Below are 205,000 nucleotides of genomic sequence, written 5' to 3' on the forward strand. Positions count from 1 at the left end.
ATGGTTGGCAACAAGCCATTACTTTGTGAAAGTTTGTGGGTGAAGCAAGACTCATCTTGTCACACACTCGAAGCGACTTTTTCCAAGTTGAAGGCACATTGCCGCGAAACAAAAAAGTTAGCCAGGCATTTCTTACTTCTTCCGATGAGACTGGAGGTTTGTGTTGGGTAATAGAACCAATAACAGCACTTTCCTTTTTCAAGTCAAATCTTGGGCATTTTGTCATCTAAGCTACAGATGCGCGCACACAAACTAAAAATGGTGGACATTTATACCACATATGGACGTCACCAATTGTGCACATTCCAAACCGATCGTTTGGAGGAAGTAATCAGGAAAACAAAATTGTTGTATAAATATTTCCTCAATGCCTCCATGCTTTCATTTTAAATTTCCGAGACATATGCAGATCCCAAATGCACAACAGCAGGTACCAATAGATAAAAAAAAAAAAAAAGTTGAATTTGCATTATAGTGACCCTTTCAATGGGTCATTTTACTGTATGCAAAACCCCACTTTTATATGTGCCTATTGGCACCTGTGTTTGTGTATTTGGGATCCCCATAAGTGCTAAACATTTCAGTTCAAACCATAGAGGCATTGAGAAGATATTTATACAACAATTATGCCCTTTTTCCAAAAAGTCATTTGAAATTTGCCATTTTTTTTCGTGGGTTATAATTTGTTACGTCAGCGTTTATTTCCATGGTAAAAGCTACTCTGCAGATGCTTGCAGAAGTCCACCATGTTTATTTTTCGTAGTATGTTTGTAGTCCAAACAAAAACATGTCCATAACCTAAAATGGTGTGTTATTGTTTGTATAAACCAGCACAGGTCACTACACTAACCTCCAGCCTAATCTAAAGAAGTAAGAAGGGCCTGCCTAATTTTTGTGTTATGTGACAATGTAAACATACAGAAGGATTTACCCCAAAACGACATTTAGTCCCAGAGACAGGTCCTGTGATTTATGGCAACGTTAGATACAATAAAACGGTGTGTCCAATTAAATTATATTGACAAATAGGGGTGGACAAAAAAATCTACTCACATTCGAATCGCGATTATTGAATCAATTCATGATTTTCAAAAATCTGTTAAAACAAATACGATAAAAGAATAAATGAAAAAAAAGACGTTTTTAGGCCTTCTCCATGCAACCGAAAGGAGCTTTCCCAACCTGCAACCTGTTTTGAAAAATGTTCATCATAGTAATTATACCAAATCATACAATGCAAGAATCGGTTTAAACCGAGAATCACGTTGAATCAAGAATCAATTCTGAATCGAATCGCCACCTCAGGAATCGGAATCAGATCAAATCGTGAGGTGCTTAAAGATTCCCACTCCTATTGTCAAATGCTAACAATACAATGCTGACAATCACATGTGTGTACAGCTGTATATTTTTATGATGAAAGGCCATTTCTATGACTGTTTTTCAAAATAAAGCATAGACATTTTTTTTTATGATATTTGAGATGTTTTTCAAACTAATTATGGCCAATAGTGCATAAATGATAGGGGTGCACACAAAAAAATCGATTCACAACCAAATTGCGATTCTTATTAAACCCCGATTTTTAAATCAATTCATAATTATCAAAAATAGATTCAAAAAAACAAAAAAAAGGAATTTATTTATTTAAAAAAAAATAAAAGTCGATTTTTAAAAAGACGTTTAGGCCATCTCCATGCAAACTTGTCTTACCTGTAACCTGTTTTGAAAACAATTCACTATAATTATTATACCAAGTAAAACCTTGCCAGGATCGGTTTTCAAAAAAATCGCTTTTCTAAAAAAGTGCAGTTCCCAGTTATATTATAAAAATAATTAATAGTAAAGTCAAATTTTAGAAAGCGGAAACCAACAACAAATGCTATTTTTCCAGTGTTCATGATCGTTAATCATATAAATATAATTGATCATGTATGTATGTATGTATATATATATATATATATATATATTTTATATATTTTTTATTTTATTTTATTTATTTATTTATTTATTTTTATATATATATATATATATATATATATATATATATATATATATATATATATATATAATCAATCATATACATTGTGTTAATTAAATATCTATCAGATCAATGTGCAGGACACTTTACTTAACAATGAAAAAATACAGTTAATTGTATCGCATATTTATACATTTTATTTCTTAGGGACATTAATGGCACCGATTTGGTTTTAGCCTGTTTACTAATTTAGAAAAGTCCAAATGGCCTCTGCATGCTCTGACTTTTCAGAATGCAACCCTCTGACAGGCAAATCAGAAACACAAAATTATTGACACGTCCGTGTCATTCTTGGTTAATCAACTTATATGACCATAATCAGGAAAATCATTTTGTGACATTACCACTTGAAATCAGAGCGCACATTCACACATTTGCAATCAAGACACACACGCACGCACGCACGCACGCACACACACACACACACACACACACACACACACACACACACACACACACACACACACACACACACACACACACACACACACACACACACACACACACACACACACACTCCCAGGAGAGCAGTTAAGGATGCAGGGCAGGGCCGGATATAGGCGGCGCGTGAAGTGGTGGTAAGACGTCAAATAAACTGTCATCTCTTATTGTGTCAGTGAAGTAATTCCCTTTTAAAGGCTTGACCCTTGACCCCGGAGAAGCGCAGCCAATTGCACGGTGCGTCGCAGGAGCCATGAGGTAATAACAAATGACTGGGCTGAAGTGGGGCAGCTGTTACCGCGCACTCGTTTTGGAGACGCTGTTGTGTCTAAATGGAACAGAAAAAAAGTCCCACACTTGTAGAATACTCTGGTGTTGTACAAGTGTGGGCAAAAAATATGGTTCAAAAAGTAGATTACAGACATGACACAAAACTAAGGTAGTTTCAAATGGCAACTTTATAACTTTAACACTAAAAGAAAAATCACAACAATAAATTGTGACTCAGTAACAGTTTCATTTTTAGATCAAGCAAGGTGAATTATTTATGTAAAAAAATATATGGAATCACCCTGTATTTTTATTTTATTTCCAAAGCTAACAACAGGATCAAATTAATGTATTTATTCATTAATCTACCTTTAAAAGGGGTGTTTGCACCTTGGAGAGCTGCTGCAGCAAGTAGATTGACATGAATCATGGCTCCAACATGAGAGTCAATTGAAACAAATTATTATCAAACTCTTCAAGAAGGTATATCATCACACACTGTTGCAAAATATGTTGATTGTTTTCAGTCACCTGTTTCTAAAACAGGTGTGTTCAAACTTTTTGACTCTGTGGGCTAAAATAAATCTGATGAAACAGGCTTGTTGAGATGAACCTGTAGTCTTTACACACACACATATATATATATATATATATATATATATATATATATATATATATATATATATATATATATATATATATATGTATATATATATATATGTATGTGTGTATATATGTATGTGTATATATATATATATATATATATATATATATATATATATATATATATATATATATATATATATAAGGGTTGTACGGTATACCGGTATTAGTATAGTACCGCGATACTAATGAATCATATTCGGTACTATACCGCTTCGGAAAAGTACCAGTCTGCCACCCCCGTCGTTGTCACATCGTGTCATTGCTGGTTTTACGAGCAGACGAGCATGTTCGGCAGCGCACAATCACGGAGTACTTACAAGCAGACACAGTGTGTAGACAGAAAAGGGAGAACGGACGCATTTTGGCTTAAAAACTAACGATAAAGGTGAAGTTATAACACTGAAACGCCCTCAGGAAGAGGTGCTTTAAGACATGGCTTGCTAGCTAGCGGCTAAAGTCCAGCCGCACTCTGCAGTGTTTTAGCTACTTCTAAATCACTAATCCTCGCCTCCATGGTGACAAATAAAGTACGTTTCTTACAAGTATCATACCCTGCAGGACGAGGAATAGCTAAACATGCTTCACTACACACCGTAGCTCACCGGCGTCAAACTGTAAACAAACGCCATTGGTGGATCTACACCTAACATCCACTGTAATGATACCAAGTACAGAAGCGTATACTACTATGATGACGTCGATATTTTTTGGCATCACAACATCTTCTTTCGTTTTTTAAAATGTATATTATGTTTATAAACTCAGGAAATATGTCCATGGACACATGAGGACTTTGAATACGACCAATGTATTATCCTGTAACGACTTAGTATCGGATCGATACCCAAATTTGTGATATCATCCAAAACTAATGTAAAGTATCAAACAACAGAAGAATACATGATTATTACATTTTAACAGAAGTGTAGATATAACATGTTTCAATAGAAAGTAAGCAGATATTAACAGTAAATGAACAAGCAGATTTATAATTCATTTCCCACCACTTGTCCTTAATAATTTTGACCAAAATAATAGAATGATAAATGACACAATATGTTACTGCATATGTCAGCAGACTAAATTAGTTTGTTTGCTTACTTACTAATAAAAGACAAGTTGTCTTGTATGTTCACTATTTTATTTAAGGACAAACTTGCAATAAGAAACATATGTTTAATGTACCCTGAGATTTTTTTGTTAAAATAAAGCAATAATAATGCAATTTTTTGTGGTCCCCTTTATTTAGAAAAGTACCGAAAAGTATCAAAATAATTTTTGTACCGGGACAACACACACATATATATATATATATATATATATATATATATATATATATATATATATATATATATATATATATATATATATATATATATATATATATATATATATATATATATATATATATATATATATTAGTGTTGTCCCGATACCAATATTTTGGTATATATATATATATATATTAGTGTTGTCCCGATACCAATATTTTGGTACCGGTACAAAAATTATTATATATATATATATATATATATATATATATACACACACATTTTTTTTTTCTTCATGATTCCAGATTTTTTACACTCTCCTTGATCTAAAAATGAAACGCTTACTGACTACCAAAATGAATATTCTTGATTTTGTTTTTGTGTTTCCTAAAGCCAGAAAGACTATAGTTTTGTGTTATGTCTGTTATCTGCTTTTTTCATACAAAATTAAAATAAATGAATGAACATTCTCCAAGTCTGCTGAATCCATCATTTCCAATGAGTTATAGTAGTAGTGGTAGTAGTAGTTTGTATTTTTTAAGTACTAGTGTTCCTTCCCTTTGTAGCGTTTGTTTTTACCACCAGGGAGGAAAGATTGACACTGGACCAGGTCAAATACATTACGTTGCTATAACGTCACCAAAAATGTGTGTGTGTGTGTGTGTGTGTGTGTGTGTGTGTGTGTGTGTGTGTGTGTGTGTGTGTTTGACAGTTGCTGTTCTCTCCGTGACTGCAGTGGTCAACATATGACCTGTAATTACATTGCAGCAACTTTACTCTCATGTCTCAGCAGAGCAGGTTGCTCTCATACACTTCAATTACCTCACTTCAGTACCTCTGCGGCTCTCACAAGCCCAACAAAATACTGCAATAACGACAGTCGGGGGATCGTACTCGTTCACATTGTACTCCATGCGTACCAGCAAAGACAGGGTAGTGTCGAAACTAACACACAAATAGATTTTTCTATGTGGTATTATTAGGATTTTAGTCTTTTTTTCTCATTTCAAGACATTACTGTAAAGGTGGGCTGAAGAAAACAACAGCAAGGCCAAAATTAATGTCCAATACACACACACACACACACACAATCTTGTATTTGTTCTTGAGACCTCCAAAGATGCCTACCTCGAGTATAATAATAAAAGTCGTAATTTTACTAATTTTAGTCTTTTTTGCTCATTTCAAGACATTACTGTAAAGGTGGGCTGAAGAAAACAACAGCAAGGCCAAAATGAATGTCCAACACACACACACACACACACACACACACACACACACACACACACACGCACACACACGCACATTCTTGTATTTGTTCTTGAGACCTCCAAAAAATGCCTACCTCGAGTATTATAATAAAAGTCGTAATTTTACTCCACTCAAAGTTTTACAAGAAAAACTGAACTTTTGTGCAATATTATGATAAAGGTTGGAATTTTACTCAATAACAGTCGCAATTTCACAAGAAAAGCTTAAAATGTTGGCAATTTTATGAAAAGAGTCGTCATTTTACTTGACAAAAGTCACAATTGTATAAGAAAACTTTAAAATGTTGGCAATATTATTTAATAATAATCGGCAAAATTTTGACAAAAGTCATGATTTTACTCCAAAAATGTCACTATTTTACAAGAACAACAAAAAAATTGGCAATATTGCGATAAAAGTCAGAATTTTATTTGCATTGAAAAGTAATACTTTTACAAAAAAAAAAATAATTTTATGAGAAAATATTGTGATATTACAAAAACAGAAAGAATATGAGAAATTGTTCCCAAATTTTATAAGAAAAAAGTTGACACCTTGTGAGAAAAAGACCGCTCTTAGTTATTTTCTTATTTTTTGTTTGTAATTGGTTTATAATCTTCATTATTTACTTCAAGTTATTACAGTATGTCTCTATATAATTTTTTTAATTGTTGTTTTTATTTTGGCCAAATGGGGCGCATTTCCATTTCTTATATACACTTGTTATTACATATGTTGGCCAGACGGGGAGCACTTCCATTTTTTACACACCTGTAATTTCATAGGTTGTCCAGAGGGGGAGCACTTTTAAAACCGACACACAGTCAATTTGAAAAATCCCTCCTTTTTGGGACCACCCAAATTTTGACAGATTTCACCACCAGGGGTGCAAATGAGACATTCTCTATTAGATGCAATGGTTTTCCGTATTGAGACCATGATTTCCGTTCTAACTTGTTCACCGGTCCTCATATGGAAGGTACTTTTCCTTGTTGATGTCTCAAGAAGGGTAGAAATACAAGAACACACGCACACACACACACACACACACACACACACACACCCTTTACAAAATACATAAATTTGCATTCAGACCTGAGACGGGGAACACCACTAGACGTGTCCTGTAGCAAATTCCAAGGTCGGTTGCGGGTCAAATACGTTTTGCTCTTGTATAGTTTTGTCACATTGTGTAACGGAGCCTCAGCTGCAGGATTTTAATGAAAAAGCGGGGGCTGCCACATCCAGGTAGGACCCCTGGAGGTTTTGTTTGCGCTGCTTTGTCACATCCTACAATGAGCTGGTGTGGAAACACGCGCACACTTAATATTGTTTATTATAATTAAATGATTCTTGTTAGGGATGGGCGATACAGCCTAAAATGTATATCGCAATATTTATTGAAGCCTTCTGTGATGCCCATAGATATCACGATATATAATTTGTCATATTCATGATAATGAAAGCATTTCAAAACAGGTATCAAAGGCTCCTAATTTAGCTGCTGATGTACTCAGTAACATATTCTGTATTTTCCAGTTGTATTATTTTCTTTAAACTACTATTTATTTACTTGCTAATTTACTGTTAATATCTGGTTATTTTCTATTGGAACATGTTTCTATCTACACTTCTGTTAAAATATAATAAGCACTTATTCTTCTGTTAGTTTTTGGTGATACTACAAATTTGGGTGTCGATACAATGCAATGGCAAGTAGTTGCAGGGGAAGTATCGGCCATGCCAATGCTGATATTGACACTTAAAATTTTCAAGATCATTGAATGATTACATTTTCGATCACAATTATAATCAAGACAAAAACACACAAAAAACAAATATTATGCTTATTATATTATTGTGTCCAGGGACGTGTTTCCTGAGTTTGTAAACAATAGCAAAACAACTAAATATTTTTTTGATAATAAAATATATCGATCTAAACACTGTAGTATCGACCATACTGTAATATTATAATTGGTATTATTAATGTTGATATTTGTATCAATCCTGCCACCTTTGTTTACATTCAAGCGCTGTAGTATCCTCCTACGGTGTGTTGTGTCGCTATTCCCCGTCCTTCAGGAATGATACTTGTAAGAAATGTAGTTTATTATCCCTCGCCCGCCTGCAGCTCGTGCAGAACTCTGCTGCTCGTCTGCTAACACAGACCCGCAGACGTGAGCACATCACCCCTATTTTAGCGTCCCTTCACTGGCTCCCTGTGCGTTACCGAATACATTTTAAACTCCTTTTATTTGTTTTTAAATGTCTAAACAACCTCGCGCCAACCTATCTCTCCGACCTCCTTCAGCCTTACTGCCCCACCCGATCCTTAAGATCAGCCGATCAGCTGCTGTTGACGGTCCCTGACACAAGGCTGAAGCTTAGTGGTGACAGAGCTTTCGCCGTTGCTGCTCCCAAGCTCTGGAACGACCTACCCCTGAGTGTTAGACAAGCCTCCTCTCTTCCTGTTTTTAAATCTCTCTTAAAAACATACTTTTATTCCATGGCTTTTAACACTGAGTGATATCCATCCTGCAATGGCGCCCCATAATACACCTGCTGTGAACCTGTTTTTATGTTTTTATGTTTTTATTAATTCTATTTTAATTATTTATTTTTTATCGTGTTCTGTTTGTGTTGTGTTGTGTTTGCTCGGTACTCGTTTTATCTTTTAACCTGCTCCTTGTACAGCACTTTGGCTACCCCTGTGGTAAATTTTAAATGTGCTTTATAAATAAAGTTGATTTGATTTGATTTGATTTGTCGCCATGGAGGCGAGGATTGCTAACTTGGAAGTGGCTTTGCACTGTGGAGGGACATTAGCAGCTAGCAAACATGCTACAATGCGTTGAGGACACGACCGTTCGCCTGTCGCTGTCAAATTTGCGGGATACAGCTAAAATATGTCAACAACATGCATTATCATGATATAACAATAGTGTTAAAAGCTCTATCTTTGACTAAAATTACAAACCCCGTTTTCATATGAGTTGGGAAATTGTGTTAGATGTAAATATAAACGGAATACAATGATTTGCAAATCCTTTTCAACCCATATTCAATTGAATGCACTACAAAGACAAGATATTTGATGTTCAAACTCATAAACTTTATTTTTTTTTTGCAAATAATAATTAACTTAGAATTTCATGGCTGCAACACGAGCCAAAGTAGATTGACATACTCAGTCTTTTTTGCCACTTGTGCTAGCTTTTTTGAAACATGTTGCGGACATCAAATTCCAAATGAGCTAATATTTGCAAAAAATAACAAAGCTTACCATTTCGAACGTTAAGTATCTTGTCTTTGCAGTCAATTGAATATAGGTTGAAAAGGATTTGCAAATCATTGTATTCTGTTTTTATTTACCATTTACACAACGTGCCAACTTCACTGGTTTTGGGTTTTGTAATATGTGTGCATAAATAGAATTTTTTTGAAAGATTTCTGCTGCTTGCCACCGCACAGATCACGGCACCCACACATATTCCCATATTTAAGTTGTGAAATTAATTATATTTACATAGCGCTTTTCTCTAGTGACTCATAGCGCTTTACATAGTGAATGCCATTATCTAAGTCACATTTCAACCAGTTTGGGTGGCACCGGTAGCAGGTGGGTAAAGTATCTTGCCCAAGGACACAACAGCAGTGACTCGGATGGTGTCATTAAATGATTAAACGAAGCAACAGACTACGAATCAAAGCTTTTTAAAAAAAAAAATCTAATTAATTAGTTTAATTGTTGCCACCCTAAATGTAATGTACAGTAGGGAAGGGATTCATATGACCCCATTCCTGGGTGAAGAGGGGTTAATCATTTTGCAATGCAATCTGCTAAAAATGATGGAAAGCGCCCCTCCACATAGCAATTGACGCTGTAGTCAAAGTTGGAATTGCCACAGAACACATTTTAAGATATTCAACACTCTACTGGGGCTTGGCGGCTAAAGTTGCTAGTACACCCTACAATTCGTCACGTTTCATGTGTCTGATAAACCCTAACAACTGAGGCCATAGGAATTCCCTTACTATTGTACATACTTTTTAATTAATATGATTATTTAACAATTTTAGGCTACCTAAACTATATGTTTTATGGATTCAGTACCCCCCCTATTTGGATTCAGTACCCCCCTATTGGATTCAGTACCCCCCCTATGCAACTGGCTGCTTGACTTCCTCACAGACAGACCCCAATCTGTGAGAGTGAGCAACAACACCTCCAGTGCCATCTCCCTGAGCACCGGCTCCCCCCAGGGCTGCCTCCTGAGTCCGCTGCTGTTCACGTTGATGACCCATGACTGCTGCGCCAGGTCCACTACTAACCACATTGTGAAGTATGCGGACGACACAACAGTAGTGGGCCTCATCCGTGACAACAATGACATGGACTACAGGGAGGAGGTGAAACATTTGGTTGACTGGTGCAGAACCAACAACCTGGTCCTGAACGTCGACAAGACCAAGGAGATCATTGTCGACTTCAGGAGGCACCAGTCCAGCCACACTCCACTCTTCATCAACGGCACAGCAGTGGAAATAGTAAGCAGCACCAAGTTCCTGGGGGTGCGGATAACTGACAGTATGACCTGGTCCCTACACACCGGAGCTCTTGTAAAAAGAGCTCAGCAGCGCATGCACTTTTTGCGTCGGATGAAAAGAGCACAGCTCCCTCCCCCCATTCTCACCACATTCTACAGAGGCACTATAGAGAGCCTGCTGACCAACTGCAACTCTGTCTGGACGTGAGCCTGCTGTGCCTCAGACTGGAAATCTCTGCAGAGAGTGGTGAGGACGGCGGAAAATATCATCAGGACTCCTCTTCCTCCTATCCAGGAAATCGCAAAAAGCCGCTGCCTGACCAGGGCTCAAAAAATCTGCAGACTCCTCCCACCCCCACCAAGGACTGTTTTCACTGTTGGACTCTGGAAAGAGGTTCCGCGGCCTCCGTAGCAGAGCCTTCAGGCTCTGTAACAGCTTCTTCCCTCAGGCCATAAGACTCTTGAACGCATCATAATAATACCCTCAATTCCCCCCCAAATACGGATTAACTTGCTGGAATATAAAGACAATATAACATACATACATAAACGTAGATGCTTATGCAAAAGTGCAATATATTTATCTGTACAGCAATCTATTTATTTATATCTACACCTTATTGCTCTTTTATCCTGCACTACTACGAGCTAATGCAACTTATCTGTACTGTAAAGTTCAAATTTGAATGACAATAAAAAAAAGTCTAAGTCTCTTTATTGTTTTTTTTATAATTAAAGAAGAAAGTCTATTTGTGTGTAAAACAGTCAAGTATTGTATTTTTCGGACTACAAGGCGCACTTAAAATCCTTTCATTTTCTCAAAAATCGACAGTGCACCTTATAACCCGGTGCGCCTAATGATTCTGGTTGTGCTTATTGACCTTGAAGCAATTTTATGTGGTACATGGTGTAATGATAAGTGTGACCAGTAGATGGCAGTCATACATAAGAGATACGTGTAGACTGCAATATGAAGGCAGTAAACAACACCAAAACTTTAAATGTTCCATTGAGAATATAGAACGTTGCACATACGCTCAATTATCTGTCACCATTTTTTTTGTACGACTTCGGTAAGCTATGAAGCCGCACCGCTTGATGGATTGTCGGCGCATTAAACATTCGAGTATTATTATGTTGCGTTTATAAGGACCGAAAAATGGCTCCTTTTGTTTCACAATATTATGCAAAACCTGCTGATGTGTATTTGGGATCTGCATAAGTCCTGAAAATGTGCGCATGTCCTCAATTGTAGTCCCTGCCGATGCCGTAGTCATAAGCTTCTTCTTTTTCTCTACTTTCTTATGTGGCATTCATCTTCCGCTTTTGCCGTTTCTAATATAAAGTAGAGTATCGTTCTTACTTATATCTGTCAGTAGACTAGCTATCAAAGTGCGAAAAACTGTAGTGGGTTTACATTATTCACCCACGGAACTTTAGTTATTAGATGGTTCTGGTCGGACGGTTTTTCACGGGACACATTTCCGGCGTTGATGTTGCATTATTGAGCCACAGATGAGGAGATGCTGCTTCGTTATTAATTTAAGTAAAGTCTGAATGTCATTAAAACAGTTAGCTTTATCTTTTGACACTTCTTCCACTCCCGTCCTTGCATGCTACACCGCTACAACAAAGATGACGGGGAGAAGATGCTGTCAAAGGTGAGCCACGGAAATAAGACCGCCCACAAAACGGCGCATCCTGAAGAGACGCTCAGAAAGCTACTTAAAAATGGCCTGTAAAACATAATCTATGCAACATTTTCACCAAAAACCACCATTACATGTTATGTAGACCACAAGATAGTGTTGTAAATTTAGAAAAAAAATCATAAAATGCGCCTTATATGAAAAAAGACCTGAATAGACCCGCTCATCAGCAGTGCGCCTTTTAATCCGGTGTGCCCTATGGTCCAAAAAATACGGTATGTCTCAATCTGTGACCCCATATAGAAAAACAAATTAAAAACTGTCAACCAAAATCCTCTTCTTTTTTTTTTCCCATGGCTTTAACCAATTTGTTCCAGCCACTGTATCATGTGGCAAAACAACACATTCAGCATTCACTAAAGTCACTTGAGCGAGGCAAAAAGAAGGAGCCGGTGGAGCTATGGTGTTGTCATTTATGTTAGACACAGTTCCAAAGCAGCCTCTATGGAGAAGACACAGCCCATAAATCTTGCTGTGGCCCCTATGAGCAGGTCAGGAAGGCAGCAATATTTCCTCTTTATTAGAAACAACAGAGAGAACACGCAGCCATAAAGAGGACCTCAGAGGTGAATCTCAAACACGAGTAAGAGCAGCTAAAGCATACTGCTCCCAGCTGAGAGGTACTCACACCATCCATTCCTCTAAACAGCTTGTACATTTATTGCTGCCTTACACCGCTTTCACAAAAGCCATTCCGAGGTTTCCTTTTAACCAATTCCTTCCTCTTTCTTATTGAAAGGTGCTTCTATAAAGACGGACACCGCAAATTTTGGTATTGATCCAATATACCGAGTAAATACACAACCGGTATTAGTGAAAACAAAAACTTAAAAAAAATTATCAATATCGATCAATCAATCAAAGTTTATTTATATAGCCCTAAATCACAAGTGTCTCAAAGGGCTGCACAAGCCACAACGACATCCTCGGTTCCGATCCCATATCATCACACTCCTATCAATCTGATGCTCAATTAATATGGATACTAGTAAGGATGTGCAGATGGACCTGCTACCGATCTGTATGGGCCATTTTTTGTGGTTGCTGATTAATGCCATTTAAAGGGGAACATTATCACAATTTCAGAATGGTTAAAACCATTAAAAATCAGTTCCTAGTGGCTTATTATATGTTTCGAAGTTTTTTTTCCAAATTTTACCCATCACGCAATATCCCTAAAAAAAGCTTCAAAGTGCCTAATTTTAACCATCGTTATGAATACCCGTCCATTTTCCTGTGACGTCACATAGTGAAGCCAACACAAACAAACATGGTGGAAAGAACAGCAAGCTATAGCGACATTAGCTCGGATTCAGACTCGGATTTCAGCGGCCTAAGCGATTCAACAGATTACGCATGTATTGAAACGGATGGTTGTAGTGTGGAGGCAGGTAGCGAAAACGAAATTGAAGAAGAAACTGAAGCTATTGAGCCATATCGGTTTGAACCGTATGCAAGCGAAACTGACGAAAACGACACGACAGCCAAGCGACATGGGAGAAAGCGAGGACGAATTTGGCGATCGCCTTCTAACCAACGATTGGTATGTGTTTGTTTGGCATTAAAGGAAACTAACAACTATGAACTAGGTTTACAGCATATGAAATACATTTGGCATCAACATGCACTTTGAGAGTGCAGACAGCCCAATTTTTATCAATTAATATATTCTGTAGACATACCCTCATCCGCGCTCTTTTCCTGAAAGCTGATCTGTCCAGTTTTGGAGTTGATGTCAGCAGGCCAGGGAAGCTAGGGTCGATAGGGGGTTTAGCTCGCTCGTCTGCGGGAACAAACTGCCGCCATTGCTTGCCGTGCTACCGAGGTCCTTTGTCCCTGAATTGCTCACACACTCCGGCAGATTCAATGGGGGTCTGGCGGCAGATTTCTTTGACTTTATCGTTGGAAATGCATCTGCTTTGAGTGTCGCAGGATATCCACACATTCTTGCCATCTCTGTCGTAACATAGCTTTCGTCGGTAAAGTGTGCGGAACAAACGTCCAATTTCTTGCCACTTTCGCATCTTTGGGCCACTGGTGCAACTTGAATCCGTCCCTGTTCGTGTTGTTACACCCTCCGACAACACACCGACGAGGCATGATGTCTCCAAGGTACGGAAAACAGTCGAAAAAACGGAAAATAACAGAGCTGATTTGACTCGGTGTTTGAGAAAATGGCGGATTGCTTCCCGATGTGACGCCACGTTGTGACGTCGTCGCTCCGAGAGGTGATAATGTTCCCCTTTAACGCCGATTCATGGAAGTATTATTACAGCAAAATTATTTCTAATATGTGCGTGTATAATCTAATTTATGTGTTTGTGTACAGTACTAATGTGTGTGTCTGTATCTCAATGTGTGATTGTTTAATTAGAGTTTTAAGTTGTCTGTCTGTATTATGATTTGTCTGTGGGTAAAAAAAAAAATCTGTCTGTCTGTAGTTTGATCGGTGTGTGTAAAAAAAAACAAAAGAATGTGTGTCTGTAATCAGAATTGTGTGAAGCAAGAAGCCTTCATAGGCTGCCTATTTACACGTGACTGTTGCTACACTTCCAGGGTCTGAAGTGAAGTGAAGGGAATTATATTTATATAGCGCTTTTCTCTAGTGACTCAAAGCGCTTTACATAGTGAAACCCAATATCTAAGTTACATTTAAACCAGTGTGGGTGGCACTGGGAGCAGGTGGGTAAAGTGTCTTGCCCAAGGACACAACAGCAGTAACTAGGATGGCGGAAGCGGGGATCGAACCTGCAACCATCAAGTTGCTGACACGGCCGCTCTACCAATCGAGCTATACCGCCCCTGAAAGAGTTGTGTGTGCGTATCCAGATTTGTGTGCGTGTAATACAATGTGTGTGTGTGTGTGTGTGTGTGTGTGTGTGTGTGTGTGCGTATCCCGATTTATGTGTGTGTATTATAAAGTGAATGTGCACATCCAGATCTCTATGTGTGTAATGCAATCTGTGTGTGTGCGTATTTAGATTTGTGTCAGGCAGGAACCCTCGATAGACTGTCTATTTACATGTGACTGTTGCTACATTTCTGCTGTGAAAGAGTTGTATGTGCAAATCCAGATTTTTGTGCATGTAATACAATGTGTGTGGGTGTATCCAGATGTGTGTGCGTGCTATACAATGTCTTTGTGTGCGTATTTAGATCTGTGTGACGCAGGAACCCTTGATAGGCCGTCTATTTACCTGTGACTGTTGCTACACTTCTTTCGTAAAAGAATTGTGTGAGCCTATCCAGATTTGTGTGTGTGTAATACAATCTTTGTATGTGTGTATTTAGATCTGTATGAAGCAGGAACCCTTGATAGACTGTCCATTCACATTTGACTGTTGCTACACTTCTGCCATGAAGGGTTGTGTGTGCGTATCCCGATTTGTGTGCGTGTATTATAAAGTGAATGTGCGCATCCAGATCTGTGTGTGTGTAATACAATCTGTGTGTGTGCGTATTTAGATTTGTGTCAAGCTGGAACCCTTGATAGACTGTCTATTTGCATGTGACTGTTGCTACATTTCTGCTGTGAAAGAGTTGTATGTGCAAATCCAGATTTGTGTGCATGTAATACAATGTGTGTGTGCGCATCCAGATTTGTTTAAGTGTAATACAATGTGTGTGGACGTATCCAGATGTGTGTGCGTGCTATACAATGTATGTGTGTGCGTATTTAGAGCTGTGTGACGCAGGAACTCTTGATAGGCCGTCTGTTTACCTGTGACTGTTGCTACACTTCTTCCGTAAAAGAGTTGTGTGAGCCTATCCACATTTGTGTGTGTGTAATACAATCTTTGTATGTGTGTATTTAGATCTGTATGAAGCAGGAACCCTTGATAGACTGTCCATTCACACTTGACTGTTGCTACACTTCTGCCATGAAGGGTTTTGTGTGTGTATCTAGATTTGTGTGCGTGTAATACAATATGTGTGTGCGTATCCACATTTGTGTGTGTGTAATGCAATGTGCGTGTGCGTATCCAGATTTGTGTGTGTGTAATATAATGTGTGTGTGAATATCCAGATCTGTGTGTGTGTGTAATACAATCTGTGTGTGTGCGTATTTAGATCTGTGTCAAGCAGGAACCCTCGATAGACTGTCTATTTACACGTGACTGTTACCACACTTTTGCTGTGAAAGAGTTGTGTGTGCGAATCCAGATTTGTGTGTGTAATACAATGTGTGTGTGCGTATCCAGATGTGTGTGCGTGCAGTACAATCTGTGTATGTGCGTATTTAGATCTGTGTGATGCAGGAACCCTTGATAGGCCATCTATTTACATGTGACTGTTGCTACATTTCTTCTGTAAAACAGTTGTGTGAGCATATCCAGATTTGTGTGTGTGTATAATACAATGTGTGTGTGCGTATCCAGATTTGTGTGGGTGTAATACAATGTGTGTGGGCATATACAGATGTATGTGCATGTAATACAATCTGTGTGTGTGCATATTTAGATCTGTGTGCAACAGGAACCCTTGATAGACTGTCCATTCACACTTGACTGTTGCTACACTTCTGCCATGAAGGGTTGTGTGTGTGTATCTAGATTTATGTGCGTGTAATACAATAAGTGTGTGCGTATCCACATTTGTGTGTGTGTAATACAATGTGCGTGTGCGTATCCAGATTTGTGTGGGTGTAAAACAATATGTGTGGGCGTATTCAGATGTGTGTGCATGTAATACAATCTGTGTATGTGCGTATTCAGATTTGTGTGACGCAGGAACCCTTGTTAAATGCAGAGGACACATTTCACAACACCCAGTGTGTGTGTGACAATCATTGGTACTTAAACTTAAACTTGATAGGCCGTCTATTTACCTGTGACTGTTGCTACACTTCTTCCGTAAAATAGTTGTGTGAGCCTATCCACATTTGTGTGTGTAAAACAATCTTTGTATGTGTGTATTTAGATCTGTATGAAGCAGGAACCCTTGATAGACTGTCCATTCACAGCTGGGTGTTGTTGATGAGCTCAGGCCCAGTGAAGCCGACGGCGTTTCTGGGTGTTGTTGATAAATGGTTTTCGCCTTGCATAGGAGAGTTTTAACTTGCACTTAGAGATGTAGCGACCAACTGTAGTTACTGACAGTGGGTTTCTGAAGTGTTCCTGAGCCCATGTGGTGATATCCTTTACACACTGATGTCGCTTGTTGATGCAGTACAGCCTGAGGGATCGAAGGTCACGGGCTTAGCTGCTTACGTGCAGTGATTTCTCCAGATTCTCTGAACCCTTTGATGATATTACGGACCGTATATGGTGAAATCCCTAAATTCCTTGCAACAGCTGGTTGAGAAAGGTTTTTCTTAAACTGTTCAAAATTTGCTTAGGCATTTGTTGACAAAGTGGTGACCCTCGCCCCATCCTTGTTTGTGAATGACTGAGCATTTCATGGAATCTACTTTTATACCCAATCCTGGCACCCACCTGTTCCCAATTAGCCTGTTCACCTGTGGGATGTTCCAAATAAGTGTTTGATGAGCATTCCTCAACTTTATCAGTATTTATTGCCACCTTTCCCAACTTCTTTGTCACGTGTTGCTGGCATCAAATTCTAAAGTTAATGATTATTTGCAAAAAAAAAAATGTTAATGAGTTTGAACATCAAATATGTTGTCTTTGTAGCATATTCAACTGAATATGGGTTGAAAATTATTTGCAAATCATTGTATTCCGTTTATATTTACATCTAACACAATTTCCTAACTCATATGGAAACAGGGTTTGTACAAGAAAGGACCAACTTTGTGTGCTTATTGGAGCTCATTTAGATGTTAATTGTTGAGCTTTGCGCAAATAAACGCCCTGCAGGACTGCCGGTATCGCAGATTTTAGATGCTGGCCGATATCATCCGGTACTTTTTTCTGATAACATCCCGATATCCAATAACAATATCGGATTGGGTCACCTCTAATAGATATAGATATGTAATGGATACTAGGGTTGTACGGTATACTGGTACTAGTATAGTACCGCGATAATAATCAATCATATTCAGTCCTGTACCGCCTCTAAAAAGTACTCCCCCACCCCCATGTCGTGACATTGCTGGTTTTACGAGCAAAAGGAGCATGTTCGGCAGCGCACAATCACAGAGTACTTACAAGCAGACACAGTGTGTAGACAGAAAAGGGAGAACGGATGCAATTTGGCTTAAAAACTAACGATAAAGGTGAAGTTATAACACTGAAACGCCCTCAGGAAGAGGTGCTTTAAGACATAACGTATAGCCACAGTCTGCTGTGTTTTAGCTACTTCTAAATCACTAATCCTCGCCTCCATGGCGACAAATAAAGTAAGTTTCTTACAAGTATCATCCCTGCAGGATGAGGAATAGCTAAACATGCTTCACGACACACCGTAGCTCACCGGCGTCACAATGTAAACAAACGCCATTGGTGGATCCACACCTAACATCCACTGTAATAATACAAAGTACAATAGTGTATCTAGTCGATACTACTATGATTACATCGATATTTATTTGCATCACAAAATTGTTTTTCCTTTTATTAAAATGTAAATTATGTTTATAAACTCAGGAAATATGTCCCTGGACACATGAGGACTTAAATTATGACCATTGTATGATCCTGTAACGACTTGGTATCAGATCGATACCTACATGTGTGGTATCATCCAAAACTAATTTAAAGTATCAAACAACAGAATAATAAGTGATTATTACATTTTAACAGAAGTGTAGATAGAACATGTTGAAAGAGAAATTAAGCAGATATTAACAGTAAATGAACAAGTAGATTAATAATTAATTTTCTATCACTTGTCCTTAATAATTTTGACAAAATAATACAATGATAAATAACACAATATGTAAAGGGACAAGCGGTAGAAAATGGATGGATGGATGTTACTGCATATGTTAGCAACTAAATTAAGAGCCTTTGTTTGCTTACTTACTTATAAAAGAAAAGTTGTCCTGTATGTTCACTATTTTATTCAAGGACAAAATTGCAATAAGAAACATATGTTTAATGTACCCTAAGATTTTTTTGTTAAAATAAAGCCAATAATTAAATTTTTTGTGGTGCCCTTTATTTAGAAAAGTATCGAAATACATTCTGGTACCGGCACCGGTACTAAAATATTGGTATCGGAACAACCATAATAGATACTATGGATATTTCTGCCCATCCCTTGGGTTAAGTATGTTTTCATGACGTGGATTACATTAACCAAAGTGGGGAAGGAGCTGTAAACGGTCCTTGGGACGATGCCTTCAAATCATCAGAAGGGCCCCAGTTCATCACATGTCAACTTTGAGATGAACTTTACAGGAAGGTGTAACAAATGATGGCAGCAACGACTGCGATTCATGGCTGACGGCGTGCCATAACCCTCTACATACGCTGACCTCAATTTGGAGCGTGCGCGCTGAAGGCCCATCTGAGGGAGATGGTATCGATCTGCGCCGCGACTCAAACAGCGTCAATAAACAACCGGCTTCAGGCTTCAAGGCTGAGGAGACACATCTCCATTTTAGCAGAGAGGCTCACATCTGGACCGCAGAGTTTGGACTCGGCCCCAGACACAACTTCTTTAATGACAGCTTCAGTGACGCTTGCCTCATTGTTTCGTCTATTGAGGTAAGTAACCACAAGCGTGGGGGTTCAGACTTTGAATAATTAATATTTATATCCAGGGACACGGCAGATTGATGCCGCTGTCAATTACTGGAAGAGCAATCAGTGCTTAAAACGAGCAGAGTTTCGAGATGTCCTGGATCAGCATTACGCTCAAAGACGACAGTGCTGACTTTGGCTGGTTGGGAATCGATGAGCAAAACAAAGCAACAAATGTGACCAAGATGAATGAAATGATCATCAACAAGAAAAATTATGTGTCTGCAATGGAGTACTTCTTGGTACACTTCATAAGGTATTCTATGTACCGTATTTTTCGGAGTATAAGTCGCACCGACCGAAATTGCATAATAAAGAAGGAAAAAAACATATATAAGTCGCACTGGAGTATAAGTCCCATTTTTGGGGGACATTTATTTGATAAAACCCAACACCGAGAATAGACATTTGAAAGGCAATTTAAAGTAAATGAAGAATAGTGAACAACAGGCTGAATAAGTACGTTATATGACGCATAAATAACCAACTGAGAATGTGCCTGGTATGTTAACGCATACTTGCCAACCTTGAGACCTCCGATTTCGGGAGGTGGGGGGGAGCGTGGTTAGGGTGGGGGCGTTGTTGGGGGCGTGGTTAAGAGGGGAGGTGTCAAGTATTTCATATATATATATATATATATATATATATAAGAAATACTTGACTTTCAGTGAATTCTAGCTATATATATATATATATATATATATATATATATATATATATATATATACAGGTAAAAGCCAGTAAATTAGAATATTTTGAAAAACTTGATTTATTTCAGTAATTGCATTCAAAAGGTGTAACTTGTACATTATATTTATTCATTGCACACAGACTGATGCATTCAAATGTTTATTTCATTTAATTTTGATGATTTGAAGTGGCAACAAATGAAAATCCAAAATTCCGTGTGTCACAAAATTTGAATATTACTGAAGGCTAATACAAAAAAGGGATTTTTAGAAATGTTGGCCAACTGAAAAGTATGAAAATGAACAATATGAGCATGTACAATACTCAATACTTGGTTGGAGCTCCTTTTGCCTCAATTACTGCGTTAATGCGGCGCGGCATGGAGTCGATGAGTTTCTGGCACTGCTCAGGTGTTATGAGAGCCCAGGTTGCTCTGATAGTGGCCTTCAACTCTTCTGCGTTTTTGGGTCTGGCATTCTGCATCTTCCTTTTCACAATACCCCACAGATTTTCTATGGGGCTAAGGTCAGGGGAGTTGGCGGGCCAATTTAGAACAGAAATACCATGGTCCGTAAACCAGGCACGGGTAGATTTTGTGCTGTGTGCAGGTGCCAAGTCCTGTTGGAACTTGAAATCTCCATCTCCATAGAGCAGGTCAGCAGCAGGAAGCATGAAGTGCTCTAAAACTTGCTGGTAGACGGCTGCGTTGACCCTGGATCTCAGGAAACAGAGTGGACCGACACCAGCAGATGACATGGCACCCCAAACCATCACCCAACCATGCAAATTTTGCATTTCCTTTGGAAATCGAGGTCCCAGAGTCTGGAGGAAGACAGGAGAGGCACAGGATCCACGTTGCCTGAAGTCTAGTGTAAAGTTTCCACCATCAGTGATGGTTTGGGGTGCCATGTCATCTGCTGGTGTCGGTCCACTCTGTTTCCTGAGATCCAGGGTCAACGCAGCCGTCTACCAGCAAGTTTTAGAGCACTTCATGCTTCCTGCTGCTGACCTGCTCTATGGAGATGGAGATTTCAAGTTCCAACAGGACTTGGCGCCTGCACACAGCGCAAAATCTACCCGTGCCTGGTTTACGGACCATTGTATTTCTGTTCTAAATTGGCCCGCCAACTCCCCTGACCTTAGCCCCATAGAAAATCTGTGGGGTATTGTGAAAAGGAAGATGCAGAATGCCAGACCCAAAAACGCAGAAGAGTTGAAGGCCACTATCAGAGCAACCTGGGCTCTCATAACACCTGAGCAGTGCCAGAAACTCATCGACTCCATGCCACGCCGCATTAACGCAGTAATTGAGGCAAAAGGAGCTCCAACCAAGTATTGAGTATTGTACATGCTCATATTTTTCATTTTCATACTTTTCAGTTGGCCAACATTTCTAAAAATCCCTTTTTTGTATTAGCCTTAAGTAATATTCTAATTTTGTGACACACGGAATTTTGGATTTTCATTTGTTGCCACTTCAAATCATCAAAATTAAATGAAATAAACATTTGAATGCATCAGTCTGTGTGCAATGAATAAATATAATGTACAAGTTACACCTTTTGAATGCAATTACTGAAATAAATCAAGTTTTTCAAAATATTCTAATTTACTGGCTTTTACCTGTGTGTGTGTGTGTGTGTGTGTGTGTGTGTGTGTGTATACATATATATATATATATATATATATTTTATATATATATATATATATACATACATATAAGAGAAATACTTGAATTTCAGTGTTCATTTATTTACACATATACAGACACATAACACTCATCTACTCATTGTTGAGTTAAGGGTTGAATTGTCCATCCTTGTTCTATTCTCTGTCACTATTTTTCTAACCATGCTGAACACCCTCTCTGATGATGCATTCTGCTTCGTCTCCTTGTTGTGTGCGCAGTTGTGCATTGCACTCTCTAAAAGCCGTAGATGTTTTTGTCACATATGCATGTACAGTAGATGGCAGTATTGTCCTGTTTAAGAGTGTCACAACATTGCTGTTTACGGCAGACGAACTGCTTTACGGTAGACGAAAACGTGACTGCTGTTGTTGTGTGTTGTTACCGCGCTGGGAGGACGTTAATGAAACTGCCTAACAATAAACCCACATAAGAAACCAAGAACTTGCCCTCGATCATTCTACAGTTATAACGTGATTGGGCAGGTATGCTGTTTATATTGTGGGAAAGCGGACGTGAAAACAGGCTGTCGACACATCACTTAGGTCCGCCTGAATTTTGGGAGATTTTCGGGAGAAAATTTGTCCCGGGAGGTTTTCGGGAGAGGCGCTGAATTTCGGGAGTCTCCCGGAAAATCCGGGAGGGTTGGCAAGTATGTGTTAACGTAACATATTATGGTAAGAGTCATTCAAATAGCTGTAACATATAGAACATGCTATACGTTTACCAAACAATCTGTCACTCCTAATCGCTAAATCCCATGAAATCTTATACGTCTAGTCCCTTACGTGAATGAGCTAAATAATATTATTTGATACTTTACGGTAATGTGTCAATAATTTCACACATAAGCCGCTCCTGAGTATAAGTCGCACCCCCGGCCAAACTATGAAAAAAACTTAGACTTATAGTCCGAAAAATACGGTACTCTCAAAGTTCGATGTAACGCGGTCGTTGGGGTCCACAAAATACTGATCCTGTTATTCCCGACATCCCGTTTGTGGAAGTCGCGTCTTAGCAAGTGCCGCTGATCACACACTTTCACCAGAGTCTGCCTTTCAGAGTTGAACAAGGTTTTGTTAACATAAATATTCTGCAGATTTGACTTTTCAGTCTGTCGTCTTCCTCTCCAACCCTCCAACCCTCCTCCTCCTGCTGTTCCCGACCGCTACTGTTATAGACAACAGGTGATTAGACAACGCGTACCACCTGGGAAATCTAATCACCTGCCAGCTGTGTCTCGCCGTCAGCACTGCCACGCCCCCGTCTGATGGTGCTCTGTCTTCAGATTACACACACACACCACCTTTGCTCCTGCAGGCGCGCTGATCACTCCCTCCCTCCACACCGTTATATATAAGTCTTTTATTTTTTCCAACAAATACAAAAAAATCGTTCACGCTGCTGTTGGGGGGCTGCACTCCTTCGTGGTCGTCAAAGCAAAGTGCTATCTTTCTATTTTGTGTGCTTCTAAATATTGTATAGCCTTATTTTGCCCTTCTCCAACAAGTTTTGTAGTCTTATCGAATTCACAAAGCACTTGCTCTCTTTGTTCCACCGCTTCGTCCTCAAGCTATCAGAGCTGAGCCCTAGTCAGAAGACCCCCCCGCTACGCCGGTTACAGCAGAGTAACTTAGTTGTGGTTAGAGTGTCCATCCTGAGACTGGAAGGTTGTGAGTTCAAACCACGGCCGAGTCATACCAAAGACTATAGAAATGGGACCCATTGTCTCCCTGCTTGACACTCAACATCAAGGGTTGTCCAACTCTATATATATATATATATATATATATATATATATATATGCATGTTGATGACTAAGAATGTAACAATAAACGTTATTATTGATAACCGCGGTAAAACTCCTGAAGGCTAGTAGTACCTTTTTAAATTAAAACTATCGCAAAACCGTGGTTGATAATCGCACTTTGATGAACTCACGGAATGACTGGTGCCAGCTCGCTAGCTTCAAATGCTAACTTGAAACCAAGAGACATTAACGTCTTTCGCCATTAAGAAACAACATATCCCAATCCAAATGTATATTCTGTAAACACATGACTGTCTGAGCAGCATTTGATACGGTGGACCATAATATTTTAATTAGCCGCCTACAGCATCAAGTGGGCATCTGTGGTACTGCTTTGAGTTGGCTGAAGTCATATTAGACTAACAGGACCTTCTCTGTAAATGTTGTTGGTTCTGAATCCTCTGTTTCTCCCTTAACATGTGGGGTCCCACAGGGCTCAGTTTTAGGACCACTGCTCTTTTCTATTTATTTACTTCCCCTGGGCTCAATCCTAAGAAAGCATGATATTTTTTTCATTGTTATGCCGAAATGTATTTTCCGTTAAAGAGAAATCATGCCTCTTCAATGCAGCCACTACTTGCTTGTCTTGAAGATATCAAGATATGGCCCTAAACTTCTTAAATTTCAATGAAAAGAAGACAGAAGTAATAGTGTTCGGACCTAGTGGTACCTGTGAGCTCCCCCCTGTTGACTTTGGCCCCTTGGCTTTGCACGTTAAGCCCATGGTCACCAACCTGGGCTTTCGTATTGACAGTGATTTTAAATTGGACCGTCAGATTGGCACAGTGGTGAAAACCAGCTTTTTTAAATTACGTCAGATGGCCAAGGTTAAAAACCTTCTTTCTAGGCTTTCTTTCTACTCGTTTTTAAATCCTTACTTGGTCTTGCCCCACCATACCTCTCTGAGATGCTCCACCTCTATGCCCCCACCCGGTCCCTCAGGTCAGCTGATCAGCTGATCCTGGAGGTACCCAAATCAAAGCGCAAGCTCAGAGGGGACAGAGCCTTCTCTGTTGCGGCTCCCAAACTCTGGAACCATCTACCTCTCCATGTGAGACAGGCCCCTTCTTTGGCTATTTTTAAGACCCTTCTTAAAACCCATTTTTATTCACTGGCTTTTAACCCAGCATGAGACTTTAAACTGTTTTTAAGTTTTAACTTTTTTAACTGTTTTTAACTTTTTAAATGCTTTTTATCTAACAAATTGTTCTTAGGGTAATTTGTATTTGCTGTTCAATGTGTATTAAAGGCCTACTGAAATGCGATTTTCTTATTTAAACGGGGATAGCAGGTCAATTCTATGTGTCATACTTGATCATTTCGCGATATTGCCATATTGTTGCTGAAAGGATTTAGTAGAGAACATCGACAATAAAGTTCGCAACTTTTGGTTGCTGATAGAAAAGCCTTGCCTGTACTGGAAGTAGCAGACAAGTAGCGTGACGTCACAGGTTGTGGTGCTCCTCACATCTGCACATTGTTTACAATCATGGCCACCAGCAGCGAGAGCGATTCAGACCGAGAACGCGACGATTTCCCCATTAATTTGAGCGAGGATGAAAGATTTGTTGATGAGGAAAGTGAGAGTGAAGGACTAGAGGGCAGTGGGAGCGATTCAGATAGGGAAGATGCTGTGAGAGGCGGGTGGGACCTGATATTCAGCTGGGAATGACTAAAACAGTAAATAAACACAAGACATATATATACTCTATTAGCCACAACACAACCAGGCTTATATTTAATATGCCACAAATGAATCCCGCATAACAAACACCTCCCCCCTCCCGTCCATATAACCCGCCAATACAACTCAAACACCTGCACAACACACTCAATCCCACAGCCCAAAGTACCGTTCACCTCCCCAAAGTTCATACAGCACATATATTTCCCCAAAGTCCCCAAAGTTACGTACGTGACATGCACATAGCGGCACGCACGTACGGGCAAGCGATCAAATGTTTGGAAGCCCAGGCTGCATGCGTACTCACGGTACCGCGTCTGCGTATCCAACTCAAAGTCCTCCTGGTAAGAGTCTCTGTTGTCCCAGTTCTCCACAGGCCAATGGTAAAGCTTGACTGTCATCTTCCGGGAATGTAAACAATGAAACACCGGCTGTGTTTGTGTTGCTGCAGTCGGCCGCAATACACCGCTTCCCACCTACAGCTTTCTTCTTTGCTGTCTCCATTGTTCATTGAACAAATTGCAAAATATTCACCAACACAGATGTCCAGAATACTGTGGAATTTTGCGATGAAAACAGATGACTTAATACCTGTCCCAAAATGTCCTCTACAATTCGTGACGTCATGCGCTGACGTCATCATACCGAGACGTTTTCAGCAGGATATTTCGCGCGAAATTTAAAATTGCACTTTAGTAAGCTAACCCGGCCGTATTGGCATGTGTTGCAATGTTAAGATTTCATCATTGATATATAAACTATCAGACTGCGTGGTCGGTAGTAGTGGGTTTCAGTAGGCCTTTTACTTCTGTTTTAAATGTTATTTTTTAGTCTGTCCTTTGCCTCTATTTCTTTGTGGCGTACAGCCCTTTGTTCTTCAACTGTGGTTGTTTTTAAAGGGCTTTATAAATAAAGTTATGTATGGTATGGTATGAACAAGTAAAATATTCAAATGTGCACATTGAACCTGCAAGCTGTGATCTCTAAGAACAGAGTGACTGTCCTATACTCAGAGGAATATGGGACTGAGATGTTTTTGTGGTGCCTTCAAACATCGCTGAACAGAGTACGACACTACTCAGTGGCCTAGTGGTTAGAGCGTCCGCCCTGAGATCGGTAGGTTGTGAGTTCAAACCCCGGCCGAGTCATACCAAAGACTATAAAAATGGGACCCATTACCTCCCTGCTTGGCACTCAGCATCAAAGGTTGGAATTGGGGGTTAAATCACCAAAAATGATTCCCGCGCGCGGCACTGCTGCTGCCCACTGCTCCCCTCACCTCCCAGGGGGTGATCAAAGGGGATGGGTCAAATGCAGAGGACACATTTCACCACACCTAGTGTGTGTGTGACAATCATTGGTACTTTAACTTTAACACCACGATATTAACCACATAATTTGGTGAAAAATACAATTAACGTTGGTGGAAAAAAAGACAAAGATTTGTTTATTTAGTACAATGCACAAAGATTTACAGATTGTAAATGAGACAGATTATAACAATTACATGCCATATTTGCCAAGACATAAAAACACAGAAGGACAACAAAACTTGGTCATGTCACAAACACAGACCCAAAAAATAAAAGCAATGAAATTAGTCAAAGTGACGTGTGTCCTGTGTCGTCATCCCGCAGCGTTCCTCCGTTTCCTGGTTTCCAGCTGTGTGTCTCGTCTCCCCGAATTCCCTCTGGTTCCCTGCCTGCCTTCCTGGATCTCGACCACTCGCCTGGACACGGACCTTGACGCCTCGCTCCTGCCCCTGACCTCTTGCTTGCCCACGGACCTCCGAGACACCTTGCGCTCCCTAAACTTCCGCATCTCGCGTAACACGCACCTTCAACAACTCCTGGTAACACACAGTTAAACACAACACATAGTCACACCATACGTATCTTGATTTATTACACACGTCATTGTATTATATTAATAAATATGCCTAGAGCTAAACGACGTCCCTGACTCTGTGCCGTCTCTTTCTCCCACGTTTTTATCGATTTAGAAAAAGCTGCTATGTAAACAGGTGAAAATGTGCGCTATATGTGGTACCGCACTATCGCAAACTTTGAGTGTATTATCTTTTAACGTCTTAATATATATCATTTACATACCAAATAATATATCGCCATATATATCGTTATCGCAAGAGGCTGCAATATATATCGCAATAAAGATTTTAGGCCATATTCCACGGTCGTTGCACGCCTATAACAGTATTTCTGCTTCTTCTCTCCTTTTTAAAAGTGAATTGCAACCACTCATGTTCATCCCTTTCTTTCTGCTGCCTAACAAGATACTCTGATAAAATGACTTTTAATTACCAGACAGTGAACACTGGCCTTCCTCCTTCATTTTCTGCCCCAAGCTAAGTCAGGAGTTTGATTTCTGATAATGCAGATTGCTGACTGGGCTTCATCCCGCTCGCCCCTAAAAGCAGAAGGGCCTGCGCCGAGCCCTGGAGAGCATGTTTGACAAATGGGCCGTATAGATCCTCGGCTTTTCATCAGAGGGCACTGCTTGTGGAGGCACTAATCAGCGCACTGGATAGCTTGCCTTGTCTTGAGGCATGCTATCATTTTATCATTAGATAAACATCAATGGGCCTTTACCCCAAAGGTTGGTAAAGGTGTGTAACAAAATATATGATTTATGTACAGTTAATTAAAAAGTCCCTTTGTCCTCCCTCATATATATGTATGTATATATATATATATATATATATATATATATATATATATATATATACAGTATATATATATATACTGTATATATATATATATATATATATATATATATATATATATATATGTGTATTGTATGTGTGTGTGTTTTTGTATATACATATGTGTGTATATATATATATGTCTCTGTGTGTGTATATATGTGTGTATATATTTTTTATATATGTGTGTATATATATGTATGTATATATGTGTGTACATGTATGTCTGTATATATATATTTGTTTATATATGCGTGTGTGTATATATACATGAGTGTATATCTGTATACTACATATATATGTATATATATTTATATATATGTATGTGTATAATTATGTGCGTGTGTATATATGTGTGTATAAATATGTGTGTGTGTGTGTATATATATTTATGTGTGTGGGTATGTTTTTGTGTTTGTATATATATATATATATATATATATATACATATGTACTGTATGTGTGTGTGTTTTTGTATATATATAAATATATATGTGTGTGTGTATATATATATATATATATATATATGTCTCTGTGTGTGTAATAATGCGTGTGTGTATATATGTGTGTATATATATTTTTATATATGTGTGTATATATATATGTATGTATATAAGTGTGTACATGTATGTCTGTATATATAAATATTTGTTTATATATGCGTGTGTGTATATATACGTGAGTGTATATCTGTATATATATATATATATATATATATATATATATATATATATATATGTATGTGTATAATTATGTGCGTGTATATATGTGTGTATAAAAATGTGTGTGTGTGTGTGTGTATATATATTTATTTGTGTGGGTATGTTTTTGTGTTTGTATATGTATATATATATATATATATATATATATATGTATGTATATATATATATACATACATATACATACATGCGTGCAGTGATGGGCAAGCTACTTGGAAAATGTAGTAAGCTAAGCTACAAGTTACTTTTTATTAAATGTAGCTAAGCTACAGGGTGAGCTATTCCCGGAGAATTGTAGCAAGCTACACTACAAGCTACATGACAATAGTAGCTTGCTACATTAAAGCTACATAATAGTAATGGACCCAATAAGGGTCCATTACTATTAACTATCTGTCATTTAGCTGGAGACACCCTACAACTACCTCTAGGGGTCCCTGCACCCCACTGTATGCATTTATTTAGTTTGCCTTTTCTTTGGCCCACTCTATAATGTTATTCATTTTCTCTACCTATAGTAAGAAACAGCATCTATCTATATCTTGACAAAAAACAAACAATGTTGTCAGCTTGAAGCGTCCCTCTGTCTCCGACTCCCCCGTCGTCATGTGTTATGAGTGCGTGTCTGTTATGAATTTGCTTACTAGTTTCGATGACCCAACTTATCTTGCCCCTCATTGGCCAGTCCGTAATGTTTCACCCTAACCTTAGCCAATTGTGACTCATCATACGAACACCAACCAATCATCATGGGTTTTCTCCGTATGTATGGATGTTCTCAATAATCCAGGTCATTGTATTTTCTTTTTTTTGGGGGGCCTGGATTTGCAGTCCATTTTCTCTCTTTGTAGCTTGTAGCTTTGACATAAGCTACCTCGCTACATGGGTCTAAAAGTAGCTAAGCTACAGGAAAAGCTACTTGTTAAAAAAGTAGCTAAGCTGTCGAAAAATAACGACAAAAAACGACAACAATGGAACAAAGATATAAAAAAAATTCTAATAAAATATATAAACGGCAGACATTTTATCCATGAAAATATGGATAAGCTACTGATGGTGTGTTTGATGAAGAAACAGCTCGAAGGTGATACTGTAGAAGTCCACTCTCCAAGGTAAATGTTGTGCATTATTATTACACTACTTCATCAAACTACTCTGCTGTAGTTGTTGGTAGCACATTATATTGTATTTCCAATACAATATCTATTTTCTAAACGTTTGTTTTTCTTTTTAAAAGGCGTGTTTCTGTTTTTTTTTAGGGGGGTGGGAGTACTAATGAAATTCATTTAAATTAATTTCAATGGGAGAGGTTGAGTTGAGATACAAGTGTTTTGAGTTAAGAGCTCCGCCGCAAAACCAATTGAGCTCACATGTTGAGGCACTACTGTACACTATTTGTAAGAATGTAATGAAGACACATTTATCCTTTTTTAGACATTTAGCTCATGTCAGGGTTAGGTGCCTTGCTCAAGAGGACCTTGGCAAACTTGCATCACGTAAATAACCATGCCATGTCAAACAGGGGAGAAGCAGCTTTAGCTTGTGTAGTTATTCACTGTTTGTTGCCAGATCATAAAAATAGTTTCAAACATTTCACATTAATCACTTTAAAAAGACTCCACCCAGGGGAACTGCACGTTTTTTTCATTTTGCCTATCGTTCACAATCATTATGGGAGACAAGAACACCTATGTCTAATAGTAGTCAACATTGTAGCCTTCAAAGCCCTCTAAAACAACTTCAAAACCCTCCATCAACAATTTGTATACACACTGCAAGTATACTGTATATACAGTATATAACGTAGTAACAGACATGTTCATAACAATATGTAACATGTACAATAGTTATCTTATTTTGGTCATTTTATGCATTCCGGAACTTCTTTCTTTGGCCTAGTGGTTAGAGTGTCCGCCCTGAGATCGGTAGGTTGTGAGTTCAAACCCCGACCGAGTCATACCAAAGACTATAAAAATGGGACCCATTACCTCCCTGCTTGGCACTCAGCATCAAGGGTAGGAATTGGGGGTTAAATCACCAAAAAATATTCCCGGGCGCGGCACCGCTGCTGTCCACTGCTCCCCTCACCTCACAGGGGGTGATCAAGGGGATGGGTCGAATGCAGAGGACAAATTTCACCACACCTAGTGTGTGTGTGACAATCATTGGTACTTTAACTTTAACTTTAGCGCATTTTATTTCTGTTTCCATAGCAACACACTTCCGATTTCCAGCAACAAATGTGTGTTCCTACTTGCGGAAACAAACGCGTGTGTGTGTTCTAATCATGGCAGACTTGGAAATAGACAACGGAGACGACTATTTTTGGACAAATGAGAATTCACAACCTTATCTTTTTGAAGCTGAATATACGGAGGATGACCTGTTGCTTATAGAAACGAGCACAAAGAGAGGGTGAAACCTTGAAGCAGACGGAAGCCAAGAGAGCGAGGTCAGTGTGACATTTTGACGCTGTAAATGTGGAACTTTGAGCCAAGCTATGCTGACATAAATCATGTGCTTACCCAAAATCAACTTGAAGAAAACTTCCCTGGCCAGCTGGACCAAATGGACAACTGTCCATTGAGTAAGTCACTATAGTATTGATGATGATGCATGCAACACATTGTGCTTGTTTTTACAACAACATAGACTGTCTGGCTAGCTATGTACAAACAAAACATGATATATGGGCTAATACAAACCCTGTTTCCATATGAGTTGGGAAATTGTGTTAGATGTAAATATAAACGGAATACAATGATTTGCAAATCCTTTTCAACCCATATTCAATTGAATGCACTACAAAGACAACATATTTGATGTTCAAATTCATAAACTTAATTTTTTTTTTGCAAATAATAATTAACTTAGAATTTCATGGCTGCAACACGTGCCAAAGTAGTTGGGAAAGGGCATGTTTACCACTGTGTTATATCACCTTTTCTTTTAACAACACTCAATAAATGATTGGGAACTGAGGAAACTAATTGTTGAAGCTTTGAAAGTGGAATTATTTCCCATTCTTGTTTTATGTAGAGCTTCAGTCGTTCAACAGTCCGGGGTCTCCGCTGTCGTATTTTACGCTTCATAATGCGCCACACATTTTCGATGGGAGACAGGTCTGGACTGCAGGCGGGCCAGGAAAGTACCCGCACTCTTTTTTTACGAAGCCACGCTGTTGTAACACATGCTGAATGTGGCTTGGCATTGTCTTGCTGAAATAGGCAGGGGCGTCCATGAAAAAGACGGCGCTTAGATGGCAGCATATGTTGTTCCAAAACCTGTATGTACCTTTCAGCATTAATGGTGCCTTCACAGATGTGTAAGTTACCCATGCCTTGGGCACTAATGCACCCCCATACCATCACAGATGCTGGCTTTTGAACTTTGCGTCGATAGCAGTCTGGATGGTTTGCTTCCCCTTTGGTCCGGATGACACGATGTCGAATATTTCCAAAAACAATTTGAAATGTGGACTCGTCAGACCACAGAACACTTTTCCACTTTGCATGAGTCCATCTTAGATGATCTCGGGCCCAGAGAAGCCGGCGGCGTTTCTGGATGTTGTTGATAAATGGCTTTCGCTTTGCATAGTAGAGCTTTAACTTGCACTTACAGATGTAGCGACCAACTGTATTTAGTGACAGTGGTTTTCTGAAGTGTTCCTGAGCCCATGTGGTGATATCCTTTAGAGATTGATGGCGGTCTTTGATACAGTGCCGTTTGAGGGATCGAAGGTCACGGTTATTCAATGTTGGTTTTCGGCCATGCCGCTTACGTGCTGTGATTTCTCCAGATTCTCGGAACCTTTTGATGATATCATGGACCGTAGATGTTGAAATCCCGAAATTTCTTGCAATTGCACTTTGAGAAACGTTGTTCTTAAACTGTTTGACTATTTGCTCACGCAGTTGTGGACAAAGGGGTGTACCTCACCCCATTCTTTCTTGTGAAAGACTGAGCATTTTTTGGGAAGCTGTTTTTATACCCAATCATGGCACCCACTTGTTCCCAATTAGCCTGCACACCTGTGGGATGTTCCAAATAAGTGTTTGATGAGCATTCCTCAACTTTATCAGTATTTATTGCCACCTTTCCCAACTTCTTTGTCACGTGTTGCTGGCATCAAATTCTAAAGTTAATGATTATTTGCAAAAAAAAATGTTTATCAGTTTGAACATCAACTATGTTGTCTTTGTAGCATATTCAATTGACTATGGGTTGAAAAGGATTTGCAAATCATTGTATTCCGTTTGTATTTACATCTAACACAATTTCCCCAACTCATATGGAAACAGGGTTTGTACATTGTTTATATACATGTTTTTCAGCCAGTACGGATTAGTGTCTTTTCGCATTGTGTTGTGCATTACAAACTGAAAAGCCATGCAGCTGCTGACGCAAAAGCAAGCTAATGCCGTAGCAAGACGATGTGTTACTACGCTAGATAAACAGTTCCTCAGTGTTCGCTCCTACAATAACAATGTCGCTACAGCCTGGTTATTATGCAGGTTACGGAACGTAAATGAAGTATTGTTGGCGGTTTTAGGTTGCATTTTTAAAGTGATTTCGAGGCGGAATGGATTGCTTCCATTAGCTGCATTACCAGCCACCAAGAACGAGACAATTTTTCCAAATTAGAATGCAAAAACATGCAAACTTTTTGACTCATGGGGCCGCATTGGGTTAAAAAAATGTATATATGTATATATTCCGAGCGCGATGATGTCATGTTATCGATGAGAAAATACATTTTCAGACAATATGATTTGCCTGAGCAGCTAGGAGACACCGAGGGTAACAACTGATATAATATGGTTTAGAAAGGACATATTTAAAAATAATAATAATTTAAAAAGAAAAATGTTTTTAATTTTTTAATTTTTAATTTTTTTAACTTTGGACTTCCTGCAGGCCGGATTTTGGAGGCATGTGGGCCGAATCCGGCCCGCGGCCCGTAGTTCGGGGACCCCTGATGTACACAATCAATATCAAATGTATGATCAATTTGATCAAAATATATTGACTTCCAAGTTCCCCCTGTAAGAAGATAAAGCACATGTTTACGGACAGTATTGTCCATCAATCCATCCATGCATCCATATTCTACCGCTTGTCCGAAATACTATTTTTTTTTAGGTTGTTTCTTAATAATCCGTGTTTATTGTAAGGTTAAAGTGATATTGTATTTTTTTTTTTCATATCGAGGAAGCCAGTTGACGTCAGAGTTTGTATCTTTTATTTTGAAAATAAGGGACCGGATGTTGTCAATGTGCTACTGCTGACACAGTTATGGTTTCCTTCCCTTCACATCCATGAGCTAACAACACTGATAACACACGATAATACTTTTTTTACATGGTTTCTTTCACTTTTTATGAATTCGTGGCGTGATTCGGACTCCCGCACAGTTGCTGTCACTGTCCTTTTAAGCCTTTAACTGACTTAAGTCCACGTGTATGGACTGAACAGAATGCTAGCATGTGTTAGCACACCACGGCAGGAAGTGATCTGTTTAGCTCCGGCAGGTGTAGTGATGAAGTCTATTTTATCGTCTTCATACTAATGATCTTATTTACTAACATCTTTGTAATGGATACTGAGGGAATAGTCATTCGAATAAAAACTCCTTTAGGGGACATGGATTCTTCCGTCGACTGCCCATCGCTCCTAAACTTCAGTGACTTACTGGTAAGTCACCAATGCTAACATAGCATCACAATGTCTCCTGAATGGTAACTTGCTGTCTTTTTACACAACCTTTTGGTTTCATTGAGGATTATTCATATTCATCCTTTTATAGGTAGCTATCAGGGATGTTATGCCAGAAGCCACCGTCACTGCTTTTGAATGTAAGTTGAAAACTTTCCCAAACTTAGGTCACTTTTTTTTGTGTTGCTTGTATTGACCATCATTAAAATACAGTAGCATAGTAGGCCCAAGTATTCATTAAAGCAAGGCAGAAGCTGTATTTAGCAAGCATATCTAATATTATAGGTTGACTGGCAGGACAGCACGGTGGAGGAGGGGTTAGTGCGTCTGCCTCACAATACGAAGGTCCTGGGTTCGATCTTGCGCTTGGGAAGTTTCTGTGTGGAGTTTGCACGTTCTCCCCGTGACTGCGTGGGTTCTCTCCGGGTACTCCGGCTTCCTCCCACCTCCAAAGACATGCACCTGGGGATAGGTTGATTGGCAACACTAAATTGGCCCTAGTGTGTGAATGTGAGTGTGAATGTCTATCTGTGATGAGGTGGCGACTTGTCCAAGGTGTACCCCGCCTTCCGCCCGAATGCAGCTGAGATAGGCTCCAGCACCCCTGCGACCCCGAATGGGACACGCGGTAGAAAATGGATGGATGGATGGGTTGATTGGCAACACTAAATTGGCCCTAGTGTATGAACGTGAGTGTGAATGTTGTCTGTCTATCTGTGTTGGCCCTGTGATGAGGTGGCGACTTGTCCAGGGTGTACACCGCCTTCCGCCCGAATGCAGCTGAGATAGGCTCCAGCACCCCCTGCTACCCCGAACGGGACACGCGGTAGAAAATGGATGGGTTGATTGGCAACACTAAATTGGCCCTAGTGTGTGAATGTGAGTGTGAATGTTGTCTGTCTATCTGTGTTGGCCCTGTGATGAGGTGGCGACTTGTCCAGGGTGTACACCGCCTTCCGCCCGAATGCAGCTGAGATAGGCTCCAGCACCCCCTGCCACCCCGAACGGGACAAGCGGTAGAAAATGGATGGGTTGATTGGCAACACTAAATTGGCCCTAGTGTGTGAATGTGAGTGTGAATGTTGTCTGTCTATCTGTGTTGGCCCTGTGATGAGGTGGCGACTTGTCCAGGGTGTACACCGCCTTCCGCCCGAATGCAGCTGAGATAGGCTCCAGCACCCCCTGCTACCCCGAACGGGACAAGCGGTAGAAAATGGATGGGTTGATTGGCAACAGTAAATTGGCCCTAGTGTGTGAATGTGAGTGTGAATGTTGTCTGTCTATCTGTGTTGGCCCTGTGATGAGGTGGCGACTTGTCCAGGGTGTACACCGCCTTCCGCCCGAATGCAGCTGAGATAGGCTCCAGCACCCCCTGACACCCCGAAACGGGACAAGCGGTAGAAAATGGATGGGTTGATTGGCAACACTAAATTGGCCCTAGTGTGTGAACGTGAGTGTGAATGTTGTCTGTCTATCTGTGTTGGCCCTGTGATGAGGTGGCGACTTGTCCAGGGTGTACACCGCCTTCCGCCCGAATGCAGCTGAGATAGGCTCCAGCACCCCCTGCTACCCCGAACGGGACACGCGGTAGAAAATGGATGGGTTGATTGGCAACACTAAATTGGCCCTAGTGTGTGAATGTGAGTGTGAATGTTGTCTGTCTATCTGTGTTGGCCCTGTGATGAGGTGGCGACTTGTCCAGGGTGTACACCGCCTTCCGCCCGAATGCAGCTGAGATAGGCTCCAGCACCCCCTGCCACCCCGAACGGGACAAGCGGTAGAAAATGGATGGGTTGATTGGCAACACTAAATTGGCCCTAGTGTGTGAATGTGAGTGTGAATGTTGTCTGTCTATCTGTGTTGGCCCTGTGATGAGGTGGCGACTTGTCCAGGGTGTACACCGCCTTCCGCCCGAATGCAGCTGAGATAGGCTCCAGCACCCCCTGACACCCCGAACGGGACAAGCGGTAGAAAATGGATGGGTTGATTGGCAACACTAAATTGGCCCTAGTGTGTGAATGTGAGTGTGAATGTTGTCTGTCTATCTGTGTTGGCCCTGTGATGAGGTGGCGACTTGTCCAGGGTGTACCCGCCTTCCGCCCGAATGCAGCTGAGATAGGCTCCAGCACCCCTGCGACCCCGAACGGGACAAGCGGTAGAAAATGGATGGGTTGATTGGCAACACTAAATTGGCCCTAGTGTGTGAATGTGAGTGTGAATGTTGTCTGTCTATCTGTGTTGGCCCTGTGATGAGGTGGCGACTTGTCCAGGGTGTACACCGCCTTCCGCCCGAATGCAGCTGAGATAGGCTCCAGCACCCCCTGACACCCCGAACGGGACAAGCGGTAGAAAATGGATGGGTTGATTGGCAACACTAAATTGGCCCTAGTGTGTGAATGTGAGTGTGAATGTTGTCTGTCTATCTGTGTTGGCCCTGTGATGAGGTGGCGACTTGTCCAGGGTGTACACCGCCTTCCGCACGAATGCAGCTGAGATAGGCTCCAGCACCCCTGCCACCCCGAACGGGACAAGCGGTAGAAAATGGATGGGTTGATTGGCAACACTAAATTGGCCCTAGTGTGTGAATGTGAGTGTGAATGTTGTCTGTCTATCTGTGTTGGCCCTGTGATGAGGTGGCGACTTGTCCAGGGTGTACACCGCCTTCCGCCCGAATGCAGCTGAGATAGGCTGCAGCACCCCCCGCCACCCCAAAAGGGACAAGCGGTAGAAAATGGATGGATGGATGGATATTTAATATTGTTTTGCCACTGTAATATTACACACAGTTTGAACACAGTGTTTGAATATAAGAAAATAAAACACCGTTCTTAAATAATGAATACAATCTTTGGAGTACCACTAGATGGAGCCCGCCCGCATACCACTCCTGGTACACTTATGACAGTTTTAGAATCACTGCTATAGAGCACAGGTGTCAAACTCATGACCTGAGGGATGGATCTGGCTAACCTCTTATTTTATGTCAGGGGTGTCAAACTCAAATACAGAGTGGGCCAAAATTTAAAACTGAACAAAGCCGCGGGCCAAGGTTGAACAAATTAACTTTTTAATAGGGACCCAAAGGTTTTGCATTAAATATTGAACAAGCAAGGCTTATATAACTTTATAGTGACATGCAAAATCGAGTTTCAAATAATAATAATGATAATTAAAAAATATCAATGGCATATCAAATACAATTTAAATAAAAATGTAATGCCTCTTTTCTATTTGCAGCCTTCTGAGGTAAAAATCAACATTAACTTTTTCCACAGGCTAATACATTTGAAAATACCGGTAAAATAATGAATAAACTTTAGGACTTTTTTCAGGACTTTAAACTGCTCAGTTTGCAACACACTGATCCAATCTGATGTGCCCAAGCTGTCATCTTTTCTTGGATGCTAGTTAATTAATGTCGGGGCTCAGGCTTTGAGCTGAGGCAACCTTCATTATCGAACAAAGTTGTTCATTATACAGCACAACACCTGGAACTTGACGCTACAAGGTGTGTGTGGGGGGTGGGGTTTGGAGGTAGCGGGGGTGTATATTGTAGCGTCCAGGAAAAGTTAGTGCTGCAAAGGATTCTGGGTATTTGTTCTGTTGTGTTTATGTTGTGTTAATGTGCGGATGTTCTCCCGAAATGTGTTTGTCATTCTTGTTTGGTGTGGATTCACAGTGTGGCGTATATTTCTAACAATATTAAAGGTTTTTATACTGGCACCCTCAGTGTAACCTGTATCGCTGAAGATCAAGTATGCGTTGCATTCACTTTTGTGTGCGTGCCACAGCCGCACATATTATGTAATTGGGCCAGCAATCGTTGCACTGGACGAAAAGGGGACGTTACAATTATCGGGAGGGGCACTGAAATTTGGGAATCTCCCGGGAGGTTTGGCAAGTATGAGAATTAGCGGTATACCGCGGCACCGCCGCTGTATATAATCGGCGGGCCAGCTCTAGTGTTAATTTGATATCGCCTCACGGGCCAAGTGAAATTACACGGCAGGCCAAATTTGGCCCGCGGGCCAGAGTTTGACACCCATGTTTTATGTGGTCCGCGAAAGCCTAGAAATAATATGAATCAATAAATTACTTTTTTTTCTTCTTACTAAATGTAGTCGTCCTTTCTGTTTCGACAGAAAAAAATACAGGTTCTACATGCAATTTTATAACTTTTCGTTAAATATGATCTAATAATATAATTGAAATTCAACGATTTGGTGCATTTGCAAACAGCTAAAATTATGTACAAAGCAAACTGTAACCTGCTACCCAGGAATGTACAGCCATTCTTCTCAACAAAAGAGGAGCAATATAACCTAGGAGGAAAATCTAATTTAAAACATTTGTATGCTCGTACAACACTTACAACCTTTAGCATATCCGCATGGGTAATTGATTTTGGCATGGATTAACCAAAGAAATCAAACAAAGCACCAATATGATTCAGTTTAAGAGACTGTTCAAACTATAAGTGTTCACAAAGTACACAGAACAAAAATTATGATGAACATCTTGAATCCTTTTTTAATTTATTTTATTTTATTTTTTTAATATATATCTATTTTTTAAGATCAAGATTATTTATGTATTTAATATTTGTTTACTTACTTTGGTATATTATTTATTTATTCACTGTTCTGTTACAGATAACAAGGAAATTGGATGAATTGCTATGATATGAAAAGGGGTAGGATTAAATAAGCTCAGCTTCTTCCTACTCCTTTTCGGACTTGCTGTAGTGAAACAACTGGAATTGTGTGATGCATTACATCGTATCGTATGCATGTTTGAAATAAACTGAAACTGAACTGAACTGAATAATGTAACAAATATTATGTTATCATGCATTAAAATAAAAATAATTACTTAAATATCTGCTTGACTTATGTATGAATCTGTAATAATAATAATTTTGTTTTATATTTGTATGAATGTAGTTTGGAAAGTAGTTACAGTAATAATAATGAATTATTAGTTTTGTGTTTTATAAGAATGAAACAAATATTATATTATCATACATTACAAACTTTTTTTTGTTAAGATAAAAATATCTCATTAATTTATAATTTCAAAAGGACGTTATCCATTAAATCGTACGTTGAAAAAATGATATTACGGTAAAAACAGATATTACGGTAAAAAAATGACTGCTCAGTAGTAAGAATTTAACCGTTTAAGAAAAACCATGGTACCGTTTTTCCATTTACACTAATACTTCGCAAAATCAACAACAACCATCGATTTTACGATCAAAAAATGACCGCTCAGTCGCTAGAATTTTACCGTAAAAAAGCAGTGGTACTGTTTTTCCAATTATGGTAATACACCGTAAAAACTAAAACATCCATAGATATAACGAAAACACTGGCCGCGCTGTTGCCAGAATTTTACCGTTTTACAGTTACAGTAATATGCTGTAAAAAGACACTGCACATTTCTACATTAAATCACTGGCGACAGAGCTGCCACTCTACAGATGTTTTTTGCATAAAAAAATATATAATATATGATGATCAAATGCAAAGGCAGTTGTATAATAATATCAGGAGGTGAATCCTTACTGTATACATTTATATGAATTTATTACTCACTGTTGCAAGCAGCCCTTTGAGGGCCGATGTGGCCCTCAATGAAAACGAGTTTGACACCCCTGCAATAGAGCATATACTTTGTTTCCATGTTTTCCATCAATATCAAGTGCATAAACTTGTTTTCCTTATGCTAGGATTTAAGATGAATAACTTTCCATGTCATAAAATGATATTTACTTTACCACTTGTCTCTAGATGAAGATGAAGTTGGTGACAGAATCACTGTAAGAAGTGATGAGGAGCTAAAAGCCATGTTGTCATATGTAAGTACACATTATTACATTTCTTTATTCATCATGATGGCGTTACCTACAGTTTAGTGTTTTTTATGTATAATGTTGACTTTCAGCAATAATTTAAGTGTTTTTCAAATTAAGGCACTTGGGGTGTGATGATATACACTTTGCTCACGCGACGAGACGATGCATGATATAAGGTTCATGAGGACGGGACAAGATGCTATTTCCCATATTACTTTGAAGAAAACTGCAGTCATATGCGACTGGACACAGGGACGGACGGCTCCAGGATTTTTTCTCTCCCGGGGCTAAGGGAGAGAATTTTAAGTTTTCAATAAATTCAGTTATGATACACCGCACAAGCATGTTCCATATAAAAGTAGTTGAATTTGACCAAAGAATATTCAACAAAAAAGTTAAGCCAACAAGCAACGATGGCAAAAATGTTTCACCTGCAAAGGTGACATATACAGCAATAGAAAGCGCTCATGCGCCTGCTAATAACCAGACAATACATCCAAAATGCAATATTTCTTTATCCATATTCATAATTATTGAAAACACAACTATGCAAGCTGGAGAACAATCGTCCGTATACGATGGGGAAGGAAATGGGGGGAGGGGAAAGGAGAAAGACAAAGAGAACTGGGTTCGGAACCCAGACAAAGCTAAGTCATAAATAACGTATTTTTTTTTTCGTTCTCTTTTCCTTTCCTGCAACAACTGTGATGTGTTACAACATTTGTATTATAGGTTACTGGTAGTTTAATCAATATTTACTGCTAACAATGCCAATTTGTATCAACTGTTATTATATACAGTGTAAAATATATCTATATTTAACGATAGTGTAAAATACACAGTAGAGGCCAAAAGTTTGGACACACCTTCTCATTCAATGCATTTTCTTTATTTGCATGACTATTTACATTGTAGATTGTCACTGAAGGTATCAAAACTATGAATTAACACATGTGGAGGTATGTACTTAACAAACAAAGGTGAAATAACTGAAAACATGTTTTATATTGTAGTTTCTTCAAAATAGCCACCCTTTGTTCTGATTACTGCTTCGCACACTCTTGGCATTGTCTCGATGAGCCTCAAGAGGTAGTCACCTAAAATGGTTTTCACTTCACAGGTGTGCTTGAAGCTCATCGAGAGAATGCCTAGAGCGTGCAAAGCAAACTTGCTAATTTTCCTGTTCATAGCTGTAACGTGGTTCTAGTTAGACTTCTGTTATCAAGTAAAAAGCACATCTTTTTCTGTTTCGCTACTATACATTCTAGCGAGCTTAGCATTGCTTCTCGTTTCCTTCTGCTCTCCTTCTTGTGTAGTGCATGTCACATGTTCAGCTATTCCTTAAGTGATAATGAAATAAAAACTAAAAACCAAGTCAATTATTGTAACTTCTACTGAGACATTTTAAGGACGACAAAGGGGTCATCCATCAACAATCACTTTATTGAGAAGAACTGAAAACTGTCTGCCGTAACCCCGCCAAAACGTCAGCAAAAACTATTTTCCAGCAAACCTGGTCACACTTTCCGCCGTAAACACGCCAAAACAAACTGTCATCTCAACAGCAGCTGTTTTTTTTTAATATGGCGCTTTCACTTGCGTCAACACATAAACACTTGGTTCAGCCACTGACACGTTCACAGCCATACAAACAGTCTCCAACGCCGCACATAAACTATAACTGCCAGGTTGTTACACTATGCTACTGTTCACACGCAGCCAATCAATGTTTTTAACAGCAGTTTATGCATGTGTGCAGCTGATTTGCAGCTTAGCTTGTAGCTAACGGTGCTGATAACCCTTGTTATGGGGAAGCTGCACCGCCCAAACAAGTTTGTGCTCATTCTACTTACATTTAGGAATGGTAATTCATTGATGTAAGTTATAAAATGTTCTTAAATTACAGAAATGCTAATAAAAAACGGTGTAGCGTTCCGTAATAAATAAATGACAGTATGGGAAACGATCCATCCATCCATCCATTTTCTACCACTTATTGCCTTCGGGGTCGCGGGGGGCGCTGGAGCCTATCTCAGCTACAATCGGGCGGAAGGCGGTGTACACCCTGGACAAGTCGCCACCTCATCGCAGGGCCAACACAGATAGACAGACAACATTCACACTCACATTCACACACTAGGGCCAATTTAGTGTTGCCAATCAACCTATCCCCAGGTGCATGTTTTTGGAGGTGGGAGGAAGCCGGAGTACCCGGAGGGAACCCACGCAGTCACGGGTAGAACAAGTATGGGAAACCCCTCCTTAAAAAAGCAGATGCCTTTTAAACAAACAATAAAATGCTACCAACCCCATGTGAGAGCTGTAGAAAGCCAAATGATCTATTTGACCGGTCAGCATCTACTAGTTACAGTTAGATACAGTGGAACCTCGATTTACAAACTAAATTGCTTCTTGAACATTGTTCTTAAATTGACAATTTTGTATAGTAAAACAAATTTCTCCATACGAAACAATTTATGCAAATATGAATAATGGGTTCAAGCCTCAACAGAAGTCCATATTTTAGTTAAGGTATGTACACTTTAAACCAAGAGTGTCAAACGTACGGCCAGCGGGCCAGGTAAAACCCGTTCCCAGGCCTGATCCAAGATGACTTTGCTTACTATAAAAATAAGCTGACATTTTTTAATGAAAGAAATTGCTGTTCTAAATGTGTCCACTGAATATTGCAATAGCAATTCATTGTGTGGGTTCCCTGGGGGTACTCCGACTTCCTCCCAACTCCAATAACATGCACCTGAAGATAGGTTGATAGGTAACACTAAATTGGCCCTAGTGTGTGAATGTGAGTGTGAATGTTGTTTGTCTATCTGTGTTGTCCCTGTGATGAGGTGGCGACTTGTCCAGGGTGTACCCCGCCTACCGCCAGAATGCAGCTGAGATAGGCTCTAGCACCCCCCGTGACCCCGAAAGTGACAAGCGGTAGAAAATGGATGGATGGCTGGATGTATCTCCTACAGCAAGAGCACACATGACTTCATACTTACGCTGCTTATTAGTGATACTACACAAAATATGGATTGTTACTTTCATGCCTTGATTTTCAAATATGTTGTTGGTGTAATCTCTGACATTTCTACCCAATTAAATGTGTTTGATAATCAGTACATTTCGTGTTATATTTAAGGCTGGGGACACATTTTCTGGTCGCACGTAAATATGCTGAAATAATATGAATCCCCTTCTACCTTCATGTGTGATTAATGAAATGAGTCCAAATTTACAAGTTTTGTTGTAGACGATGCTACATATGTACAGAATGAACCCCATGATGTTAGTTTATCAGTTAAGGAAAATTTGTAAATTAAATTAATAACATCCTGTAATTTGATTTTGATATTATTTTTCATTTAATCTTGTGAGTGATTAAACATTAACACCAATGAAAGCATTTTAAAACTATTTTTATTTTGCTGATGAACATTATCACATTGGACCCCGACTTAAACAAGTTGAAAAACTTATTCGGGTGTTATCATTTTTTAGTGGTCAATTGTACGGAATATGTACATCACTGTGCAACCTACTAATAAAAGTCTCAATAAATCAATCAAAAACATTGTTTATTCAGAAAGTATGAATAACGACAAATGAAGATAGAATACTAGTAACTGCAACATGATTTGGACATTTTCAGAATGCGCTTGGTCTATTTTTAAACAAAGAAAACAATCTGAAGTTGTCTTTATTTTTAAGTTATCACGCCATGATTAGTACCAGTCCGGCCCATGTGGGAATAGATTTTCCTCCATGCGGCCTCTGAGTTAAAATTAGTGCGAAACCCCTGCTTTAAACACAATATTAGGTTATACACAGTACTGCATATTAAACAAACATAACAAGGGGGTGATGGAACAGCTTTCTATTTGATAACAAGCAAGAACAACAACAAGATGATGTCCTTTAAACGCTGCTCTGTTTACACACGCTGACACACATAAGTCCAGTTGATGCCCCCACAAACGATCAGAAATCACAAACATCCTTAACTTTAACAACCATATTGCTACAATAATAAACATTTAAAAAACGGAAAATCTACTCACATTAACTTCAGCAAAGAAGGGGCTGAAGAGAAAACAGCAGACAGAGGGGGAGAACTGAGGAGGTGCAGGGAAGGGGCCGTGTGAGTTCTCTTGAAAGATGCGCTGCTGAACCAGGGATAGTCTTCTCCATTCTTTCATAATAATGTACTCTTTGCAAATAGTTTTTCTTTTGTTTCCACAGTGATTCCCTCCTTCTTTCCACGTCGGTCTGTTGTCTTTTAGTTTTAGTTAGCAAAATGAACAAAACGTGTCAAAAGGCGAAAAAAGAAAGTGAAACACAAAATGAATAAATGCATTACGCGTTGGTACACAGAGACATGGTTCACACACGGAGGCATATTTTAATCGATAGAAAAGTTTGTAAATAGGTGAGTTTGTAAATCGAGGTTCCACTTTACTAGCATTCAAGCAGCCTTCTTTGTTGTTGAAAAAGCCAAACAATTAAAGGAGCTGAAGTGACCGCATAGAAAATCGATCATATTAAGAGACCGTGCAAGTGCAACACATTATGGCTGTAATGCGATTAATATGTGCATATAAACATTCTAACTGAGTATTTACTTGAATTTCATCATCCAGTATTTTCTTTTGTATGTCTCATCATGATTCTGTATTATATACAACACCACAAAAACAACACACACTGCACGAACAATTGAGTTGGGTGTTATGCCACAGTATTTAGTGTTCACGACACGGACAGTCAGTGTAATGATCTGTGATGGGTACTGCTACATGGCCACACTGACAGATAAATGGCTGTCGATTTTCATTATTTATTATTCAGTACTTAAAGTTTTGCCTCATTAAGAAGGAGGCCCCCCGGGTTGCAGAATTGCTGAAAATCTACGTTCATCTGTAGATGTCTTTTACCCCCCATCAACTCAGAATGCTGTGGGAGCTGCAGACAAAATGTCTTGTTTTTTGGTCCATGTCTGTCATGCCGATGTCTTCTGGTGGCTTGTTTATCCTGCATTATAGAAGTATCTATTGTGCAACTCACTATATATTAAAAAAGAGAGTGATTTTTAAGATGTAATATTTACTACTACTATAAATTTGGCAAATCAATTAACATCATCACATTGCAATAGTGTCTAACCTGTACAAACATAACATAATATGTTCACAGTAGTTCTTTCTAGTCAATACTAGAGATTATTACATTTAGTGGGTCATGCTTCTCTCTCACATTCAGTCAGCAATGTCTTTCAGGCCTTTTTAATCGCACACACGCGGAATGAAATGCAATCATAATATTCAATTCAATAAATCTGGTTGACACATTCTTTTATTCCATCGCTGTTCCCACTGCAACGCTATTAAGAATGATCCCAAGCGTCACCTTAGCCGATCCAACATAAAAATTTACCTTGAATTGATGTCATTTGTACAATTAAAACAGCAGCTCTGTAATAGTTTTCTTGTTCCGCCGGGACAGCTGTGTGAGCAAAAAGTTGCTGATCGCTCATAACACACTTGGAAATACTTTGCTGGCTGCAATCTAATTTATACTCGCTGAATTCCTTACATGTTAAATGCAAGTGTAAAGTTCAGTAATCATGTACATTTTAGATATGGGGATAAAGGGATTTTTCCCTGATGTCTTCAACAGGGGGTCTTTGACTTCTTGAAGGTCCGCAGAAGTGCATTAGACTTTATTTAAAAAAAAAAACATTTCTGTATTCCCCAGACAATTTTTACACAAATTTAAATGTAGTTGAGAAATAGCAGTGCCCTGGACCATACTAAATGTACCTCATGAAACAAAAATACAGGTATATTATTGTATCCATGTTAGCATCTAAGTTAGCTAACGATTAGTGCTCTAGTTACCTGCTAACTATTAGTGCACCAGTAGCCAGCTATCATTAGCGGCGCAAGCTACTAGCTAGCAATTAGCGCTGTAATTGTCAATCAATCAATCAATCAATCAATCAATCAAAGTTTATTTATATAGCCCTTAATCACAAGTGTCTCAAAGGGCTGCACAAGCCACAACGACATCCTCGGCTCACATTAGGGCAAGAAAAAACTCAACCCAGTGGGATAGGACCAGTTAAATTTAAAACAAAACGTCGCTCCATCAGTTTGGTGGTCCATGGATTTGAAAATGTTGAAGACCCCTGTTTTAAAGGGGACTTACGATGATTTGAATGTATATTTAAGACACTTCCTAGATAATGTGTTAGATATGCTTTGGTGTAAATGTTGCTCCTCAAATCACTTTTATAACCCAGTTGTTTGGTCTATCTGCAAGATGTTATTTTGTGGGGGCGTTTCCAGATTGCAAATGTATCATAATTTATCTTTTGAAAATGCACAGTTTAAAATATATATCTTTTTATGGCAGACAAGGTCGAAAATAAGCTTCATAAAGATTAGATTCACCTGGTCAAAACTAGGGCTGCAACTAACGATTAATTTGATAATCGATTAATCTGTCGATTATTACTTCGATTAATCGATTAATAATCGGATAAAAGAGACAAACTACATTTCTATCCTTTCCAGTATTTTATTGAAAAAAAAACCCCAGCATACTGGCACCATACTTATTTTGATTATTGTTTCTCAGCTGTTTGTACATGTTGCAGTTTATAAATAAAGGTTTATAAAAAAAAAATAAAAAAAATAAAAAAAATAATAATTGCCTATGCGCATGCGCATAGAGTAGATCCAACGAATCGATAACTAAATTATTCGCCAACTATTTCTATAATCGATTTTAATCAATTTAATCGATTAGTTGTTGCAGCCCTAGTCAAAACATTAGATACACCTTCACACTCCCCCAATTAATTCAGAAAGTGCATAAAAAAGCTGTTAATGTTACTGCATGTCGCATCTCATGTCATAATGCATGAATTCGATTAGATGAAATTACTTTTTTGTGTTTCGTCATAGCCTGAAGCAGAGGAGGAGCTTCTCCCCTTCTAGCTAAGCACTTGACTTAAAGGGGTCATATTATGATTTATTTTTCTACATTTAAAACACTTCTTTCTGATCTACATAACATGTAATGGTGGTCCTTTGGTAAACATTTTGCACAGATTATGCATTACAGACAGTCTTATTTACGTGCCTCCACTTTGACTGCGTCTTCTCCACGACACATTTGTTGTAGATTTTAGCGCTTCCATAACGAGACTACTCACACATATAAATTCAAACTATACGCTACTTTGTATGAGAAATGGCAACAGCAGAGGATGCATGTGCATGTACGAGCCAGTCTGCCCCACAACAAGATAACAGCGAAAAAGAAGGAGCTTATTGACTACAGCGTGGACTACAATGGCGGAAGCGCAAGGCACTCTGGGTACATTTAAACCACATATGGATAATCCGGTAACATTCTTCCCAACCGATGACGTCACAGGTTGTGCAAATTCCAAATGGCTCGTTTGGCGTGAATACGAAGGAATGCATGATTATTTTATAAATATCTCCGCAATGCCTCCAAGGTTTGATTAAACATGTTTGGGACTTATGCAGATCCCAAATACACAACAGCAGGTACCAATAGTTAGGAAAATGTGGTTTTGCATAATAGGGGCCCTTTAATGTCTAAATAAGTGCTTCCACCTGGCTGTGATGACAAAACTCAGCCAGACTGCAAAACCCTGCGAAGAGAGGCCTCCAAACCTGCGTGCAAGCTCACATGAAAATGCATAAACCTGATGCTTTGACATTGTTAACACAAGTATCCAACATTGCAGCATTCTTTATTTTTCAGAAAAGACACAATTCATCATAGGTCCACTTTAAAGAGGATCTACACTTATTTATTTTGCCTATAATTCACAATCCTTACGAGAAACAAGAACACATATGTCTCATAAATAAACATAAATGAAAGTCAGCTTACAATGGAGGCAACAGGAGCCATGGCGTCATTGCGTCGACTGTGTATATTCCAACTATAAAACTCAACAAAATAACCATCTAAAAATCACCAAAAATAGTCAGTTTTATGAATTATTATTAACCAAGTATTAGCAATATTTTTGTTATAAGCGCTAATGCTAAGGACCGACATTTAACGGTGCATTGGTCAGAGAGAGGCTGTCATTAACTTGCATGGCTGCAGTAATTTGACCCCAAGATGCAGGAGACGGGAAGACGACGTGAAGGTTAGACAAATATTTAATATAATAACGCAGGATGAGCAGTTACACATGCAGTTAACAAAGTCCGTAACAATAAACAATCCTCGAGCCCTGAATGGAGGGCGAGGCAAGCATTGATGGAGGACTGATGGGTGTGGCCAGGCTGCCAATCACCGACAGGTGAGGGGGAAAAAGCGCTCGAGGAAACAGACACTTGGACAGGAAGTGGAACTAAACCAAGAGCACCTAACAGGAAACCAATGTAGAAAATAAGGAATCATGACAATGTGTAAGACCTGCTGCTGTATTGACATCATCAGTGCGATTCAAGAACTCCTTCATTCCACACTCCATCCAGCTGTATAATCACTCGCCATACAGCAATAGATGTTATCTGCCTATTACCTGACACCTGACATGTCAGCTACTTCTCTTTGTTTTTAATGTCTATTTTCTATTTTCTGCTGGATCTACTCTCCATTTTATGCTGCTGCTGTCATATATACTGTAATATTGTACATGGTCATTGGTATATATAATATATGTTATAGACATAATATAATATATCTGTATATATAATATACTGTACACATATTATGTATATATTCGTATATATGTTAGATTTTTTATCGCTATATTAGTCTATTTATACCTGCATTGTCCTTTCCATCCGTACACTTTCCATCATTGTAACTGAGCTACTGTGTTGAACAATTTCCCTTGTGGATCATTAAAGTTTGTCTAAGTCTAAGTCAGCTGGTGAGTTGCTTTCTCGCCTCGCAGCTTGCAAATTTTTTTTATAGATTAGAAATCCTGCCTCTCATTTTGATAGTAAAATGATGTGGAAATAAACTGAGAAATTGGTAAACTTTGATAGCCACTTTAGACCCAGAAATGGTGAAAAGGACCCGAAAAGACGCTTCGTTCCACCCCCTTTTTTCTTTGCTAAGATTGAGTTATTTTTCAGCTAAATAGAAATATATCAACACCCTATCAGTCAGCATCCCAGTGAGAGCAGGCATTGTACAGTAAGTAATGATTAATTATGTTTGTTGGCTCTCATGAAGTCTGCATTAGTTTTATTCAGTGCTGTAGTTAAAGGCCTACTGAAACCCACTACTACCGACCACACAGTCTGATAGTTTATATATCAATGATGAAATCTTAACATTGCAACACATGCCAATACGGCCGGGTTAGCTTACTAAAGTGCAATTTTAAATTTTCGCGAGATATCCTGCTGAAAACGTTTCGGTATGATGAAGCCTGCGCGTGATGTCACGGATTGTAGAGGACATTTTGGGACAGCATGGTGGCCAGCTATTAAGTCGTCTGTTTTCATCGCAAAATTCCACAGTATTCTGGACATCTGTGTTAGTGAATCTTTTGCAATTTGTTCAATGAACAATGGAGACAGCAAAGAAGAAAGCTGTAGGTGGGAAGTGGTGTATTGCGGACGGCTGCAGCAACACAAACACAGCCGGTGTTTCATTGTTTACATTCCCGAAAGATGACAGATGCTTTACCATTGGCCTGTGGAGAACTGGGACAACAGAGACTCTTACCAGGAGGACTTTGAGTTGGATACGCAGACACGGTACCGTGAGTACGCATGCAGCTGCGGCTTCCAAACATTTGATCGCTTGCCCGTACGTGCGTGCCGCTATGTGCATGTCACGTACGTAACTTTGGGGACTTTGGGGAAATATATGTGCTGTATGAACTTTGGGGAGGTGAACGGTACTTTGGGCTGTGGGATTGAGTGTGTTGTGCAGGTGTTTGAGTTGTATTGGCGGGTTATATGGACGGGAGGGGGGAGGTGTTTGTTATGCGGGATTAATTTGTGGCATATTAAATATGAGCCTGGTTGTGTTGTGGCTAATAGAGTATATATATGTCTTGTGTTTATTTACTGTTTTAGTCATTCCCAGCTGAATATCAGGTCCCACCCGCCTCTCACAGCATCTTCCCTATCTGAATCGCTCCCACTGCCCTCTAGTCCTTCACTCTCACTTTCCTCATCCACAAATCTTTCATCCTCGCTCAAATTAATGGGGAAATCGTTGCTTTCTCGGTCCGAATCGCTCTCGCTGCTTGTGGCAATAATTGTAAACAATGTGCGGATGTGAGGAGCTCCACAACCTGTGACGTCACGCTCATATCGTCTGCTACTTCCGGTACAGGCAAGGCTTTTTTATCAGCGACCAAAAGTTGCGAACTTTATCGTCTATGTTCTCTACTAAATCCTTTCAGCAAAAATATGGCAATATCGCGAAATGATCAAGTATGACACATAGAATGGACCTGCTATCCCCGTTTAAATAAGATAATCGCATTTCAGTAGGCCTTTAAAGGAAAAAGTGAACATTGTGATGCGTCTGAGAAATTAATACTCCGCCCTATCCTTAAAATGAGCAAAATAGGTAAATATTACATGTTTTGAATGTGCCTGTTACTACATTACGTATGTACCTACAGCGTGTATATAAAACTTTGATGGAAGCGTTTGGATGGTTTTTAAGCGCTATACAGGCAGAATAGTGAATGATAGGAAAAATAGTTCCCCTTTAACTATCTGAAAAACAAGGAGGGCCGGGGGGTAGATCAAGTTATTCATAAAAATATGACACTTGTTAAAAGTCACATTAAATTATGTGCTGAAATGAATGCTCACATTCTGCAGTTCATTAACATTTGTTTGTAGAGGACATTTATTGTGGAACCTATCCCCCATCAGCGAGAACACTGATTGCTACATGCTCCTGTGAGACCTACTACTAGTCTTGCAGGCATTCCTTATCATTATTTGACACACTGAAAGACAGATGCCCCTGTTCAAAGTTAAAGACTGGCCTCTGTCAGGTGCTAAAAAAACATGTGACCTCATCTGTTCCTCAATCAGCTCCCCCTGGAGGTAATGGCTCTAATTCCACCATTCTCACTCCCATCACCCCTCAGCCTGCTAATGATGATGAGACCCTCTCCCTGCTCTTGTCCCTTTAGGCTGAGCGATTGTGTTCGGGATCGGACACAGTTTAGTTATTGGCCAACAATGGAGAATGTCTTTTAATAACACACCTTCCACAGATTTAGCGGTAATTGCTGCCTTAATCAATAAGCTAGCTGAGCGGAAAATTAAAGGTACGCGAAGCCCACCCCCCAACACGTACAGCATGTTTTTGGTATTAGGCCCATTGTTCAGAAGTGGACGAGTGAGAATGCTGGAGGGCATCAGCACAGAGCTAGAAGCGAGGAGGGATCTGACAGTGATAAATAGGCCTTTTAATAACAGCTGTGCCACTTGGGTAGCCATTCTGATCCATTCCCATCCGACCGGGTCCATCGTCCTCCATCCTTCCCCACAATGGGAGAGAAAAATTTACATATCTTTGGAATGACTTGATAGTTCACACTGAATTGTGAATGAAAAGATGCAATTAACACGTATATATAAAACTACATCAATTTGAACATTGTCGCGATTTTTAACTGCAGCAAGGTCACCGTGTTAATTGTTGTTGATTTGAAGCCTCCAACCGAAGGAAGGAGTCACAAACACGCTCATGTGCATAGACTCACAAAACCACACACTCTCCGTTAAACAGATGGTTTGGTTAACTGAAACATCAATTATTGCATTGGCTTGGCAAGCATCGGAGTGGCTCCCGAGTGTGTGTACACGTGTTAGTCCTGTAGGATATGAGTGTTTGGTGAGCTGTTGACCTGGAGGAGAAAAGGGTTAATGCTACACTCTTTCAGAACAAGCCCGCGGGGCATTAGTCCTCTTCAGCGACAGATTTCAACACAGCATGCTCACATTTGGGAAACACTTTGGATGCCGTTTGAGCATTTTTACATATTTTTAATCCACCAAAATTAATACTTCCCAGTTTTATGAGGTTGTGATTTGATTCGGTGTAGTTTTAGCACACTTCTGCGTCAGTTAGTGCTTTATGTATGAAACGCTAAAGCTGACCTATAATGATTGTAATCTACATTAAACACTCTTTCTTGTGATCTATATGATATGTTTTGGATATACTTTGGTGTAAATGTGTAAATATTGCTCCACAGTCACTTTTATACCCCTTTTTTTAATCTGTTCGCAAACAGTTCTTGCGTGGAGGCCTTCACTTTGTTGCAATGACACCCTCCATGCACCACCCTTTCCAAAAGTGTCATAATTAAAAATATATCTATATAGCCGCAATTTTTTTTTCAGACACGGTCAAAAATAAACTTCTTAGACAGTACAGTCAAACCACGATTTATTTGGTTCTTGAACAGAGTTTGTAAATGAAAAAGTTTGTGTATTCAAGCAAAATCTCTATGTGAAACAATGTAAATATGAATAATGTGTTCCAACCTTGACAAAGATCCACATTTGACTTAAAGTTGGTACACTTTGAACATAATATAATACACTATACAGTACAGTACATCAAACAAACATAACAAGGGGGTGATGGATCAACTTTTTGTTTAGTAACAAAGCCAAAACAACAACAAAAGCTGAACTGTATTTATGTCTACATGCATAAACAACCAATGTCACCAGCCCTATGGTGCACTCAGTTTGAACTCTCGGAACTCCTTAACTTTAAAGGGGAACATTATCACAATTTCAGAATGGTTAAAACCTTTAAAAATCAGTTCCCAGTGGCTTATTATATTTTTCGAAGTTTTTTTCAAAATTTTACCCATCACGCAATATCCCTAAAAAAAGTTTCAAAGTGCCTGATTTTAACCATCGTTATAAACACCCGTCCATTTTCCTGTGACGTCACATAGTGAAGCCAACACAAACAAACATGGCGGAAAGAACAGCAAGCTATAGCGACATTAGCTCGGATTCAGACTCGGATTTCAGCGGCTTAAGCGATTCAACAGATTACGCATGTATTGAAACGGATGGTTGTGGTGTGGAGGCAGGTAGCGAAAACGAAATTGAAGAAGAAACTGAAGCTATTGAGCCATATCGGTTTGAACCGTATAAAGCGAAACCGATGAAAACGACACGACAGCCAGGGACACGGGAGAAAGCGAGGACGAATTCGGCGATCGCCTTCTAACCAACGATTGGTATGTGTTTGTTTGGCATTAAAGGAAACTAACAACTATGATCTAGGTTTACAGCATATGAAATACATTTGGCAACAACATGCACTTTGAGAGTGCAGACAGCCCAATTTTCATCAATTAATATATTCTGTAGACATACCCTCATCCGCGCTCTTTTCCTGAAAGCTGATCTGTCCAATTTTGGAGTTGATGTCAGCAGGCCAGGAAGCTAGGGTCGATAGCTCGCTCGTCTGCGGGAACAAACTGCCGCCATTGCTTGCCGAGCTACCGAGGTCCTTTGTCCCTGAATTGCTCACACACTCCGGCAGATTCAATGGGGGTCTGGCGGCAGATTTCTTTGACTTTATCGTTGGAAATGCATCTGCTTTGAGTGTCGCAGGATATCCACACATTCTTGCCATCTCTGTCGTAGCATAGCTTTCGTCGGTAAAGTGTGCGGAACAAACGTCCAATTTCTTGCCACTTTCGCATCTTTGGGCCACTGGTGCAACTTGAGTCCGTCCCTGTTCGTGTTGTTACACCCTCCAACAACACACCGACGAGGCATGATGTCTCCAAGGTACGGAAAACAGTCGAAAAAACGGAAAATAACAGAGCTGATTTGACTCGGTGTTTGAGAAAATGGCGTTGTGACGTCATCGCGCCGAGAGCGAATATTAGAAAGGCGTTTAATTCGCCAAAATTCACCCATTCAGAGTTCGGAAATCGGTTAAAAAAAAAAAGGTATTTTTTCTGCAACATCAAGGTATATATTGACGCTTACATAGGTCTGGTGATAATGTTCCCCTTTAACAGCCAGCTTGCTAGAATAATTAGGAATGACAGAATTATATCTACTTTTCTTTGTTGGTTATTCTCCTTGCAACTGAAACAACTTGAACAACGCTGTGGATACTCTCTGAATGTTTCAAAACCACACATCACTTGTCCATTCCTTTTTTTGACTCACATTGAGTCAAATTACTATACAATGGCTAAAAAAACACTTTAAAGCACACAAAATAGCAATGAGCACAGTAGCTAACGACAGCACTGCTCTGCTGACTGAATGAACCCTAGAGATTGATAAGCCCACCCACAATGCCTGGCACAAAATGGGTGGAGGAAACGTTCATACAATGAGTCAAGTTCGTACAACAAAGTACATTTTATTCAGTTTGTCGCTCGTAAATCACAACGTTTGTATAATGAGGGGTTCGTAAATTGTGACTCCACTGTCTAGAGATTTACCAATCACAACATTAGGTAAACCTCAGATCTATACAAAGCTACATATAAAAAGGCTGCTTTTAGTAGCATTTAAGTCACCGCATGTCACACGTCGATGTTATTTTGCGCATGCCACGATTAGATGAAAATGATACTTTATTCCCGCCTTCTCTTGTGCTTCCTCAAACCAAGCAGTCCTGTGGGAGTTTTGCGACTACTAAATTTGTAGTGGCCCATCTTGAACAAGCGCGGCGGACAAATAAACATATTTTATCGGAGTAGGCTGAAGAGCATTAGACGAGAAGCAATGACACCAGAAACTTCAGGCAGCAGTCTCGGCTGAGTCGACTTAGCATAGGGGGAGGAGGCTGTCATGGCTGACACAGTATGTACAAAGATGACCACATATTTACATGTCAATCTGTGATTTCAAAAATTGCCCATTGCAGTCAAGCTACTTTCCAAACTCATCAATCTCATGATTTGACATTTTTGGCATTGTTTAACACAAGTATCCAACATTTATAAGTCAGAAAAGAGAACAATCATCATACTTTAAGTTTTCCTGTTTTATATTGGGCTTATGTTGACTTTACTTCTCCTTCAGTACTGCAGCACAATGAATGAACAGCGCATGAATGGACAGCTGCCAGATCCTCTACAGATATTTCCACGAGGTATTGAGTGCTTGCAATTAATCATTAATGCAAATTCATGAAAGGAATTTGATATGTATAATTAATTTGTTAACAGTAGGTCGGCGTCAATTTTGTAGGTACAGTACACACTGGCTGTTGGATTCCATGTAACACACTTAGGTGATATACAGTAGGTGAATCACTTGAACTTTAAGCAAAACTGGGAAATGAAATAGAAATGAAGGTGCTCACTTTTGTCATTCAGACACATACAAAGCTGGTATTTCAGCACATATTCAAGGGTGCTTTAACGGCTTGATTCAGTCAAAGCCTCTCTCTTATCTCAGTTGTTCTGTTCATCATATGGGCAGTGTGACTCTGTTTCACAGCACCTGTAATTCATACACATAATTTAAACAACCCCCAAGGGCTTAGTGACAAATACATTTATTTTCTGACTCTCTGCTCTATTACATGCATCTTTTTCTCACTCATATCCTGTTCATGTATCTTACTGTAACAGTTTTTCCTTCCACACTCTCACGAGGACAGCAGCTCAATCTTCTTCTTGTCTTTAGCTAATTTCAAAGTAACCCTCATTTCATGTTTTTTTTTCCTTTATAAAACTGAACTGATGCATTTGTAAATGGCCCAGTGATGTGTTCTTCAATCGAGTCAATTACCGTTTCAGCCGGCAAGACTCCAGGGATCCGGAACATACATGGCCTGAAGGTACCTATCTCAATAATTGTTTCAGCTGCCTTACACAGAATGAGGAGGGGGTCTCAAAGTGAATGGATTGGTAACACTGTGTTCCACTTATTGAAATGTCAATTGCAGTCAAAGCTCTACTTCTGTCACACCCATACTATTGCGCCGCTTGTCTGTTGTTGTTTTTTTTAATTGAATAGAAGGGAAATACTGTAGCTGTGGCGGAGCTTTTTGTTTGTCTCTTTAAAAGGGGAAATGTACTTTTTTTGGTATTGTGTCCATCATTCACAATCCTTAAGAGCACACATATGTTTTTCTTTTTTTGTGCATTTTAACTTGTAAAAAAACGCTAGCAAAAGTGAGCTACCAATGAAGGTAGGGCTGAACGATTATGGCCAAAATGATAACGATTATTTTCATCAATATTGAAATCGTGATTATTAATTTACTATTAATAAAACATATTTTATTGTTCTGTCTATTTTAAACAAACAGTATGTGAATTTGATACAAAGGGCTAAGTAAAATAAATATGCCATAGCAGAGTGCGATTATAAAGTGCAAGCAAGTGAAAAAATAAGATTATGCACAAAAGGCACATACAAAGGAAGAAATTAGTTCTACTGCTTACAGTATATATAGGACATATATCTTTGGCCAATTATGAAACGTTATTAACTCCGTTATTTTGGCGTGTCTTTGAGAGGTGAATGGATACGGGGTCCCTTGGTGCACAATGGATGTTACGGTTGTCTGTATTTTGGGCACTCCCACTTTTGTAGCTGCTCGACGGGGTTTTGTACCAGCAGCGGGCGGCCTGCTCTGTTAAAGGGGAACTGCACTTTTGGAATTTTGCTTATCGTTCACAATCACTATGAGAGACATGACGATGGATGATGTTGTTTTATTTCTTTTGCCTTCTAAATATTGAATACATACGATCAAAAGTCTGCTTACAATGGAGCATATGGGAGTCCCAGGAGGCACAAGACATTAAAACAATGTTGAGAACTTGTTGAATTAGATCCTGACGTTGAGCAATTTAAACCTAACGTTGGAACACCATGCTTTTTGATGACATTTAATCAATGTTGGGGTCTGACGTTGATTTGACTGTTGAATTTTGGTAATTTTCACCAGTGTTTTACAACACAAATGCAACGCTGGCACAACATGCTTTTTGCCAATGTTTATTCAATGTCAGGTTGTGACGTTCATTTGACCATTCAAATTGGGTCATTTCCCAACCAACTACGTGGATTGGCAAACATTTCCAGCTGCACTTGCCAGTTTCGGCTTGTGCTCGAAGTGGACCACACTTTGTTATGATCGTGTAACGTAAACGTCTGGCTCAGACTGTTATTGTTTTTTATATTTGTAACTGAGAGTATTGATCACAGCTGAAGAAAGAACGGCAGCTACTTTTGTTTACATATTCATCTTCCACATGGAGCAGTGTCAAGTGCGGAAGAAAAACCTAGCGCACTCTTCCGGCCTTAACTATAAAATTGCTGTGTGTTACATCCTGTCTGACTGCGCTACCAAAATAAGACTTCCAGTAGAATAGCTTACATTTGCTGTTATTATTTTTCATTTGAAGAAACAGTATCTTAATGCAATTTGCAGTGATGGAATGTTGCAATACAAAAACCTTGACTTTCAGTCTATAATCAATCAGTCAATCATTTAGATGGATAGATAGTACTTTATTGATTCCTTCAGTACGATCTATCTTTATTTATGTAATTTGTTTTATTTTATTTTATTTAATCAGTCAATCAAACTTAATTTATATAGCATTTTTCATGCACAGGCAAGTGGCAACACAAAGTGCTTTTTACCAAAAAAGAAAACATGCACACACATATACACAATACTATTGACAATAGCAAAACTTGACATGGCACTGGAGAGTAACTAAAATTAACGCTATCTAAAAAAAATTGTATAAAACATATTTTAAAATATGGGTGGCACCGGTGTTAGTGCATGTGCCTCACAATACGAATGTCCTGAGTTCAATACCGGGCTCGGGATCTTTCTGTGTGGAGTTTGCATGTTCTCCCCATGACTGTGTGGGTTCTCTCAGGGTACTCCGGCTTTCTCCCACCTCCAAAAACATGCACCTGGGGATAGGTTGATTGGCAACACTAAAAATTGGCCCGAGTGTGTGAATGTTGTCTGTCTATCCGTGTTGGCCCTGCGATGAGGTGGCGACTTGTCCAGGGTGTACCCCTGCCTTCCACCCGAATGCAGCTGAGATAGACTCCAGCACCCCCCGCAACCCCGAAAGGGACAAGCGGTAGAAAATGGATGGATGGATGGATGGATATTTTAAAATATCTGTAAAGATAAAGTGTAAATAATACATTAATAAATGAATAAAAACCTAAACTTGAGAGACTAATAATGCTTGTCTATCTATCTGTGTAGGCCCTGCGATGAGGTAGCGACTTGTCCAAGGTGTACCCTGCCTTGTAAAATAGAAAATAACAGAATACAATTTAAGAACCGAGGACGAGTTAAACATGATCAGTAAAAAGATTGATTGAAATGTGTGTCTTTAATCTTTTTTTAAACTATCATAAACCGCAACTTTTTTCCAGTGCTTTGAACCCATGCACTTTATATAATGTTGAGACTAATTTATGGATCTTTCCGGTGTGGCGGCGCATATCCCGTCCCTGAAGAACGACAACACATTCACACAAACACACAACCACAAACACACCACTATATTACAGGGTATCCGCAGGGTCTTAAAAAGTTCTAAATCCAACAATTTGAATTCAAATCCTTTAAATGTCTAAAATTCTCCTAAATCTCTTAAAATGTCTTAAATAAGATTTCGAAAGGTCTTAAAAATCTATTTGCGTTACTTTTATTTAAAACATGCATAAGCTTTAGTTTTGCTTTTAAATGTTTAGATTTTTGAGGATGCTATAACATAACTACAAAACCGAACTTAAGTAGGCTACCTGTACTGCCGTCAGAGTTACTCGCACACCACCAGTTAGGGTGCCGTGTTCACGCAGCGGTGTGTTGTTACAGCTTAGCATAGCCGCTTAAAAAACTTAATGAAAGCCCACAGCAAAGCCGAATTACATGCATAAGATGGGTAAGTGCAAGTTAGTAAGTGCAAGAACGACCAATGCACGCTTGAAACTAGTGGATGGAAACGTATTAAGTGTTTAGGACCCTGATGTGGAGCTATTTTGGTAGGAAGCATTTGTAAACATTGCGGTGAAAGTCAATGGAATGGAATGTAAAAGTCAAAATCCGAGATAAGTCTGTGTCAAAAGCTGCTAAAACGCCAAAAACACAACAAATAACAGGAGTTGGGTTGACATTCTGGCCACAAATACTCCTTTGGGCCATTTGTTTTCAATTGACTGGAATGCTAACGCGGGTGATTCTGACTATTTTGGACTGGTAGTGATCGATTCACAGAGATCAGTCTGACACACTATAAATACCTCAGTGCTAACGAGGGGAAATTACACTTCAACGACTGTTGTTTGCATTGACAGTAGTACTGCTCGTTTGCATCTCAACAGTTGTTTTTCTTACTAAGATAGAAAGGAAACATTTTTGCCCAGGCACACCTTCCTGGTGTTGGAGTATAAATAATTGGGGTTTTGGCACCAGCCGTTAGACTGGATCTGACCAATCTAATTGTAAAACTAGATCTACCCAATATAAGTCTAATACTAGATCTGACCAATCTACAACGATAGGCATGAACTAATGAAGGACTTGGGTGAGAGGTGAAACGTCTTCTAAGACATACCAAACAGTCTGTTTGCGATCGATTGAATGCCCTGAAATTACTTTATGCCATGTTGCAAGCACCGTATTTTGATGAATGAATTAATTAATTTGTTGTACACCTGCGGCTAACTGACGTTTGCGCCCAATATACAGTATGTACAAAATAGAACTTGTCCAAAAATTAAGTGGGTGCAGCCTAAAATCAGGTGCGCTCCATAGCCCGGAAATTATGGTACACTTCCACTAGAAATTTCTTCCTTATTTTAAAATTGCACTTTTGAGACTTTGAAGAATGTTTAAACTATGGTGCAGAAAAAACACTACATTTTTGTAACAGATTTGAGTCATTTTCAATATTTAAGTGTTAATGGAATTAAATTGAATCGAATCAGATTTGTCGATTTAAAACCTCATGAATCAAAATCAAATCCATCCATCCATTTTCTACCGCTTGTCCTTTTCGGGGTCGCGGGGGGTGCTGGAGCCTATCTCAGTTGCATTCGGGCGGAAGGCGGGGTACACCCTGGACAAGTCGCCACCTTAAACCGATTTGGGAAATTGACCATAAAACACAGCCCTACTTACTTTTTATACACACGGGGAAAAAAATAATAATGTTTTCTGGGCTCCATACTCACTCATTTTAGAGATAATTTACACGTCATTGTACGTCTGATGTATCACTATATCAATGATGCGTTATAATGCACAGCCAAGTCAGTTGTGGTATGTGCGTATTAGGTGTGTTAGGTGGCAAAGTTACACTGCCATCTACTTTTCGGAGTTGGAACATCAAGCAACACAGACACCAATCTAACGCCCTTTTCTGTTTCTCTTTCTGTGGAGGTCCAAATTTACTTGTGGCAGGCCACTTGTTGTATCCCATTCAAATACCTGATATCGTACTTGTCATACTTTTACACCCAAAGAACTCAAAGGATACATAGGCCATTTTGATATTTTTCATTTTTAAAACTAATACCATATGTTGATGTTTTAAAATCAAATAAAAAAAACATGCTGTATGTCATCTTTGTTTATATTTGCGTAAGCATTTCAACTTTTTTCTGATTACACCTGTTTGCTCTTTTATTTTTGAATTTTTTTATTTTATTTTTTTTATATGTTTTTCTTTTGTAAGTGTTTTTAGAATGTGCCACTGGCCGCAAATGGCCGCCATGCCGCACTTTGGATAGCCCTGCCTTATATATATTGTATCTGCTGTGAAGCTTCGGCTCTAACTACTCAACTACTAAAGTCAAGGGTCTGTTATGACAAGACGATGTTTTCCAAAAACCTTTGGTAATCTTTCACCCCTTTCCTCCTATGTTAATATAAAAGTAATTGGCTGAGGGGAGTCTTGTGTGCTGTTTAAATTAGGTCTTCCTGGGCACTAATTAAAGAGAGAATCCCTTCGCTTTAGTAGACCCAACACACCTGCCTTTTGACCTCAATTAAAAGAGTAATTTTCAGTATTCCCCGTACAAAGTCTTGTCTATTCTTTCATGTCTTTCGAGTAAACATAGATCCGCATGAAAAAATGAAACGAAAATCGTCCTCAGTGGAGGATGACATTTTATTGTCTCAACTTGATTGTTCCTTGTGCCTTTGTCTTATTTTCCCAGATGTTAAGAACATTATATGTAATTGCACACAACTCCTGTTAAACCTCGTAATTATTCATATTCTAGATTAATTTGTTGAACGGGTTTCTTCTGGCTAGAAATGCCACACAAAAGATGCAAATGACAAATTGTGTCAATTTGAATATTGATATCACTATTATCCCTGTCTTATCTCTTGTACGACCTTTTGCATTTCATACATTTTAAGCTACTATACATGAAAAACTAGATTTTTTCAGTATGTACAAAACCCAAAAACAGTGACGTTGGCACGTTGTGTAAATCATAAATAAAAACAGAATACAATGATTTGCAAATACTTTTCAACTTATATTCAATGTAATTAACTGCAAAGACAAGATATTTAATGTTCGAACTGAAAAACTTCATTTTTTTTGTGCAAATAATCATTAACTTAGAATTTAATGGCAGCAGCACATTGCAAAAAAGTTGGCACACAGGCATTTTTACCACTGTGTTACATGGCCTTTCCTTTTAACAACACTCAGTAAATGTTTGGGAACTGAGGAGACCAATTTTTGAAGTTTTTCAGGTGGAATTATTTCCCATTCTTGCTTGATGTACAGCTTAAGTTGTCCAACAGTCCGGGGTCTTCGTTGTCTTATTTTACGCTTCATAATGCGGCACACATTTTCAATGGGAGACAGGTCTGGACTACAGGCAGGCCAGTCTAGTACTATGAAGCCACGCTGTTGTAACACGTGCAGAATGTGGCTTTGCATTGTCTTGCTGAAATAAGCAGGGGCGTCCATGAAAAAGCCTTTGCTTGGATGGCAACATATGTTGCTCCAAAACCTCTATGTACCTTTCAGCATTAATAGTGCCTTTACAGATGTGTAAGTTACCCATGCCTTGGGCGCTAATACACCCCCATACCCTCACAGATGCTGGCTTTTGAACTTTGCGCTTATAACAGTCCGGATGGTTCTTTTACTCTTTGGTCCGGAGGACACGACGCCCACAGTTTCCAAAAACAATTTTAAATGTGGACTCGTCAGACCACAGAACACTTTTCCACTTTGCATCAGTCCATCTTAGATGAGCTCGGGCCCAGCGAAGCTGGCAGTGTTTCTGGGTGTTGTTGATGAATGGCTTTCGCTTTGCATAGTGGGGTTTTAACTTGCACTCACAGATGTAGCGACAAACTGTAGTTACTAACAGTGGTTTTCTGAAGTGTTCCTGAGCCCACACTGATGTCGGTTTTTGATGCAGTACCGCCTGAGGGATCCAAGGTCACGGGCATTGCCGCTTACGTGCAGTGATTTCTCCAGATTCTGTGAACCCATTGATGATATTACGGACCGTAGATGGTGAAATCCCTAAATTCCTTGCAATAGCTCATAGAGAAATGTTGTTGTTAAACTGTTCGACAATTTGCTCACGCATTTGTTTACAAAGTGGTGACAATCGCCCCATCCTTGCTTGTGAATGACTGAGCATTTCATGGAAGCTGCTTTTATACCCAATCATGGCACCCACCTGTTCCCAATTAGCCTGTTCACCTTTGGGATGTTCCAAATAAGTGTTTGATGAGCATTCCTCAACTTTCTTAGTCTTTTTTGCCACCTGTGCCAGCTTTTTTGAAACATGTTGCAGGCATCAAATTCCAAATGACCTAATATTTGCAAAAAATAGCAAAGTTTACCACTTCGAACATAAAGTATCTTGTCTTTGCAGTCTATTCAATTGAATATAGGTTGAAAAGGATTTGTATTCTGTTTTTATTTACGATTTACACAACGTGCCAACTTCACTGGTTTTGGGTTTTGTACAATCAGAAGTTTGCATACATTGTACATCATATTAATTGTTGAACACTATCACATGAGTAATTATTAACTCATTACTCATTGCAGTTTTTATAGGGTGAAATTACATTTATATTCAAAGTATATATTTAATACTTTTTAAAAGCTATAATGGTGTTTCTCTGGTGAAGGCACAACTTGCGAGTGACATTTAAACAAGTAATTGGGTGTTGATCCAATTGATGATCCCAAACACATATTGAAACTGTTTTTGGAATGGATAATGCAAACTAACATTAAGCTTCTGGAACAGCCTTTACAACCTCCCAAACGTCACTTAAATGATGTCACTGTCTGCCAGAATTATGCTAGAAGCGTATGCTTGACTACAAAACGCACCTGATCTCATACCACTGGGGTTGTACGTGTATATATTTGAACCTATATGTACAGTCCATCTGGAAAGTATTGACAGCCTTTCACTTTTTCTACATTTTGTCATGTACAGATAATTCCATCAACTTCATTCTTGGTTTATGCTCTGCCATGTCAGGTGGGACCTTATATATAGACAGGTGTGTGCCTTTCTAAATCATGTCCAACCAACTGAATTTACTACAGGTGGACTCCAATTAAACTGGAGCAACATCTTAAAGATGATCAGTTGAATAAAAATTCCCCTGAGCTGTGAATACTTATGTACATGTAATTTCTTATTTTTTAGTTTGTAACATATTTGAAAAAAAAATCACATTGTCCTTATTGAGTATTGTGTGTAGAATTTTGAGAACAAAAAATAATGCATTCCATTTTTGAATAAGGCTGTAACATTAAAACGTGGAAAAAGTGTAGCGCTGTGAATACTTTCCGGAGGCACTGTATAATTTTGACGTGTAATGTCCATGATGACTGTGTGTAAGCATCTGACCATAACCATATGTTTCTGTTGTAATTCCTGAAGCTTTTCATCATTGGAGCTATTGTAAACTATTTAATCTAAAATCCTGTATTTTAAAGTGTAATCACACTGTATATCTGTCGGTCCACCTTGACCATATGTATGTTTGCACAAATGTAGGTGAATACACGGCCTAACCCAGGCAATGACTGCACACATGGTTTCACAGACCCTATGACCAACAACAGGTAAGCTCAGGGCACAGTTTGCGCATCATCAAAGTTCAGCTAAACAAGATCTAGAGACTCTTATGTCATTATGACTGTGTGTGCTTTTAATTCAGCTTAAAGCAATCGTCTGCTGAGCTGAAGCGTATCCTAACAAATGGACAAGTGAGTGTGTTTTTGTTTAACTAGAAGTCATTGTTTGTCTTTTTATACCCTGTAGCCACTCGCCGCAGCACATGATCTTTAGTAGTTGTTCTTGTGTATTGATTCTATGCGATTACAGCTCATGGCATTTTCTACGCGTTTGTTTTTTTTCTCTGTAAACTGCAAATTGGGATTCAGATTATACTGCCGGTTCAGATACGATTATCCACAAGTGAGCGCAGACGATACAAATACCGATCACAAATATTAACTGTACATCTTTCAATGTTTTTAATGTGCTATTGACAGTTAAACAGTATGAGCATGATATTTAAACAAGTTCATTTTTGTCTTTTGTTACTTACAATTGTTTGAGCAAAACAAAATCCATATTACAAAATAATTTAACAAAATCAAAAATTACTATCTATTACTCATTAAATTCCTTTTTGCTCTCAAAGTCCTGCGTCCAGGGAAAAAATAAAAAAAATAACTGTGAGAAAATAAAAATATTGATGAAATCAATCTAGTATCCATCATATACTGATTCTACTCTTGTTTGTAACACCACTGAAGTATGGATCAATCCGCCCTCCTCTCACAAGTCGTGTATTGACTGCGACAATGCTGACACACCAACCGTTGTTATATTATCATCTCTCTAACTCTTATTAATCTACTTGTTAATTTCCTTTGAATAGCTGCTTTCTGTTTGCTGCAACATTGTTCCATCTACTCTTCTTAAATTTTACTAAGCACTTATTTATTCTATTGTTTCTAGCTAGCTTAGCGGTTAGCTTAGCTGCTCTTGCTTGCTCTCGGTGTGTAACATGTTTAGTCTCGTCCTAATACTTAATACCTAAGATATTAAGTTTATTTATAACTTGTTATTAACTGAAATAAGCTCATTCAGTCATTTATTTAAACAAAAATGTATTGTCAGACAAATGCATGATTCATTACCTTTTCACATTTAATAATGGAGAGGAATGTGTTTGTAAATTTGTATTTTGTTGACAGTCATGCTTGTTTAAGAGAACATACACATCATAAACCTCAATGTAACATACTTTACTTCTAAATGCAGTCATTTGATTGTTTTTCTATTATAAATGACAACCCTGTTGTGAATTACTGTCCTACGTTGCATCGGTGCCTGCTGTATTACGTCACATTCTTCTTACTTTGCAGATAAATGCCCAAGATATTCAATATCAAGAGCAGCTTGGGCAAGGAAATGGAGGAACGGTCTACAAGTAAGTGTAGCTCACATTGAGCCACCAATCATACAAGTCACTAGGACAGGGATGTCAAACATGCGGTCAGCGGGCCGGAATACATCCGCGAACAGGTTCAATCCAGCCCACGAGATGAGTTTTCTAAGTGTAAAATGTAGCTGCATTTTTAAATGAAAGAAACTGCTGTTCTAAATGGTTCCGTTGGATGTCGCAATAACAATTCTGCTAGGCAGGCAAATAGTTTATACCGGGGCGAGCAAGTATACTAAGCAAGAGTTACACGGTAAAGCGCGGTTGCGACTCCTCCCCCTTGACCCAACGTAAAACAAACAGGAGTAAAAAAGACAATTGGTATCCCCAATTAAAATGCTGCATGAGACACTGCACATTGATATAGTTCTGTAAAAAGTATTGTCTTCTGTGCAAATTTAAAGGAAGTGATTAATGTGTGATTTACTGCAATACTGTCAGTCTTTTAAGTTTTTATTTTTGGTTTGTTGAAATTGTTCACACATTGCACAACTTTTATCGATAAACAGTGATGCCTAGAAGGCAGGGAGTAAAGTTAAAAGTTAAAGTCCCGACGATAGTCACACACAGTGGTGAAATTATCCTCCGCATTTGACCCATCCCCATGTTCACCCCCTGGGAGGTGAGGGGAGCAGTGAGCAGCAGCGGTGGCCGCGCTCGTGAATCATTTGGTGATTTAACCCTCAATTCCAACCCTTGATGATGAGTGCCAATCAGGGAGGCAATGGGTCCCATTTTCATAGTCTTTGGTATGACTCGGCCGGGGTTTGAACTCACGACCTTCCAGTCTCAGGGTGGACACTCTAACCACAAGCCCACTGAGCAGGTCTAATTCAACTCTCTTGAATAGTTTCTACCTTAGTTTGTTTTGTTTGCTGAGTTAGCACAGGATTAATATGTGGAAATGACAAATGAGGTAGTTGACACATAGAATAGTTTTTATTTATGCTTTATTTTGCTTTTCTGTTCAACCCTAGATGGGCTGTGACTTAAAGTTTAATTGCTTTGTAGATACACTGAGATTAAATCTAAGTTCATTGTGTTCTCAAGGTGTATTTGAAACTGCACCAATTTTTCCTCAGCAATTTTAACTAACTTGAAGTGTTTTGTCCAGAGGATTATTTGTGATATGTACATTTTCAGAATGTGCTTGTTCTATTTTGGGCCGAAGTAATACAAAGAAAACAGTCTGAAGTTGTCGTAGTTGTATTTTTAAGTTATTATGCCATGATTTTACCCGTCCGGCCCACGTGGGAAAAGATTTTCCTCCATGTGGCCCCTGAGCAAAAATGAGTTTTACTCCTTTGCACTAGGAATTATGTTTGATTGATTGATTGATTGAGACTTTTATTAGTAGGTTGCACAGTGAAGTACATATTCCGTACAATTGACCACTAAATGGTAACACCCGAATAAGTTTTTCAACTTGTTTAAGTCGGGGTCCACTTAAATTGATTCATGATACAGATATATACTATCATATATACTATCATCATAATACAGTCATCACACAAGATAATCATCAGGGTGTGTACATTGAATTATTTACATTATTTACAATTCGGGGTGTGGAGGGGGCAGGGGGGGGTTAGGTTTGGTTGTTATCATCAGTCATCAACAATTGAGAACAGAGAAATGGATATTGAAACAGTGTAGGTCTGACTTGGTAGGATATGTACAGCAAGTAGTGGACATAGAGAGAGAGAGAGAGAGAGATCAGAAGGCATAAGAAAAATATCTGCATTTGATTGTTTACATTTGATTATTAACAACAATCCGGGGAGGGTGTTAGTTTAGGGTTGAAGTTGCCTGTGCTTGACGTATACTACAGACATGTGATTTTTCCGTCTATAGTCCGTTTTTCTTCGTTTTTTCCAACCTACAATGTGTTAAAATCTTGATCCATCTCTTTGCCATACCTGCCAACAACTACAGTTTTCTTGTAATGAGTATGGTATTTGATAATCCAGTGGTAAAAAAACTACGGTTTTCCATTAAAAAGGACTAACTTAAAAATCGAAGCTACGTAGCGAAGCAACTCCACTGGCAGGTGACAACATTTACCGGAAACCTCAATGATGATTGGTTGGTTTACCTCTAAGAAAATCCAAGATGTGTTGGTTGGTGTACTATGATGGGTCACAATTGGTTAAGATTAGGGCAAAACGTTACGGACAGGCCAGTGAGAGGCAAGATTGGGCGGATCATCGAACCAGGAAGGGAAATCACAACAGCCGCGAACATCCCAAATGACGACGAGAGAGTCGGAGAAGAGAAGAGGGAATATTCAAGCTGGCGAATTATATATTAAAAACAACTAGTGGAAGATGGCAGAGGGATTCTCTTCCTTAGATTTTTCTTTTAGCGATGTAGACAACATCCAGGAAACCTACAATGCGTCTACTTGGCCACATTTTGACAAATGTATGCGTCTGGATAAAACAATGCCCAACACATTAATTTTAGTTGTTAACCATGTAAGCCCAAATCAAAACTGCTCTCGACATGGAAGATGTGGAATACACATTTAAGAACACACATGATTATGGCAGACATGTGATGACTTTTGCTACAGTATAACCTGTTTAAATGCTAAATTTAATTTTCATTGGTGTTTTAGAACAAGACAGTAGCTGACATTTTGTTCAATATTTCTACTGCTTATATTTTGACATTGAATAGTTGAATAATTTTGAACCATAAACAACATGACTGCAATATATTTGTTATTTCATGCTATAAATCACAAATGGCTATTCAGACAAAGGAAATGAGATAATAGAAAAAACATTGTTTGTACTTTTTATTTTTGCATTTGGAGAAGTTAGAAGGGGATAGGGAGTCGAAGAGACAGAAATTGGCTATAAAATCCAAGGCAGAATCCACTAAAGCAGAAACAAAAACGAAAATGCAAGCTGCTCAGAAATTTGCCAGGAAGGCTTATGTCAGAACCATCAAAGCAAAAATGCCAAAAGTAATGTGTGAATGAACACATTAAATAATGTAAATAACTAGATGAACCATCTGTGTGTCCCCACCAGGGCACCACCCTGGACCTGGTTGGGGACCTGCGCCTCCCAGACCCCTGGCTTATTTTCAGTCTTTTTCATTAAGTTCAAATCACATGCCTGATACTAGATGCAGGTCACAGGATTTTGGCAGTACACAGTATTTTCTTTTTTCTATTTGACTGGTACTGTTATTATAACCTTACTTGGATGAAAATAATTTCCTGTCGATGAAGGCCACGAGCATCTTTAACTTACTGTTATATAAAAATATACTTAAATTCTAAATGTCAGTTACAAAATGCTCCACCACTCATGTATTTTAAAACTTAACATATATGTCCCATCATTTTAAATAATTAAGGTTTCATGATCATTCACTGCTAAATATTTCAATCCAGGTATTAAAAATGTGGTTACAATTAAATACTAAAATAAGTACATGTAGAAAACGCATAAATACATACATTGTGTCTATTAATATACCGTATGTATATCTTAAACCAATTGAGGCTTTAAGCTATGACAGCATTAGACATAATTGGTCTATAGTACTAAACAATACCCAATAGAGAAGGTGCGTCCGCACTGGCTAGACACTGACAAATATACTGTATTACTGAGGAGCTAAAGTTATGACAAGGTAGGCACTCTTGTCCCGCTTTCCCAATGCTTCCTTGTTTCTTCCTTGCCATCAATCCACCTACATTGAGCTGTTTTATTGAGATTGAAGTATTGATTACTGCTCAGGCTAACCTTGACTCGGCCAAATGTTCTCTCGCCTCCACGGCAAACCCAGTAGATTTCCAACCGAGCCAAACCACAATAGCGTCTATTTATTTTCTCTTGTCTCATTCCAAATACATTTGACTCTTTTATCGCTTTTAGATTGTTTCATTAAAGTCCAATCTCTCATAGTTGCAGGACAAACAGAATGCTGATGTTTCAGGGTAGAAATGGTTACAGTACGCTTGTGTGAAGGCCAATATTGCAAATCCTACAACTTCTCAGTCAATTTAGCTCAGCAGAAAATCCATATGTTTTGGCGCTGAAAATGTTATGGTTGGGAGGAGAAGAGGGAAAGAAATGGCACTCTACCTTGTTTTGCTGTTGTGCATTATTTTCTTAAAAGTACTTAATAGAAGAAGCGAGGCAGTTTATTAATCTACTGTAGCATATTTTATACACTTATTTCTATGTGCTTTATATGCATTGAAAGTACAAACACAAAGAATCAAAACAAACAAGATATTTAGTCCGAAGAATCTGAATAAAACCAATTAAGATAGGAGAAAATACCTACTATTACAATACTGTCAAAAAATACCTACATATATATATAATGATCACCTTTTTAGGTCAGATGAATCACCCTTTTGAATTTTGACGAATGACGAATAATTAATACATTGTGTAATTAATCTGCTTTTATACATAACTAATAGGGATGGGAATCTTACAACAACTCACAATTCAATTCCATTCCGATTCTTGGGTTGACAATTCGATCCAGAATCTTGATTCAACACGATTGTTGATTCAAAACGATTCTCATAATATAGTATTTGGTATATAAATTATAATACATCTTTTTCAAAACAGGTTACATTGTACAAAAGTTCCTTTTTGCTGCTGATGTATGATTTATACTGTATGCACAGGAAGTAAGCATGGATATGGTCTAAAAAACTTATTTTTAAAAATAGATTCTTGAAAAATATTAATCGATTTAGAATTGTAATAAATAGGTATAGCCATTTGGATGTGAATACATTTTTTCTGGCACATCTAATGATAGTGTGTTTTTTTATTTTTATTTCGCATTTGTCAACGCAGCCTTACTTATATATAAACACATGATTAATATGATCTGATTATACACTGTAAAAGGTGACCGTAAAAACTATGGCAAGCAATTGTTAAATAGCAACAGTAAAACACTGTAAAATAAATCATAGTTTATCACAGTCGTAAATGCAGTAAAGAAACAGTAGATAATATAAATTACTATAGTTATACCGGTAATACGTAAAAACACATGACTTTACTATGGAAATACTGAATTATTGTACAATGCATTTGCTTTACGTTGCAATTTAGCAAGCACATACTCTAAAATGTATGGTATTATTATTTTGTCTAAATTAAAGATTTTGCCAATTGTAAATTTAAATTTACAGCATACCTTAATTGCAGAGGTGGGTCTAGAGCACCCAAAAATTGTACTAAAGTAAGAGTACCGTTACTTAAGAATAATATGACTCAAGTAAAAGTAAAAAGTAGTCATCAAAACAATTACTTGAGTAAGAGTAAATAAGTATTCAGAAAAAAACCCAACTTAAGTGTTGAGTAACTTGTGAGTAACTTCTGATTTATTTAGGATCTATTTGTTAATGGTTCTTGAACTACAATTGTAGTTGATGTGAGTGTGCCTGTCTAAAACATAAACTTATATACAACTTTTGCAACATGTTTTCTCTAGTTACAAGTGTAATTCTTGTAAGCTGAAATGTGAACATTTCTATTGACACAGATGACAGCACATGATATAAATGTTCTTTTTACGAATTTTAAAGTAATCATTAAAGATGTGTGCTGTATTTTCTGATATCATGTCACTTTTTACTGTCAGTACATTTTTATGCACTAAATTAATCTGATTTGTCAAATAATTCAGTTTCTTCTATTTTCACAGCTGCATGTGGAGTTGTAGTTTCCATGCTTTTATCTCTAATGTGACTGTTGGCCATATGCAGTGTGCCTCACATACACTCGGGGTTGATTGTGGTCATTTCAGCTTGTTTAGCTATGTGGAAATGTAAATACAGTAAAAGAAGAGAATGCTACAAGCTAATAAGCTAGCGCTAGTAAGTTTCGATCTCCGGATCTAACAGGTAACTACACATTTTCACTGCTATTTAGTCTTTTTGGTAATGTTTTAATGCGTTTGAATGACAATTGTGGTTATAATCATCAGAGACATACAAAAATATATATTTCAATATTTATTTTTTTTAGATATTTTAGCTACCTGTTTTAGGTTTCTGCATACCAGTTGTTTCAAACAGCCGGGATGTGCTGGTGTCATGTGTCATGATTAAATTGTCTTATTTTGGGAACATTCTGACACGTGCTCAACAAGTAGGTTTCTATTCTATCATACCACCGGCCAGTGTTCATTTTGACAGCAGTTTTTTTTAGTTTGTCATAGTTTTTTGACGAAAAGGTATCTTAGTTTTAGTCATATTTTGATCATGTAAAAATGTTTTGTTTTAGTCGATTAAATTCCTCAACATCTTAGTCGGCTAAAATTACAGTAAATGTTGTCGACTAAAATATAATGTATAATAGTATAATGTATAAGACGTAGTATGTATCTTGTTTTCATGTTAACATATAAGCGAACGAGCTGTCAGCACCAGTTAGTCCGCTGTGAGTTTATCAAAGTGCAGTTATCAATCTCAGTTTGTTAGGTCATTTTAATTTAAAAAGGGTAATACCAGAGGTGGGACCAAGTCATTGTTTTGCAAGTCACAAGTAAGTCTCAAGTCTTTGCCCTCAAGTCCGAGTCAAGTCCCGAGTCAAGACAGGCAAGCCCCGAGTCAAGTCCAAAGTCAAGACTGGAAAGTCTCAAGTCAAGTCCTAAGTCCTGCATTTTGAGTTTCGAGTCCTTTCAAGTCCTTTTAACCACAGACTAATATATTAACACAGATTGTGTATGCTTTTCAAACACTGTATTTATTTATTAAAACAAGTGCATTTTAAATTGCAGGAAAGAAAATTGTGCTGACATTGCACTTTATAATAGCACTATTAACCAGTCATTTTAAACATTAACTCATTCCTTTACAGAACAAACACATTGAAAAATAAAGTGCAAATGTACTTATTTGTACAAAAGTGTTAACATTGAAAAAACATGACATATACGTGAACATAACAAAAAAGTTGTACTTTTTATATGTCAGGGCCCTATGCTGCATTGCATTTGCAAAAGACCAAATCAGCCAAGAGTCTGTCAGTCATTTGTGCACGATGGGGGCGTAGTATGATGCCACCATGGCTGAAAACTCGCTCCACTGGAGCACTGGAGGCAGGCACTGCCAAGACTCTCATGGCCACTCGGAACAGTGAAGGAAGAGTCTTCATGTTCAATGCCCTGAACAAAAGGGGGGAGAGAGTTGTTTTGGGTTGGTGCACTACTTGTAAATGTATCTTGTGTTTTTTATGTTGATTTAATTAAAAAAAGAAAAGAAAAAAATTATTTCTTGTGCGGCCCGATACCAATCGATCCACGGACCAGTACCGAGGTAAACAACCAACAGTATGTCAGAAAGCTAGCTAAAACGGTACACATATTCATAATATAGTATACATTTTAACTGACCTTTATTTTACTATTTTTGTCTTTTTTTAGGTGGCTAAAATACGCGGTGCTGCTGACCGCCGTCTAACGTTACGTGTGATATATTGACTAACGTAACCCTGCTTAAAAAAAATCACTGAACAAAAAGTATGAATAAGGTAGTGAACTGCAACAGATTCCCGTGTTTGCAATAACGTTATAACGTTAGCAGTGAGTTTACAGCCTCACTGATTTAACTACACAGCAAATAAAAGTCACGTTACTTAGCCAATAAACGTTATCTTACATTCAAAACTTACCGTTCTTTGTGCAACTTCAAATGCCGGACGAAGTTGGAAGTTGTTGCCTCTCCATCAGTAATTTTCGAACCGCATGTGTTGCATACTGCAAACCGTTTTGTGTTGACCACCTCGTAATTTTTATACCCAAACAAAATTATTTTAGGTATCATTTTTTGTTCACTGGCGTGTGGTTTGGACATGTCTTCTTCGTTGGTTGTCCTGCAATTTGATTGGATGAATGCTGTGTGATGAAAACAAAGTAGATCTAATTTGATTGGCTGTTGTACTGAGACCACACCAGCTGACACACGCAACGCTGATAGACAAGTACACGATGAAAAATACGGAGCGCTCCCGAATAACTTTTTCATCTTTGGGTTTTGGGGAAAGTAGCAAGTCATGTCAAGTCATGTCAATTCAAAAGGCTCAAGTCCAAGTGAAGTCACAAGTCATTGATGTTAAAGTCTAAGTCGAGTTGCAAGTCTTTTTACATTTTGTCAAGTCGAGTCTAAAGTCATCAAATTCATGACTCGAGTCTGACTCGAGTCCAAGTCATGTGACTCGAGTCCACACCTCTGGGTAATACTAACCTTCGGGAGTTTTGTCGCCGTCATCATTATTACCGTTTATCGTTACATCCCTACAATATAGTCTTGTTTCCTGGTGATAACTCCAAACGCTGTGTCTTAGTGGTTGCAGGTTTGAATAGATCCCCACCGTGAGGCTTCATTTGATTGGTGGAATGGAGTCCAATGTCACAAAAGCTTAAGTTGGAGTGGCGAAACAGAGTCACGTGACAGTGCCTGCCGGGAGAAGGCTTGTCTTTATCAATAGATTGTCAATTATTATGATGTAAATAAAGGTAACGATCGGAATGAAACTCAATGTAACGGAGTAAAAGTAGCGTTTCTTCTTCACAAAAATACTCAAGAAAAAGTAAAAAGTATGTTACATTAAAACTACTCTGACAAGTACAATTTTTTCTAAAAGTTTTTTAAGTAAATGTAACTGAGTAAATGTAACTGAGTAAATGTAGCGCGTTACTACCCACCTCTGCTTAATTGTTTTAGGGGTTTGTGTTAAAGCATTACCCTAGTTCACTTTTGGCCAACAACATGTTTTCTTTTTTTTTTTGTGGCAAGTCGTAACAATATATCAGTTTATTTCATAGTAATATATCGTAAGCAAAAACACTTATCAACTGGAAAATTAACAGATTCAACATCGACATACCGTAATGTCTTATACATTGTGACTGTGTGTTTTAGGGTGAATTCCTGGCAACCACAGCTGCTGGTATTTTACCGTAAATTGTGTGGATTTTTTTTACAGTGTAAGAGTAAAAGTCTGCAGGTATAAAGGGGAACTGCACTTTTTGCTCATCATCCACAATTCTTATGTGTCATAAGAACACACATCTTTCTCTTTTCTGTGTATTCTGAATTGTTAAAAAAAACTGCTAGACAGAGGCGACTAAATATGTCATTTTAAATCATTACACATTGGTTTGAGGTTTCAGGTTGATTACAACTGCATAACCATGAAGCAATGTACAGTTTGTGTGCATCAAAAGCCTCCATCCCACATCTACACCTGTGACACATTGGTCTTATGCAAGTTTCCCATTTTGAAATCCTTTTGTTGCATCTCTAATCTTTAAACCGGTCTGAAATGTCTTTCTAGGTTATGTCGTTGTTACTGTGCAGTGTCTTACATCAGTCCTCTGGCTGAACAAGGACCATTGTGTTCCATATTTTAAGACTAGGATTTTTCAATTCCCGCTGTGGCCCTGGATTTCTGTCTTGCTTGGTAACAAAGCAATGCTGGTCTCATCACGTGTAAAAACATCACTAAATGCTTCCCACCTTTCAACCCTTTAGTTCATTTATGACCTAGAGCCATTTGGACTCAATTGGATGTTACCAACACCTCAGCTCTTATATGCTGACCTGGTCATCCATCAGCGTCTGCCTTTGTTTTTTTTATTACACACTCCCTCAGAGTACCACCTTGTCCGCCAATTTAACTGACTCTATGGCTTATAAATACAATTACAAGGACACACAGACCATTGTTTTAGTTTCTCAAAATCCAGGAGTGCAATTAAAACCATCATGTTAGCATGGCTGTGACATCTATTCAGACACTCTTTTTCAAGCCTCTTAGCCATTTTCTATATTGACTTGTTTTGTCACTCCATGGATTAGATTTAATGGTCGAGACTCCAATCACTTTGATTAATCTGTGTTTACCTTGTGTCTTAATGATTTGAATGTGTAACGATGCGCTCTTTGAGCATGTGGCGTGACCCCAGGATGCAGTGACATCATGGTAAGTGCAGTCAAAAAGAGTCTTTATTGAACTAAGGAGATACTCAAGCAGAGCAGCATGATACACAAAATAATACGAAACATTATAATGAATTATTTTAAAAATATAGAAAGTTAAGACACACAGGAAGTTCGAAACAAAATAAAACTATTCCTTGTCAATACTTTAGATTGTCTCTGAAATTATATTTAGATTACTATATTTTCCGGACCATAAGGCGCACTGCCGATGAGCGGGTCCAGTCAAGTGTATTTTCATACAAAAGACGCACCGGATTATTGGGCGCATTAAAGGGGTCATATAATTTTTTTTTTTTTCTAAATGTAAAACACTTCCTTGTGGTCTACATAACATGTAATGGTGGTTCTTTGGTCAAAATGTTGCATAGATTATGTTTACAGATCATCTTCAAGCCGCTTTCTGACAGTCGCTTCAGTATGCGCCGTTTTGTGGGTGGTCTTATTTACATGGCTCACCTTCGGCAGCGTCTTTTCTCCGTCATCTTTGTTGTACCGGTGTAGCGTGCAATAACAATGTGTCCCGTGAAAAACCGTCTGACCGGAACTGTCTAATAACTAAAGTTCCTTGGGTGAATAATGTAAACTCAGTACACCGGTATGTTTTAGCGCTTTCATGGCGAGTTTTCTGTCAGATATAAGTAAGAACTTTACGCTACTTTAAATTAGACATGGCAACAGCATAGGATAATGTCCCATAACAAGAAGATAGAGAAAAAGAAGAAGCTTTTCGACAATGGCGTCGGCAACGGACTACAAAGGCGGACTCGCACAAATTTTCAGGACTTATGGAGATCCCAAATACAGATCAGCAGGTACCAGAAGGTAAGAAAAGACGCCAGATAATGTCTTACCTTATATACACACACCATAATAATACTCGTATGTTGAAGCACAGTACAATTCTTCAAGCGGTGCGGTCTTCATAGCTTACCAAAGTCGTACTAAAACATTTTGATCGATTTTTGAGCGACTTGTGTAATGTTCTATATTTTCAATGGAACATATAAAATGTTGGTGGTGTTTACTTGAGTCATATTGCAGTCTACAGGTATCTCTTATGTGTGACTGCCATCATATTGCAGTCTACACCTATCTCTTATGTGTGACTGCCATCTACTGGTCACACTTATCATTTCACCATGTACCAAATAAAATAGCTTTGATGTTGGTAAGCACAACCAAAATGATTCCGTACATTAGGCGCACCGGGTTATAAGGCGCACCGTCAAGTTTTGAGAAAATTAAAGGATTTTAAGTGTGCCTTATAGTCCGAAAAATACGGTAGCCTCAAACATCAAAAGGAAACTCGCCTCATGAACAATGCCCCAAAATACTGTTATTGATCATAAATGTACAATATTTCATAGTAATGTTATTAGAAACTGCATCATAATATGAGATAACTTCATCATCTTGGTATTAACAATAGCATGATTTTAAATCCTCAGGTGGCAAGTAAAGTCCTTTAAAATTATTGTTGCCTGCAAATCTGAACAACTTCCACCAATTTGCATACTGTAGTTCTCAAAACATGCAATAATAATGTTTTCCCCATTATTAAAAATCTATTGTTACTGCCTTATTAACTGTACCAGAATATGGTGATTGATTACAAGGTACATGGAGGAAGCTGAATGCTGAAAACCACAATGTCTGATCAATTTATCATGACTTCATCATTTTGCATTATTATTTCATAAGGTCTCATATTTTTTTTAACTGGACTTATTTTCTATTCTTAATTTTTTTATTATTATTTAATATCCTGCGCTTATTTATTATTATAAAATGTTACTGTCAGTATTTTAGTATTTTTGTTTGATTCTGCTGCTTGTATCGCTTTTATTTGTTTTAATGTTGTTGAGGTTGTTGTGTTGTTTTTATTATGATATGGATACCCCTGGTTCTGAAATAAATGGCTGTAAATTAGTTTCAATATACGGTAATATTAACTCTATTTGTTAACTTATCATTTTATCATTGAACAAGTTATCCATACAAACTGTGTATTAACCTTACTGTTAAGAATTCAATACCCTTTCTTTTTCTGTTAGAAAATGGCAACTAAATAATGCTGCACATTTTAAACATAAGAAGTGAACACACTTTCAGTAACCGCTGAGCCACAGAGAAGTGGGAATAAATAAACTCTGCTTCTTTCCTTTCAGACATGTTGCATTCTGCAATTGTAAACATGACATACTTTAATGTAACAGGTACAGTTGTTTTTTGCTAATAGTAATATTCTTTATAAAGTCTCCCTGTTTGTTTTTCGAATTTTGTGCTATCGCTGACACATTGTGAGAACGAGGGGCGCGCCAGCCATGTGGCAGTGTAAAAGTAGCGCATTAGCCCTGATCCAAAAGGCCAGACATCCTAACATATAGCCCCAACTTGAGAGAGATAGCGAGAGGGCCTATGAATACTGCATGATGGAGCTTTTATTACAGAGGAGCTAGAGTGTAAATAAGATCTAGGCAATGGGGCACATTTACTGGGGTCAGATAAGGGGGAAATGACAGGGGGTGGCTATGTAACCTTGTCCCTAGCTCTCCCGCTGTCACGAGTCCGTCACTGTAATTCATATAAGAATGTTCAGCCCTGAGCTGGTCAAGGACAGTTTTCTTTAACCAAGCCGCATCATATATTTATCTTTATAGCATCCCCTATAACAGTTTGAAACATAGCAATTTGTACTTTATATTCATAACCATATTTTTTTAAGTACTTTCCATCAAGCTTAATGTTAAGATTATGGACATACTGTATGTCTTGATTGTGTCTTCAAAAACACAGTTCACTTTAAAGTTCAATAGTTCAATGTTTATGCTAAGCAATGTGACTAATTCAATGTCAATTAAATAGTACTATTGTGCCTTACACCTCAATAGTCGTCACAATGTATTTTTAAGTAAGTCAACTTTCAAAACTAAACTATTTTATAGCCGTCGCAATATGTATATTAAATCTACCTGGAGCTAATAACATGAAAAATAAGTGTGCAATATCTTACAAAAGTGAGTAAAAAACACTTTTAATTTCAAAAACCATTTTATTTTATTTTTTCAAAACTGTGCTATAGACATGATAGTTGGATATACTTTAGAGTAGTCATTGTACAACTTATAATAACTGCTGTTATTTTTTATAATCTACACTTATTCCAAAGCAGTATGCTGACTATTTTAAGTTCGTATTGTCCTTTGTGAAGATTAGGGATGGTTATTGTTTACATTTTAATCGATACTAGTACTGAATCGGTACCTTTTATAACTGTGCCGGTGCTTTAAACCATGCAAGAAACCAGTGCTTAAAACATGAAGAACATTCACATTTTTGTTAAAGAAAAAACAATGCCTTTTTATTCTTATTGAATTTTGTAAAATTCAGTGTGAACAGACGAGTGATTTAAATACTTAAACTATTTAATTAAATATTAAATAAATAAGCAAAAAATATAAGAAACAAAATCCACAACAAAGAATTATGATTGTTGCAGCAAACTTAACCAGCAGCAATACAGAAAATAGAGAATGTTAAAAAAAATTACTTGCTTGCGTTGTTAGTTGATGCTCTATTTCAGGGATTTTTGAATGCACCTTGCTCGCGATAACTGTCATTGGTACATAATGAGAAAGTGCTGTGTGGTTGTTTTGGTTTCTGTCTAGCACGGCAGCACTTGCAGTGTTATGAGGGTTGTTGTTGATGTGTTAAGGTAGGAAATAAAGTATAAAAAGAGTTTCAGACTCTGTGCTTCTGTCGAGACACTACATTACTTATAAGACGTTACTTGCACAATATCTCTGCCAAGTACTCATTTATTTTGCACCGAAAAAAGGCACCGATAGCTACTTTTTTTGGTCTGGTTACTGTCATTTACATCGGCACTGGTGCTATTATAAAACAGTTTTGGCACCCATCTCTAGTGAAGATTTAAGAAAAATAGTTGATGAAATGTAAGGGATGTACTTTCTTGTGTTAGTTAATGTGTATACTAGGGCTGTTAACATGTTAATGCATGTGATTAATCACAAAAATGATCGCGTTATTCATGTACAATATTCAATATAAGGTTCATCACACAATTTATTTTGATAGCACATGTCCATGTGCTAATGGTTACTTAAAAGGTGACATAGGTTGTTATATGATCAGTGATCAGGTCAATGCATACGCCAGTGCAAAGATGAGTGAGGAGACTATGACTATCTGTTCGGTGGAAAATTTCACTTCAAAGTATACCTCGATGAGACGTAAGATAAAACAAAGGTAATTTGAATATATTGCTGCGATAAATTATCTTACCATTGAAGTACAGCAATTTTAAAATTGCATATAAAAGCAAAGCACTTTAATTAGGCAGCCGCTAGCAAGAACGCCAACTTCGACAACAAGGAGTGGTCAAAAAACAACGCTGGCAGAGTATAACTGTGGAAATGTTGTCAACAAAAGTACCACAGATAAGTTAGGCAACAGTTTTGTAGCACCTGTGAATAATCAAAATTCTAAAGTTTTATTAATCTGATAAAAAGTGTAATCGCTCAACAGTACTCGCTATACCAAACAATATTCAAAAGGCATTTTAAGCAGATCTGTAACAGAATATACACACATAGCTTCTGTTTTGGTGCATTCCGCCACAGGCTGGGTACTCAGGCTAGAATAATGGGAGGACTCCAGGTAGTTTGTTTGATAGCTTTTTAGGCTTCCACAACCTGCTCATTCAGCATTAACATTTCTACCCCTGCGATCTCGCCTCAATTAACATCGTCGGTTTAATTACGAGGCAGCAGTCATGCTTAGCTGATATTGATTGTAGTTTAGAAGAATACTGAGACATCCACAGGAAAACAGGGCCACGAGTCTTTTGTGAAAAGTGCTCTTTCGGGGAGAACATGACACAGATTGAATTTATTCTTCTGGAAACAATAAATAACTATCCATTATAATGATTGTATAAAAGTCAAGTTAGAGGTCATAGTTTAAAATTTAAAGCTATGGCTATTCAAGGTTTATTTATCTTATCGTTGACTTCAAACACATAATTTTCATATTTGACGCATGCTTTTGCTTTAAATGACATAACCATAAGAATTAAACGAAGCAATAAACACTATTGAAATCAGTCAGACAATCAAAGTGATATAATTTTTTTGTTTACAATTACACAAAAAGGTATACGTAAAATAAGCCCACGTAGATGTATTCATAACACTGTTGGTTAATAACTAATGTTGCATTTGCGTTGGTGTTTAAAGGGCTGCCTTAGTTTCGAGGTGTCTCGCCAAGAGGCAATGTGATACTCCAGTCTGTGTCAAGTGTAATCACACATTGCACCAGGCACATTCTGTTTCACACTCATTGATAGGTGGTGTAGCCAGGTATGATCGTGATACCTGGCTACCAAACCATGTGATGCCAGGACCCACGTCATCCCCATCACCGGGCAGCTGTTAGTGCATATTAATTATTAAAGATTGTGCGCTGAGAGGTCATGAGGTAATGTGACTGGTAAACTACCGGTAAGCTCTAAGCAATGTAACTAAAGCTGCAGTCTGCCATTAAGGAGTTTGACATATAGATCACAATGGGGCCTGTTTGTTTGCTGCTTCTTTTGCAACTCAAAACTTGGGACCTTCTGTAGGTTGCAGCCGACTGACCCATGACCAAGTTTTACAGGGAAAAAAAATGTTTTCACACTAAATTACACATTTTGCCTTAAGTTTTGCATTGTTAAACTTGGCTTTCACTGCTTTGTCCTATCATTTTGGGTTTAGAAATATACTGAGAGCCCTTTTTGAAGAAGAATGCAGTTTCACGTTGTATTCTTTTTGTCTATCTAGAGCATATCATCTACTTGGCAAGAGGGTTTTAGCTGTCAAGGTGAGACATCTGCTATGACTGATCTTTCATGCTATTGAAAAATGTTCTTGAGGGTGATCAATAACAAATATTCCTTCTACAGTTAAATTGGCCTGATGAGTTCATGCAAATGTCAGTCTATTTTTTAGCCTAATGATGATGATGTATGTTTTGGAAAAACTATCAGACAGTCACTATAACTTTAGGTAGACCTGTGCGACAACAAAATTAGAGCGACCTGAAAACATTCTCCTAAGAACTTGCGTCCTCTACAGTGATACTTGTGTTTTACACAACTGAGCTGTTTTTACCCCCAATTTTGTGAGTCTGACAAAAGAAATAGACGGAAATCAAATTTACACTGCAAAGGATGCTGGTTCTTGGGAAGATAGAAGGTCCCCTGCTTCATCAACTGCAGCATGTGGGACCAGGTGCTTCCTTTCAACTGATGACTGGCATTTGATTTAACAAAGGTAAAAAACTGCAGTCATTAGTATGTACTCAATTGTAATGCTGTATTTATTTATAAACATTTACACTATATTGATGATATAACTCAGGTATTTGCATTTACTGTTGTACATATTACATTGTCTTAATTTTAATGTTTCCTAATGATGGTGTCTTCTGCTTTGATTTGTTTTAACAGGTAATTCCTCTTGACATTACTGTGGAGCTACAGAAGCAGATCATGTCAGAGTTAGAAATTCTCTACAAGGTCAGTTTTTATTTGATGAGTTGTATGTAAAATGTACGTAGATGTAGAATGTACAAAGCAAGATTTAAGGGTGCCGTTTTTCAGCGGAGAGGGGACTGTCTAGAGGGCGCTTCTGTTTGAGCGAGCTCCCGCCCTCTTCCTGGTTTGACCATAGAAGATATGCACTACTGATACACACGCACTAGAGCTGCAGCCATCAATTATTTTAGTAATCGAGTAATCTATCAATTAGTTTGTTCGATTAATCGAGGAATCGAATAAACGCACTTCCTAGCCTCAATGCGTATTTTAGGGACTATAGTAGAGGTGGAAATCTTTAGGCATCTCACGATTAAATTCTGATTATTTGGGGAACGATTCGATTCAACACGATTCTCGTAATAAATTATTTGGTATATAGATTCTAATAAAACTTTTTCAAAACCTATGATTTGTACGCGCATTGTTGTATTGTATTTTAAAAATGTATTTCCAAGAATCACAGAATCTTACTTGATCTATTAAAAGAAAATAGAGCAACCCCAATTCCAACCTAATCTCCGCTTTACAATACTCAGGATAGAAATTGAGAAGACTTGTGAATACAATACTTACAACAGTATGAAAAAAAAACAAAAAAAAAAACATATCAATAATAGTTGTTTAATGTTTAATTCCAAAAATGTATTCTATATATATCCATATATATATATATATATATATATATTTTTTTTTTTATATTTTTTATTTTTTTTTATTAATTATGAATCATTTTAGAATCAGGAAAAAAAAAAAACGCAAATTGGATGTGAGTTTGAGTTGTACGGTATACCGGTACTCATAAAGAACCGCGGTACCAATGAACTAAAAACGGTACTATATTGATTCTGAAAAATACCAGTTTCTTGTTTTTTTTCCGGGCATGACGGCGCGCCGTCATCACATTGTGAGATTGTTGGTTTAACGAGCAGAAGAGTATGTTTGGCAAGTCACACGCACAAAGTACTTACAAGCAGACACGGTGTGTTGACAGAAAGGGAGAATGGATACATTTAGGCTTAAAAACTAACAATAAAGGTACAACTACAACACTGAAACGCCGCTCAGCGAGAGGTGCTTTAAAACATGGCGTAGCTAGCAGCTAACGACCCTCCGCAGTCGGCAGTATTTAAGCTGAATCACCAATCCTCGCCTCCATGGCGACAAATAAAGTAAGTTTCTTACAAGTATCATCACTGCAGGACGAGAAATAGATAAACATGCTTCACTACACACTGTAGTAGGATACAATAGCTCACCGCTAAGAAGAAGCTGGCTCTCCTCAATGTAAACAAATGCCATGGGTGGATCTACACCTGACATCCACTGTAATGATACCAAGTACAAGAGCGTATGCAGTCGATACTACGATGATTACATCAATATTTTTACTGTCACAAAATCTTTTTTCCTTTTCTTTACATTTATATTATGTTTATAAACTCAAGAAACACGTACCTGGACACATGAGGACTTTAAATATCCATCCATCCATTTTCTACCGCTTATTCCCTTCGGGGTCGCAGGGTGCGCTGGAGCTTATCTCTACAATCGGGCAGAATGCGGGGTACACCCTGGTATGATACATGATATTGCCAAAAGAATTTGGCCACCCATCCAAATGATCAGAATCAGGTGTCCTAATGACTTGGCCCGGCAACAGGTGTATAAAATCAAGCACTTAGGCCACGTAAACTGACAGAGAGGGGTCAGCAGATGCTGAAGCGCATAGTGCAAAGAGGTCGACCACTTTCTGCCCAGTCAGTTGCTACAGAGCTCCAAACTTCATGTGACCTTCCAATCAGCCCACGTACAGTACGCAGAGAGCTTCATGGAATGGGTTTCAATGGCCAAACAGCTGGAACTAAGCCTTACATCACCAAGTCCAATGCAAAGCGTCGGATGCAGTGGTGTAAAGCACGTCACCACTGGACTCTAGAGCTGTGGAGATGCGTTCTCTGAAGTGATGAATCACGCCTTTCCATCTGGCAATCTGATGGATGAGTCTGGGTTTGGAGGTTTCCAGGAGAACGATACATTTGCATTGTGCCGAGTGTGAAATTTGGTGGAGGAGGAATTATGGTGTGGAGTGGTTTTTCAGGAGTTGGGCTTGGCCCCTTAGTTCCAGTGAAAGGAACTTTGAATGTTCCAGGATACCAAAACATTTTGGACAATTCCATGCTCCCAACCTTGTGGAAACAGTTTGGAGCGGGCCCCTTCCTCTTCCAACATGACTGTGCACCAGTGCAAAAAGCAAGGTCCATAAAGACATGGATGACAGAGTCTGGTGTGGATGAACTTGACTGGCCTGCACAGAGTCCTGACCTGAACCCGATAGAACACTTTTGATATGAATTAGAACGGAGACTGAGAGCCAGGCCTTCTCGACCAACATCAGTGTGCGACCTCACCAATGCGCTTTTGGAAGAATGGTCGAAAATTCCAATAAACACACTCCGCAACCTTGTGGACAGCCTTCCCAGAAGAGTTGAAGCTGTAATAGCTGCAAAAGGTGAATCGACATCATATTGAACCCTATGGGTTAGGAATGGGGTGGCACTTCAAGTTCATATGTGAATCAAGGCAGGTGGCCAAATACTTTTGGCAATATAGTGTATATACCTAAATTTGTGGTATCATCCAAAACTAATGTAAAGCATCCAAACAACAGAAGAATATGTATTTAATGTATTACATTTTAACAGAAGTGTAAATGGAACATGTTAAAACAGAAAATAACCAGATATTAACAGTAAATTATATATAATAAGTAATATATTAATCGATTTTCTACAGATTGTCCCTCAAAATGTTGACAAAATAATAGAATAGGAAATGACACAATATGTTACTGCATACAGACAAAATAGGAGCCTTTGTTTGCTTACTAACTACTAAAATACAAGTTGTACTGTAATATTTTTTTGTTAAAATAAAGCCTATAATGCTGTTTTTTTGTGGCCCTGTTTATTTAGAAAAGTATCGAAATACATTTTGGTACCAGTACCAAAATGTGGGTATCAGGACAACCCTAATGTGAATTTTTTTTAGCACCCTTAGAAAATAGTGCCATACCCTTAATTGTTTTTTTCCAATAAATGCAGGCCATCAATATTAAAATTGCACTTTTAACATGTGTGCATTAATAAAAAATAAAAATAAAAACTTGCCGCACATCACTGCTCTCATGTGCGCTCTGTCGCGAATTTAAAGTTACATGCATTTCATGCGGTCCAGATTTTATATATTTATATTAGTTACGCTCTTCAATGATTAATCAAAGCAACAAAACATAAATGGACACTTTTTTCCAAATATAATTATTTGATATAATGGATTAATTGTTGTAGCCCTAAAGATATAGTGATGCAACAAAAGCAATGTTTGGAAACGCGTATGGTTTCTCTCATCGGTTCAACAGCAACAAAGCAACCATAGCATCGATTGTTAATTTTTCATTCTCCAAGATCTCTTAATGCGTGTGCATGCGCGACAAGCATGCACATTTGCACGAGACACCCGTAATTGATGTCATTAGCGCCAGTCACATAATTCATTCAGTTTTTACAAAGTTAATTTTACAATTGTGATAAATATAGACATTTATTTATTAAATATGTTCCCTGAAATCACTTTTGGTAAAATATGTCAGCCTGGTTTAAAAAAAAGTCAGACTTGAACCCGCTGCAAACTGCACCTTTAATGGCATCCCCTGAAGGCACATCTTCCTTTATGTTCTGTAATATTTCTCACAGGACTAATAAAGTATCGATCTGTCTGTACCCTTTTAAGTGTGTCAAACTCGTTGGACACTTTTGACATCCAATGTTCCACATGTTTTGATTTGTTATTCAGACACAAGTTATTGACAGAGGGGAGAATATGGATAATCACATCAGGTTTTTTCCATACCATAACATTTTATTTTGTGAATATATTATTTTATCAGCTCAAACCACATATGATACTTACCTTTCCTATCTTGTTTTATATGAGGAACTGCAAATAGCTGATATATTTGTTCACATATTATAGGACAGTTGAACCATTTGGTTTAACTTTGTATTTTCCTAAAATGTCTATGTAGAAATTAAGAAGATCCTCACTCTTAGATAGATTCCTTCCATCTTGTTCTGTAGGTATTAATTGTCGTTTATGCTTTTTGCAGTGTGACTCACCCTACATCATCACTTTCTTCAGTGCTTTTTTTGTGGAGAACCGGATATCCATATGCACAGAATATATGGACGGTGAGTTTCTCTTCGTTGTTCTTCCTCGCACCTGCCCTCTGTGTTTCGACTCTGTATCCATTTACACATCTGCTGATCAAAAGAATTTCATGGTGTTGTGGGCTGCTTACTGGGCCCATGTGCTAAAAGCTACAAGGGCGTGATAAATCCTGACTTGAGTGGAATCGGGGGGCTGTGTGCACAACGTGTTTCTCCACTGGTTTGATAGGTGAATGTCTGCATTAGTAACTGTGTGTGTTAACTGTGTTAATGCATTGATTCCCCTGTTTCACACCTTGGTCAAACTGTCAACGGCTTAGCACTTACAAAAATCCAGTTGATATATTTGTCACTATCAATGTAAAGGTTGTATTTAACATTTTTGATAAGATCTCCAAAATATATATATATATATAATTGTTTTACCCATTAGGCATATTTACTGTAATTATTCCTCTATTGTTGCTGATTTTTGTCACTTAAAAGCTTTTACTGTTAAAGGAAAAACACACTTTTTTTTTTGGAGTTTTGCCTATCATTTACAATCCTCATGTGAGACAAGCACACATATGCTTTTCTTTTTTAATGCATTCTAACTCGTAAATAAACGATAGCAATAGTCAGCTAACAACAGAGGCTATGGGATTTGCTCTATTCCAAAACCCTGCATCAACATTTAATATACACATATGTATATATGTAATGTAGTAACAAGCACATTCATAAAAACATGTAATACTTAAAGGCCTACTGAAATGCGATTTTCTTATTTAAACGGGGATAGCAGGTCCATTCTATGTGTCATACTTGATCATTTCGCGATATTGCCATATTTTTGCTGAAAGGATTTAGTAGAGAACATCGACGATAAAGTTCGCAACTTTTGGTCGCTGATAAAAAAGCCTTGCCTGTACCGGAAGAAGCAGACGATATGCGCGTGACGTCACCGGTTGTGGAGCTCCTCACATCTGCACATTGTTTACAATCATGGCCACCAGCAGCGAGAGCGATTCGGACCGAGAAAGCGACGATTTCCCCATTAATTTGAGCGAGGATGAAAGATTCGTGGATGAGGAAAGTGAGAGTGAAGGACTAGAGGGCAGTGGGAGCGATTCAGATAGGGAAGATGCTGTGAGAGGCGGGTGGGACCTGATATTCAGCAGGGAATGACTAAAACAGTAAATAAACACAAGACATATATATACTCTATTAGCCACAACACAACCAGGCTTATATTTAATATGCCACAAATTAATCCTGCATAACAAACACCTCCACCCTCCCGTCCATATAACCCACCAATACAACTCAAACACCTGCACAACACACTCAATCCCACAGCCCAAAGTACCGTTCACCTCACCAAAGTTCATACAGCACATATATTTCCCCAAAGTTACGTACGTGAAATGCACATAGCGGCACGCACGTACGGGCAAGCGATCAAATGTTTGGAAGCCGCAGCTGCATGCGTACTCACGGTACCGCGTCTGCGCATCCAACTCAAAGTCCTCCTGGTAAGAGTCTCTGTTTCCCAGTTCTCCACAGGCCAATGGTAAAGCTTGACTGTCATCTTTCGGGAATGTAAACAATGAAACACCGGCTGTGTTTGTGTTGCTGCAGCCGTCCGCAATACACCGCTTCCCACCTACAGCTTTCTTCTTTGCTGTCTCCATTGTTCATTGAACAAATTGCAAAAGATTCACCAACACAGATGTCCAGAATACTGTGTAATTTTGCGATGAAAACAGACGACTTAATAGCTGGCCACCATGCTGTCCCAAAATGTCCTCTACAATCCGTGACATCACGCGCAGGCGTCATCATACCGAAACGTTTTCAGCAGGATATTTTGGCGCGAAATTTAAAATTGCACTTTAGTAAGCTAACCCGGCCGTATTGGCATGTGTTGCAATGTTAAGATTTCATCATTGATTTATAAACTATCAGACTGCGTGGTCTGATAGTTTGGTCAGTAGGCCTTTAAATTTTTGGGTCATTTTAAGCATACGGCAGCATTTTAATTTGACAGACAAATCACAACATTCGCTATCTACTTCAACAACAACAACTGCTACCACTACTAATCATGGCACACTTAATAAGGAACAACAAAGACTACTTTGGGACAAAGGTTGCCCCAGAAACTCAGATTTTTTAACCTGAATATAAGGAGGATGAGCAATACATTTTAGAAGCTGTGTGCTAAACAGATCCAGCTCTAGTGAGACACTAAGCATCATGTAGCACTATTGCTAAGTGCTAAACAAGAAATACAAACTATGAACATAGTAAAACAATCACTTATTGTACAATGTCGGCTCTCACTGGGATGCCGACTGATGGGATGTTTATATCTTCCCGTTTATATGAAGAATTAATCATAACCCTCACGCAGGTAAAAAAAAACAAAAACAAAAAAACGCATGTTTTTGTGTTTTTCTTACCATCTCCAGGTCTAAGTTAAATGTCAAAGTTGACCAACTTCTCAGTTTATGGCAACATTCTTCTAAATGAGAGGCATGATTTTTCATGTACAACTAGCTTTCACCAAGTCAGGCAATACAGCAGCTCAGTATGGCAATATTTGCATAAGCTAGTTACCTCTCTGTGATCACAACACAGCTAAAATAGTGCCTCTGCGTTAGCGCTTATAACAACAAAATACTAGTTAATATTCAGGTCACGAGATGTAAATGCAGTATTGTTGGTGTTTTTTTAATGTTTATGGGCGCAATAGAGTACTCGATTTAGCTGCATTGTTAGCCACCTCATACTTGCCGTATTTTACTAGTTAGAATACATAAAAACAGAAAGACATATGTTTTGTTGTCTTACATAGGGATTGTGAATGAGTGCATCATTCCCAAAAAAGGGCAGTTCCCCTGTAAAGCCACATTAGTTGTGTGTGATCATCACGCTCAGTAAAATGATGTTGCAAAAAGTCTAGTCCAAGTGCTCAAATCTCCAAGTGTGTTGTTTGTATGACTGTGATTACTCACTTTCACTAAGGCCATCATGCCTTTGTGTCATTGTTGTTCCATTGTATAGAATGAAATGGTGTATGATAATGACTGTCTTTTGAATGCAGGTGGTTCACTTGATGTGTACAAAAGAATCCCTGAGCATGTCCTAGGGAGGATTGCTGTGGCAGTAAGTGATTATAGTGCACAAAATCCAAAATGTATACAATGCAAATTTAATTTGTATTTTTTTACCGTCAGTAAGGAGAAAGTATTTGACTGAGTTACCATTTTAGATCCACTTTTTCATACCCATTGTTAAGATAAAGAGCAAGTCCAGGAGGGAAAAAGAATCCAAAAGTGTCAAAAGTTAAATTAGTTTGCGTTATAATTAGTTTAGCTCATATGAGCCCCTCCTTTTACTATGCACGGTTCAAACCAGCACGTTGATAGTAACAGCCTTGATGTTGATGAATGCATGTCCCCTTTCCACACTCATTAACCTACTCTGAGTTATTTTCCACTTTTCGGTACCCCATCTTCAGACACAGTCTGTAATCAAACAATGACAGCTGGTTAGTCTGTGTTCATTGTAATTTACAGCTTTCCCTTCTTTTCATCGTCACCACTTCTAATTATCACAGGAGAGGCACCCAAGAGGGCCTGAGTAGGGCGCTACACGTCATCCACACCACTTTTTTTGAAGCTGCATGACCTCAGAGCATTTGTACTTGGTGATGTGGATTACTGCAATGCCAGTGCACGAAAGTGCTTTACTTTTGTAAGTAGTGTTGAAATGCAAGGACATGTTGTGTTAAGTGCACTTTCATTAATGCCATTCAGGAGATACTCCCTTCAGCTCAACTAATTTTCAGTATCTGTACTTTCAGTGAATCATTCAAGGTACTCAGAGACCAAATTGTGACTTAATGAAAGAGTGACTTTTTAAGCTAAGGTCGGTTTACAGATAGACATTTTTTTTATTTTGCCAATGGGCCTTGTTTTACCAACCGTGTTTTATCAATCACTATTTTGTTCAGGTACTGAAAGTATCTGTCCACAAAGTGGACAACTGCTAAAGCGCACAGGAATCGTGTCACTTTGCCACTGGAGTTATGAGTAGGGATGGGCATCTTTGATCTATTTTAAGCAATTATTTAATGCATTTAGGATGCTTTTTCATCAACTAGCAATTAGATTAAATACAACGCTGATTTCTTTTCGCCGTTTCGAATTACAATGGTACCTTAACTTACAATAGGAGCACAATTTGTTCCACGAACAAGCTCGTAACTCGGAACACTCAGTGGAACCCCGCCCATTGAAATGAGTTAAAATCAATTTAATGTGTGCTTGACCATTTTAACAAGTTACATGCCTATTATAAAGGAAAACTAACTTTTAGATCAGGGGTGTCAAACTCATTTTAGCTCTGGGGCTGCATGGAGGAAAATCTATTCGGTGTTGACAGTGCACTGTTTCCCCTTCCTGAGGGGGCGGATGGTGGTCCAGAATTGCTTCGAAGCCGTCCGGAAGTCGTTCTGCATGGCTTCTGCGAACTCCTCCCATGTTCAAGTTTTTGCCTCTGCAACCGCCAAAGCTGCACACCGCTTGGCCTGTCGGAACCAGTCCAGTTCTTCTGGAGTGACATGAGCCAAAAAGACCCGATAGGACCTCTTCTTCAGCTTAACAGCATCCCTTACCATTGGTGTCCAACAGCGTGTTCAGGGTTTACCGCCAAGGCAGACACTGACCACCTCGACGTCCATTGCACCAGTCGCCCGGGGGGGTAGTAGTAAACACACTGACCTTCACCCACCCTTTCCCCCACCCACCCACCCACATCTGCGGTCCCTTCCAAGGTTTCTCATTGTATCCCATTGGGTTGAGTTTTTTCTTGCCCTAATGTGGGATCTGAGCCGAGGATGTCGTTGTGGCTTGTGCAGCCCTTTGAGACAATCGTGATTTAGGGCTATATAAATAAACTTTGATTGATTGATTGATTGACCTTGCCACAGCTCCGATCGACTGGCTCGACAATAGAGGCACGGAACATGGTCCACTCGGACTCAACATCCAGCGCTTCCCTCATAACATGTTCGAAGTTCTCTTGGAGGTGGGAATTGAAACTCTCTCTGACGGGAGACTCTGCCAGACCTTCCTAGCAAACCCTCACTATGCATTTGGGTCTGCCAGGTCTGTCCGGCATCCTCCCCCACCATCGTAGCCGACTCATCACCAGGTGGTGATCGGTTGAAAGCTCTGCCCCTCTCTTACCCGAGTGTCCAAAACATGAGACCGCAAATGATACAACCACAAAGTCGATCCTCGAACTGCGGCCGACTGGTGCCAAGTGCACATATGGATACTCTTATGTTTGAACATGGTGTTTGTTTTGGACAATCTGTGACGAGCACTAAAGTCCAATAACAAAACACCACTCTGGTTCAGATCAGGGCGGCCGTTTACCCAATCACGACTCTCTAGGTCTCACTGTCATTATCAATGTGAGCGTTGAAGTCCCCCAGCAGAACAAGGGAATCACCAGTGGGAGCACTCTCCGGTACTCCCTATCGGGACTCTAAAAAGGGCGGGTACTCTGAACAGCTGTTTGGTGTTTAAGCACAAACAACGGTCAGGATCTAGCCCAAACTTCTCTGCCTCGCACACCAGCTTAAGCTCCTTCCCACCCCAGCGAGGTGACATTCCACGTCCCAAGAGCTGGCTTCTGTAGCCGAGGATCGGACCGAGAAGGGCCCTGCCTTCGACTGCTGCCCAGCTCACAGAGCACCAGACTTCTATGCCACCTCCTATGGGTGGTGAGCCCATTGGAGGGGGGACCTACTTTGCCTCTTCGGGCTTTGCCCGTCCGGGCCCCATGGGGGAAGGCCTGGCAACCAGGCGCTCGCTATCAAGCCCCACCTCCAGGCCTGGCTCCAGAGGGGGGGGCCCGGTCACCCGCGTGCGGGCGAGGGAAACCTTGGTCCTCGATTTTTTTTTTTTTATAGAAGTCTTTGAGCTGCTCTTTGTCTGGTCCCTCACCTAGGACAAATTTAGCGTATACATGAGGTGTTTTTTTTTGGCCCGTTTACAAAATTGACTACATCCTTTTTTTTTTTCAATATTGCAGCCCCCGATAGAAAAAGTTTGTTTGCCCCTGCCTTAAAACTATTTTACATTATGTGTAAAATAGTGAAGTGTAAAATTTGAATGGAGGTGTGGTGGAGTGGTTGGTTTGACAGACTGTCAAAACTTTAAATACTTTTATGGTGTTTGTCTTAGGTAGTGAAAGGCCTAACGTATCTGTGGAGCCTAAAGATACTTCACAGGGGTGAGTAAAATTGGTAATGGGTTTTTGTTGGTCAACAGGAGTCGAGATGATAAAGATCAGTATGGGATTGCTGATGTTGCAGTTGTTTCAAGCAATTTGTCTCTACAGATGTCAAGCCCTCCAATATGCTGGTGAACACCCGAGGACAAGTGAAGCTCTGTGACTTTGGTGTCAGCACTCAGGTACTCTCGTTTGTTTCAGAGAGCGTCGGGTGGGTGGGCGAGAGGAAAATTATATTCTACTGTGCTCAGTCCTGTGTGCATATGGTCAACCTGTCAATCACTGCATTCATTTTAGACTCGAGACACGAGTGCTTTCCCAAGGGTCTGTCTCGTACATTCACATCCCCCTTACCCCATTGTTCTGCAGCCTCCAAAAAGAATGTCGTTATAATTATGACCGCACACACAACTGCGAAGCCTCATTGATATGCATTCAACAGAAGTGCAGAAAGCGTGGGTTGCAGACAATACCCATGTCATTTTGTGCATTTTTTGGAACTGTGTTTTTGTCAGTATATAACTGCGTGTTGCCATGTTTGTATTTGAATTTGGATGTTTCTCAAAACATCATTAATATCTGCTTTCCTCCTCAATACAGGCATAGATCTCTAAAAGAGGTTATTCACTCGTAACCTTAAGCCTAATGTTTAACAATGTGGCATTAAAATTGAATCCAGCCTGTTTGGCTGTTTTTGGTTGCATCGCCTTTTTACACACTGACCTTCTCCCACTCGAGGACATGCTCTTAAAAGAAAACAGCCGTGCGGGAATTGGCATTCATTATCACTATCTTGTCATCGATGGCATGTGCCTTTGTACGCACACACACACGAGAGTGCATACTCACAGGGGCACTTTGCCTTACCCATGTTCCTTTTGGTGGGGGTTACAGACACCCCAAGTTATTAAATTGAAGTGTCAAAAAAATGTAGGTAGTGAGTACATGTCATGTCTGTGATCATGTTTTGTTTTAGTCATGTTTGGTTTTGTTTTTGGACTTTTTGTGCACTTTTGTTTGTTTTGTCACCATAGCAACCATTAGTTTTCACCTGTCACGTCACGCACCTGTTTCACATTTTGAGTCAGGCACCTGTTTTCAATAATCATGTCACTATTATTTAAGCTTCGAGTTGCCAGGCTGTCTGTCTGGCAACATCAGACTCTCCACACACCCTTATGACCCTTGCTGCTCTTTTTCATGCCGTTTTCTCGTCCAAGTAAGTTTTCTTTATTCATGCCATAGTTTGCAAGTTTTGTTTCATTGTTCATTGTTTCGGCCTTTGTGCAAGTTTTTGTGTTTATAGTCAAGTTTTGTACTTCCGCCCTTGAGCGCGCTTTTTGTTCCTTTGTTAGTGTAAAATAAATAATGTATTTTCCTTCACGCCTTGCCCGCGCCAACTTTTCTTTGCATTCCGGGAAAACAAACCCCAAAGTCCACGTTCTGACAGTACAGGGACAAAACAGCTAAATTCCCTAATGTAGAACGTTTTCATTTACCACCAGTTGACTAATTTATATTTGGTATAATTATCTCAGCCAGCAGGTCCTCTACTGTTACTGTTGGTTTGTCATTTAGTTATCAAACAATTGAAAAGTTAAGTAATTCATGAAACTTTCAGGAAATGTACCCATTTTTACTTACCTTTACTTACCTTAAGTACCTTAAGTTTACACTTCTGTGTGTGTATGCTAGTGCCCTGTTGAGGCAAAGACAGTAGATGACTGACAAGAGGCTTTACTTTTTTTTTTTCAATTCGCCAGAGATATCTCAAAAAATTGTGGGCGCATTTTGATTAAACTTTCAGGAAATGTCAGAAATTAAATAAGGAACACGTGATTCCGTTTTGGGGATGATCTGGATCACCATCTGAATTCAAGGCTATTTTCCTTTTGGGATTTAGGGCATAGCGGAGTACTGGACTTTCTAAGTGCTTTTCTAGTTATTGTTGTGGTCATAATGTTTTATACTGTTCCCCCTGTCATTAAGAGAATCGCTTGTGTTTCCCAGGTCAGAAAAATACATATGTCTTGATTTATTGTAGTTTTCACTGGGATTGTCCCGATCCGATATTAATATCGGATCAGCAAAAAAAATATCAGCAAAAAAAAAACAAGTATTGCATGCTATTGGGTTGCATCTAAAATCCCCGGCATAAGCTTCGATAAAAACAGTCCTGTAGCGTGTTAACTTGTGCAATGCTGCACAGCCAGTTAACATCTAAATGTTCTCCAATAAGCACACAAGTTAGTTTTTTCCTTGCATTTAGGTGAATTATTTTACAAAAGGTAAACATGGTAGGCTATAGGCTAGTTGCAGCTCCACAGCAACTGAGCGCACAATAGCACACAAGCTAGACATACATAGTAAGTGTCCTTAATTGATCAATATTGCCGTCTAAAACATGACATTTGTCAATATAAAAAAGTATCAAATAATTATAGTTGCATTTTACGTAGAGATACAAAGCAGAAGCGTATTAGAAAGTATTCACAAACAAACGCATCTGGATTACTTAATTTATTGCATCATGCGCCTTATCAAATGAATTATTTTGACTTCTAGGTGTCACCAAAAAACTTATGAACTACTTAGATAATGACATTATTAATTTCATTTGATCAATTTAATTATTCATTTCATTTGATCAAGCCTTTTATGATATTCCACACTACAAAATAATAGTATGTACTATGATAAATGCTGAGATCGTATTAGATTATCCGTATCGGCTATTACTCAAGGCTCCAACATCGGTATCATATCGGAAGTGAAAGAGTTGTTATCGGGACACCCCTTGTTTTCACATGTACTGTATGTATAGTATGCTATACTCAGGCATACTGATTCCTCAACCATCTTGGATATACTATGTTTCTGTTAATTGATAAATATTACTAGCTATTATTGAATGTCTTCTGAAAGTTCAGTATTGTTATGACATAATTCTCTTTGGTGATTTTTTTGTATTTGGCAGTTGGTGAATTCTATTGCCAAAACATATGTGGGAACAAATGCATACATGGCGGTAAGTAAACCCTAAGTATCATGTCATGTAAATGTGTCTCTGACTCGGAGCTTATTACTCTGCCCATGAAATACTTTTTTATGCATACTATGTATCCACAGCCAGAACGGATATCAGGGGAACAGTATGGTATCCATGCAGATGTTTGGAGTGTTGGAATCTCTTTCATGGAGGTATGACATTATCGTGTCAGTCTGACTGCTGTCATATGTGAGATGTGCGTGTGTGCCCGTGTGTGTTTGGAGGTAGTTAAAGAGCTGATGATGATGCAGTGTTCATTGCTCCATAGAGTCTTGCTAAAGTGCTCGAGTGACACTGTTTTTAAATATACCGTAATTAGAATTTCAGTATTTGGAATGCCTTGTCACTGAAGCTATGGTTCTCCATCTTTTGTGTACAGAGTAAAACAAATGATTTGTCTCAGTTTTGTGTGTCAGTAACGTATAATATCATCATGTGTATAACAATAATGAGCAGTTGACACAAAAAGAGACAACTAAAAGTTTCTGTAATATTTTTATGTGAGACAGTTTGGGAAATCTGTTCTCAATTTTTATTTTAGTTAGGCAGTGAGCTGAATCAAATGACTCCCAAACAATTTACATTGCACCTTTTTTTTTTTTTTACATAATATTGCCAAAAATGTCATAGACAGCTGCCACCCACCCCCTCACACACATTCACAATATATACAACTGGTCCACCATTTGGTCCCTTATCTCTTTGTCCCTGATTACGCTGGCCATTCCGAGCCTGCAGCTTCTCTGGAATATTCTCGAAAAAAAATAATCCATTAGTAATGAGATATACAGTACTATTAGTAGATGTTACATTTATTATCTTTGTCACCTATAATACAAAGTACATTTTGTTCAGAAAATTTAGCATATATTGATCTACATTGGATTCGTTATCACATCTTTAATGCACAAAATGTATCAAATTGGCCCTTGGATCCTTTGAATATTCAGTATACTCCAACGATACGTCCTCAGCTTGTTGTAATAGTGTGGGAGGGGTGTTATTAATAGCTGATGTCATTTGATGAGTAAAACCATGTCCAGTGGAATACTGTATTAAAAAAATAAATACATTTAGCTTCTCTTTCACATGCAAACATAGGTTTTAGTCCTTAAAAACTGAGCAAAAGTGGAGATTATTAAAAGCACCGAATTCAGCGTTTGTATGCGGGCGGAGCTTTTTGGTTCCCGTCATAAGACATGTGCAATAGTGACCGCTGATACCAGATTTGTATGCTCTAATATCGATTCTCAAGTTCAAATATCAATACTTTTAATACTTTAAAAACAAACTATTTATAACTTAATCATTGAGATCTTGTCTGAATGAAACGTGATTGATGGGAACTGCTTTTCTTCCGCCTAGGTAATGTATGTAATGCGCAAGTGCAGTGTTACACTCATTCAGTCTGTCATTTGTTTATTTAAGAAAACTACTGGCAATTAAAAATGAATCACTCAGAGTTAGAAAACAGCAAGTGTATGTATTATTTTATTGTGGGCTATTTGGAGACATATTGAGTTGTCCATGGATGTTTTCTTTCATCCAGGTCATTGTAATCTTCATTCAATCGATCGCAACTGGACTGTTTGGTTTATCTCAGATGTTTCGCCTCTCATCCGAGTAGGCTTCACCAGTTCATGCTCATAAACTTAGATTGGTCAAATCTAGTCAAGCGGCTGGTGCCATTACCTGATTAAGCTGACCAAGGTAATGGCACCAGCCGCTTGACTAGATTTGACCGATCTAATCTAAGACTAGATCTGACCAGTCTAAGTCTATGAGCATGAACTGATGAAGCCTACTCGCGATCGATTGAATACCCCGAGATTACATACTGTGTTGAATATAAATAAGATAATGCATTCAGTGCAGAGTAACACCATCATTTGTTTCGCTGTGTGATTTTATATTGTTTAAAGATGATTCCCTAAGAGCAGCAACACTTGAAATACACAACTTTTTAAATGTTACCGAACACATTAGGTAAATTTGGACAAAGCATCCGATTGGTAGCCGATATAAGCGTTCATTTTCGGAAAGAAACTCAGTGGTATCGAACATCACAAATGTGCAAGATTACGACATATATTTAAACAAGAGAACATCAAGTTATTGACCTACAGGTGTTTATTTCGTATCATTCAGTGGTAGATATGCATGTGTGCATCTTATAACACGCATGGCAAATAAAACATTCATATGTATGTGTTCGCGTATGTTAAAGATAATGTACATGTCATTCAACTTCTAATATATCACTATATTGATAAACACAGGCGTTTCAAAGAGCGACCAAGTCAGCTGAAGTTGGTTTTTCAGGGTTCTTATTGGTCAGAATCTGCATGACAGCTAGTGAATGTGTTATGTGGTCGACAGAGATTTTTTGAAACTCCACTTTTGTTAATGGAATTTTGTTTTAGCACTGGTGTAGGGGAGATGTGCAATTTTGAAAATATTTGGGTTCATGTTGACAGGGTCTGAATCTTAACAGCTGATGGACTTTCTGCTTATACAGACAACTGGAAGTCTCAAATTTGATGACTAATAATCACTCCAGCAAGTAACAATTCCACCTTTGATGAAGTGTATTAATTAGTTTATACATCTTTATGTTAGTATAGTGATAAACAGGCCTTTGTTGAATTAAGAGCATTGCTGTGTAAAAAGGACCTGTACCTTTTCACCAACCGCTGAAAGTTAATACAATCCATTGTCGCTCATTCTCTCACCAGCTCCCCTTAAGGACATCACCTGAACATTTGCTATAAACACTGCTGACCTATGACTATTACTCAGCTGTACAGTGTACCCATGCTGTTGTGGGGGAGTATACAACTAGAGAGAAGAACAAAGCCAATAAACTCTGCAATATTATAAAGAATGTAATTGGGAATTGAAGAAAGAGTAGCCTCTTAGCCCCCTTTACATTTAAATTCAAATTGTAGACCAATCAACACATGAACCTTTCCAAATCGCTATGCTTTTGGTACCCCAACTGTATGGCACAACCAAGTGATATGGTGCACATGTTATTTTTTGGTAGCCTTACAACTTTTGTTGCATATTTATCTGCACTTTTTCAAATTGCTTTTTCTGATGACCTGCATTAGTTTTCACAGGGTGTACATTGTTTGTGTATTATCATAGACATTTTCCCCAAGAATACTAAATCATATCCAGTTTTATGTTGTTTTTTTTGTTTTTTACACAGCTGGCCCTAGGCATGTTCCCATATCCACAGGTGAGTCTGTTTATATTATCCAACTATTAAAACACTTAAGGGTTGGTTTTACAATATTGTTTAATACAGCAGCTATAAAAGTGTGATACTATTCCTGCAACATCCCAGGCTCCACATATAATTACCTTTAAAAAAAAAAAAAAAAAAACATTAAAAAAACATGATCGTTCTCCATGCCACTAGGGGACATTATCGTAACATTTGTCTTTTTTGCTTGATGCATGACACAGTTTGATTCAGCTATTTAGTTTACCCTTTTAGGGAATAAAAACTAAACACAGAAAACTAAAATATGATGTCAAAACTTAGCATCGAAGACTGACTGATTAATGCTAATAAGAACCCTGAGCAATGTTCCCTCTAATTTTTCATGTGTGAGCAAACGCAAAAACTCCCTGAGCATTCAGTGGAGCCCATGTGAGCAACATCAGACGTGTACACTGTGGCTACACCAGCAGCACACCTGTCCCAAACCTGACTAAATAACAAGTTCAATCTCCATCCATCCATCCTTTTTCTACCGCTTGTCCCTTTCGGGGACGCGGAGATTGCTGGAGCCTATCTCAGCTGCATTCGAGCGGAAGGCGGGGTACACCCTAGACAAGTCCCCACCTCATTGCAGGGCCAACACAGATAGACAGACAGCATTCTCTTATTATTATAATCAAATGACAGCAGTCATTTCCATGAGATGATTTTCTAATATAAGTGTTTAGGCCCACTTACAATGACAATAACAAAAAATATTGTTTTTCATGAACTGTGTACTTGTATTGTTTGTCTGGGTAGAGGTCCTGCTTTGGAAATAATTTGTACCCCTTTCAGACATTGCATTTAGTTCCCATTAAAACATGTGCATGTTGCACACTGAGATGTAAGCAGGGGATCATGTGTACATTCCTGCAACTTCCTGTTTGTAAAAAATATATTTTTATTAGTATTTATTTAATATACTAACAGCATTTCATGATTAATATTTATAAATTAAGATTCCTAATAAATGACACTAAAATAAGCACACATTTGATTGGTAAATCATAGTGTAACGACCTGGAATGACATTTTATGTGTGGTGTTGGAGTTGTCCGACTTTTTGTATGGCTGTAAACGCATCATTGGCTAAGTGCCATATGTACATGTGTTGGGGCAAGTGAGAAAGAGCGAGCGGCTGCTGTTGATATAACAAAGTTGCTTTTGGTCTGGTTTGTACTGCAGAAAATTACCACTTTTACTAGATATCATTTTTTTTACTAATGTTTTGGTGATGTGGCCGACAATAAAGAGTTTTGCTCAGTAAAGTGATGGATGGAATTCATGTCCTCAAAGCGTCTCGACAGACGTTACAATATTTGAACAATGATGACGAAAACTGTTTTCTCTGTCGTGTCCGTGTCGAAAATTGTTATGCGCTTATTTTTTTATTTGATTTTGTGCGTGGCATAGTTTTGCCGTGCGCAGAGGACGCTTGAGCAGTGCGCAATTGCACAGGCGCGCACCTTTGAGGGAACGTTGCCCCTGAGGGTATTATGAACAATTCAAAAGTCCCAATAAGTGTCCCTTTGGAAACCCAAGTATAAAGATGTACAGTATGTGTCAACGAGGTTGTTCTTTAGCTTTTTATGTGGAGAGGGGAGGTGATGCGCTCTATCTTTGATTTGAGTAGAGCATTTTCTCTCATTACAGTTCCTTAAATCCTGCTCAGATGTAATTGCCGATCATAGGAATGACTTCCCAATCTCATCAAGTCTTAATTAGCCCTTCAAATGGGTTTACCTCACTAATCTCTAGTTGAGCAATCTGATTCTGGTTACCTTAGGTTCCATCTTGGGCCTCTGCGCGGAATGTGAGTCTGCGGATTCTCTTTGAAGAGTTTAGTGTTTCAGCTACTAATGTGGCAATAGTATTGTTTCTATTACTTCTAGATACAAAACCATAATACAGTCTTCAATGTTCGGTTCTAGTTGAATGACAATGACTGCACTGTGTGTGACATACAGCAAGGGTGTAGCTTACTGTATTCTAAAAAGCTCAAAAAGTCTTAGCAAATGTCTTAGTGTCACGCAGCTTTGTAATCTCTTAATTTTTCTCAGCCTCCATATGGTACTGCAGACCAATCACCTGCAGGCTGTTGCAGAGTGGTCTGGCATGAGCGCTTGGATCCCGCAAGTTAGGTGTAGCTAGCCAAAGTCCTCAGGCTGAGGCTGTCATTTTACAGACGTTGGCACAGCTGTCTGGGCAAACCCCAACCCCACTATACTTCCCAGAGAGCATTTTAATACAGGCTGAGCATTGAAGTTGGGTAAGATCAAAGATAGTATGGCTTTTTGAAACTTTACTGTACGAGAGATATACTGTAGGACTAGCTGCTAAAGTTTTTTCAGACTTTGGTGACTATGAGATAAAGTCGCTGTCAATGTTGATGTTGTAATATTGTTGCGAGAAGCAAGTGACATTTTTGTATTATATTTGCATATTTTCTTTTGTCTTAGAGTTGTCTAGGGCAGTGGTTCTCAACCTTTTTTCAGCGATGTACCCCCTGTGAATTTTTTTTTTATTCAAGTACCCCCTAATCAGAGCAAAGCATTTTTGGTTGAAAAAAATAGATAAAGAAGTAAAATACAGCACTATGTCATCAGTTTCTGATTTATTAAATTGTATAACAGTGCAAAATATTGTTCATTTGTAGTGGTCTTTCTTGAACTATTTGGGGAAAAAAGATAAAAATAACTAAAAACTTGTTGAAAAATAAACAAGTGATTCAATTATAAATAAAGATTTCTACACATAGAAGTAATCATCAACTTAAAGTGCCCTCTTTGGGGATTGTAATAGAGATCCATCTGGATTCATGAACTTAATTCTAAACATTTCTTCACAAAAAAAGAAATCTTTAACATCAATATTTATGGAACATGTCCACAAAAAATCTAGCTGTCAACACTGAATATTGCATTGTTGCATTTCTTTTCACAGTTCTTTTTGACAGACATTTTAGTGACAAACCTGAGCTTGTGCTTCACTGAGTTTCTGAACTTACATTCATATTTTGTTCAAGTATTATTCAATAAATATATTTATAAAGGATTTTTGAATTGTTGCTATTTTTAGAATATTTAAAAAAAATCTCACGTACCCCTTGGCATACCTTCAAGTACCCCCAGGGGTACGCGTACCCCCATTTGAGAACCACTGGTCTAGGGAATGAAGATGTCAATGGAACACTTAACATAAAATTTTACGGCAAATTTTTCTCAGATCTTTTCTGCTCAGTCACCAATGAGAGAATAAAGTAACAGAATGTACACAAAAAGACCGGGGTCTTGAACGGGGGATCCATGACCCACAGTGGGTTGGCAGAGGTACTTCAGGGGGGTTGTGAAAGTTTTGGTTGATTAGACTTAAAAAAATAAAATTATATGTGTATATATCTCCCGTGCAATTTATTCACAATTTTAAACATCTTTGAATACTTGTTAAAAATGATCGCACACACTGTAATATAGTTTAGAAATAGCAGTGACACCCTTACCCACTGTATCTTGCAGTTTTTAAATAAAAACAAAATAATTATGTCTGTATTTATGTTAGCATTTAGGATAGCTAGCAATTAGCGCTCTAGTTGCCTGCTAGTGATTACCCCACCAGTTGCCAGCAAGCAATTAGCACATTAGTTGTCAGCTAGCGATTATCACACTATTTGTCGGTTAGCGATTAGCGTGTCAGTTGCCATCTAGCAAATAGCGTACTACTTACCAGCTAGAGGTTAGTGCACTATTTGTCAACTAGCGATTAATGCAGTTGTCAGCTAGCAATTAGTGTGCTAGTTGCCAGCTGGCTATTGGCGGCGCTAAACTGTATTATTTTAGGACCAGTTTAATTTAAAACACATTTGTATACACGTAGGTGGTCCCCTCTCTATCTCTCCATTTGTTTGGGGGTCCTCGGCGTCGAAAACGTTGAAGACCGTTAAGCTAAATCATCTTGCGATTGATTACCCAAAAGATACACACTCCTCAGCCTTCCCGGTAAGGTCTATTCAGGTGTACTGGAGAGGAGGCTACGCCGGATAGTCGAACCTCGGATTCAGGAGGAACAGTGTGGTTTTCATCCTGGTCGTGGAACTGTGGACCAGCTCTATACTCTCCGCAGGGCCCTTGAGGGTGCATGAGAGTTTGCCCAACCAGTCTACATGTGTTTTGTGGACTTGGAGAAGGCATTCGACCGTGTCCCTCGGGAAGTCCTGTGGGGAGTGCTCAGAGAGTACGGGGTATCGGACTGTCTGATTGTGGCAGTCCGCTCCCTGTATGATCAGTGCCAGAGCCTGGTCCGCATTGCCGGCAGTAAGTCGGACACGTTTCCGGTGAGGGTTGGACTCCGCCAAGGCTGCCTTTTGTCACCGATTCTGTTCATAACTTTTGTGGACAGAATTTCTGGGCGCAGTCAAGGCGTTGGGGGGATCTGGTTTGGTGGCTGCAGGATTAGGTCTCTGCTTTTTGCAGATGATGTGGTCCTGATGGCTTCATCTGGCCAGGATCTTCAGCTCTCACTGGATCGGTTCGCAGCTGAGTGTGAAGCGACTGGGATGAGAATCAGCACCTCCAAGTCCGAGTCCATGGTTCTCGCCCGGAAAAGGGTGGAGTGCCATCTCCGGGTTGGGGAGGAGATCTTGCCCCAAGTAGAGGAGTTCAAGTACCTCGGAGTCTTGTTCACGAGTGAGGGAAGAGTGGATCGTGAGATCGACAGGCGGATCGGTGCGGCGTCTTCAGTAATGCGGACGCTGTATCGATCCGTTGTGGTGAAGAAGGAGCTGAGCCGGAAGGCAAGGCTCTCAATTTACCGGTCGATCTGCGTTCCCATCCTCACCTATGGTCATGAGCTTTGGGTTATGACCGAAAGGACAGGATCACGGATACAAGCGGCCGAAATGAGTTTCCTCCGCCGGGTGGCGGGGCTCTCCCTTAGAGATAGGGTGAGAAGCTCTGCCATCCGGGAGGGGCTCAAAGTAAAGCCGCTGCTCCTCCACATCGAGAGGAGCCAGATAAGGTGGTTCGGGCATCTGGTTAGGATGCCACCCGAACGCCTCCCTAGGGAGGTGTTTAGGGCACGTCCGACCGGTAGGAGGCCGCGGGGAAGACCCAGGACACGTTGGGAAGACTATGTCTCTCGGCTGGCCTGGGAACGCCTCGGGGTCCCACAGGAAGAGCTGGACGAAGTGGCTGGGGAGAGGGAAGTCTGGGCTTCCCTGCTTAGGCTGCTGCCCCCGCGACCCGACCTCGGATAAGCGGGAGAAGATGGATGGATCTTGCGATTGATTACCCAAAAGACGGTTATTTATTTCATTCTGTTAATTATAATATTTTGCACCAAAAAAATTAGTATTGAATTGAATGTGTTCAATTTGTTTTCTATATTTTTGTAATACTCTAAAAACATGCATCTAGAATGAAGACCCTTGACATCCATCTACTGTTTTTGTCTCTGATACAGGGAAAAATAGAAATGTACATGTAAGGTAATGTCGTTGAAACTATCTTGATCAGGACCTAAATCTAATTCGTTGTTGTTCATCACATTTCGGGCATTTTCTGAAAGTTTCATAAAAATCCTCCCATATCTTTTTGAGGTATTTTGCCAATTAACAAACTAATGGCATCGATTACATAATTACAAAACAAAAGGTTGACAAAATTCACAACACTGCAAGGGGTGAAGACAATTGGGTGGATTGGCTCTGCCATTTTTTTATTTTTTATTTTTTTTCCAAAGGAATTGCGAACCCTAGCTTTACATCATTGCTTCTCTCAAACAACTTAGACCTACCCTGAATGCTACCTATGGCAATAATTCGATAATTTGACTTGGTATAGCTTCTCTAACGAAGGCCTTAATTTATCAAAGTTAAGTTCCTAAATAACTTTTAAAGGACATTGATGAAGAGGGATGAGAAGATCGAACATTTAGATGAGAGTAAGTGGAGAGCAGTTAAATCTGCACAAACTCTGAGCTCCTTCTGGGTAACCTTATACTGTCTAGGTTTGTAAGGTTCTACAATATTAGGAAATGCTGCAGGGATGTCCTGTTGGATCTAGATCGACTGATCGTTGTTTATATTTAGGGCCAATAAACAGTCCATGTTCTCAAAATCTAAAATACCAAACATTTGGTGTCAAAAATCAGATATGAGGGTGGTTATTGTAACCTCACTTTTAATAGGTGGTTAAGATACCTCCTAAAAATATGTTATATGCATGAATCGGTTTGTTTTTCACAATACAATTTCAACCCCTGAAGCAGAATGCCATTTGGTCCAAGTAATTATTTCAGGGGCAAATTACTTTAGCATAGTTGCATTTAATGTGTTTGAATCAGGCAAAAGTGGATATGGAGACCGTTTGAGGAGTCTCTTGACATTTATACTGTGTGGGAAAACTGTGTTTAATAGAGTGTATCCATAAGTGTGGTTATATTGTGCCAAAGGAGTTGCAACATGAACATTTTATTTTTAGCGAACATTATTAGATTAGACAAACCATATTCGATAAGCCTTGTTTTTTGAATGTCCATCCTTTATTCATCAATATGAGGTGATTTCACATGTTTTTATAAAATTTGTACAAGGTCCACTTGGACTAAATGTCCCACGCCTCCCTCAGAACATGTTTAAAGCTTTTCGCAGGTAGGAATTGAAACTCCCTGCCAGCCGTTCAAAGCAGACCCTCACAATGCATTTGGGCTTGCCAGGTCTAAACGGCGTTCTCCCCTATTCACTGTTGATCCGTTGAAAGTACTGCCTTTTCTTCAACCAAGTGTCCTAGAAATGGGACCGCAAGTCTGACGACACAACCACAAAGTCAATCATCGAACTGCGACCCATAGTATTCTGGTGCCAGGTGCACAAATGTGCACATTGTGGGACGGCATGGCGCGGTTGGGAGAGCGGCCATGCCGGCAACCTGAGGGTTCCTGGTTCGATCCCCAGCTTCTACCAACCTAGTCATGTCCGTTGTGTCCTTGAGCAAGACACTTCACCCTTGCTCCTGATGGGTCGTGGTTAGGGCCTTTCATGGCAGCTCCCGCCATCAGTGTGTGAATGTGTGTGTGAATTGGTGAATGTAGTAATAGTGTCAAAAGCGCTTTGAGGACCTTGAAGGTAGAAAAGCGCTATACAAGTATAACCCATTTGACTTGACTTGACTTTATTAATTCATGCTTGCAGTGGAGCCATGGCCCCACTGAAAAAACAGCTGAACTTTACAATGAATATCAAACAAACAAAAATGAAAAGAACAGACAGTATTTTATATAAAAAAAACATTTTCAGGTGCAACAGCAGCATGGAAACTATTAGCATTCTGGTATATGACTGTATTACTTATTTAATTAGATAGTGTCATTATACAGTTTAATTGGAGTATGCAGGGTAGAGTTTTTAAGTCTCTTTGTCTTGGCTTTGGGCTCGGGTTCAGCCAGCTTATGTTGGTTCCTCAATGTCCTGGCAGTGCGGCTGCCTCGTGTTGGAGGTAGCAGGTCATGCAGAGGGTGTTGCTCATCATGCATACACCTGACCAGCTTCACTGCAGCCTCCTCTCTCCTGGTCTGGAGTGATGGTAAGGGTTGTGAGATGTTTCCAGCTCTCCTCGTAATGATTTTACAGGCACGTTTCTGGACTATTTACCATTTACACCCTTTACACCATTTACACCCCATTTACACCATTTACACCCTTATGCTTGAACATGGTGTTTGTTATGGATAATCTGTGATGAGCACGGAAGTCCAGTAACAAAACACCACTCGGGTTTAAATCCAAGCAGCAGTTCCTCCCAATCATGCTTCTCCAGGTCTCACTGCCATTGCCAATGTTAGTGTTGAAGTCCCCCCGCAGAACAAGGGAATCAGCTGAGAGAAATCCAAAAAGGGTCGGCACTTTGAACTACTGTTTGGCGTGTAAGCACAAACAACAGTCAGGACTTGTCTCTCTACCCGAAGGCGGAGGGAGGCTACCCTCTCGTCTACTGGGTTAAACTCCATCTCCTGGTGTGAGATGAGATCCTGCCCAAAGTCGAAGAGTTCAAGTACCTTGGGGTCTTGTTCACGAGTGAGACAAGAGTGGATCTTGCATTTTTTGTTAAAATTGATTAGTTGTGCCCAATCACGTCACGCAATTTGTAATGCTGTGGTCTATCTTAGAAGTCTTGGTTAGTAGTCTGGGTTCGATGAGAAACAGTTTGCTGTTAACTAGTGTGCAAACTGCCGAAACACATCTGAAAACTTAAAAAAAGAGACTTACAAATATAGGATCGTATTTTGTTATTTGGTTCAGCAGTTAAAGATTTATGTTAATGTATGTGTGTGAGAGAGATACTCTACACTCTGCTAAAGAATGGACAGACCCTAGACCAAACTGTGAATAAAAGACCAACACAGCTTAATTTCTGTTTGAAAGAAGTAGGATGACAATACTCTTTAATCTCTAAAGCAACACAGTTTTGGGCAACGGAATTTGACCATAACATTTAAAGGGTCTTAGTTGTGTTTTGTTGTCCTCTCCACATTTGTCAACGTGTTTTTCATGTGTCATAAGGATTAACGTAAAGTATGTTTATTACTTTTATATTTTAATTATAGCAGTGGTTAACATGTGTATAACATTTTATTAAGGAAACATATTTTTGTTAATTCTTGGGACGATAATACAAATCTCTACAAATCACAGTATTGGAGAACTGTTGAACTTTAAAGTTTACAGTGGGTGATAGATACACTAATAATATCTGATAAAGACGACACGGGTTGTCGTCTTTTCGCCCGAGAAATTGGCACTTTGAGCATGCTCACTCTGACATCTGGTCATGCCGATTGTAGCAATTATTGTACATCTCAGTACCTCTAGATAACCTGCGGGCCAAGAATAAAGTGCTACTCTGAGAATTCACATTAGTGGATCTTTTATCCTCATTCCCTCAAATGAGAGCAAGGCCATTAACAATTGTGTGTTTTCATTATGTAAATGGTGTTTCGCATACCCACAAAGTGCCACCAGGAAAGCAATAATTTTCTCCTAGTGATCATAATGTGTCCAAGTGGATTGTCTTGATTATGATATGCTAATTACGTATTGCCATATCGCCTTTCTCTGGTTTGTCTTACAGATTCAGAAAAACCAAGGCTCTTTAATGGTAAGTTTTATTGTTCCTTGCAGGTCCTGTGCAAAATTGTTGGTGCAGTCTCTAATTTGGAAATTCACTCTAATGGCACTGAAATATTTGTTCATTCTTAAACTGCTGGTGGTACAATAAATCCAGGCGTGGAAAAAATAAAAATATTCAGGAGCTTATGATGGATTTGTCTGACTTCATTGCATTTGATTTGTAAAGAAGATAATTTGCATTCCTTTTTTCCATAAACATTCCAATTTGTCAGCTGTCTTTATCCCATTTCAGCCTCTTCAGCTACTACAATGCATCGTTGATGAGGTGAGTCGTTGTCTTATGTGCTTTTGCATCTAAAGTCGGTGCTAATGGACCAGAAAGCTTATATTTTGTTTCCTAATGAAGCAAACCACTCGAGCAGCTTAGCACCCTGCTCACTCGACCCTTCACCCAAAGTCACTGCCTTAGGCAATGCATACTCACACATTTGTATAAAATAGCATTTTTCATTCCTCATATCTCTGCATTATTTATTGCAGCGCATTTTTGCTGATAAATCATGTCAGAAAAAAATAACATATTACATACTAGATAGACTTCCACCAAGACATCAGATTAAAAGCAACTGTAATAGTTTGTAAAAAAAAAAAACGCACTGGGGACTCCAGATCGGTGGGCGGCAGTATTGCGCATTGCAGCTATGGAGCTAATGCATGTGAGATTTTATGTAGATTTAAACAAAAAATGTATGCTTGTTTTCTTTGCCAATGCTCTGATAGCACACAGATGAACTGGCATTCCCCCATTGAAAACATTGTAAAATAAATTGTAATTACCCGACCTTAGCTACTAATTAAAGCATTTTTTTCTGTATACTAATTTTTGAGGGGATTTATTTTCATGCAAAAACACAAAATAAAATTAGGTTGTATACCCCCCTCCCCCACAAGTCACGTCCATGTTGCCCCTTTGTAAATATACGTTTTTATATATGTATTGTAAATAGCCAATCAAAGTTCAGCATTCACACGTTAACTAATTAAAAAAATAAAAAGGATTGAAATTTGCTCTTTGTGAGTTTTACATGATGAGTGAGTTAGTGACCTTGTTAATCACCGCAGGGCCATAGAAAAAAATTTCCTTCTTGTTAAAAAAAAGAAAAGAAAAAAATTAATTTCAATTCACGGCACTGCAGCTCAATGAATTTATCAAAATAATGTCTGTCTCGTTTCATCAAGTCATGAAGATTTAACAATTGTGTTTCAGACATACTGTATACATATCAGATTTGGTCTCTTTTGCAGTTACTAGTTTATTGTGAAAATTTATGAGAAAACTTATGTGTTTACCTGATCTCATATTTTATACAAAACAACTGCACCTAAAGGAGCCCAGTTCTATATTTGCTTTTAAACTTCAAACTGTGTACAATGTACAATACTTTTGTTCTACATGATGTGACAGTACCATATCATGAGGTTGTTGTGCTACGTTGTCACCGGTTTAATTTTTATGCCACTCCTAAATCTTGTGAACGGTCGGGTATATGAGAACCACTCGGGTTTGTGCGATATAGACGATGTAAGTTATATACATTTAGCCGAAAATAGAGCTATTAATACTATTACTACATTGTGATACTACATGTTGACTGCCAGTGACCTGCATAGTTGTCAGCGGCAAGCGAATGAACGTGTTCTCAACGCAATGTAGCATTTTCACTAGTAAGCTAGCGGCTAACATCCCTCCACAGTGCAAAGCCAATTCCAAAGTCAAAATAAACTATATTTCTTACAAGTAGCATCACTGTAAGATGAGGAATAACTCAACATGCTACATTACCTAGTCAATGGCCTAGTGGATAGAGTGTCCGCCCTGAGATCGGTAGGTTGTGAGTTCAAACCCTGGCCGAGTCATACCAAAGACTATAAAAATGGGACCCATTACCTCCCTGCTTGGTACTCAGCATTAAGGGTTGGAATTGGGGGTTAAATCACCAAAAATGATTCCCGGGCGCAGCCACAGCTGCTGCTCACTGCTCCCCTCGCCTCCCAGGGGGTGATCAAGGGTGATGGGTCAAATGCAGAGAATAATTTTGCCACACCTAGTGTGTGTGTGTGACAATCATTGGTACTTTAACTTTAACTTTTTAACTTTACACACTCTAGGACAGGGGTCACCAACGCGGTGCCCGTAAGGACCAGATGAGTAGCTCGCTGGCCTGTTCTAAAAATAGCTCAAATAGCAGTACTTACCAGTGAGCTGCCTCTATTTTTTAAATTTTAATTATTTACTAGCAAGCTGGTCTCGCTTTGCTCGACATTTTTAATTCTAAGAGAGACAAAACTCAAATAGAAATTGAAAATCCAAGAAAATATTTTAAAGACTTGGTCTTCACTACTACTTGGGGCGGTATAGCTCGGTTGGTAGAGGGGCTGTGCCAGCAACTTGAGGGTTCCAGGTTCGATCCCCGCTTCCGCCATCTTAGTCACTGCCGTTGTGTCCTTGGGCAAGACACTTTACCCACCTGCTCCCAGTGCCACCCACACTGGTTTAAATGTAACTTAGATATTGGGTTTCACTATGTAAAAGCGCTTTGAGTCACTAGAGAAAAGCGCTATATAAATATAATTCACTTCACTTCACTAACTGACAAAGAAACAGATAACAGATTTGGTGTCCAATTCAAAGTGTGACATGATTTATTTAAAAATTTGAGAGTTGACTTTGGTATTTTACATGAGTTATTATTTGTACAAACATGGTGCAAAGTAATTCATGATTTGTTAAAAAATGTTAGTGGCTAGCTAGTTAAAATGGGATATTGTGATTTCACAAGACTGCCTTAGAAGTGATCATTTGAAAATGTTCAATTTGAAAAATGTGCACTTAGAGAAAATATAAAAATAAAGTGTTGCATATTGATATTTATCTGCTTCTATATATATTTATTGTGAGAAATCATTAAGATGATCAGTGTTTCCACAAAGATAAATATAATTAATTATTAATAATAACATAGAGTTAAAGGTAAATTGAGCAAATTGGCTATTTCTGGCCATTTATTTAAGTGTGTATCAAACTGGTAGCCCCTGCGATGAGGTGGCGACTTGTCCAGGGTGTACCCCGCCTTCCGCCCGATTGTAGCTGAGATAGGCTCCAGCGCCCCCCGCGACCTAAAGGGAATAAGCGGTAGAAAATGGGTGGATGGAAACTGGTCGCCCTTCGCATTAATCAGTACCCAAGAAGTAGCTCTTGGTTTCAAAAAGGTTGGTGACCCCTGCTCTAGGAGGATATGCTAACTGCTAAGCCAGAGCTCTTGAATGTAAGCAAAGGTGGGAGAATTGATACACGTATCGACAGTGACGATACCAAGTATAGTATCAGTATATGGTCTATAATGCAGTGGTTGGATCGATATTTATTATTTTAAATTAATTAATGTTTGTAATTATTTCGTCATTTGTTAATACTGTATGTTTTTGGACAAGGATTTAAATCAGGGCCAAGAGTAGGAAATGTTTTAATTGATATTGTTACACTTCCATCCTATGTTTTTGTTTGATTATAGTTATTATAAAATGTAATCATTCCAAATATCTTCAAAATGTGAAGTGTATGAGCATTACTGCCCTTTATCTACTTTGTATTGGATTGATACCCAAATTTGTAGCATTCATCCATTCTCTACTTCTTGTCCCTCTCGGGGTGACGGGGGGGTGCTGGAGCCTATCCCAACTGCGTAAAGTAAACAAACAACAGAAAATATGTGCTCATTACATTTTAATAGAAGTGGAGAAAGAACTATGGTACACCAGAAAGTAACCAACTGTTAATGAATTAGTATAGAGCCTGACCAATCGCAACAGAGCAGACGTGGTTTGGAATGAGGAGTCAGTGTTTTGGCCAACGGAAAATAATGCAGATTTACCATGTACGCAACCTTAAGAATGATGTTGTATTTTATTGGAATACACTTACTTTAGTGCTCCACTGGGATCCAATGTTGTTTAAAAAGCTCCTGAAATTAGCAGGATAGGGACCCCTTTTGTTTTAAAGAAATCATTGCGTACTACATGTTAAATCAGACTCACCTACAGTATGTAACACTTTTAGCTAATGCCTTGAAGGAGAGGTTCTCTGTAGTTTTTCCTACCATCTGTTTTTCATTAATGTCTCTTTTTTTCTGTTTGTTGAATAGCAAGCAGCTCCGCCGATAAAGAACTCCCACTTTATTTTCAAGCCTGTAATTACTGATCTAATTTTGCTTAATAATTGCTTCATGGCAATGACATGTATATTTACTCGTACCCTTGTACCCTTGCATGGTGTGTTCTTGTCGTGGAACCATGTTGACAACCGGAGGAATAATTCACACAGATGAGACACTTTCATCAGCCTGCTTGTCTTTTGTGCCACATCAAAGCTGTGGCAGCATCCCTCTCAGCTGGAAACATGAATACATGCATAAATGTGTGTGTTGGTGTTTGTAACTGTAGAAGCTGCATGTGCCAGTCAATATGTGGGGAAAACACAACCTCTGTCATAACTAAACAACACACCAAGCAGTTCATTTTAGTGTGTGCGCGTGAGTATACACGATGGTATATCACTCATCCAAGGGGAGGCAGCACTGTGAAGTGCAGTGAGATTAGAAGGAACCCATTTGTTTGTTAATTTAAATAGGTTCATGCATCAGGGTTTGCGAGAGGCTGCCGATCAGAACATTAAGGAATGGCGAACACTGCCCAGAGGTGTTTTTAAAGGCACAGCGGGGCATCAACTGTAGAGAGGTTTAATTCCCCTGAATTTGAATAAGCCCCTGCTTTTCTACCCCAGAGTTATTTTTTTGAATGCTGATGTTTACAAAATCCTTTTTTCACATCTCTATGTATGTTGAAAGCTTTCAAACTATAAAAGAGATGGTATCATATATTTTTAACCCTATTATTGTAACAGTTACACTAGCATTTCCACTTTGCGGTTCACTTGCTGCAGTCTCAGTGCATTGCGGATTTGAACGGGGTCCTATGATGCAAAAACACATTTTTTTACTTGTAGGTACCTGTTTTTGTTTATTTGGTGTCCCCATAAGTCTCGAAAATGTGAAATCAAACCATGGGGCATGGTGGAGATTAGAGATGTCCGATAATATCGGCCTGCCGATATTATCGACTGATGAATGCGTTAAAATGTAATATCGGAAATTATCGGTATCATTTTTTTTATTATCGGTATCGTTTTTTGTTTCTTTTGTTTGTTTTTTTATTAAATCAACATAAAAAACACAAGATACACTTACAATTAGTGCACCAACCCAAAAAACCTTCCTCTCCCATTCACACTCATTCACACAAAAGGGTTGTTTCTTTCTGTTATTAATATTCTGGTTCCTACATTATATATCAATATATATCAAGACAGTCTGCAAGGGATACAGTCCGTAAGCACACATGATTGTGCGTGCTGCTGGTCCACTAATAGTACACACCTTTAACAGTTAATTTTACTAATTTTCATTAATTACTAGTTTCTATGTAACTGTTTTTATATTGTTTTACTTTCTTTTTTATTCAAGAAAATGTTTTTAATTTATTTATTTTATTTTATTTTATTAATTTTTTTAAAAAGTACCTTAACTTCACCATACCTGGTTGTCCAAATTAGGCATAATAATGTGTTAATTCCACGACTGTATATATCGGTTGATATCGGTATCGCTAATTAAAGAGTAGGACAATTTCGGAATATCAGATATCGGCAAAAAGCCATTATCGGACATCACTAGTGGAGATATTATATAAAACAATCTTGCCTTCTTTCGAACTTGCTCAAAATGAGCCGTTTGGAATTTGAGACTTTAGTGATGTATTTTACTTACGTCAGCGGATATTTCCATACGTGGTAGAGATTTGCATGAATCTGCCATTTTTATTCAGTTGTAGTCGTAAGTTGTAAATGTCAAATTGTTTTTTTTCTCTATCCTCTTGTTGTGGGGCTGACAGGCTCGTACATGCACATGCATGCTACAATACTCCACTGTTGCCATTTCTTATAAAAAAAAGTATCTTATAGTTGTAACTTATATTTGTCAGTAGACTCAATACGGAAATGCTAAAAACTACAACATGGCTGACGGGTGGGAGACAGTCAAAGGTAGCTTGGCCAGGAAGAGGGGTTCGACATGTAAATAAGACAGCCCACAAAACGGGGCACTGGGAAGAGAAGTTAAGTTAAAGTTAAAGTACCAATGATTGAGAGAAGAAAGTCAGAAAGAGGCTTGAAAATGGTTTGTAAAACAAATCTATGCCAAATCTTCATAAAGTACCACCATTACATGTTATGTAGACCACAAGGAACTGTTTTAAATGTAGGAAAAAAATCGTGATTTGACCCCTTTTAAAGTACCATCGAGTACATTAAGTTTTGAGTATACCCATTGACTTTTCATGTTAAAATTACATAGGTTTTAGAGTGTATGCAGTGTTTTAAGAGTGTTTGAAGTGTTTCTAAGTATGTGTGAAAGCTGTGCGGAATGTGTGGAGGGCTTATAAAGACGTTAAATGTATACGATATTCATAAAATGTATAAAATAAATAGTGTCCCTACTTCACTGAAATTCACCTACCTTAGGGGTTTTGCAACGTAAGCCTGCAATAATGGAGGAAACTCTGTACTTCTACAGTATAGTGCAATTTGTAAGTCTGTGTTGTAGGGGAAAAGACTGAGATTGAGAATTTTAGTTGTAACTTCGCCTATGCAATTAACTATTCAAGGTCATTGTTTGCATTTGATGCCAATGCTAGAAATCCACATAACCATTTGGGAACGTGAAATTACTGCTCATTCCTCCCTGTACAATACCTAACAATTCTTGAAATCTGCCTAACTGACTGAAACAGGCCGTCTTCAGTCTAAGCACACTTAACCACATCTTCAACATACTATTGCTTGTATTCTGACTCGTGACTTCTTCCCGGAAGTGAAAACCAGTGGTGGTCAACAAAGCTTAGATGGCTGTTGTGCAGCTAGCAGGCCGCGAACAATTTGAGTATAAAAGAGGCTTAAATCTTCCTGCAAAAAGCAAATACGAGCAAAAAATCAAACTATGCAATGTAATAGATCCCTATACTTTATCAAAAAAGATTTGTCAACGATTATATGTTGGTCACGTTCCCAGACATATCGAACTATTGTGCTCCAGACGTCATTCTACACGACAAAACAGATGGAAATTTGGAAAATCCTGGAGGTCTACAACTTATTTGTGTGTGGCTGGGCCATGGAATTTGATATCGATACTAAGTTAGTTGCTGTTGCACGTGCCATTTACGAGGAGAGTGTTTTTCCCCATCTTTATCAAAATATAACTATAAATCTTAACGTTGTGTATGTGCTGAAAGCTTCATTCACGGTTGTTGCTTTTGATAAAAGCTTAACTCTTTTAGGTTTTGCTCACATTTGCTTCCGTTTATTTAGACATGCCGTGTTGGCGCTTTTCATAACAAACATATGTTGAAGAAATACAAATAATATCAAGATAAAACTTAAATGGGAAATAATACACGTTGGAATTATATCAAACAAACTTTTAACGAAGTGATCTCTGCAAACTTGTGCATTCTTTGACTCTGCTCCCTTGGACAGGAATGTGAGCTGCATGCTTTTCTCTTCGTCGTTTCGTTAAATGTTACACTCTTCCGCCCTTTATGATTACCTCTCGAAGAACTCGGGAGAAGCATTTTTCTTTTTCGCGATTTGAACGATTCGTACAGCCGAAAACAACACAAGCATAGGGCATGTTTTCTTCTGAAAAGCTAAATGGCGCCGAGTACCCAGTGAGAACAGAGCTAGCTTGACCGCCACTCATATTTAATGGGTGGGATGTGAGCCGGGCGTGACATCGGTAAAATCCAAGCAAATGGGCATTCGGAATAACCACAAGCGCAGTTTAGGCTGTCATCAGCCTCTCTACTGCAGCCTGAGTTAACTACAGCTGCTCCTGCTGGAAAGCGTGGGCTAGAGAGATAGATAAATGAAGTAATGAGGTGAGGGGTGGTCAGAGGGGGCGTCTGGCAGAGCTGTTCTACATGACACGGCTCATAACCCCATTGACAATATCTAACTGACACACTCAGACATGTTACTGATAACTACATTCAGTGTAATCTTGAGTATGACTGCTTTTCCTACTCAGTTTTACTCTCTACATTTTTTAGATTGACAGTAGTTTTGTGTGGGAGAATATATAATGGATGGATGGATGGATGGCCAGGATACCAGAACTTTAATGTAGATAATTGTCTGATTAATTATTCAAACACAATCTCGTTATTTGTAATTGTGGATAATGAATATAATTGTGAATTACATAAATTTGTGTTTTTCTTTAAAACATTTGCAATTGTTCCCAGACTTGCAGCAGTGTACACTTGCAATGATATTTAAAAGCAAGAAAAGGCCATTTAGAATGTAATTAGAATTTTACACACAAATATTGTGTCTATATGACAAATATCTAATACATACAATAGATACTGTACACCTATGTCATCTTCATCTTCTAAGAGCTTCTGACAAGGCCAAGCAAGCCCTATTAACTTTTCATTAGTGATCATGATTGACTGTAGCCGGTGCTGTCTCTGACAGCAAAAAAAAAAGATTTACTTTAATAAAAGACCAATATTCAGAACTATGGGAAACCTACTGAAGATAAAAGCTGCATTGTATTGAAAACTGCATTTAAACTCCAACGGTCTATTCATCAACATCATTTTATGTCAGACACTCACACTGTCTACCTTTCCATGCACTAAATTAGTCTAATTTAGTATATAATAGTTAGAAACATTTTAATTTGATCGTGTTTGTCTTTTGAGCAACTGGACTAACACCCAGATTATGCGATTAGAGACCAGATCTCTCGAGTGGGTGTGCGCTGCCGCAGGCAACCCTTCATATCGTACATGCGCCAGTCTCAACGCACAGGTTATTACCCGGAAGCAGATACCATTCGATAAAAACAGAGGCAAAAATTGGAATAAAGATGAGACAGTTTATTTGCTTCACAAATTAAAAGAACGGAACATTTTAAGGTGCATCGTTGGGAGAAAAAAAAGAAACTGAGATTTATTTAAAGGGGAACATTATCACCAGACCTATGTAAGCGTCAATATATACCTTGATGTTGCAGAAAAAAGACCATATATTTTTTTAAACGATTTCCGAAATCTAAATGGGTGAATTTTGGCGAATTAAACGCCTTTCTATTATTCGCTCTCGGAGCGATGACGTCACAACGTGACGTAATCCGCCATTTTCTCAAACACATTACAAACACCGAGTCAAATCAGCTGTGTTATTTTCCGTTTTTTCGACTGTTTTCCGTACCTTGGAGACATCATGCCTCGTCGGTGTGTTGTCGGAGGGTGTAACAACACGAACAGGGACGGATTCAAGTTGCACCAGTGGCCCAAAGATGTGAAAGTGGCAAGAAATTGGCTGTTTGTTCCGCACACTTTACCGACGAAAGCTATGCTACGACAGAGATGGCAAGAATGTGTGGATATCCTGCGACACTCGAAGCAGATGCATTTTCAATGATAAAGTCAAAGAAATCTGCCGCCAGACCCCCATTGAATCTGCCGGAGTGTGTGAGCAATTCAGGGACAAAAGACCTCGGTAGCACGGCAAGCAATGGCGGCAGTTTGTTCCCGCAGACGAGCGAGCTAAACCCCCTGGATGTCTTGGCTCACACCGTCCCTTATGCCACCGAAGATGATCAAGAGAAGAATATCGACCCTAGCTTCCCTGGCCTGCTGACATCAACTCCAAAACTGGACAGATCAGCTTTCAGGAAAAGATAGCGGATGAGGGTATGTCTACAGAATATATTAATTGATGAAAATTGGGCTGTCTGCACTCTCAAAGTGCATGTTGTTGCCAAATGTATTTCATATGCTGTAAACCTAGTTCATAGTTGTTAGTTTCCTTTAATGCCAAATAAACACATACCAATCGTTGGTTAGAAGGCGATCGCTGAATTCGTCCTCGCTTTCTCCCGTGTCGCTGGCTGTCGTGTCGTTTTCGTCGGTTTCGCTTTCATACGGTTCAAACCGATATGGCTCAATAGCTTCAGTTTCTTCTTCAATTTCGTTTTTGCTACCTGCCTCCACACTGCAACCATCCGTTTCAATACATGCGTAATCTGTTGAATCGCTTAAGCCACTGAAATCCGAGTCTGAATCCGAGCTAATGTCGCTATAGCTTGCTGTTCTATGTATTCCACAGAACTGGCAAGATAGTCCAGAACAATAGCAACCCTCATCTGGAACATTATCAGCCGGGGCCCGAACGGTCTTATCCTTCGGATTTAAAACTCCTTCCATCAATCCACAAAGCCTTTTGAATGAACTCTGAGACATTTAAACATTTTGTTTCCATGATTCTTCATCTGAAAAATCCTCCAAAACAACTCTCTCCTGCCAGTCTTTCTTTGTTGCGGACCTGCATCTGGTCCAAGACCTTCTTGGTAGTAGCATCATGTTCGTAGCGCAATCTAAGATCATTTCTCATTGCTGTCTGCTATTTAACATCAGCATAGCCATTAGCGATATTATATTTGCAATCTGTATCAATATTACATGTACAACAGAACTCAGCTGTTGACTTGTAAGGAGTCGCCAATGCCTTGTTTGGTGTGACGTCATAGGTCAACTGAAAAAGCAATACATTAATCCACGCTAAAAGGAATTAAATGCTCCCCAGTGTACGGGAGGCACATGGCGTTTGACCAATAGTCTCATTAGAGAGTGTGTATAGACACAGGGACTTCACATGTAGGTATGAAAATGCAAAAAACCAATGTTTTTGAAATCAGACTCATTTAGTGCATGGAAACGTAGTCATTGTCATGACCTTGTGGTGGCAAAGGCAGGAAAACGTTCAGTCTTTAAACTGCACAAATAAGGCTTCTTGCAACACACAATTGCTGCTGAAGATGGACGCAGTAAGAGAGAGATCTTAAATGTTATAAAGTAATCCTTTGTTTAACGCTGTTAATTGGTTACAAACATGATCGCGATAAATTGATTTCCGCGAAGTAGACATCATAAAATATAAATCTAATGATTTCATAGCAAGAGCATTAAAGACTTGTTTTCTCCCTTCTAAATATGTTTTCAACCTTACGAGAGCCAATTAGTCACCTTTATACTCTTTTAATCTAATATGGAAACGCTGCATGAGGCTGAGCCAATCAGTGGCCACAATACTGAACAGCGTGCTCTGATTGGTTTGGTTTCATCTAATGGCCAATACTATTGTAGGATTTATATTTTTGGTTCATTTAGTCATTGTTATGCTTAAAAATGCTTAATTTAGGGAAGAAACGTAAAATATGCTTTAAAGAATTAAGCGAAATAAATCTACAATATGGTGTAGCCGCAATATTTGATGCGTGTTGTGGTGAGGGACGACTGTGCAGTGGAACCTCGATGTACGAACTCAATTCGCAACACTCACTTAGCACTAGAATTGTGTACAGAATCTGGTACTTTTTAAACACAGAATGAATCCCGCCAGACTTATGGGCTTCTGATTCATGTAAAATCTAATGGTGTCATGGGTTGCGCGTGATGTCACGCTCTGTTGCTGACTTAAGTCGCTTTTAGCACTTTGACACTTGGTGATCACTCCAGCAGCACTGAGAGCAGACTCAGCCCAACTACTTCTAGGTAATGTTGCTATTTTCATCCCAACAAAGTAATTGACTCAGAAAATGCTCCAATGTTATTTAAGCAAAGCTCCATTATTTCAAAAATGTGCTGGCTTGATGCTAATATACATTGGCTATGCTATTGATTAACATTAGCGAATTTACATGGCGATTCTATCACCTCAAAATGGTAAATTAGTTATACTTGTATATCGCTTTTCTACCTTCAAGGTACTCAAAGCACTTCGATACTATTTCCACATTCACCCATTCACACATATATTCACACACACATTCACGCATTGATTGCGGGAGCTGCCGTGCAAGGCCCTAACCACGACCCATCAGGAGCAAGGGTGAAGTGTCTTGCTTAAGGACACAACGGACGTGACTAGGATGCCAAAAACCCTCAGGTTGCTGGCACGGCCGCTCTACCAACCAAGCCAAGCCCCTTAATTTCTCCAAATTAGTATTCGAAAACTACAACCACATTGGACATTACAATCAAATAGCTGGTGCATAATAAGTACAATACTTAGAGTATTAACACTTTTTAGGCCGCAATCTGACTAGACAGCCAAGCCTGAACACCATAAACTATACACTACTGCCATCTAACGTCTTGGACTTGCAACTGTAATTGAGACTCACACATGTTATAATAAAACACAATATAACAACTGGACAGCAGTTGTCATTATCAGCTCCTTTTTAAATGTTGATATTAAAAAATATATATTTTATTATCAAAAACCACAAATTATTAACGCACAAAAGTTATGAAAATTGGTACCGTTGAGTACCTGTATCGAGTGAACGGTACCCATCCTACAGTAGCTAACGACAGCACTGCTCTGCTGACTAAATGAGTACCGTAGATTGATGGATCAGCTCGACCACAATGTAGTGTTCTGCCGGGCATAAAATGACTGCGCTGCAGGCACACAATGGGTGGATAAAATGTTTGTACACTGAGACAAGGTTCGTACATCAAAGCGTATTTTTTATTTGGTGCGTGGTTCGTGAATCGAAAAGTTTCAACACTGAAGGGTTTGTAAATATTGTTTGTAAATAAGGTTACACTGTATTTTGTTCAGAAGTGTATTGTGTCTGCAGTTATAATGTTGACCACATGTAATTTAGAATTAAAATAATAACTTGTGCATCCAATTCTTATTTTGAAAACATGATTGACGATATACATTGTAGAATTATGCCAGCATATAAAGAGAATGGTTCACATATGTAAATATTGGTCTAAAATTGATGAACAATTACTCTTAAACTGCAACAAGGTGAGTTAACAGACTGCTCTTTCGCCATTGCTACCATCATTTATTCCACCCCTCCATTATTTCACAGTATACAGTATGTACTGTACTTTTGAAAGACTGCAATTACTTTATCACACGTACTGTAAACCTCCTGATTGTGTGGTTGGTAAAATTACACATTTACATTGTTGATCATAATTCTACTATAAACAAACTTGACTAAATCTCCCATAAACGTTTTCTTCTGTAACATGTTTGTTCTTATTTTCAAAGGATCCTCCAGTTCTGCCTGCTGGACAGTTCAGCGAGATGTTTGTTCACTTCATCACACAATGGTAAGTCTGTCAGAGCTCATCCATTCCCCGATGACATTAGTTAAAAAAAAATTTTTTTAATGTTTTTTTTATGATAATATATTTTATTTTGCTCGATATTACCATAGTAAGCCCTGCAACTGACTGGTGATCAGTCCAGGGTATACACCTACTGCTTATCTAACTTTATTGTGACCTGAACAGCATACATAGTATGCAATAATGGAGGGATTATTGTGTAGATTAGAATTTGTTAAATGACATACAGGCTAGAACAATAACATCAGTTAGATAGGGAGCAGATAGTGACTGCCTATTTATCTTTTAGTATGAGACGACAGCCCAAAGAGAGACCTGCACCCAATAACTTAATGGTAAGTCAAACCAATTACCATATTAAGCAGTTGTAACCTTTGAAAAAATCTATGTATCCGCCTGTGTACTTAAGGCCTGATGTACAAAGATCCAAATTTTCACACGCTAAACAGCGTGTGAAAACTATAAAATTGCATGTACTAACTATAAAATTGTGCGTACTATTAGTGGCTGTGTTGCATGAGATCTACTAAGACTAACTTGTTTTGATAATTAGTGCAGATTGTCCTATGAGGTTTTTTGCGTGCACTACTGGCATTATGTGCAGAGGTGGGTAGTAACGCGCTACATTTACTCCGTTACATCTACTTGAGTAACTTTTGGGATAAATTGTACTTCTAAGAGTAGTTTTAATGCAACATACTTTTACTTTTACTTGAGTATATTTATAGAGAAGGAACGCTACTTTTACTCCGCTACTTTTACTCCGCTACTTTTACTCCGCTACTTTTATCTACATTCAGCTCGCTACTCGCTACTAATTTTTATCGATCTGTTAATGCACGCTTTGTTTGTTTTGGTCTGTCAGACAGACCTTCAAAGTGCCTGCCTTACTGGTGACGTTTCACTTCGTTCCACCAATCAGATGCAGTCACTGGTGACGTTGGACCAATCAAACAGAGCCAGGTGGTCACATGACCTGACTTAAACAAGTTGAAAAACTTATTGGGGTGTTACCATTTAGTGGTCAATTGTACGGAATATGTACTGTACTGTGCAATCTACTAATAAAAGTTCCAATCAATCAATCAAAAGTGTGAAGGAAAAAAGATACTTGTTTTATTTTAACCGTACCGTCAAAAGCCTCAAGACTGACCGCACATGAGGACGTTCCTGTCTTCACAATAAAAGTGCCGCGCCATTGCGCCTGCGCTTTCAAAACAAGAGTCTCCGAAAGCCAGTGTAAACAAGCTAGCAAGCTACGGAGTTTGACGCCAATATATTTCTTGTAAAGTGTATAAAAACGAATATGGAAGCTGGACAAATAGGATGCCAAAAACCCACCACTTTCATGTGGTATTAGACAGAAAGGAGGAACTTTTCTTCTCCTCCATTTGAAAACGTGGACGTTATCATCACGACTGTCTGATTACAATCAACGCAAGTCATCAGAATTAGGTAATACACCAACTTACATTCTAGTCTTCATTAAAGAAAGGAATCTATATGTTAAACATGCATGTATATTCATTAAAACACCTTTAACATGTAAACAAAAACAGCAAAATAAATACTTATAAATTATATACTGTATATATCAATGTATATGTATGTATGTATATATATATATATATATATATATATATATATATATATATATATATATATATATATATATATGATATGAGTGTGTATGTTATTCATCAGTTACTCAGTACTTGAGTAGTTTTTTCACAACATACTTTTTACTTTTACTCAAGTAAATATTTGGGTGACTACTCCTTACTTTTACTTGAGTAATAAATCTCTAAAGTAACAGTACTCTTACTTGAGTACAATTTCTGGCTACTCTACCCACCTCTGATTATGTGCCCATGGAAACTCCCTTTCAGATTCATATTATTGTGCTCCCCAGCCTCTGGGTTTTGCAATGTTGAACAAGCAGCACACATCTATAATATGTATTTAAATTTTCTGCAATATAGAATCACAATCTGGACAAGACGTTTTTCATATAGGAGATTTATTATAAAATATTTCCTAAATGATCAAATGAACACACACATAAATGCACCAATTGAAATTGTTTTAATCAGCCCCTTAAGTCATCCGGAAGCTATAAAATTATATTGCTGAATCAACCAACGCAACCCTTTAGCAGATCAGGCCCGAGGTGTGTATCAGTGTATTCATTCACCCAAGTAAAAAAAAAAGAATTACAGTCGTGGTCAAAAGTTTACATACACTTGTAAAGAACATAATGTCATGGCTGTCGTGAGTTTCCAATCATTTCTACAATTCTTATTTTTTTGTGATAGAGTGATTGGAGCACATACTTGTTGGTCACAAAAAACATTCATGAAGTTTGGTTCTTTTATGAGTTTATTATGGGTCTACTGAAAATGTGACCAAATCTGCTGGGTCAAAAGTATACATACAGCAATGTTAATATTTGGTTACATGTCCCTTGGCAAGTTTCACTGCAATAAGGCGCTTTTAGTAGCTACCCACAAGCTTCTGGTTGAATTTTTGACTTGACTTGTACACTGCTCGCTGTACATATCCTACACTGTTTCAATGTCCATTTCTCAAATTATATAATTGTTGATGACTGAAGTGCTGATATCAACCAAACCTAACCCCCCGCCCCAACCCCCTCCACATCCCATCCCCCGGATTGTAAATAATGTAAATAATTCAATGTATATACTCTGATGATTAACTTGTGTGATGACTGTATTATGCTGATAGTATATATTTGTACCATGAATTGATTAACGGGGGCATCACGGTGGCGGAGGGGTTAGTGCGTCTGCCTCACAATACGAAGGTCCTGAGTAGTCCTGGGTTCAATCCCGGGCTCGGGATCTTTCTGTGTGGAGTTTGCATGTTCTCCCCGTGACTGCGTGGGTTCCCTCCGGGTACTCCGGCTTCCTCCCACCTCCAAAGACATGCACCTGGGGATAGGTTGATTGGCAACACTAAATTGGCCCTAGTGTGTGAATGTGAGTGTGAATGTTGTCTGTCTATCTGTGTTGGCCCTGCGATGAGGTGGCGACTTGTCCAGGGTGTACCCCGCCTTCCGCCCGATTGTAGCTGAGATAGGCTCCAGCACCCCCCGCAACCCCAAAAGGGATAAGCGGTAGAAAATGGATGGATGGAATTGATTAACGTGGACCCCGACTTAAACAAGTTGAAAAACGTATTCGGGTGTTACCATTTAGTAGTCAATTGTACGGAATATGTACTGTACTGTGCAATCTACTAATAAAAGTCTCAATCAATCAAAAGAACTACAACTGTATATCTCTAGCTTTTGTATTATGCAATTATACTTTTTGTGAAATTGCAAAGTTCTTTGTCAAGGATCTTATAATTTACTGCTGTTATGTGGAAATAACGTGATGGAACTTTTTCCTTGTTTGGAAAGATGTCACAGAGGTTTTTCCAAAAAACCTTGAGACTAATATAAAGTGCACTTCAGTAGTAATTCATTAAGTTAACCCTTGTATTATGTTAAGGGTGCCAAAGTGCGTAGAATAGTTAATTAATTCCATTTTGACATTGACAGACAAAAGCAAATGACAAATTTAACAGAAATGTCTGGCTGGCTGGCTTTTTGGATTATGCACCATTTAACATATTTTATGAGACATTTATGAATGACAAATGATTATTCGTTAAAGTTAGAATAATAAAAGACATTTGCGGTCCCTGTGTAAAGGCAAATTCTTTGTGGAGGTGTTTTACCTATCGAGGGAACAACTTTTAAATAAAAACATTTTTACAATACAACAAAACCACTATCTGCCTTTTTTTTTATAAAACTTTTACATGGTAATATTTATCCATATTTATTAACTATATATACAGTGCATCTGGAAAGTATTCACAGTGCTTCACTTTTTCCCTATTTGTCGTTATGCCTTAAAGGGGAACATTATCACAATTTCAGAAGGGTTAAAACCATTAAAAATCAGTTCCCAGTGGCTTATTTTATTTTTCGAAGTTTTTTTCAAACCCATCACGCAATATCCCTAAAAAAAGCTTCAAAGTGCCTGATTTTAACCATCGTTATGTACACCTGTCCATTTTCCTGTGACGTCACATAGTGATGCCGATACAAACAAACATGGCGGAAAGAACAGTAAGGTATAGCGAAATTAGCTCGGATTCAAACTCGGATTTCAGCGGTTTAAGCGATTCAACAGATTACGCATGTATTGAAACGGATGGTTGTAGTGTGGAGGCAGGTAGCGAAAACGAAATTGAAGAAGAAACTGAAGCTATTGAGCCATATCGGTTTGAACCGTATGCAAGCGAAACCGACGAAAACGACACGACAGCCAGCGACACGGGAGAAAGCGAGGACGAATTTGGCGATCGCCTTCTGACCAACGATTGGTATGTGTTTGTTTGGCATTAAAGGAAACTAACAACTATGAACTAGGTTTACAGCATATGCAATACATTTGGCAACAACATGCACTTTGAGAGTGCAGACAGCCCAGTTTTAATCAATTAATATATTCTGTAGACATACCCTCATCCGCTCTCTTTTTCTGGGGGTCTGGCGGAAGATTTCTTTGACTTTATCGTTGGAAATGCATCTGCTTTGAGTGTCGCAGGATATCCACACATTCTTGCCATCTGTCGTAGCATAGCTTTCGTCGGTAAAGTGTACGGAACAAACGTCCAATTTCTTGCCACTTTCGCATCTTTGGGCTACTGGTGCAACTTGAATCCGTCCCTGTTCGTGTTGTTACACCCTCCGACTACACACCGACGAAGCATGATGTCTCCAAGGTACGGAAAACAGTCGAAAAAACGGAAAATAACAGAGCTGATTTGACTCGGTGTTTGTAATGTGTTTGAGAAAATGGCGGATTGCTTCCCGATGTAACGTCACGTTGTGACGTCATCGCTCCGAGAGCGAATAATAGAAAGGCGTTTAATTCGCCAAAATTCACCCATTTAGAGTTCGGAAATCGGTTAAAAAAAATATATGGTCTTTTTTCTCCAACATCAATGTATATATTGACGCTTACATAGGTCTGGTGATAATGTTCCCCTTCAAGCCAAGATTGAATATATTAATTTTCACTATGAATACGCTTGTTTGCCTGCCAAGTGCTTAAGTCAGTGCAGAGTTTGCTCTCGTAAGTGAAATGTGCAACAAAATTATTGAAATGTGCTGTCGTTTGATTTTACGTAAATCTGTACCTGTTTGTACCGATGGAATTTGGTCATTACCTATAAAAGTACAGACATGGGAAATTTCCGTAAAAAAGCAGAAATACGCGCTTTTAAACTTTCATTTTCGTGTGATATAACTTTCGCGTTTTTTTAAAATGAAATAGCAATAAATGAGATCCAAATAAAATATGTTGAATTCTCGCCTCAGCCGCAGGTATTTGCTGTTACTCTTGCCTAATCGCTACACTGAGTGAGAGGACGAGGAGACGATCAGGAGCACCGAAAAACAAGCTTGCAAGTTTGCTAACCATCTACCTAGCTTACTTGTTGTCACCTCCATTCGCTCTTAGAGCCGCGACGTTGATGACTGTCTACTTTGGTGCTAATCTTTGGAATTACAATCCGAAAGCTCTTAGTTCCGAACCAGTTGCCCACACTATTTCAGCAGCCGAGCTACTTTTCAAATAACCAAGTCGAGGTGATCTACCTCATCTTCATATATATATATATATATATATATATATATATATATATATATATATATATATATATATATATATATTATGAATATATATTCTATTTGTATATATATTTATATACCGTATTTTTCAGACTATAAGTCGCAGTTTTGTTCATAGTTTGGCCGGGGGTGCGACTTATACTCAGGAGCGACTCATGTGTGAAATTATTAACACATTACCGTAAAATATCAAATAATATTATTTAGCTCATTCACGTAAGGGACTAGACCAGGGGTCGGCAACCCGCGGCTCCGGAGCCGCATGCGGCTCTTTGTTCACTCTGATGCGGCTCAGCTGCATACTTGTCGACCCTCCCGATTTTCTCGGGAGATTTCCGGATTTCAGTGCCTCTCGTAGAAAACTCCCGGGATTAATATTCTCCGATTTTCACCCTTACAATAATATTAAGGGTGTGCCATGATGGTACAGCATTTAGCACCCTCTACAATCTGTACAAACAGCGTGCCAGCCCAGCCTCTTGTTGTATGCATCTTCTATTTGCACACACAAGTGACAGCAAGGCATACTTGGTCAACAGCCACACAGGTTACACTGACGGTGGCCGTATAAAACAACTTTAACACTCTTACTAAAAATGCGCCACACTTTGAACCAAAACCAAACAAGAGTGACAAACACATTTCGGGAGAACATCTGCACCTTAACACAACATAAACACAACAGAACAAATACCCAGAATCCCATGCAGCCCTAACTCTTCCGGGCTACATTATACACCCCTGCTACCACCAAACCCCGCCCCCACCTCAACCCTGCTCCCCCACACATCAACCCCCCCCTCCCTCCCCCCCCTCCGTGCGTCGGTTGAGGTGGGTGGGGTTTGGTAGCGGGGGGTGTATATTGTAGCCCGGAAGAGTTAGGGCTGCATGGGATTCTGGGTATTTGTGCTGTTGTGTTTATGTTGTGTTACGGTGCAGGTGTTTTCCCGAAATGTGTCTGTCATTCTTGTTTGGTGTGGGTTCACAGTGTGGCGCATTATTAGTAAGAGTGTTAAAGTTTTTTATACCGCCACCATCAGTGTAACCTGTGTGATTGTTGACCAAGTATGCCTTGCTGTCACTTACGTGAGCAAGCAGAAGCTCCATACAACATGTGGCAGGGCCGGCACGCTGGTTGAAGTGGGCGCTAAATGCTGTACCATCACAGCACGTTCGAGATAATAGTTGCCCTGACAATTATGATGCTGTCAAGCGCCATTCATATAAAACTTGCGGGCTGCACTAACATTCAATTTTCATAATAAGGTGTGTGCCGCGTGTCTGAGACCCTTGGTTTATACATAGCACAAAGCAAAAAAAAAACTTTGTATGCAGTGTTATTTCATTTTAAATTTCAAAAGATTTTTGTGGCTCCCATTGTTTTCTTTAATTTGTGAAACTGGTCAAAATGACTCTTTGAGTGGTAAACGTTGCCGACCCCTGGACTAGACGTATAAGATTTCATGGGATTTAGCGATTAGGAGTGACATATTGTTTGGTAAACGTATAGCATGTTCTATATGTTATAGTTATTTGAATGACTCTTACCATAATATGTTACGTTAACATACCAGGCACGTTCTCAGTTGGTTATTTATGCCTCATATAACGTACACTTATTCAGCCTGTTGTTCACTATTCTTTATTTATTTTACATTGCCTTTCAAATGTCTATTCTTGGTGTTGGGTTTTATCAAATACATTTCCCTCAAAAATGCGACTTATACTCCAGTGCGACTTATATATGTTTTTTTTCTTCTTTATTATGCATTTTAGGCCGGTGCGACTTATACTCCGGAGTGACTTATACTCCGAAAAATACGGTATATATATATATATATATATATATATATATATATATATATATATATTTATTTATGACTAATATTTTTTTTACTTATGAAACATGTTTTTTGGTAACATGTTAAAAGTGTTTAATAAGCATGTATCATGTTGTAATTGTAAGCATAAATAAACTCAAACCATAACATATCGACATCCATTGCATTCGGTCTCCCCTAGAGGGGGGGGGGGGTTACCCACATATGCGGTCCTCTCCAAGGTTTCTCATAGTCATTCACATCGACGTCCCACTGGGGTGAGTTTTTCCTTGCCCTTATGTGGGCTCTGTACCGAGGATGTCGTTGTGGCTTGTGCAGCCCTTTGAGACACTTGTGATTTAGGGCTATATAAATAAACATTGATTGACTGATTGATTGATTCCTTTTTTTCATGAAGACAAGAATATAATTGGTGTATTACCTCATTCTGATGACTTGCATTGATTGGAATCAGACAGGATTCACAGTAGTGCTAAAACTTCCACATTTTCGATTTTACATTGTGGAGGAGAAAAAAAGTCCTAATTTTTGTCCAATACCACATGAAAGTGTTTGGTTTTTGGCATCTTATTTGTCCAGCTTTCATACTAGTTTTTATACACTTTGCAAAAAATACATTGACGGCAAACTCCGTAGCTTGCTAGCTTGTGCACGCTAGCTTTCTGAGACTCCTATTTTGGATAGAGCAGCACTTTTATTGTGAAGACAGGAACTGTGCGGTCGTTTTTTAGGGTTTTGACAGCAGGTGCGGCGCGAGAGTCTGTTGAAATAAAAAGTGTTTCTCGCCTTCGCGGTAGTCGTTTTTTTCTTTCTACAAAGCTCGCTGCAACCTGCGTTGGGTGCCACGAATGTCAATCAAGTGACGTCATAGTGAAGATTGATGAGAGCTAATTTTTAGGACTATTTTTTTAATGCCGACTGGTGATCGACTGACACACCCTACGCCAGGGGTGTCAAACTCAAATACAGAGTGGGCCAAAATTTAAAACTGAACAAAGCCGCGGGCCAAGGTTGAACAAATTAACCTTTTAATAGGAACCCAAACAAGTTGTGCATTAAATATTGAACAAGCAAGGCTTGTATAACTTTATAGTGACATGCAAAATCGAGTTTCAAATAATAATAATAATAATTAGAAAATATCAATGGCATATAAAATACAATTTAAATAAAAATTGAATGCCTCTTTTCTATTTGCAGCCTTCTGAGGTAAATATCAACATTAACTTTTTCCACAGGCTAATAAATTTGAAAATAAAATAATGAATAAACCAACCATTCAGGACTTTACACTGCTCCGTTTGCAACACACTGATCTAATCTGATGTGCCCAAGACAGATACCTGCCATCTTTTCTTGGATGCTAGTTCATTAATGTCGGGGCTCAGGCTTTGAGCTGCGGCATCCTTCATTATCGAATGAAGGTGTTCATTAGTCATTATATCTCGTATTCTACAGTCTTGGGGCCATGCCTTACAGGCACTGCTTTTAACGTCCTCTACGAGCTGACGTCACGTCCGCTTTTCATCCCTTCTAACAAAGTGCCCGCCCAGTCACAAGATATGAAGGCTCCTGTATGCACACACACGTAAATGCAAAGCATACTTCATCAACAGCGATACAGTTTACACTGAGAGTGGCCGTATAAGCAACTTTAAAATTGTTAGAAATATACGCCACACTGTGAATCCACACCAAACAAGAATGACAAACACATTTTGGGAGAACATCCGCACAGTAACACAACATAAACACAACAGAACAAATACCCAGAACCCTTTGCAGCACTAACTCTCCCGGGACGCTACAATATACACCCCCGCTACCTCCAAGTCCCGGAAGAGTTAGTGCTGCAAAGGGTTCTGGGTATTTGTTCTGTTGTGTTTATGTTGTGTTACTGTGCGGATGTTCTGCCGAAATGTGTTTGTCTTTCTTGTTTGGTGTGGATTCACAGTGTGGCGTATATTTCTAACAATGTTAAATGTTTTTATACTGGCACCCTCTGTGTAACCTGTATCGCTGAAGATCAAGTATGTGTTGCATTCACTTCTGTATGCGTGCCAAAGCCGCATATATTATGTAACTGAGCCAGCACTCGTTGGACTGGACGAAAAGGGGACGTTACATTTCTGGGGAGGGGCACTGAAATTTGGGAGTCTCCCGGGAGGTTTGGCAAGTATGAGAATTAGCGGTGTACCGCGGCACCGCCGCTGTATATAATCGGCGGGCCAGCTCTAGTGTTAATTTGATATCCCCTCACGGGCCAAGTGAAATTACACAGCGGGCCAAATTTACTACGCGATCGACCAGTAGCTTGCGATCGACATAATGGCCACTCCGGTTATAGTGTTTATTAGTAACCACAGAGAAGGTATATTTTTGACATGATGGATTGCAAACAGAAGTCACAACACCGGACGTATTTTCCCCAAGGGGGCTTGCCTACCGGATAGAGTTGACAAATGGGAAATTGCAATTTTTTGTTCTTTGCATGCATGGTATAGACTTTTTACATGGATATTTGTGTTAAAAAAACACTAAACATTTTGTAGTACATTACATGGGACATGTAAGTGTCAAAAAGATAGCCAAAAGAGGTTGGTAGATGAGAATAATTTGAAAGGTTAAATATAATGTAGAAATCCACCCAATTGCAGGAAATGTAGTCTGGATTTTTCACATTTTTATTTCTGGGTTTGCGTGGCAGCACTTTGTGCTGTTAGAAACGTTGCTCTTTTTGTTCTCAATTTTCATCTTGTTTTCTCAAAGGGTGCTCACATCCCTGAAAGTACCGTTCGGGTGATTCTGTTTTATTTGGTGTCCTGAGGCAAGATAAACTTGGTAGTTTTTTAGTCAATGCTAGACGTTTGTTCGTGTTGTTCACTGTGGTGTGTACCTGGTTTACTAGTTATACATATAAATGGGAATATTCACAGACATGTCCTATTCAAAAGCAAATCATTTCATTTCTAAACGGATACAAATTAAGATTTAATTGAATGTATTTGTTTATTATATCATAACACTGTACACCATTTACTTCCCCACTGTGGAAGGTGTTCTTTGCTAGATGGTTTTCACACAAGACAGTCATTTGCACGAAGCATCTTTTAACAGCAGGGACATTTTGCTATCTGTTATAACGCCAAGGACAGCAACAGTTATGTCCTTAGAGAGACAGGGGGTGATGTTTTATGTTGTGGGGACACAGCATTGAAAGGTGTAAATGTAGAACTGTCAACGGATAGCAAGTTTGCAGTCTCACACCATAGAAGGCTAAATGGAAACCATGGTCTGACACTCAATGGAAATGTATGTCACAGGACAAATATACTTCTTTAGCAATAGCAGAATACTTTAGGCCAGGGATGTCAAACATGCGACCCGAGGACCGGATCAAGCCCTCGAACAGGTTCAATCCTGCCCGCGAGATGAGTTTGCTAAGTGTAAAGTTGAGCTGCATTTTTTAATTAAATAAACTGCTGTTCCAAATGTGTCCATGGGATGTTGCAATAGCAATTCTGTTTGTCAAGCAAAGAGTTTATACCGGGGCGAGCAAGTATACCAAACAACAGTTACACGGTACAGCGCGGCTGCAACTCCTCCCCCTCGACCCATTTTAAAACAAACAGGGGTAAAGTAAACAATTGGTAACCCCACTTAAAATGCTGCATGAGACACTGCACATTTATATAGTTCTGTAAAAATGCAAATTTACAGAAAGTGAACAGTGTGTGATTTACTGCAATACTGTCAGTCTATAAAATTTTTATTTTTGGTTTGTTGAAATTGTTCACACATTGCACAACTTTTATTTTTCTATCAATACACAGTGATGCCTAGTAGTTTCGACCTTAGTTTGTGTGGTTTGTTGAGTTAGCACAGGATTAATATGTGGAAATGACAAATCGGGTAGTTGATGCGTAGAACAGTTTTTATTTATGCCTGATTTAGTTTTTTGTTCAATCCTAAATGGGCTTTGTAGATACACTGAGATTAAGTCTAAATGCATTGTGTTCTCATGGTGTTTTTGAAACAGTACCAATTTTTTCCTCAAAATTTTTAACTATTCTGAAGTGTTTTTTTAAGAGGATTATTTGTGATATGTACATTTTCAGAATGTGCCTGTTCGATTTTGGGCTGAAGTAAAACAAAGAAAACAATCTGAAGTTGTCGTAGTTGTATTTTTAAGTTATTATGCCATGATTTTACCTGTCTGGCCCATGTAGGAATAGATGTTACTCCATGCGGGGCCCCTGAGTTAAAATTAGTTTGACCCCCCTGCTTTAGGCATTACCGTATTTTTCAGACTATACGTCGCAGTTTTTTTCATAGTTTGGCCGGGGGTGCAACTTATACTCAGGAGCGACTTATGTGTGAAATTATTAACACGTAACAGTAAAATATCAAATAATATTATTTAGCTCATTCACGTAAGAGACTAGACGTATAATATTCAATCGGATTTAGCGATTAGGAGTGACCGATTGTTTGGTAAACGTATAGCATGTTCTATATGTTATAGTTATTTGAATGACTCTTACCATAATATGTTACGTTAACATACCAGGCACGTTCTCAGTTGGTTATTTATGCCTCATATAACGTACACTTATTCAGCCTGTTGTTCACTATTCTGTATTTATTTTAAATTGCCTTTCAAATGTCTATTCTTGGTGTTGGGTTTTATCAAATAAATTTCCCCAAAAAATACGACTTACCGGTATACTCCAGTGCGACTTATATGTTTTTTTCCTTCTTTATTATGCATTTTCGGCCGGTGCGACTTATACTCCGGACCGACTTATACTCCAAAAAATACGGTAGTTTCTTTGGACTTTCTTTTTGACTGGTCCAGCATTATTTGACAATAATGTTAATTTTCCCTGCTCGCCGTCATTAATGAGTTAATCCAAATTATTATTCTGGTAAAGTGGAGGCTGATTTAATACCGAATTGTTTTTACTCATTTGCAGGGACTTTTTCATCCCCTCCAAAGAAACGGTAGTTTTTCAGTCTATTATTACACATAAGGCCTGACCTAGGCCTGCGCGATATATCGATTTTATCAATTTAGTAAATTAGCTCCGTTGTCACTTCGGTTGTGCCGGTCGTGTCCTTTCTGGCTCAAAGTTGTGTTGCAGCTTTGTATTATTGTATTGTGTCGTTTGTATTTTTTGTGGCTATTACAATCGTGTTGTAGCTAAAACTTTTTGTGTTGTAATTGACCAAATTGTCTTATGGGCACCAGAGATATTCGCCATTTTGGTTTTGATGACACTGCAGACAGATTTGAATGTTTAATGTCCTTATGGGCTGAACTTCATAAAAAGTCTCTTATTCTTAAATCCAATGTTTTCCCTTTTCTAGTAACGATACAATCAATCGATTATTTTTAAAAACGATCTTCCGAAAGTCAAACTTGCCAAGCACAGATTGATTAAGTTGAATCTAAGGAATATAAATCGTTATATCGATTAATCGTTACACCCCTAGTTTTGGCTTTCTTTTAAAAAAAAAAGGTAAAATGTAAATAGACTTTATTAGACACGCTATTTAATTTTTTATTCTGAGATGTTATTTTTTGGCCATATGTCCCAGCCATAGCCTTGCCTATATGTATGTCCTCTTTAGCTCTTTTGTTTCTTCTCCCTGCTATGTGCCCTAGGGTATAAGGTCATGGATGCCTGCCTTTGTAATGCCAGCCTACTGATTGTGTCTCTCCTTCCTTTTTCTCATTCCCTCTTTCTTCCGCACGTTTTACTCTGCTTCCCCATTCCGTCGGCCTCCTGAGTCCATTAAAACTCTTTTACCTATTCAATCTGTATGTTAATGCGCCAAACTACATCGACCTGTTTTGCTTGTGCCACCATTTGCCTTTACTTTTTATCTTATCTACACTTGTGTCCTCTATGCCAAACTTATCAAAAAATATTAGGGATATACAGTATCTATCAAATTACATTAAGTCATTTATTTTTAATATCTTGATATTTACTGTATGTTTTGGACTGACCGTACTCTTGTTATTGATTGTTGATTTGCAACCATGTTACCTTCAGGGCACTTCCAGATTTGACTTGGTGGGCAAACATTTAAACAAAAGTGTAGAGTAACATTATAAACACTACAGTATACGCAGATGTATTAACAGGTCATATGCAAAAAAGCGAGGAACACCAACATGACGTGACAACATAAAAAATGACTGTCAAACGTTTGCAGCATTGTTAGAAACGCTAGTTTTTCAACAGTATTACAGTGGGAATGAAGGTTTGTTGTATTCGAACACATTCGGCAAACTTGCTCCTTGGTGTCGATTCGCTCATCTTGTTCCAAAGGTTTAAAGTGAAATATTCCCACGATGACGCGGTGGAATTTTGCCCTATATAATGCTAGCGGGACAGCGCACAAAGAATCCAAGACACCTAATGAAGAACAAGAGAATTCACCCCTTTGTTTTCATTCCGCTATGGCAGAAACGTGTGCAGCTGCTGAAACCCATGAAAAGCGTGAATTATCTTGAAGCGTGCACATATCAATGCTGGAAAACTTACCGACATTATTTAAATTTTTTGGTCGGTTAATTGACTTGTCAAATATCGGCTCAGGCCTACACTTTGCAATGCAGTCTGCTGAAAATGATGGAAAGTGCCACTCGACATAGCAACTGACACTTTGGCCAAAGTCGGAATTGCCACAATAGTCAATATCTACTGCTGTCTGGCGGCTAAAGTGGATAGTGCACCCCCCGAATTTGTCACGTTTCATGTGTCAGGTGAATTGCGACGTTGGGGTCTTATGAATCCCCTTCCTTCTGTACAGCGGGTGTATAAAACTTTGATGGAAGTGTTCGGATGGTTTTTAATTGAGATGGCCGATAAATGCTTTAAAATGTAATATCGGAAATTATCGGTATCGGTTTCAAAAAGTAAAATTTATGACTTTTTAAAACGCTGCTGTACGGAGTGGTACACGGACATAGGGAGAAGTACAGAGCGGCAATAAACCTTAAAGGCACTGTCTTTGCGTGTCGGCCCAATCACATAATACCTACGGCTTCTCACACACACAAGTGAATGCCATGCATACTTGGTCAACAGCCATACAGGTCACACTGAGGGTGGCCGTATAAACAACTTTAACACTGTTACAAATTTGCACCACACTGTGAACCCACACCAAACAAGAATGACAAACACATTTCGGGAGAACATCCGCACCGTAACACAACATAAACACAACAGAACAAATACCCAGAACCCCTTGCAGCACTAACTCTTCCGGGACGCTACAATATACACCCCCAGATACCCCCTAACCCTCCACCTCAACCCCCCCAACACCGCCCACCTCAACCTCCTCATGCTCTCTCAGGGAGAGCATGTCCCAAATTCCAAGCTGCTGTTTTGAGGCATGTTAAAAAAAATAATGCACTTTGTGACTTCAATAATAAATATGGCAGTGCCATGTTGGCATTTTTTTCCATATCTTGAGTTGATTTATTTTGGAAAACCTTGTTACATTGTTTAATGCATCCAGCGGGGCATCACAACAAAATTAGGCATCATAATGTGTTAATTCCACGACTGTATATATCGGTATCGGTTGATATCAGAATCGGTAATTAAGAGTTGGACAATATCGGAATATCGGATATCGGCAAAAAAGCCATTATCGGACATCTCTAGTTTTTAAGCCCTTTATAGGTAGAATAGAGCGACTCCCAAAGGCTCCGTTGAAAGCGCATTTATTTACTAGTTAGAGGGCACAAAAAACAGAAAAACATACATATTCTTGTCTTACATAGGGGTTGTGAATGATTGGCAAAATTCCCCCGAAAAAGTGCAGTTTAGTGCAGTTTCTTTAAGAAGAAATATTTTTCACTATATTTTAATATCACCCCAAGTGGACTTTTCAAACTATCCGATTTACTTCTTTCTATGAATTGTTGCCTATTGTTCACAATCATTATGAGAGACATTAGCACACGTCTTTTTTTTTTTAAACGATTTTAAAGATGATAAAAAACGTTTGAAAGATGCGGCTAATGGGGGTCACCGTTGTAACCTTCAAAGCCCTCTAAAACAAAACTTCAACACCCCCCAGCAACGTTTTATATACAAACTATGTATAATGTAGTAACAGACACGTTTATAACAATATGTAATATGTTAACAATTTACCGTATTTTGATCATTTTAATCATTTCAATCATTTCCGGGACTGATTTATTCCACACATTGATTTCTGTTTCCATAGCAGCGCACGTCTGACTTCTGGCAACATGTGTGTTCCTACTTCCGGGATCAAACACGAGTGTGTTTTCTAATCATGGCAGACTTGGTAACAGACCACAAAGATGACTATTTGAGGATTAACAACCTTCTACTTTTAAGGCTAAATATACTGCTGCTTATAGAAGCGAGCACGAAGGAAGAGTGAGACGTTAAAGCAGACGAAAGCCGGGAGAGGGGGATGAACGTGTTTTTGACTCTATAAATATGGACATTGGAGCCAAGCTGTTTTGACATAAATGGATTGCTTACCTAAAATCAACAGGGAACGTCCCCGGCCAGCTGGACCAGACGAACAACTGTCCATCGAGTGAGTCACTTTAATATCGATCATGATACATGCAGCACACCATGCGTGTTAGTACAAACCTCGTTTCCATATGAGTTGGGACATTGTGTTAGATGTAAATTCAAACGGAATACAATGGTTTGCAAATCATTTTCAACCCATATTCAGTTGAATATGCTACAAAGACAACATATTTGATGTTCAAACTGATAAACATTTTTTTTTTTGCAAATAATCATTAACTTTAGAATTTGATGCCAGCAACACGTGACAAAGAAGTTGGAGAAGGTGGCAATAAATACTGATAAAGTTGAGGAATGCTCATCAAACACTTATTTGGAACATCCCACAGGTGTGCAGGCTAATTGGGAACAGGTGGGTGCCATGATTGGGTAGAAAAACAGCTTCCCCAAAAATGCTCAGTCTTTCACAAGAAAGGATGGGGTGAGGTACACCCCTTTGTCCACAACTGCGTGAGCAAATAGTCAAACAGTTTAAGAACAACGTTTCTCAAAGCGCAATTGCAAGAAATTTAGGGATTTCAACATCATTCTAAGGTCCATAATATCATCAAAAGGTTCAGAGAATCTGGAGAAATCACTCCACGTAAGCGGCATGGCCGGAAACCAACATTGAATGACCGTGACCTTCGATCCCTCAAAAACGTAAAAAATGTATCAAAAACCGACATCAATCTCTAAAGGATATCACCACATGGGCTCAGGAACACTTCAGAAAACCACTGTCACTAAATACAGTTGGTCGCTACATCTGTAAGTGCAAGTTAAAGCTCTACTATGCAAAGCGAAAGCCTTTTATCAACAACATCCAGAAACGCCGCCGGCTTCTCTGGGCCCAAGATCATCTAAGATGGACTCATGCAAAGTGGAAAAGTGTTCTGTGGTCTGCGAGTCGACATTTCAAATTGTTTTTGGAAATATTCGACATCGTGTCATCCGGACCAAAGGGGAAGCGAACCATCCAGACTGTTATCGACGCAAAGTTCAAAAGCCAGCATCTGTGATGGTATGGGGGTGCATTAGTGCCCAAGGCATGGGTAACTTACACATCTGTGAAGGCACCATTAATGCTGAAAGGTACATACAGGTTTTGGAACAACATATGCTGCCATCTTAGCGCCGTCTTTTTCATGGACGCCCCTGCTTATTTCAAGACAATGCCAAGCCACATTCAGCACATGTTACAACAGCGTGGCTTAGTAAAAAAAGAGTGCGGGTACTTTCCTGGCCCGCCTGCAGTCCAGACCTGTCTCCCATCGAAAATGGGAAGCGTAAAATACGACAGTGGAGACCCCGGACTGTTGAACGACTGAAGCTCTACATAAAACAAGAATGGGAATGAATTCCACTTTCAAAGCTTCAACAATTAGTTTCCTCAGTTCCCAATCGTTTACTGAGTGTTGTTAAAAGGAAAGGCCATGTAACACAGTGGTGAACATGCCCTTTCCCAACCACTTTGGCACGTGTTGCAGCCATGAAATTCTAAGTTAATTATTATTTGCAAAAAAAAATAAAGTTTATGAGTTTGAACATCAAATATCTTGTCTTTGCAGTGCATTCAATTGAATATGGGTTGAAAAGGATTTGCAAATCATTGTATTCCGTTTATATTTATATCTAACACAATTTCCCAACTCATATGGAAACGGGGTTTGTACAACTACAGCACATACGTTGTCTGGCTTGCTCAACTGTGTACAAACAAAAGCTAAAATGTGGGCTAATACTTTACGGATACTGTAATATAATTGTTCATGTTTTTCACTGTACCAATTTGTGCCGTATCGCAGAGTTGTGCATTATAATAATATCTCTTGCCGTAGTTAGCTTTTACGACTAATAACAAAGCATGCCGATGTGTTACGAGGCTAGAAAAAGAGTTCCTCAGTGGTCGCTCTTACAATAACAAGGTCGCTACAGCTTGGTTATTTTACCGGTTACGGGACATAAATGAAGTACGGTTTTTAAATGCATTTGTAAAGTGATTTAGAGGTAGAATTGATTGCTCCCATTAGCTGCTTTGCTACCCACAGAGAAGGAGACGATTGCTATTTGTTAGAAAGCGGAAAAAAAACGACAAAACTTTTGTCTACTTGTCTCTTATAATAACTGTGAACGATGGGCAAAACTCCCCAAAAAAGTACAGTTCCCCTTTAAGTCCGAGGCATAAACAACCAGACATGACGTCACGTGCGTCCCAGTGATACACGGTATGTGAACTTGCTGTAACCTGGGTTCTCAAATTGGATCCTGAAACTGGGCTAAGATGTGCATTTGTTAGTCACAGGTATTTGGAAAGATTTGAGGTCCAGTTATTCAAGCTGAATCAGTCATCATTTATCTTGTGCTCATACTGTAAAAAGAAAAGTGTTATTCTATCAATTTATACAAGTCTAAGCTTTTGTTTTGATTGTGTGCTGAGCCATCTTAGTGGAAAGTGAGTGTTTTTCACCCCTTATCCTAATGCATTTTTAATTGTGGACACCCTATCCTGTCGTCATAAGTTAATGACATTGCCCAGTTAAGGAAACTTTCCATTGGCCAGCCTCCAGGAGCTTAACTGCTGGGAGTTGATGATCAGGTGCCTTTGCCTCTAAGCGGACTGCCCTCTCCTTCATTCTGCTTAAAAACAATGCCTTATTTGAGCATATATTAGACAAGATAGTAATGCAATTGTTTTGTCTGTGTGCTTATTTTTTTTTATAAAGGCCAGGGGAAAAAAAACCATTGGGATTAAGATGGTTACAATTTTTGATTGTGTTTTGATTGACATGTCATCGCTTCCTCCCCCATCTCCCTCCTCATCATTCCCTAGCCAGCAGCCTTCACACAGCCTTTTAGCACCCTTGTCCATGCAACCTCCCCCAATTCTTCTCTATTCATTGGTTTGCACATAGACAATTTTTGTGCCCCTCCTTCAACCCGAGACACCAGATGAGCCCCAGTGATTTTCACAAAAGACTCCCTTCCGTGTCTGCCCGTCAGCCAACAAAAACACATATTCTGTTTTAATATGCAGCATATTTTGTATCCACAGTAGCTGTTTTTGAACACGCCAGTGAAGCCTAAATATGCCATGAAGATTTTTAAGCACATTGTTTTGGCATTTTAATTCACAACTGTGTTTTTTTTTAATGAAAATGAAAATGTTTTAAAATGATAGTTCTGGAAAAGAACGGTGTTATCATTCCTGTGTAAATATGTAAAAAGACGCAACAAGTGGAGGATGTGGTCATGTGAGAGTTTGCCATATCAACATGTGTGCTGTGCAACATAATTAACTTGATAACACTTCTCGAGTCAAGTGTACAATTACTTTTACCAGCAGGGAAAAGTGAGTCAAGCCCTCAAAGTTCTGCAAATGTTTTATCACATTTTTTCATGAGACAACACTGAAGAAATGACATCTTCAGGGCTGTCAAGCTTCAGAAAATGACAAGAGTGAGACTTTAGTGGCATGATAAGTTTGAAAAGAATTGGACCTTTTTTAACACCGATTCGGCCTGTTTTAACATCAATTTATACCTTAAGACTGGTGTCCTCACCTCCAGCAGCTCTCCCTGCACTGTGGCCTCCTAATGCTAGTCTTAATTAACCAGAAATCAGATATGAAAATCATATCCACTGTTTTCTCTGCTGGCTCTTTTGTGGCATCATCTGTATCAGTGTTCTCAATTTGTATGTCTTCTACAGCTCTGTCTTCAAACTCTTCTGACCTCTCTTATCTTCCAGTGTTGCCAACTCCTCATTAAGGAAAGTAGCTATTGTCAAATATATTGTACATACAAATACACATATACTCACATTCACACCGTTATTCATACATACATACATACATACATACATACATACATAGGTACCTACGCTCCCACATACATACACAAATACAGTACATACCTATATACTCAAAGTTCGTACATCCACACGCACATCCACGGTACAAACATACATATACACATACTGTACATATACATTCACTGTACAAACATACATATACACATACTGTACATATACATTCACTGAACAAACATACATATACACATTCTGTACATATACAAGTACATATACATACATACACTCATGCACATAATCACGTTTCATCAAACATATATTAATATTGTTACCCTAGGGGAAACTGGGTAACACATTGCACACAGACAAAGCTTAACCTATTGTTACTATAACAATCTACAAGGTTAATATAGGCTGCTTCTCTTTCTTCCCCTCCATTTTTCGGTATTCATTTTGTATCTCTAGCTATCATTACGTATATGTATTGTTGCATTTGAACAACTGTATTGTTGATAATAGAGGTAAATTATTGGTATTGTTCATTATCAATAGCGCTATCTCTATTGGTATTTGTAATGCTCCATTTGTAGTGTGATAATGCTCATTGTCATTTCTGTATTATTATTTATTTCGCTAACTGCTTCTTTGCTGTCACTTTTACCATCATATTTGTACATGTCGTATGTGCTGACGTTGCTCTATTGTTGTTGTTGTTGTTGTTATTGTTGTGTTTGCTGTTGTTGTTGTTGTTGTCTCTCTGTCTAATCCCCCCCTTGTCCCCACAATTTCCCCCTCTGTCTTCCTTTTTTTTCTCTTTCTATCCCCTCCTGCTCCGGCCCGGCTGCACCAAATAATAATATAAATACTTTCAATAAAGTCAAATACAAATAAGGCAACAAGAGAAGTATCCAACACTTCTCTTTTGTAACGTAAATATGAACAGCCGATATGGGCATATACATCAACTATATGATTTGCCTGAGAAGCTGGACAGGACAAAAAAAATAATAATAATAAGGAAAGTAGCTATTGGCTGTCATAAAAGTTGCTAGAAGTTGCTAGATGACATCATTGTCTCATTTGGATAATTGATTACAATGGATGCTGTCGGAGAGGAATAATGTAGTGGGGACAATAAAAGTGAGTTAAAAAATGCAATAATTGTAAATTCATTTTCTTCTGTTGATTCATAGTTTAGTTATATATATAATTTTGTTTTACATCGTTAAATGTTAAACTATCACATTTTATCAAAAGATTGAAGGCTTGTGATATTCACAAACTAACCAAATCTTCACTAGCCATAACATGAATGACAGGTTTGTTTTTATTAGAAGCGTGACAGTGATGAATCATTTACTTTAATCTTACATGGTAAACCAAGGCAGAAACAGCAGCAGCTTTACACAGAGCAGGTGTGCGTCTCCTCTCTGCTCGGGCTGGAATGGGATGGAAATGTATTGTCATTGCCCCACATCTTTGGAACTCTTTACCACCAGACCTTCGTAACTTAGATTCAATATCCCTCTTCAAATCAAGACTCAAAACACACCTATTTCTGACTGCCTATTCATTATAATCATATTTTCTTCTCTATCTTTGTTGTTGTTGTTTTTTATCCAATTTGATTTTACTGTTGTGATTTTGTACGGTGTCCTTGAGTGCCCAGAAAGGCGCCTTATGAATAAAATGTATCATTATCATTATTATTACCGTATTATTATTATTATTATTATTGCACTTAAACGTACAACAAAATGTGTTTTTACTCATGTTTAAATAACTTTTACTGCAAACAAATATCGACTCCAAATCAAATCAGCCTCCTTGACTACTAATATTTGGTATTGGTACTGGAAAAAACACATCAGTCGATCTCTAGTGTTGAAGATCGTCTGTAAAACATAATCTATAACAATTCTGACCAAAGAACCACCATTAGATGTTATGTAGTCCACAAGAAAGTATATTTTAAATGTTGAAAATAAATCATTACTGTATTTTTCGGACTATAAGTCGCAGTTTTTTTCATAGTTTGGCCGGGCTCCAGTGCGATTTATATATGTTTTTTTTCTTCTTTATTATGCATTTTCGGCAGGTGCGACTTATACTCCGGTGCGACTTATACGCCGGTGCGACTTATACTCTGAAAAATACGGTATATGACTCATTTAAGATTCCAGTCCATTGACTTTCCATCCCTAACTTTTCAGCTTTAGTGTTGGAGAAAAAAGTGTGTGTTTTTCTCCTGATATAGACCACCAGAAGCAAACCTTGGGATATAATGTGGTTGTCTGAGATCCATGCATGTCTAGTTTTAATTAAAACAATTCCAGTCTGAACAATAATTCCATAGCAGCAGTGATGTTTGGCATGTTTACCATTTAAAGGCATCTGTGAGTCTCTGGTTGGTCGAGATCGGCAACAACCACATCAGTTATAACTGGTTTATGCTGCTTCATCGAGTCGTCCCCGCATGAAATGCTGGCTCGCTTGCCCCCGATGACGGTTTTCCACAAAAAAGCTGACCTCCCATCTCGGCAACATTGTGATTTGTTGTTTTTTTGCACATGATTTCCTGTGTTGAGAACACCTAAAGCTCACTTTCACAAGCACACTCATCTCAAATTTAAGATTCCAAATAAAAGTCACTGCAGAACTTCAAAAGAATCACAACACTGTCGAAAAGGATGGTCGTAGTGATTATGCAGCAGCATAACCAAACTTCAGAAGTTTCTCATATTACATAACTTCTCATCAATCCTGTTTCTTCACAAGGTCAACCTATCATTGCACCTCATACGTGTTCCTCATGTGTATTGTCAGATCTCTTCCGTCCAACCTAAACTTTGCTGTCAGCACCTTCACTCCAAAATGCTTTCACGTTTCACCCATGGGCATTTCCTGACAAAAGTCCCATTCACACATACCAGCGTACTGCAATATGGCACGCCATTGGAACATTAGTCAAGTTTCACAGTTTTGTCCACTTTTCTCCATTTTAAGAAGCCAGACTTTTTTTTTTTAGGTCAGCTCCTAAAACCGATTGATCCTAAATATTCTCCTTTTCTCCTACCAGATCTAGTAATGAATGGCACAGCATCATTGACCACTCTGGCTTTCATGAACATTAATACTTTAAAGTTTTAATGAGGGTCGATTGCAAAAGTCAAGAAATAGTGAACACATTTGTGACTATTATCGGTGGCAGTATTTTCTTGTTAGATTTGTATTATGTTAATTTTCACTTTCCTGGCACAATGATGCTGTGGAGAGTTCGAAAGTTGACTAAAAATCCCACACAAGCAACTTCCACTGTGCTAGTTCTTGAGCAAATCTGCTCTTAATCGGCCGAATCAGCCAAAAATGTCACAACCTAGTTGCTGTACAGTGTCCAAATATTAAACATTTAAGTATGAGGAAGTGCATTCTAATAAACATACATTGAACGCATCATATGATGCTTGAACGCATCATATTTATCCCCTCAACTCCCCCCAAAATGGATTAACTCGCTGGAATAAAAAAGACAATATAACATACATCCATAAACGTGGATGCATATGAAAAAGTGCAATATATTTATCTGTACAGTAACCTATTTATTTATTTATATATGCACCTTATTGCTTTTTTATTCTGCACTACCATGAGCTGATGTAACGAAATTTCATTCTTATCTGTACTGTAAAGTTCAAATTTGAATGACAATAAAAATGAAGTCTAAGTCTAATTAGTACCAATTAGCCATATATGCAAGAACCAGTGCTAAACAGTTTCTGTTGGCAAATGGTGATTTAGCGCTCTCGTTATTCTCTATAACACCAATCTTGTTTTGCTATTTTGTTTTGCATTTTGTTAAACTTGCCTTAAAGTCTTTTTAATTTCTCCTGAGCATATTAACCATACTATTATTTAAAATAGCATTAATTAATCTTGGATTCAACATATCTCTTTTAAAGACCCTAAACAATTAAAGAGTCAGATAGAATTTCCCTAGGATTTGGGCATATTCTATTTCAGTGTGAGGCTTGCAGGTGATTATCCCGTTTTGATGTAGCCCGGTGGTGAGTAATGTGACTAAAAGAGTCATTTCCCTATCAAAAGGAACACCTTTAATGACCTGACTAATTAAAGAGCCCCTATCATATAAAGTTGCGCTTAACATTATTCAAAGCTCATAGTAATTGTATTACTTGTATTTGCAATGAATACATCACTATTGTATGTTGCATAAATTAATTTGCTAAGTTTCTCTTCCAGTGGGGAAAGATTATATGTGATTATTAATTAATAGTGTCGTGTTAAGAACTACTACATGTGTTTATCATGTGTCCATCCATACAAGCCTGACCAAATATCACTTTACGAACTAAGCATTTAGTAACAAATCAACTGAACCAGTCCTGGCGTTAATGCCCAGTTACCAGTTGATTCAGTCCAGTTTGGAGTCGTTACTATTAGAGATGTCCGATAATGGCTTTTTTGCTGATATTCCAATATTGTCCAACTCTTAATTACCGATTCCGATATCAACCTATACCGATATATACAGTCGTGGAATTAACACATTATTATGCCTAATTTTGTTGTGATGCCCTGCTGGATGCATTAAACAACGTAACAAGGTTTTCCATAATAAATCAACTCAAGTTATGGATAAAAATGCCAACATGGCACTGCCATATTTATTATTGAAGTCACAAAGTGCTTTTTTTAAAAAAAATTCTAACATGCCTCAAAACAGCAGCTTGGAATTTGGGACATGCTCTCCCTAAGAGAGCATGAGGTTGAGGTGGGCGGGGTTGGGGGGGAGCGGGGTAGAAGTTGGGGGCGGTAGGAGGTAGCGGGGGGTGTATATTGTAGCGTCCCGGAAGAGTTAGTGCTGCAAGGGTTTCTGGGTATTTGTTCTGTTTTGTTTATGTGGTGTTACGGTGCGAATGTTCTCCCGAAATGTGTTTGTCATTCTTGTTTGGTGTGGGTTCACAGTGTGGCGCATAACAGTAACAGTGTTAAAGGCCTACTGAAACCCACTACTACCGACCACGTAGTCTGATAGTTTATACATCAATGATGAAATCTTAACATTGCAACACATGCCAATACAGCCGGGTTAGCTTACTAAAGTGCAATTTTAAATTTCGCGCGAAATATCCTGCTGAAAACGTCTCGGTATGATGACATCAGCGCGTGACGTCACGGATTGTAGAGGACATTTTGGGACAGCATGGTGGCCAGCTATTAAGTCGTCTGTTCTCATCGCAAAATTCCACAGTATTCTGGACATCTGTGTTGGTGAATCTTTTGCAATTTGTTCAATGAACAATGGAGACAGCAAAGAAGAAAGCTGTAGGTGGGAAGCGGTGTATTGCGGCAGGTGTTGTGCCGGATAACGCACCCCCGCCGTAGAATGCACCCCTTGACTGTTGTGCCGGATAACACAGCCGGTGTTTCATTGTTTACATTCACGAAAGATGACAGTCAAGCTTTACCATTGGCCTGTGGAGAACTGGGACAACAGAGACTCTTACCAGGAGGACTTTGAGTTGGATACGCAGACACGGTACCCTGAGCACGCATGCAGCTGCGGCTTCCAAACATTTGATCGCTTGCCCATACGTGCGTGCCGCTATGTGCATGTCACGTACGTAACTTTGGGGACTTTGGGGAAATATGTGTGCTGTATGAACTTTGGGGAGGTGAACGGTATTTTGGGCTGTGGGATTGAGTGTGTTGTGCAGGTGTTTGAGTTGTATTCGCGGGTTATATGGACGGGAGGGGGGAGGTGTTTGTTATGCGGGATTAATTTGTGGCATATTAAATATAAGCCTGGTTGTGTTGTGGCTAATAGAGTATATATATGTCTTGTGTTTATTTACTGTTTTAGTCATTCCCAGCTGAATATCAGGTCCCACCCGCCTCTCACAGCATCTTCCCTATCTGAATCGCTCCTACTGCCCTCTAGTCTTTCACTCTCACTTTACTCATCCACAAATCTTTCATCTTCGCTCAAATTAATGGGGAAATCGTCGCTTTCTCGGTCCGAATCGCTCTCGCTGCTGTTGGCCATGATTGTAAACAATGTGCAGATGTGAGGAGCTCCACAACCTGTGACGTCACGCTACTCGTTTGCTATTTCCGGTACAGGCAAGGCTTTTTTTTATCAGCGACCAAAAGTTGCGAACTTTATCGTCGATGTTCTCTACTAAATCCTTTCAGCAAAAATATGGCAATATCGCGAAATGATCAAGTATGACACATAGAATGGACCTGCTATCCCCGTTTAAATAAGAAAATCGCATTTCAGTAGGCCTTTAATGTTATTAGTATAAATCAGGATCAAGGTTAAGTTATTCTTTGTTGTAGGTTGATCTGTAGTTCTTTCTTTTTAACTTTTTTGCTTTATTTAATGGTATTCAGAGGTTTACTTATAACAATTGTATAGACAAATGCTACTATTAATGGTCGCGGCCTAAAGTGGGGGGTCGCAAAATATTTTCTTCTTCCTTGGAGGGGCGTAACAGAAAATTATTAAGAATCACTGACGTAATCCAAGGAAAAACAAACACAATTTGTAACCATCTTTTTGCTAAAAGTTTATTCTTAGTTGCCTTGAATTGGAGCTTGAATATCAACACATTTTTTTTGCCCTGTGTGTAAAAGACTTCATGCTGCCTTTGTCAGAAAATGTTAAGAACATCTTTGTGCCACATCTGTTTTGAGCACAGCCTTTCGTCGGTCGCCTGTTAACAGAGTAGACAGTCTTTCACTTTTTTTTAGGAATTGTTGTTGACAGATTCATTTAAACCCACCAGCCACTGGGTTGTTTTACTAATTGGATAACCAGATGGCATAGAGAAAATTCATGGTCAGCTTTGATTCAGTTGTCTCATTTACAACCTCCTCCACTCTCACCTTTTGACCTCTGACCCCCCTCACTGGAGACGATGGTCTCCCAGATGAGGTGAGTGACTATTGTCATTGAGACCTTGCACATCTGTGTTTGACTCTGTCAGCCTGTGTGAAAGCTGTCGCCATTAAACAAGACAGGGTACCGGTCACTGTTTGCGAAATTAGATGTGAAAACAATTTAGATCACATATAGACACTTTCAAAAGATGTTACTAAACTCGTTTACGGCCTGTCAAGCAGATCAATAAAGCCAATAAACACATTTTTCCCGAATGGCCTGACACGACATAATGACTATAAAGTGTAATCTGTTGGACTTAAATATTTAAGACCATTTAATCATTTTTCCCTTTGATTTATTTGTGGTTCTTTATGATTTTTTTATATTTATTATTTGCGCATTCAAGCTGTTAATGGTAAAATTGATCATAAAAGATACTGCGCATTGGGCAGTGAAACCATATATCAGAAAGAAAATAATGAGTGCAGACAACTTTATAGCTCCTTCTGTTCATTTAGTCATTGATGGGTTAGACTAGAATGAGGTATTGAAAGTGGTCTATATCTTCTAAATACTCTTGACATGATTTGATTTAGTAGTTCAGGCCTCTTTGCCTTAATCAACATACAGTAGTTTTACTATGTTGTTATTTTGTAGACCACATACAGTTTTTGTTTGTGATCCCATCCAAAAGGTCTGACAAAGACCGAATTGTCAGAAAACTTAAGCATGTTTGACCGTAAAAAATCATGTAAATCCAACTAATCACCCAAAAATAATAACACAAAAAGATCATAATAGTTTTAATTGCAAAAAATAATGTAAAATACACATGAACATTTACTTTCACCTTTATTTAAGACTTGTTGGCAATGGTGGCAAATAATGGAGAGGGGAGACCCATGTGTATGCCAACATTGTACTTTGCTAAGAGTTCTTTTTTTTAATTCAATAGTGTTTCTCACTTTCTTCATTAAAGTACTGGCAGTCACAACTTTGTTTAGCCCTTTTGTGGCTTATTTTGCAGTAATACTGAATAAAAAAAAAGTACAGAGATTGAGTCATCAACACGTGGGATTCTTTGTTCAGGCACTCACACAATGATACACAGGGAAACGGACTACATTGGAACCTGGATTTACGAACTGAATTGGTTTTTGAATATGGTTCGTAAATTGAAAAGTTCATATAGTGAAGCAAAGTTCCCCATAAGAAACAATGTAAACATGAATAATTCATTGATTGATTGAAACTTTTATTAGTAGATTGCACAGTACAGTACATATTCCGTACAATTAACCACTACGGTAAATGGTAACACCCGAATAAGATTTTCAACTTGTTTAAGTCGGGGTCCACGTAAATCAATTTATGGTAGTTTGTTAGTAATCGACAAAAGTCCCTATTTTAGTAAAAGAATGCCCCCATTGAAGACACTATATTTTGCATATGTCTAACCAACGTAACGAGGGGGCGATGGATCAACAATCTCTTTATTATCAAAACAACAACAGCATTCTGAACTGTCAAAGCGTGCATACACACAAAAAGCCCCTTTGGTGCTCTCAGAAACATCAAGAAAACAAAGTGAAAACTTCTTAACCTTGCTGTTGTGAATGTTTGTGGCATGCACTTGACATGAAGAGGTGAACGCTTTCAAGGCAGAGACATTAAAGGGGAACATTATCACCAGATCTATGTAAGCGTCAATATATACCTTGATGTTGCAGAAAAAAGACCATATATTTTTTTAACCGATTTCCGAACTCTAAATGGGTGAATTTTGGCGAATTAAACGCCTTTCTAATATTCGCTCTCGGAGCGATGACGTCACAACGTGGCGTCACATCGGGAAGCAATCCGCCATTTTCTCAAACACTGAGTCAAATCAGCTCTGTTATTTTCCGTTTTTTTCGACTGTTTTCCGTACCTTGGAGACATCATGCCTCGTCGGTGTGTTGTCGGAGGGTGTAACAACACGAACAGGGACGGATTCAAGTTGCACCAGTGGCCCAAAGATGCGAAAGTGGCAAGAAATTGGACGTTTGTTCCGCACACTTTACCGACGAAAGCTATGCTACGACAGAGATGGCAAGACACTCAAAGCAGATGCATTTCCAACGATAAAGTCAAAGAAATCTGCCGCCAGACCCCCATTGAATCTGCCGGAGTGTGTGAGCAATTCAGGGACAAAGGACCTCGGGAGCACGGCAAGCAATGGCGGCAGTTTGTTCCCGCAGACGAGCGCGCTAAACCCCCTATCGACCCTAGCTTCCCTGGCCTTCTGACATCAACTCCAAAACTGGACAGATCAGCTTTCAGGAAAAGAGCGCGGATGAGGGTATGTCTACAGAATATATTAATTGATGAAAATTGGGCTGTCTGCACTCTCAAAGTGCATGTTGTTGCCAAATGTATTTCATATGCTGTAAACCTAGTTCATAGTTTTTAGTTTCCTTTAATGCCAAACAAACACATACCAATCGTTGGTTAGAAGGCGATCGCCGAATTTGTCCTCGCTTTCTCCCGTGTCGCTGGCTGTTGTGTCGTTTTCGTCGGTTTCGCTTGCATACGGTTCAAACCGATATGGCTCAATAGCTTCAGTTTCTTCTTCAATTTCGTTTTCGCTACATGCCTCCACACTACAACCATCCGTTTCAATACATTCGTAATCTGTTGAATCGCTTAAGCCGCTGAAATCCGAGTCTGAATCCGAGCTAATGTCGCTATAGCTTGCTGTTCTTTCCGCCATGTTTGTTTGTGTTGGCTTCACTATGTGACGTCACAGGAAAATGGACGGGTGTTTATAACGATGGTTAAAATCAAGCACTTTGAAGCTTTTTTTAGGGATATTGCGTGATGGGTAAAATTTTGAAAAAAGCTTCGAAAAATATAATAAGCCACTGGGAACTGATTTTTAATGGTTTTAACCATTCTGAAATTGTGATAATGTTCCCCTTTAAGCAGAGAAGAGAGCGCAGACAGAGGCATATTTGCTGTGATTAACAAGTTTGTAAACTAAAAAGTTCACATATAGAGGGGTTTTTAAATCAAGGTTTTCCTGTACTTTGTTACACGCAGTGTTTTGATGTACGATAACTAAGTTTTTACCAAAATGTTCATGTGAAAAACCACACAAAAATTGGCACATACGAAAATTAAGATACCACTGGACTGTATGCAGAAATATTAGACTTTGACTTGATTTGAATTCATAGTTCCAGACATTCACCTCAATCAACAAAGTTCAACTAGATGTTACTATTTTGTAGAGCAAATAGTATTTGATTTGACTGTCTTCTTAGAAAAGAAGCCAAACCTTTTCTGAATTCAATCTAGGGTTGTACGGTATACCGGTACTAAAAAAGTATCGCGGTACTAATGAATTAAAAACAATACTATACTGTAGGAGGATACAATAGCTCACCGCTAACAACAAGCGAGTGCTCCTCAATGTAAACAACTGCCATGGGTTGGATCTACACCTGACATTCACTGTAATGATACCAAGTACAAGAGTGCATTTACTCAATACTACAATGATTGCATCTATATTTTTTATGGTCACAAAATCCTTTTTCCTTTTTTAAAATTTATATTACCGTATTTCCTTGAATTGCCGCTGGGTATATAGTATGCGCATGCCTCGGTTTACCGCCGGGTCAAACTCGTTTTGCAAAATAATTAGCGCATGCCTAGAATTACCGCCGGGTCAGAATTACCGCCGGGTCAAACTCGTTTCGCAAAATAATTAGCATATGCCTAGAATTACCGCCGGGACAAACTCGTTTCGCAAAATAATTAGCGTATGACTAGAATTACCGCCGGGTAAGTCACGTACCTACTACGTTTTATATAATTGCAATTCTTATTATTAATATTGTGTTAGTTTGTAGTGGTGGAGAGCTGACTTTTGTTGTTGGAGTTGCGTCTTTCAAAGCGCTTTATTTTGAAAAAATGTTTTATTAATATAGCTACGTGTGTCAAATATGAGTCATTTTGATGCAGTTGTACGAGTAACATTTCAGAGATAAATCATGAGCTAAGAAAACCTGCTAACAGGCGGTAATAATGTTATTTTAATTGCCTTTTCAGACCCAAACAAAAAGAACTCCCGGGATGATTCATTGTGCTTTAAATTTTATTGCGGCATTAAGCAATGTCATGATGGTGTCCTTACATCACACTCAAATTTATAAGCGCATGCCTAAATTTACCGCATGCCTTTGGTAAGCGCCGGAGTGAGAAGAGGTTTTAAATTAATTACCGCCCGGGTGCTAATTCAAAGAAATACGGTATGTTTATTAACTCGGGAAGTACATCCCTGGACACATGAGGACTTCAAATATGACCAATGCATGACCTTCTAACTTCTTGGTATCGATACCCAAATTTATGGTTTCATCCAAAACTAATGTAAAGCATCCAAACGACAGAATAATGTGTTTATTGCATTTTAACACAAGTGTAAATGGAATATGTTAAAACAGAAAATAACCAGATATTAACAGTAAATGAACAAGTAGATTAATAATACATTTTCTACCACTTGTCCCTCATAATTTTGACAAAATAATAGAATGAGAAAAGACACGATATGTTACTGCATACGTCAGCAGCCAAATTAGAAGCCTTTTTTTACAAGTATGTTCACTATTTTATTTAAGATCAAAATTGTTCTTTGATTGCAATAAGAAACATATGTTTAATGTGACCATAAGATTTTTTGGTTAAAATTGCCGTTTGTTGTGGTGCCCTTCATTTAGAAAAGTAATGAAAAGTATTGAAACACATTTTGGTACCGGTACCAAAATACTGGTATTGGGAAAACCCTAAATCAATCACAGAAGCAATAACACTTCCCTGAAAACCCCCTTGTTTAATAACAATTGTGCTTTCTTCTTTTTAGGATCATTCCTTCATTGTACAATACAATGATGGAAATGCAGAGGTTGTGTCCATGTGGGTTTGTTGCTGTTTGGAAGAGAGACGAGCGCAGCAGGCTGAAGGTCGTAACTTACGCCATGATGGACCATGATATTTTGAGCCAAGCTCTTGAACCCCGAGAGGCTTCAAGGTCATGTACTCTATTTCCATATGCACTCTGAAAATGACCCAACACACACGGATGGAAATCACGACATACTTGAGACTTGGTGCATCACTTTTGCGCAGTGGCAAGAGCTCACATCCTTTGGATCGCTTCCTAGGCTTTGAATTTGGAGTGGAGACCCCTCCGGCAACGGTCTTCTTCTGCAGGAAAGGTGAAAAGAGATCAATGAAGGTAGCATCAACATTTATGATCACAATATGCTGACACTGTTTGTGGTGTTGTCTTAGAAAAGTGTCTTGGCAACCCATTAAGTGAATGTTCAAGTGCTTGCTTGTGACGAGGTCATTCCCTTGCCCATGTTACCAGTGGTGTCATCGATTGCTTCAGATCATGTCTGGAGTAGCAAGATTTTAGGACTAAATACAGGCGGTCCTCGTTTGATGTTACCACGTTTTGTGAAATGATCTTCTACTTAGTAATAGGTAAGCAGGGTAGTGGTATCGTTATTGAGGCGTTCTCATTCCAATAAGCCTTTCTCTCCCTCCTCCCATTCCAGTTTTCTCTCTTTTACTGTTTCATTTAATTCCTGTATTCTATGTATTCTTTTTATGACTGTATTTTATGTGTATTAATTTAGGTCTAGGTTCCCATCGCTATCATTGAAACGGAACTCGTGCATTGCCCGAGGATCCCCTGTATAGCCATTTACAAAAAAAATGTTTAGCCCCATTTGTTAGTGACAAACTTTGCTTTCTACCAAAGAAAGGGTTTTCAGCCCCAGACCCAAATTATTTTGTTACTCATCCCAATAATCATATATGGCCATAACATTGACCCATGCTCCTAAAATTATATAACAAACAGCCGACATGGATTTATTATAAGATGAAAATATAAGCCTTTAGCCAAGAATTGTATGTCTGTTTGACATTCGGGAAAACAACTTAAATAAATTTACCCTTGACAATCAGAGACCAAATAAAGATTTATCTAGCTCAGTTTGAAAGACTCTTGCCTTTGTTAAACATGTACTGTGCACGCTTTACTAAATTCTGATATTTAAATGTGCCTAGACTTTCTTTGATATCAAATACTATTTTAAAAAAGCCTATTGACAAGGTGACAGAGAGGGAAAAACATGTTTTTTAGCATTTACTTCTGAGGCTTTAACCTCCCTTAAAACCTGCTATTGTTTAATTTAACCATTGCTTTGCACTCTGATGAGTTGTCAACTATCTCGAAACAAACTGCAGTGGAATGTGATCATGTTGATGGAGGAATTTAATACAGTGCACTTCCCTCCAAGGAACACATATGGATTTTTCTTTAGCAGAGCAAACATAATACACTTGACAATGTCTTATATTCTAGTAGAATATCTTTTGCAATTATCTTTGACTGCTATGAAGACAAAGTAGAAGAGATGGAAGGGCAGCACCGTGTCTGAAGTTTCCACTTGCCAAATTGTGTAGTGTACACTCAAAGTTTGACATAATGTCGTTGTTGGGGTCCATAAAATACCCATCGCCTTATTCCCGAGATCGGGCTATTTAGAAATTCGTATTTTTTACCCTTTTCTTTTCGAAAGAATACAAAAAAATGATCACCATTCACGTCAGGTCTGGTTTGGTAGATTGTGCTCTCACGTCCCAGAATGGGGCAGGCACTATCCATCAGTAGGTTTGGACATCACTTGGTCGATAATTAATTTTTATTTAGTAACATTTTTATTTAGTAACTTCCAGTTTCTTCCGACAAAGAAAAAAAAAAGCATTCAAGCTGTTGTTTGTTCAGCTGTGCTCTTTCGTCGTCAAAGCTAAGTGCTAACTTTCTATTTTGTGTGCTTTCTTTAGCCCTTCTCCAACACATTTTGTAGTCTTATCGAATTTACAAAGCATTTGCTCTCTTTGTTTCACCGTTTTTACTTTCAGCTAGCTAGCTGCCCACTCCGAATACAGCAAGAACTCGACTTGGTGATGGAAAAAATGTGAGTATGTATTTGTGTTCTTCCTAGGGATGTCCGATAATGGCTTTTTTGCCGATATCCGATATTTCGATATTGTCCAACTCTTAATTACCGATTCCGATATCAACCGATACCGATATATACAGTCGTGGAATTAACACATTATTATGCCTAATACTGTTGTGATGCCCCGCTGGATGCATTAAACAATGTAACAAGTTTTTCCAAAATAAATCAACTCAAGTTATGGAAAAAAATGCCAACATGGCACTGCCATATTTATTATTGAAGTCACAAAGTGCATTATTTTTTTTAACATGCCTCAAAACAGCAGCTTGGAATTTGGGACATGTTCTCCCTGAAATAATCCTGATACCCGCTACAACTATGGGAAATACTATACTTTGATTTTCACAAAGTGCTTTTTTTTTTTTTAAACATGCCTCAAAACAACATCTACAAAAACAATGAAGGCACACAGCTTCAGTGTAAACTATACTATAAACTGGGCTCAATCTGCCCTGTTCTTAACGTATTCGTATGAGTGCATATAAAGTGCATGAACATTAATACAACTGCTTCAGTCTAGACTAGTAGAAAACACAGCCAACCTTTAAAGTGCATGAACATTAATAAAACTGCTTCAGTCTAGACTAGTAGAAAACACAGCCAACCTTTAAAGTGCATGAACATTAATAAAACTGCTTCAGTCTAGACTAGTAGATAACACAGCCATCCTTTAAAGTGCATGAACATTAATAAAACTGCTTCAGCCTAGACTAGTAGAAAACACAGCCATCCTTTAAAGTGCATGGGGAAAAAAGGCACAAAACATAAATATAACAGCTTCACTCAGTCCAGACTATTAGTCTATTTGTGCAACGTGTGAAAGGTAGATTTTTCTGAATGAAAACAAGCATCTGCAAGGGGTTCTGGGTATTTGTTCTGTTGTGTTTATGTTGTGTTACGGTGCGGATGTTCTCCCGAAATGTGTTTGTCATTCTTGTTGTGTGTGGGTTCACAGTGTGGCGCCTATTTGTAACAATGTTAAAGTTGTTTATACGGCCACCCTCAGTGTGACCTGTATGGCTGTTGATCGAGTATGCTTGCATTCGCTAGTGCGTGTGTCAAGCCGTAGATAGTATGTGACTGGGCCAGTACGCAAAGGCAGCGCCTTCAAGGATTAATTGGCGCTCTGTACATCTTCCTGCGTCCGTGTACACATCGGCATTTTAGAAAGTCACAAATTTTACATTTGCAAAACGATACCGATAATCTTGAAACAGATACCGATAATTTCTGATATTACTTTTTAACGCATTTATCGTCCGATAATATCGGCGGTCCGATATCGGACATCCCTATCACAAACCCATCCATAAACAAAGCTGTCATAGCCATCTTGTCTCTTATAGTTTTTAAAGTCATTCAAGGTGTAAAATGAGCTGGGTTGAACAATTAGGTAGTTCACAAAGTCCGGGTATGAGACATCAAGGAAGGTGTCGCGCATGATCTCTGCTCCACTCAAACTTGCCGATCTTGTACGGATCCTTGCATCCAATTACGGCGGTTTGCTCTTTATAACCACAAAGGGACTTCTTATTTAATGACTCAGTGTTTCTCCATCGTATCACAGCCGGAGCAATGTTATTTTCCACTGAAAAGTTCGGAAATATTATGTCTAGTGCTATCGTGAACGATGACGCTCGCCTTTCAAAATAGATTCCGGGAAAACCCCTCTATAGACCCAATATCAAGTAGTTACAGGGGCAGTATCAGTCATACCAATGCCGATACGTCAAATGTTTTAAATAATTTTTGATCACAATTATAATTACCGAATTTTTCGGAGTATAAGTCGCTCCGGAGTATAAGTCGCACCGGCCGAAAATGCATAATAAAGAAGGAAAAAAACATATATAAGTCGCACTGGAGTATAAGGCGCATTTTTTGGGGACATTTATTTGATAAAACCCAACACCAAGAATAGACATTTGAAAGGCAATTTAATATAAATAAAGAATAGTGAACAACAGGCTGAATAAGTGTACGTTATATGAGGCATAAATAACCAACTGAGAACGTGCCTGGTATGTTAACGTAACATATTATGGTAAGACAATCTGTCACTCCTAATCGCTAAATCCGATGAAATCTTCTTCCTCCAATATTATTTGATATTTTACGGTAATGTGTTAATAATTTCACACATATGTCGCTCCAGAGTATAAATCGCACCAAACTATGAAAAAAACTGCGATTTATAATCCGAAAAATACGGTAGCTGCTAGGAAGAATTCTTAAGTGTGTTAAGGACACGTTTGTTCACTTGTTGCTGTCAAATTTAGGGGACACAGCAAGAATGTGTCAACATGCTTTATCGCGATATAATGATAGTATTAAAATCTCTATCGTCGGCCAAATTGAAATCGTCTATATCGCACAACTATACTTTTTACAGGTGAGTTGTCCCCGTGCTGAAAACGTGACTTGTGACATGCGTGCAGTCAGTCCCCGAGATGCAATCATATTATATATTTTTGGTAAGAAAAATGACAAAATGAGTAACGTTAATCTGATTACTGGTTTGGTAAAGGTAACTCATTAGACCAGTGTTTTTCGACCTTTTCTGAGCCGAGGCCCCTTTTTTTTAATTGAAAAAATCCAGAGGCACAACGCCAGCAGAAAACATAAAAAAATGTAACTCAGCAGCCGATATTGACAGAAAAATGTTGTTCTTGCAATTGTTGGATATGAATTCAAACCATAACCAATAATGCATCACTTTAGCTCTTGTCTCAACATTGGTGTACTGTCACAACCTGTCACATCACGCTGTGACTTTTTTGGAGTGTTTTGCTGTTTTCCTGTGTGTAGTGTTTTAGTTCTTGTCTTTCGCTCCTATTTTGTTGTTGACTGTCATGTCATGTACGGATGTACTTTGTGGACGCCGTCTGCTGCTCCACACGCTGTAAGTCTTTGCTGTCGTCCAGCATTCTGTTTTTGTTTACTTTGCAGGCAGTTCAGTTTTAGCTTCGTTTAGCCTAGCCATCCCTAAGCTTCAATGCCTTTTCTTAGCGGCACTCGCCTTTTGTTTATTTTTGGTTTAAGCGTTAGATACCTTTTTACCTGCACGGTGCCTCCCGCATATTGTGATCACGACAAACCATGTTCCCGACATCTACAAAGCAATTATCTACCTGCTGCCACCTACTGATATGGAAGAGTATTACACGGTTACTCTGCCGAGCTCTAGACAGCACCGACCACTCAACAACGGCACATTTGCGGATTATAATTACTGGTTTGCAAAAAATATTTGTAACCCAATTAGGTGAAATTATCTAATCTCCCATGGCACGCCAGACTGTATCTCACGGCACACTAGTGGTTGAAAAACACTGCAATAGACTACTTGTTATTGGAAAAAAGTGTTCATATTAGGGTAGCGCGTTACTTGCGTTCCTGATATTACTGCCTTTAAGAAGAGGCTACCAAATAGTTTCAGACAAGATGAGAAATATGCAGAGTTACCCGATATGAAGGGTGTTATAGACCACTCGCCTTTTTTGGTTGAGCAGTCCACAAATATTTATTAAAAAACAGGTCACAAGTGAATGTTACAACATTGGTCTCACACCCGCATTGCATACGTAAGTGGGTGCCCCCATAAGCAAGTCTTTGACAAAGTGAGCTCGAATGAAGAATTCTTCTCACTCTTTATAACGAGAGTTCCTGAGGTTCCAAGGCTATATCAAAGAGGGGAATTTGTGTCAAAATTATGATCATTTAAAAATATCTGAAGCTATTAAGTAGGGATGTCCGATAATGGCTTTTTGCCGATATCCGATATTCCGATATTGTCCAACTCTTTAATTACCGATACCGATATCAACCAATACCGATATCAACCGATATATGCAGTCGTGGAATTAACACATTATTATGCCTAATTTGGACAACCAGGTATGGTGGAGATAAGGTAATTTAAAAAAAAATTAATAAAATAAGATAAATAAATTAAAAACATTTTCTTGAATAAAAAATAAAGTAAAAAAAATATAAAAATAGTTACATAGAAACTAGTAATTAATGAAAATGAGTAAAATTAACTGTTAAAGGTTAGTACTATTAGTGGACCAGCAGCACGCACAATCATGTGTGCTTACGGACTGTATCCCTTGCAGACTGTATTGATATATATTGAGAATATATAATGTAGGAACCAGAATATTAATAACAGAAAGAAACAACCCTTTTGTGTGAATGAGGGAGGTTTTTTGGGTTGGTGCACTAATTGTAAGTGTATCTTGTGTTTTTTATGTTGATTTAATAAAAAAAAACAAAAAAACGATATCGATAATTTCCGATATTACATTTTAACGCATTTAACGATATTATCGGACAAGTACCTCCTTTTTTAAGAATGGGAATTGGGGGTTAAATCACCAAATGATTTCCGAGCGTGACCACCGCTGCTGCTCACTGCTCCCCTCACCTCTCAGGGGGTGAACATGGGGATGGGTCAAATGCAGAGGATACTTTAACCACACCTAGTGTGTGTGTGTGACCATCGTTGGGACTTTAACTTTAACTTTAACTTGTACAACTGATTAGAAATAACCAAAACATGCATCAAAGTCTCCAAAACAACAGATAGTAATAGCATGCAGAGTACAGGTTGACTATGCAGATGCCAAATTAAGTTTACAACCGAAGAGTGAACCCAAATGTTAATTTGCTTTAACATTCTAACAAGGGGCAGCACGGTGTGGGAGGGGTTAGTGCATCTGCCTCACAATACGAAGGTCCTGAGTAGTCTTGGGTTCAATCCCGGGCTCGGGATCTTTCTGTGTGGAGTTTGCATGTTCTCCCCGTGACTGCGTGGGCTCCCTCCGGGTACTCAGGCTTCCTCCCACCTCCAAAAAACATGCACCTGGGGATAGGTTGATTGGCAACACTAAATTGGCCCTAGTGTGTGAATGTGAGTGTGAATGTTGTCTGTCTATCTGTGTTGGCCCTGCGATGAGGTGGCGACTTGTCCAGGGTGTACCCCGCCTTCCGCCCGATTGTAGCTGAGATAGGCTCCAGCGCCCCCCGCCACCCCAAAAGGGAATAAGCGGTAGAAAATGGATGGATGGATGGATGGCATTCTAACAAGGGAAAGTGTCTGTCTGCTTCCACAGGATCACACACTATCATCCGTCAACAGTTTGAGGGACATTATATACGTGTTGTCCTTCTTCTACATTCTGGGTAATGTAATGCTTTTTATTTTCATGTATTTACCTATAAGTGAAATCCTCTCTTGTCGAATTAAATATGTCCGACACCCTTTGGGTGAAGGGTTCATTTGATCATGCATAGGCTGACATTTGGATGTCACCCAATCTGTATAAGCACCTTGCCAGGTGGAATTCACCTTTTTAATTTGCATTTGGTAATTAATCGCAGTCAACCTTTTATTCTGAGGCAGCCTTGTTACTGGTTATTAATGTGATCATTAACCTGGGAATATGTGGTTAACGAACAAATGTCATGGCGAGGTAAATTACTGTACTCTTTCACACATTTTTTATTGCAGTTTATTTTTCAGCGACAATTGCAAAATGTATTACAGATTAAGGATTGAAGAAGATCCGGTGCTTAGCCTAGATGACTGTTTTTTTTAGCATGTGAAAAAAATGGGTTCTTTTTTTTTTTTAAGTCCTTTCAAATTCTGACCATCCTAAAGCAGACAAAAAAGCACTGAAATACACTTGTATATTAATATGCTTTAATGAAGCAAAATTATTATCCAAACTTTGTTTGAATTCTTCCCATGTAACTATGGAGATAGATTTATTAAACAAAACTAAGATTAGCATTATTAATATTGCTATTATTCACTTTCTTTGGAGCATGACTTTACTAATAGAAGACTAACATTTGGTAGATCAGTAAATACCAGTAAATACATAAACAAGTAAAGTCCGATACTTTTTAAAAATTAGTCACAACCCCGTTTACTCACATTTTTTCACTTTCCAATGTATTTTACACAGAACATCCCGCCCTCTTACAGCATCTAGTATGTAATGACGTAACTACGTACGTACATGACAAACCAAAATGATGAAAGAGCCATACTGGACCAAAAATACAAATAAGTCATCTGTCTGGAGCCGCAAAAAATTAAAAGACTTATAAATGTTATAATGAAGTCAACACATGATGTAAATGGCTAATTAGCTATATTAGCCTACTATCAAAATGACTATGTGTCGCAGGCTGACGCAAATCTTCGTTGAAAGAAATGTTGAAATGTAATATTTTTTCTACACATTTTTACAACGTTAGTAAAACTTCCCAGAAGGTGAGATAACTCCTGGAAATGACTCTCTTATAATGGCCAAAAGGTATAGATGTGTGTGTCCAAGTTAAAGGAAACGGCAGGCTGTCTTCTTCTAATGGATTTATTATAATCTTTGCAAGCTGGCTAATGTTTGCTGTGGTCTGGAACAACATGGCTACACAAACAACTATCAGAAATGCAGCCAATATTACATACAGATAATGTGTCATGAGACATGCACATATGAATTAATATAAGTCAAGTAAATTAAATGAGCTTAAATATACCTACAAACGAAGCATAATGATGCAATATGTACATACAGCTAGCCTAAATAGCATGTTAGCATTGATTAGCTTGCAGTCATGCAGTGACCAAAGATGCCTGATTAGCATTCCATAACAAGTCAATAATATCAACAAAGCTCACCTGTTTGCATTCACACACAGTATAAAACGTTTGGTGGACAAAATGAGACAAAGGAGGAGTGGCATAAAACACGTCTTTCTGTGGCAGCGTCGGAGAAAGTTACACATGTATACAAACTGTTGAGTCACAGTCCACACAACGGTGAGTTCAAGGGCCGCTGAAATTAGTAGGACAAAACGGCGCTCGCCAAATACGCTCATCAGTGAAGCATAAACATATTAAATAGTGGGCTTTCTAACAATTAGTAAGGTTTCTCCTACAGAAACCATATTACAACAAGAAATATATTTTTTCACCCCGTTTTTTTATCCCATTTCCATACATTTTTGAATAAGCTCCATGGAGCCACCAGGGCGCCGCTCAAGAGCCGCATGTGGCTCTGGAGCTGCGGGTTGCTGACCCCCAGTCTATCATAACAGCAACATGCCTGCAGATTGTAAGTTATTTCTCATATGGCCACATTCGTCACGGTTTACCTGACACATGAAACGTGACGAATTGGGAGAGTGCACTATACCCTTTAGCCGCCAGATAGCAGTAGCATGTTGAATATATTTTAAAAAAAAACATTTGTGACGATTCCAACTTGGTCAAGTTGCTATGTTGATTTGCACTTTGCATCATTTTCAGCAGACTGCATTGCAAAACGATCACCCGCCCCTCTTCCTCTCACACGAGATCCACCCAGGAATATTTGGACGAGATGGGAGTTTTTTTTATGACATAAACCTGCCAATACTGAAAAATGTAGCCAACTGTTAACCACTAATGGTAACATAAGCTAGCCAATGATGTTGTTATATTTTTTTGCTTTGAAAAATGCAACTGTAAGGATGTTGCAAACAACCAATTTAATTTGCAGATACAGTGATAATATTTTATTGGACATGTGTCACTTGACCTGCGCGGTGTAAATCTAAATCCTGGTGTTGTCCACTTGGAAAAATATGCATCTGATGATAAAATGTTTGAATAAAATATTATTTCCCTTTCTTTCACGCACTGCCATCAGAAGTCGGCTTCAGGCAGAAGGAAAAAAATACATGCGGTTCGCAGTGACGTGCAGTCACTAGAGGCAGGTGAGGCGGGGCCTCACCTTCCATCATGGAAAGAAAAAAAATGTAAAAAGAATTTTTTTTTAATAAATTGTTATATGTATCCAGTGATTATACTATAAAGTTATTTTCCATTTAACTTCACCCGTTTTAGATTATTTTTATTTAAAATCGCTGAATTTTCACATTTGCCGTTCAAATACTGAGAAGAGACGGTGCGGTGATCAGCAGCCAGTCGAGGCACGTCACTCAGTGCCTCAACATGGATTGTGGACTCGGCTAACTGCTGGCCTGCTGTGCAGTGAGACTGTATTGCTATATGAATTATATTATACATTTCCATAGTTTAGTTAGCTGAGGTATATAATGCACAGTGTATTTTGTCAACAACTGTATGTGTGTAAAGTATTTCTTGTGCTGAGCGATCATAAAAGGGCTGCAAAAGACGCACTGGCTGAGGCTCGCCTCCTGCACCCCCGCTGTAGAATGCATGGCAACCCCTGACGGGAGTGTGTGGGTTGGGTTGTTCTGTACAACCCAACCCAACTAAAGCCCACACTTAAACTTTCCACGTGCAAGATTGAATCTATTTAAAAAAGTTATTTCATAAGAAGCCAAAAAGTGCAAAAACAATAATGTTCGTGTTGGAGGAGTTGTGAATGACTGTAGGGCCACAACATTAGGTACACCTGCAGACTGCAGGTGTACCTAATTCACAACTCCTCCAACACGAACATTATTGTTTTTGCACTTTTTGGCTTCTTATTAAATAACTTTTGTAACCTATTTTTATGGGCTTTCCTCTTTGTGATGTTAAGTTCCTGTTATGCGCTGTTATACAGTATATGCCTTGGGCTCTTATTTTGAAGGCGCTAAGAGCGGAAGTGACGACACGTTGGAGTGGAGCGGAAGTTTTTGAAAGAAGGTAAATAAAGTGGTCCTCGTGTAAACTGGAGCCTCCGTGTTTGTTATTTTGTAGTTTCATACAGTATAGGTGACATTTATAAACCCTCGGTTACACTTTTTTAAATAGATTCAATCTTGCACGTGGAAAGTTTAAGTGAGGGCTTTAGTTATAAATAAATGATAAATGGTTTATACTTGTATAGCGCTTTTCTACCTTCAAGGTACTCAAAGCGCTTTGACACTATTTCCACATTTACCCATTCACACACACATTCACACACTGATGGTGGGAGCTGCCATGCAAGGCGCTAACCAGCAGCCATCAGGAGCAAGGGGTGAAGTGTCTTGCCCAAGGACACAATAAGTAAAGGTAAGACCATAATAACGTTTTTTTTTTAATTAAATGTGCTTTTTTGTGTGCTACAGTTTGTATGTGTAAAGTTAAGTTAAAGTACCAATGATTGTCACACACACACTAGGTGTAATGAAATTTGTCCTCTGCATTTGACCCATCCCCTTGATCACCCCCTGGGAGGTGAGGGGAGCAGTGGGCAGCAGCGGCGCCGCGCCCGGGAATCATTTTTGGTGATTTAACCCCCAATTCCAAGCCTTGATGCTGAGTGCCAAGCAGGGAAGAATGCTGGTATGAGCTTTTAAACATAACCCGTTAACTGCTGCCAATCAAATGGTGAATAAGATACTCTTTAGGGTTCATATGTTTGTAAATCTGACTGTGATGAAGTCAGTGCCTCACCAGTCATGAACCTCACCGCACGTCACTGGCGGTTCGTTTTGTTCATTTGTTCATCGTTTTGTTCAACAATGTTCATCACATTGTTCATTCACAAATAAATGCCTTCTTCATATAAATACATAATACTTTCTCCAAGTCATCAAAGGCACCAATGCCACCAGCTATCATTTACTACAATACTACAAACAATAATAAATCTCATAGGAAACTGTCAATACAAACATCATTAATGCAGTTTCCTTTTCATATACTGGTTAAACTATAAAAAATTGGATATCGTGTCAAAGTTCATTCACATGTGCAATTCAACTTCAAATGTGAAACTAATATGTGAAATAAACTCATTACATACACAGTGATAGACTTCTTGTAATTGTGATGATATGGCTTACAGTATTTAAAAAAACAAAACACATTTTCAGAGATTTCCAATACAAGGTTTTTCCTAAGCTGTAAGCCATGAATAACCATCAAAACTATATTAAAAAAGGCTTGAAATATATTGAATTGCATGTTATGAGTCTATTTCATATATTAGGTTCACCTTGTAAATATAAACAAACCTTTGCACAATATTCAATTGTTTTAACCTTTAGTTTAATAAAACAAATTATACACACATATATAGATATATATATACAGTATATATATACAGTATGCATGTGTGTGTATATATATATATATATATATACAGTATATATATATACAGTATGCATGTGTGTGTATATATATATATATGTATGTGTATATATATATATGTATACATACATATATATATACATACATATATATGTATACATACATATATATGTATTTATATATATATATACACATATGTATGTATATATATATGTATGTATACATGTATGTACATACATATGTATGTATAAATATATGTGTGTATAAATAAGTGTATATACATATATGTATGTATATATAGTTATACAAATATGTGTGTGTATATATATATACACACACACATACATATGTATACATGTATATACATACATATGTATGTGTATGTATATATATATATATATATATATATATATATATATATATATATATATATATATATATATATATATATATATATATATATATATATATATATATATGTGTGTGTGTGTATATACCAGTGACGTGCGGTGAGGTTCATGACTGGTGAGGCACTGACTTCATCACAGTCAGATTTACAAACATATGAACCCTAAAGAGTATCTTATTCACCATTTGATTGGCAGCAGTTATCGGGTTATGTTTAAAAGCTCATACCAGCATTCTTCCCTGCTTGGCACTCAGCATCAAGGGTTGGAATTGGGGGTTGAACCACCAACAATTATTCCCGGGCGTGGCGCCGCTGCTGCCCACTGCTCCCCTCACATCCCAGGGGGTGAACAAGGGATGGGTCAAATGCAGAGGACAAATTTCACCACACCTAGTGTGTGTGTGTGTGACAATCATTGGTACTTTAACTTAACTTTAACTTTACACATACAAACTGTAGCACACAAAAAAGCACATTTAATAAAAAAAAACGTTATTATGGTCTTACCTTTACTTATAAGTGCGGGAACAGTGGTGTTCATGTTGGAGGAGTTGTGAATGAATGAAATATTAAATCCGTGCTGCAGTCTGCATGTGTACCTAATGTTGTGTTCCTGCAGTCGTTCACGGCTCCTCTGGCACGAGCAATGTTGTTTTTGCACTTTTTGGCTTCTTGTTAAGTGACTTTTTTTGGGTGGATTCGGTCTTGCACGTGGAGGGTTTGGGTGTGGGCTTTGGTTGGTGTGGCGCTCCCTTCGGGGGGTGCAGTCTGCGGCAAAGGTGCCTTAACCGGCACCAGGAGTCGGGGTTACGCGAGCCTCAGCCAGTGCGTCTTCGCAGCAGTTTTAGGATTGCTCAGCACAAGAAATACGTTACACACATACAGTTGTTGACAAAATACACTGTACATTATATACCTCAGCTAACTAAACTATGGAAATGTACAATATAATTCATATAGCAATACGGTCTCACTGCACAGCAGGCCAGCAGTTAGCCGAGTCCGCAATCCATGTTGAGGCACAATTGAGTGACGTGCCTCAACTGGCTGCTGATCACCGCACCGTCTCTTCTCAGTATTTGAACGGCAAATGTGAAAATTCAGCGATTTTGAATAAAAATAATCTAAAACTGGTTAATTTAAATGGAAAATAACTTTATAGTATAATCACTGGATACATATAACAATTTAATTAATTTTTTTTCTTTTTACATTTTTTTTCTTTCCATGATGGCAGGTGAGGCCCCGCCTCACCTGCCTCGAGTGACCGCACGTCACTGGTATATACATATACTGTATATGTATGTATATATAATTATACAAATGTGTGTGTATATATATATATATATATATATATATATATATATATATCCATCCATCCATCTTCTTCCGCTTATCCGAGGTCGGGTCGCGGGGGCAGCAGCCTAAGCAGGGAAGCCCAGACTTCCCTCTCCCCAGCCACTTCGTCCAGCTCTTCCTGTGGGACCCCGAGGCGTTCCCAGGCCAGCCGGGAGACATAGTCTTCCCAACGTGTCCTGGGTCTTCCCCGCGGCCTCCTACCGGTCGGACGTGCCCTAAACACCTCCCTAGGGAGGCGTTCGGGTGGCATCCTGACCAGATGCCCGAACCACCTCCATGTTGAGTGGAAGAGAGTCCAGCCCCTCTCGAGAGAACTGGTTCCAGAGCCCTTGCTGTGCGTCGAAGTGAGTCCGACAATATCGAGCCGGAACTTCTTCTCCACCTCGCGCACTAGCTCAGGCTCTATATATATATATATATATATATATATATATATATATATATGTATATATACATGTGTATTTATATGTATATGTGTGTATACGTGTGTGTGTGTGTATACATGTGTATATATATGTGTATGTATAAAAATAGTATTAATTAAACTAAAGGTTAAACTAAAAACAATTGAATATTGTGCAAAAGTTTGTTTATACACACACACACACACACACACACACACATATATATATATATATATATATATATATATATATGTGTGTGGATATATATATATATATATATATATATATATATATATATATATATATATATACATACACACACACACACACACACACTGGAGGCAAATTATTTTTTTTATTTAACAATTATTTATCATGCTCATAACTGAATGGAAGCTGTCTACTTTTAACAGTAGATTATTACAATTCAGGGGTGGGAAATTATGCTGTCATCTAGTAATTTTGTCCACTCTTCCACTAAAGAAAAATTGTCTGGCGCCGCAAAACATAACATAGTTGATGAACTTGGGAAGACATAGTCTTCCTCGTGGCCTCCTACCGGTTGGACGTGCCCTAAACACCTCACTAGGGAGGCGATCGGGTGGCATCCTGACCAGATGCCCGAACCACCTCATCTGGCTCCTCTCGATGTGGAGGAGCAGCGGCTTTACTTTGAGCTCCCCCCGGATGGCAGAGCTTCTCACCCTATCTCTTAGGGAGAGCCCCGCCACCCGGCGGAGGAAACTAATTTCGGCCGCTTGTACTCGTGATCTTGTCTTTTCGGTCATAACCCAAAGCTCATGACCGTAGGTGAGGATGGGAATGTAGATCGACCGGTAAATTGAGAGCTTTGCCTTCCGGCTCAGCTCCTTCTTCACCACAACGGATCGAAACAGCGTCCGCATTACTGAAGACGCCGCACCGATCCGCCTGTCGATCTCACGATCCACTCTTCCCTCACTCGTGAACAAGACTCCTAGGTACTTGAACTCCTCCATTTGGGGCAGGGTCTCCTCCCCAACCCGGAGATGGCATTCCACCCTTTTCCGGGCAAGAACCATGGACTCGGACTTGGAGGTGCTGATTCTCATCCCAGTCGCTTCACACTCGGCTGCAAACCGATCCAGTGAGAGCTGAAGATCCTGGCCAGATGAAGCCATCAGGACCACATCATCTGCAAAAAGCAGAGACCTAATCCTGCAGCCACCAAACCAGATCCCCTCAACGCCTTGACTGCGCCTAGAAATTCTGTCCATAAATGTTATGAACAGAATCGGTGACAAAGGGCAACCTTGGCGGAGTCCAACCCTCACTGGAAACGTGTCCGACTTACTGCCGGCAATGCGGACCAAGCTCTGACACTGATCGTACAGGGAGCGGACCGCCACAATCAGACAGTCCGATACCCCATACTCTCTGAGCACTCTCCACAGGACTTCCCGAGGGACACGGTCGAATGCCTTCTCCAAGTTCACAAAGCACATGTAGACAGGTTGGGTAAACTCCCATGCACCCTCAAGGACCCTGCCGAGAGTATAGAGCTGGTCCACAGTTCCACGACCAGGACGAAAACCACACTGCTTCTCCTGAATCTGAGGTTCGACAATCCGGCGTAGCCTCCTCTCCAGTACACCCGAATATACCTTACCGGGAAGGCTGAGGAGTGTGATCCCACGATAGTTGGAACACACCCTCCGGTTCCCCTTCTTAAAGAGAGGAACCACCATCCCGGTCTGCCAATCCAGAGGTACTGCCCCCGATGTCCACGCGATGCTGCAGAGTCTTGTCAACCAAGACAGCCCCACAGCATCCAGACCCTTAAGGAACTCCGGGCAGATCTCATCCACCCCCGGGGCCTTGCCACCGAGGAGCTTTTTAACTACCTCAGCAACCTCAGCCCCAGAAATGGAAGAGCCCACCACAGACTCCCCAGGCACTGCTTCCTCATAGGAAGACGTGTTGGTGGGATTGAGGAGGTCTTCGAAGTATTCCCTCCACCGATCCACAACATCCGCACTTGAGGTCAGCAGAACACCATCCGCACCATACACGGTGTTGACAGTACACTGTTTCACCCTCCTGAGGCGGCGGATGGTGGTCCAGAATCGCTTTGAAGCCGTCCGGAAGTCGTTTTCCATGGCTTCCCCGAACTCAATCAATCAATCAATGTTTATTTATATAGCCCTAAATCACAAGTGTCTCAAAGGGCTGCACAAGCCACAACGACATCCTCGGTACAAAGCCCACATAAGGGCAAGGAAAAACTCACCCCAGTGGGACGTCGATGTGAATGACTATGAGAAACCTTGGAGAGGACCGCATATGTGGGTAACCCCCCCCCCTCTAGGGGAGACCGAAAGCAATGGATGTCGAGTGGGTCTGACATAATATTGTGAGAGTCCAGTCCATAGTGGATCCAACATAATAGTAAGAGTCCAGTCCATAGTGGGGCCAGCAGGACACCATCCCGAGCGGAGACGGGTCAGCAGCGCAGAGATGTTCCCAGCCGATGCACAGGCGAGCGGTCCACCCCGGGTCCCGACTCTGGACAGCCAGCACTTCATCCATGGCCACCGGACCTGTGCCCCCCCCCCCCTCCACAAGGAATAGGGGAGCAGAGGAGAAAAGAAAAGAAACGGCAGATCAACTGGTCTAACAGGGGGGCTATTTAAAGGCTAGAGTATACAAATGAGTTTTAAGATGGGACTTAAATGCTTCTACTGAGGTAGCATCTCTAATTGTTACCGGGAGGGCATTCCATAGTACTGGAGCCCGAATAGAAAAAGCTCTATAGCCCGCAGACTTTTTTGGGCTCTGGGAATCACTAATAAGCCGGAGTTCTTTGAACGCAAATTTCTTGCCGGGACATATGGTACAATGCAATCGACAAGATAGGACGGAGCTAGACCGTGTAGTATTTTATACGTAAGTAGTAAAACCTTAAAGTCACATCTTAAGTGCACAGGAAGCCAGTGCAGGTGAGCCAGTATAGGCGTAATATGATCAAACTTTCTTGTTCTTGTCAAAAGTCTAGCAGCCGCATTTTGTACCAATTGTAGTCTTTTAATGCTAGACATAGGGAGACTCAAAAATAATACGTTACAGTAGTCGAGACGAGACGTAACGAACGCATGAATAATGATCTCAGCGTCGCTAGTGGATAAAATAGAACGAATTTTAGCGATATTACGGAGATGAAGGAAGGCCGTTTTAGTAACACTCTTAATGTGTGATTCAAACGAGAGAGTTGGGTCGAAGATAATACCCAGATTCTTTACTGATTCGCCTTGTGTAATTGTTTGGTTGTCAAATGTTAAGGTGGTATTATTAAATAAATGTCGGTGTTTAGCAGGACCGATAATCAGCATTTCCGTTTTCTTGGCGTTGAGTTGCAAGAAGTTAGCGGACATCCATTGTTTAATTTCATTAAGACACGCCTCCAGCTGACTACAATCCGGCGTGTTGGTCAGCTTTAGGGGCATGTAGAGTTGGGTGTCATCAGCATAACAATGAAAGCTAACACCGTATTTGCGTATGATGTCGCCTAGCGAACTCCTCCCATGTCCGAGTTTTTGCCTCTGCGACCGCTGAAGCCGCACACCGCTTGGCCTGTCGGTACCTGTCCGCTACCTCTGGAGTCCTATGAGCCAAAAGAACCCGATAGGACTCCTTCTTCAGCTTGACGGCATCCCTCACCGCTGGTGTCCACCAACGGGTTCTAGGATTTCCACCACGACAGGCACCAACTACCTTGCGGCCACAGCTCCAATCAGTCGCCTCGACAATAGAGGTGCGGAACATGGTCCACTCGGACTCAATGTCCAGCACCTCCCTCGTGACATGTTCAAGGTTCTTCCGGAGGTGGGAATTGAAACTCTCTCTGACAGGAGACTCTGCCAGACGTTCCCAGCAGACCCTCACAATGCGTTTGGGCCTGCCAGGTCTGTCCGGCATCTTCCCCCACCATCGCAGCCAACTCACCACCAGGTGGTGATCAGTAGAAAGCTCCGCCCCTCTCTTCACCCGAGTGTCCAAAACATGAGGCCGCAAATCCGATGAAACAACTACAAAGTTGATCATGGAACTGCGGCCCAGGGTGTCCTGGTGCCAAGTGCACATATGGACACCCTTATGTTTGAACATGGTGTTTGTTATGGACAATCTGTGACGAGCACAAAAGTCCAATAACAAAACACCACTCGGGTTCAGATCCGGGTGGCCATTCTTCCCAATCACGCCTCTCCAGGTTTCACTGTCGTTGCCAACATGAGCGTTGAAATCCCCTCGTAGGACAAGGGAATCACTTTCCAGTACTCCCTCGAGAGCATCCAAAAAGGGTGGATTCTCTGAACTGCTGTTTGGTGCGTAAGCACAAACAACAGTCAGGACCCATCCCCCCCACCCGAAGGCGGAAGGAGGCTACCCTCTCGTCCACTGGGTTGAACTCCAACGTGCAGACTTTGAGCCGGGGGGAAACAAGAATTATTACCCCAGCTCGTCGCCTCTCATTGCGTGCAACGCCAGTGTGGAAGAGAGTCCAGCCCCTCTTGAGAGAACTGGTTCCAGAGCCCTCGCTGTGCGTCGAGGTGAGTCCGACTATATCCAGCCGGAACTTCTCTAAATCACGCACTAGCTCGAGCTCCTTCCCCCCCAGCGAGGTGACGTTCCACGTCCCAAGAGCTAGCTTATGCAGCCGAGGATCAGACCGCCAAGTGCCCTGCCTTCGGCTTCCGCCCAGCTCACAATGCACCCGACCTCTATGGCCCCTCCCATGAGTGGTGAGCCCATTGGAGGGGGGACCCATGTTGCCTCTTCGGGCTGTGCCCGGCCGGGCCCCATGGGGACAGGCCCGGCCACCAGGCGCTCGCCATCGTGCCCGAACTCCGGGCCTAGCCCCAGAGGGGGGCCCCGGTGACCCGCGTCCGGGCAAGGGAAATCTGAGTCCTTGTTGATGCATTCCCATAGAAGTCTTTGAGAAGTCACAGACGTTTAGAAAAAAATAGTACTACATTGGAAGAAAAAAAAGCATATTTCCCTGACTGCAGTGTTTAAAAACTCTCCAAAGAAAGGATTCACAACAAGGAGGCTGAAGCGCCTCAGGTTTCTGAACCCTTATTTTAATTGAAGTGAAAGTCAATTCTATGGTTTAAGACATGAATCGTTTTCAAACCCTTTGGAAAGAAAATTATTAAATGTTGTATTCAAATGCATGCACTTGTTGGATGAAATTGAATGAGTTGAATTAGACAGTTATTCAGGGGTCGCTTTGACACCATGACCTAGCACAAGCTTAATTATAAGCGAGATAATGTACATTTTATTCTCATGAATACCTCCCGAAATGTTTTTATGGCCGCAGTTAAGTTCACTAATTAATTTCCTCACTGCAACTATGAAATTCAATGAACAAATGCCATCGTTAACTCATATTGTGTGGGCTTATCAATGAACGTTCAACCTTTATAGACTTACCACTATTACCAAATGTTGCCTAGTGACCAGAGACCTTGTACACGTTTTTACTCAAATAATAGCCTTCTGAATGAACACTGTGTATTTACACATGTATAACCTTGCATACACACCTGCCACATGGCAGCACTCACTGCTAATTAAGTATTGTCAGTTTTTCCTCAGGGTGTTGGTTGGTTGGTTGGTTAAAATGTATTTCGAACATGTACGCAGTTACAAGTATGATATCATATAGTTTACACATTTAAGTTTCTCTTTACATGTTTGAAAAGAAGTAGGAAGAAGCCAAGCCTACCCCTTTTCCAATTCATAGCAATTTAGTAGCACATACAGTATTCACTTACTGTCCTCATTTTGTTACAACATTTGCATCAATGAATACAACAGATCTCTTAATAATAGTTAAGTCGGTTATGGTTCACATATGAGATGAATCATATCTCATTTTCAATAAGGTTAACGATGTTCATCAACATTTTTCTTCCTTGTACTTTGTAAACATTTTTATTTTGAACAGTCTCTTGAACTGGATCATATTAGTACACTGCTTAACTTCTTTGCTTAATCCATTCCATAATTTAATTCCACATACTGTTACATTAAATGATTTAAGTGTTGTACGTGCATACAAATGTTTTAAATTAGATTTTTCTCTGAGCTCATGTTTCTCCTCTATCGTTGAGAAGAATTGTACATTCTTGCACTGCAAAAAGTCAGTGTTCAAAAACAAGAAAAAAAAAATACAAAAATTAGGGGTATTTTATTTGAACTAAGCAAAATTATCTGCCAATAGAACAAGAAAATTTGGCTTGTCAAGACTTTCCAAAACAAGTAAAATTAGCTAACCTCAATGAACCCAAAAATACCTTAAAATAAGTATATTCTCACTAATAACAAGTGCACTTTTCTTGGTAGAAAACAAAAGAGACCTTTTTGCTCAATATGTTGAAAAATATTCTTAAATTAAGCAAATGCTAGTGTCTTGACATCATGATTTTTTTTCATGCTTGAAGTAAGAAATTATTACTTTAAAAAAGTAGTTTTATACTTGTGAGTGTCAATGACACAGCTTTGCATCAGTTGATATTCTAGTTTCAAACATGTTTTACTCAACATAGGTCATCAAATCTCAGCAACAAGCTGTAATATCTTACTGAGATAATTTAGGACCAAAACCCTTAAAACAAGTAAAACACTCTAACATAAAATCTGCTTATTGAGAAGAATTATCTTATCAGACAGAAAATAAGCAAACATCACCCTTATTTGAGATATTCAATCTTACTTAGATTTCAGTTTTTGCAGTGTGAGTAACAGGTTATTTGATTTGTATTAAGGATGCCCATTAGCTGGTTGCCACAACAACCCACTAGTCTTCCTGGGGTCCACAAACTCAATACAATTACAAGTAAAAGCATATGATTATAACTACGCAATACAGAAAAAAGAAAATCATCAACAAGCAAACAATCAAACAATTTACAGTCACAGAATAATAATTACCATATAAATAAAACTACACAATATAAAACCAAACAAAATCATGAACAAGCAAACTAATTTAAAGACTAAATATTACTTTCTTTTTAAAAACCTGTTTACTTTCAATGCCGGTGATAATTTGAGGCAGGTTATTCCAGAGCAGGGGTCACCAACCTTTTTGAAACCAAGAGCTACCAAGAGGTACTGATTAATGCGAAGGGCTACCAGTTTGATACACACTTAAATAAATTGCCAGAAATAGCCAATTTGCTCAATTTACCTTTAACTCTATGTTATTATTAATAATTAATGATATTTATCTTTGTGGAAAAACTGATCATCTTAATGATTTCTCACAACAAATATATATAGAAACAGATAAATATCAATATGGAACACTTTATTTTTATATTTTCTCTAAGTGCACATTTTTCAAATCGAATCTTTTTGAAAAAATTTAAAAAAGAATTTATGGAACATCATTAGTCATTTTTCTTGATTAAGATTAATTTTAGAATTTTGATGACATGTTTTAAATAGGTTAAAATCCAATCTGCACTTTGTTAGAATATATAACAAATTGGACGAAGCTATATTTCTAACAAAGACAAATCATTATTTCTTCTAGGTTTTCCAGAACAAAAATTTTAAAAGAAATTCAAAAGACTTTGAAATAAGATTTAAATTTGATTCTACAGATTTTCTAGATTTTCCAGAATAATTTTTTTGGAATTGTAATCATAATAAGTTTGAAGAAATATTTCACAAATATTCTTCTTCGAAAAAACAGAAGCTAAAATGAAGAATTAAATTAAAATGTATTTATTATTCTTTACAATAAAAAAAATTAATTTACTTGAACATTGATTTAAATTGTCAGGAAAGAAGAGGAAGGAATTTAAAAGGTAAAAAGGTATATGTGTTTAAAAATCCTAAAATCGTTTTTAAAGGCCTACTGAAATGCGATTTTCTTATTTAAACAGGGATAGCAGGTCCATTCTATGTGTCATACATGATCATTTCGCGATATTGCCATATTTTTGTCAGGCTTGGACAAAGGAAGGGACTCAGATGCAGAGATGTGATTCTAAATAAAACTTTTATTTTGAAAAAACTCTTTAAGCCTCCAGAGCCGAGTAAATTCAAATACTATGAAATGACAAAAATAGCTATCGACAAAATGTTCCAAAAGGGAAAAACCGAAAATCACTCCAGAAGGAGGAAATACAAAAATAAGGACAATTATAATTAGCAACGTATCTGTTATCAAAAAACTTTAACAAAAAACGCTCCAACAGGAGGAAGAAAATAAAGACTATAAAACTTAACTACTCTAATAAATGTAAACAAAAAATCACTCAAAAAACTTTGAGGAAAAAATCTTTAAGGAAAAATTATAACTCACCACTGCGGTAGAAAAAGGTAGAATAACAAAAGTCGCTCTGAGGGAGGAAAAAAGTTAATTCAAAGTTACAGCGTGGGATATTCTGGAAGCAAGGACGTAGACGTGGGACATGGCAAGGCATGGACATGAACATGAACATGGAACGCAAGACAGGCACGAAAGCTCGAGACAATCTGGCACAGAACAAGGGGAGGCATGGGCTTATAAAGAACATGAGGGTAATGGGAAACAGGTGGAAACAATCAAGGGTCAGGAATGACGTCAGACTGGTGACACAAGAGGAAGGACCCGTGATCTGAAACAAGAAGAGTTGCTTTTCAAAATAAAACATGTAAATCACAAGACAGAAAAAACCAAGACAAGACTTCCCTCACCGCGGTGTGACAATTTTTGCTGAAAAGATTTAGTAGAGAACATCGACGATAAAGTTCGCAACTTTTGGTCGCTGATAAAAAAGCCTTGCCTGTACCGGAAGTAGCAGACGATATGTGCGTGACGTCACAAGTTGTGGAGCTCCTCACTTCTGCACATTGTTTACAATCATGGCCACCAGCAGCGAGAGCGATTCGGACCGAGAAAGCGACGATTTCCCCATTAATTTGAGCGAGGATGAAAGATTCGTGGATGAGGAAAGTGAGAGTGAAGGACTAGAGGGCAGTGGGAGCGATTCAGATAGGGAAGATGCTGTGAGAGGCGGGTGGGACCTGATATTCAGCTGGGAATGACTAAAACAGTAAATAAACACGATACATATATATACTCTATTAGCCACAACACAACCAGGCTTATATTTAATATGCCACAAATGAATCCTGCATAACAAACACCTCCCCCCTCCCGTCCATATGACTGAAACACCTGCACAACACACTCAATCCCACAGCCCAAAGTACTGTTCACCTCCCCAAAGTTCATACAATACATATATTTCCCCAAAGTCCCCAAAGTTACGTACGTGACATGCACATAGCGGCACGCACGTACGGGCAAGCGATCAACTGTTTGGAAGCCGCAGCTGCATGCGTACTCACGGTACCGCGTCTGCGTATCCAACTCAAAGTCCTCCTGGTAAGAGTCTCTGTTGTCCCAGTTCTCCACAGGACAATGGTAAAGCTTGACTGTCATCTTTTGGGAATGTAAACAATGAAACACCGGCTGTGTTTGTGTTGTTGCTGCAGTCCGCCGCAATACACCGCTTCCCACTTACAGCTTTCTTCTTTGCTGTCTCCATTGTTCATTGAACAAATTGCAAAAGATTCACCAACACAGATGTCCAGAATACTGTGGAATTTTGCGATGAAAACAGATGACTTAATAGCTGGTCACCATGCTGTCCCAAAATGTCCTCCACAATCTGTGACGTCACACGCTGACGTCATCATACCGAGACGTTTTCAGCAGGATATTTCGCGCAAAATTTAAAATTGCACTTTAGTAAACTAACCCGGCCGTATTGGCATGTGTTGCAATGTTAAGATTTCATCATTGATATATAAACTATCAGACTGTGTGGTCGGTAGTAGTGGGTTTGTATTTGTATTTTTTCTCTAAAATGGTCTTTCTGAAAGTTATAAGAAGCAAAGTAAAAAAAATAAATGAATTTATTTAAACAAGTGAAGACCAAGTCTTTAAAATATTTTCTTGGATTTTCAAATTCTATTTGAGTTTTGTCTCTCTTAGAATTAAAAATGTTGAGCAAAGCGAGACCAGCTTGCTAGTAAATAAATACAATTTAAAAAATAGAGGCAGCTCACTGGTAAGTGCTGCTATTTGAGCTATTTTTAGAACAGGCCATCGGGCGACTCATCTGGTCCTTACGGGCGACCTGGTGCCCGCGGGCACCGCGTTGGTGACCCCTGTTCCAGAGCGATACAGATCTATAAATAAAAGATTTACGCAAAGCATTCTTCCTGGAACGAGGGAGTACAAAATGCCCCTCACTAGACGCCCTGGTATTATGATTATGCATAATGCTACTGTAAACTATTTGGGCCATGAGAAAAGCAGGAGTTTTACTACTGGTTACTGACTTGAACAATATAAGAGTATTAGCTGACAACCTGTTCTGCACTGTTAGCCAGGAAAGAGAAGCATGCATTTGGATAACATTGGTTCTTAGTGAACAACCCAGAACCAGCCTTGCTGCCCTATTCTGACAATCTGGAGCTTACTGATCTCACCACTTGCAGCAGACGCCCAGACTGTAGAACAATAGTCCAGATGACACAAGACTAAACTCTTAGCAATCTGACAAAGAAGAGGTTGATCAACAAAAGCAGCCCATTTCCTGGAAATACCAACAGCCCTTCCCATCTTTGTAATTATATCACTGATATGATTTGACCAGGATAGAGTGCAGTCCAGCATCACTCCAAGGAGCTTGGCATGTCTGACCTGTTGAACTGTTGAAATACCTAGCCTCAGATCCAACTTTGGGTCACAAGATAACCCTTGCCTAGTCCCCAATACAATACTTTTTGTTTTTGAGATGTTAAGGACAAGTCTGTTACATACTGTCCAGTCATGCACAGCTTTTAGTTCCTCACTCAATACTACATTAAGTACACTGCATGATGGTGCAGCATGATATAATGTTGCATCATCAGCATAAAGAACCAATTTGGCTCGCCCGGTAGCCCAAGGTAAATCATTGGTGGATATAGAAAAAAGTAAAGGTCCAAGGCAACTTCCCTGTGGAACACCACAATCCAAACTTCTGCTATTAGACAAGCTGCCATTAAGATACACCTGTTGTGATCTTGAGGACAAATAACTCTGTACCCACATTAAAGCCGAAGTATTAAAACCATAACATTTAAGTTTCTCAATTAAAAGAGAGTGGTCAATCACGTCAAATGCAGCACTAAAATCTAACAGCACAGCTCCAACCAACATAGAATTATCTATAGCATTAAGCCAATCGTCGGTCATTTGTATAAGAGCAGTGGACGGAGAGTGGCCCGTTCTATATGCATGTTGAGAATCAGTTGCTAGCCCATTTGATTGAAAGTAAGCTTGAATTTGTGCATGCACACATTTCTCCAGTATTTTACATAAACCAGGTAGGATGCTTATTGGTCTAGAATTGCCCTCATTGAAAGCCAATTTGGTATCCTTATTTACAAACCCCGTTTCCATATGAGTTGGTAAATTGTGTTGGATGTAAATATAAACGGAATACAATGATTTGCAAATAATTTTCAACCCATATCCAGTTGAATATGCTACAAAGACAACATATTTGATGTTCAAACTGATAAACTTTTTTTTTTTTTTGCAAATAATCATTAACTTTAGAATTTGATGCCAGCAACACGTGACAAAGAAGTTGGGAAAGGTGGCAATAAATACTGATAAAGTTGAGGAATGCTCATCAAACACTTATTTGGAACATCCCACAGGTGTGCAGGCTAATTGGGAACAGGTGGGTGCCATGATTGGGTATAAAAACAGCTTCCCAAAAAATGCTCAGTCTTTCACAGGAAAGGATGGGGCAAGGTACACCCCTTTGTCCACAACTGCGTGAGCAAATAGTCAAACAGTTTAAGAACAACGTTTCTCAAAGTGCAATTGCAAGAAATTTAGGGATTTCAACATATACGGTCCATAATATCATCAAAAGGTTCAGAGAATCTGGAGAAATCACTCCACGTAAGTGGCATGGCCGAAAACCCACATTGAATGACCGTGACCTTCGATCCCTCAGACGGCACTGTATCAAAAACCGACATCAATCTCTAAAGGATATCACCACAAGGGCTCAGGAAAACTTAAGAAAACCACTGTCACTAAATACAGTTCGTCGCTACATCTGTAAGTGCAAGTTAAAGCTCTACTATGCAAAGCGAAAGCCATTTATCAACAACATCCAGAAATGCCGCCGGCTTCTCTGGGCCAGAGATCATCTAAGATGGACTCATGCAAAGTGGAAAAGTGTTCTGTGGTCTGACGAGTCCACATTTCAAATTGTTTTTGGAAATATTCGACATCATGTCATCTGGACCAAAAGGGAAGCGAACCATCCAGACTGTTATCGACGCAAAGTCTAACTATTATGTTAGATCCACTATGGACTGGACTCTCACTATTATGTTAGATCCACTATGGACTGGACTCTCACTATTATGTTAGATCCACTATGGACTGGAGTCTCACTATTATGTTAGATCCACTATGGACTGGACTCTCACTATTATGTTAGATCCACTATGGACTGGAGTCTCACTATTATGTTAGATCCACTATGGACTGGACTCACACTATTATGTTAGATCCATTATGGACTGGACTCTCACTACTATGTTAGATCCACTATGGACTGGACTCTCACTATTATGTTAGATCCACAATGGACTGGACTCTCTCCATTGCATCCGGTCTCCTCTAGAGAGGGGGGGTCACCCACATCTGCGATCCTCTCCAAGGTTTCTCATAGTCATTCATACTGACATCCCACTGGGTTGTGAGTTTTTCCTTGCCCTGATGTGGGCTTTGAACCGAGGATGTCGTTGTGGCTTGTGCAGCCCTTTGAGACACTCTTGATTTAGGGCTATATAAATAAACATTGATTGATCAATCAATCAGAGTTTATACTTATGAAGCCCTTAATCCCATTCCCTCATCTGAAACCCACATCTGGGCAAGGAAAAACTCCAAAAGCCAAAATGGGAGGGACGATTTATTCATCTATCCATATGAGATATACCCAGGATGTAACTCTCCATCTTTCTGTTGTCTGTCTGTCTCTTCTTCAGAGGAAAGTTGAATGCATCGCTGTGTTGGAGTCAGATGTGGTCCATCACACACTTTAAGTATACTTCTTCTTTCTTTGTCATATTGCAACACCCGCTCCTTACAAGTGGTCTAAAGGCGGGAGTGCCAATCAAATGCTGTGATTTAAGTGGTGTGTGTGTGTGTGTGTGACAGCTGAGTGTGCCAGTAGATGATCTATAGGCCTTTTTGAAGTGACCTATAGGCGCTAACATGTCCCAATGAGATACGGATGCTGATCTCATCTGGTGATATCGAGCGTGTATTGTTTGGAGATGCGTCTTCATTTGGCGCCGTCATATTCCCTAATTCCCAGCCAGCGACTTTCTGAATGGAAGGGAGGTTGCGACGTCCCCCCCCCCCCCTCCCCCCCCACCACCCCAGTCCCTTCCGCGTCAGTCCCACTTGATTAGCACGTCAGGCGGGACAATGAGCGCGCGTCCCGTGCCCACCCATTAGCCACATCCCTTTATCAATGCCCTGTAATTAAAATGTCACGCTTTCATTTTCAAGCCATCGCTTTGCTCTCGGCGGACTCTTTGCTCCAATAAAAAAAAAAAGTGCAATCGAAACGCTCTTTTCAGTGGAAACCAAAAAAAAAGAAAAAAGGAAAAGAGGCTGAGTAGTGGGATCAATAGGCCCTTTAGTCCACGAGGAGGATTGATTGCTCTCTAAAATGGGATTTATAGGCTCATGGTTTTATAGGGTGCTGATACAACTGTTAATTAGAAAACATTTGGCCTCTTATTAAACCTGCACTGATTGAGCCCCGTCTGAATTTGAGCTTTTTACTCAATTTAACTAACAAACTGCTGTGTTTTGGACATAAACACACTTTTGTCATGCAACGATGAATACGTTTTGTACATTAAAGATGCTGAAATCTATCCAATTTACATGCTAAACTAACAATCTTAGCCAAGGGCCATTATAAAATAAGCCACGGGCCGGAAAGGGCCCCCTTGCCGCACTTTGGATGGCTTGAATGTATTAAATGAAACATATTTCATTGGAAAACATAATAATCAACCATTATTAATGTTGTCTTTCATTTGATTAATGTATTCAGGGTGGTCGCCCCTCATGTTTGTAGATCACATGAGGAGGGGAGGGGGCCATTTTGCGTGTAAAATGTCAATCAACGAATGACAAGGTGCTTCCCGTAAAATGTATGTCAAGTATTCCCAGCCCCTTCCTGCTCTATCACCGATAATAATATAATTGCAAATGTCCCCATGTGTAATTATTGTCCTTGGTGGCACACATCAGTGTTAGTGCAGGCATCAAATCCTGGCAAATGTGTTTTAATTGTGTTAAATTTGTTATTTTGCACACAAGAAAAAAAACTATTTATTTCCTGTGAATTCAATATAGGGCAAAACATCAATCAAAATAAATTCAAGTTGAATTAAAAAAAAGTATGACAATAATTCCACAAGTGTGATTTTGTTGTTGTTGTAATAACTGGGTGGGAGGGCTCATAATAAAATTCTGCTTGGGGCCCAATTTATCTTCAGTGAAATTTTAACTAAATATCTTCCTCTAGTTATCAAGATGCTATTTTTATATGTGAGTATTTATTTTTACTTGAGGTGGATCTCATAGGCAATTTATGTACTAAAATATGCAAACTTCAAACCCCCCCCCCCCCCCCAAGAAAATGGATGGATGGATGGAGATTTTACTTAATATTTTGTATTAACTAATTTAATATAATATGTACTTTCACGAAGTAATTAATATCTGTTTTTTTTATTTAAGTGATTTTTCGAGGTAGAACTCATGGGCAAGTTTATATAATAAAAATGCTCAATAAACTTCAAACTAGGGATGTCCGATAATAGCTTTTTGCCGATATCCGATATTCCGATATTGTCCAACTCTTTAATTACCGATACCGATATCAACCGATACTGATATCAACCGATATATACAGTCGTGGAATTAACACATTATTATGCCTAATTTGGACAACCAGGTATGGTGAAGATAAGGTACTTTAAAAAAATAAAATAAGATAAATAAATTAAAAACATTTTATTGAATAAAAAAGAAAGTAAAACAATATAAAAACAGTTACATTGAAACTAGTAATTAATGAAAATTAGTAAAATTAACTGTTAAAGGTTAGTACTGTTAGTGGACCAGCAGCACGCACAATCATGTGTGCTTACGGACTGTGTCCCTTGCAGACTGTATTGATATATATTGATATATAATGTAGGAACCAGAATATTAATAACAGAAAGAAACAACCTTTTTGTGTGAATGAGTATGAATGAGTGTAAATGGGGGAGGGAGGTTTTTTGGGTTAGTTCACTAATTGTAAGTGTATCTTGTGTTTTTTATGTTGATTTAATTAAAAAAAACAACAACAAAAAAACGATACTGATAATAAAAAAACAATACCGATAATTTCCGATATTACATTTTAACGCATTTATCTCTACTTCAAACCCTAAATAAATGCATTTTTAAAATGTCAAACTGCTATTTTCGAACTTAAATTGATAAGAATAAAAGAAAATGTAGTATATGATAGAAAAGTCAAAAGTTTGTTGAAATGCTAAAACAAGACGGTTCGAACTGCCCGGTGTTCTAATAGAAAAAAAGAGAGAGGCTTTCCTCCGCCACGTAAACTAATCCCTCCGCTTCAAGACTTCCAACCATAACCGCGCATGAATATTTCATGCTGAAGGTTTGTCTGAACAGGCCGCGCTCATTTGTAAGCAGACGGAAATAATAACAAGCTTGAATGTCTCCTTCTAAAAAAAAAAAAAAAAAAAAAAAGCCGAAAACAAACCTTCTCCGTGCTTGGCCATGCGCTGCTGTGTCGGCTCACGTTTCCCGCGGAATAAGCCCGCGCACAATGGCTGTGTAAATAATTAAGAGGAGAGGAATAATTACAGTGCAAAATTGTAATTATTGGTGGGGGCGGCGAGGAAGTCTTTTGATGGTGGAAGAGGATAGCATCTGCTAAGATCAGGTTAGTCAGCATTAATATTAGAAACATGTAAATATATATATATATATATATATGTCTTATACTACAAACATCTTCCTAAAATGTACACAGTCTTAAGTCAGGGGTGTCCAAAGTGCGGCTCGTGGACCATTTTCCAACGCAGGTCCATTTTTTTTTGGGCCATCTTATTGTAAATAATAAAAACAATCATTATCAATGAGAACTATTATCACATCTTTGTCATAGTTTTAACCTAAAGTGCGTTGGTTTAGCATAATAATGTACAATATGTTGGTTTAGCATATTTTAATATGTACCAAAGCCAGTTTAGTTACGTTGACGTACATAACATGTTTATACTTTGAACATGCCTAAGAAGGAATTAGGGAGTTTATTATAAATAAATAATATTCCCTCTCTCTCTCTCTGCACCTCTGCAATTGATTCACTTCCTGTGTGATTATTTAAAAGTAATGCTAAAAGAGTTTGTATACGGTGGCTTATGCAGTAATATTCCTTATGTTGACTGTTTTTGTTAGTAATCTGTTCCAAAAATATTAGAACAAGAGCAAATCATACGAAAACCAATGTCATTTTTCCCAGACCCCCAGAAATATGAAAAAAAAAAAACATATCATAGAGAATAAGTGTGCAGAAAACAAAATGAAATACATATAAATAATGAATAAAATGAATTAAAAACAATGACTTTGACTTTTATTGAAGGCTCTTGTCGGTGAAGACGACAATTAAAGCCACAAAAGCCAGTTTAAAAGTTTCTCACCTTCTTTATCAAAGCGCTGGCACTCGCAACTTTCTGTGGCGGCGTGATGGATTATTGTTGTGTCCGAACGACACCGGAGTCATATGAAAACCACGGCATAGCGTTCTTCAAAAACTTAATTTTACTAAAAGATGGGTGTACGAAAACGAGGTACCATTGGGTAATGAAAAAAAATACTTTCCCAATATTTACATGGTATCAAATTGATACCAACATTTTCTGTATCGCCCCACCCCTCAGATGAGTGGAGAAGGGGATGGGAAGTGCATCTTGTATGTTTTGCTATGAGTTCTTTCTCAAATTCAGTAGTGTTTCTCACTTTTATTTAAGTGCTGGCACTCGCAACTTTCTTTGGCCCCATGGTCGATTTTTTTTGTCATAATAGTTTTTTTTTTTTTTGTTAACTAATAAAAGCGTGCCGTACAAAAAGCGACTGTACTATCTTGAAGTAATTACTATAATAGGTGCGGTGTAATTATAAACTTTAAAATATGATTTTTCTAATGACAACATGAATGTAAACAAGAAGTTATAAACAATCATATATGTAACCTCTAATATCAACAAACATTATTCCCTTCTGTCACCATCCTGATGTTATCATGTGACTATGATATATCACAACTGTTTTTTCTTCTTTTTTTTTTAACCTCAGGCAGTTTCTATTCAAACATATGAAAACATTTTTTTAAACGCCATCTTTCCTCCAAGCCCCCCCATCCCTCCTCCCCCCCCATATGCCTCTTCTTTGCTGAGGCCTCACATTGATTTGCGTGGCCGTGGAAGCCGAGCAGATGGTATTGTAACTTGATAAATGAGGCAGGGACGTTTGTCTTTTGTCAGCTCTCTCGGCCTCTCACTTGCATGGAGACACTGCAAATGGGTGCAGGGCGATACTGCACATTTTGGTATCGATCTGATACCAAGTAAATGGAGGGGACAGAATTGCTGATATATTTTTTTAACAATACTACCTTGTTTTTGTACGACCAATTTGTCGTAAGAGTATATTTTTTGGGGGGGACAGAAAAATAATCCACTATGCTGCCAAAGAAAGTTGTGAGTGCAAGCACTTTGATTCAAGACATAACTTCTCTGTGTGGCTTTCCTATACTTTCTCTCCACTCATCGCTGTCTTTGCCACACGTGTTTCAATAAAAGTAACCGCGGTGGGAAATGTTCATTTATCCATTTTATTCATCATTTATATCCATTTCACATTCTTTTCTGCATTTCAAACGAATTATTGAATATTTTATGTTAATATTTCTACTTTTTTTAAATTATGTATTTAATATTCGTTTGCTTACTATGGTATATTACTTATTTATTATTTATTTGTTCACTGTTCTGTTACAGAGAACAAGGAAATTGGACACAATTGCTATGGTATGAAAATGGGTAGGATTAAATAAGCTCTGCTTCTTCCTACTCCTTTTCGGACGTGCTGTAATGAAACGCGTCGCATGCATGTTCGACATAAACTGAAACTCAAACGATTATTTTATTAATTTGTTTAATCAGATTAATCATACCACTTTTGAATGTGGATTAATCGTGATTAATCACAGGTTATTACTAACTTGCATATCTAAAAAAAGAGCCTTATTGGAGACAAATGCAATTTTTTGTCAGAACGTCACACATGAACATTTTGGTAAAGTCCTTGGTAGTTGTAAATAAATACATTGCATGATTAATTTGGATATATACACAATTATTGTATATTTTATCTATTTAAATTTTTTCAACAGCCTTCATTTTCACTTGCCTGCAGATTAATTGGATTCACATTATTTCTTATGGAAGAAGAAACCGCTTCTGTTTTCATACGATTCGGCTTTTGTCTAACCTTTTAAATAAATACCGCACTATTAAAAGAAAAAAAAAGTAATTTTAATTTTGCAGCAAACTACCGGCTAATAATTAATTGCATTACAATCACAGTCATTTACAGCAATTTACTGTGAAATATCTGTAACTGCTGCATTTACAGTTCATTACAATAAAGTTACACTGTAACTTCACAGTTGTATTCTTTTGTTGTGGAAAATAGCAGTTCATTGCTGTGAAAGGATATTGTATTGTACAGTATTTTATTTATTTGATATTAAATCCTTAGATTTGTTTACAGTGTGATTGCAGGGACTGGTTGATTTTCTAGAATAAAATATAGATTATTTTATGATTATTTCTGCTTTATTTTCTAGTTGATCCTGTCCTAATGTTAATTGAAAACACATGACAAAAATATATTTCTTGCCTGTGTGTCGCAATTGTGGTGATTTTGTGGCTCTTCACAAACAGAAATAGGGAGAGAGTTTACATTGTGAGAAAGGGGAGGAGAAAAGGGGTGGGGGTGTGTGACACGTGTTTCCGGTCTCTACCCGCCATTCACCTCCTTGCTGTCCAACAGGATGGAGGCGCCTTGTCTTCTGCAGCACGTGTACTAATAAAGTCCAATACCGCACTTTTCTCAGCTTTTATTCTTTTTTCCACAGCCATTGGAGGAGGTCATCGTTTGAAGCACTAGAAGGTAAGAATTCATGTTTTTGTTTTTTTGCATACTTAATTCCAATTTATTTGTTTGCTAGATTCCAATTTAAATTGTAATTAAACTTTTTTTTTTATTAATTCCAGTTTAAATTGTGATTTGTTTTAATTTTTTAATGTGAGGCTGTGCGTAAAAGGAGCCGCTTCCGCTCAATTTGGAGCAAGCGGCAGTTTAAGGCTAATCCGCGCTGAAGCTTTAATTATATTTGGAGTTCGTCTTTTATTAAGAAGGCAAAGACGCAGGGTAATTACCTGCAAAGAAGCTTACACCTGTTCTTTTCCTCTCCGCTAAGCGCATTGCCGCGTTTCCCTTCTGTCCTTATCTGCGTCTAAAGCTCTTATGTGGATCTTAAAGCCCAATCAGCACTGAGCCGATTTTGCAGGATCAAAAGGGAGAAGCCATGTTTGCTACATAGAATAAGAAAAAAAAATGTTTTTTTTTTGTTCTTGTTTTTTGTAGCCTCACTCCAGCTTTCCATGTGATTGCACAACCCCCCCCCCCCCCAGGAATGGAGTCGATGCCCGGACGAGAATCCCGCAGCTCCTCCCCGAGTCCCAAGCAGGACGCACACCCCAACCCGCTGAAACCCAACCAGGTGAGCGAGACGTCCCTGTACGGAGTGCCCATAGTCTCCCTGGTGATCGACGGCAGGGAGCGGCTGTGCCTGGCCCAGATCTCCAACACCCTGCTGAAGAACTACAGCTACAACGAGATCCACAACCGGCGGGTGGCGCTGGGCATCACCTGCGTGCAGTGCACCCCCGTCCAGCTGGAGCTGCTGCGGCGCGCCGGCGCCATGCCCATCTCGTCCCGGCGCTGCGGGATGATCACCAAGCGGGAGGCCGAGCGCCTGTGCAAGTCCTTCCTGGGCGCGCACAGCCCGCCCAAGCTCCCGGAGAACTTCGCCTTCGACGTCTCCCACGAGTGTGCGTGGGGCTGCCGTGGCAGCTTCATCCCGGCGCGCTACAACTCCTCCCGCGCCAAGTGCATCAAGTGCGGCTTCTGCAGCATGTACTTCTCCCCCAACAAGTTCATCTTCCACTCGCACCGCACGCCGGAGTCCAAGTACATGCAGCCGGACGCCGCCAACTTCAACTCGTGGAGGCGCCACCTGAAACTGACGGAGAAGAAACCCTCGGATGACATCAACCACGCGTGGGAGGACGTCAAAGCCATGTTTAACGGCGGCAGCAGGAAGAGGACACTTCCGGTGCAGGGGGGGTCCGTCAAGCCCCAGGCGTCGTCCGCCCTGGGCCGCGCCGCGTCGCCGCCGGACGCGGCGCACAAACGCCTGCGCTGCGGGGACGACGAGCCGGGAGCGACGGCGGCGACGCACCCGAGTGGCGCGCGCAGCTACCCGCTCATTCCCGTGCCGAGTAAAAACTTTAGCATGCTGCAAAAAATCCCCCCGCCTTTGTTCCCGCACCCGCCCTACGGCTTCGCGGGCTACGGCTTGTGTCCCAAAAAGAGCGACTGCGTGCCGGACGTCAGCAAAGCCAGCGTGCCTGGTGTGTTTTGGCCCGCCGGCAAGGACGCTATCTACCCGGCCTTCCCCGTCTTCTGGCCCGCGGCGGGCGGCCTTCCGATGCCGCCTTACCCCAAACCCCCGGAGGTCCCAGGCCCGGATTTGTCACTGCCAGACCCCAGCGAGCGGGGGTCAAACACCACCAACAAAGACGCGGGGTCCAGCAACAGGAACGACGAGGACAAGTCCGTCGACGACACCCCGCACCGGAAGATCGGTTACATCTCCGCCTTCCGGCCGGTCGTCAAGGACGCGGAGACCATCGCCAAGCTCTACGGGAGCCGGGACGGCTACGGTTACCTCTCCCCGGACTTCATCAGCGAGACCTCCAGCTACAGGTCCGTGTCCCCGGACAGGGACACGGTGGAAGAGGACGACGATGACGACGACGACCCGGACGTGGACGTGGAGTCCAATCGGGGAGAAGAGGACGAGGAGCAGATCCGTGGAACACCCGAGGAGCAGCTGGCGCCTTGCAGCCCCGCAGCATCAGCATCACCGCGGGACTCGCACAGCGCATCGTCCGAGGAGGGGGATGGATCTCCGCTTCATCAGGTAAGGAGGACGCACCAGTACATACATCAAATACTTTTTGACGTCATTATATTAAGAACTAATTGTTATAATATTTTTTTCAAATTATGTATAGTTTCCTGCAGCCAAATAACATGAAATGATCAAACATGAAATAATCAAACCTGATTGTTTGCAAGTGTATGTGCAAAGTGATAGAGACGGGTTTTTTTGCAGGTGTTTTTGCATTAAAAGGTGATAGAGACGTTTTTTGTTTTTCCCCCCCCAAATTATGTATTTTTTCCTGCAACCAAAATAACATGAAATAATCAAACATGATTGTTTGCAGGTGTTTGTGCATGAAAAGGTGATAGAGACGGGGTTTTTTTTTTTTCGTTTTTTTTCCCAAAATTATGTATTTTTTTCCTGCAACCAAATAACATGACATAATCAAACATGATTGTTTGCAGGTGTTTATGCATGGAAAGGTGATAGAGACGGTTTTTTTTTTAAGTTTTCCCCCCCCCAAATTATGTATTTTTTTCCTGCAACCAAATAATATGAAATAATCAAACATGATTGTTTGCAGGTGTTAGTGCTTGAAAAGGTGATAGAGACGTTGTTTTTTTTTCAAATTATGTATTTTTTCCTGCAACCAAATAACATGAAATAACCAAACATGATTGTTTGCAGGTGTTTTTGCATGAAAAGGTGATAGAGACGTTTTTTTTAGTCCCCCCCCCCCCCTCAAATTATGTATTTTTTTCCTGCAACCAAATAACATGAAATAATCAAACATTATTGTTTGTGCATGAAAAGGTGATAGAGACGTTTATAAAAAGTTTATAAAAGGAGATAGAGACGTTGTTGTTTTTTTTTAATTATGTATAGTTTCCTGAAACCAAATAACATGAAATAATCAAACAATATCGTTTGCAGGTGTTTATGCATGAAAAGGTGATAGAGACATTGTTTTTTTTTTCAAATTATTTATTTTTTCCTGCAACCAAATAACATGAAATAACAAAACATGATTGTTTGCAGGTGTTTTTGCATGAAAAGGTGTTAGATACGTTTTTTCCCCCCAAATTATGTATTTTTTTCCTGCAACCAAATAACATGAAATAATCAAACATGATTGTTTGCAGGTGTTTATGCATGAAAAAATGATAGAGACGTTTTTTTTTTTTTTTTTCAAATCATGTATTTTTTCCTGCAACCAAGTAAGATGAAATAATCAAACATGATTATTTGCAAGTGTATGTGCATGAAAAGGTGATAGAGACGTTTACAAAAACTTTATAATAGGTGATAGAGACGGTTTTTGGTTTATTTACTTTTTCAAATTATGTATTTTTTCCTGCAACCAAATAACATGACATGATCAAACCTGATTGTTTGCAGGTGTTTGTGCATGAAAAGGTGATAGAGACGTTTTTTTGTGTGTTTTTTTTACTTTCAAATTATGTATTTTTTCCTGCAACCCAGTAACATGAAATAATCAAACATGATTGTTTGCAGGTGTTTGTGCATGAAAAGGTGATTGAGACGTTTGAGTCATCGAGCTGCAGTCCCTGCAGATCAGAAGGTGATTATTATTATTATTATTATTATTATTAATATTGTAGGTTTAAAAACAACAACAAGCACATTTTAATGCATTTAAATGTTCAGGTGTGCAGCACCTGCCTGAACCGCAACGCAACATCACATATCAGCAGCAAAAGGACAAACCAGGTCAATTATTTATTTATTTATTTATGCTCATTTATGTTAATTTTTTTATTTTTATTTATTTATTTTTTTTAAGTTGCAAATACATTTCCTTACATATAGATCATATTTTGTTCACAGCCAACGGAGCTTTACGCATCGACATAAGCGTGCATGAACGAGATCTGGAGAGGATGGCAAAAGGTAAAGACCTATTTCAAAACATTTAAGGTGTAATAAAGATGTAATAAATATGCATTATGTGTGTATTAACGAATGCAAAGTGTTAAGCACTGCAAATGTGTGTTAGTGTATTAACAACAACGTTTTTGCATTTGAAGTGTTCCCGCGGGAATGACAAGACACGCTCGTTTGGATGCATTATTTGTTTAAAAAAAAAAAAATCGTTTAGAGGCTATTAATATTTTAACGAACAGAGCCTTCCCCCCGAGGCACTGCAGCTAATTATTTTTGAACGCTTGGAAAAACCCTGCGCGCCAAATGTGGCAATATCACGGCCTCGTGCAGCCCGCGGGCTGTGGGCGACAATTACTGCGACTGCAAGGCGACGCACCTGATGTCGCCTGCCATAAACCCGCACCTGCAGAATAATATCCACTGCAACATTTCATGTGGACTATTTTTGCACGCATGTCTAATAAGATCCAACGCTATAATTGTGCCAAGTGGACACATTGGCCTGGAAGGTGTTTATTCTTGTAGTGGGTCATATTTTCATTGCAGTCAAAATGTTAGAAACGTTTATAAGGCAAACATGCAAAACAAACAAAAATATCCACTGTGAAAAATCAAATCAAAAAATGTTAGGTCATGTTGTTTTTCATTGAAAAAAACAATATTAGTAGCTTACAGTTACCAATATTCTGTTTTTTTGCAACTGTACTCACTATAATCACACACATGGTGATAATTCTGGTTGTTTTGGGTGCATAATTGTTTTTTTTGTTTTTTTAAATACTGCCTTTCAATTCTCCACAAAATACAATTCTCAAATATAACATAAAAATATAGCTTACAGATAAATGTTAGGACGCAGGAACCACTGTAATAGTTTTTTGGTGCATTAAAGATGCTAAAAACAATCCAGTGTAGGTCAACACACTGAAGCTATTAGCTTTTGTGCAATTATGCGGTTTTACAATATCGCTTTTTTAAAAAAAATAAAAATTTCACAGCATATTTGATGTATTTTTTTTGAACAAAATTAAGCATTATCAATCATGAAAATGGATAAATGAACTAAAAATATATACCGTATTTTTCGGACTATAAGTCGCAGTTTTTTTCATAGTTTGGCCGGGGGTGCGCCTTATACTCAGGAGCGACTTATGTGTGAAATTATTAACACATTACCGTAAAATATCAAATAATATTATTTAGCTCATTCACGTAAGAGACTAGACGTGTAAGATTTCATGGGATTTAGCGATTAGGAGTGACAGATTGTTTGGTAAATTTATAGCATGTTCTATATGTTATAGTTATTTGAATGACTCTTACCATAATTTGTTACGTTAACATACCAGGCACCTTCTCAGTTGGTTATTTATGCGTCATATAATGTACACTTATTCAGCCTGTTGTTCACTATTCTTTATTTATTTCAAATTGCCTTTCAAATGTCTATTCTTGGTGTTGGGTTTTATCAAATACATTTCCCCAAAAAATGCGACTTATACTCCAGTGCGACTTATATGTTTATTTCCTTCTTTATTATGCATTTTCGGCCGATGCAACTTATACTCCGAAAAATGCGGTATCAATATTACAGTAGTATTGGCCAGTATAAAATGGTATACAGGCGACGAAAGTAATCCGACTGCGCTCTTTAGTATCGAGGCCACTGATTGGCTCAGCCTCAGAGAGCAGTACTATATTGGATTAAGAGAATGTAAAGGTGACTAAAGGGTATTAGTTCGTGTCTAGAGGGTTTTTAATGACATTAAAACCATATTTCGAATGTTATGAACAGTTTTTTTTGTGGTCTATATAGCTATGAAAATATTAAATGTGTACTTAATATTCCCAGTGATTAATTGACCATTGTCTGGCTGGGAACAAAATAACAATGATAAACAAAGAATCACTGTAGCTGACAAATGGAATTAGTGCAAAATCAAATGTCAATAAGTGTATCCTTAGAATAAGATGAAGGCCAATACAAAGAAACAAGCTGCGGGCTGAAAGTGGCCCCCAGGATGCACTTTTGACACCCCTGGTGTAGAGTGTGTTTTTTTTAGGAAATTGCAAACAGGTAAAGTTTGAAATATATGCAAATTATTATTGTATTTTTTAGTAAAGTTCTTTATTGCTTAAAGTTTAGCATTAATAGTTGCATCTTATCCCTTTTCTCCAACACACTGCTTTCATCCACTTGTATTTGGCCGTTACGCATACTTTCTAACGACAAAGAGAGTTTCTATAGCGTGACTTCATTTTTGTCTTGAAATGTGCATCTGAAAAATCAGAACAGAATACACCAAAATGAAGGGTCCAATTCTTGGGACTGGGTGTGCGTGAACCTTTTCGAGATACATTTCTGTACCCTTAAGTCCAGGTGTGTTTGTTAAAGTTAAAGTAAAGTGCTTCAGATAGCAGGAAGCTCTAAAATACCTGACAGTGCCAAGATGATGTAGAGGTGTGCTTGAAGCCATCAATAAATAATAGAATAAAAGCGCAATACTCAACAATAAGTCAAGTCTTTGAGGATGAAATTGACAATATAACAGGATCCTGTTAGAAACAATGAATACAAGTTATTGGAATAGAGGTTACGACAATAATCAAAGATGCTGAATGTATTTCTATTAATAATGGCTCTAAATCAGAGATCTTTAACAGGGGTGTCAGCAAACTTTCAATAGATTAAACTTCAAAAAATATATATTTTCTTTTATTATCCCCATTTTCCACAAATTTTAATGTATTTAAATTCACGTTTAAAGAAAAAATCATGATAATGATAATATTAATGATAATGAAAATAAATAAATATTGAATGTTTAGAATAAAATCATGACAAAGTAAAACTGTTTATTATTTGAGCGTCTAAGTATTGGACCTTTACGACCAGTGTAAAACACCATTTTATGTAAGATTTACAGGTAGGGGTCCCTGCTACACATCTTTCCATCAGTTTGGGGGCCCCCTGACGTAGAAAACGACGAAGACCCCTGCTCTATATGCCTGAACTCTAACATACTACTATAAAGTTAAAGTTAAAGTCCCAACAATAGTCACACACACACTAGGTGTGGTGACATTTGTCCTTTGCATTTTGACCCATCCCCTTGTTCACCCCCTGGGAGGTGAGGGGAGCAGTGAGCAGCAGCGGTGGCCGCGCTCGGGAATCATTTGGTGATTTAACCCCCAATTCCAACCCTTGATGCTGAGTGCCAAGCAGGGAGGTAATGGGTCCAGTCTCAGGGCGGACACTCCAACCACAAGGCCACTGAGCAGGTTTTAAATATTCATTATTTAAAATCCTACTCATAATAGGTATTGTCTATGAGCTGAACACATTTAAAAAAACATTTTTTTTAGTGGACATTGATTGTGCAAACATGTAAACAATCAACCATACAGTGTATCCGGAATGTATTCACAGCGCTTCACTCTTTCCACATTTTGTTTTGTCACAGCCTTATTCAAATGAATAAGGCTGTAACATGAATTAATGTTGGTCCTTAAAATTCGACAAACAAGACCCCATAATGACAATGTGAAATTTTTTTTTTTTTTTTTTTTTTTTTTTACTCAAAAATGAAAAACAATTAAAAATGCCATGTACAAAAGGTATTTACAGCCTTTGTTGATGCACTTTTGGCAGCAATTACAGCCTCAAGTCTTTTTGAATACGATACCACAAGCTTGGCACACCTATCTTTGGGCAGTTCAGCCCATTCTTCTTTGCAGCACCTCTCAAGCTCCATCAGATTGGATGGGAAGTGTTGGTTTTCATCCAGGATGTTTCTGTACTTTGCTGCATTCATATTTCCCTGTATCCTGACTCGTCTCCCAGTTCCTGCTGCTGAAAAACATCCCCACATCATGATGCTGCCACCACCATGCTTCACTGTATGGATGGTATTGGCCTGGTGATGAACGGTGCCTGTTTTTTCCCCAAACATGACGCCTGGCATTGACGCCAAAGACTTCAATCTTTGCCTAATCATGACCAGGGATTTTGTTTGTCATAAGCGGTACACTGTAAAAAAAAAAAAAAAAATCTGTAAAAAAACGGTCATTTACTGGCAGCTACGGCTGCCAAATGAAAACCATGAAATTAAAGTAAAACATTGTAAACCAAATAATGATCAAAAACATATTTACAGAAATTTTCATGAAACGTTTTGCGGAAAAATATTGTAATTTTACAGATTTTTACTCAATTGTTAAGATCAACCACCTTTTAATAAAGTGACGATGCAAACAGTTCTGCAGAAAAATACCTTTATTCTACAGAGTTTTTCCAAATTATTACGATCAAACACCTTTAATGAAGTGACAATGCTGGCAGTTCCACAGAAAAATACCATTATTTTACAGATTTTTTCTGAATTGTTAAGATCAACCACCTTTAATAAAGTGACGATGCAAACAGTTCTGCAGAAAAATACCTTAATTCTACAGCATGGGTGTCAAACTCTGGTCCGCGGGCCAAATGTGGCCCTTGAGGGGATATCAAATTAACACTAAAGCTGGCCCGTCGATCCTCCCGGGAGTCTTCCAAACGCCAGCCAGCAACGCATACTTCATCAACAGCAATACAGGTTACACTGAGGGTAGCCGAATAAAAAACTTTAACACTGTTAGAAATATACGCCACACTGTGAATCCACACCAAACCAGAACCCTTTGCAGCACTAACTCTTCCGGGACGCTACAAGGTGTGTGTGTTTGTGTGTGTGTGTGGGGGTTTGGTGGTAGCGGGGGTGTATTTTGTAGCGTCCCGGAAGAGTTAGTGCTGCAAAGGATTCTGGGTATTTGTTCTGTTGTGTTTATGTTGTGTTACGGTGCGGATGTTCTCCCGAAATGTGTTTGTCATTCTTGTTTGGTGTGTATTCACAGTGTGGCGTATATTTCTAACAGTGTTAAAGTTTTTTATACTGGCACCCTCAGTGTAACCTGTATCGCTGTTGATGAAGTATGAGTTGCATTCGCTCGTGTGTGCGTACAGAAGCCGCACATATCTTGGGACTGGGTCTGAACGATGTTAGAATGGATGAAAAGCGGACGTGACGATAGCTCGTAGAGTACGTTAAAGGTTAATTTGTTCCACCTTGGCACGCGGCTTTGTTCAGTTTTAAATTTTGGCCCACTCTGTTTTTGAGTTTGACACCCCTGTCTTAGATTGTTAGTATGGACATAGACTTTTATATAACAAGCTACATATTTAATGAAAGATAATTACTGTAATTTAAGAAAACAGAAAATGCTAAGTATAATTAATTTGGTATTTTTCTGTAACAAAATAGAAATATACATAGTTTGTCATTACTGGCATATTACTTAAAATAACAGGCGCATTGTTTATTTACAGATAATGTCTCCAATTCTACAGTTTTATAAACTATTTAAAAAAATAGAAAAATTACAGTAGAAATTTAGAGTAAATGAACCATAAAAATAGGATTTTTTTTTTTACAGTGTAGAAAATGGATGGATGGATGGTCTGAGAGTCTTTCACGTGCATTTTGGCAAACTTTTTACGAAGAAATGGCTTCCGTCTGGTCACTATACCGCACAGGCCTGATTGGTGGATTGCTGCAGAGATGGTTGTCCTTCTGGAAGGTTCTCCTCTCTCCACAGAGGAATGTTGTAGCTCTGACAGAGTGACCATCAGGTTTTTGATCACCTCCCTGACTAGACTAAGATGAATGCAGCAATGTACAGAGATATCCTGGATGAAAACCGACGCTTCTCATCCAACCTGATGGAGATTGAGAGATGCTGCAAAAAGAAATGGGTGAAACTGCCCAAGGAAAGGTGTGCCAAGCTTTTGGCATCGTATTCAAAAAGACTTGAGGCTGTCATTTCTGCCAAAAGTTCATCAACAAAGTATAAAGCAAAGGCTGTGGATATTTATGTACATGTTATTTTGTATTTTTATTTCGATTTCATTAATAAAAAAAACGCCTTTTCACATTGTCTTTATGGGGTCTTGTCTGTAGAATTTTGAGGACAAAAAGGAATGTATTCAATTTTGGAAAAAGGCATTAACATAACAAAATGGGGAAAAAGTGAATGCACTCTACATGTTATACATATACATACACATTCAGTACGTACACGTAAGGACATACTACTAAACATTTTTTTCCTATTTAGAACAGGGGTGTCCAAAGTGTGTCCTGTCGTCCATTTTCAGCCCACAGCTAGTTTTTTATTGGCCCTCCACATGTTTTGAAAATCATGCTATTAGATATAATACTGCAACTATTTGCTTTGTCACCTACAGTATAACACAAATGCTAAGATAACAATGTTTTTTGTTGTTTTATTTTATTAAATAGTTAAGCATATACTCGTACATTGAATTGGATTTGATCATCTTTAATGTACAACATGCATCGACATGTATCCCATTACATTTTTTCATTTTTCAGTATGCGGCCCTCAGTGGAAAAATTGTTGGACATTTTTAGCACATTTTTAAAGGCCTACTGAAATGCGATTTTCTTATTTAAACGGGGATATCAGGTCCATTCTATGTGTCGCGATATTGCCATATTTTTGCTGAAAGGATTTAGTAGAGAACATCGACGATAAAGTTCGCAACTTTTGGTCGCTGATAAAAAAGCCTTGCCTGTACCGGAAGTAGCAGACGATATGCGCGTGACGTCACCGGTTGTGGAGCTCCTCACATCTGCACATTGTTTACAATCATGGCCACCAGCAGCGAGAGCGATTCGGACCGAGAAAGCGACGATTTCCCCATTAATTTGAGCGAGGATGAAAGATTCGTGGATGAGGAAAGTGAGAGTGAAGGACTAGAGGGCAGTGGGAGCGATTCAGATAGGGAAGATGCTGTGAGAGGCGGGTGGGACCTGATATTCAGCTGGGAATGACTAAAACAGTAAATAAACACAAGACATATACAGGTAAAAGCCAGTAAATTAGAATATTTTGAAAAACTTGATTTATTTCAGTAATTGCATTCAAAAGGTGTAACTTGTACATTATATTTATTCATTGCACACAGACTGATGCATTCAAATGTTTATTTCATTTAATTTTGATGATTTGAAGTGGCAACAAATGAAAATCCAAAATTCCGTGTGTCACAAAATTAGAATATTACTTAAGGCTAATACAAAAAAGGGATTTTTAGAAATGTTGGCCAACTGAAAAGTATGAAAATGAAAAATATGAGCATGTACAATACTCAATACTTGGTTGGAGCTCCTTTTGCCTCAATTACTCCGTTAATGCGGCGTGGCATGGAGTCGATGAGTTTCTGGCACTGCTCAGGTGTTATGAGAGCCCAGGTTGCTCTGATAGTGGCCTTCAACTCTTCTGCGTTTTTGGGTCTGGCATTCTGCATCTTCCTTTTCACAATACCCCACAGATTTTCTATGGGGCTAAGGTCAGGGGAGTTGGCGGGCCAATTTAGAACAGAAATACCATGGTCCGTAAACTAGGCACGGGTAGATTTTGCGCTGTGTGCAGGCGCCAAGTCCTGTTGGAACTTGAAATCTCCATCTCCATAGAGCAGGTCAGCAGCAGGAAGCATGAAGTGCTCTAAAACTTGCTGGTAGACGGCTGCGTTGACCCTGGATCTCAGGAAACAGAGTGGACCGACACCAGCAGATGACATGGCACCCCAAACCATCACTGATGGTGGAAACTTTACACTAGACTTCAGGCAACGTGGATCCTGTGCCTCTCCTGTCTTCCTCCAGACTCTGGGACCTCGATTTCCAAAGGAAATGCAAAATTTGCATGGTTGGGTGATGGTTTGGGGTGCCATTGTCATCTGCTGGTGTCGGTCCACTCTGTTTCCTGAGATCCAGGGTCAACGCAGCCGTCTACCAGCAAGTTTTAGAGCACTTCATGCTTCCTGCTGCTGACCTGCTCTATGGAGATGGAGATTTCAAGTTCCAACAGGACATGGCGCCTGCACACAGCGCAAAATCTACCCGTGCCTGGTTTACGGACCATGGTATTTCTGTTCTAAATTGGCCCGCCAATACCCCATAGAAAATCTGTGGGGTATTGTGAAAAGGAAGATGCAGAATGCCAGACCCAAAAACGCAGAAGAGTTGAAGGCCACTATCAGAGCAACCTGGGCTCTCATAACACCTGAGCAGTGCCAGAAACTCATCGACTCCATGCCACGCCGCATTAACGCAGTAATTGAGGCAAAAGGAGCTCCAACCAAGTATTGAGTATTGTACATGCTCATATTTTTCATTTTCATACTTTTCAGTTGGCCAACATTTCTAAAAATCCCTTTTTTGTATTAGCCTTAAGTAATATTCTAATTTTGTGACACACGGAATTTTGGATTTTCATTTGTTGCCACTTCAAATCATCAAAATTAAATGAAATAAACATTTGAATGCATCAGTCTGTGTGCAATGAATAAATATAATGTACAAGTTACACCTTTTGAATGCAATTACTGAAATAAATCAAGTTTTTCAAAATATTCTAATTTACTGGCTTTTACCTGTATATACTCTATTAGCCACAACACAACCAGGCTTATATTTAATATGCCACAAATTAATCCCGCATAACAAACACCTCCCCCCTCCCGTCCATATAACCCGCCAATACAACTCAAACACCTGCACAACACACTCAATCCTACAGCCCAAAGTACCGTTCACCTCCCCAAAGTTCATACAGCACATATATTTCCCCAAAGTCCCCAAAGTCACGTACGTGACATGCACATAGCGGCACGCACCTACGGGCAAGCGATCAAATGTTTGGAAGCCGCAGCTGCATGCATACTCAAGGTACCGCGTCTGCTTATCCAACTGAAAGTCCTCCTGGTAAGAGTCTCTGTTGTCCCAGTTCTCCACAGGCCAATGGTAAAGCTTGACTGTCATCTTCCGGGAATGAAACAATGAAACACCGGCTGTGTTTGTGTTGCTGCAGTCGGCTGCAATACACCGCTTCCCACCTACAGCTTTCTTCTTTGCTGTCTCCATTGTTCATTGAACAAATTGCAAAAGATTCACCAACACAGATGTCCAGAATACTGTGGAATTTTGCGATGAAAACAGACGACTTAATAGCTGGCCACCATGCTGTCTCAAAATGTCCTCTACAATCCGTGACGTCACGCACAGGCGTCATCATACCGAGACGTTTTCAGCAGGATATTTTGTGTGAAATTTAGAATTGCACTTTAGTAAGCTAACGTATTGGCATGTGTTGCAATGTTAAGATTTCATCATTGATATATAAACTATCAGACTGCGTGGTCGGTAGTAGTGGGTTTCAGTAGGCCTTTAATGCAGCAAGTACTGTTGAAAAGGTACAATTTTGTACTTTATATAATCTTTTTGGTAGTATAAAGGTATGCTTCTGGCCTATTAAAGAAAAGCGATTTTTTGAGGGAGTATTCTTTAATAAAAATGATGTGAAGGTACAGAAATGTCCTCGTCTTATACCTCTATTTGCAGTTACAACTAGAGATGTCCGATAATGGCTTTTTAGCCGATATCTGATATTCCGATATTGTCCAACTCTTAATTACCGATTCCGATATCAACCGATACCGATATATACAGTCGTGGAATTAACACAATATTATGCCTAATTTTGTTGTGATGCCCCGCTGGATGCATTAAACAATGTAACAAGGTCTTCCAAAATAAATCAACTCAAGTTATGGAAAAAAAATGCCAACATGGCACTGCCATATTTATTATTGAAGTCCCAAAGTGCATTATTTTTTTTAACATGCCTCAAAAAAGCAACGTGGAATTTGGGACTTGCTCTCCCTGAGAGAGCATGATGAGGTTGAGGTGGGCAGGGTTGAGGGCAGGGGGGAGGAGGTGCGGGGTCAGTGCTGCAAGGGGTTCTGGGTATTTGTTCTGTTGTGTTTATGTTGTGTTACGGTGCGGATGTTCTCCCGAAATGTGTTTGTCATTCTTGTTTGGTGTGGGTTCACAGTGTGGCGCATATTTGTAACAGTGTTAAAGTTGTTTATATGGCCACCCTCAGTGTGACCTGTATGGCTGTTGACCAAGAATGATTTGCATTCACTGGTGTGTGTGAAAAGCCGTAGATTTTATGTGATTGGGCCGACACGCAAAGGCAGTGCCTTTAAGGTTTATTGGCGCTCTGTACCTCTCCCTACGTCCGTGTACCACTCCGTACAGCGGCGTTTTAAAAAGTCATAAATTGTACTTTTTGAAACCGATACCGATAATACCCGATATTACATTTTAAAGCATTTATCGGCCGATAATATCGGCAGTCCGATATTATCGGACATCTCTAGTTACAACCCTATATCGACATTTTTGGCTGTTTTCTTTTTGATCGTGTTTTTTAATGATCAAAACAATAACCCGCCAGCAGTGTGGTGGACACCTTTGCACTGCAGTGTCAATCAAAGCAGCCTGCGTGTGTTCAGACTGTGCAGGTGTACCTAATGAAGTGACTGACAGCTGACATTGTGATGTCGCTTGGCTTCACAGAGGAGTTGCAGAAGCAACTTGTGGAGCAGATGGAGCTGCGGAAAAAGCTGGAGCGAGAGTTTCAACATTTAAAAGGTAAAAGCAAACACCTCAGTGCATGATAAAAAAAAAAGAAAAAGAAATAATGAGCACATAACTGTACATGTGGTATTTTTCAGATAATTTTCAGGATCAAATGAAGCGTGAGCTGTCCTACAGAGAAGAAATGGTCCAGCAGCTGCAGTTTGTTCGAGGTGTGTGTCTCTCCATCATGTAGAACACAACTTTCAATCAAATCAGTGTTCTTTTATTGAGCGTCATGGAAACACCAAAAACACTTGCATATTTTGAAGTTTTCCGTCCAAAAATATTTGGATGTTTTTTTATTTTAATGCTTTATGCATTTAAATGCCACCACACTGGATTTGAAACAAGATGCAATTGAACTGTAAACCTTTAGCTGTTATTTCAAGCTACCGAAGCAGGGGTGTCCAAAGTACGGTCCAGGGATCGTTATTGGACCGCAGCTTGCTTTTTATTGAAACTCTGCAGAGTCTAGAAATATGATTAATTCAATAATGAGACATATTAAGGGTGTGCACAAAAGTTGATCGGCATCCAAATCGCAATTCTTATTCATCCCAATTCTAAATGGATGTTTAATTCAATCAAATCAAACAATAATTATAATTATTTATATATATATTTATATATATATATATATATATATATATATATATATATATATATATATATATATAGTACAGGCCAAAGGTTTGGACACACCTTCTCATTCAATGTGTTTTCTTTATTTTCATGACTATTTACATTGTAGATTGTCACTGAAGGCATCAAAACTATAAATGAACACATGTGGAGTTATGTACTTAACCAAAAAGTTTCTTTGAAATAGCCACCCTTTGCTCTGATTACTGTTTTGCACACTCTTGGCATTCTCTCGATGAGCTTCAAGAGGTAGTCACCTGAAATGGTTTTCACTTCGCAGGTGTCATAGTTTTGATGCCTTCAGTGACAATCTACAAGGTAAATAAATAAAAATAAATAAATCACATTGAAATGAGAAGGTGTGTCCAAATTTTTGGCTTGTACTGTATATACACACACATACTGTATATACACATTTAAATGTGTTTATATTGTGTGTGTATATATATATATATATATATATATATATATATATCGCGACCCCAAAGGGAATAAGCGGTAGAAAATGGATGGATGGATGGATGTATATATGTGTGTATGTATGTATGTATATATATATATATATATATATATATATATATATATATATGTATGTGTATATATATATGTGTATACATATATATATGTGTATATATGTATATATATATGTATATGTGTATGTATGTGTATATGTATATATATATGTGTGTATATGTATATATATATATGTGTGTATATGTATATATATATATATATGTGTATATGTATATATAAGTGTATATGTATATATATATGTGTATATGTATATATGTATGGTTATATGTGTATATATATATATGTATATGTATATATATGTGTATACATATATGTGTGTGTGTATATAAGTATGTATGTATAAATATATATATCCATCCATCCATCCATCTTCTTCCGCTTATCCGAGGTCGGGTCGCGGGGGCAGCAGCCTAAGCAGGGAAGCCCAGACTTCCCTCTCCCCAGCCACTTCGTCCAGCTCTTCCTGTGGGACCCCGAGGCGTTCCCAGGCCAGCCGGGAGACATAGTCTTCCCAACGTGTCCTGGGTCTTCCCCGCGGCCTCCTACCGGTCGGACGTGCCTAAACACCTCCCTAGGGAGGCGTTCGGGTGGCATCCTGACCAGATGCCCGAACCACCTCATCTGGCTCCTCTCGATGTGGAGGAGCAGCGGCTTTACTTTGAGCTCCTCCCGGATGACAGAGCTTCTCACCCTATCTCTAAGGGAGAGCCCCGCCACCCGGCGGGGGAAACTCATTTCGGCCGCTTGTACCCGTGATCTTGTCCTTTCGGTCATAACCCAAAGCTCATGACCATAGGTGAGGATGGGAACGTAGATCGACCGGTAAATTGAGAGCTTTGCCTTCCGGCTCAGCTCGGATCGATACAGCGTCCGCATTACTGAAGACGCCGCACCGATCCGCCTGTCGATCTCGCGATCCACTCTTCCCTCACTCGTGAACAAGACTCTGAGGTACTTTAACTCCTCCACTTGGGGCAAGATCTCCTCCCCAACCCGGAGATGGCACTCCACCCTTTTCCGGGCGAGAACCATGGACTCGGACTTGGAGGTGCTGATTCTCATCCCAGTCGCTTCACACTCGGCTGCGAACCGATCCAGTGAGAGCTGAAGATCCTGGCCAGATGAAGCCATCAGGACCACATCATCTGCAAAAAGCAGAGACCTAATCCTGCAGCCACCAAACCAGATCCCCTCAACGCCTTGACTGCGCCTAGAAATTCTGTCCATAAAAGTTATGAACAGAATCGGTGACAAAGGTCAGCCTTGGCGGAGTCCAACCCTCACTGGAAACGTGTCCGACTTACTGCCGGCAATGCGGACCAAGCTCTGGCACTGAGCATACAGGGAGCGGACTGCCACAATCAGACAGTCCGATACCCCATACTCTCCGAGCACTCCCCACAGGACTTCCCGAGGGACACGGTCGAATGCCTTCTCCAAGTCCACAAAACACATGTAGACTGGTTGGGCAAACTCCCATGCACCCTCAAGGACCCTGCCGAGAGTATAGAGCTGGTCCACAGTTCCACGACCAGGACGAAAACCACAC

General features: G+C 39.1%; 2 protein-coding genes across 6 annotated transcripts in view; both read left to right on the forward strand.

The window, feature by feature from the left end:
• Positions 1 to 34,457: 34,457 nt before the first annotated feature.
• On the forward strand, positions 34,458 to 155,087 carry LOC133615978 (dual specificity mitogen-activated protein kinase kinase 5-like). Of its 2 annotated transcripts, XM_061974926.1 has the most exons (22): positions 34,458 to 34,857; positions 34,970 to 35,018; positions 40,671 to 40,738; positions 55,813 to 55,882; positions 56,535 to 56,575; positions 64,798 to 64,865; positions 64,961 to 65,009; positions 66,180 to 66,244; positions 82,106 to 82,145; positions 82,774 to 82,842; positions 87,029 to 87,110; positions 90,181 to 90,242; positions 93,335 to 93,383; positions 93,492 to 93,565; positions 96,361 to 96,411; positions 96,513 to 96,584; positions 99,647 to 99,676; positions 108,829 to 108,855; positions 109,120 to 109,152; positions 122,092 to 122,153; positions 122,461 to 122,506; positions 153,946 to 155,087. In XM_061974926.1, exons 1-22 carry the CDS (start codon positions 34,732 to 34,734, stop codon positions 154,072 to 154,074), a joined length of 1,362 nt encoding a protein of 453 aa, XP_061830910.1. In that variant the 5' UTR covers positions 34,458 to 34,731; the 3' UTR covers positions 154,075 to 155,087. The 2 variants fall into 2 exon arrangements, with proteins under 2 accessions (XP_061830910.1, XP_072770877.1); XM_072914776.1 differs by lacking the exon at positions 40,671 to 40,738 and having other exon boundaries at positions 34,712 to 34,857.
• Positions 155,088 to 187,596: 32,509 nt separating this feature from the next.
• Positions 187,597 to 205,000, forward strand: part of LOC133616219 (SKI family transcriptional corepressor 1 homolog-B-like) — a 25,933-nt gene continuing 8,529 nt past the window's right edge. For 2 of the 4 annotated variants that reach the window (XM_061975382.2, XM_061975384.2), the window contains exons 1-7: positions 187,597 to 187,758; positions 188,236 to 189,856; positions 191,336 to 191,402; positions 191,489 to 191,551; positions 191,669 to 191,731; positions 202,213 to 202,287; positions 202,371 to 202,445. In XM_061975382.2, the coding sequence (XP_061831366.1) occupies positions 188,285 to 189,856; positions 191,336 to 191,402; positions 191,489 to 191,551; positions 191,669 to 191,731; positions 202,213 to 202,287; positions 202,371 to 202,445 (1,915 nt within the window). In that variant the 5' untranslated portion in view covers positions 187,597 to 187,758; positions 188,236 to 188,284. The remainder of the gene's footprint in view (positions 187,759 to 188,235; positions 189,857 to 191,335; positions 191,403 to 191,488; positions 191,552 to 191,668; positions 191,732 to 202,212; positions 202,288 to 202,370; positions 202,446 to 205,000) is intronic. The other 2 variants (XM_061975383.2, XM_061975385.2) reach the window with 2 other exon arrangements.

The sequence above is a fragment of the Nerophis lumbriciformis genome, linkage group LG15 (assembly GCF_033978685.3).
Source record: "Nerophis lumbriciformis linkage group LG15, RoL_Nlum_v2.1, whole genome shotgun sequence".
Classification (NCBI taxonomy): Eukaryota; Metazoa; Chordata; class Actinopteri; order Syngnathiformes; family Syngnathidae; genus Nerophis; species Nerophis lumbriciformis.

Coding starts and splice junctions, on each gene's coding strand:
- LOC133615978 (XM_061974926.1), top strand. CDS start 34,732: ATGATCTTATTTACTAACATCTTTGTAATGGATACTGAGGGAATAGTC. Junction 64,866..64,960: donor GACCCTATGACCAACAACAG/GTAAGCTCAGGG, acceptor CTTTTAATTCAG/CTTAAAGCAATCGTCTGCTG. Junction 90,243..93,334: donor TAGGGAGGATTGCTGTGGCA/GTAAGTGATTAT, acceptor TGTTTGTCTTAG/GTAGTGAAAGGCCTAACGTA.